This window comes from Castor canadensis, chromosome 7, assembly GCF_047511655.1.
Source record: "Castor canadensis chromosome 7, mCasCan1.hap1v2, whole genome shotgun sequence".
In the NCBI taxonomy this organism is placed as follows: Eukaryota; Metazoa; Chordata; class Mammalia; order Rodentia; family Castoridae; genus Castor; species Castor canadensis.
Genome location: NC_133392.1, coordinates 122115256 through 122359268, shown reverse-complemented (window position 1 = coordinate 122359268; position 244013 = coordinate 122115256). Strand labels below are relative to the sequence as shown.

General features: G+C 36.9%; 2 protein-coding genes and 1 pseudogene across 14 annotated transcripts; 1 reads left to right on the top strand and 2 right to left on the bottom strand.

Annotated features, from left to right (window-relative positions):
* Positions 1–1077: 1077 nt before the first annotated feature.
* Osbpl9 (oxysterol binding protein like 9) lies at positions 1078–153094 on the top strand. Of its 9 annotated transcripts, none has more exons than XM_074080148.1 (25): positions 1078–1234; positions 43315–43365; positions 60028–60106; positions 73578–73654; positions 110733–110801; positions 116532–116627; positions 117358–117405; positions 118512–118541; positions 119730–119780; positions 125019–125057; positions 129433–129523; positions 130643–130747; positions 132662–132821; positions 136928–137040; positions 137153–137271; positions 141377–141462; positions 143647–143821; positions 145528–145612; positions 146316–146426; positions 146656–146719; positions 146839–146979; positions 149710–149788; positions 150797–150888; positions 151897–152032; positions 152350–153094. In XM_074080148.1, the coding sequence occupies exons 1-25, from the start codon at positions 1124–1126 to the stop codon at positions 152422–152424; spliced, it is 2283 nt and encodes a 760-aa protein (XP_073936249.1). In that variant the 5' UTR covers positions 1078–1123; the 3' UTR covers positions 152425–153094. The 9 variants fall into 9 exon arrangements, with proteins under 9 accessions (XP_073936249.1, XP_073936251.1, XP_073936250.1 ...); XM_074080153.1 differs by lacking the exon at positions 1078–1234 and adding an exon at positions 1877–1895; XM_074080150.1 differs by lacking the exon at positions 110733–110801.
* LOC109684271 (cytochrome c oxidase subunit 7C, mitochondrial pseudogene) lies at positions 55151–55464 on the bottom strand (annotated as a pseudogene).
* Positions 153095–153729: 635 nt separating the features above from the next.
* Nrdc (nardilysin convertase) lies at positions 153730–239083 on the bottom strand. Of its 5 annotated transcripts, XM_074080142.1 has the most exons (33): positions 238579–239083; positions 216271–216553; positions 213258–213391; positions 212337–212406; positions 212097–212178; positions 210751–210904; positions 194508–194581; positions 190197–190292; positions 188947–189069; positions 185863–185920; positions 184027–184100; positions 182660–182729; positions 180226–180303; positions 178814–178934; positions 178674–178732; positions 178338–178392; positions 172625–172729; positions 170938–171061; positions 170196–170282; positions 168326–168445; positions 166710–166761; positions 165000–165150; positions 162421–162548; positions 160764–160926; positions 159079–159110; positions 158700–158838; positions 156663–156710; positions 156338–156390; positions 155849–155932; positions 155266–155356; positions 154906–155022; positions 154032–154121; positions 153730–153946 (listed from the first exon to the last, which is right to left on the bottom strand). In XM_074080142.1, exons 1-33 carry the CDS (start codon positions 238914–238916, stop codon positions 153752–153754), a joined length of 3648 nt encoding a protein of 1215 aa, XP_073936243.1. In that variant the 5' UTR covers positions 238917–239083; the 3' UTR covers positions 153730–153751. The 5 variants fall into 5 exon arrangements, with proteins under 5 accessions (XP_073936243.1, XP_073936244.1, XP_073936245.1 ...); XM_074080143.1 differs by lacking the exons at positions 184027–184100; positions 185863–185920; XM_074080144.1 differs by lacking the exons at positions 212337–212406; positions 213258–213391 and having other exon boundaries at positions 238579–239082.
* Positions 239084–244013: the final 4930 nt, after the last annotated feature.

Genomic DNA, 244013 nt, shown 5'->3' with positions numbered 1-244013 from the left:
TAGACAAAGGAAATACCTCCCCTTCAGCTCCAGTTAATGTCCACTTCTCAGTTCCCTTTTTAAATCTTTCGTATATTTGCACAGCTGACTCTTATCCTTCACATCTCAGTTTAAATGCCACTTCCTGAGGGGCCTGCCTTGAGCATCCAACATAAAGTACCCACCCACTGACTTCCTATTGCATCAGCATATTAAATTCTCTGCAAAGTGGTATTGGATAGTTTTCTTGTTTAGTGTTTGCTTTCAGCACCAAATTTAATTTGCTAGCATTCATTCACTAATGTATTCCTAGGACCTGGAAATGTGTCTGGATAGACTTAAATCTTAAATTGCCCTTGTATGCTATAAATCATCTGCCCTACTTCTCTGGTCTTGTCTCCTACGATTTTCTCCATGGCTTACTGTTCCACTCACATTGAGCTCTTTGCTGTTTTTTTCAATTTTCCAGGCTCGCTCCTAACATCCAGTCTTTGTTTTTGCTATTCCTTCTCCCTGGAAGGTTCCCAGTTCCTTCCTTCACTTTATTCAGGTTTTTGCTTTGTCAAGTTACCTTCTTATTCAGGTAATATTACCTGACACTATTTAAAATAGCATCAGCTCTCTACTTCTTTCCTTGTTTAATTTTTCTCTATAGCCCTTACCAATTTTTAATGTACTATAACATCTGCTATTTATTTTACTGTCTGTTCCTCTCTTCCTCACTCTCTATGAGGGTTCTTCTGGTGTATTCTCAAAAACTAGAAGAGTGCCTAGCACAAAACAGCAAATGTTTATTAAATGCTTTGTGGCATGAATGCATAAATGAATACCAGATGTGAAGTCTTTTGGAAATATAAGTATCATCGTGACATGTAAAATTCCTTCTGTGAATAAATAATCTTAACAGCAGTACTCACGCTTCCAATCTCGCCTCCCAGGCGCCCCGCCCTTACATACAATAGGCACCCACAGAAAGCGTGTTTGACGGTGATTGCTGGGGGCGTAGCTCAGCGGGCTCAAACCAAGGAGCTGTCGCTGGCTCCACCCCGGCCCCACCCGGCCCGCGGAGGCCCCGCCCTCCGCATGCTGGATACCATATAGGCGAGTGACGTCAGGCCGTTTGTTGTCATTGGCGGCTCCCAAGATGGCGTCTTTCGTGGAAGGGCCGCTGAGCAAATGGACTAATGTAATGAAGGGCTGGCAGTACCGTTGGTTCGTGCTGGACTACAATGCAGGGCTGCTCTCCTACTACACGGTGAGTCGTCGGAGGGCCAACCTCCAAGTGCCTCGGGTACCGCACTCCCTGCGTGGAGGGTGGTGTGAGGGCCAGGTTTATGGGAAGCCAGGTTGAGGTTGCTAGGCTGGGGGTGCCGCCGTACGAGAGGTTTCCCTTGTGGGAGGGTTTTACGTCCAGGATAGCCAATGAGGGTGAAAGAGACGCCGGCGCAGCCAATAAGCAGGCACTGGCTGTCTGATCTGTGGGTTGGGGGCGAGCCGCTTATTTTTTTTTTTTTTTAAAGGGCGGGGGTATTGAGCTGCGGTGGGTTCCGGCGCGATTGTGAGTGGGTAAGGGTGGTGGTAGTCAAGTTTTAAAGGCTCCGTTCGTGCGTCCATGTTGTCTCCCCACGTTGTCATGGACTTTACACTGTCCCCCTAGGGCCTGTAAACGGCCGCACCCCTTAGCTTCGCTGAAGGGATCTCAGAGCTCTGCTTCCTCGGAGCAGTGGCCAGACAAGCTTGGCCAGGTCCAAAGGTGACCCTCGGGCAACACTAGGGGATCCGAAATTCCTCCTGTCTGTCCAGGTTGAATGTCTTATTCAAGGGATGCATCCCTCTTTTCAACGGGAGGCGAGCGTAACCGACGCCGTAACTTTTGAGCAGAGAATTTCCTACGCGCACGTCATCTGTTAGCCGAGGTAGATAGTGTGGTGTCCCTTGAAAGTAGTATTCTGGGGAGGGCTGAGTTCACGCTTCACTGGCATGAGCACCAATCAGTGGCAGTGGGCAAGTGGATGAATTGCTGTGAATATTAGTTCTGACTACCCCCTCCACCCTCATCGCATTAGAGAGGGAAGGTGGGTGGTATTAAATTACTTCCACATGTACTCTTTTGAGTAGTTAATAGTAGGCAATGAGAGGAAAGGAACCACCAAAGAGGACAAAATAGAATGTCTTGAAGGCTTTAGAAAATGTTAGAAGACAGGGGAAAAAATACAAGTCTGGGAGAAGAGTTAATGTTGATGAGAGAAATGGGGGGACATATTTATACCTTTATTTAAAAAATATTACTGAGGTCCTGCTATGTGCGTTTTCGCGTCAGCAAGAATCAACAGTGATGAGACATTCAGTGTTTTCTTCTCAGGAACTTTTATTCTAGTCTAGTGGGCTCCTTAATTCATTTTACTCTTAATAACTGTGCAAGGTAGGTATTCATTATCCCCATTTAATATCCCCGTTTTAGTCTTGGAATCTGAGGCTCCAGGCTTTTAAGTAATTAGCTCAAGTTCACATAGCTGGCAGTAAGTGGTGGAATCAGGATGCCAAATTCTTGGCTTTCTGACTTTTTCCATTACATTTCACTTCTTCTGCAGGAAGGAGAAATGTGAAAGCTGTAAGTTGCTAAAGCAAGCCTGCAAGAGTAAAAGTGCTAATTTCATCATTCTTCAACCATTAACTTCCTTTCTGTACACCATTCCTCCCCCCACCCTCGGTGCTTGGGATCAAACCCAGGGTGGTGTTCGTGCCAGGCAGGGGTTCTACCACTGAGCCACATCCCTGGCCCCTCTTTATGTTATTTTCAAAACCCCAGGGGGAACTTTAGTGAGTCTTCAACACATTGTTTAAGGCCTTTACATGGTGGCCTATGCCTGTAATCCCAGTAGTTTTGGAGGCTGAGGTAGGATGATCTTGATTTGGGGGCCAGTCTGGGGTACATAAAAAGTCCCCCATTTTTCAAGATTATCTTTAGCTAGGCATAGAAGAGAAGCAACTAAATATATCCTGAAAACTCTAGAATTATGAAATCCCATAACTAAGATAAATGAAGAGTAATATTGGGTTTCAGTAGATGTAATAATCAGAAAATCCTATGGAACCTATCCAACCTATTCAAGCTAGAGTAATTTCATTTCTTTTTAAAGCTAGAGTAATTTTAGTGAGTGTCACTGTGGAATTAAGTTCCTTTACAAATCCAAAATTTGTGTGGGTCTGAATTTAGGGTCATACTAGAGAGGTCTGATCTGGGGTACTTGGGAGTTCCTAACTCAGATAGAATATTCCTTTTTTCTTCCTTTAGTGTGTGTGTGTGTGTGTGTGTGTGTTGCCTTTTTTTTTTTTTTTGTCTTTTAGTTTTTGAATAGTTGGATAATTATCTCCTTGTCTTACTGGTTAAATACAGGTTTTTCTATATACATTTTTCCCCTTCTTAATACTTATCCTTCCTTCAGAGAATAGAGTCTATAAATTATCCTTGCTAGAGGAAGAAAGCATCATATTTCCCACTAATGGCTGTTTAGATTTTTTTCCCAGCTTTTCTGTGTTATTCGCTTGCAGAGGAATATTGTACCATCTTGTGAAACTAAAATGATAACTAAAGGGAAAGTAGGAATCATACTGAATGTTGGCAATGAATTCTATACACTTGGCCATTGTGTATAGGACTTGAGGGTATATGTTAATGATTTGCATGTGGCTATAGCTTTGAGACACATGTTTTAGGAAGAATATATGAATTAGTTTTATGACATTTTAAGTAGAGCAAGTCACTTTATTCCTTGTTTCCAAAATTACTTGGCCTTTAGTCTGACTTTGTGGTTGTTGATACATTCTAGGGTATCCCTGGAAATTCTGTACTAAACTGGATTGGCCTAGCTTTAGGGTCAGCTTGTACTGAGAATTGATAATTGAGATAATCTCAGGATTGGGTTGGGATTGCTGGGACTGATATGAACTGAGTGGATCCAGCCAACCCTTTCTTCAGCCTGCATCTTCACCAAACTTCAACCAAGTCTGGGGATGAAATGATGTTCTTGCTTTATTCTTTTCTTCTGTTTCATAATTTCTTTTGTTTGATAATCTGTGAGTCTCCTCCTGCCTCCAGGGCTGGAACCCAGGGCCTTGCACAGTCTAGGCCTACCACAGAGCCATATGCCCAGCCCAATCTTTTGATTTTGAAAAAGAGCTTACTGTATTTTTATTCTGATCAATATAACAGAGAAACTGACTACCTCCTCTAGCAAAGTAGACTTAGGCACTTTTTTTTTCTAGCTTTGTCTCTTAATTATTACAAACTTAATTTACTGTAGTTCATTCAGCAAGCATTTATTTAGGGCTGACTTTGTAACAGTACAATGAATATATATGTTGGGAGTACAAGCATGAAGGAGAGAGAATTCCTCCATGTAGGAACTCACAGTTTAGCAAAACAAACACCTAAACATAATTTCAAAACAATATAACAAATTCTACAATAGAAAGAAGAATAGCGTTGTGGGACTATTGCCCAGAAAATGACAGAGAGACATTTGAGCTGAGACTTGAAGGATAAATATAGAAGGGCGTTTCAGGCAATGGGAAAAGATATGCATAAATTGGGAAGCTTGAGAACATAAGGTACATTAACAGGATTTTGAGACTTTCTAAGTAACTGTAAGGTAATGGTGTATGTGGGAGACAGGAAATTGAGTCCAGAAGGTATTTGGAGCCATAGGTCAGGCCTGGAGATAAAGATCTGTTGGAGCCTGGCACAAATGATTTAGTTGAATTTTTATTATTAGTTGAGATCCCAGCAGGAGCTAAGCATATAAGTATGGGACTTTATATGTCAGTTACCAACTGTTAATGTGAATCATGATCCCAAAAGATGAGAGGGCTGGAGAAGTGGCTCAAGTTGTAGAGAGCACCTGCCTAGGAAGCATGAGGCCCTGAGTTCAAACCCCAGTACCATAAAAAAAAAAAAAAAAAAGACATACCCACAGTCTGGTCGTTTCTCTCTGATAGGAAGATTAATCAGTAGGTTTAGATGAAATGTGTATTTTCTAGGCAAGTACTCTACCACATGAGCCACATTTCCAGCCTAAAATGTGTATTTTTAAAAGTGCACTGTAATTACTGAGGAATAATCAGGAGATTGGTTTTAATAGGACTTAGCGTGAATGACATCAAGATTTTTGGTTTGAGCATATATAATCAGGAGATTGGTTTTAATAGGACTTAGTGTGAATGACATCAAGATTTTTGGTTTGAGTTGATAAGGAAAACAAGTTTGTGGAGGAAAGTGGTTGCTTTTGGGCATTTTGAAGTTGAAATTAAGATGTGTTACAGTTTATGGAGTTTAAGACAAAAATTTGGGCTGTAGATATTTTTCACATATGAAGAGTTAAGTGAGAAGATCAGAGATCTTTGGATATAATGCTGAAAAACACTACTGGATTAAGTATTGTCTTTAACAAATTACTATAAAATTTAGCAACTTAAAACTATAAACATTGTTCTTCTTCTTCTTATTATTATTATTTGAGACAAAGCCTTGTTAAGTAGCCCAAGCTGGCCTTGAATTTGAAATCCTCCTGTTGCAGTCTCCTGAGTTCAGGGATTACTAAATACAGTGCCACCATGTTAGGCAGAAATACAAACATTATTTTCTCATAGTTTCTTTGAGCCAGAGCTTTGTTTTTGTGTTTCAGGTTCAAGGTTTTGCAAAATTGCAGTCAAGATATTAGATAGGGTATGGTTACCTGAAAGGCTTAACTGGGGCTGGAAGATCTGCTTCCAAGATGACTCACTCGATTATTGGCAGAAAGCCTCAGAACCTTGCTAGCTGTTGGAAGGTGGCCTCAGTTTCTCACCAGGTAGCCTTTCCATAGGATTACTTGAATGTCATTATGATAGCACAACTGTATTCACTAGAAAGAGTAATCCAAGTGAGACCAAAGAGAAAACCACAATGCCTTTTATCACCTAGCCTCAGACCATCACTTCTTCCTTATTCTATTCATTAGAAACTAACCATTACATTCAGCTCATGCTCCTGTGGATGGAAATTTTATACATGGGGAGGAGAATTAGGCTCTACCTTTGGAAAAGGAGCATTTGTGGTGAGATTGTAAATCACCACAATCATATTTAAAAGATTGACAGACAAAGCTTGCACAGAGACACCGAGAGATATAAAAGAAAAATTAGAAGAATGTGGCAGTCATGAAAGTAAAAGTGGGAAGAGTAAATTGACTTGACTATTGCTGAGAGGATTGAATAGATGATGTCTAATACAGCTCCTTCTGGATTAATCTGTTTGGTCTTCATTGATGTCCTGAGTGATATCGCCACCTACCTCTAGGAGTGGTGGGTGGAGAAGGCAGATTAGTGGTTTTGAAGATTAAATAGAATGTAAGAAGTAGACAAGTGAGTATAGATTATTCAAGATGTTCACTGTGGAAGAGGCAGAGAGGAATATGGAAATTAGATGAAGGGTTTCTAAGGTAGGAGTAGAAATAAGAGTATAGTCAACACTTCAGGAGTATAATAAAAATTTAGAACAATGGCCTTGAGAACTGGAAAAAGTTAAAGATTAAATAGGTTCTTTCCAGAACTGGTTGAAATTATAAAATGTGATTTGTTTAGTTATTACCCATGAATGATTAACCCTTTTTCTTGAGTAGTTGTTTTTGTAAGTTTCCAGGGAAGATTAGAAACAGTGAATTAGTAAGTTACCTGTGTCACTCAAAATTATTCTTTGTAAAAATCATTAGAGAAATCATGTTCTTTGCTGTTACACTCTGACTGGAAGAGATCCATGATGACTATGTATTTTAAAACCACTGCTAGTCAAAACACAGGTGTTATTTGGCAGTACTTAGAAGTGTCTAGATGATGATTTAAAAAAAATACCATGTCTAATTCTCAAATTTTAGGTTTTCAAAGAGCTAAACTATATATTTCTCTAGTAAATATACAAAAAAGGTAGTCTCGAATTCTCCTGGAAAAATGTCAGCATCACTCCCATCAAATATTTGAAAGTAAATTTATCCTTTTCTAAGCATGTGGTACTGGGATTTGTACTCAGGGCCTCTCGCTTGCTAGGCAGTTTCAACCATTTGAGCCACTCTGCCAGCCCTGGTTTTTTTTTTTTGAAATGGAGTCTCATGAACTCTTTGCCCTGACAGGCTTCTAACTGCGATCCTCCTGATCTCTGCCTTCTGAGTACCTAGGATTACAGGCATGAGCTACCTGTGCCTGGTCATTTGTTTTGTTTTGTTTTGTTTTTGAGACAGTCTTGCTGTGTAGCCCAGGCTGGTCTTTAACTTGCAGTCCTTTGCCTCAGCTTCCCAAGTGCTGGGACTCTAGGTATGAACTACTAAACTATTCTTTTTTGGGGGTGTGGGAGTGGGACTGGGGTTTGAATTTAGGGCCTCATGCTTGCTAGACAGGTGCTCTACTACTTGGATCACTCCACCAGTCTCAGATGTGAAATTTTCTACTTGTGGAGTTGGGCTGGGGCGTAAAAATTTTCAAATTTTGGGACATTATAGATTTCAGATTTTTGGGTTAGATATGCTCAATCTGTAGTCCAAATCTAATAAAGTAACTTTAGAATTGCAAAAGGAACAAAAGAAAAGTATGTAAATCTAAATACCCTGAAAAAGAAAACAAGAGAAACTCTCTGAAGCAATAATAGCAATCAGTGGTAAGAAGTATGTAGAAATTTTGTCTTTTACTTTTCTTGAATATTTTAATCTGTCTTGATTTTTCCCTTTTCTAAAACTCCCGATTCTTGCTCATGTAATTCTTTTGGGCATTTTATCATTTATTACTAACCATATCTTTGTTGCTATAGCAAGCTTGTAACCTTGATGGCAGTTTGTATTGAGCATTATAATCTTCAAGCCCTACAGTGTAGCACATTGTTCTAGTGAATGTAATGTCCAAGGTCCTTTAAAGTAGATTTAGCAATAAGATACAGTAGGCCTTTTGAAATTCTAGTTAACATAGTTTGTAAGTTTTGCAGAATATGTATATTTTCATGGCTTATGTAAAACCCAGTTGAATTTATATTAACAACAGTGGCTTTTGATTAATCATCCAGAGCCTGTAGAACTGTGTGTACTCTTTTGCTTCCTGTGTTACATCAGACATACAGCCAGTTCTTTCTGTTGTAAGCAGTTTTGTTGATGGTAATAATTTGTAGAAAAATAGAAAGTGAAATTGTTAATCCTAAGTATGTTAATCCTATAGATGACAGTTGTCCTGGGACCTATTTCAGGTAGTTAAGTAACAGGTAATCCCAACCAAAACTAGAAAAATATGTAAGTGACTTTAAGAATTAAATTATTTTTGCTGCTGATAGAGAAAAACAAATGGCCAGCCTAGTCAATTGTTTTCCTTCTTATTGACTTTACTGTAAAGGGTTGTCTTCTTAAGCTAGTTTGTACTTTCTTTGCTTGTTTGTTTTTAGTGGTACTAGAATTTGAACTCAGGTCTTTGTGCTTGCTAGGCAGGTACTCTAGTGCTTAAGCCATGCCTCCAACATTTTTTTTTTTTTTTTGGTTATTTTGGAGATAGCATCTCACCTTTGCCCAGGCCAGCCTGGACCATGATCGTCCTATTTTATGCTGTAACTTGGATGACAGGCATGTGCCACCAGCCAGCTTTTGTCAAAGTTGAGACAGGAGTCTCACAGATTTTTTTGGCCAGGTTGGCCTAGAATTTTGATCCTCCTGATCTCAGTCTTTTGCAGGTGTGTACCACTGTGCCAGCTATTGGTTGAGATGGGGTCTTGTGAAATTTTTGCCCTTGGCTGGCCTCCAACCACAATCCTCCTGATTTCAGCCTCCCAAGTAGCTAGGATTACAGGCATGAGCCACCAGTGCCCAGTTTGTTTGCTTTTTTGAGTCAGGGTCTCACTGTGTAGCCCAGGCTGGCCTAGAACTCAATATGTAACTGACACTGTCCTTGAACTCAGAATACTTTTACCTCGGCCTTCTGAGTGCTGGGATTACAGATATGTGCTATCATGCCAGGTTTATTTTATTTTTTTGAAGTGGGTTCTTGATTTGTAGTCCAGGCTGGTCTGGAACTCTCATTGTAGTCCATTTGGACCTTGAATTCCTGATCTTCCTGTTATAGCCCTCCAAGTGCTTGGACTTCTTTAAGAAAAGGGAATTTATTTATTTATTTTTTAATAGAACTTAAGTTTAGATGGTCCATGGAATAATATAAATGGAATCATTCAAGGGAAGTATTTTAGGTATTCATAATTAATTTTTTCTACTCATATAAGAATGTATGTTATGAAAGTCGATTTTCTATTTTCTGAAGTTTTTTCCACATAAAGCCCCTATGCTAAGATTGTTCACTTCTTTCTTTCTTTCTTTTTTTTTAATGGTACTGGGGTTTGAACTCAGGTCTTCACTCTTGCTGGGCAGGTACTTTATCACTTGAGCCACTCTGCCAGTCCTTTTCTTGTGTTGGTTATTTTCTAGATAGCGTCTCTTCAACTATTTGCCGGGGCTAGCTTTGAAGCTTGATTCTCCTGATCTCTGTCACTGGCACCTGGCTCATTTATCTCATTTCTTGTATTTTATTTTAGCAGTATTCTTGTTTTGTTTCGTGTAGCCTAGACTGGTCTCCAACTCATAATTTTCCTGCCTCAGCCTCGTGAGTACTGGGATTACAGGTGTGCAACACCACATCTGGTTTAGCAGTGTTATTATAGTACAACTGAGTGAATAAGCTACTGGGTGAAAATTGCTCAGCCCCTCTCAGTTCCCGCTATAATTTCCCAGCCCTTTTTCCCCCCTATATCATGTATAGGAGATGCCATGCTTCCCAGAGAAAAAGAATCAGTCTGTTTCATGGGATACTCTTGCACCTTTACCTGTTTTAGTATACTTACTTACCTTTTTATGCTTGCCTGTGTCTTTCTCCCTCATATTGGAAGAGGTAATCCTTCTGTGTTCTGGATACCATTTGCTCACAAATATTTTGAGGACTTCAGTCTATAGATTTTGTCTTCTGTCTGATTTATCCTCTTTCTTACTGTCTTCAACTTGTAGCTGTGGACTTCCATTTTTTGTTAAGGGTGCTATTATTATGCAATATAACAAACATCTTAGTTATAATAATTTTATATTGAAGTTTTCAGATTGCCTGTTACTTTTCATTCACAACCCCCCATATAGCTTTCTTTAGCTATATTTTATATAGTTCGTCTATTTAAATTCTGCAAGTCAATGTTTTTGACTTTGTGTAGTCACAGAATTGCGCAACCATCTCGACAATCAATTTTAGAAAGTTTTCATCACTTCCAAAAGAAACTGTGTTCCTCCTGATTTCTTGCTAACATCTTACCGTAACCCTAGATAACTACAGTCTACTTTGATTTCGTTGCAGATTTGCCTATTTTGGGCATTTCATAAAAATAGAATCATATTGTAAAGGTGTTTTAAAAATTATTCTAATGTGGCTCCTTTTTACTTAGCACAATGTTTTCAAGGTTCATCCATGTTGTAGCACATATCAGTGCTGTGTGTGTGTGTGTGTGTGTGTGTGTGTGTGGTTCTGCTCTTTCTGGTGATTGAATTGAGGGCTTTGTCCTTGCTTGGCAACTGCTGTACCACATGAGCCTTGCCTCCAGTCCTTGTGCTTTTAGTTGTTTAGTGAGGGTCTTTTGTTAACTTTGCTGGGGTTGGCCCTAGCTGTAGGCTTCCTACCTCCACCTTCTGAGTAGCTTGGACCACACTATTTATAGCTGCATGTTCATTTTGTTTTTTTTTTTTGAGGCAGCATCTTGCTGTGTAGCCCATGCTGGACTCAACTTGTGATCCTCCTGCCTCTACTCCCGAATGCTAGGATTACAAGCATGTACCACCTTGCTCGGCCATCTGTCATTTTGATTATAGCCAACCTAGTGTGTGTGGAGTAGTATCTTTTTGTGGTTTTGACTTGCATTTCCTTATGGTTTTGACATAAGCATCTTCATCTTTTCATGTGCTTATTGACTATTTGTGTATCTTCTTTGGAGAAATGATTTATATAGCCTTTGCTCATTTTAAAGTTAGGCTGTCTTTTTGTTTTTGTTTTTGTTTTTTTTTGGTGGGACTGGGGTTTGAACTCAGGGATTTGTACTTGCAAAGCAGGCACTCTCAAAGCAGGTGCTCTACCACTTGAGCCACAACTGCAGTCCTAGGCTGTCTTTTATTGTTGTGTTATAAGAGTCTGTTTTTTTGTGTTTTTTAGATAAAGTCCCATATTAGATACTTGATTTGCAAGCATATCCTCTATTTTTGTGAGTGCATTCCTTTGTTCTGTGTGTGTGTGTGTGTGTGTGTGGTGTTCGGGATGGAACCCAGGACCTCATGCATGCTAAGCAGATACTCTTATCAGTGAGGTATATCCCCCAACCCTGACTTTTTACTTTCTTGATGGTTTCCTTTGAAACACAAAATGTCCAGGGTTTTGGGCATTTGCTTGTGCTTTTGGTGTCAAATATGAGAAATCATTACTTAATCTAAAGTCACAAAGTTTTATACTTCTGTATTCTTTTATAAGTTTTATAGCTTTAGCTCTAATGTTTTGGTCTTAGATCTATTTTTTTCTTTTTCGGTGCTGGGGACCAAACTCAGGGCCTTGCATTTGCCAGACAAACGCTCTTCCACTGAGCTAAATCCCCAACCCCTGGTCTTAGATCTATTTTTATTTAATTTTTACATAATATGTGGTGTGGGGTCCAACTTTATTCTTTTGAGTGTGAATATCCAGTTATTCTAGCACTGTTTGTGAAGTTATCCTTTCTCCACTGAATTGTCTTGGCATCTACCTTAGTCCATTTTGTGTTGCTATAACAAAATACCTGAGGTTAGATAAGCTATAAAGAAAAGAGGTTTATTAGTTCAATTTTGTGGTGGTCAAGAACATGGTAGAAACATCTGTTTGACTTCTGGTGAAGGTTTTATGGCAGGTGGTATCACATGATAGAAGTGTATGCCAGAGTGGCGAGTGGGTGCAAGCAAAACGGACCAAACACACGAGATGGTCTTGCTTTGTAACAACCCAATCTCATGGTAGTTAATCCACTTCTATGAGGTGGCCATTAATTCCTTCTGAAGGAGGTACCCCTATGACCTAATTATCTTCCACTAGACCCCACCTTTTAAAGGTTTCACCTCTTTTTAATAACATTACATTGGGGACCAGTCTTCCAGCCCATGAACCTCTGGGGTACAAACCATATCCAAACCATACCAGCATCCTAGTTGAAAATCAGATATAAATGAAAGAGCTTATTTTAAGGCTTTCCATTCTAGTCCATTGATTTATATTTAAACCTTTATGCAGTAACATACTTTTGTCAATTACTTTATAGTAAGTTTTAAAATCGGGAACTGTGAATCTTCCAACTATGTTCTTTTTTTAAGATTGCTTAGGTTATTCTGGGTCCTTTAAATTTCTGTATGAATTTTAGGAAATACTGATTGTGACTCTTTTACTAACAAATTAATGTGCTGTCTCTCTTAAATCTTTGTGCCCCTGAAAATGCCATCTTATCCTCTCTTCTTTCAAGATAGTTAAACCTATTACAAGATTTCTCTACCATGCCTGATTTTATTCACCTTTCATTCACACTATAGAAGCCCCCTGCCCCCCTTTTTTTTAACCTCCACATTTCATTGAAAATCTTAGCAAGGTCTCCAGTGATAAGATTTGTTGCTTAAACCCAGTGAGTGTTTAACTCTTAGTGTCTCTGCCTCATTTGATGACTGATTATTCTTTCTTTTAAAGCTTTAAAACAACACCTTTACTGTTCTTTTTAAAATTAGTATATATTCATTGTAGAGGGGGGAATTCATAATAACAATTCCAAATAAGCTTATATTGTACATTAGTTAGATCACCCCCACCGAACTTTACTGTTCTTGAAGAGATAACTTATCCTTAATTTTTTAAAAAAAGATTGAAATAGTGAAATATCTAGTAGAAGAAAGAAGATAAAGTTGCCACCTGAAATCCCACTGCCATGTTTAAAGAATAGCTTTTCTAGCAACTCTTTATGTTAAGTGAGTTAAGTATATACTTTATATACTTGAATAATTTTATACATGATATCCTACAACCTAAAAGCATTTTATTAACAATGATATAATTAATTGTACCATTTTGTATTACATTTATTCAAGTGGCAGAATGAGCAAAGAGTAACATTTTTTCCTTCAGCTTTACTTAATGAGACTTCATCTGGTGTGTTAGTCTATTGTCACTATGAAAGAACTCTTGAGATACTCAAAGGAGGGAAGATTTGTCTCGACTCACAGTTTTGGAGGTTTCAGTCCATGGTTGGCTAGCCTGTTACTTTTGGGCCTATGGTGAAGTGTAGTACATCATGGCAGGGAGTTTGTGGCCAGGAAGGGGGAGGGAGAGAGGAAAAGGAAAAGAGGGAGAGAGGAGAGGGGAGCCAGACTGCCAGTATCTCCTTCAAGGTCATATCCCCAGTGGCCTGATAGGTTCCTTCTACTATGTCCCACCTCCTAAAGGTTCCGCTATTGTCCAATAGTGCCACAGGTTGCTGACTAAGCCTTTAGTGTATGGGTCTTTGGGGGACCTTTAAGAGCCAAACCATAACATCTGGCTCTCTGAGATTAAGATTCCTAATTGAGGGGCTGGTGGAGTGGCTCAAGTGGCAGAGTGCCAGCCTAGCAAGCATGAGGCCCTGAGTTTAAAGCCCAGTACCACAAAAAAAAAAAAAAATTCCTAATTGGGAAGAGAAGGTTCAATACCACATATAGTAGTCCATCCTTATCTTTGGGGGCATGAATTCTAAGAATGCCAAGTGGATGCCTGAACCTGCACACAGTACCAGACTTATATTCACTGTTTTTTCCTATACATACATATCTATGAAAAATTTTAATTTATAAATTAGGTACTGTAAGAAATAATACCTAATAATAGAACAACCATAATATGCTATAATAAAAGTGTAAATGTGATCTCTTAAAATATCTTTTCTTGGTGACATTAGGGTTTGAACTCAAGGCCTCACGCTTGCTAGGCAGGTACTTGCCACTTGATCATTCTGCCAACCCTTTTTTGTGTTGGGTATCTTTGAGATAGGGTCTTGCAAACTATTTGCTCAGGCTGGCTTTGAACAACGATACTCCTGTTCTCTGTCTCCAGAGTAGTGAGGATTGCAAGAGTGAGTCACCAGCGCTCAACTCAAAATATCTTACTGTACTTTATTCACCTTAATGGTAATCTTGAGATACTACAGTGGTTATTTCATGTCATGAGATGAATGATGTAGGCACTGTGTAGTGTTAGGCTACTATGTGTTACTTGTACAGAAGCACTGTAATATAGTTACTCTGGTAATGGGATAATCCAGATAGCTACGAAGTAACTAATGGATAAGTAGCTACACAGCATGAATAAGCTGGACAGAGGGATGACTTATGTTCCAGGTGATCATGATGGCAGGAGATTTCATCATGCTGCTCAGAATGGAATGCAATTTATAAATTATGAGTTGTTTGTGTCTGGAATTTTCCATTAAGTACCTTTAGACCACAGTTGACCACAGGTCATTGAGACATTGGAAAGCGAAACCGTGTATAAAGAGTGACTACTGTATTCTCTCCCATAGTTCTGCCTAGCCTGATTAATACTTTCTTAGTTAAGGCAGTTACAAACGACCCACCTAACAGGCAAGGGGAGGAGACACAGATTCTATGTTTTTATATAGGGTAATGGCAAGATTTTAGAAGAGTATGTGTTTTTTTGTTTTGATTTTTTTTTTTTTTTTTTTGTGACAAGAATCTTGCCATGTAGTTTAGGCTGGACTCAAACTCATAATCAAGCCTCTTTTCTCAGCCTCCGGGGTACTAGGATTACAGCTCTGTACCACTGATGCTGGCTCTAGAAGAGTATATAAGGACAGGAAATATAGTTGTAGCCATTTTTGGAATATACAGTCTGTCACAAACCTCCACTATATTAATCTATGTTTCAGGTACTTTCTAATTAGCAAATGTTTTATCTTCTTAAGCCTTACAGCCTCTCCCATTTGTCCTTGCTTCCACACCATGTTTCATCTGGTCTATTGTAAAAACCTTAAAACTGTTCTCTTTTGTTTCAATTTTTGCCCTCCACAATCAATTTTCTATCAGCAGCTCAAATGATTAAAAAAAAAAATAGAAAATAAATTCCATTGCTCCGGTGCTTAAAATTCTCTAGTGACTTTAAGAAAAAATAATCAAGGCGAGGCAGGTGGCTCATGCATGTAATCCTAGCTACTCATGAAACAGAGGTCTGAAGAATTGTGGTTCAAAGTCACCAGCCCGGGGCAAAATAGTTGAGACCCTATCTAGAAAAACCCATCACAAAAAAGAGCTTGAGGAGTGGCTCTGGCAATTGGAGCACCTGCATTGCAAGTGTGAGGCCCTGAGCACAAACCCCAGTGTCGTCATACTGTGACTTCAGTATGACAGGATTTTTGTGATCTACCTCTACTTATCTTTCTATGTATAGCACTCCCTTTGCTAACCATTCTTTATTCACTCTGCTTTTTTTGTGTTCCTGGAACACTTTAAACTTTGTCTTGCCTCACGGCCTTTGCATATGTTTTCTGTCTCCCTGTACTTGTATTACCCCAGGTCTAGCATGGTTGATTACTTCTGGTAGAGGTCTTCATTCAGATGTCATTACTTCTCAGAGAAACCTTTTCATAACAAACAATCTAAAGTAGGTCTTACCCTCTGCCCATCTTTTTTTTTTTTTTGGTAGTTCATTTATTGTTAGTTGCTGAAATTTTTCTCATTTGTTGTCTTGTTTTTCTCTACTAGAATGTAAACTCCATTAGAACTGAGACCTTATTTATCTTCAGCATCTAGAACAGCATTTGGTACTTAGTGGCTTTTCAGTAAATATTATGAAACAAATAGTACTGTGAAGTGCTTAATATTATTTCCTTTGTACTGTGAAGAAATTGAGGATCATACAGTAATTTCTATGTGTGTGAGCACGTTTTTGAACTTAAGATAGAATGCTTTTTCCAGAATACTGGGTTAGCAGTCATTAGAATGATAACTGAAGTTATCACTGAGTCTGCTGAGCGGTAATAAATAATTTACATCATTATTATAAGTAAATAAACATAATTTTTTTCTGCATAGGTCCTTCTAAAATGCAAAATCTTTTTGGATATATTGTACTGTTAAGGATAAACTAAAGACTCTTCCGTCTACTCTAGTTCACTGAGAACCTACTAGATGGAGAGAAGGGGAGGAGGGGAGAAGATACTAAAGTCTCAGAATTTGTTTTAAGATGGGTGTTGTATATTCACATGGCATAAAAAAAATAGTGATAGATTTTTTTTTTTGTTGTTTGTTTGTGGTGCTGGGGATCTAACCCAGGACCTGGTTTGCTAAGCAAACCTTCTGCCATTGAGCTACAATTACAATCAATTTTTTTTTTGTTTTTCTGGTACTGAGGGTTGAATTCAGGGCCTCTACCTTGAGCCACTCCACCAGCCCTTTTTTTGTGATGGGTTTTTTTGAGATAGGGTCTTGAGAGCTGTTTGCCTGGACTGGCCTCAAACTGCCACCACCTGATCTCTGACTCCTGAGTAGCTAGTATTAAAGACGTGAGCCACTGGTACCTGGCTGACAAATTCTTGGAAAATATTGTATTAGTCAGTTTTTATGTCTCTGTGACAAAATACCAAAGAAAAGCAACTAAAGGAGGAAAGATATGAAGTTTGGCTCATGGTTACAGAGGTTTCAGCCTTTTGTCCCACTCTGTTGTTTTTGGGCCCTGGGTGGGAGAGAATTACCAAAGTGGGGAGTAGAACAAACAGACCTACTTACCTGATAGTGGCCAAGAAGTAGAGGGAGACATTGAGAGGAAGGGGAAGGGGAAAAGATACATTCTTGAAAGGCCTCCTGTGACTTACTTCCTCCAGCTGGGCCCTGTCTCCTAACCTTTCCATTCCTTCCCAATAATACGAACTCATGAAGCGATTAATCCATTGATTAGGTCAGAGGATCCAGACCCTTCTCAAAAGCCAATCACCTGGCAAACAAGCCTTTAGCACATGAGCCTTTTGGGAGACACTTCAGATCCAAACCATAACAAAATAATTTTGCCTTGGAATTGTAGTTACTGGGAAGGATGAGGAAGAGTAAATTTCTGATAGATGACATTCTGCATGATTAGCCTGCCATGTTATACTGCATTTTAACTTAAACTTTTGCCTTCAGTGTCTCCCCTGACCCTCTCTTGCTGTGTAGCACAGGGTGGTCTAGAACTCATGATCCTCTTGCCTCTGCCTTCTGAATGCTGGGATTACAGGTATGTACCACTACACTTGGTCTTCTTTCTTGGAAATCCATAAATGTTGAAGTAAATATTAGAACTGATAAAGAAAGAATGACTGTTTTAGAATTGTCTTTTAAGAAAGTGCTTTTTTTAAATTGCAAGAGCAAAATAGATTTCTTGTAGATTATTAACTTCTCAAGTTTCTTAAGCACTTTGGTATAGCTCTTGAAGTAGGTTGAGAAATCTACTTCTTCATTCTCTCTTGTAATTTTACTTTCCTGTAAGAATCAACATTTTAGAGAAATTCTTTAAGATAATTTCTTAGGCAGTATTTGAATTTATAACAATTTTACCCTGTCTTTTGATATTTATATACTGTATTTCAAATGCTTTTCCTAGCTATTTGGAGAATCATATCTAACAGTTTCTTTGCAAAACTGTTATCTGAGTCCTAAACTCCAAATTTGAACAGGGAGCTTTTGGAGTATGGCCCCATTCTAAATTGGGCTTTACAGAATGAGTAGCACAAAGCACCCAAAATTTTGTGGTTCTGGCTGTGTTTATAGATTTTTACTTGTGTGTTGCACACATTTTCTTACTTTCTTTAAATGTTTTTAATGCTGTTCTTGTTTTCTTTCCGTAATCTTAATTTGGACCCTGAACTAGTGTTTTCCAAGTAAGGAAAAAGATCCTCAGGCAATTTTTGATAGAGAAGGGAAGCTTGACTGATAAATAATGCATTATAATTTCACAGTTTGGTGGGAGAAGTACTAATATTTAAGCACAAGCCACTTAGATTTAACACTCCCCCATCATTTGCCTCAATCAAGTGTTGTAAAAAAACATGAATCAGTATTTAGTATTTTGGGCAGTATTTGAAAAATAAAACAAATCTGTGTTAAATTCTAGCATAGATTACTAATGTGCTCTAAATAGTTTGTAGAACTTGGGCTGCTATTTATTAGTTAACTTTAAAAAGGATAAAAATACCCAAAGTCATCATGGCTGTGAAAGGGTTTCTTTTCACTGATCTGTTAACATGTAATTTTGACTTAAAGATAAGATTGTCCTTTTTAAACACTGGGCATGGTGGTACAGCACTTGAGAGGCAGAGGCAGGAGGATTCCAAGTTCAAGGCCAGCCTGGCCTATATAGTGAGACCCTGTTCCAAAAAAAAAAAAAAAGATAATATTTCCTTATTTATTTATTCATTTTTTCGCGGTACTAGGGTTTGAACTCAGGTCCTCACACTTGCTAGACTGAACTTTTCCACTTGAGCCACTCTGCCAGCCTAACATTGCCCTGAGTTCAAACCCCAATACTGCCAAAAACAAAAACAAAACAATACAAAAGGCAATGGAAAGACTGGGGATGGCACTTATTTGTAGAGCACTTGCCTAGCATGCATGAGGCTCAGGGTTTGGTTCCCAGCACTACCCAAAACAAAAACAGTGAAAGATCTGGTACCTTACAGTATAATAGACCACTAGATTAAAATATAAGACTACATCCTTTACCTGCAATCTTGAAATCCTTAAAGCTTTGAATTCCCAAAGTTTTCTTTTCTAAATTTATGATTACTTACTTGGAAGCAAAGCCTGTCTTGAACTGATGTGGGACTGTTTATAATCTTTATCACACTTAGTATAAATATATATATTTTACTGTAGAAATATTAATGTGTTTGTGAGATCAGCATGCTAGGTTACTCCAGACCTCACTGCAGGTACAAGTATAGACTATGTCCTTTATGTATATTACCTTCCTGAAATTGTGAAATCCAAAGCAGAATTGATCCAGAGGTCTTAGGACAAGGGTCGTAGTCTTGTATCAAGGACAGACTGTCTAAAGACAGTTCAGGAGGCAGGGGCACCATCCTCTGAGCATTGCTGAGAGCTTCACAGGGTATAACATTTACTTGACTGAATTCAAAAGGAGTTCTTATTTTATACTCAGCTCTGTGGCTCAGAGAAACTTTAAGGAAGACTTAAATTAATCAGGCTTGCAGTGACTGTGATACAAATGTGCATTTGGGGTTGTACCTGTGTTCAAATTCTGTTTCTTTCACTATCACTTTCAATTATAAAATCTCTATAATAAAAGAACATATTATAAAATCATTGTGAGAAATACAATAGTATTTAAAGAACTAACACAGTGTCTGGCTTAATAAATGCTTAGTTAATGATAGTGTTGGACATAATATTCATTAAATGTACATTTGTAGTTGCTATTATTATATGCCAGTATTCTAATTTATTAACTTATAATAAGAAGTAAGATTGTACCTTTAGATTGTCTGACTAGTGCATTACTGCATTGACTCTGTAAGTAGGCTATATGGATGCCAAATTTATAAACAGCCAAATGTGTTATACATATTTAATGGCCTCAGATATTGACAAGAAGATGCAGTTATCTCCATATTAGAGCCACACCTATTACAAGAACTGAACAGATCTTACCTTCAGATCAACAAAACTTCTACCCTGCCTTTTCTAGTTCTAGATCTGACCACCTTTTGGTTGTGCTATGAGTACTTTCTGATACTTAGTACAAAGACCACCATACTGTACCATCTCTTAAAGATGGTCTTTAAGATACATACTGCTCTGTTCTGATACATGTTTGTGTTTTTTAAGGATCTTGGAGAGACCCTCAACATCACTGTCACCTTGCTACAATATACTTTCCTTAGGTTATATTTATAGTATGCATGGTAACTTGAGAGGTGAGTGATAGGAAATTATTCCATTATTGTGGGTCTATGTCTTCTCAAAGCTTTTGATGGTATAGCTTTCTCACAGCATGATGACATTTTGGGCTACTGTGAGCCCACAAGGCAGTAAGTAGTGAACACTCTGTAGGACATTAAATGCTATCTGGATGGCATAAGCAGTCTGTGCCCTCTCAAGGAGAAATGGACTATAGGAGTGGGAGTGGCTGCTACCCTTTCCCATTTTGTAATTTGTTTTCAATTTGATCACTTTTACATTTACTCACATGTGTATACATTGTTTGGGCCACCCGTGTCCCCCCTCCCCCCAACCCATAATTGTTGTAAGTAGTGTACCTGTATAGAATTTGGTAAGTACAACTCATTTACTTTTTATTGAAGCATAATTAAATCCAGTAAAAACCATACATTTTAAGTGTATGATTAGATCTTCATACTTGTTTATGGTCTTGCTCCTAATCAATATATAGAGTATTGCTGTCATCTTACAAAGTTCCCTCCTATCCCTTTCTTGTCTATCTCACAATCTAGAGTTAGTTTGCTTGGCACACTACCCTCCCGAGTGTCAGGATTAGATGGACCAGGCTGCAACACTGGCTAGGATTACAACCTCATATGCTCCTGGGAATGAACTAACATGAGTCTCAATGCTGAAGTAGTGTTTACATTTTATGAAAAGCAGAGAGCTCATTTGGACCTATAGCTACATTCATTGTTTACATATCTTCTGCTATCAATTTATTAAGTGTTTTTATTCTTTGCAAAGGGAAGTGTGGGTACCAGATGGGAGGGTGATACAAAGATGAAAGGAAAACAGGTACACAATTATAACACTACATAATAACTAGTGCAGTAGAAACGTTCATAAATTAAAGAGAAAGCAGTTGAATGCACCTGAGTATAGAAGCTGGATTGGGAAGGGATCCACAGAGGAAATGTGTATTGGGGCTATCTATGCATTATTATTATTAAAGCAGGGGTGTGTGTGTGTGTGTGTGTGTGTGTGTGTGTGTGTGTGTGTAAACATTCCTGAAAGAAAGTATAGGGGCAAAGAAAGGAAGTTTCTCTTCCCCATTCTCCCTAAATGCTTTCATTTTGGTGCTTGTTTTTTTGCTGGGGCTATCTATGCATTATTATTATTAAAGCAGGGGTGTGTGTGTGTGTGTGTGTGTGTGTGTGTGTGTAAACATTCCTGAAAGAAAGTATAGGGGCAAAGAAAGGAAGTTTCTCTTCCCCATTCTCCCTATATGGTGGAGTTGGCTGAAATAAACTTGTAACATATTAATAGGAAATGCAAACAAATTTATTAGTGTGTCATACAAAATATGAAACTCTAAGGGTGAGGTGGTCGTGATGTTAAGTGCTAGGTGGTCACAGCTTAAGTGATCTCTTCATAGGGGTGAAGGAAGTTGGGAGCTAGCAGCACTTTTAGGGTGAATAAATGATTTTGGAGGGAAATGTCTGGGCCTGAAGAACAGACAGTGGCCTAGGACAAAGTTATTCTGGGCTCTAGGTGTGGTTAATTTTCAGTCTCTTCTGTGATTTGTGTTGTTTTAATCTTCCTTGGTTAATGAGATGTCAGCAAGGAAATTGAAGGCAGTTGTGTTCCTGTTTGTGGGTCTGGTCCATGGATAGACAAGAGAACTTGAGGGGAGGCTCCTCCTTGTGTTTCAGGAGAGAGAGAGTCATAGATAGGGGGTGGAGGAAGGTCAGAGAGACCTTGAGACTGCTGCCTAGGTTCAGCATGTTACAGCTGAACCCCAACAAAAGGTATTGTGTTCTGAGCCCCAACAAAAGGTGTGGCCCATGAAATATGGTTAGTTTAGATTTAAGGAAAATTATTGTAGGTTTTTGTGTGCTTTATTTAAGGTAGAAGCAAGAAGGTACATAAACTTTGTGCCATCTCTGTGCCATGGTATGTTTTACTTATTTACTCAGTACTTGCAGTGAGTCTCTGTAAGTAATGTTTCCATTTTAGAAATGGGGAAACTATGCCGGGCTCACAATGCCTGTAATCCTAGCTACTCAGGAGGCAGAGATCAGGAGGATCGAAGTTCAAAGCCAGCCTGGGCAAATAATTCTTTGAGACCCTATCTCGAAAAAACCTATCATAAAAAAAGGGCTGGTGGAGTGGCTCAAGGCAGAGGCCCTGAGTTCAAGCCCCAGTACTGCAAAAACAAAACAAAAAAACCTCCCCAAAACCCACAAATGGGGAAACTAAGAGAACATAAGTGATTTGGCCAAGGTCTGTACTGCTAGCAAGTTTGTGGAGCTAGAATTCAAAACTTGATCTCTCTCACTTCACAGTGTGTGTTATTTCACTAAATTGTGCGGTCTATAGAATAAGTTCTGTATCTCTGGCTATACTTTTTTAAAAAATTAATTCTAGAAATGGTATTTCCTTTTGTCTTCTTAATTTCTTTTTTAAGTCACTTAAGTGATTGACATGATTTTGTTCATTTAAAAAAGAAGTTACCTGCAGCCTTGGAAGCCTAAATGGACACTATTTTGAGTTCTTAATTTAAATTACTTTGAAGATTGTTTTTTTAAAGTGTACACTGAAGTTCAGTTACAGTAATAAGATATACCCAGAGTATAACAATGAAGAGGCTCTACTGGACTTTGTTAAACCTCTTTGTGAGAAGCAGCTATACATTAAGCAGATTTAATACTGACATTCAGCTGAGTAATTCTTAGTATGTTGTCTGGTTAACTTTTTTGTAGGGATTTAAGAAGTGGGCAGATGTGGCAGACCACTGTATGATTGAGATTATTATGAACTGTTGTTGAGAATGCTGCAGGTCATTTCCTTGTCATCGTGCTGCTTTGATTTGGGGGTCTTTGTTTTATTACACTGGTTTCTAAATACCTATTTAACAACCAATTTCAAATGCTGTATTTTATAATAATTTTTGCATAATTCAGTAGTTCTCAGATGACAAGAAAAATTCATCCTCTTCCCATTACAGGTGATAGGTCAGAAGCTTTATTTAAAAATAAAACTCTGGTTCATAATAGTGCCTTCTTGTCATGTGCTCACATGGACAAGAGAGAACATGCTCTCTGGGGCCTCTTTTATAAAGGCACTAATCCCATTCCATAAGGCTCTGACCTCATGACCTAACCACCTCCAAAGGCCCCCTCTTCTAATACTACCTCCTTAGGAGTTAGGATTTCAACATGAATTTTGATGGAGGCATAACATTCAGTGGGTTGCAGTATATGTCTGTAAAGATAGACAGCTTGCATTGAGTGAGTCTTAGAAAGGTATTTTGTAGAATAGTGTGTGAAACTAATTTTGACAAGGTAAATTCTCTTTTTGATATACTTCATTACCATGGATAAAGGAAAATTGTTTCTGATTTTATGAATTTACTAATTTTCCTCACAAGGTCCTTATTTCTACAGTCAGCAAAAACTGCTGACTGGTTGCTTAACCTTATCCTAGATTACTTCTCAGCATGGTATTATGAATGTGTTGATTGTTTTTCCAACTGTTATGTTATCAAAAACAGTTGGGGGTTAGGCTCTTTCTTTGGCTTCCCAGGAGCAGTAGTCAATACCAAGCTTAATATCTATTTAGATCTACAGAATGAATCAATTTTCACATTGGCAGTGTACTAAAGAGATAGATATCCAAAGGTATTTGCTGCCTAGAGCTACTCAAGCATTATTGGTTAGGATGGTTGGAATCAGCATTCCTTAGAGGTTTCTTGGGAGGTGGGTGGGTTACTGACTTTTTAAAAAGAGAAGTGTCAAGTAGGTATGAAGATGATAACATAAAGGACAAAGGTTCTCACTCTGTAGGTGAGAGATGGAGGAGAAAGGATGCAACTGCTGCTGAGGGAAAAGGATGCAACTGTCCCTCTTCCCTTCTGAAAGGGTCATTTAGGAAAGGTAGTAAAGTCTAAATCTTAGCCCTGACACTTTGGTTTGTAAATAAAATTTTCGTGGGATTCCATTCCTTTACCAAACAACATCCCCTGATTTATAAGGGTGAGTGGGAGTTGTCAGGCTAATGGGGAATCTCTTTTCTTACCCAGTCATTGATTTTTGAGAGAGTAAACCCAAGGGCCTGAATCTGCTATCTCAGGGTGAGGTCACCTGTTTCCTTCAGGTCCCCTCACAGGCCCTTAACTAAAGGGGTGGGTGTCCAAAAAGAATTTCCAAAGGGGAGAGACCTGTCTGCTTGGTGGGGCTAGACCTAATCTTGAGCCAGTAACTGATCCCATAGTAGGTGGGTCTCCTGGCATAGTTTTTCTAATTGCAATTTTAGAGTGCTGTTTATACGTTCTACTTTCCCAGCACTCTGGGGCCGGTAGGCCATGTGCAGCTTGTAAATTATTCCTAAGCCCTTAGCCGCCAACTATATAGCACTTTAGCCATGAAGGCCAGCCCATTGTCTGATCCAGTAGACCCAGGTATTCCAAATCGAGGGATGATTTTCCTTAACAGGCACGTGGCCACTTCCTGGGCTTTCTCAGTCCAAGTAGGGAAGGCTTCCACCCATCCTGAGAAGGTGCAGACAAACACCAGCAAATATTTACATCCTCTGTCCTGTGGCATCTCAGTAAAGTCCACAGTCAGATTTTCAAAAGGAGTTCCTCCAACAGTTTGCACCTGACATGGTGCTCTTGGCCCTTTTTGGGGATTGTTTTTGGCACTCAGACTGCAGCACCTTTCACATACTGTCTTATTTATGCTGGAGAACTTGGGAACATAAAAATGCTGGGCCAAGGTGGTCTTGAGAGTTGTCCACCGAGTGAGTTCCTTCATGGAACTGCTTGACAAATGTGGGAGCTAGCGACTCTAGAATTGCAATATGGCCTTCGGGAAATTTCTACCACCCGCCTGGCAGGAAACTTCCTCCTTCATTCTCAAACCAAGCCTGTTCTTGTGAAGTATACTGTGGGTCCCATTCAGGTAAGGGGCATGGGAACAAGGCCCCTTGTCAGTGAGGCTGCTTGCTTGGCTTCCATATCAGCTTTTCAGTTTCTCTGAACAGCTGGTGTCTCCCCCTTCTGCAGTGCATGACTGCTACTTGCTTAGGGGCCCATACAGCTTCTAGCAATTCCAGAATTTCTTGTCTATACTTAACACTTTTTCCTCCTGAGTTAATGAGCCACCTTTCTTTATATAGGGCTCCATGGACATGAATGTAATAAAGGCATATTTAGAGTTTGTATAGATGTTTACCTGCACTCCTGCAGCAAGCTGGAGCACCCTTGTGAGAGCAATGAGCTCAGCCTTTTGTGTAGAGGTCCTGACCAACAGTGGACGTGCTTCAGTGACAGCATCCAGAGTCACTATTTCATATCCGGTAAAATGTGTGCTGTCCAGGACAAAGCTGCTGCCATCTGTGAAATACTCAATGTCTGGATGACTGATGGGCTGATCAGCCAAGTCTGGCCGGCTGGAGAACACCTCATCTGTAACATCTAAACAGTCATGCTCTTGTGGGGGGAGGGAGGGGGCTGAATCAACTGGCAAAGGGGTGGCTGGGTTTAGAGTCTTAACAACCTCTAGTTGGATATATGGGCTTCCACATAACATGTTCTAATATCTGACCATACGTGAGTTCATTAGCCAATAATTATTTTTTTTCAATAAGAGTCAAAACAGAGTAGGGGGGAACTCTGTGAGTTCTTGTCTCAAAGTAAGTTTGTCTGCTTCGGCCACCAAGATAGCAGTGGCTGCTAGAGCATTCAGGCAGGGTTGCCAGCCTCGGGAAACTGCATCAAGTTGCTTTGATAAATAGGCTACTGGGTGGTGCCAGGAACCTAGTAGCTGGGTCAAGACTCCTACAGCTGTCCCCATTCTCTAATGTACATACAGGAAGAAGAGCTTCATCATATCTGGCAAGCCCAAAGTAGGAGTGTTGGTTAGTGCCCTTTTAATTTCCTTAAAGGCCTTTTCTTCCTTTTCTCCCCATACCATGGGTTCCTGTTCTTCCCCCCTTTGTGGCTTCATAAAGGGGTTTTGCCAAAAAGTAATTAAGGATCCAGATCTGGCAGAAACCTGCAGCCTCTAGAAATTCTCTAAACTGTTGATGGGTGTTGGGGACCAGAATGGAACAAATGGGCTGTTTCCTCTCAGGTCTATGTTGTTCTTGTGACAGGTGAAACCCAAGATATACCTGAGGTACTTGACAGTATCCTGGCATATCTGAGCTTTCTTTTGGGAAACCTCATATTCTACCTTCCACAAAAGGGAAGTTCCTTTTAAGGCAAGTTCCTTCCATACAATCCTCCTGAGTTGGTCCAGCCAACAGAAGGTCATCTACATACTAGAGGAGTGTGAAGCCATGCAGGTTGGCTAAGAAAGCCTTTAGGTCCAATGCTAAGGCAGTCCCAAAGATAGTTGGGAGAGTTTTTGAAGTCTTGTGGCAACCAAGTCCAAGTCAATTGTCCCTTAAGAACGTTCCCATTGGAAGGCAAAGATGGATTGGCTCTGTGGGGCCAGGTGGATGCAGAAAAATGTGTCCTTGAGGTCCAGGCAGGTAAACAATTTTGCCTTAGCTGGAATAAGGCCCAAAAGCATGTATGGGTTTGGGACCACAGGGTGTAAAGTAACAGTTGCTGAGTTGACTGCATGGAGGTCCTGAAGTGGCCTAAAGTCTTCAGTCCTTGGTTTTTGAACAGGCAATAAGGGAGTGTTTCAGGGGGACTGACAAGGCCAAAGGATCCCATACTTTAGGAATCTGCCAAGATGCTTTTGGATCCCAGTTTGGGCCTTGTGAGGAATGTAGTATTGCCTCTGGCTAACAGGAATGGCTCCCGGCTTTAATTCTACCACCACTGGAGGTATGTTCTGAGCCAGTGTGGGGTGTTGTCTTCAGCCTGTACTTCTGGAATCTTAAAGGGAAGCTCAGGCATCTCAGGAATCTCTTTCATTGAGCCATAGAGTCACCATTCCTCCTCCTGTGCATCTGTGAGAGTTAGAATTTTGGGTTCAGACCCTCTCAGTTTTAAAGCTGCCGTGCCATCAGAGTCAAAAGTTATCTGTGCCCTTAGTTTGCACAAGTCTCTGCCCATCAAGGCCACAAGGCAATCAGTAAGGTAAAGGAACTCATGCCTTACTTCATGCTTTCCAAGATTGTATTTAGAGTCAGAAGAAGCTGTTGGTTGTCCAGGTGGGCTTCTGAGTTTGGATGATGGGCTGTATTAGAGCAATCAGAGCCTGAGGCTTTTTCATGAAGGATTGGGTACAGGGGCACATAAGATGAAATGTAGATAAGAATTCAAAGGTAGTGCAGTATAGGGGATGGCTTGTGGAGGTCTTGGTTTGGGTGGTAATAATATAGACGGTGTTAAATGGAAGGATTTGAGAGCTTTTTGAAGAGACAGAAGTGAAGGGATTTTGATTGGATGGAAGAGGGAAGTAGGATCATGAGTTATTTTAGACATGTTAAGTTCGAAACACCTATGAGGAAGCCAAGTAGAGATATGCTGAGGGAATGTGTATGGTAGGAGAGTGGAGAAAATATGAAATAGGTTCTGGATGAGAATGGGAGAGTAAGTCTACTAATGAATTACTTCTTGCTATTCTCTCCGCCTGGAATCTTCCCCCAGATTCTTCACTTGGATCCTCTGATTCAAATCTCAGCATAGATGCCAATTTCTCAGTTTTCCCAATCTAAGAAGTTAAAGTAGAACCCCTTCCCTCAACAATAACTTTCTAATAATCACTGCTATGCAATCTAACACTATTGGGAGGTGATGCCTGGTTGAAAGGTAAATAAATGCCCAGAAATGGGTTATCTCTTTTGTCTTCTTTGCCCTTCCACTATGCAAGAAGTCCTTCTGCCTTCCACTCAGCAAGAAAGCCCTCACTGCATGTCAGTTCCTTGATCTTCCATCCTTGGAACTCTGAGAAAGTAAATATCTGTTCATTATTATGAATTACCAAGTTTAAGGTATTTTGTTACAGCTATAGAAGATGGACTAAGACTGTTACTGGAGTTTAGGGCAAAAGGCCCAACTTGAAGAGTCTCAACAGACTAGGCTCAGCCACCCATCCCAATACCCCAATTAAAGAGATGAATAGTAGGGAAAAAAAAAAAGGGAGAGAGAGAGAGAGAGAGGAGTAGTGAAGGCAGAGAAAGGACATTTCATTGCAGCTACACTGGGAAGAGCAGATAAAGGGATTCAGTGACCCCAAATCTGTCTTTGGGGTGCTGATATGAACATCTAGGTTTTATAGGAAAGGGGCAAGGAGCATACATAGTTACATAGTCTTGGTCAATCTGTGGTCTAGTTGATCATTATTTTAGGATTGGTCAGGCTTGTCACCATAAGAAAATTAATGCTGCATGGAGGATAGTTTCAACTCTTTTTTTTTTGTTTTATTTTATTTCCTCCTTATTGTTTTTTTGAGGGTACACTGTGGCATTTACAAAAGTTCTTACGATATATCAAATATATCTTACTTGAATTCATTCCCTCCACTATTCTCCTTTAATCCCCCTTCCCCCTAATTCCAACTCTTGTCACAAGATGCATATCTCCTGAGAGACTCAGGAGGAAAAGTTTAGGCAAAATTAGAGCCAGAGAAGGACAGCATGGAATTAGAACAGTGACGGGCACCTTCTTTCAAGACAGTCACTCTCTTTATTTTCTTCTTTACACTTACTACCAACTGAATTATTTTATTTCTTTTATCTTAAATGAAATATCTATTTAAATCCTTTGCCCATTTAAAAAAGTGGGTTATTTGTCCTTTTATTGTCAAGTTGTAAGAGTTCTTTATATTCAATGGGTACTAAATTCTTTTCACATACATGATTTGCAAATATTTTCTCCTGTTCTGTGGTTTATCTCTTTACTTTTTTGTAAAGTATCTGATGAAGGATAAACATTATCAATTTTGGTCTAGTTTGTTAGCTTTTCTTTTGTTTGTGCTTTTGGTGTCATATCTGAAAGAATCATTGTCCAATCCAAGGTCACAAAAATTTACACCTATAGTTTCTTCTAAGAGTTTAATAATTTTAGCTTTTACATGTAGGTTGTTGATCCATGTTAAGGTAACTTTTATGTTACCTTTGTGAGTTTTGTGGTATAGGGGAGGGGTCTGACTTCATTCTTCTGCAATAATATTATCTAATACCATTTGCTATAAAGATTGTTCTTTTCCTTATTGGATAATTTTAGCATCTTGTCAAAAATCAGTTAACCAGCTGGGCATGGTTGTGCACATCTGTAATCCTAGCACTTGGGTGACCGATGCAGGAGGACTGTGAATTTGAGGCCAGCCTGGGGCTACATAGTGATATACTGTCTTAAAAGAAAAATCAATTGACCATAAATGTGTGGGTTTATTTCTGTTCCACTGATCTTTATGTGTATCCTTATATCAGTACCATACTGTTGTTATTATTGTATTAACTTTTAGACTCAAGAAGCCCTCCAACTTTATTCTTTTTTTTTGTGAAGATATTCTGGCTATTCTAAGTTCTTTGCATTTCCACGAGATTTTAGGATTGGGTTGTCAAATTCTGTTAAAAAAAAAAAAAGGCAGCAGGGGTTTTGATAGGGATTATTTTGAGTATGTATATCTATTTGGGGATTTTTGTCATCTTAACAGTGTTAAGTCTGCCATTCATGAATGTAAGATATATTTTTGTATATTTAGGTTTTTAAAATTTCTTTCAATGTTTTATATTTTTCAGTATACTTATACTTCCTTTATTAGATTTATTATGCTCCTTTTAATAGATTTATTATTTTATTCTTGATGCTATTAAAGAGGAATTTCTCTTAATTTCATTTTCAGATTGTTCTAAGAGTATAGAAATACATATATTTGAAACCTTGATGATCTTTTTTTTTTTTTTTTTTTCATTTTTCTTTTATTATTCATATGTGCATACAAGGCTTGGTTCATTTCTCCCCCCTGCCCCCACCCCCTCCCTTACCACCCACTCCACCCCCTCCCGCTCCCCCCCTCAATACCCAGCAGAAACTATTTTGCCCTTATCTCTAATTTTGTTGTAGAGAGAGTGTAAGCAATAATAGGAAGGAACAAGGGGTTTTGCTGGTTGAGATAAGGATAGCTATACAGGGCATTGACTCACATTGATTTCCTGTGTGTGGGTGTTACCTTCTAGGTTAATTCTTTTTGATCTAACCTTTTCTCTAGTTCCTGGTCCCCTTTTCCTATTGGCCTCAGTTGCTTTAGGGTATCTGCTTTAGTTTCTCTGCGTTAAGGGCAACAAATGCTAGCTAGTTTTTTAGGTGTCTTACCTATCCTCACCCCTCCCTTGTGTGCTCTCGCTTTTATCATGTGCTCATAGTCCAATCCCCTTGTTGTGTTTGCCCTTGATCTAATGTCCACATATGAGGGAGAACATACGATTTTTGGTCTTTTGTGCCAGGCTAACCTCACTCAGAATGATGTTCTCCAATTCCATCCATTTACCAGCGAATGATAACATTTCGTTCTTCTTCATGGCTGCATAAAATTCCATTGTGTATAGATACCACATTTTCTTAATCCATTCGTCAGTGCTGGGACATCTTGGCTGTTTCCATAACTTGGCTATTGTGAATAGTGCCGCAATAAACATGGATGTGCAGGTGCCTCTGGAGTAACAGTCTTTTGGGTATATCCCCAAGAGTGGTATTGCTGGATCAAATGGTAGATCGATGTCCATCTTTTTAAGTAGCCTCCAAACTTTTTTCCAGAGTGGTTGTACTAGTCTACATTCCCACCAACAGTGTAAAAGGGTTCCTTTTTCCCCCGCATCCTCGCCAACACCTGTTGTTGGTGGTGTTGCTGATGATGGCTATTCTAACAGGGGTGAGGTGGAATCTTAGTGTGGTTTTAATTTGCATTTCCTTTATTGCTAGAGATGGTGAGCATTTTTTCATGTGTTTTCTGGCCATTTGAATTTCTTCTTTTGAGAAAGTTCTGTTTAGTTCACATGCCCATTTCTTTATTGGTTCATTAGTTTTGGGAGAATTTAGTTTTTTAAGTTCCCTGTATATTCTGGTTATCAGTCCTTTGTCTGATGTATAATTGGCAAATATTTTCTCCCACTCTGTGGTTGTTCTCTTCAGTTTAGAGACCATTTCTTTTGATGAACAGAAGCTTTTTAGTTTTATGAGGTCCCATTTATCTATGCTATCTCTTAGTTGCTGTGCTGCTGGGGTTTCATTGAGAAAGTTCTTACCTATACCTACTAATTCCAGAGTATTTCCTACTCTTTCTTGTATCAACTTAAGAGTTTGTGGTCTGATATTAAGATCCTTGATCCATTTTGAGTTAATCTTGGTATAGGGTGATATACATGGATCTAGTTTCAGTTTTTTGCAGACTGCTAACCAGTTTTCCCAGCAGTTTTTGTTGAAGAGGCTGCTATTTCTCCATCGTATATTTTTAGCTCCTTTGTCAAAGATAAGTTGCTCATAGTTGTGTGGCTTCATATCTGGATCCTCTATTCTGTTCCACTGGTCTTCATGTCTGTTTTTGTGCCAGTACCATGCTGTTTTTATTGTTATTGCTTTGTAATATAGTTTGAAGTCAGGTATTGTGATACCTCCTGCATTGTTCTTTTGACTGAGTATTGCCTTGGCTATTCGTGGCCTCTTGTGTTTCCATATAAATTTCACAGTAGATTTTTCAATCTCTTTAATGAATGTCATTGGAATTTTGATGGGAATTGCATTAAACATGTAGATTACTTTGGGGAGTATCGACATTTTTACTATGTTGATTCTACCAATCCATGAGCATGGGAGATCTCTCCACTTTCTATAGTCTTCCTCAATCTCTTTCTTCAGAAGTGTATAGTTTTCCTTGTAGAGATCTTTCACATCTTTTGTTAGGTTTACACCTAGGTATTTGATTTTTTTTGAGGCTATTGTAAATGGAATTGTTTTCATACATTCTTTTTCCGTTTGCTCATTGTTAGTGTATAGAAATGCTAATGATTTTTCTATGTTGATTTTATATCCTGCTACTTTGCTATAGCTATTGATGATGTCTAGAAGCTTCTGAGTAGAGTTTTTTGGGTCTTTAAGGTATAGGATCATGTCGTCTGCAAATAGGGATATTTTGACAGTTTCTTTACCTATTTGTATTCCTTTTATTCCTTCTTCTTGCCTAATTGCTCTGGCTAGGAATTCCAGTACTATGTTGAATAGGAGTGGAGATAGTGGGCATCCTTGTCTGGTTCCTGATTTTAGAGGGAACGGTTTTAATTTTTCTCCGTTAAGTATAATGCTGGCTGTAGGTTTGTCATATATAGCTTTTATAATGTTGAGGAACTTTCCTTCTATTCCTAGTTTTCTTAGAGCTTTTATCATGAAATGATGTTGGATCTTATCAAAGGCTTTTTCTGCATCTATTGAGATGATCAAGTGGTTTTTGTCTTTGCTTCTGTTAATGTTTATTACGTTTATTGATTTTCGTATGTTGAACCACCCCTGCATCCCTGGGATGAAGCCTACCTGGTCGTGGTGGATAATCTTTTTGATGTGTTGCTGAATTCGGTTTGCCATTATTTTGTTGAGGATTTTTGCATCAATGTTCATTAAGGAGATTGGCCTATAGTTCTCCTTTTTGGAGGTGTCTTTGCCTGGTTTTGGGATAAGTGTAATAGTGGCTTCATAAAATGTGTTTGGCAGTTTTCCTTCCCTTTCTATTTCATGGAACAGTTTAAGGAGGGTTGGTATCAGTTCTTCTTTAAAGGTCTGATAGAATTCAGCAGAGAATCCATCAGGTCCTGGACTTTTCTTTTTGGGGAGACTCTTGATTGCTGCTTCAATTTCATTTTGTGTTATAGGTCTATTCAGGTGATTAATTTCCTCTTGGTTCAGTTTTGGATGATCATATGTATCTAGAAATCTGTCCATTTCTTTTAGATTTTCAAATTTATTTGAATATAGGTTCTCAAAGTAGTCTCTGATGATTTCCTGGATTTCCATGGTGTTTGTTGTTATCTCCCCTTTTGCATTCCTGATTCTACTAATTTGGGTTTTTTCTCTCCTCATTTTAGTCAGGTTTGCCAGGGGTCTATCGATCTTGTTTATTTTTTCAAAGAACCAACTTTTTGTTTCATTAATTCTTTGTATGGTTTTTTTGGTTTCTATTTCGTTGATTTCAGCTCTTATTTTTATTATTTCTCTCCTTCTATTTGTTTTGGGATTTTCTTGTTCTTGTTTTTCTAGGAGTTTGAGATGTATCATTAGGTCATTGATTTGGGATCTTTCAATCTTTTTAATATATGCACTCATGGCTATAAACTTTCCTCTCAAGACTGCCTTAGCTGTGTCCCATAGGTTCCGGTAGGTTGTGTTTTCATTTTCATTGACTTCTAGGAACTTTTTAATTTCCTCTTTTATTGCATCGATGATCCATTCTTCATTAAGTAATGAGTTATTTAGTTTCCAGCTGTTTGCATGTTTTTTGTCTTTACTTTTGTTGTTGAGTTCTACTTTTACTGCATTGTGATCAGATAGTATGCACGGTATTATTTCTATTTTCTTATATTTGCTGAGGCTTGCTTTGTGCCCTAGGATATGATCTATTTTGGAGAAGGTTCCATGGGCTGCTGAGAAGAATGTATATTGTGTAGAGGTTGGATGAAATGTTCTATAGACATCTACTAGGTCCACTTGATCTATTGCATATTTTAGATCTTGGATTTCTTTATTGAGTTTTTGTTTGGATGACCTATCTATTGATGATAATGGAGTGTTAAAGTCTCCCACAACCACTGTGTTGGCGTTTATATATGCTTTTAGGTCTTTCAGGGTATGTTTGATGAAATTGGGTGCGTTGACATTGGGTGCGTACAGATTGATGATTATTATTTCCTTTTGGTCTATTTCCCCTTTTATTAGTATGGAATGTCCTTCTTTGTCTCGTTTGATCAATGTAGGTTTGAAGTCTACTTTGTCAGAGATAAGTATTGCTACTCCTGCTTGTTTTCGGGGGCCATTAGCTTGGTAAATCTTCTTCCAGCCTTTCATCCTAAGCATATGCTTATTTCTGTCGGTGAGATGAGTCTCCTGTAAGCAACAAATTGTTGGATCTTCTTTTTTAATCCATTTTGTCAAACGGTGTCTTTTGATGGGTGAATTAAGTCCATTAACATTAAGTGTTAGTACTGATAGGTATGTGGTGATTCCTGCCATTTAGTTATCTTAGTTGTTTGAAGGTTTGATTGTGTGTACCTAACTTGATGTTACTCTCTACTGTCTTGCTTTTTCTTATCCTGTGGTTTGGTGCTGCCTGCCTTTTCATGGTTAAGTTGGGTGTCACTTTCTGTGTGCAGGATCCCTTGCAGAATCTTTTGTAATGGTGGCTTTGTGGTCACATATTGTTTTAGTTTCTGCTTATCATGGAAGACTTTTATTGCTCCATCTATTTTGAATGATAGCTTTGCTGGGTAGAGTATCCTGGGGTTGAAGTTATTTTCATTCAGTGCCCGGAAGATCTCACCCCACGCTCTTCTTGCTTTTAATGTTTCTGTTGAGAAGTCTGCTGTGATTTTGATGGGTTTACCTTTGTATGTTACTTGTTTTTTCTCTCTTGCAGCCTTCAATATTCTTTCCTTAGTTTCTGAACTTGTTGTTTTAATGATGATATGTCGTGGAGTAGTTCTATTTTGATCTGGTCTGTTTGGTGTCCTGGAGGCCTCTTGCATTTGTATGGGAATATCTTTCTCTAGATTTGGGAAATTTTCCATTATTATTTTGTTGAATATATTACGCATTCCCTTCGCTTGCACCTCTTCTCCTTCTTCGATGCCCATGATTCTCAAGTTTGGTCTTTTGATGGAGTCGGTGAGTTCTTGCATTTTCTTTTCACAGGTCTTGAGTTGTTTAATTAATAGTTCTTCGGTTTTTCCTTTAATTACCATTTCATCTTCAAGTTCTGAGATTCTGTCTTCTGTTTGTTCTATTCTGCTGGATTGGCTTTCCGTTTTGTTTTGCAGTTCTGTTTCGTTCTTTTTTCTGAGGTTTTCCATATCCTGGCTGTTTTCTTCTTTATTGTTGTCTATTTTTGTCCTGAGTTCATTTATCCATTTATTCATTGTGTTCTCTCTTTCACTTTGGTGTTTATACAGTGCTTCTATGGTTTCCTTTATTTCTTCTTTTGCTTTTTCAAATTCTCTATTTTTATTGTCTTGGAATTTCTTGAGTGTCTCCTGTACATTTTGGTTGACCATATCCAGTATCATCTCTATAAAATTCTCATTGAGTACTTGTAGTATGTCTTCTTTTAAATTATTCTTGTAGGCTTCATTGGGTCCTTTGGCATAGTTTATCTTCATTTTGTTGGAGTCTGGCTCTGAGTTTCTGTTGTCTTCATTCCCCTCTGGTTCCTGTACTAATTTTTTGCTGTGGGGAAACTGGTTTCCTTGTTTTTTCTGTCTTCCTGTCATTGTCCTTGGTGTTGTTACTGTCCCTGTACTGTGTGTAATTAAGTATTTTCTAGCTTGTAATAATAACAATGGTAATATTGAGAACGGAAGAGTGAGCTGAGATGGAAAGCAAGAAGTTAAAGAAAAGGGGAAAACAAATATACAGACAAGAGGGAGAAAGCAGAACAAGGTATCAGACAAGAGAGTTTCAAAGGTATAAACAGGGAGTGTTAGTGTACTAATCGACAGTAAGCTGAACAGACAATAGAGAGAGAGAGGATTGAAAATCAAAGATAAAAAAAATAAAAAATAAGTATATGAAAGTAATATCTATTTATAAAAATGAATTAAAATAAAATGGAAAATAGGAAATTAAAAAAAAAAAAAAAAAAAAAAAACCAAAAAACTTCCAAGTTTATATGCAATGCAATTTCAGTCTTAATAATTTGGATGTCCGTCTTAATCTCCAGTCCTGGAGTTGGTGCCTCAGATGTTGTTCTGTAGTTGTCTCATCAAAGGGGATGCATAAAGTGGAACAAAACTACACTCACACACACACAGAAGAAAAAATAAAAAAAAAAAAAGCCCCACCAAGTGTCCCCAGTTCAAATGCAATAGTTTCAGTAAGTTTTTCGGCTTGCAGGTGTAATTCGGTTGTTCTCTCATCAAAGGTAGGGAGAAAAAGAAAAAAAAAAAGCGTCTGAAGGCAGTTCTGAGAGTGGTATCTGCAACTGTGGCTTGCCTGCCTGCTGCTCTCAGCCTGTAGCTGGCGGCGTTATTTATGCAGATCTCTGGGGTGAGCTAGCGCTCACCTGGTCCCACAGGCTTTGTTTGCTCAGAGTTCTCCTGTGCGGGGGAGGGGGGCCTCTGCTACAGGCTTTTCCCTTTCCAAGCACTGGGAATGGCGACACTGCCCCGCGTTGTCAGGCCTGCGTGTTTATTTACAGTTCACGTGGGAAGTGGGTCTTCCCTCCTCTCACAAGCGTCCCGCTCCTGGTTGCTGGCGCGCCCCGCTCCCGCCAGAGCCTCTCCGGCCCGCCCGGCTCGTTTCTTTACAGTCCCGGGAAGGATTCCCTTCCCCCAATCTTCAGCGCTCAGGGCGCCCCACCCTCTTTCCAGCGTGTCTTAACTGTTCTTATTGCTTAGTACTCAGTTTCTCTTTTTTTCCCGGGTGGAGGTCAGTCTGTCCAGGGGGCTATGCTGCTCTGGCCCAGGCTTGTCTGTGGGGGAACCGCGGTACCGCGAAGCTCACCTGGTCCGCGTCTTCCCAAGCCGTGTGGGCGCCGGCCACTGCCGGCCCGGGGGCCTCCTCGGTTCTCCGTTTAACGTGAAGTGGAGATTCTCTGCGCCGGCTGGAGATGTGGAGGAGTCAAAGTTATGCCTTTTCTCGGTGATTATGCCTGCAAAGTGTGTCTCCAGCGTCTCTCCAAGATTTCACTATAGGAGGCTCGCTTTCTGCTTCCTACCTCTAGCCGCCATCTTGGAATCTCCCTTGATGATCTTGTTTATCGGCTCTAATAAGTGTGTGTGTGTGTATGTGTGTGCATTCCTCAGGATTTTTGGTACATAAGACCCTGTCATCTGAAAATATAACTTTTGTTCTTCCTTTTTAATACACACCTTTATTTCTTTTTCTTGCTTAATTTCCTTGGCTAGAACTTCCATTACAATGTTGAGTAGGAATGGCAAGAAAGGACCTCCTTTTTTTTTTTTTTAAACTCAGGGCCTACACCTTGAGCCTCTCTGCCAGTCCTTTTTTTGTGGTGGTTTTTTTTTTTGAGATAGGGTCTTGCAGAACTATTTGCCTTGGCTGGCTTTGAACTGCGATTCTTCTGATCTCTGCCTCCTGAATAGCTAGGATTACAGGCATGAGTCACTGGCACCCAGCTAGGACCTCATCTCGCTTTTAGGTGCAGAGCTTTTCATATTTTATCAATGCATGAGATGTTCCTTTCATTCCTAATTTGTTGAGTGGTCTTATTATGAAAAGGTATTGAATTTTGTTGTGCTTTTTTGTGCGTCTTTTGGAATGATCATGTTATTAATACGGTGTTACATTGATTTTTGTACATTCACCCAACCATATGTTCTTGAGATAAATACTACTTGATCATAGTGTATAATCTTTTTTTTTGTATGTTTCTGGGTTTGTTAGTATTTTACTGAGAGTTTTTGCATCTGTATTCATAGATACTGGTTTTTCCCTATGATGATTTTGGTTTTGGTATAGAATATTGATTTTATAGAGGAAATTAGGAAGTGTTCCTTCTTGTTCCATAGTTTGGAAGAACTTATGAAGGAGTGTATTAATTCTTCAAATATTTGATAGAATTTACCAGTAACTCCATCTGGGACTGACCTTTTCTTTGAGAATTTCATTCAGACTTTTTTATTTACTATAGGTCTGTTTAGATTTTCTATTTCAGCTGGTAGTGGCGTGTGTCTGTCATTCCAGCTTTAAAAGGTAGAGGCAGGCCTGCATAATGAGACCCTGTCTCAGAAAACAACAACAAAAAAACCCAACTGACCAAACCAACAAACAAAAAAACCCAGCCAGCCAACCAAACAACACCTCCCCAAATAAACAAATAATCAAAACCCCTGCAAAAAATCCCAAACAGCCCACAGATTTTTCCATTTCTTTTTAAAATCAGTTTTGACAATTTGTATCTTTCTTGGAATTTGGACATTTTCTCTAGGTCTATTAGATGTTGTTATTCATTGTATTCTCTTAGAATCTTTTGTTTTGGTAAGATTGATAACGTCTCCCCTCTCATTCCTGATTTTAGTACTTAGAATCCTCTTTTTTTCTTAGTCTAGCTAATGGTTTGTCAATTTTTAAAACTTCTTTAAAGAACCTTAACTTTTGATTTCATTAATTTTTCTGTGTTTATTTTCTGATTTTATTAATTTTTGTTTTACTCTTTATTGTTTCCTTTATCCTGCTTGCTTTAGGTTTAACTGCTTTTTTTTTAATGTAGATTTTTATTTATTTTTTTGTGATGCTGGGGTTTGAACTGAGGGCCTTTGTCCTTGCTAGGCAGGCATTCTACCACTTGAGCCATGCCTCTAGCCCTTTTCACTTTAGTTATTTTTCCAGTAGGGTCTCAAGTTTATGCCCAGGCTGGCCTGGACCTTGATCTTCCTTGATCCTAGTTGGGATGACAGGTTCAACACCAGGTCCAGCTTTTATTGGTTGAGGTGGGAGAGTCTTGCTAACTTTTTGCTGTAGCTGGCCTTGAATGGAGATCCCCCTGATCTCTGCCTCCTGGGGATTTAGGATTATGGCATGAGCCCCCAAACTGCTTACTTTGTGTTATCTTTTTAAGGTGGAAGTTTAGGTTATTGATTTGAGACCTTTCTCTTTTATTTTATTTATTCATTTATTTTTTGGTGGTACTGAGATTTGAACTCAGGGCTTCCTCCTTGCTAAGCAGATGCTCCACTACCTTGAGCCACACCTCCAGCCCTCACATGGACTTGTAAAGAGTATATTTTCAAGCACCATCCTTTTCAGGCAGGCACCCTCTGATAGTTGCACACGTTGCTTCCATTTATAGCCCACTGGTCAATGAATATGTAGCTTATACTTGATTGAAAGGGAGATGGAAATGAAATGTTTAGTAGTAGAGATGTATTCAGTTAAAACTCAAGGTAGAGCCTGGTGTGGTGATATATTCTTGTAATCCTAGCACTTGGGAGGCGGAGGCAGGAGGATTTGTGAATTCTAGGCCAGCCTGCAACACAGCAAGACCCTGTCTCAAAAGAAAAAAAAAAAAAAAGACAAACAAAAAAACCAAAAACAAAGAAAACAACCCTCTTAAATTTCAGCCTCTCAAGTGCTCCTGTAATAATCCCTTCTGCTTTACCTCTCTGTTCTGTGCCTTCTGTGGTTTGGTCTGTCCATCTACTCTTTTAGGAATAGGATAGTAAAATATGAGGTGGAGAAAGTATTATTGAAAGGAAGAAAAGAGCATTTATTTGGAGACAATTATTATATCCCTTAGGTAATACTAGATTGCATTTGGGTAATTCACTTTGAAAAATTCAATACAAATTGTAGTCTGAATCAGTACCTGGGGGATAGCTGATACCTTGGGTTCACTTTATGCTTTTTTTAACAGAGTTTTTGAGATTGAGTAATTTTTAAAGAATAGAGATTTATTTCTTATCCTTCTGGAGGCTGGGAATTCCAAGGGTGAAGAGACTGTATCTGGCACAGGCCTTCTTGCTATGTAAATCTGTTGCAGAAAGTGGAAGGGCAAGAGAGCAGGAGAAAGCAAGAGATGGAACCTACAGCTTCAAGCCCTTTTATAGTTGTCAGTAATTAATTCTTGAGGTGAAGCCCTCATGACCTAAAATCCTTTCTATAGGCCCCATCCCTCCAAAATTGTTGCATTGGGGATTAAGTTTCTAACATAAGCTTTTTGGAAGATACATTAAAACCATAGCAGCTGGTTTGCATAAAGACTGTTGGAGATAATTTTTGATTAAATGGCTTGATACCCCAGAACACATTGCTCTTGCAGGAGTGAGATATGGAAACCCAAGAGTTTTTGCTATCTCTACAGTTCCTTAGGAGTAGAATATATAGGCTCTAGATTGTTCTACTTTATGGACGATCCTGTTTTCTCATCCAGCTGAAAAGCCTGTAGTTATCTATGTTAAAATGATCCTTTCTTGTGCTGGGCCTTATAACTGGAGGCATAGAAAGGAAGCTCACACAAGCTATAAATCATGTGACCGTGCCAGTTTCAAAAAAAATTTGTTAGGCTTCAGAACATTTGCAAGATAACATTTGATAGGAAGATTACTGGGGTAGGCTATGTCAGCCACCTAAGGCACTGAGATTCATAAAAAGAACCTAGCGGGCTAGGAATGTAGCTCAGCAGTAGTGAACTTGCCTAGCATGTGCAAAGCCCTGGGTTCCTACCCAGCATTGCAAAACAAACAAACCAAAACCAAAAGCAAGTCCCCTCCCTCCCCAGACCTAGTTTGGTGAATAGCAGACTTGTTTCAGACGAGGATATAGCTGGGAGTTTCCTTCCCCTCTCTGTCTTTCTTAGTATATATGCTTTATTTATTGTTTTCCTCACACTGAAGACATGCAATCACTGTGCTTATATGGCATCCAGGTATTACAGCTTCAGGCCCAGGTAGGAAGTTGCTCTTTCCTTAACTCAGGTTGATGAGCTACCTGGGAAGGGACTGTGCTACCTTTCCAGGCCTGTATGGGTCCTTAGATTAGCCAGCCTGGTCAGATAACCAGCCCTCCAGTACTCACTGTATGTGAGGGGTGCAGTCACACCAGCTTCCCTTTAAGCCCACATTAGACCTGAGGGAGGAAAGAACGAGTGATAGGGCTCTGCATCATTGTGGAAGAGGAGAATTCAAGGTTATTAGGGCACAGATAATCTGAGAGAATTATTTGCAGGCAGCTTTTCCAAGTGGCGCATGCTGTATCAAACTCTGCTGCATTTTACAGTTGTAATTTACTTGGTCTCCCTAATGCCACACTTATTTTATAATATATATGTAATTCTTGCCACGCAAGGTCTTGTGAGTTTATTGAATATGAAGTTCCTGTCACAGAGGGCATTAGTGAGGTGTTGTTATTGTTAATATTAATGTTGCCACTACTTTTCCCCCCATATCCTCATATTTAACAGTGCTATTTTCCTAAAAGAGACCTTTGAGGATATTTTTGTGCTCTTTGTTACTTCCTTAGTAGCTCTCCATTGTCTATTGAATAATGCTAAATTTTCTTAACTACTGAATTTTTTTTTAGACCCTTTAGGATATGATTTTTTTTTTTTTTAATTCAGGGTCCTACTTATGTGGGTCAGGCTGGCCTCAAACTCAGACTCATTTTACCTCAGCCTCTCACTTCTCTCCTGTAACCTTTCCAGCCTCAGCTCTGTTCCTGTGCCCTCTGTGTGCTGTTCTGTAAGTCTGCTCCCCTAGGAATAGGAAAGTAAAGTTTTATGGGTCTATGCTTTTGCTGACAGTGTTCCCTTGGCTTGGAATCACTTTTCCTCCTACCTTGCTCTTAGCACATTGCTTTTCTTTTCCTTCTTTGTTTCAAGATTGAAACCTGAAGCCTATGGTCACTTCAGTGTTGCTTTCCTTGGCAGGCAGCCTTCTGGAGTTTATAGCACTTTCTGCTTGTGCACATACACTTTTTATTTTTCCTCTGTGTTAGTTATTTACATGCCAGCCTTTTTTTCTTCCCTCTCTTCTTCCTTCCATCCCTTCCTTCCACATTTTGCAAGAGTCTAAGTCAATTATTTTGCAGAATGTCCCACATTTTGGATTTGCCTGGTTATTTCTAAGACATTTGTTTTAATTATTTTCAGTTATCTCTTCCAGTGTTTTCTATATTATAATTATACTAATGGTACTCTCATTGGGGCCTTTCTGGCCTTATATCTCTTTACTGTAATTTAAAAAATTGTGTTACTGTGGAAGAGGGTCAAGGATGAATATATTGGCTCTTACCTTGTTTGGGTTTTCTTTGCAGCTTAACCTCATTGGATATTTTCTAACCTAATTATTATTTTTGTATATTGCCTTTATTTTTTTTGAAGGGAAGATAAGTATAGGGTATAGTAAAAGCTTAAGTTATTATAAATGCTTAAGGAATGGTTTTCTTAATTTTGTTTTCATTAGCTATGTTATAAAGCTAAGAACTTTTTTTGATCCTGCTTGGTAGTGAGAATTTTTTTCTAAAGTGTGTAAGTCTTTTTTCTTGTATTTGTAAGTAGAATAAACAGAAGACTGACTTCAGTCTCTCCGTAATTAACTAATGAGCCATGTGATGTGGCACACTTCTATTATCCCAGCACTCAGGAGGCTGAGACAGAAGAATCACAAGGTTTAGGCTAGCCTGGGCTATATAGTGAGCCCTGTCTCAACAAACCAAAATCAAACAAACACAATGACTTATGAACATGAATTCCTGTGGCTTAGGAGTTGGCAGGTGTAGGGAAGCTAAGGTTTCAAGTGGGACAGTTGTCTATAAAACATAATCATATAGTCAGTTTGTTTTGCTTCTTTTTCAATAGGTAGAATACAGAAAAAGTATGTTATTCAGTTATTAAGTATTTATGAAACTCTGGCTATTTAAAATTTTACTTTATTATGCATGACCAATTTAATTTTAGGAATATTTACTGAATGTCAGCACAATCCTTGCATAACAGCTTTTGCTTGGCATGAGAAAATGCTTTTTTGAGTACCTAATATATACCAGACACTGTACTGGAGCAAAGATAGGTCAAGATATAATTCTTACCCTCTGTGATGCATGCCTTCACAAGGAAACAAACACACAGGATGCTGGGAGTTCAGGGATAGGAATCCAAATCATACAGAGCTAGGGCTCTGTTTGATGAGTAACAGTAAGGCAGAAAATCTGGGTTAAAGATATTCCAAGTCGAGGGACATTGGATGAAAAATCACAGAGGCAAAACATGTCACCTATTTGGGGAATTGCAATGAAGTAAAGCTAGAGCATTGTTTCTGGAAGTGTGGTCCTCTGTCTTTTGTTAACATCATCTAGGAGTGGTTCTTAAACCCCTGGGTAATTCTGAGCCTTCTGAGTGATTTTCTGACTCAAATATCAGAACTACTGGGCCAGAATTAAGGAATATGAAAAAGGAATAAAAATTAGAGTATAACATATGTCACATTAAATGATATGTATAAAGTTCTACGATTAAGTTAATTTGTACAGACTATAAACCACTTTCATTTAAAACCTGATAATCCCCCTATCAATAAGTGATTTCTTTTGGGAAGGGGAATGGGGAAGTGATAGACGGTACTACAAAAGTCTTGTTTTTTAATCCTGAGATGATTCTAACAACAATTGATCAGTCTGCTAACCTTTAATTCACTGAATGTTTCATTTTTCTTTTAGTCCAAGGACAAAATGATGAGAGGCTCTCGAAGAGGATGTGTTAGACTCAGAGTGAGTATTCATTTTTATGAAAACCAATTCTGACAGAAAAAGATGTGTTATAATGAAATCATGTAGTTCTAAATTTAGCTTAGCTCCCTTTCTTAACTGTTGGGGCAAACAACCAAATCTCAGAGAGGAAAATTGAATTTCTCCAAGTAACTGATAGGTAGTATGAGAAGCAGGACTAGAACTCAGTTTTTTTGGCCCATGATTAAATGTTGTATCCATAACTTACTGATTTTTTTTTCAAATCTCCATTTTATAGACAAGGGGCAAGGGCTGAAAATTAAATGAGTTGTAGTGTTAGTGGTACAGCAACAATAGAAAGAACTCTAAAAAAATCCCTTCTGCTTTTGTTTTTCCTGTTCAACAATATTTAATAATGTATCTGTAGCAGTGCTATGTAGTAGAAATATAATTTCAGCCATATGTGTGATTAAAATTTTTCTGGTAGCCATATTTAGGAAGTAAAAAGAAACAGGTGAAATTAACTTTTTGTTTAGGGCAGTATATCCAAAATGTTATTATGTTAACATGTAATCAGTACAAAGTTAGTAATAGGATATTTTATAATATTTTTTACATATTGAGTCTTCAAAAATCCAGTCTTTTTTTTTTTTTTTTTGTGGTGCTGGAGATCAAACCCAGGTACTTGCACTTGCTAGACAAGAGCTGTACCATTAAGCTATATCTCCAGCCCTTCCAGTTGTGTGTCTTTTACACTAAGGGTATGTCTCAGCTCAGAACTAGCTATACTTCAGGGAGCCACAAGTAGCTAGTGACTATCTTACTGAATAGTGCTGCCCTTTGGCTTCATGCTGCTTTTAATTGCTCGTTTACTTCCTACCATTGTCCAAATAGGTAAAGGCAGGAAAAGAAAAGAGTGCATGGCTAGAGATTCAGTTTCTAGTACTTTACTGCATCTACCTCTGTCACAACTAGGTAGATCGGCTTCTAATAGTCCTTTCTTTTTCAAGCCCCTGTTGCTTTCTTTCTGCCATTTTTTTTTTATCCTTTTTTATTTGTTTCTGGTGCTGGAAACTGAACCTAAGCTACTCCTTATTTTTGAAGATGCATATATTTGGTATATGTTGTTGCATTTGTTAGCAGTTCTTGGTAGAATTTGAAAATTCTGTGAAGCTAAATTATAATGAAAAAAATTCTGGCACTGATAAAAATATGGTAGGATTTGCAGGATGGGCATGAGGCCTCTTTTATGCAAACAGTGTATATGTGGTAGCATAAAGATTTTTAAAAAGTTCAACTTAAACTTCTTTTTTTCCCTGTGGTACTTGGGTTTGAACTCAGGGCCTACACTTGAGCCACTACTCCACCAGCCATTTTTTTATGATGGATTTTTTTCTAGATAGGTCTTGCAAACTATTTGCCTGGGCTGGCTTCAAACCATGATCCTCTTGGTCTCTGCCTCCTTAGTAGCTAGGATTACAGGTGTGAGCCACCGGCGCCTGGCTTCAACTTACACGTCTTTATTTTTAAGTTTTCCTTTGGTTCCTCTTTTGTCTGCTTGGTCTAATTGTTTTCTAAGTACTTCTTTCAACCTCAGTCACCACTCAGTCTGGTATTAACTGCCTTTTTGGCTTGAGACTTTGGCAGAGCTGTGTTGAGACAGCATTTCAGCTAAATTTATCTGGATTTGGGCCAGTGTCTCATTGTTACAGTTAATGCACTTTAAAACATATGATGTTATTATTAACTCTTGAAACTAGCACTCAGGTTAAGAAATAGAATTTTTTCAGTTGCCCCTGAAGCCTTTCCATGTGCCCCCATCAAATTATACCACATACCTGTCTCCTATCTGTCCCTAAAGTAATAATCACTTCTGTTATAGTAATTATTTCTTGCATTTCTTAATTTTATCACACCAGTGTCCATCCCCAAATTTTATAGCTTTTTTTCTTTCTTTCTTTCTTTTTTTTTTTTTGAGGTGTGTGTGGCGGGATCTCACAAATTGGTCAGGTTGTTTTTGAAATCCTGAGTTCAAATGATTCTTCTGCTCTACCTCCTGAGTGCTGGAATTACAGGCATGAACCACCTTGCTCTGCCCAGTTATATAGTTTTATCTTGCTTATTTAAATTTGCCTTGATGGCTTTTGTTTACAGTTTATCTCTTGAAGCCAGACCCTTTGACCTGTAGGAGTTTGCCATAGTGTAGATTTTACTGATTGCATACTGGTGCAGTTCAGCATGTTCATCTGTCTTCTGTTTTTGCTGCAGATTGGCAGCTATATCCAAAGGCTGGGTCAGACTCAGGTTTGATCCTTTTGGCAAGACTATTTAGGTAGTGGTATTTTCTTTTAGCAGGAGACACACATGTCAGGTTTTTGCTCTTTATTGATATAAGGAGACATTGATGCTTAATTAATACTCATTAACTCATTGGGGATTGCAAAGTGATGATCTCATTATGTTTAACTGTGTTTATCATTATGTTTAACTAATTTATTTTTTGCAGTACTGGCTTTTGAACTCAGGCCCTTGTGGTTACCAGGCAGGTGCTCTACTGCTTGAGCCACACTGCTTGCCCAATTAAGTTTAATTTTATGAGGAATGATTTTTATAAGGAGAATCTTCTTTTCACCTATTATTTGGATACCACGTAGTGCAGTTCAAATAGGCAGGATAACTGCCTTATTATTTCCTTTTACTTACTTAGTGTTTGAGAAAATGAATTGGCTCCAGGCTACACCCATTTGTATATATCCAAAAGAATTGGAAGCAAGGACTCTAGCAAATACTTGTGCACCCATATTCATTGCAGCATTAGTTTCACTAGCCAAAAGGTAGAAGCAATTGAGTGTTTGTACACAGCCGAATAGAGCAGCAAAATGTGGTATATACCTGCAATAGAATATAATTTAGCCTTAAACATGCCTGACATATGCTATCTCCCGTGTATTTACGTGTACATTGAAATAAGGCAACCACAAAAAGACAAATATTGTATGATTCTACTTATTTTAGTACCTAGAGTAGTCAAAGTCATAGAGACAGAGAGTAGAATGGTGGTTTTCAGAGACTGGGTGTGAGGAAAATGAGATGTAATTTTTTAATGGGTATTGAGCTTTAGTTTGGGAAGATGAAGAAGTTCTGAAAATGGATGGTGGTGATGGTTGCTCAACAGTATAAATATACTTAATGTCACTGAACTCTACACTAAAAATGGTTAAGCAGCAAATATCTTGGTAACCACACACAAAAACACCCATTTATTCTCACAGTTCTGCAGGTGAAACATTTCAGTTGGGTTCTCTAAGTTCTCAGAAGGCTGGAGTCAAGGAATTGACTGGGCTCTTACCTGGAGGCACTGATGAAAAATCCTCTTCAGGCTACTTCAGGTTGTTGGCAGAGTCCAGTTCCTTGTAGTTGAAGAACTAAGGTGTTTGTTTTCTCACTGGCTGTCAGTTGCAGTCTGCTATCTACTTCTAGAGGCTGTATATACTATTCTATACCCCCTCCATCTTCAAGTCAGCAGTGTACATTGAATCTTTCTATTACTTTGAATCCTCCTGACTTCTTATTCTGCTACCAGATGCAAAAAACACTGCTGTTAAAAGACTTCCTGTGATTAGATTAGATCCACCAGATAATCTTTTTGCCATTAAATTTGACACAATCACTCCAGTGATATCTTATATTTACAGTTTCCACCCACACTCAAAGGAGAGATTATATAAGGACAAGGATCATTATGACTCATTCTTAGAATTCTGCCTGCTGCATAGCATGACAGAGAACTAACATACCAGTGTTTAAATTCCATTTTTACCCTTTGCTTGGTTGACTGAAAAATGGAGGCTATTTATAAGCTTTCTGAGCTTGAGTTTTCTTTTAAGTGGGGGTTATAGTAGCCTTTTTATTGAATTTTGTGAGAATTAGGGGTGTGTGTGTGTGTGTGTGTGTATGTATGTATGTGTGTGCGTATCTGAACCTTTTAAAGAAGCTTTGTAAAGCCAGATATGGTGACTCATGCCTTTAATCCCAGTTACTCAGGAGACTGAGGAGGATTGCAAGTGTAGCCAATCTGGGCAATTTAAACACTGTTTCAAAAGATAGTTAAAAAGGGCTGAAGGTGTTAACTCAGTGGTAGCATTTTCCTAACATGCATGAGACCCTGGGTTTAATTCCCAGCACTGCAAAACAACAGCAGCAACAAAACTAGACTGCCATTTGGCTTCCTATTTAAGAAACATCTGGAGGGTTTGTTTAAAATACAAATTCCCAAGTCTCACCTTCATGCTGCTTTAAAGTAACATTCTAGAACCTTTATTTTTAAGTATTTTTATTTTTTCTGGGTGATTGTGTTATGCAGCCAAGTTTGGGACCACTGGTGTAGAAAGAATCCAAGTGATCTGTGGCAGAATCTCACTGAACTCCACCCATTACTGATTAACATTGGGGCAGATTTCTTCACCTCTATGAAAATAACATTATACACTTTGCAGGAATTGTGAGGCTTAGCAATTATGTTTTCTTTTTTGTTGCAGTGCTGGGGATTGAACCCAAGCCCTTGCACTGCACACTGGCTAAGCAAGTACTCTACCACTGAGCTACATGCCTAGCCAACGATGGTACTTCCCCCCTTTTTTTTGGTGCTGAGGATCAAACCCAGGGTCTCACCTATTCTAGGCAAGTGTTCTACCTGTGAACTACATCCCAGCCCTGCAATTATATATGTATAGGGTTTGATACATAGAGTAAATGATAAATGCTACAGATGACAATGATGATATTGATGACAATGACAACCATTTTGACAGTGGTGGTGATAGGTAATGCATCTGTCATCTAGGTTTCAAATGAGCTTAGGGAGCTATCACTGACTATACCACTGATTACTGCCCCTTCTCCATCCATCCCATTCTGTGGTCCAATCACATTATAGTTTTCTGTTCATTCACTATGTTTATTCATTCCTCATTGACATATTTTTGTTAGGTCATGAATTTTCTGTGCCCTTTAGTGAACTCATTTTTCAAAGAGACTTTTTAAATGTTACTTCTTCTGTGCAGCCTTCCTCATCCACATCTTTCCAAAACATTTGGTGCCCCCCCCTTCCTCCACCTTTTTCTATTTGTCTCTTACAGCCATGAAAGTACTTGTTGTATGGTATTACATGTTAACTTGTCTGTTCCCATTTGATAGCAAATTCCCATCTACTGTAACATTTGCCTGGTATATAGTAAATGGGTAGCCACAAAAAGCTTATTGTTAATTTTATATATTTATAATAAATAATAAATGTTGGAGAATTTGCCTTTACTATGGTTTACATACAAAAGACCTGCAATATATGAGCAAAACATCTATATGGTTTTAGAATTGGAAAAGAAATGGGAATAGGAAAAGAAAAGAATCATAGAGGAAGCTCAGACTAGGCACTGGCTTTCACCTGTATTCCCATGATAGCCTGTCAGGTAAATAGTCATTTTATAGATGGCAAGACCGATGAGACTCAATTATTTTTAGTAGCTTACCCAGATCACACAGTGATGGTGAATCTGAGACTGAACTTGGGTTTGTCTCATTCCAAAACTCTTTTTAGTTCTTAATATACAAAGCTACCATTTTTTTTAAATGAATAGAACAATTAATGCTGAAACCCTAAGTTGTTGCAAGGTAGTGTCAATCAGTAGAAGAAAGCAGGAAAGTGAAAAGCTTTGACTGTGTTGAGTAAAGTGTGTGCCACCAGGTGGTGCTCTTGCTTTGATGAAAAAATAAAATACTGGCTGATGTTTGGGAACTGATTGCTTTCCACTCCCCTTCCTTATTCTAATCAAAAGCAAAGTATTGACATTTGCAGGTAATATCTGCAAAATGGAGAAGTAGAAGCATTAAAAAGGCAGTGTGAGGTAAAGGGAAGAACATAACATCTGTGAAATGAAATTATGATCTGAATTCTGCCACTTAAGTAGCTCTGTGAATTGGGCCAACTCATCCATTCTGCTCTGAACTTATTTTTTTTTTTTTTCAGTTTTTGGAATGGGCATTATGTCATTTACTCTTAGAATTGTGAGTATCAAATTAATTAATATATTTAAAGGTACCCAAACACAGTATTTAGAACTTGGTAAGACCTTAATGAATGGCAGTTACTGTTATAATTAATAATTACTATTAATACAGATGAATCTCAAATTCTGATGAATTCTGAAAGGGTTTAGGAACTACCAAAGTAAGGTGAATTATATTCAACAACAGTTTTAATGTTCAGTGTATTATGAGTCTTTGAAAATTATTAATCCACATATGACTTAAAAAGTCACTCTTAAGAAGTAACTCTTTTTCACCCAGTACAGTGCACTTGAGTATAGGATGAGTATACCTTCTCTGAAATGCTTGGGTGTAGAAAGTATTTCAGGTTTTGTACTTTCTTTTGATTTTTTAAAAATACTTTCACATGCATAATGATATATCTTGAGCATGGGGCCCAAATCTAAATGTAAAATTCACTTGTGTTTAATAGTCATCTTATACACATAGTCTGAAGATAATTTTTATTTATTTTTTGGTAGTACTGGGATTTGAACTCAGGGGCTGTGCTTGTCAAGCAGGTGCTCTACCACTTGAGCCATGACCCCAGCCCATCCGAAGGTAGTTTTGTGTAATAATTTTAGTGTGCCTGCACATGAGGTTAGGTGTGGAATTTTCCCCTTGTGGCACCATGTTGACACTCAGAAAGTTTTGGATTTTGGACACTGGGAATATTCAACCTGTATTCCATTTACCGATTGTGCTAGGTATGAGTTGACTGGTTTGTAAGGGTTACACGATCTGTTCTCTTTTGATTCATCACAAAAGAGGTCAGCAGCATATTATAGCAGATTATTAATAGTTTCAGCATTGATTTGTGCTAATGCCTTATTTTATTCTATAACTTTTTTTCTGTATTTCTGGTATTACTATATATCTAACAATAAGTGACATCTTAGAATGAAAGCAGAAAGACGTTATTTTTAGATTTATATATAATCTTAAAGATGTCCTCTTCCTCCCCACTTAAGTTTGAATCCCATAAGAACAGTTATCAGTTGTCTTGTCATTTCATTATGAAAAATTACCCTATTGATTTTGGCCTTTCTTGTTAATTCGGTAGCCAGCTCCATCTGTTTTCTATGAATTTGACATTGAAAGTATCCTTGGCCAAGATGTAGACATCTGTTTTATTTGGCATATATATGTCATTAGTGCTGAATGGTTTTTTAATACCTTTTTATAAATTAAAAGTTAAATAAAAAAGAAAGTGATGGAAAAATTTATTTCTAGGCAACTGCTAAACACAGGAAAGCTGAGAAAAGCATTAATATCAGGTATCAAAGACTTTAAGAAAAAAAGTTGTTACCGAGAAAGAGAATACCAGTGACCCAGTATCATGTAAATAAGGTTCTTCAGCAACAGTGGAATACATTATAAATCCCTAAACAAAACACTAGTCACTACCTCCTAACACACAGACTTCTAAATGATTCATTGGTGAAAGGAGAAATCGTAATGGAAATTATATAAACCAGAATGAAGAGCCCACATGTTAAAACCACATCTAGAGAAGTCTATGGTTTTTGTTTTTGCTTTTGAACTCGACCTTGTTCTTGCTAGGCAAGGGTTCTCTACCATTTGAGCCATGACCCCAGCTCTTTCTGCTTTTGTTATTTTTCAAATAGGGTCTCTCCTTTATGTTGGGACCAGCCAAACCATGATCCCCCTATTTCTACTTCCTGAGTAGCTGGGATGATAGACATATGTTATCATGCACAGCAAGGGAAGGAAATCAGTGAAACAGAAGAGAAAGTTGAGAAAAGAGCTGTACATATATATGGGAGTTAGGTATGTGAGACAGCATTATAAATTACATGCTACCACTTAGTAAGCGAAGCTGGGTCAATTGGCTCTCCATATGAAGAAAAAAAAGGGAATTACTGTCTATGCTATACACAGAAATCATAGTTATGAAATGAAAACTTAAATTTAGAAGTATAGAAGAATGTTTTTATGACAGAAGAGAATAATCCCAGCTCCTTGGGAGGAAGAAATTGGAAGATTGTGGTCTGAGACCAGCAGTCTCAGCAAGACCCCATCTCAACTAATGAACCCAGTATGGTGGTATGGGCCTGTAATCCCAGCTACTGGGAGGCAGAGGTAGGAGGGACATGGCCCAAGGATAGCAAAAACATGAGATCCTAGCTGAAAAATAATTAAAAGAAACAACAACTAAAGTGAAAGATGACTGAAGATGTGGCTTGAGTGGTAGAGAGCCCCTGAGTTCAGTCCCAAGTACAAACAATTAAATAAATACAAACTATAGGAGAATGTCCTTTTTTAAAAGTTTTTATAGTTTATTAATCCTTGTGAAAAATCTGCACAATTGCCGCAGATAAAGTCACTGTAGAATCTTTATTCCTTTGGCTTTTTGCCAGCATCAACACTGGCCTTTCCTGTCCCTGACTTGCTTCATTCTGTTTTTGAGTTCCTTTTGCTGTTTACTTGAGGTCCTTTCCTTCTCATACAGGCCATTGGAAGTCTGTGTTTGAGGTTTTTTTTCTTTTTTTTTTTTTTCATAGTCTAATAGTCTAAGTTACCATAAATCATGGCAAAGCCAGTTATCTTTCCAAAATGAATTCTGAATCCAAATACAAATTGACATCTGGTGTGGTCTTACACATTTTAAGTAGTTTTTCATGAATTTCTGTTTTAGGTACTGTTGCCTTCCAGGGTGAAGGACATGGATGAAGTAGTTGGTTGATCATGAACTCCCTGGTCAGGATGGTTTCATATCCTTCATGTTGGTGGCTGATCTTCAGGCAGCCAGGGAGAAAAAGAGCTGCTTCTCGCAGGCCAACCAATCAACATGGAGGAAGGACCAGGTAGCTCCAGCCTAGGGGCGTGTCCTCAGAAATTAGAGAAGGTCTTAGAGAAGAAACCCTGGTGACAACCCTTAGGAACTTTGGCAGCATTCAAAATTTAAAACCTTTGAACAAAAAAGTAGAGTGGCCAACCTATAGATAGGAAAGAAAATGTTTGCAACTGACAAAGGAATAGTATTGTTAGAAATGAATATTCCAATTGAAGACATGGGAACAAAGAATCATCTCAGTAATGCAAAACTTTACTTCTGGCCAAAAGGGTGCCAGCATGCACGTGGGCAAAACCAGCACAAAGGCGGGGCACGCAGTTTATTCCCCCTTTTATGCCTGATGCAAATAATCTGCCTCTTGACCTGGATTGGTCCAGATCAAAAGTTCACAATCTTCTCAACTAGCTGAAATTGTATACTTATTTAGGGGAGGTGTTAAGAGTCACCGTGTAGTGGGCAATTCTCACGGGCAGAGGGTGCTCAGAGGAATCTGGACAAAGAAGCTGGAAATACAGGCAATTAAAATGGCGACCTACACTTTGATAGAAGACTATTTTCTCACAATACCCAGAAAAATACAAAGAACACATATAAATCAACAACAAAAAAAAAGAAAACTCAAAACAAGGCATAAAAGGGATAGGGTAGAGAGTTTACTTAGTGTGCATGCAAGACCCTTCTTTGATGTCCAGCACTTGAAAAAAAACAGATTGTATAAAATCAGTTAAAAAAAAAAAGAAAAAAGAATACTCAGAAAGGAAATGAAAGGTAAATAAGGTAAAAATATACATTCCCAATATGGCTAGTGTGTGTATGTATATTTTTTCTTAACAGAGAAAGTACACACACAAATTTTTTTTTTCCTCAACCCAAGTAAAGATCAAACAAATGTTGAGTGAAAAAAAAACCAAAGCAGGGCCATGCACAGTGGCTCATTTTTGCTGTCCTAGCTACTTGGGAGTAGAGATTGGGAGAATCACAGTTCAAGGCCAGCTTGGGCAAAAAAGCAAGACCCTATCTAAAAAGTAACCTAAAAATCAAAAAGGGCTGAAGGTGTGGCTCAAATAGCAGAGCACTTGCCTAATGTGCAAAGCCTTGGGTTTAAACCCCAGTACTGCAAATAACAACAATAACCCGAAACAAACAAAGCAAGTTGTTGAGCATCTATTGCTGGCATCTGGGACAATGTCTAGACGGTTCAAAAAGTACTCGTTGAAAAATGATTCACTATATCATTCATGGCTTTCCATGAAGCACCTTTATTTATTTATTTGTTTTGTGGTACTGTGTTTTGAACTCTGGGGCTACATCTTGAGCCACACCACCAGCCCTTTTTTGTGAAGGTTTTTTTTCGAGATTGCGTCTTGTGAACTATTTTCCCTGGCTGGCTTCGAACCACGATCCTCCTGATCTCTGCCTCCTGAGTAGCTAGGGATTACAGGTGTGACCCACCAGTGCCTGGCTGAAAGTACCTTTTTTTGTAAGTAGGCTGGACTTCAAGCCTTCCTGCTTTCTTTTATATTGTTGACTGCCCCCCGCTTCTTTTTTTTTTTGCCTCTAGCGTATTCCTTCAGGACAGACACATATTCCTCTTTATATCTCCCAGCTGTTATTGTTTATGGCCCAGAATAGGTATTTAAAAAATATGTAACTATTGCTTATTATAACAATGCCATTTTTTTTTTTAAATTGTGTTTTGGATCAGGAGTTGCTAGAACTGGCACCTTCTGCTTTTTTGGTTTTTGGACTTTGAACAAATATTTTGATCTCTCTGAACTTCAGTTTCCTAATTTCTAAAGGAGAATTATAACTTGTCTCTAAATCTTAGACAGTGTATGTAAATACACTCTGTGAAGGTAGGGTAGCTTTCCAATGTCATTTCAGCAGTGAGGGAAAGTACTGGTTGTGGTGGCATAGTGGGAGCAACTATGCTGTGTATTCTTAGCACTATCTATGTTCCTCTTAGGAGCTACTTGAGCAATCTAGCTTCTGGAGAAGTCATCATTTCTTTTTTATTATTTTGGAACAAATTCACCAGCTCACTTTTCTCTTCTTGCAAAGGGAGTTAACCCCAAAATAGCCAGAATTTTGTTTTTCCAAACTGAAAGCAAAACTTTTTCATTTTTGGCACCAGAACCATGATTTATGTCTAAAGTATATATGTATAGAAAAAAGAGGGGGAGGTCAAGAAATCCATCTAGTTAGTCAAGACTGTGTAGCTCTAGTTACTTTCTATCTGGAGTCTGCAGCAATAGGTGTCTTGGTGAGCCCAAGTACTGACTGTAAAATGTTTGGTGATTATCATAACAATTAGTTTTTATTAAGGATAGAACACCATTCTACATATGGATTATCAAGAGGATTTTTGCTTTACCAATGAAAAAACAATTAACTGGGCCTAGTGGTTCAAACCACTAGCAATCCCAGCTACTTGTGAGGAAAAGATCAGGAGGATCATAGTTTGAGGTGAGACCCCCCATCTCAACCAGTAAGCTAGACATGATAGCACTTGTGTGTCACCTTAGTTACTGCGGGAGGCGTAAGTAGGAGGATAGTGGTCTAGGCTGGCCTGGGCAAAAACATGAGACCCTATTCCAAAAATAACTAAAGCAAAAAGGGCTTGAGGGCCTGGCTCAAGTGTTTGAGTGCCTGCCTAGCAAGTTCAGGTCCCTGAGTTCAAACCCCAGAGTCCAAAAAATCCAGTTTGAACCCAGGTAAAGAGAAGAGGAAAGATATGGTAAGCAGAAAACAAAACATATGCAAAAATGCAGTGGTGGGAAAGAACTTGGGGCAACTGGTGAACCCTCTAGCATTTTACAAGAGACTGGAGAGAGGTAGGTATGGAGCTAATTGCTAAAGGGCCTTGTGGGCTAGCCTGTGGTTTAGTGACCATATCTCTTAAACTGTGACTTTTTTTTTTTCATGTCATGAGTTTATTTACAAACATATGTAGTATGCTGTAAGTTTAAGAGTTTGATCCATTTTCCAAAGCGGCTGCCCTTCTTGAAACATTCTTCATATCTGTTACATGGATGAATTAAAATACCCTTATTTCTTAAGCAGTTGGTGTCTTACTATAAAGAATGGTGCAGCAAATCCAGATCCAAAATACAAGGTTATCATAGCCAGTAATCCCCATTTGTTTTCCACTGAAAATGGAATATTCTTTCCCAGGCCTTCCTCGTAGTGGCTCCAACAGAACATAGAGGTTGTGAACGTCTGATGCTCTGCCCCAACATGCCCCTGTTGGAAGTGCTGATGCTCTGCCCCAACATGCCCCTATTGGAAGTGCTGATGCTCTGCCCCAACATGCCCCTGTTGGAAGTGCTGCCAAACTGTGACATTCTTGAGAGGGGGATTTCTTCTTCATTATTGCTTGAGGTCAGCAGGAGTAATCCAGTATTGTTCTAGGCAATCCAGGTTATTTTGGTCACCTTAAGTGAAGATGAGGAAGAGCCATTGATACGGTTACATATCCTTTAAGGAATAGAAGTATGAATTGTAGAGTTGTATTTAATAGGTGTACAAGCATATATATAACAAAAGATTTGAACAGCCATATTTATGGCAGCTTTATTTTAATAATTTAAAGTTGGAAACAATATAAATGTCCATCTACAGTGGAATGAATGAATCTCACAAACATTTTGTGTGAAAGAAGACAGATTAAAAAATACACAAATGAGTCAATTTGTATAAAGTTCAAAGACAACTAATTTGTAATGTTGAAATTAAGAATAGTGTTTACCTCTGGGATGGTGGGGGAGGGTAAATGATTTGGAAGGGTTACAAGGGAAGCTGCTGTTCATTGAGCTTCTACACTTATTATTTGTGTATACGTTACACTTCAGAATAACATCTTCCAAGTGTATGTGTAAAATGCTTATTAGCATCATACCGTACTTATTGAAAATGCTCAATAATTGGTAGTGTTAACTATTCACTGTGGTTTTGTTCTCTGTGATGATAATGCTACATTGGAAAACATTGTCTTAATACCTTACACGGCTGCAAAATGCTTTGCAATTTCTGCAGTTTTTAAAATGTTCTGTATTAGTGCTGTCCAGTTCTGCAGCTACTAGGACTAAAAAACTTCTTTTTTTTGGTGCTGGGGATTGAACCCAGGGCCTTATGCATGTTAAACATGTGCTATACTCCCAGTCCCAATTATTTTTAAATTTTACTTAATTTTAATTAAAATTAAAATTGAAGTATCCACATGTGGCTAATGACTGTTATATTGGGTGTAGGGTGTTATCACAGGAAATAGTTGACTCAATGAGAATGGCAATGAAGTATTTTTTTTTTAACAAATCAAGAACTGAGAAGGCAGACTGTCATATGAATTGTGCATACATACATTAACGTACACTTAGGATAATGGCAAGATGTGATTGGTTCCACCGTCTTTAAAGAAGCCTTTGGAGAGAGAGGGGAAATATATAATAGACCAGACAAGAATGATTTCTCCCATACAGTTATCAAAGGTACTTTGGGGAAAATATTTCTGAAGTATAGCTTAGGCACTGAAGAGCCATTGAAAGAGAAGCTCTCAAGAAAGAAATGGTCAGCAAAAGTGCTGTATGACAAATTAAAGAATAGGGAAGTGGTCATTGGAGGCCTGTCAGAGAGAAGTTTGGTGTAGCGAGAGGAAGGAGGCCAAACTGCAGGAATGGATGTAAGGTTAAGGTCTGGCCAGTTTTTAAAAAGCTCTTCTCTGAAAGCAACGAGAGGGAAGGTGAGAGTTAGAGAGAGATAAGGGGTTTTTCTTGTGTTTCACAAATGGTGGGGAACTGAGCTAGAGGAATGACATGAAAAAGTGAATTTTTTTTTCAGTGTGTTAAGAAATGTTGAGACTGAGCACATTAGGATCTTTTGTTGGGGTGGGGAGGAAGGAGGTGCTGAAGTGATAACAATAGAAAGGTTAGTTGAACCAGAATTCTAACAGTCTTGAATAGCATTAAGAAATAATGTTGACTTCATTAGTTCATGGGGAGCCAAGGAAGGTTTTAAACAGATATGCTGTCTAAAGTTTGTGCTTGAGAAATACTTCTCTAGCAATAGCAAAGACTGTGTATCAGAAGGTGGCCAGACTGAAGGTAGATGTATTGAATTATTAATCAAGAAATAGGTGAAAGATGCTAAGTGTGGTGGCTCACACCTATAATCCTAGCTATCTGGGAGGCAGAGATCAAGAGGATCATAGTTAGCAGCCACCCAGGCAAAAAGTTACGGAGACCCCATCTTAACCAATAAGCCATTTGTGGTGGTGCACAGTCTATAATACCAGCTATATGGGAGGCTATAGGTAGGAAGACTGAGGTCTGAGGCTGTGCCCTACCAAAAAACCACGAGACCCTACCTGAAAATTAGCTAAAGTAGAAAAGGGCTGGTAGTATGACTCAAGTGGTAGTAGCAGCCTAACCTGAGGCCCCAAGTTTAAACCCCAGCATCACACTCACACACCACACGCACACACACATGCGCGCGTGCACACACACACATAAATGGTGAAAACCTGAATTAGAGCAGTAGCTGTGAGGCTGGAGAAGAGTTGTTGAATTTCAGATAATAATAGAGTATTTGCCTAGCATGTACAAGATCCTGGGTTCTGTCCTGGGGGCGAGGGTAGATAACAGTTCAGAGGTGGAATTAGCATATATTGGAGTGATAGAATGATAGAATGATGGAGAATTTGGGTAGGCTCTGGGAGTTTCTATCTGAGTTGGTAAGTGTGGTGAAAGTACATTAATGAACCCAAAAGAAAGAATAGGTATTTCGAAGTGGGTGTGTTACAACAGCTTTGTTGAGATGCAATTTACATACTATATAGTTCATTTAAATACGCAGTTAGTGTTTTTGGTATATTCAGAGGGCTGTCCAACCTTCAACACTAGTTAACTTTAGAATGCTTTCATTGGTTCATGAGAAATCCAGTACCAGCTGGGTGTGATGGTTTGTACCTATAATGCCAGCTACTTGAGAAGGAGGATTACTTGAGCCCAGGAAGACCCTGTCTCAAGAAACAACCACTACCACCACCAAACTAGAAACCCAGTACCCATTAGTATTCTCTCCCCATTTCACCCCAGCTCCTTCCTCTATCCCTAGGGAACCATTAAACTACTTTCAGTCTCTATGAGTTTGCCTCTTGTGAGTATTTTATATATATGGAATCATGAAAGACATAGTCTGCAGTGACTTAGCATACCATTTTCAAGGTTCATCCATATAGATGAATGTTTTGCTTTGTATTATACTCATTTCTTTGCATGTTTTGTCTCCACTACTGGAATATAAGTGCCTTAAGGAACTATTCCAGAGCTATATTTAGCACACAATTTTTGTATTTAGTTATTAAATACTACTATAATATTATATATTTAGATTCAGCAAATGGTTGCTACATCATAATTTAGGTTAACTCAGTCACAAAATTAAGTTAACCAAAGTGAACTGCTCCCATACATGCTTCCCCATAAAGTGTATATGTATTTGCCATCATGGAATAAGTTGGTACTATGCCAATGGTGATTCAGCCCTGGTTCTGCCTCTTAACTCTTTGTGTGACCTTGGGTAAGTCATTATACTCTCTGGAGACACTCTCCTTATTTAAAAATTGGGATAAAACCTCTTCCCCAATCTGAAACTGAAAAATAAATGAGATAATTCTAATGGATGGGGTTTGGATAGAGGTGAGGTTTATCCAGACAGTGATCTCTGAGAAGAAATGAATAAATATTTGACTCTGTTACCTAATATTTCTTGGGTAGAAGTAGTCCCTCTACATAGTCTTTTCAAGTTTTCCCCTTGAGTCTTATCAATCCACATTTTCAAGGTTTTTGAAAATGGGCTCACTGAGAGTAATGTCTGCTGGGTCCATAGCTTACTGCTTCTCTCACCATCCTGTGGCATTTGACCTATCCCAGGTTCTCTAGTTTTTTCTCTGGGATTCTAAGATAGTTATTTCTTAAGGACATTAACCAAAACTACGTATTTTGCAGTTTTCTTTTAATTCCTGTTGTTTGAACAGGATACATACAGTTGGATATAAAGGAAAAAAAAAGTGAAAGGTTTTAAAATCAGTCTCTTCACCTTCCCCAAACAACTTATAAATGTAGGTCCTTGTCCTCTTCCTTCATTTTGACAATTGTTCATATTTTTCTTTAGAAAACACATACTGTTTATACTTGAGTGCCATGTGTCAAAATAAATAAAATTGTCTAGGATTTCCAAGACCTCATAACAGTTCAGTGAGAAGAGGCAGCCATATAAACAAATAATGGTAATACAGCATGAAAACTGCAACAGTTTTGGGAGCATATGGCAAAAAGGATTGGACTATGTTTTGAAGCAAATGTCATCTAGTGTTTCTGCACTAACAAGCATAACACAGAAGCTGCCTGATGAAGAGCACCTGACTTCTTTGAACCTCACAACAATCTGGGCAAGTGTAGATTTTTGACTCCTATTTTAGAGAGAAATTTAAAGCCCAGAAAGCTCAGTGGCTGGCTCTTAAACAGATTCCAGATTCAGCTTCTGTATTTGTCCCCTCCCCCTCCCACCACATCCGTGACCCTTATGCAGAGCATAGAAAGTCACCATGCAGTGTCCTGGAATGTACTGCTAGTCCCTCTCGTTTAGTTCTTCCTCCTGAAGCAAAACTAGACTTTCATATTTCTCCGTTTTGTCTAGCCTGCTTCCAGTGTCCTCTGTGTATTGAGTATTCCAGGACTGTAGCAGTAGTGAATATTGCTGATGTCATTGTTTGCCTTATTGGGATTTTGCTCTTTGTTTCACAGGGAGCTGTGATTGGTATAGACGATGAGGACGACAGCACCTTCACAATAACTGTTGATCAGAAAACCTTCCATTTCCAGGGTGAGCTGAAAGAAGAGATTTTTTCTCTTCACAGTCCCAACTGCTTCTTTCCTTGTCTTTTGGGTTGTTTGCTGAATGACTTGGTTGGTTTGCAACTGATCCTGCATGAATGAGTACACAGGAACATTTAGAGAAATTGGTACTGCAGGTTAGGCAGGGATTTGTATCTGCAGTGGATATACTTTTATTTGAAATGACTGTGGATCTGGCTACAATTGGAGATTAAAAATTTAAAGGATAAAAATCAGTGAAAAGGGAGAGAGAGAGAGTAATGGGCTGCTGCTGCTGCTGCTGCTGGCTTGTGTTTACAGAAGGTTGCTGATCTTCTTTATCGAGGAGTGTGGTTCTGCTTCTGCATGAAGAATTTAAACACCGATTGTGAAGGTTGCAGTGTTTGTCCATGTAAAACTCAAAATGTAAATTAAATTGAAGCTACCACTAGCTTCAATTTAACCTTTTTAACCTTTTTAAGGAAACCTTTTCCTTAAAGGTTTTGTTGTGCTTCAAGAACTACAGGTTTGCATTCATTTCATCTGCATTTCCGTGTCTTGTCTGCCAGCCATCATTTCTCTGCTATTATCCTTTTTATAGTTAACAACACCAATGCCATCTGCCACTGCTATGTTTCGGCATTGCATGCTATGGTTCACCGGTAGAAAGGGTAAGGTACTATATAATCATTCTCATTTCAGCTTGCTTTGAAAGCGCTAAATCAGCAAATAAAAGTCAATTTTAGTGATCTTGTCCTAATGTACTTCTCATCTGTTAGGAGTGCCTAATAGTTTTGGTAGTTAGTATTTTTAGTTATTTTGCCTGTCTAGAATAATCTCTTTTTATGCTTAAAGGAGTCTAAAAACTTAGAAATGAGAATATTTGAAGATGGTAGCACTTTCTCTGAACTGCAAGTGATAATGCACTATTATAGATGCTAGGTACACCAAGATAAATAAATATGTAGCTTAAAAATGTTTTGTTCATGAAGTTTTAATAGTGATCAGGTATGCTATAGGAGGGTGTTCAGGCAGCTATTGTCCTGTGCTAGGAAAGTATATTACAGATATCTTCCTTCATTGTTCTATTTAAGAAATCGATTCATAGAAGTGAAAGATGCAGCTTATATATGATAAGTGTATTTAGTAGTGCTATTTCTAATGCTTTTTCCTGCTTATCCTTATTGAGTTTGGTAATATTATTTATTCAGAACTGCTTAAATAATGATGCTTTCCTGAAATTGTCCATTATATTTAACTTCATAAAACATTTTTAATCTTATTATAAAAACCCAGAGTTCTTATTTTCAGGTTAAATATATAATCCTACTTAAAAAGCAAAGCAGATAATTCCTGAATGCTGGAACTCTTTATTTGAATGAAGTTGTATACTTTAATGCATTTCAAGTAAGAGCTGCTTGATGCAAGTAAGGCTGCAGTACAGAATTCTCTGCTCTGCAGTTACTAAGGTGGCACCTCCTTTGGACTTCCAGAAGCTATGTTATTGTGTATTTAAAGGAGAAGAGACTGGTTCTGTAGAGCAAAGGCACCGCTATCTTCTTGTTTTTTTTAATATTATTTCTGTTAAGCTGATTCCCCCTTTAACATTTGTATATTTGACTTGTTTATGAAAGAAGACATTCCTCTAATGAGTTATTTAAATTATAAGGATAAATAAGAGTTATGTGCATTTTTAAAATGAATTCTTAGTTCTGAGACTGATTGTTTTCTACTATAGCAGTTATGGAAGTCTTAGGCATCATGAGATCTAGCTTTCACAAAGAACCTGGTAAGATTATATTTATTTTTTGGCAATTATGAGAGTTATTTCACATTTATAGATCCTTGCTCAGAAAATCTCTGCAAATTTGATTTTAAAAAGTTCTCAGTGTCTGATAGACCTTAAATTCTTGAGAATTGAAAGCAGTTTTTGGTTGATATACTTTAACATAACATGTTCAAATGTGCTGCAGTATTTATCTTTTTGTGGAGCTTAGGATAAAACTCAGGACTCTGTACATGCTAGGCAGAGTTCTGTCACTGACCTACATCCTAACCCAGTTTTTATTTATTATGCCAGAACTCTCCTTTCCTTCCTTCCTTCCTTCCTTCCTTCCTTCCTTCCTTCCTTCCTTCCTTCCTTCCTTCCTTCCTTCCTTCCTTCCTTCCTTCCTTTCTTCCTTCCTTCCTTCCTTCCTTCCTTCCTTCCTTCCTTCCTTCCTTCCCTCCCTCCCTCCCTCCCTCCCTCCCTCCCTTCCTTCCCTCTGTCTCCCCCTCCCTCCCCCTTTCTCTCTCCCTCCCTCCCCTCTCTTTCTCTCTCTCTCTTTCTTTCTTTAGCTCTTTCTCTCTCTCCCTCTCTCTCTCCCCCTCCCTTTCCCTCTCCCTCTCCCTCTTTCTTGCCAACTAGGGTTAGAACTCAGAGCTTTATACTTGCAAAGCAGGCGCTCTACTGCTTGAGCTGCACCTCCAGTCCAGTTTGCTCTGGTTATTTTGGAGATGTGGTCTCACAAACTATTTGCCCCAGCTGACTTCAAACTGTAGTCCTCCTCTTCTCAGCCTCTCAAGTAGATAGGATTACAGGTGTGAGCTACTGGTGCTCAGCTTATGCCAGAACTCTTGAAAACAATTGAAACATCTGTAAAGCAAATTCTACTGTCAACTGTTAAAGAGAAAGCTAGAGTTTGTTCAGACTCATTCATTATGCATTCAACATCTAGTTTAGACATTATTTTGGGGACACAGTAGTCTTCAAAACAGTTAAAATTCCTTACCTTCTTGGGTCATTCATTCATTCTGGTAGAGGAAAAAGCCAATAAATGAGATGTATTAGAAAAGTACATAAGAGAGTGATAAGACTTGGGGAGAAGAAAAAAATAAAGCAGAAAAGGAGAAAATGAAGTGGAAAAGTGTGTGTGTGTGTGTGTGTGTGTGTGTGTGTGTATAGGGGGTTTTGAAAGTTTAGATAGGATGGCCAGGGAAAGGCTCACTAAGATAGTGTCTTTTGGTGAAAGAGCTAAAGAAAGTGAGGGAACAAAATACATGGCTTATGTTGGGAAGTGGGGGGAGAGCAGGCACATCATTCCAGGCAGATGTAATAATAAGTACAGAAGAGTGTTCCTGCCACACTTGAAGAATAGCAAGGAGGCCAGCTGTGGTAGGAGTGCATATGACAATGGAGAAGAGTAGTAGGAAATAAAGAGGTAACAGGGAGCCCAATCATGTTAGGTCTTTATAAGGACACTGAATTTCATTGAGAGGAATGGCCATTTACAGGGTTTTAAGCGGAGGAATGACACAATATGATTCATGTTTTAATAGAATCATTGTTACTAATTTGTTGAGAATAAAATGCAGAGGAATAAGGACAGAAGGGGAACTATTTAGGAGGCTCTTGTAAGCCAGAAGAGAATAGTTATGTTTCCTACATGGTGGCAGTGCAAGTAGGGAGGTATAATGAAATGGGGTCAAATTGTGTGTTTTATCAACTTTAGTGAGGCATACTTACCATAAAATAAAATGTGCTTATCATATTGTTCAATGAGTTTTGACAGATTTACTTTGTCACTGTGATCAAGATATAGAACATTTCCATCATTTCAGAGATTCCTCTATACCCCTTTCACTCAACTGCCATTCCCAACTCCTAGTCCCAGGCAACCACTGATTATCTGCTTTTGTGGGTTTTTTTTTCCCCCCTGGTGATACTGGGCTTTGAACTCAGGGTCTCTTCCTTGCTAGGCAGGTGTTCTACCACTTGACCCTCAGTACATTTGCTTTTAGTTTGTTTTTCATATAAGGTCTCAAAATTCTGCTCATGCCAGCCTCAGACTGCAATCCTCCTGACTGTCTACCTTCTGAATAGTTAGAATTGCAGGTGTGTGCCACCATGCCTAGGTCACTAATATACTTTCTGAGATTGTAGGCCAGGTGTGGTGGCTCACATCTTTAATCATAGCTATGTGGGAAGCAGAGATTGGAAGAAATGTGGTTTGAGGCCAGCCCTGGCAAAAAGTTAGCAAGACCCCATCTCAACCAATAAGCCAGAATGTTGGTGCATGCCTGTGGTCCCAGCTACATGGGAGGCCAAATATAGGTTATAGATAGGCTGGGCCCAGCAAAAAAAATGTAAGACCCTATCTAAAAATTTACCTAAAATAAAATGAACTGGGAGCATGGTTCAGGTGGTAGAGCACGTGTAGGCCCTCAGTTCAAAAATCAGTATCTGCCCCCACATCCCCACACACAAGAGATTGTTCATTTGGAGAATTTCACATAAATGGAATCATATAGTTTTACTTTACTTTTTCTGGCTCTATTTTAACTCAGCATGTTTTTAAGATTCATCCATGATATTGCATATTTTAGTAGTTCCATTTATATTGCTAAGTGATATTCTATTGTAAATATCATATTTATTTTGAAGGTAGAGCTATAGCATATGACAGAAAGACAAGTCCAAGTTGACACCAAGATTTTTGACTTGAATTTCCAGAATGGACTTGCCATCAACTGATGTGGGTGATTGCAGAGAGAACTAGTTTTGAGTGAGGGGGAACTTAACTTTGCATATGCTTATTAAATAAGTTTTAAATGCCCATTAAATATCCAAATGGAAATTTCAAGTATGCAGTTGGCGTATGGCCTTCAGGTTGCAAATAATTTAGAGGGGGCCATTGGCCATGAAAATCTGGGAATAAGTGTAGAAAGAAAAGAGACCCAAGAACTGAGCCCTGTGCACTTGAACATTTACTAAGAGGATACAAGATGAGGCAGAATCAGCAAAAGAAATGAGAAGAGGAGGAAGAAAATCAAGTAAATGTGGTACCCTGGAAGCCTAGCGAGAAGGTGTTTCCAGAAGAAAAATCAGCAACCACGTCAGATGCTGCTGGCAGACCAAGCAAGATGACAACTAAGAAATAACCACAGGATTTAATAAAGACCTTGAAGAGAGTGATTTTAAGATAGGAGTATAGACGGTGCTTTCTAGTTTTGCTGTAAAGGGAGGGTGAGAAATATAGCTGTAGCTGGTGGAGGATGAGGGGACAAGTGAATCAGAGGGAAAACTTGATGCAGGAGAGAAAAGGGACAATTGCTGGATCAGTATCCTTGAGAAAGCAAGACAGAATTGGACCTAATGCACAGGAGAAGGCATTGCCTTTGGCTAATAGCATGGACAGTTCATCATACAGTGAGATAGTTGTGATTATTGATGGACCCTGAATGGATTAAAGTAGTGGTAATTGAGAAAGCAAAGAGAGTAGATTATAGAGATTTTTAGGAGGTTATTCAATAGGAACTAGTGATTGTTAGGAAATGAGAGGAGAGCTTATTATTGGATATTGCCAACATCTGAATAGAGAATCCAGGAGAACAGGTAGAGGGACTGCTTGTGTTTGAGGAACACAGATGATGGTAATTGAATCTAAGTCTGAGCTGCAAATGGAAATTTATTGGTAGGTGAAACTAGAAGTTGAAAATTTGAATGTCCAGTGGCTAGGCAGGTAAGTAAATGAATGAAGGGTAAAGCTGGGTAAAGACTCCAGCAATGTGGAGAGCTGGTACCCTGTTTAAAGGGATAGCTGCTATTTAGTTCCAGATAGTTGGTGATGCTTGCCAAAAATCGCCAAATCATCCAGTTTTTTCAAGAGAAGCCAGAAATTCAGATTTTTTTTTTAAAGTGTCATTAAGGCTGGGCACCAGTGGTTTGTGCCTATAATCCTAGCTACTCAGGAGGCAGACATCAGGACGATCACGGTTTGAAGCCAGCCTAGGGAAATAGTTTGCGAGACCCTATCTCGCAAAACCCTTCACAAAAATAGGGCTGGTGGAGTGGCTCAAGATGGAGGCTCTGAGTTCCAGCCCCAGTACTGCAAAAAAAAAAAAAAAAAGACGCCAGTGGCTCATGCCTGTAATTCTAGATAGCTGGGAGGCTAAGATGAGGAGGATCACTGGTCGCAGCCAGCCTGGACAAATAGTTCACAAGACTCCATCTCCAAAATAACCAGAGTAAAATGGACTGGAAGTGTAGCTCAAGTAGTGGAGCACCTGCTGTGCAAATGTGAAGCCCTGAGTTTAAACTCCAATCTCACAAAAAAAAAAAAAAAAAAAAAAAAAGCTTCTGTGGTGTGGCTCAGTGGTAGAGTGCTTGAGGACCTATGTTTCATACACAGCACCACAAATAAATAAATAAACTTCTGACTATTCAGCATGTCCAAACTTGTTCCAAAATAGTCAGTTGCAGTTTGAACTACCTAATTATCTATGTGGAATGTTTTTATTCAGCATTCATTCAACTATTCCTTTTGTATCTACCACAGATATATAATGAGCAAGGCACTTTGCTAGGCACTAGAGATATAGTAACAAGACTGACAAAATCCTGCTTTCTAGGTGCTTACAATCCAGTGGAGGAAGAAATCAATCAATAATCTAGTAAGGTGTTACATGTATTATATACTTACTGTTCTCAAACTTCTAGGTCTGAGTATCTTAGTATATTTTTAAAAATTGCATGAGGACTTCCAAGAGCCTGTGTTCTTATGTGTCTCTTACTGTTTGCCAATTTAGAAATGAAAATAGGTATTTAAAACATATTTATTTAAAAATATCAATAAGAAATCCATTCTACTCTTAACATTCTATAACAAAATAATCATTCATTCCCCCCTCTCCAACCCAAAACAGAAGAGTGATTGCAGTACATTTTGTAATTCTCTTTACTTTCAGGCTTTTAATAGAAGACAGCTGGACTCTCATGTACATTTCTGCATTCAATCTATTATGTATTGTTTTGATTGAAGTACATGAAAATATAGTTTCATGCAGATATATAGTTAGAAAAGAGAGAAATGTTGTTTTAAGCTTTTTAAGAGACTTCTTTGATACTTCCCCCAAAACGCAAGTGATGGTTTCTTAAAGGTTAGTTGCAATGTGAAATCTAAAACTATATTAATGAAACTGATACATAAAAATTATTATATTAAAATCCATTGCTTTGGCACTTTGAATGGGACCTTTACCCTCTATATGATTTTTGTACATTATGCATTGATAATTTGAAAATATTGCAGATCTGATACAAATATTAACACATTTCATTATATCACATTTAAAAAGTCATTTTTTATTGATATTGCCCCAAACTCATCAGGAAAGGCTTTTATATTTCAGAATCTGTAAAAATCCTAGTGGCTGGTGTGTATGTGTTTTCCAAATTCTATTATTTATTTATTTGAGAGTTTGAATTTTATAATTGATACCAAACACTGTCAGATTTTCCTGAAACGATAGGCTCACTTATATCATTTTCAGGGAAATGTCTACCAAGTTCTCTAGTATGAGTAAGATAGTTTGTCAATTTTTTTTTCCAAGTAAAAATGGTGTTCTATAGGTGCCAGTTCTCTCTTAACATTTCTTTTACTTGAGATACCGTTATGTTTTTGTATGCAGCAGAAGTGCTTTGTGTATACTTCCAATTTGTCATTAGGGACTTTTAAAAACATGCCCCCAACGGTGGAGATTTGATAATGTTTATTGTTTAAGAGAAGTCTTAGGGAAACAATTCTGTCTTTTCCCCACTGCAAGTATTTGGCAGGGAGGAATATGACTACCAGTTCAGTCTGGCACTATTGCTTGACTTGTGCTAACATTTGAGCAGTTTTACCACCATTGCTCATGTGCTATCAGTTCAATTGTCAACACAGTGAAAAACTCAAGATGATGTCATAGTCCAGAAGTAATTTTGCCTTGAGAACCCCCAACCTATTAGATCCACATTGTTCTTGTGTCTCTTATTTCACCTAATTTTCTCTATAGACCTATGAGGTAGGTAGTGATATTTACCTCAAAGTGTGGAAAAATATATTGTTATTTTTTCTGACAAGTTTTGTCTACTAAGAAGGGATTTGATGGGAGACTTAGTTAGCAGAACAGAACAGTTTGAAGCTTAGAGACTCCATTTTCATTTCCTGCTTTTTAGGTGCTATATAAACACCAACTGGCCTGGAACTCTTTTTTTTTTTTTTTTTTTGTGGTACTGGTGATTGAACTCAGGGCTCTAACACTTGAGACATGCCTCTAACCTTCCCGGCCCTATGTCATTGCAAAATACTAAACTTTTCTGTTTGTGCTGATTTTGTTTTGTTTTGTCTGGTTTTGTTTTGTGGCAGGGTCTGGCTACGAACCCAGGCTGGCTTTGAACTCACAGAAACTCCTGCTTCAGCCTTCCAAGCACTGGGATCATAGGCATGCACTATCATGTGTGCTCATTGTGAGGATTTAGTTAATATGTTTTATGAATTTAGAGCTGTACTGACACAAAATAAGTGCTCAATGGATTTAACTTTTATTATTTAGATAGTTACAGACTCATTTCAGTTGAGGGAATAGCTTGAGCTGGGAATTGTGACTCATGTGAGCAGTAAAGTATAATGTAACTGAAATGTAGCGGTTCATGGAAGCATATACTGGGAAGACTGGAAAGGTAAATGTGGACTGTGGTTATTATTGAACTAGAGCTATAAACTGTTGCTCAAATTTGTGTCCCTACAGCTTAGGACAGTGCTGGTACATGGCATGTGTATTTCTATAGTATCTGAGTAATGGAATATTTGAATTTATGGAAGGGGAGAGCAGGTCCATTCATCTCAAGGTACATACACAGAGAAGGTGACATTTTATTATAGCCCAGATGAATAAATAGAATTCTAATAAACAAAGCTATTAGAGGCTGTTAGAGTAGATGAAGGTAACACCGCATTAAACAATTACTACCTAGCCAAGTATTGTACTTTCCAGGAGACTGTTAGTTACTTGAGATCATGGATTGTCTTGCCCTTACACACGTCCCAAACATAGTAACTCATGCATTTGGTTCTCAGTAGATACCGAGCTGTACCCCTGCAGTTAATCTTGTAAACATGGTTTTTGTGTAATGTTTTCATTTCTCAATAATTTTCAGAGGAAAAAGAGGCCTTCCTGATTATAGACATTAGTTCTTTTTACTTCAGTTACAGAGCAGGTAAATACCTCTTCCTTTTGCAAATAAGCAGTAATATTTTCATAGTTGTAGTATGCTTTAAAGAAGAAGAAAATATGACTTTAGGAGGATAGATTCCTAAATAGTAGATCAGGAATGGTAAGGTATAGGAATCTGGAACCTTATCTTCAAATTTCCTTGTGGTTTGGTTTATAAGGATTACATCGGAAGAGTGACATCTGTTTTTCTTATGTGTATCTTATATAAACCAGTCCCTATTGGAAAGTAGGTGTTACAAATAATCCTGTCCCTAATTTCTTTGTTAATTGTTCATTGGATTATTAGAACCTGTTTTGTCTTAAGGCTGTGTATGATAATAATATCTTGATTTTTTAGCATATGTTAGGCACTGTGGTAAATATATTATACAGATTAATAATAATTATTACTTAAACCTCACAACTGTATTAACTTTAGGTACTATTATCATTCTTATAGGCAATGTTAACATCCTTAGACTGTAGATGAGAGAATTAAAGCTTAGAGAGTTTAACTAGCTGAGATCATAGTGAATAAGGGCAAATCTAGGACACAGACCCGGGTTTGGACCTAGGAATCAGTCCTCTTAGTTTTGTGGGACATTGGGGTATCTTATAGCACCCTTTTCCAAACTGGACTGCAGTTCACTCGTAGATCATTAATTCTGTTTAATGTGCCCAAATCAGTATTTTTTAAAAAGTAAAATACAACAGAGAGGATATCAGTGTGTATGGCATGTTTTGAGATCAAGAATTGTTTTGTGAAACTAATATTCTGGTTTTATATGTATACATGCATGTGTCATGTATACATGTGTGTTTATGTGAACTGGGTCATGTAATACAATATATTCCTTACTAGGGGTCACAGACAAAATTTGGAACCCATTGGCTTCCTGTTCTACTCAAGGACTCATAATTTGCTACTATTATTATTTAGATGCTCATGTTGGTCAGTGGAATCCCATTTAAACTCACTTATGTATCCTTTTGACATGTCTTTATCATTCTTTGTGTATTTCATTAATTCCTGGCAGAAAAAAAACATTTTCCCGGTTAACTTTGTACCATCTGTGGTCTAGTTCTGGGATCAACCATTTTTCTAAAGAGTGTTGGTTCTTTTTAATGGAGAATATTTAGAAATTCTGTTGATAGGTATAGCTATTGCTATTTGGTGTCACAGCTTCCAAAATGAGAGCTAGGAAATGGCATTTCTGTATTCTGTTTTTGGTCCCTCCTTACAATCCTGGCTGATTTTAATTAATTTATGAGAGGTATGCAAATATTCTAAGAGTCTGAATAGATACAAAAAGATATATTCAGAAAGTGTTTCTACCTCCTAAACCCTACTAACCTGTTTTGTTTTTCCTGGCTTTCTGTCCTTTTCTGCTTATTGTTTGTAGGTAAGCATTTTCTTTAATTTCTATTTTATTCTTATATTTCTTTTATACTAATAAGCAAATAATTATATATTTCCTTTTGTCTCATTTCTTTCACTAAAGGTAGCATACTTTGCTTTTTTCATTTAACAGTATATCTGGAAATCACTCTGAAGAAATCACCCCTATTCTTACATAGTATTCTATTGCTCATTCAACCACTTCCCTCTGTAAGGGTATTTAGAATGCTTTCAGTATTTTGTAGTTATTAAAAAAATGATGTAGTAAATAACCTGAGTGAGATTCCTAGGGGTTCTGAAATGTGTGGCTTAATGTCTCTCATTAGTTTTGGAAAATTCTCAGCCAGGTCGTACTTCTGTTCGATCCTCTTTTGTCTTTTTCTGGTATTCCAGTCACTTGCATGTTACATTTTCTCACCATATATGTTGCTTACCTTGTCTTCTATATTTTCTATCCCTTTGACTCACTGTCTGTTATTCTGATCAGTCTCTTACAACATCTCTTTCAGTTCTCTAATTGACTCTTCTTTTTAAAAATTATTTATTGTGGCATTTACAAAAGTTCTTACAATATATTGAATAGTTGAATTCAACCCCCTCTATCATTCTTCTTTATCCTCCTTCCCTCATTCCTGGAATAGTTTCAACAGGTCTCATTTTTCCATTTGCATATATACACACTATTTGTACCATACTCACCCTCTTATACCCTTTCACCACATTCTTTCATCCTCCCACTGGTACAAACCCCCTAGACAGGACCTGTTCTCCAATTTTGTAAAAAAGAAAGAAAAAACTGACATTTTTGTTTGTTTAAGATAGCTAAACAGGGAGTTTTCTCATGACATTAATTGTATTTAATCTGATGTTAAATTCATCCACTGGTTTCTTAATTTTGATTATTATGTTTTTTTAATTTGAGTACTTACATTTGGTTATTTAGAAAAATCTTAATGAGGGCTATTGGTGTAGTTCAAGTGCTAGGGTGCCTAGCAAGTGCAAAGCCCTGAATTCAAACCCCAGTACTGAAAAAAAAATTGAAATGAGCAGGGTGTGGTGGCTCACATCTGTAATCCTAGCTACTTAGTGTAGGTAGAGATGGGAGGATCATGGTTCAAGATCAGCCCCAGCATAAAAGTTAGCAAGATCCCACATCAACAAACAAGCTAGGTGTGGTAGCATGTGGGGGAGGCTATAGGTAGGAGGATCATGGTTTGAGGCAGGCCTTGGGCAAAAATGTGAGACCCTACTTGAAAAATAACTTCAAAAAAGGGCTTGGGGTGTGGCTCAAATGGTAGGGCATTGCCTAGCAACTACAAGGCCTTGAGTTCAAACCCCAGTACCATCCTTCCCCAAATCTAAATGGAAAACATTTTTGTCATTTATAAAATAATCTGGCTGGGTGTGATGGTACACAACTATAATACCAGCACTCTGGAAGCTGAGGCAGGAAGATTTCAAGTTTGAGGCCAGCCTGGGCTTCATAGTGAGAGCCTGTCTGAAAACAAAAAACAACTGGAGCTCCTGTTGATTTGTATCTACTGTCTTTTGGTTCTCAGTTATGTATAGTTTTATCTTCAGATGTGTCTGCACTTATGTACTTTGTTATATTTGCTGATGTGCAAAACATTGAATTTGAAAATTTGTTTAAAGAAATACAATTCAGCAACCAAGATGAGGTTATCATCCTAAGAGAAAATTTTGATAGGCTTTTTCTAGTTACATGCCTGGAGTTATTAACAATCTGAGTTCTTTTCAGTCCATTTTAAGACATCAAGATTTTTGGACCATCAAAAATTGTTATTTTAATTCTGGTGTATCCTTAATCCCAAAGTGAATGCATCTGGGGTCCTGATCAAAACATGGCCAGAGGCCCTTCTGTTAGTGGACCCTGGTCTTCAACTTTTGGCCTGAAAACAATTTTTTATTCTTTAAATAGACTTTATATTTAGAGTAGTTTTAGGTTCATTAGCAAAATTTACCAGAAAGACATTTCATGTGTCCCTGTCCCTTTACCCTGACAGGTCTTAAGTGTATTGTCCAGTCAGTCTATAACTCTTCTCCTGGGATTTATAATGTCTGTAAGTGGTCCTAGAGACCAGGTTTATCTTCCAGATCTTGGCCTGGTAATTCTTTACTACCTTGTTCAGAAGTTTCTGATGCTTTCAATCAGGTGTTTTTTTTTTTTTTCATTTAAGTTAAACTTATTTTAAACTGATACGTAAAAACATAAAATTATACCTGTGGGCTAACATGACTTTTTTGGGGGGAATACTAGGGTTCAGCTCGGGGCCTTGTTCTTGCTATGCAGGGTTCTTTACTATCTGAGCCACTTTGTCAGCTGAAATGTGGTGTTTTGATATATGTACACAATCTGTAATGTTTAAATCAGATTAAACATACCTATCTCTTTAAACATTAATCATTTGTTTATGGTAAAAACTTTCAAAATCCTCTCTTCTGGCCTTTTGAAATGTACAGTCAGTACATTATTATCTATAGTCACCCAGTGTGCAGTTGCACCCCAGCCCTTCTTGCTCCTATCTAACTGTAACTTAGTACCCATTGATCTGCCTTACCCCACCCCTCCCCCTTCCCTACTCTCCTCAGCCTCTCGCAACCCACATTCTACTCTCAACTTTTACGGGACCAACTTTTTAAGATTGTATGTGTGAGTGAGATCGTGTGGTACGTGTCTTTCTGTGCCTGACTTATTTCACTTAATATGTGATTTCTAGTTTTTTCCATGTTGTTGAAAATGGCAGGATTTAATTTTTGTAGTGGCTGACTAGCATTCCATTGTATACATGTAGCACATTTTAAAATCAGTTAAGAAACCATTTTTTTCCCTAATAATCAATCCAGCATTTGTAATTGTTCTCAGTGTGAAAGTTTGGTCTGAGCTATGTAACATACTTATAAAGAACAATTATTCCCTTTGTAACAAAGTGTTCCAAGTATATTACATTTGTACTTAGATCTGTTAGGTATTAGATGCTTAGATAAGATAGATCAAGGTAAACCTATTAAGGAAATGACAAAATCAAACACCTGAAATCTTTTTCAGCTCGTGATGCTGATGAGCGAGAGAAGTGGATCCATGCCTTAGAAGAAACAATTCTTCGACATACTCTCCAGCTTCAAGTAAGAGTCTTTACATGGTTTCTGTATAGTTCATTAATTTTGGGGGTAATTTGTTTTTCTTTTGCCTCTTTTCTATTTTTTTAAAGGTAACTGAGTTGTTTATTTTTGCCTTTCAGTGTTATCATAGTAAAGTTATAGTCATTTATTTTCTTCTACTTTGTTAGGTAAAATATTGATTTTTGTCTAGAAAGAAGACAGTGTATGGCAGTGTTGAAAGTGAAATGCTATGTGAAAGCATGCCAGATTCGTCTTTTGTATTTAGTGTCAATAGTGAGTTAGTGATAAAATAAAATTATGAAATTACATATGATGGTTAAGTGCTGAGAAATTGACCTCATTTTCCTGTTGTAGGATTTAATTATTATATGTATGTATTATATACAGCTATTATATAGAAAGGATATTGTATGTTCCATTAGTATAGCGATACTAAGTAGGATAAAAGTGAAAGAAAACTCAACACAAAATGGTTCAGGGAGAGCAAAAGCCCAATTAGTTAGGGTATGATTTGAAGAAGGCACTTAAATAATGTTAAAAGGACTCAGATCCCGCATCTCTGTTTCTAGGTGCTATTTCTTCTGAGTTGACTTCATTTTCAAATAGGTTTTTTCCCTTTGTGGTAGTAAGATGGTTGCAGCAATTTCAGGAATAGCTTCAGTCTGTGTCCAATCCTAACGAATCACAATTTCTTAGTCATTTATCTACGCTGGACCTGAGAGATGTTATTGGCTTCACCAGAAACACATTGCTTAATAGGGTAGAAGATGTATCTACCTCCCCCCCCATCCCCAATAAAGTCAGAAAGGGATAAAAAGATGCTGGGCAACAGAAGCAACAGATGTCTTTTACTCATATAGAAGATACGTGTTTATGCTTCATTCTCCAATGAAAGAGCTTATATTTGTGGATTTTGTTTTATTTTGGTTTAAAGGATTGAATTGTAGATCATGGATGTTTTGTAATCCCTTTTCTCTACTTTAGGAATTGACTTGATTAGATAAGGTGGTATAGGATATCACAGCTACTGCTAGATGGTGAGCTCCAATCACTTAAAGGGGTTCAAGTAGAGACTTAAAAGAACATCATTTGAGGATGTGGCTATTAAGGGAATGTAAGTAATTAATACAGAGTTGAAATAGGAGATGTATAAGTTACTCTTAAGTTTTTTTTAAAACAGTTTCATGGTGTCTGTAGGTTTCTTTTAACTTTAGGTAGTTTCATATATAATAGCATCATTTCAGCAAATTTGTGCTCCAGTTAGAAGAAGATGGTTATTTTGATCATCTTATTAGACTGAATGTGGAGGTGAGATTTCCCCATGGTTGGTTAGATTAACATTAAGTTTTTCTATGATCTGTTTTCAGCCTACTCTTCTACCCTTCTACATTTCAACAACTGTACATCTATGTAAACCTGCCCAAATGCTGTTGTTTACTTGCTTTCCAATCTAACATTTTTTCAAAAAAATTTCTGGCCTCTACATTTCTTTATAATGTTTTTGCTTTCTGAAATATCTTTGGCCTTTTTCTTCAAAACATAGCTTAGAAATGACCTCTTCAGTGGAGAGACCCTTTTCCCCCAAATCCCCACCCTCAAAGTGATCAGTCTCCTTCCTTTGAATGCCATAATCATTGTACAATTCATTAAGTCATTGCCATATTCTTCTTTTTTATCTTTTAAAGTACATAGAACTCCCACATATCTAGTAAAGATATAAACTCCTTAAGGTCAGATACCAAATTTGGTCTAATTTTAGCATCAAAATTGGGTTTTGATAAGAAAAGGTTTATGAGTCTTTGGGAATAATAGGGAAAAAAGGTAATAGCTTTGATAGTTTGAAATACTGTAATATGAAAGTGGTCTTTATATTTTTTCCTAAACTTAATAAATGGAGAAGGTAGGACATGTAAAAATACAGAATTAAATCTTCATTGGCATGGAAAAAGATTCTTTTCTAGGAGATAGTGAATGAAGTATGGTAAAGCACTTCAGAGCCATAAGGTCTGGCCTTGTGTTCCAGTGTCCCCACTTACATTTAACCAGTAACATTCAACTTACTGTCTCTGAGTTCCAATGTCCTCATCTATAAGATGGGGATAACAAAAATTCCTACTTCATAGAGTCATTTTGACAATTAAGTATAGATTGATTGAAATAATGAGTACCTATAGTAAGAACTAATACAACTATTCCTGCTATTCCCTCTCCCAGTGCCTGATACTCCACTCGTGCTCAGTAATTGTCAGTTAAATGAAGAAATAGTTGAAGGAATAAATAGTTGGCAGATTGCTTTTTCCACTGCTGTTTATTGAATACTTTGAAATGTATAACATAGTATCTATTAGGCACTGTGAGGTGGGCACTCATGCATATGTCTTCTAAAAGGGAATGGGGAGAGGAGATTTGGTAGTGGTAGAACCTACTTATTAAAATATATCCTATTATTTACTACAGTACTAGGTCCTTTTCTTTCATTATTTTTATTTGATTTCAAAAATCTTATAAAGTGTGTATTTTTGTGTGTATATATGAGTAAGCTTAGATGGTACTGATTTTCAATTTAACATTTTCTTACCTTATTGTATATGCATGTCCTCCTTTTCCTTTGAACTTCATTTCTACTTTAGCCATTAAACTATGTGTTGGCCTAATCATTACTAAGAACTGCACCACCTCAAATATTAAATAGTATTTTCCATAAGAATTTTCTTAACGTTCATCCTCTTCTACTATTTTACTTCTTCTGAACCTTTCTTTTCTCATGTTGGTCTGAGCTCTACTTTTCCATTTTTCTTGGCCACTTAGTTGATTGATTTCTTCTTGAATTCCAATAGAATCCTGGCAGTGGGCTATTTTCTTTGCATTTAGCATCTAACTAAAACCTGTTCTCACTTTATAGCAAAAGATCTATTTTCTTCTTTAACAGTTCTTAGTGACTTTACTCACACTGTATTTTTCTGCTTTACATATTTCGTAGAAAAAAACTATTCCTTTCTCTCTCCTGAAGTTAATGTTGCACACTCACTCTGTATGTTGTTTCCTTTAAGATTGTGACCTTATTCCTTCACCCTCTAGCAACCCCTGCCATTTTCATAGATTGAGCGAAAATTCCTCTTGTTCTCCTAATCTTTATAAATCTTTCAATATGAAGTTCTAGTCCTGTTTTCCTTTTGAATTTTACCGACTAGATGTCTGTGTGGAATTCCACCTCAGCATGGCTAAGACTAAGCTTGTCGTCTCTGTCTTCCACAAACATGTATCTTTATTTGACTCTTCTGTTAATGGCTGCCTTATTCTCTCAATGATTTGAGTTTGAAAGCTGAGAGTCTTTTTAGATCATAACTTGTAACCTGCTCAATTTGAGTGCCTTCTCTTACAGAACTGCTTACATCTGTCCCCTCATTTTGGGTATCTTGGCTACCACCCTAGTTTAGGTTTTGGTATATTTTGTCAGTTCTATTTTTGGTACCTTCCTGACTAATACTCCTGAATTTATATTTTTTTTCATCCTTTAAATGAGCAACTGTCATTAATGATCTCAAGGCATCTGTAACTGTGAAAAACCTCTGATGGTTTACATTTGCTTGTAGGATGAAGTAAAACTTACCAAGAGATTTCAAGCTCTCTTTATTTGACCCCAGCTTACCTTTCTAGTTCCTATTCCTACATGTGTCATGTATCTGATACTCCACATAGAGGTCTTTACATGCTTTTTTATTAATGCTGTGCTCTCCAGTTCTTTACCATCCCCAATCCACATATTCACCTGTCAGATTCTTACCATTCATGGCCCTCAGTGCAATCCTCTTTCCATTCTTTTCCTGTCACTATAGTAAAACACAGTCTCTTACTTTCTTAGTCTCTGCTGTATTTTCCACTTCCTTATAGTCCATACAATACTCTTCTGTATAATAATAATACTAACAATGAACATTTGAGCATTTCTTTTTGCCAGGAACAGGGTGGACTTTACATATATCATTGTCACCTCTCTCTCTGGGATTTGAACTCAGGGCCTTGCACTTGCTAGGCAGGTGCTTTATCACTTCAGCCATGCCTCCAGCCCATCATTTTTCTTAATAATAACATTATTGTATAATTCATCTTCCTTTTGAGATTATGAAGTTCTTGAGGATAAAATGAAAATGTATTTCATTGATAATATGTTTGCCATAGTATATGTGCAAAGCCCCACAGGCACTTTCCAAGCTTTCAAATATGATTTGAGAGGCAGCATATTAGAGTAGAAAAGTTTTAGAGCCAGGCTGACCATGATTTGGGTCCGGGCTCTACACTCCTCCTAACTAGCTGTATAATCTAGGGTAATACTTAATTTCCTTTATTTTCTTAATTTTTTTAAAACTCTGTTTCCTCACCTTAAAAGTAGGTGTAAAATCTCATCAAAATAACTGTGTTAAGGTAATGTAGCATCTCTACTATACATACACCTTATATATAGAAGTTACTCAAGAAATATTAGTTCCCCTCTTTTTGATAAATTAACTCCATCTAGAACATTTCTTTTACCTTTTCTTCTGTTTTTCCTATTATCCCTGCTTCTCTGTGGGTATCAGGAAATTGTAATTAGGGTAGTTTGAAGATGGGAAAAGACAACTTAAAATCTTCTCTGTCCTTTCAACTCCTATGGAAGTTGGGTTTCCCGTAGTCATTCTAAACTTGTATGTTAGCTTGCAGTATTTTTTTTTTTCATGTCTTTTCAGCCTGAAGGGCAGCTAGAGGGGCTGTTGAGCCTCTTAATCCCCTCTTCTTGGCCTGTAAGAGGTGTTCAGTAGATATTTGATGATACCAATTAATGGAGGAGAATCTTTCAGATTCTTTATTTACTCCGGTATGCTTTAGTATGAACTAAGTACTAAGAGATTGCCAAGCAGGGGGTTAATTGCTGAAAGAAGATTGAAGGTTTTATATTATATCATATAAGGTGTAGTTAATTATAGCAGCTTATCTGGATACTGTACGGTTGTAAAAATCAGTTAATAAATGTGAGTAAATTTGGGCCCTAAATGCTGGTGTTTGAATATTATATCATGTTATTTAATGTGGGCAAATATAAAGCCAGATGTAAATTTCTTAGATTTATATTTTTGTAAAACTATTTATCCAAGTCAGGAATGGGAGGGAGCATACCTGTAATCCCAGCACTTGAGAGAATGAGGTAGGAGGATCATGAGTTCTAGGCCAGCCTGGGCTATATAGCAAGACTCCCTTGCAAACCAAACCAAACAAAACAAAACAGAACAGAACAAACTATACATCCAAAAGAAGATTTCTTTGTTGGGGGTAGTACTGGGGTTTGAACTCAAGGCTTTGTTCTTGTGAGGCAGGTACTCTACTGCTTGAGCCATGCCTCTAGCCCTGAAATTTCAAATTAACTACAAACATAAAGCAGTACAATCTAATTAAAATTAATTTAATTTGATACTGCCTTACTAAAGGGAGGTCACTACTTACAATGTGAGAATGATACTGTTAGGGTGTAGATTCTTTGTAAGTTTGACATGCATATACTCTGATGTGTAAGATGAGGACTTAGTTATCTTACCACTTTTCTCAGTTTATTTATTTTTTCTTCTGTTCTACTACTGCAAAACTTTCATTTATATAGCACCTGTCATGAGGTCATGTTTGGCCTTCACATAGTAGGTCATGTACATGGTCAAAGCTTTCTGTGACAAGTAGTAGTGCCAACTTTACAAATGCAGGCAATGGCATAACTTGGAAGTTCTTCATTTTAAGGTTGTTATTAAGCTGATTCAATGTGTGGTTATATTAATTTTTGTAAGGTAACAGAAATGAGAACACAGAAGATTGTCTTTGAGACTTTTTTAGATCCCAGTTTGAAAATTACCATGTAGCTGTTTGAATATAGACCTTTAAGCTTTTTAATTTTGTGCTATGAATGAGTTGATATTAAAACATTTTTATACCATATGGCTTCTATTATTATTATTATTGTTAATTTTGGGTGGTACTGGGCTTGAACTCAGGGCCCCATGCTTGCTTAGGCAGGCACTCTACCACTTGAGCCACTCCACCAGCAACTTCTATGATTATGTTTTGGGTCAAGAAATAGTGCTTTAATTGTTCTTGTATGCAGAGTTTTTGTAGATTATATCTTGAGTATTTATCAAAATAGAATTTTATTGATGCTATTCTATCATTTTATAAATTTTTCTCTACTTATCATTGGTTTCAAACTCATAGTAAGAGATACCTTGTATAAGAATAGGGCTGAGGGAGTAGGGAGTGCTTGTATGGAACTTACCAGAAATACCATTGAACCTGTGGGTAAGACATCATTATACAAAAGAAAAGCTGGTAGAATTGTAGTCATTATCAAGGCTGGAAAAACAGTAGAACTATTACAAAGACTTTTTTACAAAAGTGTTACTCAGGTATGATAATTACAAATCTAGCAAAGTTGTTATAGATGAATACAAATTTCTGTTTAAGGTACATTTAGGGGAGTAGCCAAGAAATCAATCTTTTAGTAGATTGATGCCTAATTCTACCCCTTGTTAACTATAATGGCTTGTCTTACTTGGAAACTAAGAATAATAGAAATCTTTTGAGTATTTTCCTTGAATGTTAAACTACTTCACTGAACGTTTTGGGGGGTTTTGAGCTCAGGACTTCATACTTGCTAGACAGGCATTCTACCACTTGAGCCACACTTCTAGTCCCTGAATATTAACTCTTTTTTTTCTTTTGGTGGTGCTGAGGTTTGAATTCAGCACCTCTCGCTTGCTAGGCAGGCACTTAAGGCCCTCCATCAACCCCGAACATTCACTTTTTGAACATACATTTCAGTTTCTTCTTATGTAAAAAATCTGTTTACTACGATTGCATCGATTCTCTTGTTCTCGTTAAATTTTTTTTTTATTATATAGGAAAATAGGTATGTTTTGTTTTTCTGCTTTGAAGCCCTTTGTTTCCTAAAGGAATTGATTGCAATATAGATGTGTCATCTCTTCCACAGGTAAAATGATGTGGAGAAGTAGCCAGTTACTTAGGTTTCCTGTATCAGAAGAAGATTCCCTTGAGGGTAGTTGCCAGGGTCTATGCTATTACTGAGGACAGGGGAATTGCTGGCTCTTGGAACTTAGGATTCTGTAGGATTTGCGTTTTGATGAATTCTGTTGTGCTAGTTATGGCTTGTCTATTTTGAACTCTTGGAAAACAACTAAGAACAGATGATCTAGTTTGTTGATAGCTAAAAATTATTTCTTTAACTGTGTTTTTATGGAAATCTTACTGTATGTTTTTCTGCCTTTACTTTACAAAAATAAAACTAAAAATGTTAAGCAGTACATATATATTCAATCCAGAAAATACAGAAAAATTAATTAGTAAATATTTATTGAGCACCTACTGTATTTCATGTCTGGACTAGTTGTAAAGGCTGTAGCTATGAGTAACATATGTGCAGTCCTTGCCCTTATGGAGCTTAATCCAGTGTAAAGAGGAAAATAAGCTTTAATGAAAATTGAACTACAAGAACAATAGTAAAATAATGTGACACGTGCTTCTAAAAATTTTAAACTACAGAGAAGTATATAAAATACAAGTAATAGTTTTTCCCATACCCTTTCTATAGAAATAAACATTATTAATGTCCTCATCCTGATGTAAAGTTATACTGCATAAAAGACAACCATTAAAATGGAGAGTTAATTAGATAATTCAAAGCAATTTCATTTATCTTGTGGCAAGGAGCTTCATATTTCTTTTTTTTTTTTTTTTCATTTTTCTTTTATTATTCATATGTGCATACAAGGCTTGGTTCATTTCTCCCCCCTGCCCCCACCCCCTCCCTTACCACCCACTCCACCCCCTCCCGCTCCCCCCCCTCAATACCCAGCAGAAACTATTTTGCCCTTATCTCTAATTTTGTTGTAGAGAGAGTATAAGCAATAATAGGAAGGAACAAGGGGTTTTGCTGGTTGAGATAAGGATAGCTATACAGGGCATTGACTCACATTGATTTCCTGTGCGTGGGTGTTACCTTCTAGGTTAATTCTTTTTGATCTAACCTTTACTCTAGTACCTGTTCCCCTTTTCCTATTGGCCTCAGTTGCTTTAAGGTATCTGCTTTAGTTTCTCTGCATTAAGGGCAACAAATGCTAGCTAGTTTTTTAGGTGTCTTACCTATCCTCACCCCTCCCTTGTGTGCTCTCGCTTTTATCATGTGCTCATAGTCCAATCCCCTTGTTGTGTTTGCCCTTGATCTAATGTCCACATATGAGGGAGAACATACGATTTTTGGTCTTTTGGGCCAGGCTAACCTCACTCAGAATGATGTTCTCCAGTTCCATCCATTTACCAGCGAATGATAACATTTCGTTCTTCTTCATGGCTGCATAGAATTCCATTGTGTATAGATACCACATTTTCTTAATCCATTCGTCAGTGCTGGGGCATCTTGGCTGTTTCCATAACTTGGCTATTGTGAATAGTGCCGCAATAAACATGGATGTGCAGGTGCCTCTGGAGTAACAGTCTTTTGGGTATATCCCCAAGAGTGGTATTGCTGGATCAAATGGTAGATCGATGTCCAGCTTTTTAAGTAGCCTCCAAATTTTTTTCCAGAGTGGTTGTACTAGTCTACATTCCCACCAACAGTGTAAGAGGGTTCCTTTTTCCTCGCATCCTCGCCAACACCTGTTGTTGGTGGTGTTGCTGATGATGGCTATTCTAACAGGGGTGAGGTGGAATCTTAGTGTGGTTTTAATTTGCATTTCCTTTATTGCTAGAGATGGTGAGCATTTTTTCATGTGTTTTCTGGCCATTTGAATTTCTTCTTTTGAGAAAGTTCTGTTTAGTTCACATGCCCATTTCTTTATTGGTTCATTAGTTTTGGGAGAATTTAGTTTTTTAAGTTCCCTGTATATTCTGGTTATCAGTCCTTTGTCTGATGTATAGTTGGCAAATATTTTCTCCCACTCTGTGGGTGTTCTCTTCAGTTTAGAGACCATTTCTTTTGATGAACAGAAGCTTTTTAGTTTTATGAGGTCCCATTTATCTATGCTATCTCTTAGTTGCTGTGCTGCTGGGGTTTCATTGAGAAAGTTCTTACCTATACCTACTAACTCCAGAGTATTTCCTACTCTTTCTTGTATCAACTTAAGAGTTTGGGGTCTGATATTAAGATCCTTGATCCATTTTGAGTTAATCTTGGTATAGGGTGATATACATGGATCTAGTTTCAGTTTTTTGCAGACTGCTAACCAGTTTTCCCAGCAGTTTTTGTTGAAGAGGCTGCTATTTCTCCATCGTATATTTTTAGCTCCTTTGTCAAAGATAAGTTGCTCATAGTTGTGTGGCTTCATATCTGGATCCTCTATTCTGTTCCACTGGTCTTCATGTCTGTTTTTGTGCCAGTACCATGCTGTTTTTATTATTATTGCTTTGTAATATAGTTTGAAGTCAGGTATTGTGATACCTCCTGCATTGTTCTTTTGACTGAGTATTGCCTTGGCTATTCGTGGCCTCTTGTGTTTCCATATAAATTTCACAGTAGATTTTTTCAATCTCTTTAATGAATGTCATTGGAATTTTGATGGGAATTGCATTAAACATGTAGATTACTTTTGGGAGTATCGACATTTTTACTATGTTGATTCTACCAATCCATGAGCATGGGAGATCTCTCTACTTTCTATAGTCTTCCTCAATCTCTTTCTTCAGAAGTTTATAGTTTTCCTTGTAGAGGTCTTTCACATCTTTTGTTAGGTTTACACCTATGTATTTGATTTTGTTTGAGGCTATTGTAAATGGAATTGTTTTCATACATTCTTTTTCCGTTTGCTCATTGTTAGTGTATAGAAATGCTAATGATTTTTCTATGTTGATTTTATATCCTGCTACTTTGCTATAGCTATTGATGATGTCTAGAAGGTTCTGAGTAGAGTTTTTTGGGTCTTTAAGGTATAGGATCATGTCGTCTGCAAATAGGGATATTTTGACAGTTTCTTTACCTATTTGTATTCCTTTTATTCCTTCTTCTTGCCTAATTGCTCTGGCTAGGAATTCCAGTACTATGTTGAATAGGAGTGGAGATAGTGGGCATCCTTGTCTGGTTCCTGATTTTAGAGGGAATGGTTTTAGTTTTTCTCCGTTAAGTATAATGCTGGCTGTAGGTTTGTCATATATAGCTTTTATAATGTTGAGGAACTTTCCTTCTATTCCTAGTTTTCTTAGAGCTTTTATCATGAAATGATGTTGGATCTTATCAAAGGCTTTTTCTGCATCTATTGAGATGATCAAGTGGTTTTTGTCTTTGCTTCTGTTAATGTGGTTTATTACGTTTATTGATTTTCGTATGTTGAACCACCCCTGCATCCCTGGGATGAAGCCTACCTGGTCGTGGTGAATAATCTTTTTGATGTGTTGTTGAATTCGATTTGCCATTATTTTGTTGAGGATTTTTGCATCAATGTTCATTAAGGAGATTGGCCTATAGTTCTCCTTTTTGGAGGTGTCTTTACCTGGTTTTGGGATAAGTGTAATACTGGCTTCATAAAATGTGTTTGGCAGTTTTCCTTCCCTTTCTATTTCATGGAACAGTTTAAGGAGGGTTGGTATCAGTTCTTTAAAGGTCTGATAGAATTCAGCAGAGAATCCATCAGGTCCTGGACTTTTCTTTTTGGGGAGACTCTTGATTGCTGCTTCAATTTCATTTTGTGTTATAGGTCTATTCAGGTGATTAATTTCCTCTTGGTTCAGTTTTGGATGATCATATGTATCTAGAAATCTGTCCATTTCTTTTAGATTTTCAAATTTATTTGAATATAGGTTCTCAAAGTAGTCTCTGATGATTTCCTGGACTTCCATGGTGTTTGTTGTTATCTCCCCTTTTGCATTCCTGATTCTACTAATTTGGGTTTTTTCTCTCCTCATTTTAGTCAGGTTTGCCAGGGGTCTATCGATCTTGTTTATTTTTTCAAAGAACCAACTTTTTGTTTCATTAATTCTTTGTATGTTTTTTTTGGTTCCTATTTCATTGATTTCAGCTCTTATTTTTATTATTTCTCTCCTTCTATTTGTTTTGGGATTTGCTTGTTCTTGTTTTTCTAGGAGTTTGAGATGTATCATTAGGTCATTGATTTGGGATCTTTCAATCTTTTTAATATATGCACTCATGGCTATAAACTTTCCTCTCAAGACTGCCTTAGCTGTGTCCCATAGGTTCCGGTAGGTTGTGTTTTCATTTTCATTGACTTCCAGGAACATTTTAATTTCCTCTTTTATTGCATCGATGATCCATTCTTCACTAAGTAATGAGTTATTTAGTTTCCAGCTGTTTGCATGTTTTTTGTCTTTACTTTTGTTGTTGAGTTCTACTTTTACTGCATTGTGGTCAGATAGTATGCACGGTATTATTTCTATTTTCTTATATTTGCTGAGGCTTGCTTTGTGCCCTAGGATATGATCTATTTTGGAGAAGGTTCCATGGGCTGCTGAGAAGAATGTATATTGTGTAGAGGTTGGATGAAATGTTCTGTAGACATCTACTAGGTCCACTTGATCTATTGCATATTTTAGATCTTGGATTTCTTTATTGAGTTTTTGTTTGGATGACCTATCTATTGATGATAATGGAGTGTTAAAGTGTCCCACAACCACTGGGTTGGCGTTTATATATGCTTTTAGGTCTTTCAGGGTATGTTTGATGAAATTGGGTGCGTTGACATTGGGTGCGTACAGATTGATGATTATTATTTCCTTTTGGTCTATTTCCCCTTTTATTAGTATGGAATGTCCTTCTTTATCTCGTTTGATCAATGTAGGTTTGAAGTCTACTTTGTCAGAGATAAGTATTGCTACTCCTGCTTGTTTTCGGGGGTCATTGGCTTGGTAAATCTTCTTCCAGCCTTTCATCCTAAGCATATGCTTATTTCTGTCGGTGAGATGAGTCTCCTGTAAGCAACAAATTGTTGGATCTTCTTTTTTAATCCATTTTGTCAAACGGTGTCTTTTGATGGGTGAATTAAGTCCATTAACATTAAGTGTTAGTACTGATAGGTATGTGGTGATTCCTGCCATTTAGTTATCTTAGTTGTTTGAAGGTTTGATTGTGTGTACCTAACTTGATGTTACTCTCTACTGTCTTGCTTTTTCTTATCCTGTGGTTTGGTGCTGCCTGCCTTTTCATGGTTAAGTTGGGTGTCACTTTCTGTGTGCAGGATCCCTTGCAGAATCTTTTGTAATGGTGGCTTTGTGGTCACATATTGTTTTAGTTTCTGCTTATCATGGAAGACTTTTATTGCTCCATCTATTTTGAATGATAGCTTTGCTGGGTAGAGTATCCTGGGGTTGAAGTTATTTTCATTTGGTGCCCGGAAGATCTCACCCCACGCTCTTCTTGCTTTTAATGTTTCTGTTGAGAAGTCTGCTGTGATTTTGATGGGTTTACCTTTGTATGTTACTTGTTTTTTCTCTCTTACAGCCTTCAATATTCTTTCCTTAGTTTCTGAACTTGTTGTTTTAATGATGATATGTCGTGGAGTAGTTCTATTTTGATCTGGTCTGTTTGGTGTCCTGGAGGCCTCTTGCATCTGTATGGGAATATCTTTCTCTAGATTTGGGAAATTTTCCGTTATTATTTTGTTGAATATATTACGCATTCCCTTCGCTTGCACCTCTTCTCCTTCTTCGATGCCCATGATTCTCAAGTTTGGTCTTTTGATGGAGTCAGTGAGTTCTTGCATTTTCTTTTCATAGGTCTTGAGTTGTTTAATTAATAGTTCTTCAGTTTTTCCTTTAATTACCATTTCATCTTCAAGTTCTGAGATTCTGTCTTCTGTTTTTTCTATTCTGCTGGATTGGCCTTCCGTTTTGTTTTGCAGTTCTGTTTCGTTCTTTTTTCTGAGGTTTTCCATATCCTGGCTGTTTTCTTCTTTATTGTTGTCTATTTTTGTCCTGAGTTCATTTATCCATTTATTCATTGTGTTCTCTCTTTCACTTTGGTGTTTATACAGTGCTTCTATGGTTTCCTGTATTTCTTCTTTTGCTTTTTCAAATTCTCTATTTTTATTGTCTTGGAATTTCTTGAGTGTCTCCTGTACATTTTGGTTGACCCTATCCAGTATCATCTCTATAAAATTCTCATTGAGTACTTGTAGTATGTCTTCTTTTAAATTATTCTTGTGGGCTTCATTGGGTCCTTTGGCATAGTTTATCTTCATTTTGTTGGAGTCTGGATCTGAGTTTCTGTTCTCTTCATTCCCCTCTGGTTCCTGTACTAATTTTTTGCTGTGGGGAAACTGGTTTCCTTGTTTTTTCTGTCTTCCTGTCATTGTCCTTGGTGTTGTTACTGTCCCTGTACTGTGTGTAATTAAGTATTTTCTAGCTTGTAATAATAACAATGGTAATATTTAGAATGGAAGAGTGAGCTGAGATGGAAAGCAAGAAGTTAAAGAAAAGGGGAAAACAAATATACAGACAAGAGGGAGAAAGCAGAACAAGGTATCAGACAAGAGAGTTTCAAAGGTATAAACAGGGAGTGTTAGTGTGCTAATCGACAGTAAGCTGAACAGACAATAGACAGAGAGAGGATTGAAAATCAAAGATAAAAAAATAAAAAATAAGTATATGAAAGTAATATCTATATATAAAAATGAATTAAAATAAAATGGAAAATAGAAAATTAAAAAAAAAACCCAAAAAACTTCCAAGTTTATATGCAATGCAATTTCAGTCTTAATAATTTGGATGTCCGTCTCAATCTCCAGTCCTGGAGTTGGTGCCTCAGATGTTTTTCTGTAGTTGTCTCATCAAAGGGGATGCATAAAGTAGAACAAAACTACACTCACACACACACAGAAGATAAAAAAAAAAAGCCCCACCAAGTGTCCCCAGTTCAAATGCAATACAGTTTCAGTAAGTTTTTTGGCTTGCAGGTGTAATTCGATTGTTCTCTCATCAAAGGTAGGGAGGAAAAAAAAAAAAAAGCGTCTGGAGGCAGTTCTGAGAGTGGTATCTGCAACTGTGGCTTGCCTGCCTGCTGCTCTCAGCCTGCTGTAGCTGGCGGCGTTATTTATGCAGATCTCTGGGGTGAGCTAGCACTCACCTGGTCCCACAGGCTTTGTTTGCTCAGAGTTCTCCTGTGCGGGGGGCCTCTGCTACAGGCTTTCCCCTTTCCAAGCACTGGGAAAGGTGACACTGCCCCGCGTTGTCAGGCCTGCGTGTTTATTTACAGTTCACGTGGGAAGTGGGTCTTCCCTCCTCTCACAAGCTTCCCTGCTCCTGGTTGCTGGGCGCGCCCCGCTCCCGCCAGAGGCTCTCCTGCCCGCCCGGCTCGTTTATTTACAGTCCCGGGAAGGGTTCCCTTCCCCCAATCTTCAGTGCTCAGGGCGCCCCACCCTCTTTCCAGCGTGTCTTAACTGTTCTTATTGCTTAGTACTCAGTTTCTCTTTTTTTCCCGGGTGGCGTCAGTCTGTCCAGGGGGCTATGCTGCTCTGGCCCAGGCTTGTCTGTGGGGCTACCGCGCGCTGTACCAAGCTCACCTGGTCCGCGTCTTCCCAAGCCGTATGGGCGCCGGCCACTGGCGGCCCCGGGGGCCCTCCTCGGTTCTCCGTTTAACGTGAAGTGGAGATTCTCTGCGCCAACTGGAGATGTGGAGGGGTCAAAGTTATGCCTTTTCTCGGTGATTATGCCTGCAAAGTGTGTCTCCAGCGTCTCTCCAAGATTTTACTATAGGAGGGTCGCTTTCTGCTTCCTCCCTCTAGCCACCATCTTGGAATTCCTTGATATTTCTTATTAGATTTGACAGCTCAATTTATTTTTATTGAACTCTACAAGTAGTTTTAAAGTGACCACTGTAGAATGTTACCTGTAAAAAATTTAGGGTATAGTGTTTTTCAAATATCATTTAAAAAATTAAATTGGCACTAAAGGCTCCTATAGAAAAACTATAGTGTTCTGTCCTTCCATTTTCCCTGTTCTGTCCCTGAGACTAGCCATTTTCAACTTTTTTTTTTTTTAAGCAGTTTACTGTGCTGCTTTTATAGCACAAGACCTGGCATTTCATCCCTTCAGGGTGGCATTTTAAGTACCTAATACATGCCAGTCCCTGCCACACTGAACTTTTACTGTCTCCATAGTTTTGCCTTTTCCATATGGTATTTAGTTTTTTTCACATTGGCTTCCTTCACTTAGTAAAATGCATTTAAGTTTCTTCTTTGTCTTTACGTGACTCAATAGCTCTTTTTTTTTTTCAGTTTGCATTGCAGAGAATTGAACTTAAGACCTTGTGCATGCCATGCAGACACTCTACCACTGAGCTACATCCCTACCCTAGTCATTTCTTTTTAGTACTGAATAGTATTCCATTGTCTGGATGTGCCACAATGTCTATCCATTCACCTACTGAAGAGCATCTTGGTTGCTTCAAAGATTTGGCAATTATGAATGAAATTGTTATAAACATCTGCAGGTTTTTATGTGGACATGCATTTTCAACTCCTTTGGGTAAATACCAAGGAGTATCATTTTCAGATTATGTGATAAGAGTATGTTTGTTTTCCAGACTTTCTTCCAAAGCACTATATAATTTTGTATTCCCACTAGCAATGAATGAGAGTCCCTGTTGCTCCACATCCTGGTTAGCATTTGATGATGTCAGTGTTCTAGATTTAGGCCATTTTATTATGTATATAGTGATATCTCATTATTGTGTTTTCCTTTTTCTTTTCTGTGGGACTGGGGTTCAAACTCAGGCCTTTGTACTTGCAAAAAGCAGGCAATCTACCACTTAAGCTATACCTCAAATCCATTTTGCTCTGGGTATTTTGGAGATGGGGGTCTTGAAAACTTTGCCTGAGCTGGCCTCAAACTGTGATGCTCCTGATCTCAGCCTCCCAAGTACCTCAGATTATAGGCATGAGCCACTGTTGGGGGTAGTGTTGGCATGGTATATCTTTTTTCATTCACTTACTTTTGTTTTTTGTTTTTTTTTTTTTGGCAGTACTGTGGCTTGAACTCAGGGCTTTGAGCTTGCAAACATTGTACCACTTGAGCCATCCTCCAGCCCTCTTTTTTTCCACATTTACTTTTAATCTAGATGTATCTGTTTGTTTGCTTGGGTACTAGGAATTAAACCCAGGGTCTCACACATATCAGACAAGTGCTGTACCATTGATTGTATCTATATCTATATCTAGCCCCAAGAAGCCTATGTATTTTTTCACTTTTTAATTTTATTCTTTTGGCAGTACTGGGGTTTGAACTAAGGGCTTCACACTTGCTAGGCAGGCACTCTGCTGCCTCAGCCATGTTTATACCCCTTTTTGCTCTGGTTATTTTTGAGATAGGTCTTGCATTTTGCCTGAGCCAGCCTGAACCATGGTCCTCCTATTTTTGCTTCCCGCAGTAGCTGGAATGACAGGTGTGCACACCATCAAAGCCAGCTTTTCTATTCAGACAGGCCCTTGCAAACTTTTTTGCCTGGACTTACCTGGATCTTCAGTCCTCCCAGTTTTATCCTCACATAGGTGGGATGACAGGTACATGCCACCATGCCCACCAGTGTTGGTTGAGATGGGATCTTAAGAACTTTTTGGTTGGGTTTGCCTCAGACCACAATACCCCAAATCTCCTATTTGGTCTGGGTTGGTCTCAAACCCCTAGGACTGTAGGAATGCACCATCATACCCGCTATGTCTTTATATTGTAATAGTTTTCTTGTAGATAACATATAGTTAGGTCTTGTAGTTTTCATGCACTCTGATAATCTTTTTGGGGTTTTTTTGTTGTTGTTTTGTATTTTGGAACCCAAGCTGGCCTTGCACTCTTGCTCTTCCTGCCTCAGCTTGCTGGAATGCTGGAATGTAGGCATACACCCCCATGCCCAGCCCATTTAGACCATTGATGTTAGAGTGATTACTTGATGCAGTGTGATTAATATCTTTCATATTTGTTACTGTTTTCTATTGGGTGCCCTTGTTTTTTGTTCCTATTTTTGTCTTCTGCTTTTTGTGACTTTAGTTTAGCATTTTATATGATTCTTTTTTTTTTTTGTATTGGTACTTGAGTTGGAAATCAGGGCCTCGTACTCTCCAGTAGGTGCTCTACCACTTGAGCCACACCCCAGTAATTTTTGCTTTCAATATTTTTCAAGTGGGCCTCACATTTATGCTTGTGTGGGCTTGGACCATCAGCTCCCTGTTTATGCTTCCTGCCACCATGCTCAGCTTTTATTTGTTGAGATGGAATCTTGGGCACTTTTTTTTTTTGGCCAGGGCTGGCCTTGAACCACAATACCCCTGAGTAGCTAGGATTACAGGCATAACCCCATATCTGGACAATTTTTCTCCTTTTTTTTTTTTTTTAAGAGTATGTTATTTTTTTTTTTCATTTTTATTGGTGTCCCTAGAATTGTCAATATAGATTTACAATTAATTCAAGTCCTCTTTCAAATGACACTACACTACACAGGTAGCTTATTTTATACTAGCAAGATAATCTGAATTCTTCCTTCCTTTCTCTTATATCATTGCTGTCATTCATTTCACTTATGCATGAGCATACTTTAGCATACTTAAGCACATGTATAAATTGAATAGATTATTACTGTTTTGAACAAATCATTATTAGATCAAATTAAGAATAGAAATATAGAAGCTTTTATTTCTGATCATTTTCTTTTTTTCCAAAGAACTTCTTTTAACTTTTTTTTATAAGGTAAGTCTTTGGAACAAATTCCCTCAAATTTTTATCAATCTTTATTTGTTCTTCACTTTTTTGTTTGTTTTCTTTTTGATTTTTGAGACAAGGTCTCACTCTGTAGTCCAGGTTGGCCTGGAACTCACTGTGTAGTCCAGTCTGGAGAATTCATGATCCTCCTGCCTCTCTTCCCTAGTGCTGTGATTACAGTAATGTGCTACCCCCTAGGCTATTCCTTACCTTTAGAGGAGAATTTTGAAAGGTATAGATTCTAGGTTGAATTCATGCATGGTGAGATAATACCAGCACTCAGGAGCCTGACACTGGAGGATCATAAGATTGAGGCCATTCTGGGCTATATAGCAAGCCCCTGTCTCAAAAACAAAAACAAGAATTTTAAGTTGGAGGGTTTTCTTTGCTTTCTTTCTTTTTTTTTAAACTTTTCAATATTTTTAACTCTTTCATTCTACTCTTTGTGCTTGTATAGTTTATGTGGAGAAGTCAAGATACTGTTCTTATCTTTGCTCCTTTACAAGTAGCTTTTTTCAGAATTTTTTTCATTTCTTTTCTTTTGGTAGTACTGTGGGTTGAACTCAGAGCCTCACACTAGGCAGACACTCTGTTACTTGAGCCAGTCTACCAGCCCAGGAATTTTTCTTTATCTTTGCTATCTAGTGGTTTGAAAGTGATATGCCCATGTATAGTTTTTTTTTTGCCTTATTTTGCTTGGTGTTTTCTGAGCTTCTTTGTTTTATAGTTTGGTGTTTCACATTAATTTGCAAAAATTCTTGTCATTATTGTTTCAAATTTTTCTTTTGTTCCTTTCTGTGTCTTCTTCTGGTGGCCCCATTATGCATATTGTAACCATTGTAGCTTTCAAATAGTTCTTAGAAAATCTGGGATTCTTTTTTCTTTCTCTTTTTCATGTTTGGATGTGTTTATTGAGATATCCTAAAGTGCAGAGATTTTTTTTTTCCTCAGCTGTGTGCAGTCTACAAATCAACTCATCAGAGGCATTCTTCATTATCTATTAGTGTTTAGCATTTCTTTTTGATTCTCAGGATTTCCATCTTTTTGCTTACATTGTCTAACTGGTCTTGCATGATGTCTACTTTGTCCATTATAGCACTTATTATGTTAGTTGTTTAAATTCTGGTTTGATAGTTCCAACATTCCTGTTATATCCAAGTGTAATTTTGACAGTGTCTTGCCTCTTTAAGCTGTATCATTTTCCTTTAATGTTCTGTAATTTTTTTCTTGATAGCTTGATATAGTGGATTGAGTAAAAGGAACCACTCTAAAAGTTTCTAGTAATATGGTAAGCTGTGGGTGGTGGAGAAGTACTGTCTTCCTGTGATTAGGTTTGTCTTTCAGTGAATCTTCACATGTTCTGCCAAATTTTTTTGCTACCCTGCCCCAGAAAGCCAAAGGAAAAGCAAGAGTGGATGCTGTATTATCCACTGTGGTGACACTGTAGAGCTCCTGAAGGTAAAATTCATACAAGTGCACCTCTCCTACCCCCAAAAAACTACTAATGATAATTGGGTCCAGTAAATTTTTATTAGAATGTTGAGTAAGTTGCACTATCCTGTCAGAAATGACAGTGTGTTAGATTTTGAAATTACTGATCCCTAATGATGGTGATGGGAGATTTGGAGGACACATTTGAAAATAAGTCTGACACTTTGCTTTACTAGTTAAGGACCCCAGGGGTTTTCTAGTCTGACATAAGCATATGAAAGCACTGTTAAGCAAGAATTTTATAAATAAGCATTTTGTCTCACACAGGCTCAAACAATTCACTATAAACAGAATTAGACATGTCGACTTTTATTTTTCCTGATCTAGAGAACCGTTAGATTAGCTAATGTGGAATTAAGTCCCTAGGGCTGCCCAGGCACATTACCTGTCAGAAAAGCAAATAGTAAAGGGGTACCTAACAAGGATATTAGACACTGACCTTGCCCCATGGCAAAGTGAATGTATTTCATTCTCCGTCACTGTTTATACAATTAATATTGTATAAGCAGTAATTGTTTAGCAATTAATACTTGCTAGGTGTTCTGCTAAATACCGATGTTAGTGCTGAATAAAATCAGACAAGATCTTTATTAAAAAGTCTTACAATCTTGTGGAAGATTAAACATTAAAAATATAACAGATAGCAGAGCAGTATTGTCAGGATTGACATCAGGGTCATGAGGGAAGTTTTGGGGTGATGGAAATACTATTATTTCTTAATTGTGGTTACATGTGTGCATACATTTGTATTAAATAGTACATTTAAAATTGATACATTTTATCATAAATTATGACACAGTAAAGTTGATTAAAAAGAATGACTCAAATATTAATATAAAATTATAGGTTAGATGATAAATTCCACAAAAAGTTACATTAGTTATGATAACATATAATAGGAAGAATTGACATTGGCAGATTGGAAATGAGAAGTAAATTAAGTGTCAAGGAGACAGTGCGAGTGATAGAAATAACAGCATGTACCAGAAGGTTCTTAAGGAGGAAGCTCCTGGGCTAGTGGGATGGCCCAGGAGCAGGGTTGTAGAGTGCCTGCCTCGCAAGTATGAGACCCTGAGTTCAAACCCCAGTGGCACCAAAAAAGAAAAAAAAAAAAAGTCAAATATTAAAGTTAGAAGGCCCTTAGCAAATTAAAGAAGCTGAAAAAGGCCGTTGTATACAAGACAGAAAATAAGGAATACAGGTGAAAGATGGAGCCAGGGCATAGGTAAGCCTACATCTTGTTTAATACACGTGTTAAATACACATTGTTAAATACTGAGTTGTATTGTTATGGGAATCTTGAACAGAGACTCAGGACACCAAGGCTTTTTTTTAGTAAGCAATATTTATTAGCTTGTAGGCAGCAGCTCAGTGGATTCACATCCAAAGGCTGAGCCCTGAGAACAAAAGGGGTCTCACCTTATATACCCTTGCAAGCAGGTTACAGAAGCAAAAAGCAAGGTATAACCCATATATGGTTGTATGTAACTCTATTGGCTACTTTACTCCCAGTGTTAGGTGACCTTTTTACGTTTTATCTCCCTGCTAGGCCATCCCCTCCCCCATTACATTACTCTCTGCTACATTATTCCCCTCTTTGACACTTGGACCCATCTAGGGTCAAAGAGCATCATCTTGATTTAGGGGTTTGTATTTTTTATAGCATCATTACATGGGCAGCTGTTTTTCTCTCTGTAGTGGCCTCTATAATGGTCCTGCAATAATATAATGGACTGCAATACTAGGGGAACCAGGCAGGGTAACATCAAACATGTTCCCAAGATAAGACACATCACCCTGCTTTCCATGACAAATGTAGCCTGTATTGCTTTCTTTATTCTGGGACTTTCAATATTACTTACCAGCAATCTTGCAAACCTGGGAATATATGAGCCGATGTAACATCTGACCTGTTGGTAGGTGCATGATACAAAGAATGGCTGTGCGAAGGTCCCAACAGTGGCTCTCTTACAACATTCAGTACATGGGGGAACCTTGCAAGGGCCAACCCAAAAGGTAAGAGTCCAAGCGTATAGAGGAGAGCCAGGGGTGCATCCCATGTTTGAGCTTCTTCTGTGCATACACTAGTCAGCTTTTGGAATGACTAGAATAGGGCTGTCATCCAGTTATTCGTGGTCCCCTGTTGTCTCCTAAGAAGCAAGGTCCTGCTGAGGAAGGGCACAGGCGTTACAGAGAGGTGATCTTGAATGGTAAGGCTGGGTCAGGGACGAACTCTCACTTGGGAGAGGCTGGCTTTACTAGGCTGTGGTGGATCTGGGGAGCAATTTTTGCTACTTTAACTGCAGTGGGGATAGACAAGATAACAAAAGGGCTCCTCCAATGGGTTTTAATGGTTAGATTTTTTTTTACCCAGATAGTATCTTTTGGGTTTTGTTTTTTTTTAACTGAATGGAATTACCATGGCAACAATATACCATCAGTATATATGTCCAAGAAAACGTGTTGTTCAAAAAAGTTACATAAACCACCATCTTTAAGTATCAAAGGACATGTTTAGAGCCAGAAAAAATAGTCATTTTGTTTTTAAGTAGAAGACCCTGTTTAAAAATAAGAGTTTGTGTCTGGAAGGGATTTAATGCCAGATAGCCACAATATATAAAAACCACTTTCTCAATCCTTTCTGCCTTGGTTAGTTTTGAGAGGTCTGGCATGAGTGACTCAATTTGAACTTTGACAGCACTCGCTCCTTGTCTCCAAACTGCTCGTCTCTGAGCAGTCTTCTCTGAAGATCTTTTTTCCACACAAGTACTAACCAGGCCTGACCCTGTTTAGCTTCCGAGACCAGAGGAGATTGGGTACATTCAGGGTGGTGGTATGGCCATAGACTGAAGATCTTTCTTTTTTTTTTTTCACTCATTGTAAGTAACGAGCAGATGAGGTGGGAGTCAGTGCCAACTAGACACTTTTGGCCAAATTTAAGCAACAAAGAGGCTTAGAAGGAGGGGCTCTTAGGCAGTGGGCTTCTAGACAAGGACAATACAAAACAAAATCCATCAAAAGCAGACGTCTAAAAAGCTAACCTGGTTGACACATAAGCTCTTATTAGAGTCATTTTTTTATGGAGTTGATTATAAATGCCCCAGGAGGATCAGAACTGTAATGACAAAAACTTAAAAGAGCCATGGTTAAAATTTTGATGGACAATTTAGCAACTAACACAACATTATATTAGTACCATTAACTTTTTGCTATTATGTTTATCTAAATTTTGTATTTTAGAAGGCTTTGATATACTTGAAAAACATAAATATACTTAGTATACAGGAACCAGAAACAGCATCACAGCTCTATAGAGGTTATATATACATATTGGTTTAGTTGTTGTTTTTGAAGTAAAACCTTAGATTTTCTCATCAGCTGGGGACTGGGGGGAGGAGAACAGTGCCAGTGAACCCAAATAGCCCAGTAACAGACACATGTAGGGTACTGACTGCATTAGAATCACCCAAGACAACAGTTGTTTAACCATGAGGTCATCTAGAAAAATTTACATAAACCAACCTTAAGTGAACTTTTATTTAGTTATGACTCAGTTACCTTAGTAGTCGAAACCCTGACAAAAGTCACCAGAGAACACAGGTAAATATTTATGGACTAAGTTTGGAAACCTAATGGCCAAGAATCATAGCTCAGATGTTGCTAAGGGATTATATCCCAGATAGTTGACATTAACAGATGGCTTATGACATATAGCAGGATCCCACCAACCTGTAGTCAATGGAGCACCCCTAAAATAACAGGTTCAATCTGGCCATCCCCCAAACCAAAAATTCTCTCTGTCTGACATGTGGAAGGAGTAGAAATAACATTTCCACTCTGTTGACTCTAATAAAAACTAGAGGTTTTGACCTCCAGTGTAGTGTTCCTTTTTGAGTTTTTTTTTTCTTTATCCTATCTAGAGGGTGCACTTTTTCTTTGTTTTTGTTTTTTTAATTTTGCTTTACATAAGTAAATCTGTCTCAATCCTCGTATCAGTGCAGCAGCACTGTGTTTTACTAAACTCTATCTAGTCTTGATAAATTTGTGAATTAACCTGTAGCACCAAAAATTTCTGACAGTTATCTTGACAAAACAAAAACCTTTTTTAAGACAGTTTTCTCTGTAAATGTTATCAAGAACAATATAATATTTTTAAGATAGCCTTGTTAGGAGCTTAGAGGATTAAGTTTTAGTTTAATAGCAGTACATTAAATTTGACCTTGGAAAATATATATTTATTTGTTACTTATTTAAAATAAACCATAAACCTTTTCACTTACAGCCTTATATTTGTATGAAAAAAAAGAACCAGAAAGAAAGCAACCTCAAAATTATTTTTTGTATAAAAACAATTTATAGAAAGCCCATTTGTTAACAGGCCCATGTATTAAATCCCAGATTGTATGCACAATAGAATGAAACAGGCTAAGGTCATTTTTAACTACCCAAATTTTAAGATTCCTGCTGCAGGCTGTGGGCCCCCCCCCCTTTTCTTCCTTCCTTCCCTTCCTTCCTTTCCCTTCCTTCCCTCCTTTTCTTTCCTTCCTTCCTCCCTCCCTTTCTTTCCCTTCCCTCCTTCCTTCCCTTTCTCCTTTCCCTTCTCTTTTTTTTCTTGGTCTGAGCCAGACTGTTAATCCCTAAATGCCTGCATCCTAGTGAGACCTGATTGAAGTAAGTTTGAAAACTAGTTTTCTTAAAAGTAGCAATAGAACAGAGTAACAGTTTTTTACATTGACTCTATAATAAGAACCACTCTCAAGATGCTTACATGTTCATATGTAAAAAGCTTAGGCAGTTTATAACAGAGATCTTTAAAACAAACACCCTTTTTTTTGTTACCTTGAATATTGCATTAACCTTATAACAGCAGTTTAAGAACCATTTTGAAGATGCTTACACACACACACACACACACACACACACACACACACACACACACACAGTTTTATAAATTAAGCATGCCAGGAAAAAATGTCACCTTAAGCGCACATAAGATGAACTGGAATTCCAGGAGCAAATTCAGTTTTGCCCAATGCCTTAAACAAATTGCCTCCCCCCTCCACACACACACTCACAAATTTAGAGTTCACTCTCTTAAAAAAAACTTAAATTATTCCCAGAGGGCTATCTGGTGGAATGGTGGATGATGCATCTGTTCTTTTTTGAGTCTTCTCTTTGGAAATGAATTTCTGTTATCCATCCCTTAACCTTGATTGTGGTTATTTCCCGGGAAAAGTTCAACCTCCCCCAATGCTTGGAGGTGTCTCACACACACTTGCCCTGCTCCCTAAACCTGAGAGACAGGTTTCACCCCAGACAGGGTTACTTGGTGGTCTCTGGGAAGTCATCAGGCTCCCCTTCTGCCTCCCAAAGGCAGACCTATTATTTCAACCTGAGTTCTTACCAGTCTGACAGGCAGAGCTCCCAATTGGTTCCTGAGCCTTTTTGGGTTCCTTTGTGCAACTGAGACTTGCTCTTCAGTATGCCAGGAGAGGCAAGTCCCTCTGTTGGACTTCCAGGCTGGTGTCTGGTGGATCACTCTCACGATGAGCCTGGGAGGCCAAGTCACACAACAAGGAGGTGAAAACACTCTATTCTCCGAATTCCAGAGGAGCTGCCATAAATGTTAGGGGAATCTCAAACAGAGACGCGGGACACCAAGGCTTTTTAGTAAGCAATATTTATTCGCTTGCCGGCAGCAGCTCAGCGGATTCACATCCAAAGGCTGAGCCCCAAGAACAAAGGGGGTCTCATCTTATATACTCTTGCAAGCAGGTTGCAGAAGCAAAAAGCAAGGTTTAACCCATGTATGGTTGTATGTAACTCTATTGGCTACTTTACTCCCAGTGACCAAAGGAAAGCAGATGAAGTTCTTTCATTGGTAGTGAGGTGTACAAAGTAGTGAGTACTACTTTGGCTATTGTGTTGAGAATGAATTGGAGGACCCCTAGGTTCAGGAAGGCTTTAGTGAGATTATTTCAAGAGGTCAGGATCTAGAATAGGGTGGTGAATGTGTAATATGGGGAGAGATGGACAGAATCAGTGTATCTAAGAAGTAAATATAGAACTTGGTGATGGATTGAGTGTGGATTAGGGGTGGTGTCTAAGGAGGACTGCTATTATGGTCTGCATGTTAGGGTGGACATAAAGAGTTGGTACAGGTAAAAGGCAGTGCACTTCTTATTGGACATTTTGGAACGATTTACACAAAACAAACTGAACATGTCTTTAACACTGAGAACAGCGGCGTACTTTTTTCAGCTAGCATTTATTGAGCTCTTTGTGTACTGCGCTCTAAACTGGATGTGGTGGGGGTACCAATGGAAGTGCAAAAAATACAACAAATAGTTGGATAGTTGGGAGTTTAGTAGAGTCCTGGAAGGGAAAGGGAGAGGTATAGTAACAAGAGAAAATAGTGAGAGTAGGTCAACAAGCTAATCACTTATGCATTTGGGGTTTCTCTGTGGAGGCTCTCTAAGCCGGAACTTTAGGTGTAGATTTATTACTTGGATTCCTCAGCATCTTCACAAGCCACCTACACTCCTTATGGAACTGTGGCACAACAGCAGGCCCACGGAAGTTTCACGAGTAATAAAACATAGGCACCCCAGCTTTTGTTTACTGACATACTATGGTATTTCCTCTCTCCTTTCCGCACCTCCCTCCCCCACGCCACAGAAGCAACTTTACGGAAGTAAGTTACGAAAAGTCAGTTACCACGATGAAACTTCTGGGCCCAGGCTCCACAGCCCCCGCTGGGGAGGGCAGGCTAGACGCCGGTGCGGGTAGGTGGAGCCTATTTACGACAGGACAGAGTCTTTCCCTGGTCGCCACCCAATGGGAGTCCTCGGGGCTGAGAAGCTCCGAAGCCGTGCCTCCTCAGTCCCCAAACCCCGGGGTGGGCGGTACAGATCCTCCTGCGCAGAAGGCTCCCTCCTGCCCTCCACTCAAACTGGCCCAACCGCCAATCGTCAGCTGCTCACCTCCTGCAGCAGGTGATCCATGGCCAATCGCCAGGGCTCTCTTTGCGAGCAGCCGGCCGGGCCAGCCAATTGGGGTGGTCCCTGGGCCGGGCGCGGGCGGGGCGGGGCAGAGAGGACTGGGTGTCTCGGGGACGGCTGAAGCTGGTCAGGCTGGCTGGTCTGCGCCACAGTGGTGTGTTGTGGTCGAGGCGGGAGAAGAGGGGTGCCTGTGAGCAGTCCCCGCCTCCTCTCTAGGAGGCCCAGAGGGCGGGGGCCTCGGCGAATGGCTTTCTTCCTGGCCACTTGCGGAGTGAGTAGACCCCGAGGGTCTGGTAGAGGGGCCAGCCCCCAGCCCGGTGTCCCGGGGTACCCGCCATCCGCTCTCCCAGGCCTTCTTCCTGGGGCGCGCTCCTCGCTTCCTCCGCCGACGTGGCTGGGAGGAGAGGGCGATCACCGCACCGGACCCTGGACCAGTCGCTTGTGTCGAGTTATTTTTGTGGAGGTCGATTTTTCTTTAGAAAGCTGACTCCGAATATGATTTTAAACACAAAACTTAAACTTTCTTTTAATGTGAAAGCTGAATATTGACCAGTTGTCCATTGATAGACTCCCCAGTGGCAGGCCATACAGCATTTTTGGATGCTGTTTTGCTTTTGGCACTCTGTTCTTGCTTGCCCCACTAGTTTGGTGTATAATTATGGATGCTGTTGTTTGTGATCATGTGTGTGGGGAAGGAGGTGGTTTTATGTTTTAAGGGTTGCTGCGGCAAATGCATTGAAAACTTTAGTATAGTTTGGGTTCACATAACAACCTAAGGGAAGGTATTAGATTCTCCACCTAACGTAGTTATATGCAAAGTTGCCTGTAAATAGACCACGAAGCATTTTTAATCATGCCTCCCTCTTTTGCTGGCATTCTTACTGTACTAACCAAGTATTTTTATTTTGAAAGATTGAGGGGCATATTGAACACTTGAGGTGACACTTGGTTTTGCTTATTGGTTAAACTTTCATTTTTTAGCTCTGTCAGGAAATTTAAAACGTAATTATTTCTGAGTTTCTCAGTGAGGTAGCTGGGAAGTTTCTTAATAGTAGTTTTAAGGGCTTTTGCAGCGAATTTTTAAATTGAAAATTCTTTTACAGTTACTTGTGAATCATCTATCTAAGGACATTGCATATGTTTAACTAAGTGATAAAGCCCATTAATGAATAATGTTAACATCTCTCATTTATTTGGGGAAATTAAAGTGCTTATTTCACTTTTTTATTTTTTGTGCAGCCCAGCAAGAGACCACTTAAATAAAAATGACAGTTTTTTTTTCCTCCTGCTCCAAAGGAGTTATAGGTCAACAACAATCACATTTTTAGTCAAAGTTCAAATAAGCAACAAGAAGCTGGATTTCTTGGCTCACACCTGTAATTCCAGGAACTTGGGAAGCAGAGATCTGGCATTTGCAGTCCAAGGCTGCCCCTCCAAAAAATGAGACTTTATCTGAAAGCAAAAACAGGGCTGGGCTGGAGGTGTGGCTCAAGTGGTAGAGCACTGGCTTAGAAACCTCAGAGCCCTGAGTTGACTCCATTATGAGAGAGAGAGAGAGAAGAGGAAGATAACAAAGAAGCCCTAGATCTGTTTCCAAAGTGTGTCCTGCAGTTGGTTTGGACAAAGATGACTTTATACTTGCAGTGCCCTTCAATAATTTAGAAGCTGCAGAGACTTTTTTGATTATATCTGTTTTGGTGTTTTCAGTGTTCTGGATGATATTATTTTAATGTGAAAAGATTGTGTTCAGTAATAATGTAACCACTCAACTATTCCCAGTTGATGAGATGATCACCAGAAAATTTAGTTCAGTGTAAATTTAGTTTGGTAAGGAAAGAACATTGTGATATCACCTTGTTCTGTTGACTGGAAATTCAAGTAGTTGTATGTCCACCCCACTCCATCTCCCTCTGCACCCCCCCACCCCCATTTTTTTTTGAGACAGGGTCCTTGTGAGGCTGGCCTTAAACTCTGTTGTTCTAGGCATGTGTGCTGCCACACTCTGTGGTTTGCACTCTTGTTTGAGAAAGAGGATCATGACCAAAAAAGCATTGAATAATTATGGTTTTGTTCAAAAAGCAAATTCTAGGATTGCCCCTGGATAGTTCTGCCAGTACCTAAACTTTACAGAGTGATAACTAATGTTTGTGATCATTGTGAAAGGAGACATTTTTATGATGATTATAATGTACTTAGCAGAAAATTATATTTTGTTAAGTTTTTCAGTAAAGGCTTAAACAGCAATAATCATTCTTCAGAAAGTAGTTCTTAGACCAAAACTATATTAAGCAAGTCCCCCCGCCTTAAATATTTTATTGAATTGAAGTTCTACCCCACACAGGGAGTTAGTAATTTAAAGCTATTTTCTAGCTTCCTTATTTGCCATGTCCAGTAAACAGGTTCTATTGCCTTAGTACTATTTCTTGGACTTGATACTTTTTCCTAGATAATAATGCTTTCAATAAGTCCTGTGTCCTCTTTCACCCAGACTTTTGCAAAAATTTTTTGACTAGTCACTTGTCACTGGACTTCTCCCATCCATCCTCTCTATTCAAAAACAAGTTGACTAAGTCACTCCCATGTTTAAAAATCCATTTTAGTTCCCTTTTGCCAAAGTCCAGCTGCCTGGCATGTCCTTTAAGGCCCTTCATAGTCTGCTCCTTATTTATTGCTCAAATCAAGATTCAGCTGCAGGCACTTCACCCAAGGTATCCACTGTGAACTGTTTATTATTTAGAACATGCTGTAGCTTCTCAGCTGTCTCTTCACACAGCCTTTCTCTTTTACTTAGATAACCCAGCTGTATCTCTGGTGGTAAGCTTCTACTTCATCCTTAATGTATAGCACTTGTTACCTTTCCTATGCTGTCTTCCTTCAGTTATTCTTGTCGTTTTTGTGCTACTACAGTGCTTTGTTCATATCTCTACATTAGAACCGTGGCTAGGTTGTGTTGTAGTATTTTTTGTTTACATGTCTGATTTTTGCATTAGCTTCTAATTTCCTAGAGATCAGAGATTCTTACTCATGTTTATATCCCCAGAGCCCTTGTCTCTAATGCAGTGCTTGGGAATATAGGAATGGAAAGGGTATGATTCCTTACTCTATCATGAGGTGATTCCTTATCACCCATCATGAGGGTCACAGTTCACACTTCTATAGCGTGACAGATTAACAAAAAGAAAAGCATAACAGATTTACTTAAAATTTTGCATGAACATAGTAGTGTCTTTTCAAGACTCAAAGACTCAGGGAAAACTATCTTTTTATGCTCAGGTTCAATGAAAAATGGACAGCTGTATAGAATGTGAGTGGACAAAAAGGTGTAATGTAATGTAATGGACTGAAGGAGGAATACCCAGCAAGGCCTGTCCAGATTCTTTTGGGCTTCTCTGTAGCATTCCTTCTTCCTGGGTAGTGGGCCAGGACCTCTTCCAAAATGAAGGTTTCATGACTTTTTAAACAGAGTAGGTCACAGAATTTCCTTATAGGTATCTCCTACACAGAAAGGCAGTGGAAGGCTAGAGTAGTATTTCTAGGTATCATAGCTGGTTTGGGGAGAGAAGGGTTCTAATTCTTATGGGTAGACATGGGGTAAAGTAATTCTGTTTTCTCTGGCCTGCCTTGGGAGAGAAGGTGGAACAAGAGAAAGAGTAGGAGAAATTCAGAAAGAGACTGCTTCTGGGGCCCTTCCCAGTGCTCTTCTTCAATTCAAAGTACTCAGCATGCCAAAGTGTCTTTATTAATGTAAAAATGTCAGCATTAGTCTTTCTCAGTTTCAAGGTTACACTAAATAATAGAGTCTGCTTGAGCCTTAACATTCTTCGTCATACCATGAAGGACCTATGATACTAACATAAAAGGTCTTTCTATGTTGGCGTTACTGGGGTTTGAATTTAGGGCCTCTTGCTTGCTTGCAGGTCCTCTACTACTTCATCCATGCTTTCAGCCTTTCTGTCTTTATTTAAAAGAAATGGACCCTAGTTTTTTCCAGTATAATGAAGTATTTACTTTCTGGGTAAACAAGGTTATTTTCTTGGAGGTATTGGCTTTGGGGTATGGTTTTCTGAGCCCTATCAGCACGTAGTAGGTGTTCAAGAAATGCTTATGTGACCAAAATATGAGACAAAATATCCTAAATATGCAAGCCTTTTTCTCATTTGTACTAGAGTTAGGTTTTCCCCTGTTAGTTAAAAGTATTTCCTGTCTAGTGCATGGCTAAAGTGATAGAGCACTTGCTAGAAAGCTTGAGGCCCTGAGTTCAAATCCCGGTACCGGAAAAAAATTTTCTAGGTCACTAAACTCTCTAGTTGTTACCAGATATAGGATTGGAGAAGTGCTTAGAAACAGTATTATAAATGGTGGACAGATTTCAGATATCCCCTAACCCCAAATCTATATTACCTCTAATGTAGTTGAAATAATATTAATAGCAGTGCTAGCACAAATTGATTTGGTACACTGTTAGTATCATAGAAAGAAAAAGCATGTTACTGGCTAGAAAATTCTGGGTAACAGCTTGGGATTTAAATTTAAGCTTCTTCCTGAAGTTTAAGTGATGTTTGATCATATTTGCTTTACCTTTATTGTTCTTAAAGATGTCTTTGGAAATTATGATAGTACCTAACCGTAGTAGATAGTCACTAAATGAATGTTCGTGTCATGAATGAATAGTAATGGCTGTTTTGTGAAAGCAAGGGAAGGAGAGAGAGAGAGGGAACAGGAATTGTAATCCCTCCTACATTGGAATTAATTTAGTTTTGAAGACTCTTTTGAAAGCTTGTCTTCTTTACTACATTAACTATGCAACTTGTTTCGTTTTTCAAAAATATACCAATTAACCAAGTCATTCTGCTTACTCCATTGTTTCTTTGCATTCTCTGCATTCCAGAGCATGTTTTTAACATGTGGTTTGATTAGTTTTTCTCTCAGTTTCAAGGTTCTACTAAAATGATAAGCTTTTGCTTGAGTTTTAACATTCTTTGTCATACCATGAAGGACCTGACTGCAGTTGGAACCTATAGGTTCTTACTGTCTTTTTAAAAAAAATTTTTTTTTTTTTTTTTTTTTTTTTATGAAATGGCCTCAGATTTTTCAATTATAGTAAGATATCTTCTCTGTGAGTGAACAAGGTTATTTACTTGGAAGTTTGGCTTCACAGAAGCTTAGAATTGGAAGGAATCTTAAAAGTTCTAATTCAGTCTCTACTTTTTTTTTTCTTTAATTGTAATGGAGAAAGGAATCTCAGAGAAGGCAAGTGATTTGCTCAAGGTCACACAGCAAAAGACTAGAATAACTGAGAATTGAGCGTAGTTGATTCTTGCTCTTTCGTTACCTCCAGAAAGTGTCAAGAGGCTGCTCTGGTGAAACTCTATCCATTAATCTCTTTGCTTCTCAAACCCCAGTACTTTGTCAGCCACTAGTTTTGGTTCCTTCATAATCAGCATCCTGATCTAGAAAATGTCATTTTACATACTTCTCCAAGAGAATAGTCTTCCTCATGATTTATAGCCTCTCTCTGTGATTATTCTAGCACTTCAATTTTGGGCATGTATCTTTGGTTATTTTCCACTTACAGATTCATTTTTTGTTCTGCTCTGTGCTCCAGGAGGCTGGCCTTTATAGCCTGTATCACCTGGGGTCCTTTATCATAGGGCTTCTGTTTGTGTTTATCCAGTGGGAGGCAGTGATATAAGATGGAAGGAAAAAAGGAGAGAGAACCTTTGGAATATTTATTCCCCTGTTCCTTCCCCGTTTTGATGCAGTTTTAGCAGTGGCTGTTCAGTAGCTGTTGTATCTATTGAGTAGTTCCTCTGACTGACCTGTGGTAACATGTTTCCTTCCTTGCTGATATTAATTCCTGGTATCCCTCAGCATTCCTTGTTAGTTTGCTTAACCCTATACCCAGTTCTATAAATAGTCACCTCATTAAAGAGAAATTCAAACATTCTTCCCATTATGCCATTTCCTGCCAGGGCGCACTGCTGTTACACTTCTTCCCTGTCTCTGTCTAGATCTTATACTTTCAAATGTTTCTCTGCAAAACCTTTCTTATCCTCATAGCTTTCTCCTTTGAATCTCTGAGTGCCTTTCTCATAACACTTATTTTCTCATGCCCAAATCAGTTATTCATAGACAGATGTTTGTCTGCTCTAGTAGATTAAAACTCTTAGGGCAGGATCAGTATCTGCTTCACCTTGGCATCTCTAATGAACCCAGCACAGAGCCAGCCATCGTCACAGGAGATACCCAATGAATAAGTAATTATTGTGACACTTAACTGTGAGGCCCAGGGTAGTATGTGTAAAATGTCACGATAAGATTTGGCAGAGAGAATGAGTTTTTAGAGGAATGAGGCCGTTGTCATTGTCTGATCTCATTGTACTGCCATTTATTTCAGTGTCTTTTTCTCCTACTCCTTTTCTCTTTTTTGTCTTAAAATCTTTGTTAGCCTTAGAAACATCCAACATTCATATAATAAATCTTTTATAATAACTGAGTTTTTTTGTGAGTACACATTTAGAATCTGCAAGAAATTCTTGTTTTTTGATTACCTTTTATGTTTAAATACTAATGAGTAGGCATGTTACAGAATTCCTTAATTTACAAAATTTTTGTTGAGCACTTCCTGTAACTAAGGATTAGCCTAAGGAGTACTGTAGGGAACAAATCAAAGTCCTGACCTAATGAGCTCGTACTCTAGTTTTATTTCACATCATCTTAATAGATTTCTGACAATAGTTAAATGAAGTCAGGGTAATTTTGTGTATACTTTCAACAGTTTTAGCAAAAACTGAACCTGTGTTTCTTTCCTATATTTGCTGGCAGCTAAAATCAGTACTATAAAGACAGTGTTGACAAATGTAATTTTAAAGGAATAAATACTAGAACAATTGTAGAGCATATTCTTTTCAGTTCAGGGTTGTTGTTTTTGTTTTTCTTTGTTTGGTTTGTGTGAGATACTAGCATTTTGGTCTGACTAGTATAAATTTGTTAATTTGTTGTATTTGCTATATAGAGAGATCCAGTCTTACTATATAAATATATCTGGTTTTGTTTTGGAAAACATTTCATAGTCAATTTTCAATAAATATATTATGAGAATTCTGTAATTATTCCAGAACTTGAACTATCTAAAATACTTCAGGTTTGAACCAACTATTAAAATACCTAGTTATACATAAAGCAAATTTCCAGGAAACTTATCTAAAACATTTGTATTTGGTCCAAATAAACTTTTAAAAATACTGCTAATCTGAGGTTAGGGAGGGAAGAATTAATTTTTTCATCCTGTCTTAATAAGCCACTCAGTTTATTTAGATGCTAGAATGACTTAACCTAAGACTTTTAAGAGCGATATTATAGGTAGCTTGACAAGCTACAGTATCTCAGAAGAAAAGTTTTGGTTGGCTGTCAAGTACCACATGGCCAAAGACATGGTACTTTGTTAGGTAATATGATGTAGCAGGTGCTTTTGTTCTTTGAGATTTCTTTCTTAAATGTTGAGTCATGATCATGTTGTTGACAGGAAGCATGTGGGAAAAAAACTTCAGTATTAGGCTTTATTATATTAACAAGTTTTGGGGTTTTTTTTTTTTTTCCTTCTCTTTCTTTTCCCTCCTTCCCCTTCCTCCTCTTCTCTTCTCCCGCCTCCTCTTTTTTGTGGTACTGGGGTTTGAATTCAGGGCTTCAGGCAGGTGCACTACCACTTGAGCCACTTCTCCAGCCCTACTGGCCACTTTTCTTCTCAACATTTCATTTATTTATGTATAGTGATGCTTGCTAGAAGTTCTAAGTGCTTTTTAAAAGTACTTTACCTTTGACTGCTAGTAGGAATTTGGTATGCTACATTTGATTTTGTTTGGAACTGTATATGAGCAACTTCAGCATTTCTGAATTTATTCTTTTAACATATTTTAGTATTTTGCAGATGACTTAAAAAGAATGCCGATGACTTGGCACATAAAATTATTTGAAAAATATAACCTGTGGTTTTATAAAACTTGCAAATTAAATTGTAAGGAATGCATACTTACAAAAAATTAATAAACATGATTCTGTAAAGTAAAAACTAAGAGTTTCTCGTTCTCAAATGACCACTTTCCTTATTCCCACTCCCCAGAAGTAACAGCATTTTGTTTCCTGTGTCGCTATATTAAATAACCTTTTAAAAATGCAGCTTTGAGTATGTAGCTAAAATAATTTCAAAAACCACAACTTTAATATTATGTCTCTAGTATAAGGTAAAGTACTCAGTTAATGTTAATTTTACTTGATTTCTGGTGTCTCATTTCTGTGGCTTGCTTTCTATACTCAGAACCTATAAATTCATGTTTAATTTTAGATTTTGTAATTTTTTTCAAAAAGTTATTTGCTACATCTGAATCCTAGGAGGCAATCTTAATATGCCTTTCATAGTATCGCTGTATTGAAAATGCGAGTTACATCCTTTATAAGAGAGAATAATTACAATTTATGGGCTAACCTGGGGCACTCTTTGAGATTGAAGGATGCTACAGATAATTTTGTGAGACAGCAGGCATACGACTTTCCCACACTATCTCAGCTATTTGGTCATCCTGTTACATACAGACTTTGAGTTTTTGCTTACTTTATTTGCTTTTTAGGTGGCTTTATTGAATGAATTGGGAGAAACTTTTAAAAAGAGAGGCTATCAGTGATCTTAATAGAGAAAAATGCTACGAATTCCAAACTTACATTGTTCAGTTGTTGAGTAACCAAATCACTTTCTGGACTCAGTATTAGTGTTTTGTTCTGTAAGTGAAAACATTACATAAAAGTTGTAGCATTAAGTGAAGAAATCATTAAAAGTAAGCAGGTAGTCTTAATTATGGTTGAAATTTGTGAATTTAAGTGTTAGTGTCCATACCTGATTCCCGTTCGGTAAAACAACTCATTTCTCTCACAATTCAGATTTGTTTTCTAGTTTTTTCTTTAAAATAGAAACTTAACATGAAACTATTGCCTTTATATCTATATCTGTTCTATTTCTTTATTCATTTATTCATATGTGCATACATTGTTTGGGCCATTTCTCCCCCAAACCCCCCATGCCCCCAATTCTAGTTTTTTAAAGAAGTAATGTGTATTCAAACATTATACTCTTTTGGGAAAAATGGATTTCTTTGTATTATTTGATTCTTGGTCACCAAGGTAATAATTAAATACAGTTTACTTTTTGTGGTTCAAGCATAACAAGTTTAAACATCTCATACTAGATTTTCATCTGATCTATTTTCCAGACTGTATTTTATCACTTGCTTTGTCAGTTGCTCATACCGTATTTTTTAACATTATAACTTCTTCAGAGTTCATCAGCTTACTGTTTGTTTTCCTTTTTTTAAAAGCATGTTTAATGCAGCTTAGCTTAATGCTTGTGTTCCTTTCTTGATTATACATCTCTATGAAAAGAGAAAGATGTGGTTTTAGTATTTGGTTATTATTTTTTTTAAATCCATCAAATTGAGTGACTTCTGTATATTAGGCATTGTGTAGTGGTTGGGATTATAGTGATGAATCCTGGTTCTCTTAAGTTTCCAGAATCATAAACGGAAATAGAATACCTACTATTACCTGGAATGGTGTATTATTATACCCATCTTATTAATGAGAAAATGGAGGCAAAGAACGTGACTTGGGTAGATCACATAGGTTATTTATCAGGAAGTTGCAGTTTAAGGATTTAAAATTAGATCAGTCTTTAAAAGTTGTGTTCCTTTTTATTACATCAAACTCCTTCAGACAGTTTTCACATTACATGTTAGTACCTTTATGTTAATAGAAAAGTGTAATGTATTTGAAGTCAGAGGACTAGGTTAGAATACCACATTTCAAAGACCCTGCTAGAAGAGTTGAGTAATAAGCACTTATAAAATAGAGTCAGTATCTCTTTACTATATAGTGCTGATGAAATGAGAAAGCACAAAGCACATTACAGAGTATCTAATACTCTGAAAAAATCTAACGTATCTTATTTATGAATGGCAAATCTATGGAGTTAGACCTGCTTACTTAGAACTTGGGAAAAAACCCTTAACTTTTGGGCATTCTTGGGGTACCCAGTTGTTTTTGATAAGAAACCTGTAGCTACCATGTTGATAATAGAGAACCTAATTTGAAGCCTTAATTAACCAGGGTATTGACTTAAATGGAAAATACCTTCCTAAAGGTATAGTGGAGGAAAACGTTAAATATTAGGTTCAATTTATGTACATTTAAAAATTGATAATCTTCCTGGGCCTGATGCCACATATCTGTAATCCCAGCACTTGGGAGGTAGAGGCAGGAGGAATACAAGCTGGGGGATAGCCTGGGCTGTATAGACTGTATATATAGTCTTTCAAAAAACAAAAACAAAATTGATAATCTTCACTCCGAATGAATTGATAGTTGATTAAAAGTAGGTGAAAATCTTATTGACAGAACTTCTTTGTATCTCCAAGTCCTGTTCTTCCTTTAGCTGAAGAGGATGAACCACAGGGATAAATAGGGATTATCGATGTTTCAAGATGTTGTCATCAAAGGAAATCACAACTTAGTATGCCTCACACTAAATCATGATCTTATGAATATGTCATCATTAAACCAGCTTGTAAGTCATCTGATAGACAAAATAGTGTCATTTCTCTAAAAAACTTAAATTTGCTAAATTAAGTTTCTAAGAATCAGAAAAGCCATTAAATTTGGCATGATATGTTTTGTTTTGTTTTTAACTTGACACTTACAGCTCATGTACTTACTTTTTCTCTGTTATAGTTACAAATTTTCTCTTATTATTCCTTTACTTGATAATTGATGGTCAGACTCACAGCATGGTAACTTTCTATTCTCTCTTTTCCTTACCTTTATGGAAGATCAGTACTACACTTGCTTTTTTCCAGTCTTCTGGTATCTCTCCAGTTCTTGAATTTTCAAAAATAATTGTAAGTGATACAATTGTAAGTATGCCGTATACTTCTTTCATTGGATGAAAGCTTATCTGTGATGCATGTCATCTCAAATTGCTAATCGTTAACATAAACTTTCCAAATAGTCTCATATTTTAATCAAAATGATATTCTGGCATAGTTTTCATTAATTATAAGGAATGTATTTTTCTGATTAAAAAAAATCATCTACTTTTGTCCATGTTCATGTCATTCAGTTTTCATTAGGAGGGTTGTTTTCTTCGGGGTTTTTCCTTTGCTAAAATTTTAAGCTGTTTTTTCCTTTACAGTTCTAATAACTTACCCAGTTTTCTTGTTACTCTAAATTTTCTGTGACACTTGAATAATTTATTTCTAATATAATTTCTTTTTCTCTTTTTGTAACATTTTTATTACATACTATTTTGTACTGTTTAAGAGAAAGTACTGCATATAAGGCACTTATTCCTTTAAGTTTTCACTGAGAAAAAGATTTGATATGAAAATAATTTGTCAAGTTCTTTTTACAGTGTTATTACTCAGCCTTCCTGTTCTGTTACTCTCAGTTCCTCAAATTACCCATACATTTCTTAATTTCCTGAGTCTGATCTCAAGAAGACCTTAAACCACCTTTGGCCACTTTTTACCTCCCTTGTTTGTTACTCTTCCTCTGTCAGCAGAGATTACTTTAAAAGCCTTTACCACCTGCCTCAAAAGTTGATTCCTATACTGTATGAGGGGAGTGTCTCTTCAGAACTTGCTTGTACTTTAGACAGTTTTAAGGACTGCCCTTGAAGTGCTCCTCTTTTTAATGGGGTGAAACATTGTATTAGTATAAGTCAAGTGTTCAGTGGCCCACCTTAAGTCATTAATAGGAATTGATTTAATTTTGCTGACATTTGCTAGCTTTTTAAGTGTTCTCTGAGAAAGTGGTGCTATATGCATTAGAAATGATAGTAGGAAGTACTGGTAACAGTCTTGATATTCTTTCTGCCTGTCTAGATATTTTAGAAATTCTCCCACAAATTGAGCCCAATAAATATGTTTGTATTTTTTCTCTTTATATTAAGTTGGATGTATCAATTTGGGCTGATGCTGAATTATGTATTATTCTTTTAGACTTTGTATATCTACTTTAGCTTTCTTTTCTTATTTTTAGTGCTGAGATTCGAACTTGGCCTCCTACTTGCTAAGCAGGTCCTCTACCTCTTCAGCCGTGTCCCTAACTGTTTTTGCTTTGTTTTTCGGATAGATTCTCACATTTTTTGCCAGGGCTGGCCTGGACTGTGGTGCTCCTGTTTACACTTTCTGTGTAGCTAGGATGATAGACTCCCACCACCACATCCAGCTTATTGGTTGAGATTGGGTACCGCTACCTTTTTGCCCAAACTGGCCTTGAACTGAGATCTTCTGGATCTTAACCTCTTGAGTAGCTGGGATTACAGATGTGAGCCATCTTTCCTGGCCTACTTTAAGCTTTCTTTATTTGCAAAGTGCTCTTGAAAACTAGAGTTGTCTTTACCATATCTGTTACGTTGGGTAGGTTATTTTTTCTTTATAGAAGTTTCTAATTTTTATGTTTAGAATATAGTTGTAATTTCTAAGGAGAAACTTCTAATTTGATTTCCTTGTTATATTGCACACTTTTTGTATTTCTCTACAATTGTGTTTAAAGTTTTTTACCTTCTCTCTCTCCTCCTTTTTTTTGGGTGGTACTGAAGATTAAACTCAAGGGCTCACTTGCTAGGCTGGCACCCTACCCCTTGAACCACTCAGCTAGTCCTTTTTGCATCAGTTATTTTTGAGATAGGGTCTTGCTTTATGCTCAGACTGACCTGGACCTCAATTCTATTTGTATTTCACCTTGTAGTTGAGCGCCACACCAGCTACTGTTTGAGATGGGGTCTCATGGACATCTTTGCCTGGACTGGCCCAAGCTGTGATCCTCCTGATTTTTGCCTCCTAAGTAGCTGGGATGATAGGCCTGTGCCTAGACTTTCCTTTTTTTTTTTTTTTTTTTTTTTTAAGGTTTTTTCTCCTTTTTTGGGGGGGGGACGACAGAGCTTTTCTTTGTAGCCCAGGCTATCCTTGAACTGATGATTCTGCTGCCTTAGCCTCCTGAGTGTTTGAATTACAGGTGTGTACCACCATACCAGCTTAATTTAAGCTTTAAATGAATTCCTACAGAAATTGTCAGATTATAAAATTAGTGGCACATCAGTGTTGCAACCTCTTTGGTCCTGATTATCAACAATGCAACATAATTTCTGGAGTTATTGCTGAAGTACAAGAGAAGAAAATAAGTGAGAGAGTAGACAGAGGGAAGAAGGAGAACAGAAAGGCAAGAGAAACCTAGGGAAAGGGACATGGGAAGCCTGGGATCACGGCATCAGCAGTTGCCAGATGATAAAGCCAGTGCCACATGGGTTCATCTAGCTCTTAGCTAGCATGGGAGGGTATGATGAATGGCATAGTTCCTGCCCCCTGTATATTCGTTCAGAGAAGTCAGTCAGGCAAGTATAGAGTACTAGATGTATTCCCAAACTGCTTGTTGTCAAGAAATGTGAAGTCACAGCCCTAAAGGGTCTGCCTTATTTTCTCAGTTTTTTTCAAAGGAAGACAGACCACCTTCGGCATGGTTAAGGACCATGTTTAATCTTATTTAAAAACAAAACTCCATTAAAAAAGGACTAATATGAATAAGTGTACTCCCTTAGTGTCCTAAATGTTGAATGGAAAGAGGAACAGATAATACTTAAAGGCAGTTTTTATAAAATAGTCTTTATCATGTCATGAGATAGTCAGGCAGATACTAGATGACCTTCAGAGATGTTATAAAAGTAACTTCAGTGAGTAGCAAGTGGCTTCGGTGACTAATTAGTGCATTCTTATTAGAGTTGAAAAAAATAGTTCTATTACTGTCAACTGCTTGTCCATGTTATTGATACATTTGCACATTATTTTATTGGATTAACATTATTTTAAATGGATTAACTGTGTAGATTTTTTACTTAAATACACCCAAAATTTGTGGATTACTGTGAAAGGGGGGTTAAGCCGGTTCTGAGATTTTCAGCTGATAACTATTATCATAAACCTCCTCACATACCTTACCTAAAGAAAAATGAATTGCCAAGATTTTTGACTGGATATTGCAAAACCTGTAATTTATTTAAAGGTAAGGAAAGTTGTGGAAGACTTTCTAGAGGCAAGTCTGAGATTTGAGGCAAGTTATATGATCCTAGCAGTATCTTCAAAGGGTTATTTCTGAAGAATTAATTTAGATGGAGTTCAGATTAAAATAATTTAACTCTAATTTGTTTCCATTTATTCCCTGGAAGGTTTTTAGTCCAGTAGTGGTTTGTTCAAAGTATATACTAAGTAGATTTTTATAGTCATGTAGTTCTAAGTGGACTCAGAAGAGGAAAAATTCTAAAAGATCACTTTGTCCCTTTCTTTTAGATGTTTTGCCTTTTTATTTACTTACAAATGTGTCACTGATCTTTTAAAATACCTAATAAAATGTATTTAACTGATTTTAACTGGATCTTCGGTAATTAAATCATTGATAATTTTGTAGCAGTGCTCTGTGAAATAAAAACCAAGTAGTCCAATTTTCCTCCAGTATATTGACACAGAAAGAAATTGCTCCCTTCTACAATATAGTATGTATGAAATATGGTTAGTTATCCTTCCTTTTCTACTCTACATATCAAATGTTTCTAATAGGAAGTTCTCTGTTATCTTTACAAATGAAATTGCTTAATCACAATTTCATAAACATGGATTATGTGTACATTGTTTATTAAGATTTTTCTTTCTTTAACTTTGTTTTTTGTAATATCACATATTGGGAAGGGATTTTCTTCAAACAGTTTCTTTACCTGTATATAAAAGCACATAGATTTATCAATTTTGAATTCGAATTAGAAAATATAAGTTGGTTTATTTCCCAAAGTCTAATCAAACTTAGACTTTTAATCCTTTGTTTCAGAATTTGAATTTTAGTTTGAGGAAAAGCAACATTAGTAATAATTGTGGTAGTGTCTTTGGTAGATACAATAACTGCTGTGCTAATAATAGGAGGAAGGTATTTATTTGGCAAGTAAGAAGACAGAAATTTAGGGACTAGAGGCAGAGTACTTGAGTAGCAAGTACAAGGCGCTGAGTTCTAACCCCAGTTTTGCCAAAAGAAGACAGAAGTTTAGAAAGCCACAGTATCTTATTAGTACCTGAGCTGGAATTAGAAACAAGGTTTGCCAACCCATTGTTATAACCATAATATCTTACCATATCAGTCTGGTGTTTTGAGATAAAGGCTGTGAAATGCTTTAATAATGATGAAGTGTTATATATGTAAAAATGAAGTATTGCTGTAATATAAAAGAAAATTTAGTCTCACTTCACTGAAATGGGGAGTATGGAAATGAGCAATGTGCTTTGGCCAAAGACAGGGAAAATGTAACAAGTCATGTTTGAGATGGGTATCCCTTAGTACAGTTTTGTGGTTGAGTTAGGATTTTGATAGTAGTAGTTCCTTACATTTATGGCATGAAAACTAGGCATGCAGATAGAAGCTTCTGTTAATCTAATTTTCTCCAGCTATTTTGTCTTTTATATCTAGGACTGATTTGTTTTACAGTCAGATGATTAAGAACTCATAATTTTGAGTAAAGTTAAAATATATGAAAACCACGTTCTCTTGGATCTTAAGATTTAGCTGTACAAAAATCAGACTTTGCCAATGCTGGACTTTTAAACTGAGAAGTAAGTGGGTCCACTAAATAAATAAACATTTATACCTTGGCTGGAGTATAGTGTTCATGCCAAGGACAAAACTGAGTAAGGAACTTGATTAACAGAAAATGTCAATTTCACTTAGAATGGGGCATGTTAGAAGAGGTAATTCTTCTTCCCTCCTTCCTTCCCTCCCTCTTTCCTTCCTTCTTTTCTTCCCTCCTTCCCTCTCTGCCTCTTTTCTTTCCTGTCCCTTCCATCCCCTCCTCTCCTTTTTTCTTCCCCTCCCCTTCCTTTCTTTCTCTTTCCCTTTCCTTTTTGGCTGTACTAGTGTGTTTGAACTCAGGGCTTCACTCTTTTTTTTTTGGTGCTGGGACCGAACCCAGAGCCTCGTGCATGCTAGGCAAGCGCTGTACCACCGAACTACATCCCAGCCCAGGGCTTCACTCTTGCTAGGCAGGTTCTCTACCACTTGAGCCATGCCTCTCCCCCACAGCACACACCTTGTTTTTTTTTTTTTTTTTTAAACAAGGAAAAAGGAAGGGAAACTTCAGAGTTGATGGAATGGGTTAAGGAATAGAAGACCCTAACAATGAGAATATGAAGTTTCAGGGGATAGAGTGAACTGAACAAAAACTAGAGGGAAAACAGGAGGTAATCTAGGTGGTTTTAATGTCACTTTACCTAAGTCACTGTTGCTCTGGTGGTTAAGTGGGAGCCCATTATGGATGGTGGTGGTGGGGCTGGGTTAACAACAGCAAATGAAAGAGTAGAGTACATCTTCATTTGAGCAGCAGCACATTTAATTGATGAGAATGGAATAGTGCTCCTGACTGATAAGGGAGGTTGATGTACCATTATTCTTAGAGATAATTTAAATAGATCTATATATGTAAAAGTGCTGTTGATATTTTAAATATTGAAATGCCTTTATGAAGGATGAAGGATTTTGTGTACCATTAAACATTGCTTGGGTAAGCTAGATTTATTGCAAATTTTCTTTTTCTCTAGGGTTTGGATTCAGGATTTGTTCCTAGCGTCCAAGACTTTGATAAAAAACTTACAGAGGCTGATGCTTACCTACAAATCTTGATAGAACAATTAAAGGTATGGCATTAATTTACATATTGAATTGATAAAAAGTAAAAGTTGCTGAGCCTGAGTTTGAGTTTTGTTACTTGATGTTAATTTCCAGTGTTCATAGGGATCTTCAGCAATTTTTAAAGCTGACTCAACTCAAAGATCTTTAATTATATTGGTAAATAGCATGTTTTACATAAGGTACTTTTTGGTCACTGAGAAAAAGATAAATATCTAGACACAGCTAGAGAAAAATAAGCAAGATTAGATTCATATTCTGAAAACTGGTAAATTACAGCTTGATTTCTAAGACTTTATTTTTAGGGAGGAGTGTATTATAGGTGGCTTGTTTACCTTCTTTATTATTGCTAAAATAAATGTCTCCTTTGATTCCTACTTTAAAATGAATTAAAAGCACAGGTCCTGGGAGAAAGGAGTGTTGATAAACTTGGAAGACAAAGCAGAGAAGACTTTGAGTTCAAACTAATATTTTAAATTCTTAAAACATGTGTTTTCTTTGCCTCTGATTCTACCTGATTATTCTTGACTATTTACCTGATCGTTCTTGACTATTTACAATCATTCACACGATAGAATGTGACTTGATACAGTGCCTTGAAGAAAAAAATATGTTGTCTTGAAAATACATATCCATGGAGGAAATGTATTTAAGAACATACTTTTCTATGTTTAATAATAAATGTACACAATGCAGTAAAGTAGCTTGATGCTATAACCATTTTTTTAAATCTTGTAGCTCTTTGATGACAAGCTTCAAAACTGTAAAGATGATGAACAGAGAAAGGTAACTTCGATAATCATGATTTTTGACAAAAATTTTAAATCTAGAAGTCTTTTGGAAAAATAGAAGTACATCAGAATTTTTTCTATTATAGTAGTGTTATTGAAGCTAGGTGTGGTATTGCATGCCAGCACTGATGGTAGAGTAAGTTTGAGGCCAGCCTGGGCTTCATAGCAAGATTCTATCAAAAACAAAACAACCCTCCACTGCAAAAAATATTATTGATCTATTATAATAGTACTACCATCTGAACCTCAAAGGGAATTTTCTGGTGAATTTATGTTACAGTTTTATATTTAAACAAAAAGGTAATATGCAAAATTTTCATTCTTTTTTTGTAAGCACCTTATATGTAGGAGTTCAGTTCTTCCACTCCACATATGTGTTGAGGTACAAAGTTATTTATTTTTTAAATTTCCCTGTGGTCACTTCAAAGGAAAATAGTTTTCAGAATAAGCAAGTGACATGAGGAAACAAGTAATACTTTAGTTTAGTTACACCACCTTTTCCCCCCTTGGATTTCTGACATCTACTTTGTAATTTGCATATTATCTTCTCTTTTCTAATTAACATTTCCCTTATTGACTAGATTTCCTGATGTGACTTTTTTTTCCATTGTTTTTTTTGCTTTTCTGTTGTCTATAGCTTTGCATTTGGCTCTTTTATACCTAATGATAGTATTAACTGATGTTCTAACTTACCTTTCATTCTTATTTTTGGAAATCAATCCCAGATTGTTTTTTAAAGTAATTTAGGAAAGATTAAGGTGATTCTTGTCAAAAGCATTTTAGAATCACATAATGAAGTATGTACAAAAGACAAATCTGTTTTCAGGAAAGGAGTAAGAATGTTTTATCTTGTTCTTATAAATCTTGAATCAAATCATATGAATTTTGTTTTAAAGAGTTTAATTCATAAAATGGAATTTTTAATTTAAGTATTTGTTTTTCACTTAAAAATATAACAAAAAGCACTTCCTTCCCAACCTGCTTACACTCACTTAGACTAATGAGTACATTGTGGTAAAATTCTTTAAATGACTGATCACTTAAAAACAATGATATCTCCTTGTGTTTCTCATTATTTCTATTTAAACTTACTTTTCACAGAAAATTGAAACTCTCAAAGAGACAACAAATGTAAGTTACATGTTTGATAAACTGACTTTGCAGTAGAAGGTGCTTTAAAATGTTACTTCTATTTTAAACTGCTAATATTGGTAAGAACTGAGGTTTCAGTTTTGATAGATTTTTATGGGGTTAAGAATTATGTCATTTATGTTGTAAGAACTTTGGTAAATGTCACAGTGTACCCCCAGTACAACAATAATATTTTAAAAAGATTAAAAAAATAAAAGGTATGGATTTCCTACTTTAAAAAATTGTATCATTGTCCAAAGGAACTTAAACTAATAAAATAACCCCTGTAGTTGACTTCATCTACCATTTCATCTGTTTCTGATCTTGCCTGTCTGAGATCCTTGGATAAAAAGTGTTCTTCATGCACAAGTACAGGTTGAGTACTCTTATCTGAAATGCTTGGCCAGAAGTATTTCTTAATTTTGGATATTTTTGGATTTTGGAATATTTGCATGTACATAATGTGGGAGGGGGACCCAATCAAAACACGAATTTCATTTATGTTTCATATATACTTGAGGTACAGAGCCTGAAGATATTTTTATATCATATTTTTAGTGTACCTGTCATTTTGACTGCACCCTCCATATGAAATATGGCATTTTTTTTTTACTTGTGCCATCATGCCAGCTCCAGATTATGGAGCAGTTTGGGTCAGGGCTCATCCTTCATCTATTCTCCTTTTTATGATTAAAATGCAGTATGATTCAAGTTACCTAATGAAATGGAGACATTATCTAATGAATCAAATGAGATTTATGTCTTGACAAAAGGATTTTAGAAATATGCAAAATAGTATTTCAGGTTTATGGATATTTTGAAAGTATCCTTTACTGTGCATATTTCCGTGTCCATGTCTTAGGAATTGACATTTGGGTTACTGCTGTTGATCTAAGAAATTTGAAGGTTAATTAGTTTTGCATCTCTTTCCCTTTGAGGTGCTTAAAATCATTTATTCAGTATAAACAAAGTTTTCTCATTCCTTAACCAACCCTAGATTGCTAATGAATAACTTCATTTGATACCTGTCACATATTAGGACTCATTGAATTTTCCAAAACACAGTATTGTTGTGAAGTGTAGACTTAACCCCTTTTTGCAGTGAAACTGATTTTTATATTTTAAGCTTTAGCATCATTAACCATTTTATTTGAGGCAAGATCCTAAAATAGTGTTTTGTTTTCTTAGAGCATGGTAGAATCAATTAAACACTGCATTGTGTTGCTGCAGATTGCTAAAGTAAGTAAATTTTACTTGTGCTTACCTTGATGTAAAATTTAAAAATTATAATGGTACTTTTCTTTAATAGACACAAACTCAGTTCTGAAACAACTACCTTTCTACAATAAACTGAATTGTCTATACTATTGAACAACTATTGTGTTTGGATGTTATCTTACCTACACGTGTCTGCTTTCTGGGAACAATTTCTCTTGGTGGCTGGGAAGGAAGGGAGCATGTTTGAATGACTCACCCTTTCCTTCCTTTTTACCCATTATTGCAGCTTGGAATAGAGCCATCTTGTGCAAAATCTTATACAATTTTTTTTCTTAGAATATAAAGAAGTTAAGTTTTAGCAAAGTTTTTTTGCTTATGCATGGTAAAGAGTATAATATTTTTTAAAAATGTTTTTGATACAGGTTTTTTTGGGGTATTCAATTATATGAAGGAACTACTCTTTAATTACTGTTCTTTATTTATGGAACAAAATATATTTTGAATTGTTATGGGCTAAAATATTCATGTAGGGCTCATCTTGAGACTCCTCCCGCATGGGGGCTTTTCTTCTCTTTTCCTCTCAATAAACCTCTGCTCTTTTACTCAAAAAAATTCATGTATATTGTCTGCTTTGCTAAAAATTGGCACACTCAAATAAATATTGCCCTAAATTTTCAGAAAGAAGAATTTTATTGAGAATAGCATTGCTTAAAAAGTGCCCCCTCCAAAAAAAATTATTTCTACCCGACTGTACATCACTGTCTCTATAACCAGTGGCAAGAAGGGGCGGATAGATAACTCAGCAGCCTAGGTTGAAAATGATGTTTGCTTGAGTTTTTAATAACTGGATTATTTTACTTAATTATAGAGACTTTAATCTAGCCTTGTTAGTGACACAACACAATAGTGTAGGAGAGTCCATTTGTATTTTTATTATGAGAAAATTCAGCTTATAAGTTAAAGGGGGCACGGTCATTTTCTTTTGAGGCCAGACTTGATATGTTTAAAGTGTCAGAATTTAGGGCTTGTGTTCACCTGCTAGATATTCCTGTCTACTATTCCTGATTTCCTGTATCTGTGTCTAAACTTTTCATCTACTTTTTTTGGATTAGAATATATTCTAAAACTAAGAAGGGAGGATAGGGTTTGGAGGCATGAAAGGGGTAAAGTTTTTGGTTTAATTTTTCTTAGCTGTGAAATTGCATGGGTAGATGGAGGATACAGTTCCCCCAGCACCTGTATATAGGTAACCAGTAAACTACACCATGAATGGTGTGAGTGAGTAGATATTTCAAGGCATTCATATTGCTTTCTCTGGTTGATGGAGGAGGTTAAAAAGCTGATACAACGTTTAGGCTAGTTTCTGTGATCTCTGAAAATCATTCAGGTCTTTCTTTAGATGACTCTACAGTAGGGCAGCTTGGCCTTTTTCAATAGCTCATGTTTTATCCACTTGTCAAGAGCATTTTTGATGTTCCATGTCTTTGAAATGTGTTACAGTTCAGATTATTAAGGCTTTTTTTCTAGAATTTCCTAAAGTTTAATGTGTGTATGCTACCTGTCTATTTTAGCCCAGCTTGATAGACCTACATTTCAAGGTCCTTTAGAATGAATAACTTGAATCAAGTAAGAGGAGTTTGGCTTTATTTAATTTGAGAAGAAGTTTTATGTTGTAAAGGCTTTTTATGTACAACTTTCAAATTGTGTTTGTACTGTTTATAAACTCTATGTTTGAACTTAATTTAAATGTAAATAAGACCATATCACTTGGCTGCTCAAATACCCCTAATGCTTTCCTGTTTTATTTGGAATGAAATCTAAACTACTTAGCATAACTAACATCATTTGAGCTATTACTGATCTCATCTCCTACCCTTGCTTGATCACACCATTCAATAACATTGGTCTGTTTTCTTTTTTTCCAGGCAAGCCAAGTTTTTTTTCTACTTTAGAGTTTTGTTTTGATTTTTGGGTGAGACTAGGGTTTGAACTCAGGACTTCATGCTTGCAAACCAGGCATTCTACTACTTGAGCCATACCTCCAGCCCAGCTTTGGGGATTTTTACTTGCTTTTCTCTCTATCTGGAAGGTACTTCACAGATTTCTAACAGGCTTATTTCTCATTTCACTTTATTCAAATTTCTGCCACATGGAATGTCTTTGGAAAGATCTTTCTCTTAAAAGAAAATTCTCTAACTTAACACTGGTTTCTTTTATTTCACAGCCTTGTATCACTAGCCAAATTTACATGGTGTTTATTTAAATATATTTTGTCCATCTATCTAAGAGTATAATCTCCATAAGTATTTAGTCTTACCACTAGAATCAGTGTTCTCAGGCTTCCATAACAAAATTACCATAGACTGGATGTCTTAACCAACAGAATTTTATTTTGTCATACTGAAGGCTGAAAATCAGGCTTTTTTTAGTTTCTGGTGAGGGTTCCTTTCCTGACTGGAGACACCTACCTTCTCCCTGTGTCTTCATATAGTGTACCAAGAAAGAGAGAGCTCAAGCCAGTTTTCTGGTGTCTCTTTCTTTTAAGGATACTAATCCTGTTGAATCAGGGCCCCAACTTTATGGCCTTTTTAAAACTTTTAATTTCTTTTTGGAGGCTCTGTATCCAAGTGTAGCCATTTTGGGTGTTAGGGCTTCAACATGAGAATTTTAGAGTACAAAAACATTGGGTTCATAACATCATTTTATTCTTAGTGCCTGCAGCAGCCTGCCTCATAGTGTGTACCTGATCAATAAATAAATTATCAAATGAGTTTTCTAATGTATAATGTTTAGTGGTTACATGGTTTAGTGTTTTCACTATGGACTTTTTACTCAGCTTCCTTTACTGTGCTGTAATGATCATTCTTATAAATTAACCTTTAGGCAAATCTAGTCAGTTCACTAATCTGTGATTTAACACCTTTTTTAAAGTAAGGACAGGCAGGACTGGGTGGGGGGAACCTCTGGAACTAGAGTTTTTTTGGGAGGGGGTGGACTGGAGTTTGGGCTCAGGGCCTTTTTCTTGCTAGGCAAATGGTCTGCCTCTTGAGCAACACCTCCTGGATCTGAATTTCAACTCTGTTACTTGAGCAAGTTTGTCTATTGTCTGTGCTTTGCTTTATAGTCCTTATAAAACAGGGTAGCAGTGTCACTTGTCTCTTACTGAATATTGTGAGACTTATATGAATTACTTTTTATAATGCTTTTAATACCAGGCATATTAAAATACTTAAATATTTATTAAATAAAAAAATCTAGAAGGATATAAATCTTAAAGTGACAGTATTACATGTAGGTAAAAATGGAAAACTTCTACCTAGTACTAATGGAAATATAAATTGTTATACCTACTTTGGAGGACTGCTGTTTACTGGTAGGTTAACAATACTGGAGTCAGCTCCTTTGAGGAAGATAATGCTATTAGTACAAGAAGCCAGCCCAGCCCTAATTGGGGCTGATACAAGTCCTAGCAAATATATATTTCCTTCAAGTCTGAGTTGTCTTTTTCACTTTTTTTTTTTTTTAGAGGTTCTGTAGTTTGAACTCAGGACCTTGTACTTGGTAGGCAAGCAAATTACCACTTTAATCATACCCCTAGTCCTTTATGCTTTGGTTATTTTTCAGATAATTTCTGCAAAGCATCTGCTAGAAAAAGCATATGATGCAGCTGTTTACAAGATCATATTTCTGGGTCCATCTGATGTCTTCATTTTAGTACTACATTTATAATTCACTTGAATGAAGCAAGGATCATATTAGTTTTCTATTTATTATTAAAAACTAGGCTTTATATCTAATTTTCTTACTTAAAAACATTTTCCTACATTTTTTATTTAATTCTCACAAAAACTCTGAGGAAGTAAGTTCTGTTTTACATGAACAAACATGAAGAAGCCAAAAAAAAAAAAGTTTTCTTATGTTGCAGTATAGTAAGCCTGGTTTATTTGTGAATTTATTTCATGTGGTTTTAACCAAATGTGAAAAACAATTTCGAATAAGCAAATCAAAGAAATTTTAAGTCCGATGCACGCATTGTGTAGCTCTGTTGATATAGAAAACTCTGAGTCTGCATTACTGTCAGTTGTGTTTGAATAGTTGCACAATCTGCTCAGTGTTTTCCTGTCTTAATTTTGTGGAAATACGCCTTTCTCCAACAAATATCTGGGTTACTCCTTAGATAGTACTCACCAGGAAAAACTTCTATCACTAAGGAATGAGACAGTCTCGAAAGACTGTTCATTCCTCACATTTGTACCCACATTGGTCACAGGCGCTGTTAAAGGGAGAGTGAGGAGGAAGACGATCAAAGAGTCCAGGGTACACAAAATGAGCACTTAGGTCCCTTTCACATGCTGTTACAAAAACAAGTGTGTGTTGGCATCTCCCACCACCTTCTTCCTCACTCTTCTGGCAGGACAAAATAGCATACTAAGAGTATGGAATGAGACTGCTGTACTGCTCTTTCTGTCATGGTGTTCTCATCCATCTGATGGGGTAGTAGTGATAGTACCTATGTTATGAGGCTTTAAGTAAATTAATATACATAAATACCTAGTAAGAATTCACTGTTCTCTTATTATTCCATCAATACAACAGTTAAATTTACGGAAACAAAAGTCAGAATGTCTATTTAAAAAAACTATTAGCATAATTCTGAGGCCAATAGTTAGAATGTGAAATTGTGTTCATTCAGGGTTTTTCAGGGTATGTGATCATCAAACCTTAAAGTGCAGTAAGAGTTTGAGAATTGTTGTGGGGAGTTGGCATAATTTACTTGAAAGTTTAAATATAGAAATATTGAGGGTCAAGCCATGCATGGTGGCACACACCTGTGATTCCAGCATTTAGGAGGCTGAGGCAGGAGAAGTGTGAGTTCCAGGTCATCCTGAGCTACATAATTGAGACCCTGTCTCAAAAAAAACAGGTGGTAGGGGAGTGGGAAGAAAGACATACTGAAGGTCTTCAATTCTGAATTAGTATTTCTGCTTTTAATTGTTGGTACTAATGTGACTACAGTTTAACAGGATATTTCCTCATTGAACTTAAATTCCTGAATATAAAAGTAATTGTCCTATATTGATATTGATTGAATTATGTGTGACTAAAAATGAACAAATGGAATGAAAATATCAGTGAAAGCTGAGAAGTAGTGCTCAGTTTTACTTACCTGGTAAAACAAGCGTCCTTAGGAAAATTGCACAAGACATTAATTACATACATGTAAGAATGAAGTTAATATTTTTAACATTTTTCCTTAAGGACCAGAGTAATGCGGAGAAGCACGCAGATGGAATTATAGTAAGTTTGATCTAATCTTTTTTGTTTCCCTTACTTCTGCAGAGCATTATAACCAGTCATGTCAGGAGAGACCTTTCTACTCATTTTTCAACACAAATTCCTCTTTTTACCTTATTCACTGCTTTTTGTTATTAACTCTTGCACTTTTTCTTGAGCTCCTAAAGTTGGCCATCTTTCAACAATCATTTGGAGGGGACATGACAGTCTTAAAATGTTTCTAAGTATTGGTTCTGGCTGAATCACTTTGCATGTGTTAACTTGAAAGGTTAATCATTGTATGAAAACTCAGCTTTTACAATTAAATAAGACATAACTCACCATGCTGCATTTCTTGTCAACCTTCTCTTTATCTCAGATGAAAGCAAAGAGGGGAGGGTGCAATACTGAAATATCTTAATCTGTTTACATATTTTCTTTTTCTTTTTAGATTTTGTGTGTTGTGTTAACTGTCATTATTGCTGTGTTATATATTACACTCTTCTTGGAATAAGTTACAACATGAATTTTTTTACTTACGGCCATTTTCTTCTTTCTTCCTTCTTAGCTTTTACTCTTCCCTTATATTTAACTCCCCCCATTAAATACAAAGAAGAAAATTGTATGGCTAGTATTTTCCAGGTGGAAATAAAAGTTAGTTTGAAGATTTGTAGTTTGAACTACTCTAGTTTTATGGTAACTAAATGACTTCTATTGAGACTATTTCCAAAGCAGAAAACAGCCTCTTTTTTTGCCTCAAAATTTTACAAGTGCCAGTTTGTTTGAGACCTGGAAACAATCATTAGAACCATCTCATGCTTATGCTTGGAAAGGATGAGCATGTTTTCTTTACACTTGGTTTAAAATGGAAAACAAAAGCTAGATATTTATATTGTTTGCAAATTTCTTAAGAAAGATAATAGAAACATTTTTGAAATATGAATTAAATATATTGTAATTTTCTCTGTGTTCAAAGTGTGAGTCTTAAAGAGGTAATATAATTCAATGATATAAATGCAATAAAATGTAATTTATCTATTTCAGAGATATCATTAAAGATACCATGGTTTGTTTTCTGGCATATCATGGCCCCTAAAGACTACTCCTAAGAAAACTCTTATTGGTAGCAGTTATCTCTTTTCCTTCAAAGCCAAATTAATTATGTTTAAAAACATAAGCAGAATTTTATAAAGCATACCAAAATGTCTGATCATTTGTAATTAAGGACATCTGGTAAGTTTGTACTTACAGAAAATTTAAATTTGTGGAAAACAAACTTATTTGAAGCATTTGCTCAGAAAATACAGTATTTCCCAATTTCAGTGTTTATTTTGAAGATACAGACTGCTCACTTGGGCATATATACCAGCCCTATCACTTGTTATTTGTAACCTCACACAAGTTACTTAACGTTTTTGAGTCTTAATTTTCTCACCTATAAAGAAAGCTGAAAGGTTCCACCTCTGTTGTTGGGAGGTATAGAGTTAAATATATGGTATTCAATAAATGTTAGCTCTATGTACTTATGTATTATTTATTATGTATTGTTTTGTACAAATTTCATTAATGTCCTAACAAATTATAGCTAAGGATTATTCGTTTACACTTTCCAAGTTCTGTACACATTCATCTTTTTAAAAGCAAGGTGTATAATGTAATTTCATATATTTTAGCATGAAGTTAATTGATCAAGGATGGTAGATAAGTATAGAATGTTTCTTCTTTTTCTATCAAAAATAAGAAAAGATTGTGTACTTTTAATATACATGCTAAAAACACAGAATTACAACCAGAATTAACTTTTATTTGTGATTTCCGGACTGGGATGCCTGTAGTCTACAAAATAGAATAAAATCTACTGGGCAGTGGCAGAACATAATGGAAACTGAACAATAGGGGGGAAAGGCTGATTGATTAACATCAGGTCATTTTTCTAGCAACCTGGGTTATTAAAACAGACACAAGTAGACTGGAATCTTCTATGATCATCAAAAATGGTTTGTTTGGGGATCCGCTTGTTTCCTTAGAATTTCTGTTGGTTATGTGGCATTTAGCCTAGGTGATTCCATTTTGGTTTGATCTGGTCTGTTGGGGCCTAGTTCAAGAGCTCAACTCAAAATAGTGACCTCCCATAATTTTTAGCAATGCAAAAGAAGTTTAAAGGTATTTTATTTGTTTGACAAACTTAATTGTAGAACATTTTATATAGAAAAGAAAAGATAATTATCCAAAAAAGATAGAATTCCAGTCCCTGATTCCAAAGTTATTTTATTTCTTAGTCCCTACAGTGGAAGGGGTCAGGAAATGATACATCCTCATTCCTGTGTATTGGTGGTGGGATTTTTGCTTTTGTAAAGCACTTAGAGTCCTTTAAAGAAAACATTGTTTAACAAGAAATTTTAAAATGAGTCTGGTCATGGTGGAACATGCCTATACTCCAGAGAGACAGAGATTCAGAGGATTGCAGTTCAAGGCCACCCTGTACAAAAATTAGCAAAACTTAATTTTAGCAAACAAGCTGCGTGTGGTGGTACACTCCTGCAATCTCATCTACTTGGGAGGTACAGGTAGGAGGATCGTGGTCTGAGGCTGTCCTGGACAAAATGTGCAAGACCCTGTCTGAAAAATAACTAAAGCAAAAAGGACTGGAGTCTGTGACTCAGGTAGTAGAGCATCTGCCTACCAAGCAAGGCCCTCAAGTTTAAGCCCCAGTGTCTCTTAAAAAAAAAATCCACACACACAAAACCAGCTCCAAGACTTGTTGAGACACTTGTTTCATTATTATGGTATGAAAATGGAATCATAAAGTAATAACTAGAAAGCCTTTAGAGGAGCATATAGTACAGGTTTTCTCCATTTTATAGACTGGGAAACTGAAGCCCATAGAGAATAATAGACTTGAGGATTCTAAGGAATTAAACTTCCAAGTCTCTGTTCCTGTGCTTTTCTCAATGCTTCAACTTCAGAACATTTCCACATTTTACTTTATTAGGTTTTTGTTTGTTTGTTTGTTTTTAAATGATACTGTGGATCAAACCCAGGGCCTCATGCATACTAGGCAAACACTTAACCACTGAGCTACATCTACAGCCCTCATATTTTTATTATGAATGATTGTTTGCAATTTCCTGATTGTCTTCTCTAGTGTCCTTTGATTTTCAGTTAGAATATTTATGGTAAATTGACTATTGACAAGAATTGTTATGTTCAGATCACTTGATTTAAGAGACCTGATTTAATGATTTTTAATGTTTATATAAAGAGTTTTCCTTTAAAAAATTTAGACATTAAATGAGAAAGCTACAGAAACTTTGCTATTATTTCAGTTTCAGTTTTGTTAGGTGCTTTTAAGGTTTTCAGATACTTTTTTTTTTTAGAGGTTTTCTTAGCATTTTATTATAGAAAATTTCAAACATAGACACAAGTTGACAGGATTGTACAGTGAATACGTACACACACACACACCCCACCTGGATTCTACAGACAGCATTTTGCTGGATTTGCTTCACCTCCACATGTTTGTGCATTCAGATACTTTTTGAACTCATTCAGCAGCAAAGAATTTTGTTTGAAAGTCTCAAGCTGTCATACATCTATAATCCCAGCACTTAGCAGGCTAAGGCAGGATGATTGTGAGTTTGAGGCCAGCCCAGGCTATATATTGAGTTCTAGTCCAATCTGGGCTACATAGTGAGACCATATCTCAAAATAAGTAAAATAAAGTTCATACATATCATTCCGCTCATAAAAAAAGAATCAGTAAGCTGTACGGTCTTGTTTTTAAAATGTCATCATGCTGGCAGAATAATTACTTGGCTTCAAAACTCAGAAACCTAGACCCCTCCCCAATAATTATAACTACATGTTTAATTTTTTTATTCTCTTCTAAATCCTCAAAAAGACATTTTTTCCCACACCTAATAGGAGGTACAACCTGTCTTGAGTGACCATGTAACTGGACACCCATACTGTGTGACACTTGGTCAGGTAGCAGTGGACTAGATTGGAGAAATGAGTTCTTAGTGGTACAGGTCCATTCACTAGTGATGAAATAAGACTTGTGGTGAAATAAGAATTTTTGAAGTACTGAATTGAATTGAAAGGTTTGTTTTCTGAAATCTCTCCACACCATTATACAAATCTTTTTCCCATATAGCTTTACCATCTTATGTGATAGTGGTTCATTCATTTTCAGTTTTTACTATGCTTTGTTAGAAGAAACTCTAATAATTTTGTATAAAAAAGGTGTTTCATTTCCTTTTTGCATTTTGACCAACTGACCTATATAGCTATCCTCAGGATTTTGCTCTCAGAAATGTGGGCATTTTACTCCTTGGGTTGGGTCAGCATGAGAAGGACATTTAATTAAAAATAACTATACTGTGTTTCTTTATCTTAGAGTACTATTAACCCTGTAGATGCAATATATCAACCTAGTCCATTGGAACCTGTGATCAGCACAATGCCTTCCCAGACTGTCTTACCTCCAGGTATAGTATTTGGAAAACTGTTTCACAGATAAGAAAAAATTTAATTTGGTCATCACAGTAATCTTAGCCTTTTCTGTGTTTGGAAAAAAATAAATAAATAGTGTCTCAAGTGGTAAAGCACCTGCCTTACAAGTGTGAGGCCTTGAGTTCAAATTTAAGTACTGCAAAAAAATAAAATAAAATAAAAGTAAACAAATGCAAAAGATTAGCACAACTGGAAATAACCTGGAAAAAGAAGATAGTATTTTGGTATTAGGGTTTTGAAGTGTGATGAAAGCAGTTTTGGTTTTCAGAAGTGGGAGACTACAGGGTTGCTAAGACTTTGATTTGCTGATAGTGCAGGGTTCTAGAACTTGGAATTCATGGCCATCAAGGAAAGCTTAGTACACCTAAATCTAGGTAAAGGTAACTCAAGAATATTCAATTGTGGGATATTCCTTATAACTGAACAATGTAAATGTTTTATTCACAGTTAATTTTAAGACAATGAGAAAGGGAAGAATGAAAAGTGTGATGGCTAGTGATACCATGGCATCTGTGTTTTTAAGTACAGAGCAATAAATACTTTTTTGAAAAACTGACGGAGAGCGATCAGCCAGCTACTTACTCCTTTTGCTTTTTTTTTTTTTTTTTTGCATCCAGTATTGCTTATTCTCAGTAATGATATAGTAAAGCCAGAAATTGTACTGTAAAAGGACAATCCTTTTTTTTAAAGTACTTATTACGTGAAATCCTTGTATGAATTTTTATTTCGTATTGGAATGAACTTAATATCTTGTAAGGAACTCAATTAGATACTTTGCCCTATTTCAAATTTTATGTGGTTCAGTTTGCAGAGACACATTATCATCAAATGCATTTATTGGTTTTACAGAGCAATTGTACTAGGGTATTAGTCTATCAGAGCTGGTTTCCTTGTATCCTACCTCTAGTGTCTTAGTGCTCTGTAGCATGTCATCGTGGAGTTTAAGAAACTAGAAAGTCATAAAGTGGTAGTATGAACTTAATGAAATATTGTTATAGAAATTTCTAATCTTTAGGATTTTGAATCTCAAATAGTTGCAGTCAACGGAGTATATTTAGCTGTTTCTCTGACTTCATTCACATATTCAAATCTAGAACCTGCTCAGTTGTGTAAGTCAGAGCAGCGACCATCTTCCTTACCCGTTGGACCTGTATTAGCCACCTTGGGACATCATCAGACTCCAACACCAAATAGTACAGGTACAGATTTGTGTAACCTTTACTTCTCATGACTCTCCATTAATATTTGAGACTTGTGTTTGATATCTTATTGGTAGAGTTTGAGGAAATGTGATGTATATTTCTGTTGGAGAAAGCTTAGTTGCATAATTAACAGTGCCATACATGAAGTGGGTAACTTGTGAATATTAGGAGTTTTAGTAATTATAATTTAAATAAAATAAAATTTTGCAGGGCTTTGTTTGTGTATCTTAAAAATTACTTTGGGACCCATAGTGAATTGTTTAAAAAAATGAATTACTCAATTTAGTTTTTGTTTGACTTCCTTTCCCTCTCTAACATAGGAAAAAAAAAAAAAAAGAAACAAATCATGTTTGCTCTCATAAAGAGATTACAGAGGCTGAGGGAGTAGCTCAAGTGGTAAAGTACCTGCCTAGAAAATGTAAGGCCCTGAGTTCAAATTCCAGTACCACCACTACCACCTCCAAAAAAGAGAAAGAAATCTCAGTTCTTAGGTTTGCAGTTCTCATTCAAACTAATTTTCTTTTCAGATACATTTTCAGTGGTGTAATCACCTGAGTATTTGCCTGCTACTTAATTGTTAATTCCTTGTCTATTTTTTTCCTATTCTAATAAGAGAAAGTTTCTTTACTTGCTTATTTCTACTGTTGAGAAACAAAGAAATAAAAGTGAGCTGCTTTGCAATTTCTGTGATAAGCATTATGTTTTAGGGGGAAAACTATTGCTTAAAGAGTATTTTTGAGCACATGATAATCAAGTGTGGCCAACTGATTTGCTTTTTTTTTTTTTTTTTCCTTGTCAGTTCTTGGGTTTGAACTCAGGGCCTCACACTTGCCAGTTGGGCACTCTACCATTTGAACCACATTCCCAGTCCTAGATTTGTTCTCTTAACTACAGAGCTAAAGATACAGGAATGGTCTAAAAAACCAGACATAGCTCTGTGTTCGTTTTTATTGCTGCTGTCTTTAATTTCTTTCAGACCTGTGGCCTTGGCTTTTTTTTTTTAATTGTCTGCAGTCATTTAATTAACTTTAGTCTCTATGAGGCATCTATAGTGGATTGGCATCAGTTACTGGTAGCCTTTAGACACTTGGTAATTTAAATTGATCTTAGTACTCTGTCTTCTTTCTCTGACTCTCCATTAATTTCCATTTCTTTTATTAGATCCTTTAGGAATAGAAAGATGTTCTTCCTAGTCTTTTCTTTTTGTATTCTTCACATAGCTGCCCTCTGTTTTAATCTCTGTCCTCTGCACTAGGCACCTGACACAGGCTTAAGTAGGAAAAAAAAAAAAAAACAAAACTCTTGTGTTCTCAGAGCTTTGTGCAGAGATAGTGTGTTTTCTATGTGACTACTGTGAAAAATGAGTATGAATGTGATAATCTGAACAATATATAAACATTCATGTGATCTTGATATTCTTTCCATTTTGCAATTCCCATTGGCTCTATGTATCTGGAGCTATAATATAAGAGCCGTGGCTTCCCATTGTTACTGGTATCTATTGTAGGTCTTCCAACACCAAATTCACATAATCAGAAGAGCTCCCTTCTAATATGAAAGGTAAATTAATCTGAAACTGTGAAATGGGAATAGAGTTTTTTGCTCATTTATTTAAAAGGCTGGAGAGGGTTGTAGCTCGGTGGTAGAGTGCTTGCCCAGTAAGCATGAAGCCCTGGGGTTAGTCTCCAGTATTGTAAATATAAACAAATAAAAATAAGATAAAGGCTTTGTCCACATTCTATAACATAATTTACTTTTTTCATTGTCTAGTTTAAATGTTGATTTTCTTTACAAATAATGCAGAGACTTCTACAAACTTAACCAAACTCTTGACTTTGGAAAGGTCTGCTTTATACCCATCTCCCTAATTGCCAACATTTTCCCCTAATTAAAAACATTTTAACTTCCTAGGCAGTGGGCATTCACCACCTAGTAGCAGTCTGACTTCTCCAAGCCATGTCAACCTGTCTCCAAATACAGTCCCAGAGTTCTCTTACTCTAGCAGTGAAGATGAATTCTATGATGCTGATGAATTCCATCAAAGTGGTTCATCCCCAAAGCGTTTAATAGAGTAAGTATATGAGTAAGATACATACTCACATGACTCTTCTAATTTTAAAAATGTAATTTGATTTTGAGATTGTAGTGACAGATTTGCTTATAAAGTTTGTGAAAGGACAGCTTACTTTTTATTGGCTTACTGAGCAAAGTCACTTCTGTGAGTGTTTTGGTTTTACTCCTGACTTAGTCTGAATGGAATAAATAGCATCAGATGTGATAATGTGCTAATAATGTTAGAGCACCTCTTGACATTTCTGTAGCAATACCAACATCAGGAGAGGATTCAATGAGATTAAGCTATGAAGTGTTACATTACAAATAGGAGGTCACTTATACTTGTTTTTGTACTTGGGTGGAGATACTCAACATCTATAAGCCCAGCACTATTTGGAGGGATGATACAGAAGTTAAGAAGACCATGCATGTCTCTGCCTTCAGATAACTTAAGTCTGTTGGGGGAACAGACAGACAGGTAAAATCCATTTGGGCTACTATAAACTGTAGCTTATAAACAACAGATATTTATTTCTCACAGTTCTGGGATGCTGGAAGTCAAGGTGCTGGCAGAGTTGGTGTTTGGTTGAAGGCTTGCTTTCTTGTTTATAGATAGCATCTTCTACATGTATCCTATGTGGTGGATGGACTAGGCCACTCTCTGGGCTTCTTAATCCCGAGCACGAGTGTATCACCTCATCTTCTCATCTTCACCCAGGAGCTGTACCTCCTAATATTACCACATTGGTGATTAAGTTTCAACATACCAATTTGGGAAGGATACTAACATTCAGACCATGGCATACAGTAAGGATATGCACGGAAAACTATGGGACATTTTGAAGTCTGGAGAAGTCAGAGAAAGATTCTAGGGGAGGGTGAGGATGTAATTCTAAAGTGTGATGTGGATGAGTAGAGAGAACAACAATAGGGGTGAATGAGCAGGGCTAAATGGAAATGTTTCCATGCAGGTGGAACCCTGTTAGAAAGGCCTGTAGGCAAGGGATACTTGGTTTCTTTGGGGAGTTGTAAGTAGTTTGATATAACTGAAACATAGGATGGTAACTTTAAAAATTGTTTTAAAAGATCCAAAAATTGACAAGGCCTGGGTATGAAAGAATCCTTTAGCCTTTGATGAACTTTGAATATTTTCACGAGTCATGGCAGTTGCTGGTTTTGTCTGCGTTTTAGAAATTGTGCACAATTGAATGCAAAGGGGCTGAATTACAGTTAGAAAGACCAGCCAAAACCTGGTAGTAAACTGAGAAATAACAGGTGGCATGTCAGAAGTACCTGAATCCCAGATATGAACCAGGCAAGTTTTGGCAGATCTTGATGGTAGGTTTTTCTCTCATTAGAAAATATTTGACTCTTAGCTGGCTACAGTGGCTCACATCTCTAATCCCAGCTACTTAGGAGGCATAGATAAGATGATCACTGTCCAGGTCAGCCTGGGCAAAACCTGAGACCCTATCTGAAAAAAAACAACAAAGTATAAAGGGCTACAGGCATGGCTTAAGTGGTAGAGTGCCGGCCTAACAAGCACCTAAATTGAAACCTCAGTATCACCCTTTCTCCCCCCCAAAAGAAGAAAAAGGAAATATTTGACTCTTTTACTTCATCATATGAAAACATTGACATGTTCTCCAATAAGCAGAAGACTTGTCAGCTATAACAGTATGCAGATTGAGTTGCTATAGCCAAGACTTCAATTCTAGAATCTCAGAAAGAATGGGTTGTAAATCTGTTTTATTGTGTGACCTTGGGTAAATTACTTAATCTATAGTTCTCAGTTTCCTCATTTGTAAAATGAGGGTGTTAGTTTTAACTTCAGGGAGTCATTGTGAATATTTATTATTTTGTTGTTGGTATTGGGATTTGAATTTGGCTTTGCTCTTACACTTGAACTTGAACTATGCTTCCAGCCCTTTTTACTTTAGGGGTTTTTGTTGTTGTTTGTTTGTTTCTTGTTTTTTAAATAAGGGTCTTGAATTTTTGCCTGGGGCAAGCCTGGACCCTAATCCTCCTACCTACAGCCTCCTGTATACCTGGGACCATTGGTGCATGCCACCATGCCCAGCTAGTTTGTTGAGATTGGGTCTTACTAATTTTTTATCCAGGCTGGCCTTGAACCTTGATCCTCCTGATCTGCCATTCCCTTTCTCCCCCAGTAGCTACCACTGCACTCATCCTCATGATGAATATTTAAATGGGAATAATGTAAGTCCAGCACTTATTTTATTATAAAAAACACTAATATTTATTTGCTTTTGTGTTTGTTATAGATGTAGTTGGCTTCATTTTTGCTGGGAATATTTTCTAGCTTTATTGCTTTGTCAGGAGTTGGTACTATTATTATAGCTTGGATTTTACTTTTTAAGACAGTATATATTTGGAAATGATTATACGTGAAGTTGTAAGCTAAGTACCATCGGCCAGTCCTAAAGCATTGAATGTCAGTTTCTTTTAGTAGGAAATACCGTGTAGGACTGTAGTTCTCTTAGGCATGCATGTAATTAAGAAGTATGACATTCATCTGTAATTGCATCACAATGGCTCAAAACTCTGCATTTGTAAGGAAAATGATTGTTGGTTTAAGAAATTTTTTAAAGTCTTAGTAAGGCTTTATATAACAGGGTAAAGTAGAGAGAAGTGGGCCAGGCTGGGGGCAGGGGGAAGAAGAATTTAAGTTCTGTGTCCAGCTAACCCTTCTAGGTTCTTTTTCAACTTTACACACTCCTTAGAAACCCTAATCTAGAAACCCAAACTGGTAATGACTGCAGATACTTTATTGCCTGGCAAAGTGTTTTGTTGACTTCTTTGCTTTCTGCTTTGTTTGCAGTGAGGCTTTAAGTGCCTTCAAATTGTGTATGCTGGCTTAAATTCCATATTATCTTATAACCTGGCCCTATTTACATAGGGTATTTATGTTCTCTACCTGGCATTTGTAGGCTTTGAGCTGTCACACCTGTTTTGTCATTAGCTGCTACCCCTAGTTTTATAACTCTCAGAACAAACTTTTATCTACTATATTTTTTTCTCTGTGTCTGAAGGAAGAAAGCTTGAAAGCTTAAGTCCTTTCAGTATTGTTTGTAAACATTAGTAGTAATGATCACTTCTGTGCGAACTATTATTGTGTACCACTTTAAGTATGTGCATTGTGAGAAATTTGGTTTCTGTTTTTATACTTAATTAAACTGTTTGCCTTTCTGATAATTCTTTAAACACAGGTACCTGGGTAAACTGGGCATTGGTGACTCACACCTGTAATCCTAGCTACTCGGGAAGCAGAGATCAGGAAGATTGAGGGTCAAAGCCAGCCCCAGAAAATAGTTCACAAAACCATATCTCAGAAATGCCCATCATTAAAAAAAGGCTATCAGAGTAGCTCAAGTGGTGGTAGAGCACTTGCCTAGAAAGCATGTGGCCCTGAATCCAAACCACCAAAAAATAAATAAATAAATGTTTATCTGGGTAAATTACTATCACAGGTATAATAATCTAATAGAGAAACGTTTCTTTAGATCTGTTAATCAGCTTATAAAGCCAGTTACCATAAATTTACTTGTAGAAAATAATACGCTTTTTTATTTTATATTTTCAAATGCACTTTTTAGTTACTGGAAAGAGTGCTAACACCATTGTGGACTTTTATCAAGGGATCTCAAGAAATGAAGATAAGACATCTTTCTGAAACTTAGACTATTACCATTTTGAAGTTCTGGAAACTATTGCCAAGAAGTGGGACACATCTAACATGTGACAAAGTAATAAAATCAGAAAATAAACTCTAGTTTCAAATTTGGATACAAAGGCAAAGATCTCACTAACTTTTGATAATATCTACCGCTTGGCCTTTCAACATGGACTGGTTGAGCACACACTATGCAGAAAGCATGAGACCTTGTCATCAGAGTTTGGAGTGTGTCTTGCAACAGAGGAGATAGGGAGAGAATTGGAAAGTGTGTATATCTATGTATGTAACCAGCTAATTGTGAGACTGGTTTGTTTCTATCTCCATCTGTGTGTGCTGGTTTTAAGTAGCTTTACAGGTTAACTTAATGTCTTGCTATGAATCCACATTGCTTTCTTTAGGAAGGTAATTGCTTTTGTTTGTTTTAGTTCTTCTGGATCAACCTCAGTCGTGACACACAGCAGTTCAGGAAATAGCCTAAAGCGCCCAGATACAACAGAATCACTGAATTCATCCATGTCCAATGGAACAAGTGATGCTGGTAAGGGACCTTTGATAACTTTTTTTTTCTTTCTTAGAAACATTTATAATACTGATAGCAGTACAATTAGGTCCAATTTTAAAGCAGTCTAAGAAGATGTGTTCTATTTTAGACCTTTTTGATTCACATGATGACAGAGACGATGATGGAGAAGCGGGGTCAGTAGAGGAGCACAAGAGTGTCATCATGCACCTCTTATCACAGGTTAGGCTTGGAATGGATCTTACAAAGGTAAGACCTAAATTTGGCATTTGCTCTTACTGTATGTATATGAGTTGCCAGGAATTGAGTGGTGAATGTTCTTACAAAAGTTAATATGCTATAACATTTATTAATACTTGTGTCTTATGATTTACTATGTAAACTGAAATTTTTTCATTTTTATGGATGAAATAAGAGAAGCTAGTATAATTTCTTAGAGAATAGTGTATGGGTTATATGGATAGTAAGATTTGAATTTTATTTGCAGCAAATGAGAAATAGTATGGGGCTTGGTTAGTAGTTTGGGCAAGGCCTAAGGCAGTGTTGTGTGCACAGAATCAAAATGATCAGAGTTCTGATCTTTGGATAAGAGAGGACCTGTGTTGCATCCTATTACCAAACCATGTGGCCTTGAGCAAATCCCCTCTTCTGTGGTCACATGCAAAATGGATATGCAGTAGCCTACTTTAGTTGGTTATTGTAAGGATCAAAGAGGTAGGTAGGGAATGTAAAATTGTATGACACACACTGAGTCATACAGTGGCTGCAATCTGGATTTGAATAAAACCTCAGCTCTACACAGAATGCCCAGTTGATTTAGGAGACAGTGTATGTGTTTCTGTGTCACTATACTAGAAAGCTCATCCTTTCACTTATTTCTTACCATAGCACTGCATAGTAGGTATTATTGCTAACTCCATTTTAAAAGAGGAAATTAAACTCAAAAAGGTTAAGTAATTTGGCTGGATCATACTAAGTACAGAACTGAGATTCTTATCTGGCCGTGATTGTTTTTGTCTTAGGATTTGAGCTGTAATAACTTTTACATTAATTGAATCTCATTATTCTACCCAGTTTTTGACAAGTTACTGATATTTAGACTTTTTTTCTTTCTTTCTTTTATTGTGGTACTGAGGATCAAACCCAGGGTCTCATGCATGCTAGGCAGACTCCAAATACTGAGCTACATTCCCAGCCCCTCGTTTCTATTATGACAAAATCAACTCCAGTACTTTAGTTTTGTCAGTAGTGAACTTCATTTTGGTTTTGAATTTAGAGGGCCATTAAGGAAAAAGATTAATTCCATAATACCTCTTAGAGTCATGTGTTACTGAACCACAGGAACACGGTCTGAGAAATGTATGGGTAACATGATTTTGTCATCATGTAAATATTGTAGTATGTCTTTATACAAATCTAGATTCTGTAGCCTACTACACATCTTGGCTATATTGTAATTTTATGGGACCACTGTCTTATATGTGAGAACAGAAGCACAAAAATAACATTAATTTGTGGAGCCCAACAGACTCACTAGGAATACAGTCAGTAGAATATTTGCAGGCATTTGTCTCCAGATTGCTTTAGTAATCATTAAATTGCATAACCGCTGGTCCTTTTGTTGTTGTTGTTGTCTATATATATTTGCTTTTCCTTTTGTTGTATAAAAAGACTTCTGCTTTTCCAGAAGTGGTCCATCACACTGCTCATTGAATCTCACTGGCTGGCCAGAGTCAGGCATGTGTCCATGTCTAAACCAATTACTGGCAAGAGAACTGAGTAACTGGTTTAAATTAATCTGCCCAATGGGAGTGTGGAGAGAGGGCCAGAAAACCTATACCCAAACCTGAATGGAATTGGAGTTCTGGTAGGGATAAAGTATGTAGTTAGGTAGTCAACCAAAAATGTCTACCACAGTCAGGTTTATAATTCTTACCTCACATAATTTTCCCTTCTAGATAATCCATATTTGGGCCCATAGTCACTGAAAGCTTGTTATATTATGAAAGATGTTATGATAATTATCTTTTACTGAATATCTCAAAAGTTAGCCATTTTAGAAATCTTTATTGGCGTAAGTGGCTGTGATTGCCAACAGTTTTATACAGTTTTATACATTCTGAAGTATAATTACAGTAATGCCTTAAATTTGGATCTTACTCTGTTTTCTAAAGGTGTTTTTAGATACTTTCTAAAAAGAGTTTATTTTCTAAGTATCTTTTAGTTTTTAAAATATTACAAATGCATATCCCATTTATCTGTCTTTAAAACAGCCCTAAGATAAAAGCAGAGCAAGTAATTGTCCTCCTTTTATCAGGACTTACAGAAGTTGAGTTAATTTTCCATGGTCTCCTCATAACTAAGAAGTGGCAAACAAATGCTTGAACACAGGCTGGGGGTGCCAAGCCCAGCTTTCTCTGATCTTTTTCTAGCAGTTTGACATAATGGCATAGATTATGTTAAAAAAAATGAAGTAGATCTGTTGAATGAGAGTTTTCAAGAAGATTTATATAAGTAGGGAAATTTGTTTTGTTTGATTGCAAGTGAAATCAAACTTTTAAAATATTTTTGGCTACTCTTTGTTGTTCTTAAATTGCCAATTTTTTGTTCACTTTCTACTGGACTAGCGATCTTTTTCTTGTTGATTCGTAAGAGCTGCTTATATATTAAAGGTATTTACCTCTGCTTTGTTTTCAGCATTCCTACTTGGTGATTTATAATTTCTAAGTTCTCTAAAGTGGTAGGAACTTACTCCAAGTTAGTATATGTATGTACACCTGTCTATACACATGTGTAGGTGTGTATATATCTATATAAATATAGATGCTTTCCTGCCAATCAAAACATGTTTAGATTATGAATATACATATCCTGTGGAGAGAAAATGTTTATTTAAAATTTAAACACTGGAGTTGGAGAATAAAGATTCTAAAGTGCCTTAGTGTCTCTTTCCAAGCTTGTGTTCCATCAGTCCTCTTAATCCACTCTTCGTGTACCCTGTCACCCTATCTCCTATCTCTGTGATCCCTAGGTTATTTAGTTTCCTACTCTCTATTATTATAGCCTTACTTCTCTCTAAGGCTTTTCTGTAATGCTGCCTCAACAAATTATCTGCTCTGCCCTCATTCTGATCCCCAAACAGAACATATCTCCCTCAATCAGACTTCCAGGATCCTTTGAGCATCTCTTGTATGGCACTTGACATATTCAACCTAAAATTTAAATGCTGGTACTATCTTTGTCTTCTCCTTAGCTTTTACAACAGGACTATTAGTGGAGATACAATAATTACTAAATTTAAAGGAATTTTTGCTTACTCTGATGCTTTACTTCATGATAATCAATTGATAATCTGATGTAGATTTCAAAAAGTATTCTTCCATTCCCATTTACCAATACAGTCCTTCCTTTTTATTAGTTAATCTTCATCTTTCTCATGTCTTCCCATTTTCCAGTTTCTGTCTCCTTTGCTTTTGTCTGTCACAGTTGCAGCCCCTTAAACAAATCTTCATGGGCCCAGCTCTGCAGTAGAGAGAATTATTGATTTTCCATTTTTATTCTCTTCTTACTCCTTTAATTACTCAATTAAATTTTTCTTTCTTTTTTTTTTTTTGAGGAAGGGTCTCACTGTGCCAACCCAGGCTAGCCTGGAACTCAGGATCCTCCTGCCTCAACTTTCCTGAGTGCTGGGTTTACCTCCACATCCAGCTTCAGTTAAAATTTTCTTACTGTGTAAAAGTAGCTTGAGAGTGCTAGTGTGACTAAAACTTAGTCCTTGTACTCTAGGCACTCATCGTATATGAGGGTATATATTTATAAGTAAATACATTTCCTGGTACACCTATTGGTGATAGTAAAGGAGCAGAGGAAAGTGCACAGCTATACATACACCTTTGTCAGAATTCCACATTTTATAATAGAGAAGTGAGAAAATTTCTCATTTTGTCTGATCTTCATTTTTTTTAATCTTCATTTTTCTCCAGTATAAAATAAGGATAATTTCTTCATATGACTGTTGTAACATTTAATAAGATAGTGTATATTGTAATGCCCAAGCAGCTAGGAGGTATCAAAGATTTGCTACTGAGTGGTTTGTTGTTATTACACTTAGGGAGAAAAGGGAACTGGCACAGAGGAAGTAACTTGAACATTGAAATCCCCCTCTCTGTTTCTCATCTGCTGGGTGTGTCAATGTGCATTTATGAATCACAACAGTTTGAGAAGTGGTTTTTAGAAGATACCTATATGTGGTGGGGTGTGACCATAATTAGAATGAGTACTTTTTGGCAGTTCAGCAATCTGTTTATCGATCATGAAATTTAATCTCCAGAGGTCAACTGTGTATGTTTTTCAGGTAGTTCTTCCAACATTTATACTGGAAAGAAGATCTCTTTTAGAAATGTATGCAGACTTTTTTGCACATCCGGACCTGTTTGTGAGGTATTTGGCTGAATGCAGCAATTTTTTAAGTTGGTACTCAGTAGTTTTCCTTCTTTGCGATATAGATGGATTCCTTCTTACCTTTCAAACATTTCTGGGGTTATAAAAGTGGTATTGAGTATTGTGTCAGTATTGGATGCTTGTTTTCTAAGGTTATATGGTGGTCATGTTCTTAGGCAACCAAGTTTACCATTTCAGGAAAAAAAACTTAAAAGCCCATTAGGTGGCCAGTATTTGCAGGGCCAAGGCTATTGAGTTTGTTTGATTCAGAGATTGGTAATTACTGTTTATTTCTTTGTACTGTGTCCTGATGAAGTTCACTTAATTGAGTTCAGCAGACCTTTCTAAAATACCTGTTGTTTCTCAGGTACTTTGTTTTGAACTGGAGAGATAAAAATTTTAGTGTCAGATTATAGTCTTATTTATAAACTCTACATGTCAAGTTTATAATAATAGCTATATGTTCAGGGATATAGAAGAAAGGTCAAGGTGGTATAGATTTACAAGGAAGCACATTCACAATCCTTCTCACTGGTAGTGTGAAAATAGCCTTTTTTTTAAAATAGGAAATATTCTAAACCATCTTTTCTGAGTGCATTCCTTGGCCTTGGACTATGATTTACAAAAGCCAGAAACAACTTGCCTAGGTTTCACAGAGTATGTGCACACTGGCTAACATTGACATATATACTTCCTTCTTGCTGAGGAATTTAAAAGAACCATGTAACAAGTTCCCTAAAAGGCAGAAATTCAAAAAATAAATGTGTTGATATTGAATGCCTTTTTAAATTAATAATTTAATACATAAGCTTTTATTAGTAATACGTGCAGTTGTTAATTAGGTATAGATTTGAAATTTAAGACTAGTTTTTATTTTTGAGAATTTAGACTTTGTGGTCCCTAGATGAACCACTTAAAAAAAACAAAAACATAGCTAAGAAGCCAATAGATAAGATGAAATGGAATGCCAAAGATACTTGGTTAATACCCAAAAAAGGAGGAAAAGAGAAAAAGTAGAACAAGGAACTAGATATCAAGTTAAACCCATCTTCACCCAGTAATTCCACTAAATGTAAATAGAATATACTCTGTTTAAGAGAACAGCAATTATCTACCTGGATAAAAAAATTAAGATGCATCTGTATACTATTTGAAAGGGAGAGTCTTTAAATATAAAAACACTGCTTGGTTAAAAGTAAAAAAGGGCTGGGAACATATCTCAGTGGTAGAGTGCCTCCTTAGCATTTGTGAGGCCCTAGTTTTGATCTCCAACACTGTGAAATAAATAAAAGGATAAAGATAAACCATGCAAAACATAAAGCATAACAAAGTGGGTGTAACTGTATTACTGTCAGACAAAGGAGATATGTAACCAGAGATAATTTGTAATGATAAAAGTATAAATTTGTCAAGTGTTATAATATTCATAAATGTATATATATCTATTAACACAGCTTTAAGATACATACAGCAAAAATTGACTAGAAGAGCAGGTCCACCAATCTCTCCCTCAGGAATTGATTAAATAAGTAGCCCTCACCTCCATTCCTAAGAAAATCTGTAAGGCTATAGAAAATCCAAACCGCATGATTAGTCTCCTTGAGCCAACTGACCTTTGCAAACACTGCCAGCAATTGAACAACACATAGTATTGTCAAGTACACGCGGTACAATGGAATGTTCATCAAGTTAAATCATATACTGGGAAGCCTTAATAAATTTAAGTAAATTTAAAACAATTGCAATCAATACATATTTTCTGACCACAAAAGAATTAAATTAGAAATATGATAACAGATATAGTAAATTACTATTTAGTAATGAAACAATACAATTATAAAGTTCTAGAAGCAGCAAAACTAATCTATGGTACTAGAAACTAGAAACAGTGTTTGCCTTAAGTAGTAATTGATTGCTTAGAAAGGGGGAGGGTGAAACTTTTGGAATAAAGGAAATTTTCTGTGTTCTGATTGATGATTAGGTAAATAGATATAAGTATTTGTCAAATTCTTTTAAACAAACACTAAGATTAGTGCATTTAGTTATGTACATTATACCCGAATTTAAAATTTAAATCAGTATGCACAGTGTATCCATGGCTCGGGGTAGACAGTGTTGGGGAGCTGCATCAGCTTGCATCCTGCCAAAGAACAGGACATTACAGTTTATCTTTTTCTTTTCCAGCATTAGTGATCAGAAGGATCCCAGGGATCGAATGGTTCAGGTTGTGAAATGGTACCTTTCAGCCTTTCATGCAGGAAGGAAAGGATCAGTTGCCAAAAAGCCATACAACCCCATTTTGGGTGAAATCTTTCAGTGTCACTGGACATTACCAAACGATACTGAAGAGAACAACACAGTGAGTTCTGTGCTATGGTTTATTTATGGTTTCAGTTGTATGCTGATTTAAGAGTCACTTTAGGGGCAGATAATAATGATGACGATAATTATTAAAAGATGCTCACCACGCAAAGAACATTACTGTTAGATGAACTTGTACACCATAATGATAATTTATGCTTGTCAGGATTCTCAGTTTTGTTTTGAAAAGATCATTATAAGGATTTTGTAAAAATAAATAAATTTAGAAGCAAGGAGAGCACAAAGGAAGCATTATTTCAGGAGAAATGTGACTGGTTCCAGCTACTTTTCAGAAATAGAACTAATTGAGGGAGCTAAAGGAAAGGAGACAAAATCAGATGAGTCCTTGCATGTGTAGCTCAGCAGTTGGTGGCATAATTTACTAATAGAAAAGATCAGACTTGTGGAAGGAAAAATCAAGAATTCTTATATGAAATTAGAGTATGAAAAGACTGTTAAAACATGTAAATGGAACTGTCATTTTGGAGTGTGGAGTTGAGGAGAGAGGTCTGAGGTGGAAATCGGACTTTCACAGATTTTAGTGCGCTATCATAAAACCCTAGATTTGAATGAATTATCAAAGAAGACAGTCTGGCTAGACAAGAGTACGTAACCCAAAACTGAGCCCCAAGGCTCTGATATTTAGAGAATAGTTTAAAGATAATGACCAACAAGGAAGAGTCACATACATTAAAAGTCTTCTAGGGCGCCAACCATGGTGGCACATGCCTCTAATTCCAGCTACTCAGAAGCACAGATTGGAAGGAACATGGTTTGAGGCCAGCCCAGGCAAAAAGTTGACCCCATACAATCCCAGCTACATGGGGGTGTAGGTAGGGTCACGTTGGCCCTGAGAAAAACTTGAGGCCCTATCCAAAAAAAAAAGTTAAAAAAACTTTTTCTAGGGATGGAAAAAGGAAAAACTACTAGTCCGCTGCACATGGCACATCTTTCAGTAAATGTCACTCCCTATGTCTTAACCTTTCCAAGTACCCACATTACATGTAGTCCTTACTAAAGACAGAGGCAGTATGTATCTCTTTTTGTTCATTTCACAGACGTAACTGCCTTTTTTGTGCTAGGCCTTGCCCTGAGTTAGGACACGAAGCCTTTATGAATGTCTTAGTGTAGGCCACGTGCAGTGTTCTTACACCTGTCATTGGCTGCAATCCTAGCTACTCAGGAGGTAGACATTGGGAGGATTGCAGTTGGAAGCCAGCCTGGGCAAAAAGTTTGCCCCATTTCAACCAATAAAACCTGGGCATTGTGGTGTGTGCCTGTCATCCCAGCTACATGGTAAGTTCTAGGCCAGCCAGGCATATATATGAGACCCTATCCAAAAAATTGCTGAAGCAGGCTTTAGGTGGTAGTCACTTTAGGTAAAGTGACTCAAGCAGTAGAGCACCTGCCTAGCAAGTGTGAGTCTCTGAGCTCGAGACCCAGTACCACTACCAAAACAAAATAAAAAGGGCTGGAAGTATGGCTCAAGTGTTAGCACTTGCTTGGTAAGTTGCAAGGTCCTAAGTTCAAACCCAGTACTGCCAAAATAAAAAAAAAAAAAGAATGTGTTAGTGTAGCCAGGACAACTGACCTAAAAGTATGTATGGGGCATTTGGTGTGCATACAGGAGGAAGCAGAGACTACAGTTAGATTCTGCATTGTCATTTGTTCCCACATTAAGAATGGCATTATATTTGCTTGCAGGAGCTAGTTTCAGAAGGACCAGTTCCCTGGGTTTCCAAACACAGTGTAACATTCGTGGCTGAGCAGGTCTCCCATCATCCACCAAGTAAGTTAACAGAGCTTTTCTACTGTGTCCACTCTCACAGTGTTCTGTATAGAGAAGGGTCATAGCTGAAGTCACTTTACCTTTAGTTATATGGCTAGCTATATCATCTCTATAACGTCAACTGGAAACTCAGTTGATTGGTTCTTACCTGTTTCTTGTATAAGTTTCAAAGACTCTTTTAGCATAACTGATTAAATATGTACAAAAAGGAGAGATTTGGGAAACCAATGTTTAATGTTTCTAAACTCATCTGACACATAATGATCTGTGCTGTAGATACCTTAGCAACTTTGAGACAGTTTGTGTAATTACTAGTTTTTGCACAGTGTATTCCAGATGTAGTGGAGAGAATAATCTTACTTGTTCAATACAGTATTAAGACTGAAACTACTGGATGGGTTCACATTGAGATGTGGGGCCTGGGCATCCTTCCTGACCAGGAGACAGATGGTTCTTTAGATTTTACACCTCCTGGATTGCTATACCTTTGTATTTTAGGGGAGTTCCTGCCCAATGGGCTTTAAATAGGTGCTTACATTGGAGATAGGGTATAAAAGGTAGATAGGTACCTCATGGCAAAACTTAAGCTGTTCTTTGAGGGGTAAATTGTTTCTCCATAGAACCAGCTTTTTTCTCAATTAAGTGAATTTGGACAGGGGACTGTAGCTCTGTAGTATTTTAATGGAAAACACTTTCTATTCAGTTTCAGCCTTTTATGCTGAGTGCTTTAATAAGAAGATACAATTCAATGCTCATATCTGGACTAAATCAAAATTCCTTGGGATGTCAATTGGGGTGCACAACATAGGGCAAGGTAAGTTGTGGCCATTGGGTTGATTACAATGTTAATAGGATTCTAATATGTGTTCAGACACTTGTAAGAAAAACATGGCCCCAGAGAGCCAGATTGGATGCTATTTCAAGTAAGTGTATAAATTAGGGATGAGGACAGGGGTGGGGTACAAAATAGGCCATCCCTAAACTAACAAAGCCTTGTGGCTAGTTGATCCTGCTCATCAGAGGTTCTGTTCCTCTCTCCGTAGGCTGTGTCTCATGTCTAGACTATGACGAACATTACATTCTCACATTCCCCAACGGTTATGGAAGGCAAGTAGCCCTGAGTCCATCTCCTCTGGTCACTAGCAGACCCTGCTGTTTCTTAAACCATGCGCTTCCCTTTTTCCCTTTTAACTCTCAGCCTTACCTGAAAACTTTTGATTTTGCAGGTCTATCCTCACAGTGCCATGGGTGGAATTAGGAGGAGAATGCAGTATTAACTGTTCGAAAACAGGCTATAACGCAACTATCGTCTTCCACACTAAACCTTTCTATGGAGGCAAGAAGCACAGAATTGCTGCTGAGATCTTGTAAGTATTTTTTTCTGCCTCAGAAATTCTGCTTTTCTGAAGGACTTTCCTTTCATTTTGAACTTCTGTTAGGAATTGACCATTTTAATGGTTCTGTCTTTGGAAACTTGTTTCACATCTTGTATGTCAATCTCTTCCTAAAATTCTGTATCAAAAGGAGACCTAAGGGCTGGTGGAGTGGCTCAAGTGGTCAAGTGTATGCCTAGTAAGTATGAAGCCCTGAATTCAAATTCTAGTACTGCAGCCAAAAAAAAAAGACCTTACCTAGGCACTGGTGGCTCACGCCTATAATTCCAGGTTGGGAGGATCAAGGATCTAGGCCATCTTGGGCAAAAAGTTCGTAAGATTCCATCTCAATAGATGGGCTCGGTGGCACATGTGCCTATCATCTGAGCTATGTGGGAGGCTAAGATTGGGAGGATCGTGTTTCTAGGCCAGCCCAGACAAAGTTTCTAAGACCCATCTGAACAGAAAAGGTTGGGCATGGTATCTTGGTGCCTGTCATCTCAACTACTGTGGGAGCATAAATAGAATCACTGTCCAGACTAATCTACTATGCAAAAATCAAGACCCTAACTCAAAAATAACCAATGCAGAAAAGACTGGGAGGCATGGCTCAAGCAGTAGAATGCCTGCCTACCAAGCATGAAGCCCTGAGATGAAATCCCAGTACTGCCCCCCCGCCCCAAAAAAAAACCGAAACCCTGGAGATTTAAGCCCTATTTCAAACAATCAGAGGTCATCAATGGGCTCTCTTTCCTGGGATCTTGATTTGCAATGGAGAACTGAAAGGGTCTCCCCGGGTTGCTTAGCTAACACAGACCTTCATTCTTGATTCCTTGCTACAAGATTGGACCATGAGCCAGTCCCTACAATAGACTTTTGTAACCTACTAAAGTATATCTGAAGTCTTCATAGCCTCTCATACTGTGCTTTTGCTGGGGAATAACAGTAAGCTCCACATGTAGCAGGCATTTGGTTTGGTTCCATTTGACACTTTTGGGTCCAGGAAAGGAGGCTGTGCTGACTAAAAGACAGTTGGAGGGTTTAGAGCCTACCTGGAAGAGCAGAGTCTACAGTGTTGTTCCACAGGGTTTTTCTGCATCCTAGAAAGCCTTATTATGAATAGCGTCTAGATGGAAGTCACATGACCAGTTTTCCAGGGAGATGACTCAGTTAGGATAACAAAATCAGCATTCAGAGAAATCATGAATAGAGCCTTGAACACAAAATGAAGTTTACTAAGGATCAGTATAAAATCCCAAAAAAATTGCATTCAGAAAATATGGGCAGGGCTTGAGAGCAGCCCAGTTCACTACTGTGATATAGCTGCCCCCTAAAAACCAGGCTGCTGATGCACAGAATAAAGATACGGGTGGGCCTGCCTTCTAGAACTCCTAAGAACCAATACCTATGGGAACTGCTAGCACAGCAGAATTATTTGCCAGAATCATACAGTAGGAAGATTGCCTTCAAACTTGTGAGCTGAAAGAGCTCCTGATAAGGGTCATTAAATTTGGGATTTGAGCATCAGATAAAGGTCTACATTATTACCTCAGTTATTCTCAACCTTTTTGGTCTGTAGATCTCTTTATTAAAGAGCATTTGCTCATGTTGATTATATCTACATTATTTTTCATATAAGTTAAAACTTAAGATTTTAAAGTAGTCATTTGCAAACAATAGTAGCATTTTATGAAGAAAATAACTTCTGAAACTTTAAAAATTTTTGAAAAGAGTTAGCACTGCATATTTTACAAATCACAAATATCATTAAGACTGATGGAGTCTCTTGTCTGCTGCTTGCATTCAGTTTGTTGCTCCATACCACATAGCCTCTGGAAAACTCAGTACACTGTGAGAAAACTGAGTGGAAAAGGCAAGTAATGTCTTACTGTGAAAACAAGTTTTGGTCTCATGGACTCCCTCCCAAACAGGATCTTGGGAACTTTGAGGGGTCCCCACACCACAATGTAAGAACTACTGCACAATAACCTTCTAAACTTGGTATCTTAGTATTTTTTTGTCCTGTCCTCCTCTCCCCATACGCCCATGTTATACTCCCATGTTATAGAGGATGGTTTCCAGTTCATGAATAGCAGGTTTGATGTCTCTACCTTTTTTTAATTTCTGACCTTTCTTCAATTCATGCCTTGCCCTTCCTCACCTGTCCTTTGCTGTGATGCTTATCTGCCTAAATTCCATGACCTAAAACTGTAGTGCCTGGGAGAGCTTTTTAGGAAGAGATGTTTGCTCAGGAAAAGTAAGTCAAAGTTTTTGACCTAAAGATCCCTTTAAACTTGAGAGTGAAAACCTGGTCTTACATTTTACCCTTAAGCTAAGCTTCCTTACACCAGCAGTTTTACCCTTGACACCTGCTGTCCATGAGCTCACTAGAGTATTTGCCACCTAGAATTTCAGTGTTGATGTCTCTCCACTAGGCTGTGAACAACTTGAGTGCAGGGAATGTGCAAAGCCCTAGCACCTAGTGCCAAGGTCTCTTGCCCATCTCATACCCACTGTTCATGGAATCAATCTACAATTCATCAGATCTTGTTCAGTGCCATATTCTTAGTTGACCTGGCAAATCCAGATCTGTCGAGCTGCTTTTATCAAAGACTTCACAGTTCTTCTATGTTTCACTATGTGTAGGTAAGCCATACTGGCCACATTTATTGGTAGAATAATCTTCGACTTGAGACTAACACAAGTGTTTTCTTTTCTGTTTAGTTCTCCAAATGACAAGAAGTCTTTTTGCTCAATTGAAGGGGAATGGAATGGTATAATGTATGCTAAATATGCAACAGGGGTAAGAATCTATATTTTGCCACTTGTTTTAGGCTACATTGAATTGTTGTAGCCTATCCTTTGTTCTTGTTTCCTTCATCTGGAACATTAACCCCTGAGACCAGCTCTAAAGTCATCTCTTCAGGATGATCATTTTCCTCCCTTCCCTCACCTCTTTTCCAGCAGTGCAGGTAATAGAATGATTTTTACTTTTCTCACTGCTCTCAAAACACTTGAGAATAATTTATGTAAAATAATGGTTGACACTTAGCAACCACCCAGTAAATGTTAGGTATGTTGTCAAAATATGTGGTTTTATAAAGTGAAGTGCTAAAACTAATGTGTGTGTGTATTTGTACGTACTCATACTTTAAGATCAATAAGATTTATTGATTGCCTTAAACTAGGGATATAAGAATAAGTAAGATAGTCCTGCTTGATGCCAGTGGCTCATGCCTATAATCCTAGCTCCTCAGGAGACAGAAATCAGGAGGATCGTGGTTTGAAGCAAACCTAGGCAAATAGTTTGAGACCGTATCTCGAATATACCCAATGCAAAAAAGGCTGGAGGCGTGGCTCAAGTGGTAGAGGGCCTGAGTTCAAGCCCTAGTATTGCCACCAAAAAAAAAAAAAAATCTGTCCTCTATATGGCACCTCTACCCATGAGGGTAGTCTTAAACCAGGAAAGAAAGGTAGTATGAGAATAATAGGAAGAACCAGTAAACTGTGCTTTGGAGAGAATATTTGCAGTATAAAAGGCACATCTTCACACAGGCTGCTTAACATGAGGACTGGTTGCTAGAGATCTGGCTCCTCAAGAGATTATATCCTTAGCATGTATCCTTATTGAAAATACCTGTTCACTTGAGCCTCTGGACACACAGCTATTACCATTTTAGGCTTAAGGCTGTAGATATAACTTATTGTATCATTAAGATATATGGGATTTATCTGTCCAAGTCTTCTGGGAAGGGCTGCCTTTTTCTCCAATAAAAAGTTGAATAATCATCCCTCTATCTTTGTTTTGTAGGAAAATACAGTCTTTGTAGATACCAAGAAGTTGCCTATAATCAAAAAGAAAGTGAGGAAGTTGGAAGATCAGAATGAGTACGAATCTCGCCGGTAAGGACATAAAACTAGAACAGTTGCACTAAACAGTGTTTACCCTGCTGCCTAGGCTGGTTTTGGAACATAAAAATATCAAGAGAAACTCACTGTAGGCTAAGCTCAAATACCTAGGTTCCTTTGTTAGTACCAGCACTTACAAGCTTTGTAACCGCAGCTAAGTTTGCTAACCTCTTCACCTCCCATCATACAGTGGGAATAATACAGCCTTGAGAGAAAGCTTGCAGTTGACCTCTTGATCCACTTAGATCACATTTTTAATCTAAGGGTGTTTTTCTGAAGGGGAACTTCTCAGCTCCTTTGATATAATCCTTTTAGTTTATGGTAAAGGGCACTCAGATTCTAGAGAGGTAAGTAGACTCCCCAAAGTTGTGTAGAAAGTTAGAGGTAGAGCCAAAAGTAGACTTTTGATCTCAGCTCCCGCTGTTCTTTCTTGTCCCTTATTGTTAACAAGCTGCTTATTCTTTTTTTTTTTTTTTTTTTGGTGGCATTGGAGTGTGAACTCAGGGCTTTGGGCTTTACAGGCAGGTGCTCTACCACTTGATCCACATACCCAGTCCTTTTTTTGCTTCGTTATTTTTCAAGTAGGATCTCACTTTTATGCCCAGGCCTGCCTGTATCATGATCCTCCTGTTTGCACTGGGATGACAGGTATGCACCAAAATTGGTTGATATGGGGATCTCATGAACTTTTTACCCAGGCTGACCTCCAACCATGATCTCCCAGTCTCTGCCTTCCATGTAGCTAGGATTACAGGCATGAGTCATGTGCCAGGCCCTCATTTTCATTGACAACTGGCAGGGGGCACTTCGGGCCCATTTCTCTCTTTTTTTTTTTTTTTTTAAACTCAGTTCAGTGTCCTGTTGTGAGCTTTAAGGAGATTTAATCTGTGAGGTACAGCACTTGAAAACTATTTGATTTATACTTGTTATGCTGTATTCAGAGCTGGCCTTACGGTTTCACTCTCAAGATTGCCAGCTCCTCTTGCTCTCTCTTTTTTTAAGCCTTTGGAAGGATGTTACTTTCAATTTAAAAATCAGAGACATTGATGCAGCAACTGAAGCAAAGCACAGACTTGAAGAAAGACAAAGAGCAGAAGCCCGAGAAAGGAAGGAGAAGGAAATTCAGTGGGAGACAAGGGTAAGCCCCCACCTCCTTCAGTTCCCCCTGTACCTTGAGCAGTAACTCATCTCAGCAAATATTGAAGAAGTGAAGTGGGCAAACACTATTTATGAATAAGATGTTCCCTGGTCCCTGTCTGAGACTCATTTCATCCAGTGGGCAGGGAGAAGACATGAAATAATAATTTTAAAAGAAAGGTACAAAGAAGACTGGAGTTGTGGCTCAAGCAGTAGAGCACCTGGCTAGCAAGCACAAAGCTGAATTCAAACCTTAGTACTGCTAACAAACAAAAAGTACAAAGGAAGCTTACATTGAATTCTCTCTTTCTCTTACAGTTATTCCATGAAGATGGAGAATGCTGGGTTTATGATGAACCATTACTAAAACGTCTTGGTGCTGTGAAGCATTAGGTTGGGAAACTGCAGTTTACACCTGATGACCGGGGCAGTAGCCATAATTAAGCAACAATCAATCTTCCTTCAGGAGAACCTATCACTCCCTTCTTATTGCAGTGGTTCCTATCTCAGGGATACTGGACTTTCCGGTGTAGATGAACAATTAAAGCGGGAAAAGCTTCCCTTTTTTCCTCTGTGGCAGTTACAGTTTTGACTTCAGTCCTGAGAAAACCTTTAGGTTTTGAAACAAGACATTTTTTTTCCAAACCCCATGCTTTAAAAAGCATTTATAAACCCAAGACTCATACTCTGCACTCTAGTTCTGCTGTCAAGATATACAGCCTCTGTTCATATAATCTTGGGTTCTATACATATATACGTATATAGACATACATACATACATATATACATACACACACACATACATATATATATACACACACATATAAACCTGATGACAAATTTTTCATAAATACTCCCATCTCTTGTAAATAATGGTTCCTCAGAATTGTTTCAGAAAATTAGAGCAGTGTATTAAAATCAAGTGTTAGGAAAGTTCATGGTTTCACTTACAATAACTTATTTTGGAATTGAACCACTATTAAATTGTATCTAAACCTGGATTACAGTTATATACTCAGTGCTTCTTAAGGCTTCATAAAGTAATTTTTCCAACGTTTTTAAATATGTGCTTTTTTTTTATCTTCTTTATGGTTAAACTTGGAAGCCAATTATTTGGTAACCTTGACTACAGGAGCAGGGACTCTTAAAATAACAAGTGTTCCAGCCTTTTCCTCATCCCTCCTTTACTTTGTCTTTAGCCCTCACCATGCTATTCTTCAAGTAAGGTGACCCTCATTTTTCATCCAAAAGGGCTTGAGAAAAGATCCCCACTCCACACTAAAACAAAACATACAAAGAATGTCACAGGCAACAGCTGGCTTATTCTGAAGGGAAATACAGAACTATCTTTATTTAAAAATACACTTAAAAAAACAGGTACCTAGCATTTAGGTACTAGTAACAAATTGGTTACATATGGGCTCTCAAGAACTGAAATTTCCTGAGAGGATGCAGGCCAGGGCTTCCCAACTGCTGCATTATGTGTTTGGGATCATACTTGGCCCACCCAACTAATTTCTCTTTGCCAGCCACTGCAATACCCCTGGGTTTGTTAGTCTTAATAGAGGAGGGATACAAAGTAAATTCTATGATACCAGTGCAAAAATTCAGTGAAAGCCCTACGTCAATAAAAGCCCTAGGGCAGTAGTAGTGTAACTCACTCCATAAAATACAAACACATCTTTAAATACACATTGCTTCAGGCCAATGAGACTGCAGTTTATTTGACTATTTTATGGTAGGGGAGAAGGCTGAGTGTTGATGTGAAAGCCCTGATATCATTAATGGGGATGGTGGAATCTGCCAGGAGAGGAGAGGGTGGCAGGTAGGCTAGCTGCATCCCTTCACAAGAGTTGGAATCCTCACCAGAAGGGGTGCCATCCTCTTCCAGTTCGTACTTCCCATATCCAACAACCTGAAAGAGGCCAAAAGACTTATTTAGAATCTGTGCTAACAACTCAAACTCAGTAAATGATAGAACTATAGTTAACCATACTCACATGAACGCTAAGCATTTTACTTCCTGGTCCTCTATGTGCCTTGAACCAGTTGACCAGGTCCGATTTTGAGAATGACTTCAGTGCTTCAATCTTACAGAGGAAGAGAAGATAGGAAAGAAATATGTGTAAGAAAACAGATCATTTTTCTTAAACATAACCCCCCAGGCAGATCTTAAGCCTGCCTAACAGACTTAGTTTGCCCCCATCTTTCCAGAAAAGGATAAAGATGAACCTCAGTGCCACACCTCTGTTATTTCATAGCCTTGATCTACATTAGCAGAAGCAAAACAGCTCTTATACTCAAATACCATTCCCTGAGCCAGAAACCCAAGTCTCTAGTGTACTATTGAAATAGGTGAACTTGTAAGTGGAATGACGTAGAAGCCTCTGGCAATATCCTTTGGTAATGCCAGACAGAGGGTTATATATCAGAGGTAGTACTGGATTGCAGAACCAAAGCTCTTTTGTAGGTTTTACTACTATAAGCTGGAAGTTGTCAAAAGACCTGTCCTTGTAACCATTAAAATCTATAGGAGAAATTGCATCTTCATGAAGACACAGCATCTCAGTTATCTTCAGCAGAACTCTTTTTTTCTTCATAAAATCTTACTGTGATACTCAATACACAACACAAATGTAGCTGCTCTGATTGAAACTGGTGGTGAGGGAGGTTTAATTTTTACCATCCTATTCATAGCCAGCTAATGTACTAGAGAGAGAAATCTGAAACTCAAAACAGGCAAGTAACCAAGCCAAGATGGGTGTCCTAAGTTTCTCTTCCATGTAACACTGGTATTTCTGGACCCAGAACTCATATATAAAATCAGGCACCCTCACCAGTCCATCAGGGCTGTCTTGTTCTGAAAATCATTACCTCATGGGCAAGGCGGTCAAAGAGATACTGCTGTGTCACCACTTCATTCCAGTTCCTGTCCACCTCCTCCCCAAGGTGGGTATCCTCGCACTCTTTCAGCTTGATCAGAGCTGTGACCTATTCCCACCAAAAAGAGGCATACTCAGACATGGTATCTTACCAGTTCCCCCAAAACAAACCTAACTTGTGATGGACCTGCCAGCATGGTGAGAAGGAAGGAAGCTAGGGAGACAAGGTCAGATTAAAGTAGGGCTACAAGTTCAAAAACTGACCAGCACATAAGCACTGTGAAGACTGGTGTCTGGATCTCTTAAAGGCTTATCATAAAAGCCAAAAGATCAGGCTGGTTCACTCAGTTACCTGAGTGTTGAACGCATCTTCAGTGAGGTTCTCAATCTTCTCCTCAAAGCTGGAAAGAAACTCTTCTATCTTCTTATCAACAACTTCAGAGCTGAAACAAGATATATTGAATGAAAAGTTATCAGAGACTTGGTCTCGGGAAGAAGTTGAAGGAACTAAGACTAAGGCATATTTCTAGAGAAAAGGCTGAAATGTTTTCCAAGGCTTCAATACTCCACCCTAAATCAGGAGAGGGGAGAACCCTTACCCACAACCTGCAACCCAATTTCTTGGGAATCACACCTAAGTGTGGCCATTCCAAATCAAGGCTTTACACCTCATTTCCAGCCTGAATGCCAAGTCAGGCAGCCTTCCTTTTCCTGCCCTCTGGTCTCCCTGAAGAGAAAACACTAGCAAACCCAAAAGAATGATCACAGGACTTAAGCCAATTCCTATGGACCAGTGGAACCCTTGATCAGGCCATCTAGTATTCCCCAACTCCTAGCAACTATTGGAACCCTTGCTTAGTTAGTTGCCTAAACCCACACTCTTCAATGTCCAGAACAAGAAGGTTGGGCCCACTTTACTCCCTTCCCTTACTCACTTGTATTTGGTTGCCTGAGTCCCCACAGTGACAGAGAATCCTAGAATTCCAGATGTATTCCTACAGGTTGGGTAGACATGGTACCTACAGCCAGAATAAGAAATTACATGAGTTCATGTGGTCACCTAGGTCCTGCCCTCATAGGCATAAGATACAAAGGAGTAAGGTTTCTACCTATCCTATCCTTGCTAGATCTAGAGGTCCTCAGAGGACCATAAGGGTATGTGCAGCTACTTCAACCTTAAGGTCAAGGTGTCTGTCCAACACTGCTGAACTGGGGTCAAGCTAGCTTTTTTCTTGCTTATCCTGAAATCTGACCAACTGAAAACCCATGTAGTCCAAAATTCAAATTCTAGAAAATTACACTATGCGTGGAAGGACCAAAGAGATTATACAGGCTGCTAAATCAGGGTATCTGATAAAACCTCAGCGTGCAAAATAAGTCCCATTATCCTTGTTTGAGCTCAGTGCCCTCACCAGCAGACTTACCCAAGGGTCTGCTTGGTTCGAAGGAAGTCAAAACAAGGCTCTTCCATATGCATCTGTAATTCAACGTAATACCCATCAATATGGCCATCAACTCCCAGAAAAATATTTCTTGTCCCCAAAGTACCCTACATACCTTCAAAGTCTGGCCTCCCTTAGGACGTTTTAAATGACCCAGGCTTTTGTCTATTGGTGAGAATATTCAATACCATCTCACCTTCCAATCAAAAATCTCTGACCACCCCAAGACTCCAGCCCCCAGGCAGAAAGGCTGGGCCTCAGTGGGGCAGGAGCTCCTGAACTACTCAACTCTCCTTCATGCACTTACCACAAGCAGCTCCATAAGAGTGTATTCTCTTAGACTTCTGGTACCCGACTGAAAGGAGAAAGTGATCAGACCAAGTGAATAACCAATGGCTATAGGGCTTTTTAATTACCTAGCTATTCTTGGCAACTACTTATTTAGATACTGTCCCCTCTCCTCTTCACCAAAAAAGAGTTACTCATACTTCAATAATCTTGTTTACATATCTGCCTTCCCACTAGCCTGAAGGTCTGTGAGAACAGGAATCATGTTAGGTCACTTGTTCTCCTAGTACTAGGACAGAACTGCATGTAGTCATAGAGGTGAGTCCAATAATACCTAGCCTGCTAGCTCCTGCCTGAAGAACCCAGAGAACCTACAAGACACATTCTAAAATCAAATATTTATAGATCAAGGGAGGACAGCAGGAAATATTTGGGGATCATGAAGGATATGTGGGGGGTTATTCCTCAAATGAAGAAAAAAAATAAATAGCTTCTACAAGTACACACAGGGATGCAAACCAGTTGATATAAAAAATACCCAAGAAGCAGAAACCACACTGGGGCACCTCATCCTAGCTGTGTGAATAGCAAAATAAGAATGAAAGAAGGTGGGAGGCCAATACACAAGAATGTTCTTGTTAGTGCATCACGGAGTCAGGCTGCAGGATCCTCTGACTCATTTCTCAACCCACTTCACCAGAGGAAGAGGATAGAGCCTCTGTGCCCTATAAACCGTGATTAGTCAGTGCTGAGACTTGTACATCCCTCTATAAGAGTGACCAGTCAAAATTTCCTATCAATTTCCATTCAAAATGCTGTTAGAAGGGAAATGGTTTCCTAAAGGAAGCAGTTTGTATGAGAAGTTAATGTTAAGAGGTGACTGAAGGACAGCATCTCCAGACAGTCTCATGATGATGAAATCTTGCTTGGAACTTGGGAGAAATACTTGTCTCTGGGTTTTGAGCAGTTAGAGGTACAGGACTGACCAGAGCCAGGATGTACCATTTATGGAGCTTGGGACCTAATAGAACCTAGGAAGATGACAGGTCAGAAAACTACAGCCAGTAAGACAGACTCTACAGAGAAACAGAGCCTCTAGGTAGAGACCAAAATGAACCAATGTAGCTCCAGAACCACTGTGGCTCTTGAATCAAAGGACTCATTGGGAAGACTGGGGTAAGACTAACCTTCCCTAAAGAGACATGACTATGCCATCAGGGAGGTGAATTTACTTCTGCAATCAGACCAGGACAATGTCAGGGTAAGACTCGCACAGGGCCAGAAACACAAGGACAAAATAGTTAACAAGGCCAAACCACCCAAATCCCAAACCAGGGGTCTTCATAAGGCCTAATAGGGAAGTGATTTACTCATACATACTTCTGAACTCATGCAGCAATGGGAAGTCAGGGGATCAGGATGGACAAGCATAGGTTTAGAGAAGGTTCTCAGAGACTAGAAGTGAATGGGACTAACCATAGGCTAAAGCAGGCTATGAGCCAATACAGACTACTGTAAAGCACTTCCTTATCCACCTCTCCCCTCCAGAGTAACACAGAATCTGAAAGGATTAAATTTGAGGTAATCTGAATCTTGGATTTATCGTCCATAAAATAGAGATAATAAGTTTTCTCAGGTGCTTTAAAACCTTTATGGCTCTGGTAGTCAATGCTTGCTGTATACTGATTACTTTGCTAGGTTATACTTCTCTCTTTTAAAACTGTACTTTTAACAAATATCTTCTTGCTGTTTGGGATTTTGTCAGGGGAATACATAGGGATTTCCATCATACTCATTATAGTACCTACTCATATACATGACTGGTTAGTTCATGAATAAACTGTAATTGAAAAAAGATCCATTTTACTGACAAGCAATTTTTAAATGCAAATGCTTCAAGAGGACAAATGGCCCCAAACTTAAAACTACAGAGGTAACAACAAAAGGGCCTTGAAAGTCACAAGGTCAACTCATTTCTAGGTATTTTGGACACTTTCACCAGGCTATAGTGTCCTAAAGTTTGCCATGAAGATGGCGAACAATGGGGCTAACTGACCTGGTAGTACACAGTGACTTCAGAGTTGGCATCACCTTTGTTCAGAGCTTTCACTTTACACAAATGGTGGCCACTGGGCAACTCTACCACCTGGAATTGCACAGGCATTTCCTGCTCCAGGGGCATGAAGTTCAGTTTGCTGCAAAAGAATCAGCATGTCATTGAGGCAATACTTTATTCTCTTTATCCCCACCCAAGAAGAGGCATCCAGGCTTTCCACAGTCCATTCTGAATTACTTTGTTTACATCAGCCTCGACAAAATCAACCACAAGGAAATCAACCTTACTAACTTATATGTGCATTTAATAACAACTAACTGGTTTGTGGCTTAATGCCTCTTTATAACCCCTCAAAGAGAAAACACAAACCAATACTTACTCGACAACATACTTCAGGAAATCCATAGATTCCTAAGAGATAAAAAAAAAAAGAAGAAAACAACTACATTAGTCCCTCCTGACATTAATTTCACCTGGAACCAAGTAAGACTGATTTTCTAATTTCTTGGGGCACTCTGGCAGATACAGTCTGTTATCTAAATGCTGGACAAGTCATTCATTGCTCAGGCTCATCATTCACTGATTCAATACCTATTTTATGTTTAACAAATATTATGTGACTCAAACTGCTCCTTGGCACTGTTTATACTGAAACACTCTCCCCACCCCCAAATCAAACTTACTTGTGCAGTGTCAGCTTATCCAACTAAGCCATGGCATCTATGACAACTCTGACTATACTTTATAAATGTGGGCCCACTGACACAGACCCTGGATGGAGTAAGCAATAAAATAGCACATAAACTAAGTGAATACATTCTCTTCCTCTCTCAAGACTTCTGTTTTCTTATCTATAAATTGAGGATAAGTACAGGGATAAGATCATCGCTGGAATGATTTCTCTTGAGGGCAATTTACAGTACTGAATCATCAGCACTAAGTCAGTCATAGCCCTGCCTGGTATTCCCACTGTGCTCAGAGACACAGGCAGCTATTCTATTCTTCTAGCTATGAGTTTGAGGCTTTGAAAGTTCTTTTTGTGGGTAGGACAAAAATCAAGGGAAGGATAACAGCCATAGTTCCAAGAATAACCATTTACATATTCCATCAAAGGGTCAGTCCTGAGAAATTGGGAAGCCGTGGAGGAAGACGGTCAAATGTAGAATAACTTAGTCCCAAATAAGCACTCTTACCTGGAAGAGCCTTCAGTCAGTTAGTTACAAGGTTCCCAAGATACATCCAACTCAGCATATATCAGAACAACCTCATATACTCTCAGTCCTGCCACTGTTCCTGTTCCTCTACTAAACCACTAGCTCTAGTAAGAAATGGGAGCAGCATCACAGACTCCCCTTTTCCCTCACCTGCACATAAAATTAGCGAGTTCCTAAGTATTTTTTCATTTATTTGGCTCTCTTAGGCTTCATTTTCATATAACAAAGTTTATAATCATAACCATTTTTAAAGTGCACATTCAGTAATGTGCACTTTATTGCACTGTATTGAAATAATTTTCCAGAATTTTTTCATCTTGTAAAACCAATATTCTATAACCATTAACAAATCCTTTCTTCCTCCCATTCCCTACCCCCCACCAATCCCCAACAGCCCTTGGAAACTACCATTCTACTTTGTTTCTGTGAATCTGACTATTTTAGATATCTCATATAAGTGGAATCATTTCATTTCCCCTTAGCTTGACAAAGCTTGACATACAGGTTCTGGCTATATGTATGTATTATGTATACAACCCTTACCATCCTTCCTCCCACTAATCTCTAAAGTATTTATGGTTTCCATATACAATCTTCACCATACTTAACCAAAAGCACAAATATGCCAACCCTATTTCACTCAAAGTCATAAACAGTCTTCTTCCTAAAAAGAAAGTTGCCCAGGATCAGAGTCAGGAGCCCTCCTAATCCGTATATAATTCCTAATCAGTATATGATAATGCTGGCCTGCAAAAACCAAAGCTTCCCCTTTAGGGAGGAACTAATGTAATTCCAGAGTCCACAACCGAATTCAGGCCCAGCACACACTCCCAGAGCACCTCACACTCACCGTGCTTGTGACATTCCCTTGCACTAGGCCCTCAACAAAGAGTTGGGATTTGAACTCTTTGACAAAACTCAGCAGAGACTCAAGGGAAAGGCCATCCATCAAAGCCCGGTACTTGTCAATCATAGACCAACGGGCATATTCCAGGATTAAAAGCCGCACATCTCTATATAAAGGGCAGGTGGAAAATAAAATTAAAAACAACAAAATTTTGTCACAAGAAACACTTGGTTAAGTTTCTGTAAATTATGTGTTTCTAAAGAGAGATAATTCCTATCACAACTTAAGATGGAGAAACAATGTCATCATAACTATCAAAAGGCATTTCAAATTGTATGCACTAACTTTTAAACAGATTTATACTTACCAGTACAACAATGCACTCACCTGCTTTGGTAAAATAATGTAAGTTGCCAGATAAGTCAAATTTATCCAGTCATATACCAATTTAAAATTATTATTATTTTGGTTTGAAACCTCAGTAACATCTTATTAATTACTGAAGACCACTTACTATGGATAAGACCACTTACTATGGATAGCTGTTATTGCAGTGACAGCAATGGCTGTCTAGGTAATGGCTCTAGTCCGGAATCATACTAAACTGATCTGGATCCAATCAGACACATCCCCAAACTGCACCCCACCCCTCACCAGTAAGCTATTCGATCTTGGCAAGTTCTTAATATCTGTAACTCAATTTCTTCATAGTTTATAAAACAAGGACAATAAATAACGCCTACCATTCATAGGGTTTTGGTGAGAATTAAATATATATTAAACTATTTGAACAAATCTGCCACATAAATCTTCAATAAACAGGAGATGTATTATTATTCTGCCACACTTCAATAAATTTAAAAAATTACTGAATTTTAAAGAAGCAGTCTGTTAATAAAGTAGTTTTTGTTTTTGCAGTATTGGACTTGAACTAAGGGCTTCATACTTACAAGGCAGGTACTCTACTACTTGAGTCACACCTCCAGCCCTAATAAGGTAGTACTTATTTCCTTTATAAATAAAGGAGTATTCAGGAGTTATTTGATACTCAGGGCTAATCAAAAGTTAATAAATACAATGTTTCTTTCCAACAAAATACAACTTCTTGTGAGCAGATTATCAGTTATTACATGAGATCACACTTAACCCCTTATACCTTACTTTCTAATTCTATTAGTTTATGGGCTCATTATAACCCTGTGAAAAGCAAAGCCTGTGTATAGGTTATATTGTTTGTTCACCATTTACAGATCCCCAGCAAGGAGGTCAAAAGGGACTTGAAAGCCATGAGGACAAAGGGCTTTGTCTGCTCAAAGGGGACTTTTCTATCCTTCCCACAAAGACTCCACCTGCTAATAGAGGGTACCTCAATGGGTTCTTTTCTCTGATTCATGCAAAGGAATCTATATTTAAGCTGTTATTAGCCTGTACTAAAGTAAGAACAGGCTTTGAAAGAAGGCCAAAGTGGGGGTTGCCTATTAGCAGAATGCTTAAGTATTAGAATATACACTATTCATCTGCCTTCTTCCTCTCTTCTGGAACCTTGGTTGAATTCTGGATAGTTAAAAGTTGCCAGGGAAGTGACATGTTATGCAATTTAATTCAGCTGCTCACCACACTACCCCCCAAGAAGACAAACACATTTAGGCCCTCAACCTACTTAGCCAGAGTCTCAGGCTTGATGAGGATGTTAAAGTAGGTCTTCTTTAACTGCTCGGTTATCATTGTAAAGACAGCTGGTGTGGAATTGAACTCGGCCAAGTAGTCAATAATGAGCTGAAATAGTAGCTAAAAGGAAAACAAAGAAGCACTTTAAGTGACAAAGCATGGAAATGCACTGTTAGAAAGGGAAAATCTTTCTCTTTGGTTTTTACCAGAGGCTCAGAATTGTACTAGGCATTGAAGGGGACATTAAAGAAGTACTAATGACTCAAAGAATCTTCAGGGGCCAAAATCCTCAACATGTGTCAAAGCTGGAGTGATGATTCTTGATATTTTTTTAAATCATTTTACTGGGTATTCACAAACATTCTTTACTTACAAATGTCCTTAAAAATAACTTTATCCAGCATCTCCACCACTCCAAAATGTGACTTTAGTCAGTTGGACATTATATTTATGTATATATTTTGAAAGCAAAGACAATTTTATATCAAGCTGTCTTATCCAGAAACAGTTTTCTTCTGATAGGTCCTATATTTTTCCTATTTATTCCTAGGCATTTTATTATTATTTATTATTTATATTATTTATTATTTTTCTCAATAATGTAAGTGGAGTATTTACTTCCATCCATTTCTGAGATTAATGCTAATATAGGAAAAAAAAACAATTGGTTTTCAAACACTGATCTCATGGCCCATCATATCATACCAAATTCGTTTTTAATTGTAGTAGCATGTTAAGTTTTCTACAAATATAATCATATCATCTGCAAAGGAAAATAGTTTCCTTTTCCAAAAGCAGTTTTTATTTCATTTTTTCATTTCATTGTAGTAGCTAGAACCTCTAAGACAATGCTGGATAATAGAAGATCATGGGTTATTCTTGAGTTGTTCCTGATTTTTAAATGTCCAAAAGACTTTGTTTTTACTGTGTTTAATAATTTTCCTCCATTCCTGTTTATTAGAAAGGTCATCTATTAAATTTTTGGTATTTATCACTACTTACATAGTGTCTTTTTGGGGTTTTTTTTTGTGGTACTGGGGTTTGAACTCAGGGCCTACAACCTTGAGCCACTCCACTAGTCCTTTTGTATGACAGGTTTTTCGAGATAGGGGTCTCATGAACTATTTGCCCGGGGCTGGCTTCAAACCAAAAAATCCTGCTCTCTTGCCTCCTATGTAGCTAGGATTATAGGCATGGACCACTGGCGCCCAGTTCTTCTTTGATTAATGTTACAAATTATGTTCATCGACTTCCTAATACTGTATTAGCCCTTGCATTCCTGGTACTCGGTGTTAAGGTGCATTATTCTTTTTGCTATATTAATGAATTTAAACTTCAAAATTTTTAGGAAGTTTGCATCTATAGTCTATAGGTAAAACTCAATCTCTTGTTTTCTACACATAAATATGTATGTTCTGTACATCATTTTTAGTATTAAGAGTAAGTAAGCTTCAAAAATGAGGAGTATCAAATGCTTTTCTATGGTTTGAATTTTTATAAAGCTTTCCAGATTATTCCAAAACATGCTTCCCAAATGACAAACGCTGTATTAGGCTTTAATCTGTTTGGATCTTAAGCTACATATTTAGGCCTTGAAGGGAGACAAACAAAACATACCATGGTACCTCCTCCTAAAACAAATCTTTGTTCCCAGGGAGACAGAGGCACAGAGTATAAAGGGGAGTTACACTCTTCTCCAGGATTTCTCCCAAGATGGAGGGTGACACCTCTAGGTTCTTTCCTCTAGAATTTTTCTTGTATGAACCCTAATATATATTTTACCTAAGAAACCAAGATGTACAATTTGTTGTTGGGTACATTAATACATTATTTTACCTGGTATTTAATGATCTCCACTCTCTTAGCTAGCATCTCATGTATCTTTTCTTCATTTGCTTATCATTTTTGACAAAGTGACACTGGAACACATTCCTTATCAAAAGATTACTGACATGATATAAGACCCTGTTTCGAAAAGGCTCATAAACTTAAGAGGAGAAAACAAGACACATACACTTGAAATGATGGGAAAAAGTGCAAGAGGAAGAAAAGGCACAAATATTTGAGTTCTACTCTATAACAGGCAATGTGCTAGGTCCTTGTAATTTGTTATTGTTATTGCTGAGGGGTAAGACGTTTAGTTCAAACTAGATCTAAATACTAGTGTTGGCTACAGAGAAACTGACAGCAAAGAGAAGTGAGATCAAACTTAAATCACAGGCTTTATTATATACATTGCTCACAATTAATAAAATATCCAGGGGGGTGGAGAGGGAAGGTGGCCCAAATAATGTATACACATGTGAGTAAATGTAAAAATGATAAAATTAAAATTAAAAAAAGATGAGAAAGGAAAAAAAAATCTATAAATCTTGTTATATAGTCAAAGTTAGAATAGCTGCATGAGCCAGGAAAACTCATGATACTCTACATCAGTACTCTACATTAATAAACACTTCTTCCATGTACAGCACCCCAGGCACAAGCCTCTACGCTTGGTGTTATAGGGCAAGAAATGTAAATATGGTATTTTAAGGGTCCCTATGAGGAAAACAGAGTATATGTACTTACAGGTAGTTTGTGGTTGAATCCTTTCACTCGAATAACTAAACCATGCTCTCCAGCTACAAGTTTATACTCAAGCTGTGCCACATCAGCTTCATAAGCTGGTTCCGCAAGGTTATGGGTAAGGATATTGACAAAGATATCAAAGAGGACCACACTGAGAAGTACAAAACACAAACCACATCATCAGTTGGCAAGAAAGTCACGAATAAATAGATTTGCTTCAATTTAGGTAAGAAATTTCACTTTTAGTAAGGTGTTAACTCTCTACTCCAAAATGTACAACTGTATACTAATTTGGTTCAAAGGTAAATATAGCTTACTCAGGACTCAGTTTCACAAGTGTATTACAGAAGTCCTACCTTTAGCACTGCCTCCCAATCTTTTGCATGTCATGTACACATAGAAAATAATAGTATGTATAGTGCACCAGAGACAATTGATCTCAAGATTTTGTACCCTCCAGGCTTAAGCTGTCTGACAAATTTAAAAATATGAGGGAAGGGAGGTTGGTAATGCATTTTTTAGAGTGGATATTAATAAATTTTAGTACTATTGTCACTTTAAGATTATATTTTACAGTTAAGTGGCAATGAAAAAGAACTGCAGTAACATTTCCTTATCACTTTCTATGATTCTAGCAAATTTTAGTCTTTTTGATCTCCCACAGTACAGCTATCTATATAAATATATGAGCAATTTGCTAAGAACAAAGTATAATTAAATTCCTTACCAGTCTTTATGCACAGGATCAACAGACTGGTCAGTCCTCAATGTAGAGTAGGGTTAGCTCCTGGTTAATTTCACCAGTCCTCACCATAGACCTTCACCTGGTCTATGGTGAAGACCGAATTTTAAGGCACTTTCCCAATGACTAGCATACACTATCAGACGGTTTTACATAAGGGTGCTACAATTCCACTTTTTTAGGAAAAGTTACATTTCATTTAGATTGAAATAAACTATACAAAATTGATTTTCCTAACTAAAAATAACAGCAATCTTTTCTACACTGTTTCTAAATAAACCACAAAACATTTATTTTCGTTGTTTTTTTTCTAGTAAGTCAAGACAAGGCAGTAGATACAATCATGGAAAAAAGACAGAAGAAAACAGACAAGCCAAATGCCTATATAGATGGCATAAATTCTGTCTTAACCATGAAGCAAAAGTATCCACCATTTACCTGCTGAAAAATTTATGAAAATGTAGGCTCAATAAAAGGAATGGAAACTGCAACAACCAGATGTGGAGGGACAATGCCAGGCTCTTCCGCTCAAACTTTAACTATAATTTGTTCCTTTACATTCATTTGATAAAGACAAAGTCTACACTGAAATCTTTGTTTGGTGAGCTCACAATTCTCTCTCTGGTAATTCCCTTAACTGTCCATTACAGATTTTATCTTTTTTTTTTTTTTTTCCATTGCTGGGATAGAACCCAGAGCCTTGTGCATGCTAGCCAAGTACTCTTCACTGAGTTACATCCCAGCTCTTGGATTTTTTTTTTTTTTAAGACGGTAACCTAAACCTATGTACCCCACATTGTTTAGTATCAACACAAATAATTGTTCAGAGTACAGAATAAATACACAGATTGGCAATACAGCTCAAGTACTGATAGAGGAAATGATGGAATGATTCAGACTGAAACAAAAAACAGCTTTCCAATAATTTTAAATATGTATGTTCTCCAAAAAACAGGACAATTACTTACTTTGCTGCAGACTTCTGTATCAAAGGTGAGATCAGATGGAAACGTATATAGGCTGAAACAAAAAAAAGACTAGGTAAAATATAAAAATACATTAAATATTTTAGACATCCATTTTCACCTCATGTGTTTTTTAAACTCTACAAAAACTATCAGTTCTTAAATTCTAATGATATTATTTTGAGCGGTACTATGGTTTGAACTCAGGGCCTCATGGTTACTAGGCAGGTACTCTACCACTTGAGTCACTCCACCAGTGCTTTTTTATGTTGGGTTTTTTCAAGAGAGGGTCTCTTGAACTGCTTTCCCGGGCTGGCTTCAAACTGTATCCTCCTGATCTCTGCTTCTCAAGAAGCTGGGATTACAGAAGTGAGCCAGCAGCACCCGGCTACATTTTTATTCTTAAGAGTAATATTTACCATTCCAAATAAAGTGTGCCTAAAGGGGAAAATATTTACAGAGGTATACATGTCAAGAACATTAAAGGAACAATCTCCATGTTCACAGAAAACACTATGTAGTAAAGCCTTTTACTTTCTTACTCTGTGTGTATGTGTGTGTGTGTATGTTGTGCTGGGATTTGAACTCAGGGCCTTAGCATGCCCCAGCCCTTTTCTTCATTTTTGAGTCAGGGTCTCACTGCTACCTTTGCCCAGGGTTGTCTTGAACTCTCAGTCCTCCTGCTTTCACCTCTCGAGTAGCTGGGATTACAGGCATATGCCACCACACACAGCCAGCAGATCCCTTTTCTAAGGAGGCTATATGTAACATTTTTGGAAATTCTTATAAACCATTCAAGAAAAATTAAAATATTAGGTGTAGTGATGCACACCTTAACCCTGGGAGGCCAAGACAAGAGGACACAAATTCAAAGCCAGACTGGGCTAAATAATGACTGTCTCCAAAAAAAAATTGTGGCAGGTTAGGGACATAGCACATGGTTCATACTCATGAGGTCCAGGGAGGGAAGGAGAAAGGAGGAAAGGAGACAAGAGGGAAATAAAAATTGTGGAAATATCTTCTCAACAAACTCAAGAATCCTCCACAGAGCCACAACTTGTAGCTATGTGTGAGGTATGGGACATGGGCAAAATGGCATCCAACAGCACTCCAACTTTTTTCAGTAAGTTTCAATGCTATGCATAAGAATACACAATAGAAGAGCAATACAGTTCTTAAAGACAAGAACTTTTAAGGTCTGTTTGGCTCTACACTATGCTTCCTTTGTGCTGGAAAGCAAAAATGGCAGAGGGAGGTAGATGGAGAAAGATTTTACATTTGTAATGCTTGATTATGCTATCTATTTCTTCATATATTTTTATTCCATCTCTTTTTAAAAATAATGTTCAAATAATGCATCCTACTAGTTAAGGTGACCAGATTCTTGGTTCTGCTTTCATTCATCTGAAAGAAAATATCTAAAACCACTTTCTAAACTAGAATTTTTATATCTTAGAAACTAGAGTATCTTCATGGACTACAGTGACAGCACTGGACTACAATGTGAATTTGATACATAAGTCTTCAAAGGAAAAATGAAGAGGAAAAGGAGGTAAACAAGTGACACAGGAAGATTTGTTTTAATCATTCCACTCCTTTTAGGGAGGATAGCACATTACCTTTAGGGATTTTGAACTTGTTGTCTTTCTTATACCACAGGCAACCTTGTGGAGTATTCACAATTTTAACAGGGTATTCTGTTTCTGGGCAATCAAAAGCCTTCAATGTAAAGTCAGTGGCTAACAAAAGAAAAAAGTAATAATTTGTTTAGTTATTTTAACAGAATTCCCTGCAATCAGTTCCTAGTTTCAGAAGTCTTAAGTAAGTTTTCTGTGTGGCTAAAATAAGCCAGAAAATTCAAATACTGGAGTACAACATATACTTGGCCTTAAACTAAATGAACTCTGAAGATCTGTAATTTCCCAAGAGTTGATTCTGATCTCTACACATTCTCCTTTATTCTCTTTCTCAAACAATTTTAACTTTGAGATGGATTTTTATACAATTCAATTTATGAATGAATTTCTTGAATGAGAATTTCTTTTATGAACCCTATGGACATTTGAAGGGTTAATACATAGTTCTACTCAAACAAAGCCAAACTTGTTATTTCAGCAATGAAAACAAATTGTTTTATCAACATGTAGCTGAGAAATAGCTAATTTAAAGAAAACTGCAAATTAAAGTAGTAGTTGCTATACTTATTAAAAACATCTAAGTTGGGAGAACATTTAAAGTTGAATATGTAAAACTGAACAATCCAAAATGCAGAAGACTTTCTTTAATTAAAAAAAAAGCTTTTTTCTTCTAATTGAGATGAGAATCACGATTTAAAATTAACCGCTAAAAAGTGACTAATTCAGGGGCATCAATACACTCACAATGTGGTACAACAATCACTTTTATCTATTTTCAAATCATTTTTATCACCACAAAAGGAAACTACATACCTACTAAGGGAGCTGCTCCCCATTACCCATCTACTCCCCTCAATCCCTGAGGAACCATCAACCTGTGTTCTGTCTGTATAGATTTACTTATTTTGGATATTTCATATAAATGGACTCATATCATGGCATGGTATTTTAAAGGTTCATCCACTTTAAAATATTTTATGACTGAATAATATTCAAAGTATGTATATACCACAATTTTCTCTATTTATCTTTTGGCTATGCACAGTGCTGCTATGAACATGTAAGCCCATGTACTTGAGTGCCTTTTTCCAATTGTTTTAGATATGTATGTATGAGTGGAATTAAAGAGAAACACTGTGTTCTCAGTAAATTACAGTTACAAACAACTGTAAAACCTTTGACCTAGCTTTCAATTTTTTGGGGGGGCAGGGTGAAGGGTAGATGGTGCTGGAGTTTGAACTCAGGGCCTTGCAGTTGCTAGACAGGCATTCTAACTCTTGAGCCACTCCTCCAGCCCTTAAATTTGTTTACTGTTAACAGAAATATATTTGCTAAAAGCAAACTAGTAAACAGATATACACATACTTATCTAGAACAAGTTTTTGAAAAACACCTTTTCTATATGCAATGGAACATTTGTTGTTTTTCATTCTAACTGATTTTTTAATGCCTTCACAGCTCACAACACATTACATTGACTTCACAACTTTCTAATGGGTGACAACTCGCAGTCTGAAAAACCATTATCTCAAAAGATAATGACAACTTCTTCCTATGAAAGAATTGACTATGATGTACAAGAAAAATCAAAAACTTCAAAGTACTAAGATCTATGTTTAAGTCTTGGTTTTTCCATTCACCAACTAAATACTCTTGGACAAGTCACTTTGCTTTTTAGAATTTGTGTTTTCTTTTGGAAAAGTAAGAAAATAGTAATGGCTACCCCAGAATACTGCTGGGATTCTAAAATATGAATACATATGGTAGGTAATTTGTAAAACACAATGTACTATACAGGCTCATTTTATTAGTACATGGATAGATGATGTATAATGATTTCTATTTTACTGACCTATATACTTGTTTTCAGCTGGAAGATGAAGATCTGGATTTAATTTGAAATTACTCTTCCATGATTCAGCCCAAATGTTTTCAACATCTATAAAGAAGAAAAACAAATTGACACAACAAGCAATGCAATGTTCAGAATTCTCTAAACGACAAACCATCCACTGGCTTTCACAAATTCTCCTTTTCAGGTAAACAGTTTCTGATGTATCCAGGCAATCTGGAATCTCACTATACAAAGTGTGGTTCAACAGCACCAGTGTCACCTGGGATACTGTGAGAAAGGCAGGATCTTGAGCTGGGAGTGTAGCTTAGCAAGCACAAGGCCCTGAATTCATGCCCCAGTATCACCAAAAAAAAAAAAAAAAAGCTGAATCTCAAGCCCCACATAGACCCACTGAATCAAAATCTGTTTTGCTTTTGTTTTTTGATATTTTTCATAGGGTCTTGCTGTATAGCCCAGGATGGTCTTGAACTCTTAATCCTTCTGCCTCTGCTTCCTAAGTACTGGGGTTATAGGCATGTGCCTATAACTAAATACCAAAACAACAGAATTTTTTCACTAACTAATAGTATAAACATAGGAGAAAAACAATGTCTTGCAATAAGTAATTTTCAACTGAAAATGAACTTTTAAAAAATTACACTTTTCTTCCTATAAGAACCATCAGATAAGTTATTAAAAATAGAATTCCCAGGTTGAGTCAGATATACTTAAATAAAGAACAACTGCTAAAACATTTTACCTTCTATGCTATACTGAGTCCCAAACCACTTCTCCTTGAGGTCACATTTTCCCTCATTAGCACCAGACAGTAGAACAAGATTTGCTTTTTGAGGAACTAGCTGATTAAGGGCTTCAGCAATGACCTAATAAAGAGGGAGTGGGGGGAATAAAGGAAGGGAGACACACACACAGTAACAATTTTAACCTAATACATTTCCATTAAAAAGATAAAGCCACACTGTTAGATACCTTGCAGATCCTAGCATCTTGATACTCAATAAACTATCTACAGTCTATAAATCCCTAATTCACAAAGCCCCATTAGTTTATTAGTGTTTCAAAACTTTTTTAGTTTTATTGAGGTATGTAATTGACAAATATTAAATATGCTTCTTGATAAGGCTTTAAAAAGCAGTGCTTATCTCAAATCCCATTTACTAACAGCACTAGCCATAAAAATATCATTTACTAAGCTTTTACTATGTGCTAAGGAGCAGTTAGCATATGCTATTTCATTCAATCCTAAAAACAGTTGCAAAGTATATCTATTTTACAGAAAGCAATACTTGGTTTTAGAGGTAAAAGACTAAGTAATGCTCAGGTTAAAGGGTATATAATTAACATAGAACACACAGCTAAAAGTGGTAAAAATAGAGTTCCAACCAAATTTATAATGATTCCAAAGAATATGCTCTTAAAAGATTATGTTTTATACCATCTCAGACCCAAGAAATCAGTAAGATGATGCTAATATAGACATCCTTCAATAATCCTTCAGGATTATTATTATTATTATTAAGGACTAAACAGGATTATGCAGGTTGGTTTGGAATTCTACCATTTAAACACCATTTCTTTGAGGGAAAAAAAAAAATCAAAATGGTGGTTTAGAAAAAAACACATAGGTCCCTGAACATAACCACTCTAGAGAGATGGCAAGAATGTGTAGTTTTTTACTTCCTCCTTTACCTTTCCCTATCTTCTTTAAAATTAGTAGTTTGGGAATAAATGCCCTTTACCAAAGTTTCTCAATCTGAAGACTAGTAACATCTTATGCCAGAGAATTCTTTCTTGGAGGGTACTATCTTCTATACTGTAAGATGGTTAGCAGCACGTCAGGCTTCTACCCACCAGATCCCAGGAGCAATCCACAGCCTATCTCTTAGCTGTTACAACCAAAATGTCTTCAGATACTAGTATATCCCCTAGAAAGCAAACCATCTCCTGGGGTTGACAAATGCTACTCTATATGAAGCAAGGTGACTTATTCCCCAGTAATGGAAGAATGACCCTGACTATATATTTGTATATGATATTTTCTGTAAGTTATATGCTTCAAATTTAGGGAATCCTACATTTTTTTCTCACAAATATTTTCAAATGATTAAAAATTGTCCAGAGTTTCCAACCAAATTAAAAGGTAAGCTAAAGAAATCTAAGTATGCTTAGGAATTAAGCCACATAATTCTTAGAAACTGCCTTAACATTTTCAACACACAAGAAACTGTAAAAATAGTATGAGTTGATTTTCTCCTTTTATATTAAAAAAGAATCAGGAGAATTAGCCATAAAACTATTGATATTTCTTCTGTTTAAACAAATATCCTGCCTAATATAATCAAGCTTTCTCCATTCTCACAGTACATCTGTGGACTTTTCACCCTCCTTTCTCTAAAAGGAAGTTTTAAAAGTGGAAATCTTCTTACTTCTGGTTTATATTCAAAAAGGAGCTGGTCTCCAGTAAGAAAGTCCTGCAGTGGGTACAGTTGCATGTTTTCACACATGTTTTCCACATACTCAACTGGATCTGTCTGTAAAGAAGTAAAATTGTTTCACAACAGAACCTCTCCATTGTTATTCTTAATTTGTTACAACATATACATATTTTCTCTCTTTTTCCAACAACGAAACCAAAAGCTTCTGAACAGATGGAATTAGATGCAACTGCAGCTTAAGAATCTGATGCTCAGAATTCTAAGAACATATACTTGGAGTTACTGCCTTTAAGGGCTTAATCACAAACCCCTCCAACTCCTATCCTGAGCCCAATAACCCACTAGGTTCCACTCAAGTCACAGTCTCTTCATGAGAGTAGTCATCACATTGATGTGTAAATGTTTACTTGTTAGGTGCATCACATGACTGTGAGGTCACTAAAGCACTATCATCAGGTTTACCATTTGTAAACCTGAATTAAATTAAAATGTGAGTGCCATTAGATAAAAGTATTAAGAAGTAGAGAATAGTGTTTTCAAAGGCTGGGAAGTATAGAAGACAGGGGGACTGGGACAAGGATGGTTAAAAGACACAGGGGGATCATAGGATAGGAGGAATAACTTCTGATGCTCTTCAGAACAGTAGGATAATTATGGTTAACAACCATTTGTTGACTGTTTCAAAATAGCCAGAATAGAGGATTTTGAATGTTCCCAACACAAATGATGTATGTTTGAGGTTACAGATATGCCAATTATTCTGATCTGATCATGACACATTGTCCACAAGTATTAAAATATTATTGTGCCCATGTTTATGAACAATTATTATGTCAATTAAAATCTTAAAGATTTTAAAAAAGAAGTTATATTAATTAGTATGTTATCTTCATTTAAAATTGAAAAAATGGTTAGTTCTCTATCCTATGAAATAAGAATAATTATCTAGAAGAAAGCAATTTACTGAGCACCCAGGTACACAGAACCTCAAGACTGATAGGCCCTTCAGATACCAAGTCATTCCATTCCCACATTTTGTAATGAGGAAACAGATTGTGCCCAAGGCCAAACAGTGAATGATAAACAGAGCAGACACTGGAACTCTGGGGAGAAAAGGACACTCACAGAGACCATAACTAAAGGTTGTGTACTACACACATTCATATAGAAATGGAATTACAAGCTGAGTGCTGGTGGATCACGCCTGTAATCCTAGCTACTTGGGAGTCTGAGATCAGAAGGATCGAGGTTCAAGGTCAGCGCAGACAGAGTTCACGAGACTCCATCTCTAAAATAACCAGAGCAACATGGTCTGAAAGTGTGGCTCAAGCAGTAGAGGGCATGCTTTGCAAGCTTGAAGCCCTGAGCTCAAATCCTGGTCACACAAAACAATGAGGAAAGATGCACTGGTAGGTTTTTTGTTTTTGCTTTTTCTTTTTTTAAATTTTCCTCCAGTTCAGGAAACATTACTACATCATTAATAAGTCAGTAAAGTATTATCTACAATGGCTTGTTCTGTTCTAATTTTTTTTTTTTTTTGAGACAGGTCTCACTATACAACCAAGGTTGGCCTTTAATTCTCTATGTAGCCCAGGCTGGCCTGGAATTCACAATCCTCCTGCCTCTGACTCCCAAGTGCTGGAATTACAAGTGTGTACCACCACACTCAGCCTCTAATTTTTTAACCAGTTATTTTTACCAGTTACTTATTAAAAATGTAGCTGCTCTAATCAATATGATGTAAAACTGAGTGATTCAAAGTACTTCCTATAAGAAAACAACAAGGACTCTAGCAAAAAGCAGATCTGTGATGCTACAGCAATAGACTAGGTATTGGGGGAAAAATTCCTGAAGTGTGCTGAAGGTATAGCACAGTAGTAGAGTGCTTGCCAAATATGCAGAAGGCTCTGGATTTCATTCCTAGCATCAAAAAAAAAAAAAAAAACAAAACTCATAAAACCAAACATTTAGGGCTGGGGGCATGGCTCAGTGGTAGTATACCTGCCTAGCAGGCATAAGGCTCTGAGTTCAAACCCCACTACCACCAAAACCAAACAAACAAAATCAATATTCTATGCCTATGAATTTGCTTATTCTAAATATTTCATATAAATGGACTCATATAACATGTGACCTTTGGTGTATGGTTTCTTTCATTTGGTATGTTTTCAAGGTTATAGCACAAATCATTCTCTTTTATGGCTGAATAGTATTCCGTAACATGCATAACCTACATTTTATTTATCCATTCATCACTTTAGGAAGAGTTGAGTCTACTTTTTCATTATAATGAATAATGCTATGAACATTTATGCATGAGATTTTAGGAACACATACTTTCAATTCTCTTAGATGTATGTATACTGATTCATATAGTAACTGCTTTTCAAGTAACTGCCAAATGGTTTTCCAAAGCAGCGATAGCATTTACCATTCCCACAAGCAATGTATAAGGACTCTAATTTCTTCACATCCTCTCTAATACTTGTTAATGTCTATCCTTTTTTTTTTGGTTCTATAAACTCTCACTGCATTCCATTTTGGTCCTGTTTTTCTGCCTATAGAAAAGTGCTCAATAAAACAAAATAGCATTTGCATCATACATTAGTTCAAACAGTTGATTTATGAGTCATACTGGGTCCAAGTTTCTTTAAAAAATTTAAAAGAGGGGTCAGGTGTAGTGGTATATACTTATAATTCCAGCTACTTGAGACAGAGAGGTTGGTCCAAGGCCAACCCTGGCCAAAAGCATGAGACCTTATCTAAAAAAAATACAAGCTAAAAGCAAAAGGACTGGGGAGTATGTGGGTCAAGTGGCAGAGCACTTGCTTAGCAAGAGCAAGGCCCTGTGCCCTGCATGCCGAAAAAAGAAAAATAAACAAAGAATTTCTATTTGCCTTTATTAAGGCTAGGAAGAAGTCTAAAGAGGAACCATCCCAATATTGTTTAAAATAGAAATGTATACACCTAAAAAACAGAAATACTCTGATCTTTTTGGATTAATTTAGCAGTTCAGAAATAGGCTTTTCCTAATTTGCTCTAATTTTGCACTAGTTAGGTTTTTTTTTTTTTTTTAATATCCAAAGGCCAAATACTTAAAGGATTTATTTTCTCTCTTGGATATAGAATTAGAAATTGAATCCTTAAATCTTCAAAGACATGAACATAGCCTTTAGAACTCTGCGTAATCCTGAGGCCAAGTACATGGAAGCCTGTGAGACCGACTCAGCCAGAAACAGCTGATTTCTCCCAAGAGGCCTTATACTCCAGCTACATAACTGAAGAAGCATCTGTTGCAGGTCACTGAACCAAGCATAAGGAAGATCAGACTGAAGAGCACACTGGCACCCAGGGCTCCTGACCATCCTTTCCTCACTCTTAAAGTCAGCCTGGTCCATTCAAAGTCTCATTTCTGCCATAAGCAAACCTGAGATGAAATCACAGAAAGATAAACTCCCATCAACTAGATGGCCAAAGGAGGCAGCAGCTTCTGCTTAAGCTGGTACATCAGATAGTGTACTAGTTAGGTTTTAATCTAAGATGTTTAGGACTCATGTTTTTAATATCAAGTATATACTAACAAAGACTGGTGTGGGGGCGGGGGATGACAAAAGAGGAGTTATAAATAGGGAGATGGCAATAAAGACATTTCCCTCCCTCCCTCTCCAATATACTGGGGATTGAACTCCGGGCACTTAAAGCTCTCTACAACTAAGCCATACCCCAAGTCCAGTAAAACATTATATATATATATATATATATATATATATGTATATATATATATGGGTTTTTGGTTTTTTTTGCAGTGCTGGGGTTTGAACTCAGGGCCTTCACCTTGAGTCACTCCACCAGCACTTTTTTGTGATGGCTTTTTTCAAGATAGGGCCTCTCAAACTATCTGCCCGGGGTTGGCTTTGAAACTCAATCCTCCTGATCTCTGCCTCCCAATTAGCTAGGATTACAGGCATTGTTGGCAATAATGGCGCCAATAGGTTTCAGTTCTTACTGCACCCTTAAGCTTCTGTTTTCCAGGGTCACGGTCCTGCCTCCCAGGGTCACAGTCCTGCCTCAAGTCTAGCTTGAATCCTCCTTCTGCCCCAACCTCCAATCAGCATGAACCCTAAGATCCTAACTAATCAGATCATGCCGAGTCTCACTGAGGGGTATTTAAGTACCTGCCCTTCTCTCTCTCTCTCTCTTGGCTCTCTGCTCTCTCCCTCTCCCACCCAGCAATAAAGAATCTCTTGGCCAGATTACTCTTCTCCACGTGGTCACCTTTGGGGCCTATGTTTCCTTACAGGCATGAGCCACCAGCGCTCGGCTTTTTTTTTTTTTTTTTTTTACTACTTTGAGTACTTCATTTCAATATTCCTTTGTAAACCACTGTACTTTATTCTATGTATTTAAAAACACTATTCTATTCTATGGACTATACATTAATAAACAGTATTGTTTCCATTTTAAATTTCTGAACTGTGAAAAATACATGGAGATTATGCAAGAGAATACCTTTGTAGCAAATACATGCTAAAATAACATTTAGTGTAAAGTATCATCTGTAATTCTCCAATGGTTCAGTAAAAATACATGTACGTGTAGAGAGATAGAGAAGAAAGTAAGTATGAAAAACTATCAATTGGTGAATCTAGGTGAAGGATATACCAGTGATCATTGTACAACTAAGGCAATTTCTCCAAAAGCTTAAGAAGTTAAGAGGATGAAGTATGATTCTGAGGGCAGAGCCACAAGATTCAATAGATTTTCAAAGCACAAATGAGATTTTTTTTGTTGTTGCTATGGGATTTTTTTGTTTTTGTTTTGGCAGTACTGAGGCTTGAACTCAAGACTTCACATTTGCAAAGCAGGTGCTCTACTGCTTGAGCCACACCTCCAGTCCATTTTTTGCTATGGTTATTTTGGAGATGGAGCCTTCTGAGCTATCTATCTGGGCTGGCCTCAAAACTTGACCCTCCCGATCTCAATCTCCCAAGTAGATAGGATTACAGGCACGAGCCACTGTTGAATGGCTTAAGTTTGTTTGTTTGTTTGTTTTTTTAATAAAAAAGCTCTGTTCTAAACTCTTCACCTTTCAGCATTATATAATAACTTCCTTTTAGATATTCTTCTGCTAAAGATACATAGGATCATTACCTTTTTCACAATATCCCAGAGGTCTTTACTTATGGACCGCCCACTGTCAAAAATGTAACCAAATATTATGTTTTGATGGTGAACTCAATTAAAATTTACCACAGTCATGAAGCTTTCCTTCTCTGATAAGCAATTTTAATCAAGGCAAATGCTTTTGGTCCCCTGATATTCCAAAGGTCAACGTTTCTAACATTATACATGGGGCAATTACTTTGTAGAATATCTTCACAACATTTGAATTCCCAAACTATCATATACCTTAGCAAGCTCTCTATGAGTGTTTATTATCAAAGGGATAGGCAAGAAAGATGATTACACAGATAAATGATTGTCACACCACATGATCTATTTCATCTGCCTAATCCTATCACTGTTATTCAATACTCAAAAAACAAGAGTTAATTTTCGGATAGCCTCAAGGCTATCTTGAGACTCACATGACAGAGAGTGGCAGAATTAAAACTCCAGTGACACGTCCAAAAAGAGGAACAATGTCCACACCAGTTTCAACTTGGTCACAGTAAACATTGGAAAAGAATTTGAATTCCAATACCTGTTCTTGGTAATGAAATTCATTATCCTCAATTTTCTGAATCTCTTCAAAAATTCTGTGAAAGAAAATGATAATTAAAACATGTAAAAATTCCTCACTAGAATCATCAATTAAAAAAAAAGAGAGAAGCATAAAAACAAAGAAACTAGCCAAATGAATGTAAAATCCTAGTGTACACTCAGATGTAGCGGGATGAGGATATGGAACCAATAAAGGAAATAAAGTAGGAATTGCCTGAAAAACTATCCTACAGAACTAAAGCATGTCTATTGTTAGCCTGAATTCTAAACTACTCTAAGATTGACTCCTGGCTTCATTCTAAGAAGTATTTATTACCTTTTTTCTGGGCCTAGCTTCTGCAGCATTTTTAAATACTGAAAGACAGTATGAGCAACCTGAAAAAGAAAAATCTATTAGTCTTTTGCATAAAGTGACATCTATATAAAAAGAACAGCAACTCCACTTTAGTTACTTACCTCATAGAAATGTTCGTAACCCTCATCAGTCAATGTAATAGAAATGCTGAACACAGAATAAGTAGAATTTTGCTCAAATCCTGTTTCACCATTTCCACCAAACAGTGCAAGAGCCCAGCACCTATAGTTGGGAAAAAATAATTCAACCAGTAATCTGAACTGATATTCTATAAACCCTTCAGATTAACAAACTAGACAGGCTTTGTATGTAAAATTTGGGAGCCTCAGCTTTTAATGTAAACATACACTTTCTAACAGTAAGTTTTAAAGTACAAATTTTAAAAACACAAAGCCTCTCAAAGAACTGTAGTATATTTAGGAGTTACTAGAAGGAAATTATACCATCGTTACTTGTTTAGTGAGAAGATTAGACTAATAGATATTTCAACACAGCAAACCATCAGCAGTTTTATGAAACCAGAGCAAGTCTCGTTGAAGACAACAGCACAAAATACTAAAATATGGTTGCTGAGATATAGTTTGCTTTTCATTTTAATCTTGTCTCCTGGAAGAAACCTTAAAACCTATCAAATACATCCCAACTTAGAATCTCAAATGAGTTCTTTCAGACTGTCAGCTAACCTACATAGGTTATCTCAGAAAGAAACAATGAGACTACATCTTTTTCTGAGAAATAATCCTGAAAACTTGAAACAACAGAGAAGAACAGCAAAATAAAGTTTGAAATTCTAATAAATTTCAGTTAGGTACAAAAGTTGTACCTCCAAAGCACATTACATATACACTCAATGTGTATATACACACTCAATGTCATTAGTTTATTCTTTTATAGTAACTGTACCCTCTCAGGTTTTTTTTGAGTGTTATAGAACACATTGATGTTGATGTCTTAAATACCATTTCTTTAAATTTCTTAGCTATCTTCCCATTCACAAATTAGTGTATAGAAAAAACAAATGAGGAATTATTTTAGGTGTTTTGATCCTGACTCTAAAGTTGCACTTCTATTATTTAACTATAGATGATTTAAATAGGTGCTTAAATGTACATTCTGTTAACAGCTGCCACACACTTGTAGTATGAGTTATCTGTACATTGGAAGTTTTTGCTAAAAGTCCCCCTGTTGTATTGAGAAAGCCTAGAAATCCACTTCATTACCATTCAGTCAAATCTCAATTCTTGATTACAGCACACCTTTTTTATCTAGTTCCGGAATTACCATGTTTTGTTGCTTTTTTAATTTTGTGTACTTATTTCCAAAATGAGCTAAAAGGTACCTTATGAAGAAATACAAAAATATAATATAGCCATTAAAATAATCTAGGTTATTTATACATCTATAATTAAACATTAAAAGTTTGATTATATACCTCTCGGCAGCTAAAGAAAAAGAATGCATTATATACCACTTAATAGGTGTTACTGAAAATACTTAATAGCTGAATACTTGCTTTTTTCTAAGGTAAGAAAGAATGCTGCCTTTGCCTTCATGTCCAACCAGCCAGGAGATATAATGAAGTGGCTTTACCCTTTAAAAAAAAAAATGTAAAGGTCAGAAATCAAAAGAATCAATGTTTATATTAGAAAATCTTACTGCTACAGACTACTACACTTGAAAATTTAGTTACAAACCTATTCTCATAAATCCACTAAACATAAAATTGCAATTACTTTAATAGCAGCAAGATAAATACAGAAAATGATAAATTGCTTCATCTGAAATCCAGAAATTAATCCTGCTACCTCTCTTGAACACCAAACTTAATTCTTTTCATGATAAAAATCTTTAATTTTTACTTCAATGAATATGTAAAAAATATAGATTATCATCTTAGAACCCAATATAGCTATGATTCACTGTCTATGGACAAAAGCTTTACAACAAAAGCTTTCAATACTGCATCAGATTCTGTGGTAAATTGACATGTGTTGCTGTAAAGGCCAGAAAATCTAGGTTCTAGTTTTAGTTTTCCTTCAAATAAATTAGGACCTTGAACAAAACATAACCTCACAGTATTTTTCTTTCTGTCTTCACTTGCCTAATTACCTTACAGAGTTCTGATGCAAACATACTAACAGGTGTTATTATCATATACAGTGATAATCTTTCAGTAGTGGCATATATTCAAACTCTTTTCCCATTAACATGTACTAAAATTTTGCAAATGTATTCCACCAAAGCCAAGATATATAGAAAAATAATTAGAAAATCTTATCAGGTTATAGAACTCACTTTATCTATCTACCTACCTACCTACTTACATTAGATAGACATGGAATATTACTATTGTGCCCAGTCTGATGTCAAATTCCTGGCCTCAAACTGTCCTCTCACCTCAGCCTCTCTACTAGCTGGAGCAGTATGCATATGCTACCATGCCATCATCCCCAACAAAACTTAGTAAACTCTTGAAAATCAACAAACTCTTGAAAATCAACAATTTCAACTCTGTTAAGCGAGACTCAAAGCCCACACAACATAGATTAAAATGTGAATTGAATTACATGTATACTAAGACAGGCACAGAGGAGTAAAGCACTTAATGAAATAAACCCAGCTGATTATACATTTGCATCTGAGCAAAGCTAATTACACTGTTTTTGGAGGGATTAATACTTTGTTTCATTGTAAAAAATGGCTCCCCACAAAAGCTATTTGAGGATTCAAAATGACTGATGATTAAATGTCATGTTAAACAGTGCTTAATTTCCACAACTCACTACCTTACTAATCAAGAAGATAAGTAAGGTTAACAGCACGTCATATAATTCCATTTCCATAAAAAGATATATGTGCTTTATATTCAAAATTTTAATGCCTGAAAAATATTAGGAAAGCTATTAACTATTAATTCAGATATATCTTTGAGGATAAAGACAGAAGCAAAACTATTTTTTACTTTATGCCCTTTTATCCTATTGGAACACTTAAATATATGTATTTGTTACAGTAAAAACTTTTTAACATTTTAACACTTCTTAAATCATTCATAGACACGTGCCAGTGCCTCATGCCTATAATCCTAGCTACTCAGGAGGCAGAGATCAGGAGGATTGAGGTTCGAAGCCAGCCCAAGCAAATAGTTCACAAAACCCTATCTCAAAAAAACTCTTCACAAAAAATGGCTGGTGAAGTAGCTCAAGGTGTAGGCCCTGAGTTCAAGCCCCAGTATCACAAAAAAAAAAAAAAAAAAATTCATACCTAGATAATCAACATATATTACATGTTCCTATATTATCCTTGTACCAAATGCACACAAACAGTATTTTAATAATTTGTTTGAATATGCTAACATTTTAAGTGACAAAAGGCATTTTTTATTAAGCAATACACATTATTTTCTTTCCTTTACTATGTGTCTTCATGGTTTGGTTTGTTGGTAGTTTTAATCAGTTCATTTGCATTTACTTTTTTTTTTTTTTTTGCATTTACTTCTAACTAAAAAGCATTTGTAGTCACTGACTGATCCTCATCTTTAAAAACTGCTTGGTCCAAGGTGTACTGCTCATATCATAGATAAGTTAAAATAGCTGCCTAATAAACTCATAGAAGTAAATCTTTGGGACTATTCCTTTTCACAATCAAAATAAAGGCCAAATAAATCATAAACTAATATATTTTTTTACTAAAAGTACTAAATAGTTAAAAAACTTAACATTCACAGTAAATACTTAATTTCAAGGATTTAGGAAAAGTACTTATAAGAAAACTCTAGCTTTTATACCCAGAAAAGACAATAAAATACACAACCAGATTTGAAAATTTCAGAAGTAGTTAAGTTCCAGGTTATCAAACACTTGTGTTTGTAAATTCAGAACCCCCAAACTATTTAGCATGACTCTTTCATAGTATCTAATGAAGTAAATTTTCTCTTCAACTCTTACCTGTAATGTTGCTGTTGAGGAGGAAGTGCCCATGTGATGGTCAGAGCATGAATCTTTCTGATTGGAACAACTAAATGAAAATATTTTCCAGAAGAACAGATATAAATGTTTCTTCAAAACTTTTACTATACTAAAAGAACATTTTTAATACAATATATTTCATTCAGGAGAAGATTAGATAATACACAGTTTTTATTTCAAGTTGCCAAAGATTTCCAATTTGAATAATGCAATTTTTGTATATTTATTTTCTATTTGGTTTCACAGGTAGGGAAAGAGGGATAAAAGAATGGTGAGAATATGAAATCTTGCTAAGGATGGGTCCATTCTTTCAAAATAGGATACAAGACTACAATCAGGAGATCTATGGCAAAACTCCAGCTCTACCACTTTTCTTGGTATATATGCTTACATGACCTTGAGAAAGCCACTTGCATTTAAATCTTAATGAATCTGTTTTCTTGTGGTAAATTGAATGTTTTAGGGAAAGTATCTCCAAGATTCTTCTCAGTACTATATTATTCTATGATTTATGAGTAGGAAATATAAAGCCAAAAAGAAGAGTTAGCTTAACAGAATGGAGTCAGAAGCAGAAAGGCTGTGCTGAAACAAGTCATTAATCAGAAAAGAAGACGAGAAGGCAATGGGATGAAGGAGGAAAGAAGACCTAAAGCAATTAGAAGAGAAAAAAGTCTACCATGATAAAAAGAGCAAAGACAGAAAAATGGTGAATTAAGAATCTATAGGCAAATTGTTAAGCAAATTACATTATAGTAATCATGTGATGACTTGTTATATACTTACTACAGATATAATATTAAATTTTTAAAAAGAAGGAGACAGAAGTATATGTAATTTATACTTAACAAACTTAGTATTTTTAGGTTACTATATCTATAAAAAAATCAGATGGAAACTTCCAAAAATGTCATCACTCAATAGGATTTAAGGATGATCTTTCCCTCTAATTTCCTGACACTTTAAGGTACTTTGCATTTAACAAATATTGTTTGTCTAATGAAGTTAAAAGAAAATAATTTCCAAAGTGTTTTCTCTTTATTTTTTCTTCTTTAAAGGCAAAGGAAAGTAGAATATGGACAAAACAAAATACTAAGGAAATCTTTTTTTTTTAAATGAACAAATAAGGGTAAATGAGGGAGAAAACATGAAACAAGACTCAAGTAGCAGGAGGGTACCAGAACTATATCAATCTGCAGCTAGTCTGTGGCCTGCTATCAGTCACTACTGATGGCAGTGTTCATCTCCATGTTCATTTACTTCTTTTCCAACATAGTTGTATTTGTACTTTTAAGTTTTGGAGAATGTGCTAGTTATTTCACTTAATTTTAAACCTTAGGTTCACAAACCTCTATAAAGTTTGTTAAATGCTGGTGTGTCGAATGGATCCGTTAAATGGCCAAAGTTTGGTTTGGATAACCCACTGAAAATAAAACAAACAGATTAAAATGTAATTGGCAAAAGTCTTTATAAGCAGTATAATTAGGGATGGGTAGCTGATTCTTAAAATCTATTTTATGTACTGCTGGCTGAAAAGCATTTTAGGTACAAGCAAGTAAATGGCAACAAAGCCACAAAGTCCTGACTACATACACACAACCCCCCTCCCCCTTTCTTTCTTTTTTGTGCTCCTGGGGTTTGATCTCAAAGCCTTGCACTTGCTTGCCAGGTATCTACTACTTGAGCCACTCCGCAGCGTCTACAAACCCTATTCTTAACCTCAGCATCAGTAACTAACACATCTTTATAACCTACAAGAACAGAAAACAATGAATTGAAGGGATCCTTTACCAATATTTACTGCATCTATCAGTCTCATTCAATTTTAGTTCTATAAAAAGCCCTTTCAGTAAGAAAAGTTTACAAGAGTATTTTTTAAACAAATATATATGTAGTAGTTAGGTATAAAGACTGTAGTAGGCAGTGTGGTATTTTAAAGACTTTCAATCAGGTTGAAGATATTAAAACTTCATTATCTTTTGCAAAAACACAGTCAATACAAATTAGTATCATCTCAAATACATTTTATTGTCTCATTAAGGGACCAGTGTTATTAGTGAATATTATTAAGAGAATTTTTAATGTTCATCAGACTGACAGAACTTAATGCATCCCTCTATTCAATACATCTCTGATTTTTATTAAAGTTTCACAGCAAAAGACGTTCCCATTTGTCATTTCACAATTCCTAACTTACACTCCTTTCTTATCAGAAGTTTTTGGGTTTTGTTTTTTTTTTTAATTTTAAAGCCCACAAATTTGGCATGGCTTTCATTATCTTGTCATGCATAAAAGTACTGCTAATTTTCAATGGAAATTTACATAAAGCCTAGATAATAATAACCCATCAGTTGTTATTACAAATTATTCAATGTTTTAAGCTAATTTTTCTTTCAAATGTATAAAATAATGTCTAAGAATGATGAACTAAAAGAAGCTACTAGTTTATTCACCTGATGTAATAAAAAAAAATCTGATTTCAGTTATTTTACTAAAATGCAATAGGAATGGAAATAAAGACTTAGTTGCTCTAGAATTAAATTTTTGTATGCTTTGGAACAAAAATATAATAGCAAGTATCATTATATATTTTATTTTCGTGAATTTGAAGCGAACAAAAAATGCTAAGTATTGTATATAGGAACCCTATATACAATTTCTAATAAAAGATCACTTTGGTTCAACTATATGACATTGGTGTTTTAGGCATATGGAAAATCAGCCAATCTACAAGATTATTTCCTTTATGGGGAAGAACATTCTATATTCCAAACATCTGTCTTAGACTTTCAGAACGCAATTTGTTATGAGGCAGGGGACACAAGTATACATATTCTACTTCTCAATACAGTATTTTCTTTCATATCACACTTTCAAACATGTTACACAGTAACAGAAAAGCTCCAACTGAATGCAAAAGGCATGTTTACTTATTATAGGTATTATTGTTTACTATAAGTTTGTAAACCTATAAATTGAACCACAGAAACCATGAAAATGGGCTCTTAGTTTTCTCATCCAAAAGCTGTATGACCTTGCCAAAGTTATTAAGCCTCCATAGGTTTTAATTTTACGACTTTTTAAAATAGAAAACAACACAAAAGAAAAAGCCTCTGGAACTCAATACAAAAGGATATGCTATTTAACTGTAGAAGTAAATGATTTATAGAAAATAAATATCTTACTTGTTTGGTATCTGGGAGAAGATTTCAGTAACCCACTTTTCCAAAGTATCCAGTGTTTCTTGAAGTGGGGTAGGAGAAAGAAAGGGACATGCAATATTATTATTCAATGGAGAAATGCTAGATTTTTCACAAATCTGTAGCTACAAAACAAAAAGATATTTTAATTGGACATATCCTGCCAGTAATGAGTAACGGGAAAGATAACAGCAGATTAAAAAACAAAAAAACCTTAAGACATCTACAATTTTGTTAGATTCTTATTTCTCACTAGTAAAGTTGGAAAAGGGACACTTTTTTTTTTAAGTCTTTGTTTATCAACAGAGTAGCATAAAAAGACAGGAGACAAGAATATGCCAACACCTTCCTATATCCATACTAAAACTTACACCCTTTAGGAATTTTTCTGTTTTCCATCAGACTAACCCACCCTCTTCTTTCCAGCATCCCATTAGTACTTTGGTTTTACCCCACTAAGTTTTCTTCTTTGGTTTAATGTACATATGATTTCTATCTTCTTTTAATTCCTTTATTATACTCATAAAAAGTTTTCTGAAATTGCTAGCAAAACACAAGCTGCAGAAGATAGTATTTGCTATATGTAATTCCACCAGGCATATGCGTTCTACTAATTCCCAATAAATGGGACAGTTCCAGAGTTCAATCCCCAACACCCTCAAAACAAAGATGTAAAATGCGCTAATCAAGTTTTTAATTTATTTTATTTACACAGATGTTTGATTTTTTAAATAGCATAGTAAACACTAACGCTACAAAATCTATGGAATCTAGGTTATATGTGGTTTTTATCAAAACTCTATTGCCTATTTAAACAATTTTGCAATAAGCATTAATAAGCTCATATTATCACAGAAGAGAATGCAAAAGAAACAGAATACATACTTGAAGAAAAATGCATGTACATGAAATAATTTACAACACAAAAAATTTAAATTAATTTACATACTAAATGTGAAATTGCCTGTTTTAACAAAGTAAAAGCAATCTAGACGCACAATTATAATTAAATAAAATAAGGCATCATTATCTATACTTTTATATTCAAATCATAAGGTAGACTAATTTTGAACATAAATGCAAAGTATTTTATATGTAATTGCCAGGCCAGCTTTGAACTTAATTCTGATGCTATAGAGGGTAAAATTTTATCAAAAAGGAGAATCACATTAAGGCAAGAGGATTAGTTTTTCTAAAAAAAAAGTACAAATTATAAGGTATGTCAAAAGGAATAGTTTAGCAATAGATTGACTTTGCAAAAGTCTAAAAAGGTTAAAATGCAAAGAAAAAAGAAAGCTACTAGGGTTTCCTTAATGAGAAAAGTTAACACAAATACTATAAATATGTATGAAGAAAAGTATAGTTATTGGGGGAGCAGGTGTAGAAGAGAACGATGGAGGAGTGAATTCATATATATATACTGTAAGACCCTTTGTAAATGTACCCACAGTATAATAATAATAATAATAAAAGATTCTTATATTTAATATACTTCTGTCATTAACACTATAATTGATCTCAATTAATCATGACATTTTATAGGATCTTATATAAGGATGAATAATCAAACAGTTTGCCCTGTACAGGTTTAGAATCAATATAGATCAAATGTAAAACCACAGACTGGAGGCATCTGAATATGGGCTTAAAAGACCAATTCATAAACCAGGGTTGGTGGTATATCTATAGTTTCAGCTACTGAGGACACCGAGGCAGAAGGATCATTTGAGCCTATGAGTTCAAGGGCAGACTGGGTAACACAGCAAGATCATGTCTCAAAAAAAAATAAATAAATTTACTACCTATCAGTATAATAGTATACTTGCAGACAACATAAACAACCTGTAGCCTATTCCTACAACAGAAAAAAACTTTTGAGCCAGTGGCTCAAGCCTGTAATCCTAGCTACTTGGGAGGCTCCAATCATGAGGCCAGCCCAGGCAAAAAGGTCATCAAACTTCTGTCTAAAAAGGTCATGAGACTTCTGTCTCAACCAATAGCTGGGTACAGTGGTGTGTGCCTGTCATCCCAGCTATAGCAGGAAGCATAAATAGAAGGACCACTGTCCAGGCTGGAAGACCCTATCTCAAAAATCACCAGAGGGAAAAGGGCTGGAAGTGTGGCTCAAGTGGTATAGCACATGCCTAGCAAGCACCAAGCTGAGTTCTAACCCAGTACCACCACCACCTTCAAAAAAATTTGACACTCAGACGATCTTGTGCCTCCCTGAGCTTTGCCATTACTTTATGGTATCTTCATATTCTGATTCCCTTTAGTTTTTAAGGTCAAACACCAAAGTAATTAACAACACAGTGTCACATTGATTCAGACAAATAAATTCTATGAAAGTAGTACAGCTGACCCTTGAATAACATCAGGGGTAGGGGTGCTGACCCCAGACAGTCCGAAATCCACATATGCCATGTGTAACTTTTGATGCCCCAAAAATTTAGCTTGCTTTTGATAGAAGTTGTACCAATAACATAAACTGTCATGCATTTCATATTTCACATGTACTATATATAGTGAAAAACTGTGCAAGAAACATGCGATTTTTTTTTATGGAATACACAATTTACTGCAGAGACAATTGCTCATGCAGAGATGATTAGCAACACAATGTTTTACACAAATAATCACCACACTTGAGTCTGAAGCAACAGCAATGGAGGTGGATATGAAATTATTACAGTGGTACTAGTATGTACTATTTTAATTTTATGCAGTTATGGTTTAATACTGAATCTTTATATTTATTTACATTTTTCTCCACTGTGAATGACTCTGTCTAATAGTATGTGTCCTAATTTTGATAAATTTTAACTTTTTATAATAGATTTGTGTATATTTTATGGTAATAAATAATAAAAGACTATTATCTACCTATATTTTATGCATTCACAACTAACTTTTTCTTAATATTTTTCAACATTTCTAGGTCATGCATGTGCAGGCTGTTCAAAATCTTCAAAAAAAAACCATGTAAATGGACCCATGCAATCCATACCCTGTTGTTCAAGGGTCAGTTGTACTTCAGAGTAATGAAGGGCCAAAATAGACAATTATTACCTTTGGATTGAACAACTAAAGTCATGTAATGAGCAGAGTAGTAACGCATCCAGAATTCTCTCAATCTAGCATGTGTATCAATATTATTCTTTTTCGGTTCATGCTTGAGTGTTTCAGCATTTCCTGTAAAAAGATGAAAAAAGTTATTGTTAAACTACAGCTACAATGAATGTTCTACTACTTAACTTGACCTATGAAATAACCCAAGTGACTCAAGAATTTTGAACTAATTTGTAAGAATAATCTAAGGCAAGAAACAATTCTGAAGTAAATTTTAATATACAAAGAATTAATCTCTGATTGGGAATATCTCAACAACAGACAGTAATTCCCTAAGCTTCCTTCCTAATAGTCTAGTATTCAATTCAGGTTTTCTCTCTGAATTATTTTACTAATAGTCTATCTAATTTTTAAAAATAAAATACATTAAAAACCAGGATGTTATATAATATATATATAAGTTGCACAAAATATACAGAGAAGGAAAACACCCTGTGAGTTAAGTATACTTTACATCAACTCATCCCACTTTCTATTTTGTGGCCAACAAGATTACTATTTAGAATACTGCTGAATTCTACCACCAACAAAGAGCCACTATGAAAAACAGATACCAACTGAAAAGCTTACCAGTTAAACAAAATTAGATCAAGTTCAAAGACTATTAAAAGATACTATTCTTGAATCTTTCTTGATATATGGAAATGTCAGGTTTTGATGGAGCATATACTTTATAATCAGGTAAGAGATATTCAAATCCCATATCCAATGTGACTTAAGCTAATTAGGCAACTTCCCTGACCCTGTTTCTTTACCTTTAAATGGTACCTATCTCTTAAAATTATGATAATGAACAACTGAGATAATTCACCTATTTGGCACCTAGAAAGCATTCACAAGATGTAAGGTTCTATTCTTGCTATATCCAATGTTAGAAAACCAAATAAGTACACTAATAACTTTCTATTTGAAAACCTATCTAGCTACCCTAAAAATTAAAAGGTATTTGGATACCATAGTTTTGTAACTTTCGTTCCTTTATTAGTTCATTCTCTCTCTCTCTCTCTCTCACTCTTTCTCAAGACACAGTCTCCCTATGTAGCCTGGAATTTGTAATTCTCCTGCATCTGCCTCCCATGTGCTGGGATTACAGGTATGCAACACTACACTCAGCTTTTTATCAGCTTTTCGTATTCTCAATCATCCTTACTTAGAAAATAGGAAATTAAATGAATTATTTAATATCTTACCCCAAAAAAATTTCCCCATAGGATGTCCAGGTCTAGCAAGGCTTCCAAACAACATTTCCTTTCTGTTTGCATCAGAAGGTCTTGCAAGTTGATATTCTGTCAGTTTTAAAGAAACATTTTAAATAAAATGAAATTTAAGTATCTGTTTTATTATCTGGAAATTCAAGCTTACACAGCTGCAAAATAACCAGAGCAAAAAAAGGCTGGAGGCATGGCTCAAACCATAGAGTGCTTGCCTAGCAAGTGTGAAGCCCTGAGTTCAAACCCCAGTAGCACCAGCGCCAATAGCTCACACCTATAATCCTAGCTACTCAGGAGACAAAGATCAGGAGGATCAAGGTTCAAAGCCAGTCCAAGCAAATAGTTCATGAGACCCTATCTTGAAAAACCTTATCACAAAAAAGTGGGTTGGTGGAGTGGCTCAAGGTGTAGGCCCTGAGTTCAAGTCCCAATACAACAAATAAATAATTTACTGGGGGGTGTGGGGTGGGAGGTGGGGTGGTGAGAGGGAGAATATGAAAGAGTAATGGTGAATTATATGCATGTATGGATATACCAAAATGAAACTCCTTTGTACAATCAATATATGCTATTAAAATGAAAAAATAAGCCTGGTGCCGGTGGCCTTTAATCCTTGCTACTCAGGAGGCAGAGATCAGGGAGGATCATAGTTCAAAGCCAGTCCAGGCAAATAGTTCAGGAGATCCTACCTCGAAAAAACTCTTCATAGAAAAGGACTGGGGGAGTGGCCCAAGGTATAGACCCTGAGTTTGAACCCTAGTACAGAAAAAAAAAAAAAAAAAGTAAAATAAAATAAAATGAAAAAATTTACTGAATACTTACTGTCCATCAAATATGACTAAAGTAGTTGTTCAAAGAAGAAATATGAATAAAAACCCTGAACATTACATTCTAGGAGGACAGACAATCAATAAACCAACAAACGGATTTTAATATGTCAGTTAATGACAGGTGCTATAGATGCTTCCCAGGGGTGACTTAGGCTAGGGGCTGACTCAAGCTATTCTTTTTTTTTTTTTTTTTTCAAGCGTTGTGGATTTTATTTATTTATCATTTATTTATTTATTTTATTTATTATTTTATTCATATGTGCTCAAGCTATTCTTAAAGAACAAACAGGAATTTTTTGGAGAACATAAGGAAAAGATAAATGGGACTATGCAAAGTATTCTAAGGCAGGGGAAGGAAGAAGACTATAGCAGTTCTGAAAAACACAAAGAAGGTCAATATGGTGTTCAGAATCAAAGCAGAGGCAAGGAATCAGGATAAGAGAAGATTTTTTTTTTTTCTTTCCCAGTGCTGAGATTGAACCCATGCTAGGCAAATCACACATGCTAGGCAAGTGCTCTGATATACAGCTACACCTTCAGCACCAAAAAATAGACCTTTCAGAAAAAGTATTGTATGTGTATGACAGTTATTGCTATCATACAATCATTACTGAGTATGGATATTTGGGGAAAGAACTTACTCTATGAGTCTAGATTACTTAAACTCTCCAAGCTTCAATTTCAGTGTATGTCAAATAAGGATAATGGGAATAACCACCACCACCATAACACAAACAATAACCACTCAATAAATGGTAGCAACAGTTATTTACCATGGAGTGAAGTACTGCAGATGTTTAATGAGGGGGGCTGACATTATCAGATCGGACTTTAGTAAATCCATTCTGCATGCAAATGGGTAGATATATTTGAAGGGAAACAAGAGTAGAACTAGAAAAATGAATTAGGGGCCACTATTCTTACAGTTGGTGAGCGAGTAGAAAGAAGCAAAAATGAAAGCAGAAACAGAAGCAGAAGTCAGCATATTCAAGAATGTACTTTAGTTATGTTATAAAGTCTAAGCCAAAGATGAGATACTGCTTCAACAGAGTAACTGGCTTTTTTGGCAGTGCTGGGGTTTGAACTCGGGGCCTTGAGCTTACTAGGTAGGCTCTCTACCACTTGAACCACACCTCCAGTGAATTTTTTTAAATTCTCAGTAAAAAGATGAAGGTATGGCAAAATAAGAGAAACTTCAATATAAAAGATGTCTTTAGGGGCTGAGGTGTGGCTCAAATGGCAGAGCACCTGCCTAGCCAAGTGCAAACCCCAGTACCACCCCCCCAAAAAATAGATGTCTACAACCTGGGCCAGAGGTATAGCTCAGTGGTAGAGTGTTTGCCTAGCAGACACGACACAAGGCCCAGCACTACACATACATACACATACAACACACACACACACACACACACAAAGAAAACCAAAAGTTCATTTTAAGCCAAAACTACATACTGTGTATATATGTAAATGTTCATACCACATGTCATAAATGTGTATGTGTTTTAAAAAAACAAACAGAATGGGGCTTTGTGTCGGATTTATTTATTTACCTATCTATCTAATTATTTGGTAAGACTGGCTTCACACTTGCAAAGCCAGGCACTCTACCACCTGAGCCACGCTTCTAGTCCATTTTACTCTGGTGATTTTGGAGATCACAGTCTCACAAACCATTTGCCGTGCTGACCTTGAACCATGATCTTCCCAACCTCAGCCTCCCAAGTAGCTACTAAGATTACAGGCATAAGCCACCAGCTATGTGTATATATTTTTTTAATAATTCTTGAAGCATAATAAAATATATTATGATTTAAACTTGCAAAATCTAATTAAATATCCACTTTTTTTAATAGATGAAACTGGAGTTTCAACTCAGGTTGGAGTTTCAACTCAGGCAGGAGTTTCAACTCCTGCTTTGCAGGAGTTCTACTACTTGAGCTATACTGCCAGTCCATTTTGCTTTGGTTATTTTGGAGATGGGGTCTCACAAACCATATTCCCAGGCTGGCCTGGAAACTTGATCCTCCTGATCTTCCAGGTAGCTTAGGATTATAGGCATGAGCCACCAGCACTCAGCTTACCAGTACCTAGCTTAAATATACACTTTTTTAAGCGTGGATTTTAATGCATTCTAGAATCTATATGAAGAAAGTCATACTAAAAAGTATTTAGGATGCAGATAATCTAGGTCTCAAAATGTGGGATGAGCTTTCAGAGTTTTCCTTAATAATTATTTGGGTCTAAGATAAAACAGATATAGGCAAGTAACAAAAAGAAGAAATAAACCCTTGATTTATAGGAGTTAGCAGAGCTAGAAGGAAACTATACTATCTCATCCTCTTTCACAAACATACTGAGGACCACAGCTAGTGACATTTCTGTAGGTGGAACAGAAGTGCATTGACTTGCAGACAGATGGCTCTCTCTGGCTATCTGCAGTCTACTGAACTCAGCAAGTCATTATTAGACACTGAATCAAGCCAAGGAAGAGAAAACTACAAAAAAAAAGAAAAGACAAATGAAACAAAAAGAGACCTTGTCACTTCAGATGCTACAAGCCAAATTTAATCTATATAAATTGGAAGTTTTCTCAGGTGTAGTACTACATGTTTCTCTGGTGAAAATAAAACTTGCAGGGTTAATCTACAAGGGTGATATTTATTAGTGTCATGTAATTAAGGAATATTTATACTATAGAGTTATAATGAACCTTACTCTATAAAAGCACATAGTTTTCCTTATTGTCTTCACTCATTAAATTCCAACGTTAAGGGGGGCTTGGTGTATAGTTCAGTGGTAGACGAACTGCCTAGCATGCAGAGGTGCTGAGTTCTATCCCCAACACCACAAAAAATAAAAATAAATAAATAAATCCCAATATAAGTAGAAATGGGCAGTAGTAATATGAAATGTATTCCCTATTCAGTTTATCATAAATATATAACTATTGTTATAACTAACAAAATCCAAGTCATAAAGGACCCACACATAGGTAACAAGTACCATAGGACAAACTATATAAATATCAACACAACATACTTAAAATTAAGCCTCAGAGAAAATGTCTTTTCACTCAAAAAGAGTAAGTAAACGTTTAGTTTTAACACCTAGTATTAGCTTTAAGAATTAGGCTGCAACTGAACATCTAAAAGTCCCTGGTTCAATCCCAGATCTCAGCACACAAAAAAGAATCAGGCTACAATCTTGCAAAAGATTAGCCACTAGAGTAAAATTCTAAAAAAAAAACCACTATGAATAAGCTACAGTCCACCATCCTTTTGGCTTATTTCAAATCTATCTGAATGAAAACATTTACTGACTTCTGGAACAAGTATGATATATCTATTTCAATGCTACCCTTGAAGATATAAAATGGTTTAGTGATGAAAGAATGAAAAATGTGCCCAACAGCAAGTTCAATGAGGGAAAAAAATCAGTAAGACATAAAGTACTTCTTTACCACTGTCAACAGCTTCAACTTCACGGTCAATGGCATCTCTGATCATTAGTGGATGGATGAAGAACTGTGCCCATCTGAATAAAAAACAAAACAAAACAAAATACATTCCTGTTTTTGTTCATCTTCACCAGTCAATATCTTTTACTTAAGTAATTTTACTAATTTGGGGATTAGCACACAATCATATATAAAAATAGTATTTTGTTATTTCTGTATCTTAAAATCCATAAACTTCAACTTTTTCACTGTGAATTATAACAAGCATTCATGTAGAAAAATACATAAAACACATATAGATTAATACATAACTACTAGGCAAACACCTGAATGACCCAGGTGAAGAAACAGAGCAGTGAACATACCAGAAGCACCTGGTACCTACCACTCCCTTAAGTTCCCTGAATATTACAGCAATCACTTTCCTGCTTTCTATATAGTTTTAAAACCTACATAAGTATTTCTAGGACTCTGTTTATTAACCTTTTTGTAAAATCATCATCAGTAAAGAACCTTCTCAGAAATTTTCTATCCACTCTATTTATTTACTTATTTGTTTATTGCAGTTCTAGGGATTAAACCAAGGTCTCAAGCATGCTAGGCAACATTCTACCAGTTACATCCCCAATGTTCCATTAATTTGTTAGTGTACATTAATTGTACAGAAGTTTCATTGTGGTATTTCCACAGATGTATACAATGTACCTTGACCAATTCATTCTATTATATTCTTAATCCCCCCTCCCCTCTTTTTCAAACAGTATTTAGTGAGTTTCATTATGCTACCTTCAAATAAATATATATTTAGTGTACTTCAGTCATGTACCTTCCTCACTCCCACTGGTTCCCCTACCAGACAGTCCCCCTTTTAATGTTCATGTCCCATTATTATTAATTATTTGGGGTCTAGTTTCAACATAAGCAAAAACATGTGATGTTTGGCTTTTTGAGCTTGGCTTATCTCCTTCAACACAATGATCTCTAGTTCTATTCACTTTCCTGAAAATGTCATCATTTCATTCTCCTTCTTTTTTGGCAAGGTACTAAGGTTTGAACACAGGACCTTGCGCTTGCTAGGCAAACAATATACTACTTCAACCACACCTCCAGCCCTTCATTTTTCTTTATGGCTGAATAATACTCCATTGTGTATATATACACAATTCCATCCTCAGAATTCCATGGGGTTAATATTAAGAGGCAGGATCTCACCCAGGCACTGGTGGCACACACCTGTAATCCTAGCTACTCAGGAGGCAGGGATCAAGAGGATCGAGGTTAGAAGCCAGCCCGAGCAAATAGTTCATGAGACCCTATCTTGAAAAACCCTTCACAAAAATAGGACTGGTGGAGTGGCTCTGAGTTCAAGCCCCAATACTACAAAGAAAAAAAAAAAAGACACAGGAACTTGCTATGTTGTCCAGGCTGGCCTCAAACTCATGTTTTTCCACCCTCAATCTACAGAGTAGCAGGGATTTAGCAATGCCCACTATGAAATATTAATACCATGTATACATAGTCTATTTATATATTTGTATGTATGCTTTTGTATATAAAAAATACAAAGTTTAACTTTATTCAATGTGTGGTTAAGAATGACTACGTATTTTTAAGTTAAAAGTCAAATTAGGGCCAGCCATGGTGGCACAAATCTGTAATTCCAGCACTTGGAAGAGGTGGAGAGAATCAAGACAGTTCAAGGCCAGCCTAGGCTACATATCAAGACACGTCTCAAACAAAAAGAAAACGGGCTGGTAGAGGGGCTCAAGCAGTAACAGTGCCTGCTCGGTAAGCATGAGGCCCTGAGTTCAAACCCCACTGTTGCCAAAAACCAGCACACATTTATCAAAGGGAAAAAATTAAATTAGAATTTTAAAGGGTTTTGGTTAACAACCTTGTATTTGTTTTTCTTTCTTTTTCTTTTTTGGCCATACTGGGGTTTGAGCTTAGGGTTTCCCCTTTGCTAGGCAGACACTCTACTGTTTGAGCCATTCCTCCAGCCCTTTTTGCTCTAGTTATTTTGGAGATAGGTTCTCACTTGTGCCAAGGCCAGCTTGGACCCTGATGCTCCTCTTTTATGCTTCCCACCATCACTGGGATAGGCACATGTCCAGTTTTTTTCCTGTAGAGATGGGGACTACTATCCTCCTGATCTCAGCCTCCCACACAACTTGGGATGACTGATGTGCATCACTATACCCAGCTATTGCCTGAGATGGGGTCTCTCAGACTATTTGCCTGGGCTGATCTTGAACTGCGATGCACCTAATCTTAGCCTCCCAAGTAGCTAGGTTTATAGGCATAAGCCCCTGGCACCCGATGTCCACAACAGTTTTATAATATTAACTTTATATATGCTTTATATAGCTTCCATTAATTGTATGTCAGTATAAATGGTACTCATGTGATACTCCAGAAAATTAACTACAAAGGAAAATAAAATATAAAATAAAAACTTTCACCAGATAGAACTATACTACAGAAGGCCACAAAACAGTGAAATACCTCTTTATTCAACTGTATGTACTGATTCATTCATTCTACTACTGCTGATGAACAGCTGGGCTAGTTTTAGAATTGGATTATTATAAATACATTATGTGTACTGGGTCATATGTTCAAGTTTGTCTAGGTATTTATCTAGGAAATAATTACTAAGTAATAGATATCCAGGCATATGTTAAACATCATCGACAACCACCAAATATTTCTAAAGAGATTGTATCAATTCATACTTACATCAGCAGTTCCAATTCCACAAGCCGTCTACCTTACCTTCATTTGATATTGTCAGAGTTTTAAGTTTTTCTGCAACTTTTAGGATATTTAAATTTCATAACGGTTTTAAGTTATATTTCCTGGACTCCTAGTGAGGTTGAGCACTATTTCATACAGTTAATTAATAACATGATTTCCTATTTTGTAAAATGACTGTTCAAGCCTTTTTTTTATGAAGTTTTATTTTTTCTTATTGATTCTAATAGATACAACTAATATTTGTAGTCAATAGCTATATATAATTTATACCAAAATTTGTAACTAACTTTATGATTTCTAACTTTATGATTGATGTTTACATATACAAATCTACAAATAAAAATTCAAAAATTTAAATTTGAATATATTCTAAATTGTTGGTTATCTATTGCAACATATTTTTCCATACTTTATACTTTTTTTTTTTTTTGACAAGGGCAGTTGTTACTGGGGATTGAATATATGTTAGACAAACACTCTACCATTGAGTCACATCCCCAACCCCCATAAAGTTTTCTGATGACCAAAATGTGCTGTTTTCCTTTATGTTCTGTTCCTTTTAACTTGTTTGATAAATCTTACCTATGCTGAGGTAAAACTAATCTCTAAAACTTTTAGCTATTCTTTTTATCTTTTAGTCTAGTCTACCCAGAACTGATTTTTTTGTATATGTTGTTAGGGAGTCAATTTTGTTTCTTTATTTATAGAAATTCAACCATCTTGGCTTCATTTCTTTGAAACCCCTTCACCACTTCTCCATAGTATCCTTGTTTCAAGTGTCCACATATGTATTGATCTATTTCAAAATCTATTCTATTAGTCTCTCTGTCCTTGTGGTAACATCACAATATATTATCTACAAATTTTAATATCTATCTAGTAAAACAATTCCTTATATCTTGCTCTTTCTCTACTTCAAAAGTATTTAGGCTTCTTAGCCTATTGCACTTCCTAAACTTTAAAATCACCTTGTCTATTAAAACTCAATACATTTTCTGAGATTATGGCTGGAATATCACTGAATCTGTACATCAATTGAAGAGGACTGGTATCTTTTTTAAAATAAGGCTTCAATTGCATAAATAATCTTCTCCAATTATTTAGGTCATTAATATTTCACAGTAAGGTTTAGTGTATTCTCCATATATAATTTTAGATAGTTACTGGAATGATTTTTGGGTGCCTTATTATTTTCAATGCTATTATAAAGGGGTTTTCCCTATTTCAATTTTTAACTTTCTTTTACATAGAAATACAATTCATACTTCCATAGCAAACATTTTCTCATTTTTTATTTCATACAATTCTTAAAGTTAATAATTTTCTTGTTATTGTTGCTGCTACTAGGGTTTGAACTCAGGGCCTTGCACTTGCTAGGCAGACACTCTACTGCTTGAGCTACTCTGCCAGTTCTTAAAGCTAGTAATTTATCTACAAAATATTTTAGAATTTTTATGTTTGTAACTGTATCACTTGCTATGACAGCTTTATGCTTAAGTTTTGAGGGTTTTTTGCCTCACTATTCCGCTAAATCTTAATAGAATGATGAATAGAGGCAATCACAACTGCATCTGTCATGTTCTTGATCTCAAGTTGAAAGTTTTCAAAGTTTCACCATTAAATGTTTACTTTAAAATACCAATTATCCGACTGAGAAAGCTGTCTTATACTGTTTGCTAAGAACATTGACATAGATCCCAAACTTATCATGTTTTCTACATATATTGAGATAATTCGGTCTTTCTCCTTCAATCTAACAATGTTATGAGCTGCACTCACTGATTTTCTAATGTTAACACTACTTCATTTTTCTAGGATGAACTTAGTTATATATTGCTGTTTGTGTGTGAGCCTAAAATATAAGTTATCTTATATTATACTTTCTTGTGTCAAGGTCACAATAGCTTCATATTTCTTCTTTCATTTTTTTGGTAGAACTTTTGGTAGAATTCTAAACTTAAAGTTTATTTGTACAAATGTTTCATTATTGAATCATTTACTGGTTTTAAGACTATTCAAACTATCTCTTGTGTCAGTTTATAAGTTACATTTCTAAGGGCTAGAGGTGTGGCTCAAGTTGGTAGAGCAAGTGCAAGCTCTGAGTTCAAACCATAGGACTGGGGCTGGTGGAGTGACTCAAGTGATAGAGCTCCTGCCTAGCAAGCATGAGGCCCTGAGTTCAAACCCCGGTTTAAAAAAAAACAAAAAAGAGCCTAGTACTGAAAAAAATTATATTTCTATTTATGCACTTTATCAAATTTTTTTCATTTCCTGGCACAAGTTGGTCAAAATACCTTATTATACTTTCCATATCTACTAAATCAGAAGTCATATTCTCTTTTTCATATTTGTGCATATATTTTTTACCTTGACCAGTCTCATGATTTTTTTCAAAAAAAAAAAAACAACTTTCAGCTATCTTCAAACTCTATCATATGTTCACTTTTTCATTGAGATATAATCTGAATACCATAATATCATCTTTAAAGGTATATGATTGATGATGGAGGGGATGAACCAAACCAGGGAATAATATAAGTACACATGGAACTGTCATAACAAAACCTCCTGTATAACTATCATAATAAAAAAATTTTTTTAAAGATATATGAGTAGATTTTACTATATTCACAGGCTTATGAAAATGTCACAAGTATTTAATAACAGAATATTCTTATCACCCCCCCAGAAGAAACACTGTACCCTTGAAGAGTCATTCTCCCCTCCTCCAGCTCTGGTCAACTACTTTTGGTCTCTATGGATTTGTTGATTCTGAATAGTTCATAAAAATGGAATCATGTATTATGGGGCTTTTTGTGCTGGCTTCTCTTACTTAGCATAGTGTTTTCACAAGGTTCATCCATGATGAAGCATATATCAAACTTCGTTTCTTATTGCCAAGTAATATTCTATGTACAGACATTCCACATTTTGTTTATCCACTCATAATTTGATAGCAATTTGGGTTGAATGTCAGGCATAGTGGTACACACCTGTAAAACCAGCACTTGGAAGGTTGAAGCAGGAGAATCACAAGTTCAAGGCTGGCCTGGGCTATATACTGAAACCCTGCCTCAAAAAAAGGGTGACAAGTTGTTTCTACTTTTTTCCTACTATGAAAGTTGTGCAATAAACATGAATAAGTACAAGATTTTGTGCAGAAATATTTTCAGTTCTCTACAATATGTACTAGAAGCAGAATGGTCAGGGACATAAGCAACTTTATATTTAACTTTGAGGAGCTACCAGTTTTTAACGCAGCTGCACCACAAGTAATATACAAAGGTTCCAATTTCTCCGTACACTTGCCAACAATTGTTATTATTCCTGTTTTCTGAAGTATGTGTGAAGTGGTATCTCATTATAGATTTGAGTTTCATTTCCCTAGTGACTAAAGGTGTTGAGCATTTTTTATATGCTTACTGGCTACCTACAAACCTTCTTTAGAGAAATGTTTATTTAAATTCTTTGTACATTTTTAAGTGGGTTATCTGTCTTTTATGATTCCGTTCTAAGAATTCTACATATATTCTAGATATTAGTCTCTCATCAGATATATGTGATTTATAAGTATTTAGTTCTATTCTATAAGTTGTCTTTTCACTTTATTCATAGAGCCCTTTACAGCAAAAGAGGATTTAATTTTAATGTTTAGTTTATTTGGTTTTTCCTTTGACGCCTGTGGCTTTTTGGTGTCTATGAAACTACTGCCAAATCTAAAGTCACAAAGATTTGCGCTTATGCTTTCTTCAAAGAGTTTTATAATTTTTGCTCTTACATTTAAGTCTACAGCCTAATATGTTTTTATATATATGAGTAAAGAGTACAGGTTCATTCTTTTCTATGAGGATTATCTAGTTGTCCCAGCATCAATTATTGAAAAACTATTCTTTCTTAATGAACTGTCTTGGTACCCTTGTAATTGACCAAAAACATAGCTTATTTCTGGAGTCTCAATTCTATTCCACAGGTAATTGTCTATTCTTATGCCAGTACCACATTATATTATTATTGTAGCTTTGAGTAAGTTTTGAAATTGGGAAGTATGAGTCCTCCAATTTTATGCTCTTTAAAGATAATTTGAGCTATTTTTGGCCTCTTGTTTTCTCTATGAATTATAAGATCATCTCACTAATTCCTTCAAAAGAGGCAGTTGGAATTTTAGTATGATTGAATTTAATGTGTAGATCAATTTGGAAAGTACTGTTATCTTGATATTAAATCTCCTAGCCTATGATCATGGAATCTTTTCCATTTATTCATCTATTCCCAAATTTCCTTCAATAATTTGTTGTGGCTTTCACTTCTCTTGTTAAATTTATTCCTAAGTATGTTTTAAGTACCATCATAAAAGAAATTATTTTCTTAATTTCATTTCTGGATTTTTTCATTGCAAAAGTACAAAAATGTAATTAATTTTCAAATACTGCTCTTGTATCTTGAACTTGCTGAATATTTTATTAAGTATAATAATTTTTTTGTGGATCCTGTAGATTTTCTATATACCATAAGTTCTTATTTGTGATAGTTATGTTCTCTAAAGTTATCTCAACCACTGAATTAGTGAATATTAAACCATTTGTCCTATGTGAAATATGTACAAACACATATCTCACACAGATTAAGATATTAAATCCTCAAGGCATCCTTATCATAATACAGTCTATTTATTTACTATTACAGAAGAGAGAATGAGGCTCAGAAGTGTTAAGCAATATACGTGAGGCTACCCCCACTAATAGATGTCAATTTGGGACTGAAACCCATTCAACTGACTCCAGAGTCAAGAGTCAGTTCTGACAAGAAACAGAGCTTCTTGAACTACACATTTACCATCTTCATCTTCTGATCACCTCTGTATGAGAACTGAAACAAAAGGAGTCAGGCATGGTGATGCACACCTGAAATTCCAGAACTCAAGAGACTGAGGCAGGAGGATCATGAGATTCAGGCTAGAGTGGGCTATAGAGCAAGACCCTGTCTCAAAAAACCATTTTTAAAAAATGAATGAGAAGGATTCCAAGATGGCGACTAGAGGGAGGATCCAAAAAACATGCTTCCTAAAGTAAAATCTTGGAGAGATGCTGGAGGTACACCTGGCAGGAAAAACCACCGAGAAGAGGCAAAACTCCCACACCTCCACACCCCCAGCCTGCACGTAGCATATACCACCACCATACCCCCCCCACCCGCCCACCACATTAAACAGAGAAACCAGGAGGGCTCCCACGCTGCCAGATGCCAGCTCCTCCCCTGCTTGGGAGACCACCAGGTGAGCAAATAAGCAGCATGCGGTACTCCCTGGGAAAAATCAGCATAGCCCCCTGGACAGACTGACCCCCACCCAGGTAGAAAAGAAAAAAAAATACATCTAACAAAAAGGACAGGGCTCCCAAAGCTCTGGAGTGGGGAGGGAGAAGCACTCCCTTGTGCAAACAGTAAATAAAAAAGCCAGCCAGAAAAGGCAGGAGTGGTGGCCCCCAACCAGCAACCCTGGAGTAGTTGTCCTGTGGAAAGCTCCATCGGAGAGCAGGAGAGAGGCACTCCACTATGCAAACTGTAAATAAACAAGCAAGCCAGAGAAGGCGGGTGTGGCGCCATCTCTCCCAGTGTGCTTGGAGAGGGGAAGGCATCTAGAAGCAGCTAAAGTGTGGCAAGCTCCACCGGAGAGTGGGGGAAGGGCACTTCCCCACTCGAACTCTAAATAAAAATGGACGGCAATTGCAACAGGAAGGTAGGCCTGTATACTGGAGAAAACAAAAGGGGCATGCATGCAGGAGAACTCTAAATAAACAAAGCTTGCAGGGCTAGGTGAATATAAAGCTCATTCCTGAGATCTGCAGTAAATAAAGTCTGCAGCAGCAGCTGACTGACAGTAGGTGGCAGGTGACCCGCAGCCTCAGACAGACATTCACAAAGTTGTCTCCAGACTCTATTTCTTTTTCCTTTGATGAGACTGAAACTGTATTGCATTTGACCTTGGGATTTTTTTTTTCCCCTTTGATGAGACAACATAACTACTACTCAGACACCAACACCAGGACTAGATCCTGAAGGACTAACACCAAATCTATTAAGACTGAAACTTTATTGCATTTGAACTTGGGGAAATTTTTTTTTTATTTTTTTGTTCCTCTCTGTCTTTCTAATGCCTATTTAGCTCACTGTTGACTAGTATACTCACTCCCTGATTTTTGTTTTGTTTTATTTTGTTTTGTTTTCCTTTTTCTTTACCGTCTTTGCTTTCCCTCTCCTCTCACCCTTCCATTCTAGATATCATCATCACTACTATTATAAGCTAGATAATACTGAATTACACACAGTACAGGGACAGTAACAGTAGCAAGGGCAATGATAGGAAGACGGAAAAAAGAAGGAAACCATTTTCCCCCCGATAACAAATTAGTACAGGAACCAGAGGGAAATGAAGAAAATAGATGCCCAGATCCGGACTCCAACAAAACAAAGATAAACTATGCCAAAGAACCCAATGAAGCCCAAAAGAACACCCTGAAAGTAGAAATCCTGCAAGTAATCAATGAGAATTTTATAGAGATGATACTGGATAGTCAACCAAAATGTGTAGGAGACACTCAAGAAATTCCAAGACAACAAAAATAGAGAATTTGAGAAAGCACAAGAACAAAGAAAAGAAACTACAGAAGCACTGTATAAACACCTAAGTAAAACAAAGAACACAATAAATAAAGAGATAAATGAACTCGGGATGAAAATAGACAATATTAAAGAGGACGGGACTTAGGATGTGGAAAACCTTAGAAAAAAGAACAAAACAGAAATGGAAGGCCAATCCAGCGGACTAAAACAAGCAGAACACAGAATCTCAGAACTCAAAGATGAAATGGTAATTAAAGGAAAAACCAAAGAACTATTAAACAACTCAAGACCTGTGAAAAGAAAATGCAAGAACTTACTGACTCCATCAAAAGACCAAACCAGAGAATCATGGGCATTGAAGAAGGAGAAGAGGTTCAAGCAAAAGGACTGCATAATATATTCAACAAAATAATAACAGAAAATTTCCTAATTCTAGAGAAAACTATGCCCATACAGGTACAGGAAGCCTCCAGAACACCAAACAGACCTGACCAAAATAGAACTACCCCACAACATACTTTTGTTAAAATAACAAGTACAGAGACTTGAGAAAGAATATTGAAGGCTGTAAGAGAGAGATAATACAAACAACATACAAAGGTAAACCCATCAAAATCACAGCAGACTTCTCAACAGAAACATTAAAAGCAAGAAGAGCTTGGGGTGAGGTCTTCTGAGCACTGAATGAAAATAACTTCAACCCTAGGATACTCTACCCAGCAAAACTATCATTCAAAATAGATGGAGCAATAAAAGTCTTCCATGATAAGCAGAAACTAAAACAATATATGACCACAATGTCACCACTGCAAAAGATTCTTCAAGGGATTCTGCACACAGAAAGTGAAACCCAACATAACCATGAAAGGGCAGGAAGTACCAAACTACAGGAAAAGAAAAAGCAAGAAAGTAGAGAGTAACATCGATTTAGATACACACAATCAAATCCTCAAACAACTAAGACTACTAAATGACAGGAATCACCACATACCTATCAATGCTAACACTTAATGTTAACAGACTTAACTCCCCCATCAAAAGGCACCGCTTGACAAACTGGATTAAAAAGGAAGATCCAACAATTTGTTGCTTACAGGAGACCCATCTCATCGATAGAAATAAGCTTAGGCTTAGGATGAAAGCCTAGAAGATGATTTACCAAGCCAATGGCCCCCAAACACAGGCAGGAGTAGCAATATTTATCTTGGACAAAGTAGACTTCAAACCTACATTGATCAAACAAGATAAAGAAGGACATTCCATACTAATAAAAGGGGAAACAGACCAAAAGGAAATAACAATTATCAACCTATATGCACCCAATGTCAACACACCCAATTTCATCAAACATACCCTGAAAGACCAAAAAGCATATATTAACTCCAACGCAGTGGTAGTGTGAGACATTAACACCCCACTATCATCAACAGATAGGTCCAAACAAAAAATCAATAAAGAAATCCTAGATCTAGAACATACCATAGATCAAATGGACCTAGTTGATGTCTATGGAACATTTCATCCAACTTCCACACAATATACATTTTTCTCAGCAGCCCATGGAAACTGCTTCAAAATAGATCATATCCTAGGACACAAAGCAAGCCTCAGCAAATATAAGAAAATAGAAATTACACCATGCATTCTATCTGATCACAATGCATTAAAACTAGAACTCAACAACAAAAATAAAGACAAAAAACATGCAAACAACTGGAAACTGAACAACTCATTGCTTAATGAACAATGGGTGATTGATGAAATAAGAGAGGAAATTAAAAGGTTCCTGGAAGTCAAGGAAAATGAAAACACACTCTACCGGAACCTATGGGACACAGCAAAGGCAGTCCTGAGAGGAAAATTTATAGCCATGAGTGCATATATTAAAAAGACTGAAAGTTCTCAAATCAATGACCTAATGATAAATCTCAAACTCCAGAAAAACAAGAACAAGAAAATCCCAAAACAAATAGGAGAGAAATAATAAAAATAAGAGCTGAAATCAATGAAATAGAAACCAAAAAAACCATACAAAGAATTAATGAAACAAAAAGTTGGTTCTTTGAAAAAATAAACAAGATCAACAGACCCCTGGCAAACCTGACTAAAATGAGGAAAGAAAAAACCCAAATCAGTAAAATCAGGAATGCAAAAGGGGAGATAACAACAAACACCATGGAAGTCTGGGAAATCATCAGAGACTACTTTGAGAACCTATATTCAAATAAATTTGAAAATCTTGAAGAAATGGACAGATTTCTCGATACTTATGATCATCCAAACCTGAACCAAGAGGACATTAATCACCTGAATAGATCTATAACACAAAATGAAATTGAAGCAGCAATCAAGAGTCTCCCCAAAAAGAAAAGTCCAAGACCTGATGGATTCTCTGCTGAATTCTGTCAGACCTTTAAAGAACTGATACCAACCCTCCCTAAACTGTTCTACAAAATAGAAAGGGAAGGAAAACTGACTAACACATTTTATGAAGCCAGTATTACACTTATCCCAAAACTAGGCAAAGATACCTCCAAAAAGGGAAACTATAGGCCAATCTCCTTAATGAACATTGATGCAAAAATCCTCAACAAAATAATGGCAAACCGAATTCAACAACACATCAAAAAGATCATTTACCATGACCAAGTAGGCTTCATCCCAGGAATGCAGGAGTGGTTCAACATACACAAATCAATAAATGTAATACACCACATTAATAGAAGCAAAGAAAAAAACCACTTGATCATCTCAACAGATGCAGAAAAAGCCTTTGATAAGATCCAACACCATTTCATGATAAAAGCTCTAAGAAAACTAGGAATAGAAGGAAAGTACCTCAACATTATAAAAGCTATATATGACAAACCTACAGCCAGCATTATATTTAACGGTGAAAAACTGAAACCATTCCCTCTAAAATCAGGAACCAGACAAGGATGCCCACTATCCCCACTCCTATTCAACACAGTATTGGAATTCCTAGCCAGAGCAATTAGGCAAGAGGAGGGAATAAAAGGAATACAAATAGGTAAAGAAACTGTCAAAATATCCCTATTTGCAGATGATATGATCCTATACCTTAAAGACCCAAAAAACTCTATTCAAAAGCTTCTAGACACCATCAACAGCCATAGCAAGGTAGCAGGATATGAAATCAACACAGAAAAATCATTAGCATTTCTATACACTAATAATGAACAAAATGAGAAAGAATATATGGAAACAATTCCATTTACAACAGCCTCAAAAAAAATCAAATACCTAAGAGTAAACTTAACAAAGGATGTGAATGACCTCTACAAGAAAAACTATAAACTCTTGAAGAAAGAGACTGAGGAAGACTATAAAAGTGGAGAGATCTCCCATGCTCATGGATTGGTGGAATCAACATAGTATAAATGTCTATACTCCCAAAAGCAATCTACATGTTTAACGCAATTCTCATCAAAATCCCAATGACATTCATCAGAGGTTGAAAACTCTACCGTTAAATTTATTTGGAAACACAAGAGACCACAAAAGGCCAAGGCAATACTCAGCAAAAAGAACAACGCTGGAGGTATCACAATACCTGACTTCAAACTATATTACAAAGCAACAGCAATAAAAGCACCATGGTACTGGCACAAAAACAGACATGAAGACCAGTGGAACAGAATAGAGGACCCAGATATGAAGCCACACAACTATAACCAACTTGTCTTTGACAAAGGTGCTAAAAATATACGATGGAGAAAAGACAGCCTCTTCAACAAATGTTGCTGGGAAAACTGGTTAGCAGTCTGCAAAAAACTAAAACTAGATCCATGTTTAACACCCTATACCAATATTAATTCAAAATGAATCAAGGACCTTAATATCAGACCCCAGACTCTAAAGCTGGTACAGGAAAGAGTAGGAAATACTTTGGAACTAATGGGTATAGGCAAGGACTTTCTCAATGGAACCCCAGCAGTTCAGCAACTAAGAGATAGCATAGACAAATGGGACTTCATAAAACTAAAAAGCTTCTGCTCAACAAAAGAAATGGTCTCTAAACTGAGAAGACCACCCACAGAGTGGGAGAAAATATTTGCCAGCTACACATCAGACAAAGGACTGATAACCAGAATATATAGGGAACTCAAAAAACTAAATTCTCCCAAAATTAATGAACCAATAAAGAAATGGGCAAGTGAACTAAACAGAACTTTCTCAAAAGAAGAAATTCAAATGGCCAAAAAAAACACATGAAAAAATGCTCACCATCTCTAGCCATTAAGGAAATGTAAATCAAAACCACACTAAGATTCAGCCTCACCCCTGTTAGAATAGTCATCATTAGAAACACCACCAACAGGTGTTGGCAAGGATGTGGGGAAAAAGGAACTCTTATAAACTGCTGGTAGGAATGCAAACTAGTACAACCACTCTGTAAAAAATTTTGGAGGCTTCTCAAAAATCTAAACATAGATCTGCCATATGATCCAGCAATATCACTCTTGGGGATATACCCAAAGGAATGTGACATAGGTTACTCCAAAGGCACTTGCATACCCATGTTTATTGAAGCACTATTCACAATAGCCATTTGCAGATAAATGGATGGAACTGTAGAACATCATCCTGAGCGAGGTTAGCCAGGCCCAGAAGATCAAAAATCGTATGTTCTCCCTCATATGTGGACTTTAGATCAAGGGCAAACACAACAAGGGGCCTGGACTTTGATCACATGATGTGCCAAGAGTACACCAAGAGAGGTATGAGAATAGGCAAGAAACGCCCCCCCCCAAAAAAAATAAGATAGCATTTGATGTCCTCAATGCAAAGAAACTAATGCAGAAACTTTAAAGTGACGGAGACCAATAGGAGAAGGGAACCAGGAACGAGAGAAAAGGTTAGTTTGATAAGAATTAATTTAGAATGTAACACACATGTACAGGCAAGCAATGCAAGTAAGCTCCCTGTATAGCTATCCTTATCTCAACCAGCAAAAACCCTTGTTCCTTCCTATTATTGCTTATACTCTCTCTTCAACAAAATTAGATAAGGGCAAAATAGTTTCTGCCTGGTAGAGAGGGGATGGGGAGGGGAGAGGGAGGAGGTGAGGGAAAGAGAGGTGGTAGTGGGAATGGGGGGAGAAATGACCCAAACATTGTATGCACATATGAATAAAAGAAAAAAAAATAAAATAAAAATAAATTTAAAATGAATGAAAGAAAGAAGAGAGGAGAGGAAAGAAGAAAACTAAAGAAGAGAGAAGAAAGGAAGGAAGGGGGAGAGGGAGGATGGAAGGAAGGCAGGGAGGAAGGTCACCTTGTTTAACCTCAGCTGGGAATGTGAATGTATGCTTGGCAACTCAAATATTTCAGCATTCTCCACATGTTCATGAATGACCACAAAAGCTCCACAGATACAGATCTTGGAGTTAGAAATAAATTTCTAGTGAGTAGGTGAATTTGCAAATCTGTGAATAATGAGAATCGACTGTACAAGATTATGTCATCTAAAAGAAGACTTTTTTTCTTTTTGGTGGTACTAGAGTTTGAACTCAAGTTCTGGTGGATGCTAGGCAGGTACTCTATCACTTGAGTCTATACCCCCAGTCTTTTTTCGATTTAGTCAGTTTTCAGGTAGGATCTCAGATTATTTATTGCATGCTGACATTCGAGACCTTGTGCCTCCCAGATAGCTGGAACTACAGAAGTGAACCACCATGCCCCTCTTATTCATTAAGATAGGGTCTTGCTAAGTTTTTTTTTTTCTTGGTCTGGGCTGGCCTAGGCTGGCCTGAACAGTGATCATCCCAGACTCTGAATTCCAAGTAGTTTGGGATTACAAGCATGTACCACCATGCTCGGCCTCTAGATTTCTTTTTATACATATTAATCTTACATTTATCTAGAGTTAAGTAGAACACAATTCTTTTTTTTTTTTCTGGTGTAGACTTTGATGTACAACATTGTGATACTAAAACCTCTAAGTAATGCACTGACATAAACTTTCTGGCAAATACTTTTGAAGTGAGTATTAAATATTTTTGAAAATTTTTAAAATATATATGCAAATACACCTAATAATTTTACTTATTGAAACTTAACTGAAAAAAATAACTAAGGATGTACAGTTTAGCATAGTTATCACAGCATTATAGTATTAGAAAACTGGAACAACTGTCTAAAACACTTATATTTCTATACCAAGTAAATAATATACAATCACTTAAAATCATGTTCTATACCAATTACACATGAAATTTATATACCTAGCTTAAAAATACAGGTTATAAAAGGATATGAATTGGGGTGGGAGCTCAAAGTGGTAAAATAAAAAAAAATTTGTTTTGTTTTTTGGCATTACTGGAGTTTGAACTCAGGGCTTCAAGCTTGCTAAACAGGCACTCTACTACTTGAGCCACTACACCAGCCATATAAAAGATTTTTTTTTAAAAAAGGAGGGGATCTGAAAAAGAAAAAAAAAGGGTATGAACCATATGGTCTCTATACATTAAAAATATACAGCTGCATAACAAAATGTTCACTGGTTATTTCTAGATTGTAAATTAAGAAACAATCTTTCCTTTTTGCTTCTGTTTTTCCATATTTTTTACAATTAGGAAAAAAATTGCAATAATGAGTCAGAACAGAGTATTTAGAAAACTCAAAAGATATTAAGAGTTTCAGTTATATTTTTCATGCAAAGACTTAAGCTATTACAGAATAAGAGCCAACATAATGTCTGTTCTTTTTTCCAAATAAAGTATTCTATAACAATTCTGTAGAATTGGACTACTCCTTCGAAAGAAATAACAGAACATGCTCAATATTTCCATTTGTAAAATGTTACTTAATAAGTAAAATTAAAATATGCTTTAATTTTATTTAGTTACCTATCCAGGGCTTCCTTGAAATATTTTCTCTGGACATCAAACTGAAAGACTGTACGTTCACAATCAGTTGAGGCATTATCACTACCTCCATGTTTCTTCAGGAAGGCATCAAATCCATTTTCATCTGGATATTTCAAGCTACCCATGAATACCACTAAATGAAAGAACAGAGAGTCACACAACACAAAGATATAGACAATGTTTTTATCATCAAGGATGAACTTTCTTCTTGTATGTGTAGAAAAGCTGAAAGAAAAATATACCAACATATTAACAATGGTTATGTCTGGTTAATACTTTATCACACTGCTGTTTTGCAACATTTGCAATGTTCATATACTACTTTATACTAAGAAAAACCAAACACTTAATTTTTTTTTTATCGATAGAAGTTAGTGAAGAGTCTTTATTCCTGTTTCCTTCTTTTTTTTTTTCATTTTTTTTATTGTTTTATTATTCATATGTGCATACAAGGCTTGGGTCATTTCTCCCCCCTGCCGCCACCCCTTCCCTTACCACCCACTCCGCCCCCTCCCTCTCCCCTCCACCCCCTCAATACCCAGCAGAAACTATTTTGCCCTTATCTGTAATTTTGTTGTAGAGAGAGAATAAGCAATAATAGGAAGGAACAAGTGTTTTTGCTGGCTGAGATAAGGATAGCTATACAGGGAGTTGACCAAACACTTAATTTTTAAACATAAGACAATTTATTTATAAACGGGTAAAAAGTTAAACATAGGCAGAATGCACATTAAATGCTACTATAAAGTTATAAGGCGAGAACTTTACATTCAAATAACTTAGAAAAATATAAAAAATGAGCAATTCAGAAAAGCAAATACATATTAAATACTGGTAATTATGTAACATCCACATAGGTTTTATTTAGGTACATTCACAAAATAAAATTGAAACTATTATAGAATAGAAACTTTTTCTATTTTGTTTTGTTTTTATGCTAATCGTGCCTTTTTATTTTCTTCATTCTGATGCTCTAACATCTTTGGTCCTTATTAACCCTGAAACATACTGCCCCAATCAGGGCTAGCCAACTCCAACAGAATGGCAACGGTCTCCTGATCTGTTGACTTTACCATACCTGAATAATAATGACTATGTTTTAAAACAGGTTTCATTCTATAAAACAGGTTTCAATATAAGTACACATAAAGAGATTACAAGTCTCCTCCTAGGATATTCATAAACAAAATTTTTTTCTTAGCTTTTCTCTTACTAAATACATCATAGTTCTTATCAAACCAATTACTATCTTTGAATCAATTCAAACAAATTTAAAGGAGGGAAAAAAGAGCCACACCAGGGAATGATATTTTATAAGATCTTACTGTGTTCCAAAAAGTGTGCCAGCCCGGGCAGGTCATCTGGATCAGCAAAACTCCCAACTCCAACACAAAGAGCCGCTGCAGACTGGAGTAAGTAGAACACAAAGAAAGAGTTGAGTCAATCCTAAAGGAATGTTATTAACATCTCATCTTAAGGATTCATTTGGAGATGGAAGTTTTCCAATAGAAACTTAACAAAATTCTTTCCCTGAGAATCAGGAGGAGCAGCAAAGTGAAACTCACCAGAACTGTGTCAGTTTCACCCTGCTGCTCCTCCACTGGCCATCCTGCCAAATGCTGAACAGGTGCAGACCTAAGGAAAAAAAGCAGAAACAGACAGAAACAAAGGGAAGAGGGACTGGCCAGCCACCCATAATCATTTCATGTTAGCATTTCAGAATTCTGAACCAAGTTTGTTCCCTGAATTATTAGATTTTGGAAATCTGCAGAAATGACATTCTTAAGTAGATTAAAGATTTCTAAGCAATTAAAGCTCTACAATTGATAACTAAGTTACTAAGATGTGAACCTCTCCATATGTTACTCAGTTTTATAATTACGAAAAGAGGAAGTAAAATAGCATTTTAGGAAATAAGTAGTTTAAAGATAAAATCTTTAGCTATTAAAAACTACAGAACTAGACTTTAAAGAGGCTTTTTAGTTCTTCATTTCTTATTTAACATATGTATCATACATTACTTATCAGTATACACTCTCCCGATACCTTGGAAAAATCAGTTTTTAACAATAAGTGGCCAAGAGGTACACCAAACTTTGTACTTAAAATGATTGGGGCATATTATTCTATCATTGTAAATTAAAGGATACAAAAAACAGAGAGAAAAACATTCAATTTGAGTACCTGAAAATAGGAAGGTAAATACTAAGTTTTCCAAATTTTACATCAATTTTACAAGGTTAATCAATCTGGTAAAACAGATTTGATAAATGGTTATCCTCTTAGGAAAAAAACTTTAAAAAATAAATAAATTCAACCACATGTCAGAAAAGGAAAGTATGTTTCAGAAGAACCAAACAGCCTCACTTGATACTATAAATTCCATTTTTTAAGACTTAGACACATACACTCAGTTAAAACGTGGGAATATCCACTTCTTCAAACCACAGTCTAACCTGTTCTGTGATGTTTAATAGATGCCTAACCTGCTTTCAGCTCCAACTACCCCATAAAGATTTCTTGCCTCGACCAGCAGGGCTGAAGACATTTTTGAATAAGTTGACTTAAACCACAGTCTATCAGTCAGCTTTGACCACAGCAAAAACAGGCTCTGCGATTGCTAGAAAAGAAATTCATACTTGAGAATATTCTACCCAAGAAATTCATACTTGAGAAATTCATACTTGAGAACTGAGTTACAAAAGCCCTGAACAAATCGTAATTCAGTGTATGTCATGCTTAAATTTCAATCTTGTTAATTTATCAAACTTTGCAAATCAAGAACAACTTCATTTGAAAGGAAGGAAATGGAGAAGGATAATGAAAAAGTTGCTTCAGAAAAGTAATTAACTTCTTAATTAGGTAAAGATTCTCCAAAAAACGATCAGATGTTTTTCTTCCCATTTTCTTATTAGTTACTGAGAATTACTTACTTTAAAAAAAGGTTCACATTTCTCAAAAATTAAACCATAAAACTACTTCAACACTGATGTCATTCTCAAGCCATCTCTTACCTAGACTAATCTACTTTATTTCCCCTTTCCAGACACTTGTTCTCTGAATATAAGCCATTTTCTACTGTTACAATCTTGGAATCTTTCCTTTCACTAGTCTATCCACTGCTTCTGAACCAGAATTATTTGATCTCTTCAAACTACAATTGCTTCATCAATTATAAAGAAGTCCAAAGCATGGGAAAAGCTATCTACAAATAGAAAGAATTTACTTATACATAGAAAGATAGAAATTTATAGGTTAGAAACATTTAGTTAAGAAGTTGTAACAAGTCAGCCTTGGAGTTGCACCTCAAAATTATGTAATCCTATTTATGAGAGAGAGAGACTGACTGACAGATTAAGAGAGAGGAAGAGAGAATTTGCAAAGGCCTAAGATCATCCATAAAGACAGGGACAGAGCTAGAATTAGAACCAAGTTTCCTGACTACCCATATTCTTCCTTTTCTGACTTTTATAATTTCGTCCTTTTTATCATTGCTTTATTTGGAATTATGACACCTATTATAAATTAAAGGTGAATTTATCAAGTCCCAATTTGTTTATAAAGAATTTAGTATAGAATATCAAGTGACATGTGTGTGTGTGTGTGTGTGTGTAGCTCCCCATCTCAGCACTGAGTTTTATCTCTAAACTTCCCAAGCTAACACCACTTGGCTGATCATGCTACACAAAACAGGCATCCTGATCAATTAAGGAGAAAGGGGCAAAAACATGATTCAATTCCCCCACACACAAACACATAACTTAATGAAAGTACTGATATAACCTTCCTTTTAAAAACAATCCCCCCACGAAAGAATGACTGTCAAAGGATTCATTTAAAAACATTACTAGCTATCTTTGACTTTACGGCCATGAGGTAAACAGCTTTGCTCCACTATGTGTTCCTGTCATGATGTGCTGCTTCACCACAGGCCCAAAGCAATGGGACCAAGTGATGATGAACTGAAACTTTTCCTCTTTGAAAAAAAGAGAAAAATTAAAACGCACATAGACACATTACTGAACCTAAGGGGGAGGCTGAGGCAGCAGGGTATCTTGAGCCTAGTTCAGATCATTAAGACCAGCCTAGGAGACACAGTGAGACCTTGTCTCAAAAAAAGAAAAAGAAAAAGAAAGAAACAAACTTGGGCCTAGTGGCCCACACCTGTAATCCCAGTAGGAGAATCAAGAGATCAAGGTCAACCTGGGATATATAGTGAGACCTTACTTCAAAAAAAAAAAAACCAAACTACTATTATTTATGACTACATTTTTACATTGTGAGGGCTGAATACTTTAATGTATTCATTTGATACCTAAATTTTAATATTGTTATTTTGTTCGTTTTGATTTTCTTTGGCAGTACTGGAATTTGAACTCTGGGCCTTGTACTTTACTACTTGAGCCACATATCCACTCTTTTATCTTTCAGGATGTTTTCCTGACAGGGTCTTTCATTTTTCCCCAGGGCTGGTCCTAGATTGCAATCCTCCTACCTACACTTCCCACATAGCTGGGATTATAGGCACATACTGCCACAGTCAGCTGTTATCATCACAGCTGGCTTGTTTGTCGAGATGGGGGGGTCTTAATTTTTTGTCTGGGCAGACCTCAAACCACCATTCTTCCGGTCTCTGTCTCCCAAGTAGCTGGGGTTACAATGTGAGCCACCACGCCCAGCTACATTTTAGTCTTAATCTGACTGTACTGTCCATATGGACTATGGACTATACCATGTTGAATGTATTATCAATACTCAAGAAACCAAGCTTAGCAAGTATTTGCTTGTCGATTTCACTGTAATGTCTCCAAAATATTATCCTCTAATACAGAAACTCCCTATTGCAAAATGGAGGCATTCTCCAAAAGATATCATGAGGGAAATTTTCCCTATCAAGATATGTATCTTGTTGTTACTATGTATTAAACTAAGCTCAACTCCCTCATTTAACTCTTAAATGTACATATTTTGGCTTAACCTTTGGCACTTTCCCATAAAAAGAGCTAAATCAAATTTAATTACCTAGATAGAAATTACCCACATGATGACTCTTTGAACTCTAGGCCCAGTTGAAGATTCTACACTAGTTTCATTCTTTTCTTCTTTTTCCAGTCTCTCCACGGATAATACAATCTCTTACTCCGCTATCCTAGACTGAAAATTATGCAGATCCTCACTTCCTGGCATTTGTTTATAAAACATTTAATGTACACAAATACACATAAATTTAAATATTACCACTGTTTACCTCTAACAGGTTATGAGAAATTTTTATACTTTTATTTTCTTTATATTGCATTAGTTTGTATAATAAGCATTTATTACTTTTATAACCAACGCAAAATGTTTTAAAAATATAATCCTCCTACAGATTAGAACTTTACTGAACATCAAAAGATAAATATATTCTTCCTTTTGCCATTAATAAAGCATAAAGTTAGTAATTATCTCAAAGAATCACCAAATTAGAAAAACACCAAATATAGACTTGACTCGCACCTGTTTTTCAGTGGTTTTTTTCCTAGTTTCTGCCCTCTCTTCCAATTCTTCCAATTCATTCTCCTCAGTATCAAGATCATCATCGTCATGATCATCATCATCAAATTCATGCTCATCATCAAAACCCTCTTCTTCATCATCTTCTATCTCAGCTCCAGAGTCTTCATCTTCCTCCTCCTCCTCCTCTTCTTCTTCATCATCTGTCGTATTTCCTGTTTTACCTTCCACATTACTTAAATCTGAAATCAAAAGTGCCTGCAAGCCATTCCGTAATTTGATGTATCTGAAGAAAAAAAAAAATCACAAAATATTTTCATTCAGCTGTAATGAAGTCCAGGTATACAAACACACACACACACACACACACACACACACAAGCAATACTACATTATGCTCCCCCTTATCTGCAAGTTCAGTTACCCAGTCAACCATGGTGTGAAAATACTAATTCTTAAATTTTAAATTGCACATCATTCCCTGCAACCCAGGACATGAATCATTCCTTTGTGGGATACCCATGCTATAGATGCTACCCACCCATTAGTCACTTAGTAATTGTCTTGATTACCACATGGATTGTTGTGGTATCATAATGCTTGTGTTCAAATAACCTTTAATTTACTTAATAATGGTCCCCAAAGTGCAAGAGAGGTGATGCTGGTAATTTGGATATGCCAAAGAAAAGCCATAAAGTATTTCCTTTAAGTGAAAATGTTAAAGTTCTCAACTCAGTAAGAAAAAAAAATTGTATGCTGAAGTGGCTAAGATCTGTAGTAAGAGCAAATCTTCTATTCATGAAATTGTGAGAGAAAAGAAATCCATCCTACTTTTGCTGTCACACCTCAAACTTAAAGTTATACATAATGAGTGCTCAGTAAGAGATGAGATGGAAAAAGCATTACATTTGTGTTCATGTGTTATATATATGGTTAAAATCCAAGACCTATTTTCCAAGAATGTAAACAACTTGTCCAGAACTAAATTCTAAGATAAATCATAAGAGATGCAGAATCTCAGTTAAGCAGTGTCTTAATACATTTTGTGCTGCTATCACAAAATACCTGAGATTCAATAATTTGTTAAAAGAAGAGATTATTTTAGCTTAGAGCATGGCATCCATACTGGCTTCTGGTGAGGAACTTTTGGCTATGCCACATGGCAAATAACATTACATGCCAGGAATGAGGGTAAGAAAGAGAAAAGACCCATGGTAGAAAATAAACAAGATAGTGAGGACGGTCTAAGCTCACTCTCTTGTAACAATGAACTCACTGACAGACCAGCATTAATCCCTTCAATAGGATGGTCACAACACAATTATCTCCCACTAGGCCCTATCTCTTAAAGGCCTCACCACCTCTGGTCTCCAGTCATTGGAAACCAAGCTTCCAACACATCCAAACCATAGCACAGTTTGAAGTAGTCCCAGATATCAAAAATCAAGGCAGTTTTTATTTTTTTTGGGGGGGATATTCTGCTTAGTTTTTGTAAGGAGCCTTTTTTTCTTTTTACTAACTTACATTTTTCAAAAATTAGTCAAGAGAAAAAATATAAAAGTGCTCTATTTTTTAAATACTCCTATGCATTCTACTCTCAAAATAAATCATGAAGCAAAGATCAGAAGGGAGAATCACAGCTGAAGGCCAGTCAAGGCAAAAAGTTAGTGAGACCTCTATCTCAACCAACAACCAACAAGCTGGGCATGGTGGCTATCTGTGGTCCCAACTACACAGGAGGTATAGGTAGAAGGGTTGTCGCCTAAGGCTAGCCTGGGCAAAAAAGTGAGATCCTATCTGAAAAAAAAAAACAAAAGCAAAAAAGGGTTTGGTGTATGGTAAACCACTAGCAAATGCAAGGCCCTGAGTTCAAACCCTAGTACCACAAACATACAAAAAAAAAAAACCTTACAAATCTGATAAATCTCATCAACTCCACAGCAATTTCCTTAGTATGTGCTGTCATCGTATCTCATCCTAACTCATCTTCCTGTTTCCATTCTAATCTCAATATTCTGGCATACCTCCCAATTCCCATCCTATATACATACTTCAAGTTTACTCTCGGAAGCCTATATAAAGCAGACTGGTACTGCTTTGGGCTAAACTGTTTTCCAAAAAAGAAACTCTTATGTTGAAGCCCTGAACCCCACTGCCTCAGAATGTGACTTTAGAGATAGGATCTTTCGTGAAATGATTGTATTAAAATGAGGCCTTTAAAATGGTGTCCTTTGAGTGGTGTCCTTATAAAAAGAGGAATATGTTTGTTGGAGATGAGATCCCATTACATTGTTCAGGCTAATCTCAAAACTCATGGGCTCAAGTGATCCTCCTACCACAGCCTCCCAAAAAAAGACAAAACTTGGACACACAATGATACATAAGAATGAGCAAATTCAGAGTAAAGACCATGTAAGGAGATACCAAGAAATAAGCCAAAGCCTTTGCTGAAATGTTCCATTTTCAGCAATGCTTCCTTTGACTACACTACCTAAAACTGCACCCCGATCAATCTTTATGCTCTTTAATTCTACTTTAAACTTCTTTACACTACTGGACATTTTTTTTTTAATTTTCTGTCTGCACCATTAGTGTTAGCTCAGATGGCAAAGCTTCTATTTTACCTCACAATTGTATTTTGTGACATCATTTGTTAAATACCAAACATGTAAGAATGTTTGCTGAATAAACAAAAGAATGTTAATGCCCAAAGGGGCCTGATACATGGTAGGCACTTAGTAACTGCTAAATAAAACAAAATATCAGAAAAAAATCAAACACCAACTTTTGTAAGTTAAACATAAAATTCTGTGTATCTCACATTTACACATTTTTTTTTAGACAGGGTCTTACTATGTAGCCCAGGCTGGTCCCAAACTCAAGATCCTCCTGCCTCATCCTCCCGAGTACTTAATTTGAAAGTTTTATAAAACAAAGCATAATCCAAATCAAATAGCAAATTAAATACTGGTAGAAAAGATCAACAACATATAAGTGCTCCTTCGAGTCACTGAGAGAAAAAAAGAAAAAAATCTTCCTAAAAAGTAAGTTTAAAAAGATACACAATAAACATTTCAAGAAAAAGAAATCACGCTCAATCTCACCAGAAACCAAATATAATCAAGCCTGAAACAATGTATTTTCCATCCATCCAATTAACTAAATAAAAATGTCTATCCAATACTGTCAAAGTAACAGGGTATTCCCCACACACTATTGATGAATCTCAAATTGGATAACATTTTTGTGGGGAAATAAGGCCATGTGATCATATCTACTTTTTTAAAATGTCAACTCTGCATACCTTTTAATCCAGTCATTTCATTTCTAGGCATCTCATGGAAATATTCACACACATAAGCAAAGATATATCAATTTTACTGCAGCAATGTTTTCGATAGAGAAAAACTGGAGTGGCTGGTGGAGTGGCTCAAGTGGTAGAGCACCATGCTCAAGTGGTAGAGCACCATCTTAGAAAGCATGAGGCCCTGAGTTCAAACCCCAGTACTGCCAAAAAAAAAAAAAAAAGTAAGAGAAAAACTGGAAATAATCCACATGTCCATAGATAAGGGAATATTCAAATAAATTATTCTGTAGCTATATATGGAATATTATATAGCCTTCAAAGACCTCATTTTTATAGATAAAGAGCAATTAATGACTCAGGTTCTGGTCCTAAGTTGCTATTTCTAGTCCTGGATAGAAGGTATTAAATTATTTTAAGTCAAAACAGGCAGCTAATCCTTATCTCAACCAGCAAAACCCCTTGTTCCTTCCTATTATTGCTTATACTCTCTCTACAACAAAATTAGAGATAAGGGCAAAATAGTTTCTGCTGGGTATTGAGGGGGGGGAGCGGGAGGGGGTGGAGTGGGTGGTAAGGGAGGGGGTGGGGGCAGGGGGGAGAAATGAACCAAGCCTTGTATGCACATATGAATAATAAAAGAAAAATGAAAAAAAAAAAAAAAACAGGCAGCTAGAGGGCTAACTTTGTAATTACTTACAAACTTATACTACTTTCTCTTAAAGTCATGTGGTTGCAAGTATTTATATGTGTGTACATAATTATGTACATGGGGAGGGGTGTTCTAAGTTACTAATCTTTCTCTGAGAAAACTTTTCTCCTCCAGCCTATTCAACCTGTCTTCCTTTAGTTTCATTCTCCCACTGCTCCTGCACTGAGAATAAAGGCAGAAGCAAATTTGAATGATGTCAAAGAATTATATTTTCTTTATAATAAAGCACCAACCCACTCATTTTTGTTTCTTAATAAAATAAACCAACCTTTTGTCAAGAAGCTGCTTTCAGTTATTAAAATTTAAAACAAGTTAAGGGCTTATGTATTTAAATCTAAAAATACTTGAAACCACACAGTGGTGTGACAAGTTACATAATTACAGAGCCCCCAATTACCTGTTTTTAACCTAATGATTTAGTACTACCTATTCAAGCCTGAAACTAACAATTTAAGGTTAGAACCTTAGTCATTAATTACTACACAGCACATGTGGAACTTCAGCTAACTTTAAGTTTAAAGCCTATAAATCTGAAGTCAGTAAATACTCTTCTGCCCACTAAAGCATGAAAAAAAAATCTAATTCCTATTAGGAGTCAGGGGAGGTACAGGAAAGTAGAGAGAGAAGAAAAGAGACAAGGAAGGAGGAAAGGAAAAAAAAAACTACATGGTACAATACTTTTTGCAAATGACCAGTATAAAAAAAAATCTAGGGTGGGGGCAGGGGGGAGAAATGACCCAAGCCTTGTATGCACATATGAATAATAAAACAATAAAAAAAATCTACATACATCTCTATTGGTTAAAACTTAAGACCAAACTGAGGTGGTAGAACACACCTGTAATCTTAACACTTGTGAGGTGGAGGCAAGAGGATCATAAGTTCAAGGAGAATCTGGGCTGCATAATGAGACCCTATTTAAAAAAAAAAAAAAAATCAAGCTACCCCATTTTAGACTCACTAGGAGTAGAAGCCCACTTTGCTCCCAAATGGCAATCCTTCCTCATTTCTCAAGGTTCCTCATCTACGGACCAGCTGTTAAGATATTAGGTACAACAGATCATTTTAATAATGGCTCCCAAGGTAACCTGGTAAATCCTCCCAGCAAGAGTTGGAGTCTGTCTCTCCTAGGAAGAACTTGGGCTAGTTTACTTTATTGGTGGTACTGGGGTTTGAACTCAGAGCTTCATGCTTGCTAGACAGCCACCCTACCGTTTGAGCCATGCCCCCATGGGCTATACTGTGGTGAAATTAAAGCCTAAGTCCTAGAGCCTAGGGCTCAAGATGCTTTGTAGCTTCTACCTTCACTCCCTTGTGATTCAGCTGCCATATAAATTTTAAGTTACACTGTAATGAGAAACCATGTAGAGAGAAGGGTTGGGCTGGGGTATGGCTCAAGTGGTAGAATGCCTGCCTAGCAAGTGCAAGATCCTGAGTTCAAGTCCTAGTACTGACAAAAAGAAAAAGGCAAGAAAGAGAAGACCCATTTTTGAATTATCCCCACTAAGACCCTAGAAATGTAACTGAAGTCATCTAACACACTGTATACCAGCCAACACATCAAATGAATACTGTCACACAAGTGAATTCAAGCAAAAGAAGCAGAAAAACTGTTTCAGTCACCTCACTAAACTGTTATGAATCCTTGTTTTGAGCAACTGAGTTTTGAGCTGGATTGTTACATACCAACACAAATACACTGGGAAAACTAAAAAATAATTCATTTCCACGTGATCCAGCAATTCTAATTCTGGACACATATATGGAAGAATTTAGAGCAAGGAGTCAGATATTTGTATACCAATATTCATAAGGACATTATTCACAATAGACATTTGGAAACAAATCAAATGTTCATCGGTGGATGAACAGAAAAACAAAACGTGGTATATACAACAATGGAGTATTGCTCATCCTTCTTTCTGCCCCAACCTCTCAAGTAGCTGGGACTACAGGTGTGAGACACTGAGCCTGGGTGGGAGTTACTATTTAATTGATGCCGAATTTCAGTTTGGAAAGATGAAAAAGTTCTGAAGATGGATGGTGATGATGGTTGCACAACAATATAAATATACTTAATGCCACTGAACTGTACACTTCAGAATGGTTAAAATCAGCTGAGTGTGGTAGTGCATGCCTGTAATTTCCGGCTACTCAGAAGGCTGAGGCAGGAGAATCCCAAGTTCCAGGCCAGCTTGGGAAACTTAGCTAGACCCTGTCTCAAAATTTTAAAAATTCAAAAGGGATGGTGGTGTGGCTCAGTAGGAGACCACTTGTCTAGGCATGTTAGAGGCCCTGAGTTCAACCCTCAGTATTGAAAAGAAAACAAAACAACAGTTAAAATGGTAAAATTTATGTTACGTATGTTTCACTGTTTTCCTCACTTGGTTTTAGAGTCAAATTAAGAGAAAGATACAAGGAACAAACAAATGAAAAGCAAAATATCTGTGTTAACTTGGATAAAAGCTAGGTTGAAGAACATAGCTTAACAGTGGCTTGAAATGAGTTGCTAACACTCTGCTATACTGAAATTAATCACTAAAACAGCAAATTATCCCCACAAAAGGCAAAATCTGTCCTGCACTCAGCTTACTGCACTGGCTAAGGATATACCAAAATACTGACTATCTGGACTAAAGAGAGCAGAGAGGAAGACATTAAGCTAAGCATTCTATGTCATTCTTTCACACTCACTAATCACGTTACTCCTTTTGTGAAGAGGAATAAGTTAAGAAGTTAAAGGTGCTATAGCAAAATCCCACCACAATGAACTAGTGGTCCCCTATATTGCACAGTAGTTTCAAAATACAAGAAAGAAAATATAAGGAAAGAATTGCAAAAAAAATTTAATTTTTCAAAAAAAATCTCCTAGAACTGAAGAATACATAGTTCAAACTGACCAAAGTGATACTAGAGAAGTTTCAGAATTCGTATTAGAATACAAAGAAAACTGAATGAATAAAACTGTGGGTTGGTGGAGTGCCAACTGCCTGCTTAGCAATCATGAGACCCTGAGTTCAAATCCCGGTATCATAAAAAAATAAGACATTTTAGATATGATACCAAAAGCACAAGCAACAAAAGAAAAAAATAAGCTTGACATCAAAATTAAAAGCTTTTGTGCTCAAAGGACATCAAGAAAGTGAAAAGACAAACAAGGGAAAGGGAGAGAAATTTTACAAATCATTGTGCTGGTAACGTGACCCCCATTATCCAGAATATACAAAAAACTATTACTTCTCAATTAAAAAAAAAAGAAAAAGATGGAGAAAGAATTTAAACAGGCCTCCCCCAAAAAGATATGTACAAGATAAGACAGCCAATAAGCACATGAAACAATGATCAATATTAGCCATCAGGAAAATTCAAATCAAACCCACAAGGAGATACTATTTCCTCACACCAACTAGGAGGGTTATAATCAACAAGACTATAATAACAAATGTTGGTGAGGATACAGAGAAATTAGAAACCTCATACAGTGCTAGTGGGAATGTAAAATGGCATAGCCACTTTGAAAAATGGGCCGACAGGTCCTGAATGGTTAAACAGAGTTATCATAGGAGCTAAGCAATTCTACTCCTATTTATGTACCCAAAAGAAGTGAAAACACATCCACACAAAAACTTACATATAAATGTTCATAGCATTTATAATAATAGCCAAAAAGTGCCTATCAACCAACAATGGGTAAATCAAATGTGGTAGATCCATATGATGAGATATTATTTGGCAATAAAAAGAAATAAAGTACCGAACCATGCTACACATGGATGAACCTTGAAAATATTATGCTAAGTGAAAGAAGCCAATCACAAAAGATCAAATATCAATTTGATTGTATTTATATTAATGTTTAGAATAAGTAAATCTGTAGAAGGACAGAAAGTAGGTTAGTGGTTTCCTAGGGTTGAGAGGATGGAAGGATTGGAAATGCTGATAACTAAGGCTGAGGGGAGGGATAACAGGGGTTTATTTTTGAGGTGATAAAAATATTCTAAGATTTTGGTGATGGATGCACAACTCTGTAAACATGCTTAAAAAATAGGATGATGTATGGTATATGAATATTTCAGTAAGGCTATTTTTTAAAATAAGAAATATTTAACTCTAAAGAAAGTTGTTCAAAAAAGAAAATGTAACCAGAGTAGATAACATGTCTCAACATGAACAATCTAAATTCTGGTTTATCCAAAAATGGTTCAGAAAAATGAAGAGATGAGATGGAGGTTATATCTAAATTTCATTATTGGAAAAGACCTAATTAAAAAAATTAATATCAAGCCTGTAATCCTAGCTAGACAGCATCATCATTTGAGGTCAACCCCAGCAAAAAGTTTGCAAGACTCCATTCTCGACCAATGGCTGAACACAGTGGTGCACATCTGTAATCTCAGCTATGTAAGGAAGCACAAAATAGGAGGACATGGTCAAAACTGGCCCCAGCATATAGTGAGACCCTATCTCAAAACAGCCAGTGCAAAAAAAGGTAACAGAGTGGCTCAAGTGATAGAGCACCTGCCTAGCAAATGCAAGGCCCTGAGCTCAACACCCAGTACTGCCCCCCAAAAAGAAAAATTATTGATTTTAGCAACATAATCAACTATATGAATTTAAACTTTGTATGAAGCAAAATAAATGAAAACAGCAAATCAGCATTTTTAGTCCTAAAGATTCCTGAAAAAAGATTCTTTTATATAAAAAAATCCAACAGATGACAAGAGTTAACACTATAAGAGAAAACAAGGAAGCAAATTATGGCCTATGGCCTGTACACTAAGAATTATTTTTTTCTTTTTTTCTGACAGCACTGGGGTTTGAACTTAGAGCCTCAGGCTTGCAGGCACTCTTGCAGCTTGAGCCACTCCACCAGTCCTGTTTTTACATTTACAATTTTTTTTAAAAGATCAAGTGGTTTTAAGAATTTATGACACATGAAATTCAAATGTCAGTGTCCATAATGTTACTCATTTATATATGGTCTGTAGCTGCTTTTATGCCACAATGGAAGAGTTGAATAGTTGTAAGACACTTTATGTTGTACTCTCACTGCTTTGCATTACTGCTATATAGCCCTCAAACTGCAGCACTTCACTTACAACTCAACAGCATCTTGAGTCCCACATGCTATCAATGTACTGCAAACTTTTTTTGTATACATTCATCATGAACAAATATGGGGGAAAAAGCAAAATTCAAATGTCATATTTTCAAGGCAGTGGAAAGTACAGATTTTGTTATACAAAATGGCAAAATATTGCATTGATTAGATAATGATGTTATACCTGTGCTAAAAGAAGTTGTTAGTAGACTAAACACTAATCATAATATTCCCAACTCACAGGAAAATAATAATTAGAAAATGAGAAATTTAGAAAAGTATCCCACCCCTGTAGAATTCAGAAAAATTAAAAATGAAACTGCAACCCAAGTTAAGTTTCTAAGGGCTCATTTGCTAGCCATACAAGGAAAGCTATTTGCCAATAGCTTGGAGTTGTGTTTGCAACAAGAAAATTTATCCAATGAAGAGAATGTTGCTTAAAACTGCTAGCCTTTCAATGAGAAATGTTGCTCAGAGTTGAAGACATTAGTGACAATATTATTCATCAATTTAAAAAACAAACGATTTCAAGATTTTCTTTCTTGGGTATCAACAGATGTTACCAACACCACTCAGATGTTTATTGGAGTAGTCACTTCTAAGCTTGTAGTGACTCAGAAATTAGCCTCTATAAATATTCTATGTGGAAGACTTACAGAAGAATATTTTCAAAGGTGTTGAAAAAACTACTACAGTATAACCTAAAATGGAATCTGCAAGTGTTACCGATGATGTTAGTAAAAATGTGTAGAGCAGAAAAAAGGCTCAGTTGGACACAAAGCTTCTAAAAATGTGAGGTGTTTCAAAGCCTATGGTTATTTATTATCTCACTGATCAGCAGTACTTTACAAAAAATATCTGAATCTAGCACGTTATTGAACCAGTAGTGTTATTTGTCCTAGCAGACTTAACATCAGTTCCATGAATTTTTGTCCAAAATAGCTGAATGTCTTGAATTGCCCTTAAAAGAGAGCAACAGCTTAAAAGTGGAAAAATTAGTAAATTTTATAGTAATAAAAAAGTTTATAATAATAAACTTTTGGCTCAGTAAGAACCACATTGGACTACTATTATCGATCACCAAATGGCTTTAAGAATTAGCTTCTGAGCTGGGCGGTGGTGGCTCACACCTGTAAATCCTAGCTACCTGGGAGGCTGAAATCAAAAGAGCAAAATGGACTAGAGGTATAGCTCAAGTAGTAGAATGGCTGCTTTGCAAGCACCCCATCCCACCAAAAAAAAAAGAATTATCTTCTGTCAAAGACTGGGCAATATTTCTCCTAATGAAATCAACCTAAAATTAAAAGACAAAACAGGACAGGCACTACTCAGGAGGCAAAGATCAGGAGGCTCATGGTTCAAAGCCAGCTAAGGGAAATAGTTCTCAGACCTTATCTCAAAAAAAATCAATACAAAAAAGGGCTAGTGGAGTGCCTCAAGGTATAGGCCCTGAGTTCAAGTCCCAGCACCACAAAAAAAAAAAAAAGACAAAACAGGGCATATATGTAAAACTCATCCTATAGTAAAGTATTTCAACAATACTCGAATCACAAGTATGGCAAGCTGCTTTATATACTTCCTGCATTGTCAAAAATTAAAACAAGTAATATTTTTGAGACGAGTGTGATGGTATACATCTGCAATCCCAGCACTCAGGGAGGCTCAAGTTCAAGGTCAACCTCAGCTACAGAGCAAGACCTTGTCTCAAAAAAGATTTAAAAAAAAGTGCTATCCCCATTCCCACACAAGTTTTCTGAGAAAACTACAGTTCCAACAGTGTTTTTCAGATGCTGGTACAAATACAAAGGAAATTTCCATATTTCAAAGTCCATGTAACTGTGCAATTCAGGAACTTCTACCATTATCTTTTTTTGTTGTTACTTTCTTTGAGGCAGAGTCTCACTATGTAGCCCAGGCAAGTGCAGAACTCGCAATCCTCTGTCTCAGCCCCCTGAATGCTGGAATTATAGGCAGTCCTACCTAATTTTCAATAGGAAATGATTAATCTGCAATGTAGTGACATGCAAAAATATATAAATAACAATCTAGTAAATATATAAATGTCTTTCAAGTGATGAATATATTCAATTAAAACCATATATTCAAGCACTGCTATCTTTATGGTAGTACCAATCTGCATGGAAAGACATTTCAAAGATATAATATGTAAAATCTCATTATAAATCAGCATTAGTGGATATTTGTAATCTACTTTGATGACAGGGAATACTAATTTGAATGCCAATAAAGCAAAATGTTAGCCTAATAAAAATAATTATATCATTCTCCGTAGTATACCTATATTACAAAAAAAGTATTAATTTTGAATTTCACAAACATGTTCATGAAAAATTTGCAGAAACTTGGCCAGGCGTGAAAGCAGACATTTATAATCCCAACTACTGGGGAGGTGAAGGTAGGAAGGTCACCATCCGATCTAAAAATAAATAAATAAATAAACCAAGAAAACAGAAAGATTTAGAGTATAGCTCAAATGATGGAAATTTTTCCTAGCAAGTACGAGGCTCTGAGTTCAATCCTCAGTACTGCCAAGAAAAAAAAAAAGATGCCGAACTTTGTTCTTGTTATTTAAGTACCTACATAATATCAATTTTCTCTACACTTACAAAGTCTAAAATATTTATTATCTGAAACCTTTATAGAAAATATTTGGTGATCTGTGAGATAACAGACTCTTGAAAAAGTATCCATGAACTGGTTATCCATATTTTTTAAAAAAATTAATAAAATTCGGTCCCCATCTAAATATAAAAGAGTAAAACTGCGAAACTTTAAGAAAATCAGGTGTAAAAATTATAAACCATAAAATAAAGATCAATAACCCTGATTAAATTTTAAAATTTTAGCAGGGTGCTAGTGGCTCACACATAATCCTAATACTTGGGAGGCTCACGTATCAGTCTGGGTAAATAGTACCTAAGACCCCATATTCAAAATAACCAGAACAATATGGACTAGCAGTATGGCTCATGCAGCAGAGTACCTGCTTTGTGAGGGCCTGCTTTGTGAGGGCCTGCTTTGCAAGCACAAAGCCCTAAGTTCAGACCTCAGTCCCACCAAAAAAAGTTACGATTTTATAAACAAAGAGAAAAAATAAGCTATACACAAGAGAATGTATTCGTAATTGCTATAACTAATAAAGGATTTGCTTTCAAAATATAAAAAGAATTCTTACAAATCAACTATTAAAAAAAAGGACAAAATTAAAAAACAGGCATCATAAAAGGAAAAACTCTTAATGCCCAAGAAGTATGAAACAATTCCTAATCTTACTAGTAATAAGGGAAAATGCAAACATTTTAAGCTAGTTGGTACTACATGCCTATATTACCAGCACTCTTGACAGAGGTGAGAGAATCAAGAGTTCTAGGACCCTACTGAGACCTTGTCTTAAAACAAAACAAAACAAAAAAACTCCAAGAGAAAATTGTAATTTTCCACAGATCAGATTCTCAGTGACTTTTGAAATTTTAAAAATATCAAGAACTGATAAGAAGTAAAAGAAATAGAACTCTCATGCTCTACTAGTATAAATGTAAGACAGTTCACTTAGAAGAGCAATTAGAAGAGGTCTTAGGCAAAATTTATCTAGTTTATCAGAGACAGATAAACTATGGCATAATCATAAAACAAAATGAAGTTAAAAAAAAAGGGAATAACCTAAATTAGGAAAATAGATAAGCAAGTTACAATGTATTCACACAACAAAGTATTAAACAGCAGTTAATACTATTAGGAATAAATAACAATAGGAATATATCTCAAAAGTAACACCAAACAAAAAAAGCACAAGTTATACAACATTCAATGTGATACTACAGTAGTCTGACTTATTCATGGATTTATTACACATGGTTTTGATCAATCATGGTCAAAAAATTAATTCCTTTGCCCAAATTACATAGTTCAATTGATGCAGAGAAGCTCTAGGTAAATCCAAATTACTGTCAGCAGTATTAAAACTCTATCATCCTGCTGGCGCCAGTAGCTCACGCCTGTAATCCTAGCTACTCAGGAAGCAGAGATCAGGAGGGTTGTGGTTCGAAGCCACCCAACGAAATAGTTCTCCAATCCTATCTTGAAAAAACCCAACACAAAAAAGGCCTGGTGGAGTGGCTCAAGGTGAAGGTCCTGAGTTCCAGCCCCAGTACTGGGAAGGTGGGGGGGACAAAAAAACTCCCTCATCCTGAGCATTCAGTTTTTCCTCAACAGCAGTCTCCTTGGAGCCACAATACCCATGGAGATCAAGGGTCTGTTGTATTTGTATTCATATAATGATTTTTGTTGTTTTTTTTGAGACAGGGTCTTGCTCTGTAGCCTCCCAACTGCTAGGATTACAGGCACCCACCACCATGCCTGGCTTATACAATGCTTTTAAATATGTAAAACTAATTATGTACTATTTACAGATAAATGCATACTTAATAAAAATGTATAAAAATGTACATAGGAATGACATACATACCAAATTTAAATAATGGTCAACAGTGGAAAAGTTAGGTAACAAAGGAAATGAGTAGGAACAGTACACACAGAGCTTCAACTACATCTGTGAGATTTGTTCTTTTAAAAATCTGAAACAAGAAATGTCCAAAAAAAAGAGCAAAAAGCATATCCTTATGTAAAAAAAAAAAATGGAAGAGGCACTCTTTCAGGCCTCTTTTGGGAACAAATACAGCAATGAACAAAACTAAGACCTTGCTTTTATGAAGATGTATTCTAGTGTAGGGGAAAGACACTGCACAAGAAAATATATATGGCAACAAGTGCTATGAGGAAAAATGAAAGAATAAGAAAGAGCATGGTGATGGAGAACCTAAGTAAAATTGCTCTTTTTAGAGGATGATATTTAAAGCCATGACAGTAGATAACATAGGGACTAAGATAGACCGGGAAGAGAAAGGTCTGAGGATTGAGCTTTAGCCACTAAAATTTAGAGATCAAGATGGAAGGAAGGTCCAGTAAGGGAGAAAGAGAACTTGTATTTCAAGAAGGAAAAAAAGGTCAAGTGTGTCATACAATGCTACTTGGTTGAGTAAGATAAGAACTTGAAGAATTGAACAATGTAAAAATTGATTGGGGATCTTGAACATAGCTATTTTCACATAATAGTGGCAGAAGCCCACTCTTAGTGAGTTCAAGAAATAATGGGAGTAGATTAATCACAAATTAAAAGACAACTCTTTTAACAACTTAGGCGACAAAGGAAACTGAGAAACTTGAGTAGATGGAAGAACACAACTCAAGGGGGATATAGAATAGAAATGCTTTTCTCCATAAGATGAAAACCATTAAATGGTATTTGTATGTACATAGGAATGGTTCAGTAAAGGAGGAAAACTGATGATGCAGAATGGAAGAGAAACGACTGCTGTATTAACGGAACATTAAAGGTTAAGAGATGGGATCCAGAGCACAAGTGGTTTCAGGAGCATAAACAGTTCATTTACTAATAACAGAAGAGAAGCCTACAAGAACTCAAGGAGACAAAGTCTCTCCCGTCAAAAATTTCAATATAATAGAGAGAAAAACAAGTAAAACTTACAAAAATACAAAATATCTTGAAAAAAAAAAACCTGATCCAGGGGAATACAAAAGAGCATCATTTATTAAATGTGGGAAGCCAAGATCAAAGGACAGAAGTCAGAAAGGATTCACAGAAGAAAAACTTCTGTATGAAACACAAAGTAAACATGACCAAAGAAAACATGTGTGGAGGAAACAGCACAAAACAGTGTAACACAAGCTAGACAAGTTAAGAACCAAACTTAGTACCTTATCTGCCATAGTAAGAAGTTTGCTGAGAAGGAACAAAATGAGAATACAATCTATTCATATTCTAATTACTGCTCAGTAAATGTATTTTCATAGACTCACATTTAAGCCATCACATAAAGTAGCATCTAACATGTTATTCTTTACTAGAAAGAACAAATAAGATAAAATATGTAACACCCTATAACAGTACCAGTACACAGTAAGGACTCAATAAAGATGGGCTATTGTGAAGAGATGTTTGTTGATGGTGGTAATACAAACTTTCCAAACCTTGTAAAAATAGAGTAATTCTGATCCAGCCATGGAGAACAAAAAAGGTAGTACAAAATAGTTTCCTTGATTTGGCTTCATTCTAGGAATCTTTATGAATGTAAACCTGTATCAGACTAGAGGTCCCATAATAAATTATCTTCTGTCAAGTCTCCCAATTAGAGAATACCCTAAAAGTTATACTATATGTCTACCAAACCCATTAGGATTAGGTCCACAAACATAGGATTTGTTTGGGAATGAAAAAGGTTCTGAGGTAATAAGGTTGATATACTTTCTATATAAGAATGAATATAGAATTTTTAAACCTGTTGAAATCACCAAAAGAAGAGAACTAAGACAGAAAAGAGAAAAATAAAGGGAATGAACCAATTTGGGTTATAATACATGGAAATACCACAATGAAACTTCCTGTATGGCTATCTTAAACAAACAAAAATTCCTTTTTTCAAAAATGAAGTATAGGAACGTAAAACAGGTCCTGTCTGGGGGTTGGTACCAGTGGGAAGAGGGAGGATATAAGGAAAGGGAATAGGAGGGTGAATGTAGTGGAAATACTATTCATGTATGAATATGAAAAAATGAGACATGTTGAAAGTATTCCAGGAATGGGGGGGAGGGGAAATAAAGGAGAATGACAGAGGGGGTGAATTCAACTATGATATATTGTAAGAACTTTTGTAAATGTCACAATATATGTCCAGTATAACAACAATACAATAAAAAAATGAAAATTTGACAATCTAAAAATCCAAAAAAAAGGTTAATGATTGACAAAAATAAAATATATCAAAAAAATTTAATAAGAAAATATTCAAGACATTGTTAAATAAAACATATGTTTAAAACATGTAAATTGTAATTTTTAAAAATTTTTATTTTCTTTACTTACATTTTATAATATTAGGGATTGAACCTAGGGCCCCTGGCATGAAAAGCTTATGCTCTACTACTGAACTACCTCTTTAGCCCAAATATATATAAATTACAAATGCACAGGAAAAAAGGCATAAAAGCTACATAGTGTCTAATACTATGTGGAATGCTCATGGGGAATTTTTTATTTTTCCTTCTGTTATCTAAATTTCCTACAATGACCACACAATACTATATTTACTGTTATATATAATACTGGCCTTTTAATTACTAAAAAAACAAATAATACAAGTCATATCTCTAAAAGTATGCTTAGTAAGTATTTTGTACACATTCATATATAAAAGATATATTTTAGGTAAACATATAAATGTTCTGCAGGTATTTTTTCTTTTAAAAGTGAAGTTATATTGTTTTACCATTAGTTGTTATTCAACAATAAGTTTTAAAACATTTTTCTGTATCAATATATAAAACCACATATCTTTTTTATAGCTATTACTTTCATTAGAGAACTGTATATCTTAAATCTTTATACAACCAATGGAAAATAAAATTGTTCCCAATCTTTTGCTATTACAAAGAATGCTGCAAAGAATAGCCTTATACAAGAATCATTTAATAATTATAAACATCATAAAAACAATAGCTAACATTTAAGAACTCACTATATGCCAAGTCCACAAACTTACCTAAGAATTAAATATTCTATAGTATTACCATGTTATTACTATTTGTTTTATTTTTATTTCTCGTCCTGTAACCTGCCTACTCATAATTATTTTCTCTGAAAATCAGGTAATTATTTTTTAATTGCCCAGAACACAAAAGCAAAATATACCTAAGACTGTCATGAAAATACCTAGCATGTGAGCACTGACGCATTTATATAATTCTACAAATAGTATTTGAGAACCTACAATGTGCTGTGCCCTAAATGAATAAAACAGACATGGATTTCCATACTTACAGGGTTTTGGCCAAGGAAATGTCTATTAAATTAAGCCAGTAAAGCAAAGTGAAGAAAAGTGAAGGGGGAATACATTGATTAGAAAAAGACTAGTATTACAGTGCCGGCACATACCATTTGAAACCCAATTATAATTGCCTTTTTAACCAGTCTTGCCACATCCTATGAATCTAAGTTACTACCTTCAGATCAATCTTCTTAAATCACTGCTTTACTTATGTCACTCTTATGCTCAAGAATCCACAAATTACCAAGTATATATACTTCACCCATTCCCCACATTAGCTATTTCAACCTTCGGCCACCCAAGGTTTCCTTTGTATATCCCATTATTTCCCCTACACTTAAGAGGACCACTTAAATACATCTCAATGCCTACTTTATAAAAAAGAAGCGGGGTGAGGCAGACACCCTTTCACTTCCAGCTCATTGTCAGCATTTCATTACATGTTCTTCCACTTGCAGGGAAAAGATGTTTCTCTTTTAAAACCAAATCCTTCCATGTATATACTCTATTGATACTTTTTTTGCTCAGGCAATAAACATATGTATCTTCCAGCTTGAAAAACCTCCAGGTGATGATCTGTCCTAAAAGCTCTCGCACTTTTTTTTTTTTTTTTTAAGACAGGGTCTATGGCTACATAACAGAGGCTGGCCTCCAACTCTTTATCCTCCTGCCTTCACTTGGTATTACAGGCATGCACATCCCTTCCCCTTGAAAAATCAATCTTCTTGGAAAATGATTACTCCGCAATCTGAAATTTTAAACTCCCATTCATTCTTTAACTCACTATAACCTGGTTTCCACCTCTACACCATTCCTTTGAAATTACTTTCATAAGGAATTTCTTGGGTCTCTAAATAACTGTTTGGGGCTAGGGAATGTAGGTATATGGTAGAGCACCTGCTAAGCAAGCACAAGACCTTGGATTCCAGCCCCAGCACTGGGAAAAAAAAAAACTGCTTTCAGCTGGGCACCAATAACTTACACCCGTAACCCTAGCTACTCAGGAGGCAGAGATCAGGAGGATCACAGTTCAAAGCCAGCCTAGGCAAATAGTCCAAGAGACCCTATCTCGAAAAAACCCATCACAAAAAAGGGCTGATGAAGTGGCTCAAGGTGTAGGCCCTAAGTTCAAGCCCCAGACAGCAAAAAAAAAAAAAAGATTCTGTTACCTGACAGTACAAAGTAATCAGGATTACTGTCAGCATCATCTATGATCACTCCTTGCTTAAAATATTCCCTACTGTTTTGGTTTTTTTTTGAGGTTACTACCATCTTGTCTTCCTTCTGTTTCCTGATTATTCCCCTTCAATTTCAATTGTTTATGGGGTTGCTCTACTGTACCCCTTATCTACCACTGCAGATACCACTGTTCCTAGAAAGCAAAAAGAGCACTTACCATGTCATTCAGTTCTTCAAAAATGTAACTTTTTAATGTTAATCAAATTTCAAAACAACCTGGAAACAATCTAGCTCTTTTTGTTCTTACTAACCCCCCTGCCCACACTAAAGAAATCATAAACAAATACCTGTTTATTAAAACAGATCAGCTGTCGGAGTGGCTCAGGTGGAAGAGCATTTGCCTAGCAAGCGTGAAACCCTGAGTTCAAGCCCCAGTACTGCCACAAAAAATCTTAGTTATCAAAAAGATCAATAAGGAAGCCCAGGTTCTTCCCATCCAATACAAAATAAAATGTTCTCTTGTTTTCTGATGCATAGCTGCCTTTTGATAGCTTAGATTTGCCTGAGTCTTCTGCTTATAAGTGAGCCACTCACTACTAAACTATTTAGGAAGTCAGTTTATGTTAGTGTTATCAACACAATTGTTCTGCTCTCTTGAATTGTGCTCCTCCTTCTGCCCAGAGCATGTAATAGTAAACATAACATTCAGAAATAGCCTACACCTTATTCAGCATGATTATTTCCTGTAGCATATTGAGAATTTATTAAAAATAATCTTCTCTTGTAATGATCTAATCAAAATTTAAGTTAGAAAGGCTTGCCCTTCAGGAGCTTGCATGTCTTTTCATTTGTTGTTCTCCCTTCACCCACAGAAACACAGGTCGTGTTTACAAACAGATTAAACACAGAAAGTGTTTTATACTTATTTTAGTTAATTCAAATTTCCCAACATTAAGCACTCTTCATTGCTAAAATAACTTACTATTTAGAATGCATCACTATTAATCCTGTCTATCCAGAATTTCCACTCTAAACCAATATTTAAATAGTTCACAAACTGGAGTCCCTTAATTTTTTCCAGAAGAAAAGGGAATCAGCCTAACCTGGCATTTAAAAGTTCCCTAAAAAAAGTATAATAGGTGTCCTGGAAATATTGTCAACATCTCAAAAAAGCTGAACATAAATTACCTGAATAGAAAAGTAAAATTTTGGCCAGGCGCTGGTGACTCACACCTGCAATCCTAGCTACTCGGGGGCAAAGATTAGGATTGTGGTTTGAAGCCAGCCAGGGCAAATAGTTATCGAGACCCTATCACAAAAAAAAAAAAAAAAATATCACAGAAAAGGACTGGTGGAGTGGCTCAAGGTATAGGCCCTGAGTTCAAATCCCAGTACCAAAAAGAGGAAAAAAAAAAAAACAGAAAAGTAAAATTTTGAGGCTATTACTTAATACACGGGGACTGGTAAATCTTTCAAGGAATTGTTTCATCACAATATGCCTTTAAACAGGTTCTCTTCTGATGCTTAGTCACACATTCAAAAGACATACAATTGTAATATGAGGGCTGTGTGCTATAATGGATCATGTACAAAGTTCTATGAAAAATACAATGGAAGGAGGAATTAGTTCTGCCTGGAAAGCCTTCACAAGGATAACAGCTGAGCAAGTCCTGGAAGGATAATTTAATTCTCTAGGCTGCAGACTACTTCATATGACTGTTTCTGGTTTCAAAAAATTCACAGAATTCAACTTTAACTTGGATAAACCTTTAATTAAAGAGCATGTAGTCCTGAGGTTTTTCCATCTTTATTTTCAAGTAACAAATTTTCTTCCACAGTATAACTGAGGGTCAGGGCAGTGGGACAAACCTGTAATCCCAGGTACTCAGGAGGTAGAGACCAGGAGGATCCAGGTTCAGGCCAGACCCAACCAAAAATTTACAAGACCCCCATCTCAACCAATAAAAAACTAGGTGTGGTTTCACACACCAGTCATGATCCCAGCTACCTAGAAAGCATAAATAAGAGGACTCGGGTCTAGGCAATCCTGGCAAAACAATGAGACCCTATTCCAAAAATTAAAAGCAAAAAAGGGCTGGGGGTGTGGCTCAAGTAACACAGTACCTGCCCAGTAACAGCGAGGGCCTGAGTTCAACACTCAGTACCACAAAAAAAAAAAAGACAAAAAATCTAACTGAAACTTCAGTCTACAAAACAGGTAAAGGTAGACAGAGAGCCTCTTTTGAAATGGGTGGAAGTTATTGAAAAACACTTGTAATCAATCTCCTTCATTTTAAAATAAAGCTGAAACACCACAAAAGTGACCTAACAAAGGCCACATGAAGGTACCAAGGTAACAATTCATTCAAAGAGCACCTATATAAGCATTATCTCTTTTGAAGTCTTCCTTCTCTCTCTAAAGTAAGTACTTCTTACTTTATTCCTCAATCTACCTAGCACACATACTGGGCTTCTATGAAACATTAGCATCCTAATTTTGTTATTTTTCTTAAATGTGTTTGTGTCCCTCATTATACAATAAGCTCCCTGAATGGGACTGTCTTAATCATCTTTGGATGTCATACAGAGTAATATTTGACCAAAGTTTCAATAAAGATTTAAGCTAGCTTCTCAGTCAGCACACAATAATATTTAATAAGTATTTTACCAAGTTGCAGAAAATAAGGTCATTGGATAATATATCTAAAGCAGTTAGAACAGAATCCAACACATTGTGTACATTCCATAAACATTAGATACTAAGTAACTTTATAAAAACAAGAAAAAAAATGAAGCTGTAACTGCAAATTTAATCTGGAAGGCAAAAACTAAGCAACTTTTTAAATCAAGTTTTCAACTTGCTCATTTACTTTTTATCAGTACAACCACATCTTTAATAAGAAAAAAAATGTAGCTCCTTTACAGACATCTTTACCCTGGCAGCCTGGGAAAAATGACATAGTTGTGGTAGCATCAATCTCTCTAGACCTGGAGTAAAAGGAGAAATTAGGCTATGTCATGTCTTTCTAAACCACAGTATCAGTCATCTGTGAAACAGGGGTGGTGCAGAATGAAAAGATTATATCTAAAGCTCTTTTCTTGTTCTAACACTGCAGGTTGTAACAGATTTGGACCTACAATTCAGCTTTCAATTCAACATGAATAGGAACTTTACAAAAATCAGCAGATGGTGCGCTAGATTTGGTTTCAGATGCCCAGGCTGTTCATACCAGCTCTGACGTTAACTTAGCTGTGTAATTCCAAGCAAAAAAAGCAAACTCTGTGTCTCAATTCCCCCAGCCTGTAAAACGAACTTGTTGGACAATATGCACTGCTTAAAATACATCATAGTCGTAACAGTCTATGAAATAATCTAGCTCTGAAGGAAATATTCAGATGAGGATTGAGTCACCATTTAAAAGAGATACCCGGAGGATTCCTACATAAACCAAAAGTAGGGCATTTTAGAAAAAAAGAAAAAAAAAAAAAAGAAGCCTTTCAAGTCTACCACTCACCCAACTTAGGCCCAACTCCTCTCTAAAGTATCTTTGGAAGCAGCCACTGATCAACCTAGTTATAAGGAACTACAAACGGACACCTGCCAGTTCATCACAGGCCAGCTCGGGCGCGAAGTTCTTTTAAAACTGAAGCCACACCGTTCTCTTGTGCCTTCCACCCACTAGTCTTACCTCTCTTTCACTGGGGGAGGGGGAAGCCGGCTGTCAAATATCTTTGACAAATATCCTCTCCTCCAAAACCTAAGATCCCCAGCCCTTTCCTCCTAACACGGTACCCACACCCCCTTACCGTCCAGCCAGCCTTCCTCATCCCCGTTTCTGTGTTTAAGCAATCGGCCAACGTTACTCAAAAGGCTCTCTCCGTTCTGACATCCCGACGCCTGTGGAACCCGCCATTCCCGTTTGCTAGCCTGACACCAACCACATGGGCGCTCCTAACTGCCCTCGCCACCTCCATCCTGCCCACCCCGAGGACGCGCTCGGGTGACAAGAGTGCCCTGTTGCTCCTTCGGGAGACGTGGGGTCGAGAAGTGACCGCGACCCGCAAGAGGCCCGCAGCCGGATGTCCTCCCTCACCGGTATTGCTTGGGGTCGCTGGGAGACTTGATGATCTCGGGGTCTCCGGCATTACTAAGAGACCCCCTCCGACCCTCCTCCTCAGATTCTTCCGCTCCGAGACGGGCGACACGGTCGCTCTCATCCAAATCTTGTCCATTGGGCTGCAGGTCAGGACAGCTGCAGGTGGACTTCGCCTTGTTTCGTCCAGGCATGATCAGACTAGGAAAAGGTCTGGTAAGGTCTTCGCACCGACCCCGCGCTTCGATTCTCCACAGCGCCGCGAGCTCCCGCCCGGCCTTACACCACAACTTCCTCCCGGTGGCACAGACTGCAGCAACCGTGACTCTCCTTAGCATTCACCACCCAGTCGTAGCGATGGACATGCCGCTCCCCAAGGCCCACCTCCTCCTCCTACTCCTCCAGCCGCTCCTCCTCCTCCGCGTTCCAGAGGCGGCGGCCGCGGCGGCCGGCGCTGGTGCTGCCGCAGCCGCTGGGGAGGACAGGCCTGAACCCCTCCCCCAACCCGGTCTCTCTCACGCAGCTTTCCCTCATCCCCCGCCCACCTGGCCGCCGATGACGCTACTGGTTTTAGCCAATCATTAGGCAACAAAGCAGTCACGCTCACAGAAACAACCAATAGGAACAGAGAACAAGAAAAACCAAAGAGATCCGGCTAGATTGTTGACGCACCCAGAGAGCATTTCGACACTTGACGTGGGCGGGGCGAAGGCGAAGGGGCGGGGCGAGGCGCGGAGGACGACGGGAGAAGGGCGCTTGTGCCGCGTTTGTGACGTAGATGGGGGGTCTAAGACAACCACCAAGTAGTGCTCCGCATCTTAGGGAAAAATATTCCCCAATGAGAAAACTGAGAAGCAGATAGAGAAATTGAATTCCAAAGTCTTGTTTCCCATTCACGTTCTGTTTTGTGTAGCCTGCCCCTCCAACTCGAGGCAGATTGGCCATGAGTCAGCCTGTAAAAGAGCAAAACGCCGGAAGTCTTTTCCTACCCTGAGGGACGGACTCTGCTGGAAGTAGCTGAAGGCCGGAAATAACAATTGTGCTTTTCCACTTTATCACCTGGCAAACGCCCTCAAGGCCTGAACGTGCTTGAAAGACCCGTCGGGATGAGCTCACTCTTCTAGGCGAAGAGCTCACGTTTCTACCTCTCCCAGAGTCCAGTTAGCCTACCTTTTAAGTCCAGCCAACTTTTATTGAGCAACTACAAGGTGTCAGTCCCATTTCCCATTTTTTCTGCTTGCAGTGGCCTTTGGTTGGCATTCTACAATGTGACAAAAATATACATGAAAAATAAAAAGCAGCTGACAATAAGATACAATATACTGACACCATGGGGTCAAGAGATCCTAGCACATAACAGGAATAAATATATTAAGAACGAAGCGAGGAGATGCATTGATGGTTATTATCTTTTAAGTTTTTCTAGGTCTCCTCAGCGCCCCAGGCACATGGGATAAAGCCACGCCTTCCTAGAGCTGTGTATTCTAAAGGAGGGAAACAGACCATATAATAAATGATATATTCCAAAAAAAAAATTCGATGAAGATAATACAGGATAGGAGGATAAGAAGTTGGGAAGGACGGGATGAGCTGGGCAGTAGATGAGGAATATTGATAAGTATTGTTCAAATATTCCAGTTTCCATACCTCTTCAAGAACCTGTCAGTTTTTTAAATGAGCAACTCCACTTTTTCTTTGTGAACCTAGCATAGCTTCCTAGTACATAATAGTAAGTGCTTGCTGTTGAATAACTACCTGAAGTTACTCTATCTATACTGTATTGAGAGATTTTCCTCTCCAAAACAACCATAAATAAGAAATTTTCAAATTCAGTTACTTATTAAATTTTCCTAATTAGAAACAAATAGAATTTAAGTGTAATCTGTTAGTTTTTAAAAAGAGATCTCTGAAACTTACAAGTCTCCAAACTACAATTATGGTTATATTTTATAGTGGGGATATTATATAGTGGGGATATTATAGTGGGGATATTATTCATTCCAACCAACAAATTGAGCTACTACGTGCCAGACACTGGGAATAGAGTGATGAACAAGAAAAAAGCCCCACTGTCTTGGAGTTTATAAGAGAACTTGTATGAAAGACAGATGTTAAACAAGCACACAGTTTTTAAACATAATTGTGAGTAGTTCTAAAAGGAGATACACCTACCAAGAGATATAGCTTAGTCAGTTCTCTAAAGAAGGGAAATTTAAAGTAACATTTGAAAGATATATAAGAATTGGCATAGGAATGGACCTTTTCTTTCTTTTTCTTTTCTTTTTTTTTGATACTGTTGATTGAACTCAGAGCCTCCTGCTTGGTGGGCAGGCGTTCTGCCACTTGAACCATTCTGCCAACCCAGGAATGGACTTATTGTAGAGCTCTGAGAAAGTGAATTAGTATGACTAAACTGTAGTAATCTGGGAGCAAAAGGGAACAGGGTCTAGTAGCAAAGATCATACAGAACCTTCCTAAGAGTGAGAAGCCATTGTCTTGGCTACTTTGTGTATAGTTGGATTCCTAGATCTTAGAATAGTTTCTGGCACGCCCTAGGTACTTACTTAGTAAATAGTGACTGAGCCAATGAAAAGAGAAGTAATGATCACAGGTGTTTCCCAAGTAAATCGCTATGGTTGAGGAGTGACAAGTGAATTGGATAGTGTGGGGCAAGGGCAAGTCTAAGAGAAGAGAGTGGAACCGAGGCAGGCCCTATGCCGGGAACCCCAGTGGGGATTATTCAGGAGGCTAAGACAGAAGGGAGGCATCTTGAGACTAGGAGTTTGGTGCCAGTCAGGGAAACATACTAAGATCACATCTCAAAAAAGAAAAGAGCAGTTGGAAGTCTACTAAAGTAACATAGACAACAGGAAAAAACAAAACAACTTCCACTTGAGGAGTGATAGAGAAGATGGAGAGATGTAGACAGATACATCATTTAAGAGATGGAATTGACTGCTTTTGAATAACGTTTGATTTAACATATGAAAATGAAGAAGAGAATGTGTCAGGCATAACTCCCTGCTGTCTGACTTTATGTTTGGTAATTCAGAAAATTCTGAAGGCAAAACAGTTTGAGGAGAACATTACCTAAGTTTTGGACACATGATATTTGAGTCATTTTTGAATCACGCAAATGATCAGAAAAGGGGCCTAAATTGGAGATAAATATTTGAGGTAAATCAATTCCTAGGTGGTAACCAAAGCTTATTGAATGAGCTCATCTACATTGGGATTGTGATGTTACAAGAGAAAGGGGCTCAAGCCCTGAGGCTTGAGGACCTTGTAGAAGAGGAAGACTCACAAAAAGACTGAAAAGGAACTACCGGAGAGGTAAAAGGAAGACCAGAATAATGTGGTATCATGAAAGAAATACCTCTTTGAAACTGGACTCAATACAATTTTGAGCCCATAGCAAATGTCAAAGTGTCAGAATTGGCAAGAGATTGCAGAAGTATGCTAGTTTGAGCCTGTCGAACCAGACAGATAAAACTCTCAAATGACCTACAGCAATCCAAGACTTTCAAGCCAGAATTACTGTTTCCTATTGAAAATAATTTAGAAAGTTGTCATGCCTCATTTGAATATTCATAGTTATTGTAAAGACTATTCCTTGGCAGAAACAGGTAAATTTAAGCTAGTACCATTTTATAAATTGAGGCTCTAAAAAGTTAAAAGATCTTGATATCACCAATAAAGTTAAAGAGCACAAGATTAGAATTTTTAACCCCATTTACCTACTTTCTGAGAGTATTCTTATGTTTTTTTCTGTTTCCACTCTATCTTTAGTCACTCTATACCCCATCCCAGTTTTATGTCAGAAATTTCCCTCCCATCAGGCTTAGTGATCCTTCTTCTCCTATTATTCTGATAAGAATTCAGAAATCATCAAAATCAAAACCATCTCATTTTAAGGGGTGAGGGCATGGCTCAAGTGGTAGGGCACTTGCCTAGCAAACAAAAGGCCCTGAGTTCAAACTCCCAGTTACCCGCCCCCAAAAATTTCATTTCTATGATTGATGGCTACCTCTCAATGTTATTTAACTCAATGCAATGGCTATCTACCTACCAGAAGGACAAATCTTAGGGACAAATTTTTGGGAATCCTAAAACTCAAAGATAAATGATTTTTATCCCCCTTCTCCATCTTTACTCTTTGAGAGTCAGTATAAGTGGAATGCTGATTCTACATTAAGTAGCTGAGGAGAGGTATAAGTCCATTAAACTTTCAAGCCCCAAATTATAGAAAGAATTTAGCATTCAAATCTTAAATTAGAAGTGATTCTAAAAATACTTTATGTCAAATAAAAGATTATTCTATAACAAATACAGTTAAATGCTTCTCATTGCTGGTCTAAAGATACATATTTTGAAATTCTGTCTGAAAGGAAGAATGTGAAGACATGAAAGTATTATTTATAATATATAAATCAAATCATATTACTCTCATTTTAAAAAACCATCAATGGCTTCCTTTTGTAAATAAAATCTAGCTGTTTACTAGTTCACTTATGTTTGCTGTTCTTCCTCTATTTTTATAATCTCTTCTACTATTCTTCCCTTTGCTGTAACTATTTGCCAGCCTGGGCAAATAGTTTTCAAGACCTTATCTTAAACAAGCCTCTCTCAAAAAAAAAAAAAAAGGTTGCTGGTAGGGTGGCTCAAGGTGTATAGACCCTGAGTTCAAACCCTAGCACTGCGAAAAAAATTCATGTTGTGGTTAAACCCCCCCCCATTCAATCCATAAACCAGTGTGATAGCATGCACCTATGGTCCCAGATACTCAATCCTCCTATAGGCAGGAGGATTGAGGTCCAAAGCCAGCCATAGGGGGGAAAAAACAAAACAACTCAAGACGGTACCTGAAATTTAACTAAAGCAAAAAAGAACTGGGGACATGGCTCAAGTAGTAGAGCACCTGCCTAGCAAGTATGAGGTCCTGAATTCAACCCAAGTACCATCCCCAACCTTGATAAGGCATCATATGAGCAACCTACTTTCAAAAGGTTCATGGAGTAAAACAGACTCTTTGCACTATTATTGCAACTTTCTTATAAGTTTGAGATTATTTCAAAATAAAAAGGAAAAAATATTAGAGGGGGAAATGAGTACCATTTAAAACTTTGGAACTGACTGCCAGTGTCTTAAATGTGCAATATGATTCCTGGAATTGTGGGCAGAAAAACAGTGTTTGTGGGAATAATAATAGTGATTATTCTCCAGCTACCCACACCCTCCAAGATCCTGGAAGAATTTTGTGACTATTCCAGGCCACACTTATCATTCATTCCATGCCTGAGCTCAGCATTCATATTGTTTGTATTGCTTCCTTGGCACTTAATCATATATAACCTTGTCACATCTCTTGTACTATTGTGGTCTTTATAAACTTTGAGTTCCTGTTTAAATCTTCCCATCAATGTTATCTCCCTAAT

Bases quoted from the DNA above. Each gene is read 5' to 3' on its own strand.
- Osbpl9 (XM_074080148.1), top strand. From the start codon at position 1,124: ATGGCGTCTTTCGTGGAAGGGCCGCTGAGCAAATGGACTAATGTAATG. The intron at 125,058-129,432 runs GTAAGTTTGATC...TCTTTATCTTAG, and splicing joins AGCACGCAGATGGAATTATA to AGTACTATTAACCCTGTAGA. The intron at 152,033-152,349 runs GTAAGCCCCCAC...TTTCTCTTACAG, and splicing joins AAATTCAGTGGGAGACAAGG to TTATTCCATGAAGATGGAGA.
- Nrdc (XM_074080142.1), bottom strand. From the start codon at position 238,916: ATGCTAAGGAGAGTCACGGTTGCTGCAGTCTGTGCCACCGGGAGGAAG. The intron at 172,730-178,337 runs GTATTGGAATTC...ACTTCTTTACAG, and splicing joins AATTTCATTACCAAGAACAG to ACAGATCCAGTTGAGTATGT. The intron at 170,283-170,937 runs GTAAAATGTTTT...TCTTCTTTATAG, and splicing joins GACTCAGTATAGCATAGAAG to ATGTTGAAAACATTTGGGCT.